General features: G+C 39.4%; 1 protein-coding gene and 1 non-coding gene across 11 annotated transcripts; one reads left to right on the forward strand and one right to left on the reverse strand.

The window, feature by feature from the left end:
• Window positions 1-2,952: 2,952 nt before the first annotated feature.
• On the forward strand, window positions 2,953-210,663 carry Ncoa1 (nuclear receptor coactivator 1). Of its 10 annotated transcripts, none has more exons than XM_013119840.3 (25): window positions 2,953-3,335; window positions 5,781-5,853; window positions 61,349-61,483; window positions 91,398-91,402; window positions 94,491-94,574; window positions 118,613-118,769; window positions 124,207-124,312; window positions 129,078-129,244; window positions 132,178-132,275; window positions 138,056-138,233; window positions 145,148-145,327; window positions 147,985-148,080; window positions 152,288-152,428; window positions 161,724-161,871; window positions 163,105-164,434; window positions 167,701-167,881; window positions 178,109-178,226; window positions 179,714-179,882; window positions 180,092-180,406; window positions 183,987-184,088; window positions 188,053-188,455; window positions 194,342-194,516; window positions 198,624-198,807; window positions 204,833-204,922; window positions 208,348-210,663. In XM_013119840.3, the coding sequence occupies exons 7-25, from the start codon at window positions 124,224-124,226 to the stop codon at window positions 208,516-208,518; spliced, it is 4,335 nt and encodes a 1,444-aa protein (XP_012975294.1). In that variant the 5' UTR covers window positions 2,953-3,335; window positions 5,781-5,853; window positions 61,349-61,483; window positions 91,398-91,402; window positions 94,491-94,574; window positions 118,613-118,769; window positions 124,207-124,223; the 3' UTR covers window positions 208,519-210,663. The 10 variants fall into 10 exon arrangements, with proteins under 10 accessions (XP_012975294.1, XP_040586855.1, XP_012975299.1 ...); XM_040730921.1 differs by lacking the exon at window positions 91,398-91,402 and adding an exon at window positions 92,461-92,721; XM_013119845.3 differs by lacking the exon at window positions 91,398-91,402 and adding an exon at window positions 208,206-208,263 and having other exon boundaries at window positions 208,351-208,493.
• Window positions 49,731-49,837, reverse strand: LOC121133871. The gene has a single exon (XR_005870889.1). It is a non-coding gene; the product is annotated as a U6 spliceosomal RNA (small nuclear RNA).
• Window positions 210,664-221,741: the final 11,078 nt, after the last annotated feature.

The following is a 221,741-nucleotide window of genomic DNA, read 5'->3' on the forward strand; positions in this document are numbered from 1 at the left end:
TGTTTTAAAGATATATATTTAAAAATTATTTTATGTGTATGGGTGTTTTGCCTGTATCTACATCTGTGTACTACATTGTGCCTGGTGCCCAGAGGCCAGAAGAGGGTGTCAGATACCCTGGGAACAGAGTTATAGACAGCTGTGAGCCATCATATTGGTGCTGTGAATTGAACCTGGGTCCTTTGGAAGAGTAACCAGTGCGCTTAACCACTGAGTCATCTCCCCATCCTGAGACACAAACCAAATCAACTTGTTTGAGGAAAGGGGGAAGGAAAAAACAAAAATTGAAGACGGCAATTTTTATAAATTTTTATGCCATTGTAGAAAGGAACAGCTAGTTGGGCATTGTGGCATACACCTTTAATCCCAGGACTTTGGAGGCAGAGGCAGATGAACCTCTGTGAGTTCATGGCCAGCCTGGTCTACAGAACAAGTTCCAGGACAGCCAAGGCAACACAGAGAAACCCTGTCTTGAAAAACCAAACCAAGCCAAACCAAGCCAAAACCAAATCAAACCAAACCAAACCAAAACAAAACAGCAAGGAGTTGGGAAGATGGATAAAATGGCTACCACATAAACATGACAAGAACCTGAGGTCCGATCTCCAGGACCCATCTAAGCACTGGTTTCAATATATAACCCCCACTACTGTCAGGATTGAAGGTTGGAGGCACAAACTGGTGGATATTTGGTGATCGATGGGGAGTCAGCCTCGTCAATTGGTGAGTTCTAGGTTTAATGAAAAATATCCTCAAAAAATAAGGTGGGCCCACACGTAGGCTCAGTGAGAAAGGGAGCTTGCTGCCAACCAAGCCTGCTGGATCTCAGTTTGATCCCTGAGGCCAACATGGTGGAAGGGAGAGAACCAACTCCAGCAAGTTGTCCTCTGACATACATGAGCGCGCATTCGGGTGCTTACACGCGCACACACACACACACACGCACACGCGCGCGCGCGCGCACACACACACACACACACACTCTAAATGTAATTTACAGTTAAAAACTAAGGTGAAGCCCTATAGAGAAACACACCAGAAGCTGACACACAGGTGTACTGACCCTCATGAAAAATAAATACCCCCCTGCCCGCACACAGAAAAGTGCTAGTGGATCAAAGTTCAGAGAACAGGTAAAGAATGATGCACGGGGCTGGAGAGATGGCTCAGAGGTTAAGAGCACTGACTGCTCTTCCAGAGGTCTTGAGTTCAATTCCCAGCAACCACATGGTGGCCGACAACCACCTACAATTCAATCTGGTGTATATGTAATAAATAAATAAATCTTAAAAAAAAAAAAAAAGAATGATGCACAAGACAGGCAGAGGCAGGGTGAAAAAGCAGGGGCCGGAAGTACCCTGTGGAATAACAAGAGAAGGCTGATGTGTTCAAGGCACCTGTCTGTCAGCCAGCAGCTACGGAAGTCCATTGCAGACAGGGCTGTTGCACACACTTGGCTCATTTGTAAGCACTTTGCACAGTCTGGATTGTGCTAGTGCAGGAAATAGGCTCCACAGACGTAGACTAACTGATAGAGACCTTCAGGCACTTCAGCAACTATTGAGAATATGGGTTGTGCAGGTGGCTAGAGGCTGTTAAGAAGGTGAGGTGAGGGCAAGAGCTAATCAAATGCACTAGGGCACCGTCTTTGATAAGAATTAACCTAACAATAAATAGATGGATGACGGTATAAAAGAAGGCGGAGTGTTGTCTAGTGGCTGTTTTATGGGCATGACCAGCACAGGAAGATGAAGGAAGCGTACAGCACTGAACAGTAGTTGGATGGCCGTACCTGCTTTATGTAAGAAGACACAGGCTGTCTGAGAGGGGCCAAGGAGGGAGGTGTGTTTAAATGCTGTCAGGTTTGAGTCAGAAGGGACATAGAGGCCTTAAGGATTTACAGGCTGCTTTGGGCTGTCAAATGCAGGATGAGGGGCAGCAGAAGACAGTAGCTTAGTAGGTAAAAACAGCTAATTGAGGACAAGAACTCAGGGACAGGGGATTAGCGCACCTTTCACAAGGCACTTCCGCCGCCAGGCAGAGAGAAGTGTTCTACTGCCAGTCTTGGAGTAAGGGCGGCTTTCCAGACAAAGTGATCAAGGCTCAAGGAGCTGTTCTGTGGCTGCTTGATTCCTCTGGTGACAAAGAACACTACTTTTGAAAGTAGTACTTCCATTATAGAATAAGAAAGGGAGGTAGAAAAGAAGAAAGATGTGGGCCCCTCGAGGGGAAAGATCTGTGAATGACAGACATTTTAGTCAATTCATTGAATTGCAGAGCCAGACATTGTCAGTCAGATCTTCTCATCTGAAAAGGGGGGTGGGGTGGGGGTGGGGGAGAGATGTTCCTTTCCCTTGTCTAGTAGTCTGTGAAATCACCCAGGCAAACCACCTCTCAATTTTACAGAAAAAAAAAAAAAAACCCAAAACAACAAAAACAAAAAACCAAAAGAGGCCGGAGGGATATCTCTCAGAGTAATACAACCCACAAGTGGAGACAGGCCCAGGTCAGACTCCTCCCGGATCCACACGGCCTCAGGTCGCTCCCCAACCTTCCCTAAACGATAAAGAGCAGCGGGAGGCGGCAGGTCCCGCAGCCCGCCTAGGGGCACCCTGGGGTTCGAGGCTTCTTGGCAGCGGGCAGAGGACCGCCCCGAGGGGAGGGTCCGTGCGGGAAGAGTTCGGGCCTCCTTTCTCACACTTCCTTAGGACAGCGGCCCCGGTGCGCCTGCGGCCGGCAGAGGGCGCGGGGCGGCTCCACGCCGAGCGAGGCCAGCGAGCGGAGTCGCGCTGCCCGGGGCGCACCGTCGGAACTGGAGGGCAGCGGGGCTCTTGGGCCGGGGCCGCAGAGGGGCAGGGGCGAGGGCGGGGCCCGAGTGGGTGGGGCGGGGCGCGAGGGCGGGGCGCTGCGGGCGGGGCCCGGGGGGCGGGGCCGGGGACGGGGGGCGGCGGCGGCGGCGGCCGTGGAGGAGGAGAACATGGCGGCCGCGGAGAGCGGCTGAAATGCCTGTTCTTCAGGCCCGGCGAGCGGGAGACTGACGCGATTCACCTCGTCCTGTCGTCCGTCGGTTGGAACGCGGCCTCAGGCGTCTCGGCTGCAGTTCGCTGCTGTTCCCTCAAGCACAGCCCGCGTCGGGGTGGTTCTGCATCTCCCCCTGAAGTAGGGGGACTCCTGCTCCGGAGGAGGGGGACGGAGAGCCGCTGCGGCGACGGGCGGGCCGCCTGGGCCCCGGGGACGGGCGCCCGGCCGGAGGAGCGGCGGAGTCCACGGCGGTGCCGCCGCAGTCGCGAGCGAGCGCGGCGCCAGGGAGCGCGGCCCTGAGGTGGCGGAGGCAGGTGAGTGGCAGGCGGCGGCGGCGGCGGCGGCGGGAGCCTCGCGGTGGGTGCAGCTGTCACGAGCCGCGCGGCCGCGGCGGCCCTAGGGGGCGGGGAGCATCTGGCGCCCTCCGCCCGGGCTCTCCTTTCTCTGGGACCCATCTCCCGCTGCCACTTTCCCCGAGTTCCCCTGCTGGCCTGGCGCGGCTGCAGGGGGCGGAGGTCGCAGCTGTCACGGCACCAGCTGGGGGCTGCTCCCCGGCGAGCGACGCGCTGCAGAGCGCCGTCCCTGCGGCGCACTCCAGTTGCCCTAGTTAGCAGAGTGCGAGCATCCGCGGAGGGCGCGCGGCCGCGGGCCGGGTGGGGAGCGGGCACCCCGAGCCGTCGCCGAAAGGGGGAGCCGGAAGTAGGCGCGGGCGCCCCTCGGCCCCGACGAGCAAGCACGGTGACCTTGGACAGCCCGTCAGCCTCTCTGAGTCTTGTTCGCCGGGACAGCGAAATGGGGGCGACCCAGGCATGCCTTTCCGTGCGTGCAGCTTTCGACGGCCCCTTTGCTTAGCCAGGCTGCACTTGCCTTTCTCCCCCTGGAATAGGGCTTCGGAGGTAGGAATGGGCGGATAAAGGAAATTTTCCTCTTGCGACCGGGATTTGGTCCCCTTGCAGGGTTCTGCCGAAAGGACCTAGAAGGGGAAGCAGCACACGTTGGCCAAAGGATTGGAGGTAGATCTGGTCAGTGATGGAACTTGAGCTCTCCATAGTCGCTTGGAAGAGACTCGGAGAAACTGGACACCGGGGTCCTCAGTCCTTACCACTCCTCTGCGGTGGCTCGTTTTTTATTTTATTTGTACGTTCTTTTTTTTTTTTTTTAGCAGTCACTCCCAAGGACTAGACACCCTCTAGTTTGACGATGTTAGAGGGAGACAGAGGGATTGACTGTACACCCTGTGTGACAAGGACAAGCCGAGGTTCTGTGGCCAAAGAGTTGGATACCGAGGAAAACTTTAAGCTGGATAGTACCTAGTAACCTCTCTGGCTCGGCTATTGTCGTTACTTATAGAGACACTCTGGAGGCCAGGCAGGTGTCCTTGTGGAAAAGGTGACTTTTTTTCTCCTTTTTGTCTTTTGAAACATTAAATTTTTAATGTGAAGTATGATGTTGGCCATTAAGGAGTTCGTGGATGAATCGCACCCTGTGTGATTGACAAGAGGAGTCTCTGGTGACTCGTGAGGCTTTCACTTCAGCCATGAAGAAATCTTGTGTCTGTGCAAGACAGGACTGCAGTGAAACTTGGATTATGTTGTAGATTCCTGGGAGTGGATATCAAGGGTTAAATTTGCTTGAGGTTTGCCTCCTCTTCTGGAATTGGTTGGAGGTTAGTTTTGAAAAAAAAAAAAAGTTGGCCAGAGGGGCCTCTCTTGGAGCTTCACCGAAGCTGTGATGTTGTAGGAAGGGGTCAGGTTTCTTCATGCTGGGAATAAGGTGAAAAGAAAGTATTTGCGCATTTGCTTGGGTCTTTGGCTCCCAAGCTTGAAATAGTTTTGGGTTAAAGGTAGCCGTGGGATTTGATTCAGTTTCATAAATAGGCATTCCTCGAGTAATTTGTCATATAAAGTAGGTAAAATGGAAGTGTTTCTACTTGATATCCCGTAGTTTGTGGAAAGGTCCAAGTTGGTTCTGTGACTTAAAGTCTGCAATGTCTTCTTTCCATTTCTTATGCAGACTTCGGGAGCTTGGAGAGAAAATAGAGGCCTGTAGCTTGTAAGAGTCGGTATTTGGTTTGATTTTTTTTCAGACATTTAATGTTAATCTAGTACTCGTATTTAATCCACACTGAACTTTGGTTTATAGATGCAAAGCTTGAATTTTACATAATTTGCAGTTAATCTCTTCCTTATTTCTGAGAAAATTTATAGGGTTGTGTCTATAAAGTTGCTCTTTTGTGTGTGGGTTAAGCCAAGGGAATGTTTTCAGATCTACAATTTTGGGTAAGTGGTTTTATTGAAAGAGAAAAAAAAAAGCTCCATGGAACTGATGATGGTTGTTCATTTAAACTGGGATTATATAGACAATGCATTTTTTCCCTCCTCCTTTCTGCCAACATTTGTTTTTATTTCTCCCTCAATTCCAGAATTTCATTTCTAGAAATCTGGACTGGAAACAGAAGCAGCAGTTTGTATAATCCCAAGAACTTGCTTATGCCAGGAAGCTGTAAGGGCAACATGGAGTGGGTGTGATGTAAAGACGCTGCTACTACTGAAGACATTTATTTGACTACTAAAGGAGTCCAGGGCCACTCTGTATTTTTGCTGAATTTCCCGTTTTCCGTGACTGTGTTGATCTTTTGGTGGGCAGTGGATTAGGTTGCTATGGTGCTGACTGTTGTATACTGTGAACAATTTCAGGCTTCTAGCTCTATAGTGAAGGGTGGTAAACATGTCTAAATAACTTAAATATGTTGTTCCCAGGATGGAATGTTCTCTGCGTGTCCTCTTGATCCTGCTAATCCAGTGAGCCGTCTTCACCAGGACTCAGTGTTGAGTAAGTGACGAGGGTGGTGGAGAGGTGCTGAAGGGTGGAGTGGGAGAAGATGTCGGCATCCCTGGAGAACCCTTCTTCTTCCAATTAGACTGCTCACTGGCTTGTCCTTCTAGTAGCTTCTCAAGGGCATTTAGCTCTTGTTCAGTTGTCATCAGTTTCACACGCCTTCTCTCGAGGCAGCGCTGCCTCTGTTTCTTGTTTCAATTTGCTCCAATTTTCTGAGGAGTCCAAGTTGTTGGATGTTTTGTTGCATGTTTTACAGACTTGGTTGGCCTTATGCTATGGCCCGTCTTAGGTTTTGATTTAGGAGAGTGTGGAAGGTCAGCCTGAGTACATAAGACTCGGGAGGATTTCTAAGGTATGCATAGAGGACATCCCTAGGCTGCTTATTAGTGTCTTGGCACTGACAGTCACAGTAATTCTCAGGGGGCAGCTATCACTTTTCTGGCAGAGGTCCACAATCATTGTGGTGGGTGCTTTTCCGAATTACCTGCAAATACTAGCTACTAAGATGGGCACACCATGGGATAAAATGCTCAAGTTTCAAGAGTTGGACGACAGAGCCCTATATCTGGTCTGGGTTACAGAACTGTACAGAATTGCCTCCACTTTTATAACTCTCCTCATTCCTATAGACTAGACCATAGAAATGGATTTCTTTACTATGTCTGCCACATTAACCAGTCATTCACCCTTTGGTCACTGGCCATTGAGGACAGGTCTTGCAGTCTCTGATTTTTTTTTTCTTACCATTAGAAATGATGTTTAGGCATTTTAAACTTTCTCTTTATATTTGAGTTAGATTGTGTGCCTACTTCTTATTATATGGTATTGGGTCATAAAATGGCCTAGTGTCAGCTGGATGCTATTCTTAGTTACTTAATTTAAGGATATGCAACTTTTTTTCCCTATAGCCTAGTATAGTTTTGGAAATGGTTTGTGAGCATGTGGTATTTGAGTTACTACAGAACATAGAAATAATTATACTTTTTCTGGACATACAGCTTAATATAGGAAGTCGTTATTAAACACTGACGTCAATTGTGTAAGTCTTGTTCCTCTAGTGCAAGTAAAGGAGGTGGCATCTCCATTTCCTCCCTGAACCCATCCATAGCAGAGTGTTTTTGTTTACTTTCTCATTTAACTTGTGATAAGGAGTGGTGAGCCCGGGACTTTCTGAGTGTCAGGCAGGCATTCTCCCACACAGCTGAGCCCCCAGTTCTTTCTCATTCTGACTCTGAGGCATTTGTGCTGAGTTGAGTCCTCCTGCCTCAGCCTCCTCTTATTTAGGGTTATAGAGGTGTGTCAGTGTGCTCAGCTCACAGAACAGAAGTGGCAGGCTTTGTTAGTGTAGTCATCACATTAAATGATAAGTAGCTTATACCAAAATAGACGCTGTCATTCTTTAAAGTGTTTGCGAAGACGACTTGAAATTAATCAGTCTAGTCATGCTCACCTTAGATAGATTTTTTACAACCCCCCCCCACATACCATATTTCAGCGGGGAAGGGAGGGATATTGATATTATTGAGTGGCCCTGCTAGGAACAGAGATCAAACTGATAAAACAGGTGCAAGAATAGCTGTGTAATTGAACCAGCCTAGTCGGAATCCTATTAACAGCAGATTATCCAGTGTTCCCACAGTGATGCTGTAGACAACATTTATTTATTTGCACATGTATGCGTGTGGTCACACTCTTGCTGTGGCACATGTGTCTGAGTCAGAGGACAACTTTTGGGAGTTAATTCTCTCTTATCATGTGAGTTTTGGAGATGGGACTCAGGTCACCAGACTTTTCAGCAAACACCTTCACCCACCAAACCGTCTTACCACCGACCTGGCTGCTTTGTTATTGTCCTTTCTGTTTATAGCTTTTTACCAATTGGTTTGTAACTTTGAGGCAATTTTTTTTTTTTTTTTGGTTTTTCGAGACAGGGTTTCTCTGTGGCTTTGGAGGCTGTCCTGGAACTCGCTTGGTAGTCCAGGCTGGTCTCGAACTCACAGAGATTCGCCTGCCTCTGCCTCCCGAGTTCTGGGATTAAAGGCGTGCGCCACCAACGCCCGGCACTTTGAGGCCATTTTAAAGGTTGTTTTAGAAGTCGAACTTTGGCTTTAGGCAGAGATGGAGTTGGGTCATGGCTCTTCCAGATTCCTAGTTCATGTAACCCCCGGTATTATAACTAAACTAAACCTTAGGTTTTCATATTTAAAATTGGAATAATGTACTTATATCATTGTGCTTTTAAAAATTAAGCTAAGTAACATTATTTAGCTATGGTCTGGCATGTAGTAAAGCATTAGCACTATTTAGTAAATGGACTGTCTACTCCTAACCCATCGCCACACCTCTGACTCTTTTCTTTGTGCTTTTTGGGCTAGTCTCCTTTTTTTTTTTTTCTTTCTTGTTGAATAATCTGGCCCCTGGTCACTTGACTGTGGAGTAATAGGAGTCACCGTGACGACACGAGTTTCTTTGCCATCAGGTGAACTATTGGTGAGACTCCACTTTGTTTTTTGTGCCACAGTTGAATTTGTAGATCTAGAGTTATTTGCCTGCTTGCATTTGTCTCTCTAATTTATTCTACACATAACTACTGAAAAATTCTTTCTAAATGTCATTGATGTTTTTAGTGAAGATTCTATAAATCCATCAAACCCTAAGACTTTTAAATGGAGTCTCTTACTTCCCATTCCAGCAGCTTTGCTGCAGATAACATGCAGAAATGCTCTATAACCTGTAAAATGCTATATAAGAAAGTATTATAATCTCCCAGAGTCTGGTCCATGGTTATAGTAAGACCCTGTCTTTAAAAGTAGTCACCCAGAGGTATCTTGCTCCTTAGCTTACATGTTTCTTTTTTTTTTTTTTTTACGTTAAGTTGTATTTTCTTTTCTTCTATGTTCTCTCTATTTTCAAAAATGGCATCAAAGCTGGCGTGCTCTCAAGTTGATTTGCACTCCCTTAGCATCAGTGACTATTCTGTATAATCCATCTTTCTTTCCCTGCCTCTCTCCACCTCCTCACTACCTCCCTAATTGGTCTGGAAAAATCCTTGCGATTGAATGAACCACAGCATTAAGAGTAGAAGAGCTTTAAGGGCTATTTAGAATAACCTCCTCAATATTATAGAGGAGATGACTAAGTTCAGGTCAAAGATTTTGACTACTGAGATTCAAAATTTTAGGAACTCTAGTAAACTTTGAAGTAATCTATGAGCTAAGGAAGGAAGAACTATAGTTATTCTTAGACCAACCAGCCATTTATAGGAATACCGAAAAGGGCTGGTGTTGCAGCCTAGTGGCAGAGTGTTTGCCTAGCTTACATGGGGCCTATGTCCAGTCCTCATTACTGGTGGGGGTGAAGAGAGGAAATATTAAAAAAATAGTTTCTGTGTTGACTGTGTGGAGTTTTTTCTTGTCATTTCCCCCTAAATAAAACAGTGTGATGAAATCTAAAAGCATTGATATTGTATAGGTTCTATAAATAATCTAGAAGCACTTTAAAGAGTACGCCATTTTATATATGGCACTTGAACAAACACAGCTTTTGGTATCTCCACAGGTCTCTGGAATCAGTCTCTCACAAATACTGAGAGTCAAATTCATTTTAACTGGGAAGTAATTAAGACAATTTCCCTTCAAAATTAAAATAAATGGAGAGAAATACCTGCTTTTCTTGTATTGTTCTCATTGATAATCAGCAAATATTTATTGAGTATTATCTCTGAGCCAGGTATTATGCTAGCTCTACAAACTACATTTTATAAATGAGGAAATAAGGTTCAGGGAAGTTAAGTGGCTGGTGTAAGATCACACAGCTTGTAGGTGCTAGGAATGGCATTTGAGCCAGGACAACTGACTGGAAGTCACATGCGTACCTTTAAGCTGGCACCTATCCAAGAGTATTTGCCACACTGGCTACATTGTAACCCTCTTTGGGTTCAGTAGAGATCCTGCGGAGACTCCTGCAACTTTATTTCTTTCTGGTGACCATGCATACACCAGGCACTTAATGAAAGTGTCACTTTAAGATTCTTGTGCTTTCTGGTCTCACCTTTGTACTTTAGTAATGTTGATTCTTTTGTGCTTCTCTCCAGGGAAGCTTATCTTTGAATGGCTGGTTTTGGAGTCTTAGCAATAAAATTCTGCCTCTTAAGTTTTGATAGTGTTTAAATAAAGCTTAAGGTATTTTCTTTCTTTTGGAACAAATTGTTTGATCATTCTCTGTGTTTGCAGTGTGGTTTGAATGGTCACTCTTACTCTGTGTTAATATAGTGTACCTTAGAATTTTGGTTTGGCTATATGGTTGAAATAGTTATATATTTCTATTATCAATCATAGATTTCATTGTTTGTGTATATATATTTAAATGTATCACACTGTATTTGAGCAGATAGTTGAAGGATAACATGCCCTTGGTTTTTGTAATGTATAATGCTGGCTTTCAAGTTTGATTGGTGGAAATCAGGGAAAAGTTATTTGTTCTACAAATTTCCAGTTATACCCCCTTTTCTACTTTATATGGTACAGGAAGTCTGTAATTGATTATAAGTAGCTACTTGGCTATCCACTGAAGCTATAGTTACATGAGTACATTGTTCAAGGTGCTGTGCTGTTAAAAGATAAGGAAGTGAAACGATAAGATAGACATTCTATTCTTAAGGCAATTATGACCTAAGAGTAGTGATAAGACAACAAAATACCTGTAATATTAATTAAATGTGACGAGTGCTGTGAGGAGCATGCTGGGACAGTAGTGAACTTGAGGATCCAGGAAGAGAGAGCAGTTACCTCATTTGAGAGAGAGATCAAGGCAGGTGTCATGGTGGGCTTGCTGGTGAATGAGCTCTGAAGCCCGGGCGTGGTTTCTGTAAGGCTGGGATGAGGAGAACTGTGTACTCAGATTTAATAGGAGAGAAGCAAGGGCAGGGAAGCTTGCTTTTCTTCGGAGGTAAGAAGGAGACTGTGTGAAGAAGGCAAGGAGAGTGTCACAACCTACGTGGGAACAGGAAGTAGACATTCAAGTCGTGTGATGCTGAACACCGTCTAAAGGGAGAAGATCCTGTGAACAGTATGTAGTAAGTGTGTAAGTAAGATCTGAATGACAATGAGAAATGTCAATTTTCCAAATTTATGTGGATCTTTTCTTGGCAGGTTTTTATACCCCAAATTTTATATTTTCATAATTTTTGAAATGATTCCATGTTTAAGGCTTACCATACTGGGAACTTATTCACTAATTTTTATGTATATTAAAAACAGATCATGTGGTTTTTCAATAGAAGTTAGTATAAAATCTTTTTTGCTGCCTTATACTGTATCTTTTAAAGCAGCAGCTATTCTTTCAGACAGTGCATTATCATTTGATATATAAAAATATTCTTTTTTGTGTGTGTGTGTAGGTGTTTCACCTGCATGTATGTCTGTGTGCAGCCACCCACCACATACATGTCTGGTGTACTCAGAGGCCAGAAATAGGTTAGAAATGGAGTTACAGATAGTTTTTAACCTGTCATGTGGGTGCTGGGAATTGAACCAGGCTCTCTCTGGAAGAGACCTCAGTGTTCTTTTTCTTTTATTATTTTTTAATTTTACATATCAATTCCAGTCCTCCCTCCCTCCCCTCATCCTGCTCCCCCCACCTTCCCCTTTCTCACCCCCCTTCCACTCCTCAGGGAGGGTATGGCGTCCCCTGGGGAGTCAACAAAGTCTGTCTCATCACCACCATGAAGCCTGAACAAGGCCCTTGCCCCTGTGGCTAGGCTGAGCAAGGTATCTCTCCACAGGAAATGGGCTCCAGAAAGCCAGTTCATGTACTAGGGATAGATCCTGGACCCACTGCCAGTGGCCTCATAAACTGCCCAATTTACCCACTGTCACCTGCATTCTAGGGGCCTAGTTAGGTCCTATGTGGGTCCTCCAGAGTCAGTGAGCTCTCACTATCTTGGGTCAGTTGTTTCTGTGGATTTCCCCATCACGGAGTCCTCAGTGGTTTTAATTGATGATCTGAAGTCTCTCCAGCTCTTAAGGGTCTCAGTAGCTCTGGCTGGCCTGGAACTTTGTAGACCAAGCTGGCTTGAACTCAAGAGATTCTGATATCTCTGCCTCCTGAGTGCTAGGACTAAAAGTGTGTGCTGCCCTGCTCCAGCTTTGTTTGACGTTTTTAAACCGATGCAGTAGAGTTGTTTTTTTAATGCAAAAAGTCCTCTCCCTTGTATAAATACACCTGACTGTATAAGTGAGATTGGTCATACAAGTGGGAAACCTCCAGATCTCAATATTTCATGATTTATTTATGGTCTACTGTGTTCCAAAAAAGACTTAAGGGTATCATTAAGTTTTAGGACCTTGATGGTTGAGATGGCTCAATAAGTAAATGTGCTTGCCTTTAGACCTGACAACTTGAGTTCAGTCTCTGAAACCCACATGGTAGAAGAAAACCAACTCCCCCAAGTCATCTTCTGACCTCCACTTGATGTTGTGACATGGATACACACATACATAAATAAATGCATGTACTTTGAAATTAAAGTCTTGGACCTTGTTAAGCTCTATATATTCAATTAATACCTTAGCCAGGTGTACATTGAGATAATGGTGTTGAAGGCAGCTGTGCTCACAGAATGTGCTGTGGTTGTGTCTTTTGCCAAACTGGCAGTATTTTAGGTATGGTTACAGTATAGTTGGAGGACCTTCAAAGGCAGTTATACAAGGGTAATGGGTTGTAAGGCACTTATAAAGGCTTTTAGTGCAAGGCACTGATGTGGCACAGTGTCTCTAAAGTCAGATCACAACATTCTGTTTGGGAGATGCAAGAAATATAGAGGTCTGCGAGCAAGTTCTTTCACTTTCAGTCTTTTGTGATAATGTGCAGTTTAGGGAGGCTTGAGTAAAGAGAATCTTAGATTTATTATTTTATGTGGTAGATAGACCCCTTTGTATTGCAGTAGAGAATCACCATGCAGCTCTGTAGTTCATAGACATTGACTGGTTATCTCAAGGCAAAAATTTAAGAAGTGTCTAACTTGATGATGACTTTGTCCACAAAAAGACAAATACAATTTGCTGACATTTCCTGTGACGCATGGTTGTGTGTGGTATGCAGTTCATCAAATAAGCACACTTAATCTGTTCCTTTTCAATAATGACACTTTCTTAACAGTGACTCAAAAACTAATTACCTTTTTGGAAGAAAACAGAGTTCAGTGCTGTGGATTTAATTGCTGGTAATGATGAGTGTTAATTTGAAGAACTTTTTTACATGAATACTTGAATTCATGAACGGAGTTTTCTAACCTGTATAAAATCTTGTAAAAGAGACGTTTTAGTGGTTTTAAGCCCATCTGCTGAAAATATAAAAAGGTAATTTCATCTGATTAGCTTGTAAGAACAACTGATTGCCATCAGGAAATATGGAAATGCAGTAGCTGATTTTTAGCAAAAAGCCTTTGCATAAGTGGTGAGTGGAATTGCAATTGACTATCATGTTTTATTCAGTGAAGCCAGTAATGGAGTTCTTCTTTGGGTTTTATTCATCTTTGCAAACTATGTTTTTCAGATGTGCTAACCATTAAAACAAAGCAAAATAGTTATTTATTATAAAAATGAAATGAATTTAGGGCTAGAGCCTCAAGCTGTTGTATTAAAGAAAGAATGAATGCAAGATTAAAAACAACAACAACAAAAAAACATGTCTAGTTGTAGTACTGTAAAAAAAGTAGCAGAATTGATAATAGCATTTATTAGAAATGGCACATAGCTTTTATGAATCAATGAGTAAAGTAATTGTTTAAAATTGCTAGTTTGTTGTAATTGAAGATTCTTAAATTTTCATTTTGTATATGTTTATAAAGCACATAATTTATCAGTTTGGTGTGCAGTGTGTATATGTCATAAATAGACATGTGTGATTTACTATTAAAAAATTTAAGGCCATGGAATATATGATAAAAATAGTTACTACTATTCCATAGCAAAGGTTCTTAACTTGAAGTTCATGGGCAGATTGGCTTTAGTCTGTAAACACTTTATATGCAAAATTTTGTGAGTTTATAATTTCTCTGGGAGAGGGTCTACAGATTTTACCTAATCGCAGAAAGGATTCATCGTCTCCTTTGTTGTTAAGGACAGGGGCCTCAATAACACCATTCATCCAGTTTTACCCTCTTGCCAAATTTAATGGATATATCTGATGTCATTATTCAAGCCCGCAGTATGACTGGTTTTGCAGTTTTTCCATTTTGCAATAAATGTGATTGCAAATGCCTTTGGCCTTTACAGGTGTTTGAGCTGTGTTGCTCAACTGCCTGGTTCTACATTATTTGGTTTCTTTTATATATAATTTCTCCCTCAAGCCCTCCTTCTCCAATTTTACAAAAATATGAATGAGGATATAGGTAGGTGTGTGTGTGTGTGTGTGTGTGTGTGTGTGTGTCTGTGTGTGTGTGTCTAGGAAGTTCTGCTGAATGGGTTGGGATTCAGAATTGCTTGTTTAAACACCCATTAGCATTGGAATCTCAGCCATTTAAGAGTTCTTAGACTCTGATTTCACATACTAAAAACTTTCTGAGTTCTGTGGGCTCCTTATCTGGTTCCTTCTTTTCCACTAATTTTAATTCAGGCTTAATTACTAAAGTGGTATTAAAGTGGTCCTGTAATCCATAGTGAGTCCCTTCTTTGATTGTTTCTTTTTATTTTATTTTCAGAATACTTATTTATGTCCAGAGAGATGGTTCAGCAGTTAAGAATGCTGCCTGCTCTTACAGAGGACTCAGGTTTGGTCCCCAGCACCTTCATGGTAGCTTATAACCGTCTGTTGCTCCTGTTCCTGGAGAATCAGTGCCTTCTCCTGACCTCCCCCAAGCACCGATCATGCACATAGTACACTTACATGCAGGCAAAACATTCATACACATAACATAAAACTAAATCTTAAATAAAAATTATTTACGTGTGTGTTGTGTGACACATGTGTGCCTTTGCTTACATGTGGTGGTCAGAGGACTATATCTAGGAGTTGGTTTTCTCTTCTCACCATGTGGGTCCCAGGACTGGAACTCACATCATCAGACTCAGCAATTAAGTACTTGTACCTGAGATGAGCCATCTTTCAGCCTCCTCCTTTAGTTTTTGCTTAATTTTATTGTAAAATTATCATCCTGCTATTTTGGGGGCATGTGCATAGTGTTCCTGTGAGTGCATGTATGTGTGTGCACATGCCTCTGTGCATGTGTGTGAGTGCAAGGTGTGCATGTAGAGGTCAGAAGCCAGAAGTTGATGTCTGGTGTTTTCCTTGATCAACCTCCACCTCCTTAGAAACTGAGACAGGGTTTCTCAGAGCTCCTGGCCAGGCGAGCTTTCTTCCACAGACCTGCATGCCAGCCTGGTGTTTACATGGGTGCTGAGGGTTTTGGCATGAATGCTTGTGCTTTTACCCGTTGAGCCGCCTCCCTAATTCCATCATGCTAAGTTTTACTTGTGTTTTCTTTGCTGAAAAGCCGTGGTCCCCATTACTATCAAAATAAAGTCATCACACAGCCTAGTGTTTAGAGCTTTCCAGCGTGTGGCACCACTCTGTTCTCTGGCATTATGTTCAATTAGTCTCCACAATCAATTGTATGGAATGAAACTGTTGGCTTATTGACCCCTAAATATCCTACTTCTTTTTTGTAATGCTTTCCCTTATTCTAATGTGTACTCCTGGAATTGTGCTTATTTTTTAAAACTTCACCCCGATTTCTCAGTTCCTGTTCATTTAAAACCTGCAAGTAACATGTTCCTTCGGGAACTCTTTTTATTTTTCTTTTTTCTTTCTTTCTTTCTTTCTTTTTTTTTTTTTGGTTTTACAAGACAGGGTTTCTCTGTATTGTTTTGGAGGCTGTCGGTCCAGCCCGGCCTTGAACTCACAGAGATCCGCCTGCCTCTGCCTCTCAAGTGCTGGGATTAAAGGTGTGCGCCACCACCGCCCGGCTCTTTTTACTTTTCTAACTCAATTTTTATTGTGTGTGTGTGTGTAGTCTGTATGAATTTTTTGTCAGCTCATATTATGGTATAAAATGAGTAAAAGGTTTCATGTTTTATATTTTGTCCTCTGTGATATCTCAGCAAATACTGATTAATTCATAATGCTACTTATGAATGTATTTAAAGTGTGTGTTTGTGTTTCTGGAATACTCATAGGTCATATATCCTAGGGATTCTTTTTATTGGTCTCAAGACATTTTGTAAATTGAAAACTGAATATTATGGAGAACATGTTTACAGTGTAAGACATTGACTATAAAGGGTGATGTTGAAATGTCTGGAACAGCTGTATGTGGTAATAATACATGCTGCTTCTTAGGAGGCTGAGACAGGAAGACTTTAAGTTTTGAGGCTAGCCTGGGCAACTAAGCAAAATCTTGCTTCAATATTTTGTAAGAGGTAGCAGTGGATAGGGATATGGTTCATTGGCAGAGAACTTGCCTAAACATGTATTAGGCCCTGGTACAATTGCTAGAACTGCTCCTAAAAACTTGAAAACCAAAGAAAAAGAAATTTGAGGTAACCTGGTAAGTTAATATTCTTAGTATAGAGCTCCCCTGTCATGGGCCAAACAAACAAACTCATGATCCTTTCTGCCTCTGTCCTTAGAGGTGTGGAGTAAAAGGTTCTAAGATTTTAATCAGTACTACTTTTCAGCTTTTTTTTTTAAAACATATTCCTTACATGAGAAGGTTATTTTCTCATTGAACACCCGTTGTAGAGCCATAAAGTTATTCTTCAAGTTCCTGTCCATCAAGAAGATTTTAATCAGGCCTGGCATGGCTCAGTGGTTAAGAGTGCAGTTTCTCTTCCAGGTGACCTGGATTTAATGTCCAGCACCCATATGGTGACTTCCAACCTTCTGTGACTCCAGTCCTCATGGTTCTGATGCCCTCTTCTGGTCACCATGTGCACCAGGCACACTCATGGTACACAGATATAGATGCAGATAAAACACCCATACACACAAAATAAAAATAAATAAATCTTTAAAAATAAAATGATTACATAAATTAAAAACAGTATAAAACAGTTCAAAAGTGTCACATGGGAGTAGTTATTTTAGCAAGCATTTTTAGCATTTGCTTGAGAATGATTATTGTTGGCTTGTTTCTGTTTTTAACTGTATCCTTTCCTTCCAAGCCAATTGTAAATTACACAGGGGAGAGATTATTTTTACACAGTTTGTACTCTAGTGCTTTCATAGTTCTCTACTCAAGGCATGTTTCTAAAGCTGTTACTGATGGTGATTGGAACCCAGCATGCTTTGGGTAAACTTCCTGGAGGAAGTAGATATATAGGATTTGGAATGATGTTTGTGGCATAGTTCCATGCTACATGAAAAGGGGGTTTGGCCGTGGAGCGGATAATGGAGGTTTGATGTGTTTTCTGGAACATGAAATAGCTTCTTTGGTTATTGTGGCTTTCCCCAAAGTGACACATGTTTCTTACTGGAGTAGTCATAGATCACTGCATAAGGGTCTGGGAAATAAGAACAAAAAACATAAATGAACTATAGAAAAACTAATTTTCCTTACTGAATATCAAAATGAGAAGGCCTGTTTAAGAGTTATTGAGCAACACCAATCCCTTTATATCCGGCTAAATAGAATTTTAAAAGAGATTATTTATTTTAATTTTATGTGTTTCAGTATTGTGTGTGTGTGTGTGTGTGTGTGCGTGCACCATGTGCTTGCCTGCTTCCTGCAGAGACTAGAAGAAGGCATTGGATTCCCTGAAACTTGAGTTGTAAATGGCTGTGAGCCATAATGTGGGTGCTAGGAATGCAATCCTAGTACTCCAAGCTCTTTCTACAACTTCTAAACACAGTTTTTTATTGTTTCAATTATTTGTAGAAAGAGCTTGTAAGTGCTGAATGGTAACCTTCATGTCAATTAAAGGACAAATGTACTAATGTCTCTACCATAGTGGCATATAAAATAATAAGCTTTAGTTTGCTATTGTAAAAGTGACTATTTGCTTTGGTATAAACACTTCAGAACTTTCCTACTTACAGGACTTGGTTGGTAAGATTATAGAATGAGAAAAGAAAGAGTAAAGGAATTTGGGATACCAGTGGCGACCTTTTGATGTCTGGAAAAGTTTTTTGTAGTCTCTCTGGAGGTCTTCACTTACTTCTTATCAACATTGATAATTTAAATCTGTGTTTCCTTTTTATTTGATTCTCTAATGATGGCTTTGATAAACAATATAGGGGAGTTAATAAAATTCTTCCCAGTTATGCAGAACTAGGTCTCTACTCTTCCATTGCTGTGAAGAGACATCATGACCAAGACTTATAAAAGAAACATTTATTGGGTCTCACAGTTCAAGAGGGTTAGTCCATGACCATCATGGTGGGAAGAGTATGGTGGCAGGCAGGCAGGGCACTGGAGCTCTAGCTAAGAGCTCACATCTTATCCCAAAGTTGGAGGCAGAGAGAAAGCTAACTATAATGGCATGACCTTTGAACCCTCAAAGCCCACCTTCAGTGATACACTTCCTCCTAATCCTTATCAAACAGCTCCACAACTGGGGACGAAGCATTCAGGCATGAGCCTATGGGGGTTTCTCATTCACACCACCATAGACACATAGGTCTTTATTTATAGGTGAGGAAACTGTAAATATGTTTTCCATCAGTTTTATTTCTAAAGTTATTAGTCCTGTACTCTTCGGAACATGGGCTTTATTTTTTACTACATTATAATATTTTCTCCCCCTTTGAACTAAAAAGTAAACCATATATATGATACTTGACTGCATTCTAATACTGGATTCAAATAAGTGAAAGTATATAGAGTTAAGAAGTGAAATTCTAGTAAAATTACATAACACATGTTAATTTAGTCTATCTAATAGTACCTGCTCTCTATTTTTCATTTTAGGTGGTAGCATGATCTTTTGTAACGCCCCATTCCCTTGACTATATTGATTGGTGCAAAATGGATTACTATATGACCAAAGCAGTTTTAGTGTACTTGCCTGAGATACAAAAACACATAGGGCCGGGCGTTGGTGGCGCATGCCTTTAATCCCAGCACTCGAGAGGCAGAGGCAGGCGGATCTTTGTGAGTTCGAGACCAGCCTGGACTACCAAGCGAGTTCCAGGACAGCCTCCAAAACCACAGAGAAACCCTGTCTTGAAAAACCAAAAAAACAAAAACAAAAACAAAAAAAACCCCAAAAAACAAAAACACATAGGATGAGGGAGCCAGAATCATCCCATTGGAGTTGCTGAACTGAAGGAAGATAGAAGAGTTCCATGAGGGTTGTACATTTGCTCTGTGAAAGAATGAGGCTGTTGGTTTTCCATTACTTTGACAAAATATGGGAGAATATCATCTCAGAGGAGGAATTATTTAGTTTGGCTCATGGTGTTAGACCTCATTCTCTTGTCTGTTCTTTCTGGCCCTGTGAGGCAGACGGTCATGGCAAGAGTCATATGGTAGAGTAAAGCTGGGCATTGAATGGCACTCAGAAAGCAGAAAAAGAGGAAGGGTCCCGGAACAAAGGAATGCCTCCTAGTGACCTGTGTCTTCCAACTAGGTTCTGACTAACATTTCTACCTTCTCTCAATAGCACCACTAGGTGTGGGTATCAAGCCTTTAACACACAAGTCTTTGGGGGGCCGTTCCAGATCTGTGTACTAGAGTGGCCAGCACACAGACTGACTGAGCCAGACACTCCTCACACATATTCACCCTTTTATATACTCTGTGTGTATGAGCACAGAGAATCTGTGGAGCCTTTGAAGCCTGTTGAACCTTAAGTAAGACCTACACATTACTTCTCAGGTAAATGAGATGACCAGTTGCTTACTTGCTTGTGCTAGTGTGGACGGGGTTTCTGGTTTTTAGAATCGAAAGACTTTTGACTGATCTAGATCCTGTTGTTACATCTGCTACTCATACTCACAAACACACATTCACTCAGACACAAAAAAGAAAATACCTTCTAAGTTGTTATTATTGACCTTATGTTTTTTCTTTACACTTATGAGTATTTTTGTATTCTAGAATATAGAGGAGCCATTTTATCTTTTAAATGACTACATAACCTTTTTTTTTTTTTTTTGGTTTTTTACAAGACAAGGTTTCTCTGTATTGTTTTGGAGGCTGTCGGGCCAGCCCAGCCTCAAACTCACAGAGATCTGCCTGCCTCTGCTTCCCAAGTGCTAGGATTAAAGGCGTGTGCCACCACCGCCCAGCATGACTACCTAACTTTTCAATTGAATGTATATTATGTCATTTATTTAACCAGTGCTCTTTTACTTGAACATTACTATAAATTTTTGATACCTGCTTTTAAGAAACATTTATTTAATTTGTGTGCATTTATGTATATGTGTGGGACACACATGTATGCTGGCATGTTTGTGGAAGTCAGAGGACGACTTGTGGGAGTTGCTTCTCTCCTTGTCAGTCTCCATGTGGACATCTCATGTCCTCAGGCTTGGCAACAATCGCACTTACCCGCTGAGCCATGTTGCTAGCCCAAGACAAACAATTTCTTCTGTTGGAAAATATGTGTCAGTAAATATCTTGTATTTGTTTTATATGTATGAGAACATGCCCATGGGATTATTAGATATGCACATATAAGACCTGATGTTATTCAAATTGTCACTTCAAAGGCTAAATTAATTCACAATTCCACTCACACTATATAATAGCAGCTTTCCTCACTTTTGTTAGCTCTGTGTATTATCAGTCATCTCTAGTTGGACATATCTGCGGGTTGAAAATGATAACTTTGTAGCTTGTAGTACCTTGACTATTGAGAAAGCTGATAATCTTATCAAATATTTATTGTATTTTGGATTTCCCATACTAACGTTCTACTATTCACATTTGTTTACTATCCTCTTCACATGTTTGCCCTTTTTATTAATTGCTTCTTTCATGGCCTTAATATACTAATGTTGTAGCTGTGTTTACACCAACTAGGGATGGCTGTGGAAGACTGCTGATTGGTCTTTCAGAGGTATATGAAATCTATCCATCTCTGAATATTTAGTCAACAGGTTTAATAACTAGGTATCTGTGGAAGTCAGTTAAGTAGTCTCTAGGTGTTTACTTGAGTTAATTTTACCACTGAGCTGAATTTTTGGAAACTCTTTGAAAATTTTCTCTGTCAAAATTTTATGATCCTTCTAGCCAAGCCTGGTAGTCTCAAAATTTAGGAGGCTAAAGCAGGGGATTGCCAGTTGGAGGTTAGATTTAGCAATATACAGTGAGTTCAAGACCAGTCTACATAACTAGTGAGAATCTGTCTTAAACATAAACCAAGGGTTAAGGGTATAACCTAGTGATAGAGCATTTGTCTACTATATACAAGGTACTGTGTTCAATTCATAGTAAACACACGCGTGCGTGCACACACACCCACACATTTTGACTACATTGTGTTATCGGATATTGTGAATGAACTGACTGCTAGTTAATTGGTAACTACTCAGAACTATTTTCAGAGACAAGTTGTTGTTGCCCTTTACTTTCTTGGCTAGCGGCCATGGGCTGGCTGCCTTCTTTGATATATTACTGATTCCTTAATTTTTTTTTTTGTTTTTTCGAGACAGGGTTTCTCTATGTAGCTTTATAGACTAGGCTAGCCTGGAGCTCACAGAGATCCACCTGCCTCTGCCTCCCAAGGGCTGGGATTAAAGGCATGTGCCATCACTGTCCAACTTGATTTCTTAGTTTTTATAAGAAAATATTATTCTTGATTGACTATGAAATACATATATATGTACATTGCTATCAGCTTCACTCAGCAAGTGTGTATCTATTTTTGGTGCTATTGCTTAATTTTTTAAAAAATACACTTAGTAATCGGAATTATCATTTCCTGGAGAATTACTGAAAACATACTCAATACATTTAAAGCCAGTCAGTTTTCACCCACATCAAATCAGAATATCTGAGATCTATGTGTGTTGACAACATTGTTTTAGAGGGGGTAAAATTGCTTTTATGGAACCTTTCTTTAGTATAATGCAATCAACATTTATTGAGAGTCATTAAAACAAACAGCATTGTGAAATTTACTACACTTCTTGCTGTGGCATTCTTGTTGAGGCATTATCTCCTTTATCACAGTGCTCTTGTTAGTGTTGTTACTACTGCTACTACAGGAACTATTAACAACTGATGTGGAGAGCTGATACTCAACACAAATGAGCTAATATTTGACAGACAAATAGTACTTTTAGCTGATGGCAGATGCTTATGTCCTCCTCTTATTGGTGATTATGAATGATTGAAGGGTTAGGCAGTGGGCTCTAGAGCTGGAGTTCCTGGACATAACTTCTGTCTCTGCTGATTCCTGGTCACATGTAGCTTCACCTGATGGTGCTTTAGCTTTTCATCTATAAAATGGTATTGGTAGTTATAACTACTTCCACAAAGATGAGAACATTTCTTGAGTTTTCATAGGAAAAGGCTTAACACATGCCTGACTTATTGGAGGTGGGAGGTTATTCAATGAAGATGAGTTATTATGATTTCCTTTTCCCCTTCTGTTTTTTCAATATTGTTATTAACATTAGAAGCCATGTAGTAAATTGCCCTGATCTTGGTAACAGGAAAAGCTGCCTTTCCTTTGACCAGGCTGTATATATTACATAGTCATCACAACTCTTAAAACTGATGCTATTTTTCTCTTCGGAAGGGAGCCCAGGGGCTAATGAGTGGTCTTTCCCTTACAATGGTATGGGAATTTGGGACATATGGTTTATATGGTAAATTTACTGTTGATTTAATCTTAATATTCTTCCTTCGTTGTCTTTCTCTTTTCCCAACTTAATTTATTTCTTTTTGTTTATTAGTTCCCTTTGTGTAGATGTGACCAATACTTGACAGAAACAATTTCAACAAAGAAAGATTTATTTTGGCTTACAATTTTGTAGGTTCCATCCATGGTTGTTTGGCCATTGTGGCAGTGGGTATATGTGGCAGAGGAGAGTTACTTATTTCATGGCAGACAGGCAGCAGAGAGAGGAAAAAGACTTGGGAACCAATGTAACTTTCAAAGTCACACCCCAGTGACCTGCTTCCTCCATCTGTATCCACCCACAGAGTTTCCACAATCTAAGAAAGCAGTACCACCAGCTGAAGACCAGTCATTTCCAACATGAGTCTGTGGCGCATACTTCATATTGAAACCATCACATTGTAATGCACTCTGTGAACTATCTCAGATATCTGGGGGATAGTATGGAAATGAGTGATTTTTATTAAATGCTTGTCCATATTGAAACATCACATTAATTTTCATTAAATTCTCCTTAAGACAACTACTTCTGATAAGCAGGTACTAAAATTTCCATCTTCCATCACAAAGGATAGTCTGCTTCTAGATCAATTCCTGTTATAGTTAATCCTGTTCAAAGTGTGGAGTTTCTTAAGTTTCAGTTGTGTACATATTCTTTTGTGGCTTCTCTTATATTGTTTTATCTTTTGATCTTTGCTTCAGCCATCTCTTACAGATTTGGGAGTGGAACTCATTTTAAAAACTTGTACATCGCTATAGCCTTCAATCCCAGCACTCGGGAGGCAGAGGCATTCAGATCTCTGTGAGTTCAAGGCTGGCCTGGCCTACAGAGCAAGTTCCAGGACAGCCAGGGCAACACAAGAAACCATGTCTTAAAAGACCAAAACCAACCAACCGAACAACCAACCAACCAAACAAAACAAAACCAAACAACTTGCCAATCTGCAGTCTTTGGAAATACGCTGTAGAATAAGACTTACCTTAGGTCTTAGCATAGGCAGTATGAAGGTTACATGCTGTTGTTCTATTTCTTTTTTAAATGTCAATTTATTCATTTATAAAGAAATGCTCCAAAGTCTAAATATTCCTAAATGTTCTGGTTATGTCACTGGTGTATTTATTGTCTCAGAAAGCTGTACATGAGGTTGCACTACTGCCTATGGCGTAGATGTTGAAATGAGATGCACCTGAGCCGACAGTACACAAAGTGAAGGAAGAGAGCCTTTGTCTCTAAGAGTGAACGAACATCTTGGAAGGGTTTAAGAGCACTTACATCCCTGTCCCCCTCCCTCCCTTTGTAGTTTAATCTTTTGGAGAACATGGCTGGTTCTCCTATAGAGTTTTCTGTAGTTTGGATTTTGATTTAGTTTACCATGTTGCCAAGCCCCTGAATATCTGGTAGCTTGATATTTTGATGTAAAAACATGGCTAAGGTTTCATTTGGGGGAGAGGGGCACAAGACATATGTAATGTCTGACTATCCTTTTATGATATTAGCAGTTGTAGTGTTACATTATTTATGAATTTTTAAAGCTTGCCCGAGGATTCAAAAAAGCAAAGTCAGCCACAAGCCAGGGAAGCCAGGCACACACCTTTAATCCCAGCAGCCAGAAGCTAGGAGGTGGTGGTACACACCTTTAATCCTAGGACTCAGGATTAAGAGGTAGACAGCTCTGTGAGTCCAAGGCCACCCAGTTCTAAACAAGACTGATCCAGTCCTAAAGAGAAACAGCTCACATAAAGATATTTCAGCACCTGGGATCACTAGCTTCCCAGCATTAGGGAGGTGTATAAGACAAGAACAAGGTCTCAGTATCAGAATTCATTCTCCAATCACATTGAAGAGAGGAGGCATTCATTCTCCAGCCACACTGAGGATACGATGCCATTCAGTCTCAGCTCTAACCACACTGAGAAGAGGCAGCAGGATTAGCTCATTCAGTTTGTAAGAGCTAGTGGCCTGTTACTTTGCTTATCTGACCTTCAGCTTGAAGTTTGAACCCCAATATCTGTCTCTGGGTCATTTATTTTTTGTGCAACAAGTAGTTGTTGCAATTGCTATTGGCTTTTGATTCTTAAAATACTAAAAAGATCAGTATGGTGTTTAGCTGAAAAGTGGGGAGGCAATGTGTGGTAATGGTAGTGTACACGGTAGAGCCAGGAATGCCATGGACTGTTTGGACAAAAAACAAGTTGCCAGAAATGGGAGAATATCTAGTTTTGGTCTTGGCTCCCTGGGCAACACTGTTTGTCCTTGCATAATTAACACCAGGGTGGTGGCAGATAATACTCACTAGTGCTTATTTTATACCAGGTTCTGTGAAAAATCATTTATGTATGTTATATATTCTTACTTTTGTAATTACTTTACAAGCCAGAATTATCATCTTTATTTTCTCTTCAGGAAGGTTAGGTAAAGTGTCTAAGGGCATGCCACTAAGAAGTTGGATATCAAAGGCCTCCAGCTCTGCTCCACACCATCATGTGCATGCTGGTGACCATGTCTTTGTTCTTTCAAGTCTATAAAATGGGTACAAGCATAGCTGCTGCATTGGCTTTGCAGCATTAATGATTGTGAAAATGCCTTGAAAAATGGCGTAGATGTTGAAATGAGATGCACCTGAGCCGACAGTACACAAAGTGAAGGAAGAGAGCCTTTGTCTCTAAGAGTGAACGAACATCTTGGAAGGAAGACAGCTCTACTCTTTTTCTAACTTCTTTTCCCATAACTGTTGCTGTTGAGAGATGGGAGAGCTTTTCTTTTGCTAAAACTGAGAATGACAGGGATTTTATAGGTGGTAAACATCACATAGCAGGGGTTGCCTAAAACTCCCTTGTGAACTGTGACACCAATTACTCCATGAACTACTTACATAGGCCCAGTAAAGATATGCTTAAGAGAGTAAGAGTAGGGTAGCAATTTGTTTCTTTATCTAAAAGGACAAATATTTATTACAAGTAAACTAGTAATTGAATTTATAATATTTTACCTCCATAGCTGAGTAAATAGGTGTATTATAGGTTAAAATTATTTTAACACATTTTGTGTGCTTGAAACTATTTTGTAATTAATAAAACTTAAAAGTACAGACCACTAATGTTGCATATATAATAGAGTAAGACAGAAGGAACTGTGTCATCACTTACAATAAGTTACTGGTGAGTACATGGGACTGCTGGGAAGAGGTCTGTGACTGTGGTCAGGCAAAGGACCTGATGATAGTTACAGATATGCAGAGTGATGGAAAAGTGCTTTGTTTTCTTGCTGCACTTTAGTGGTAGGTTTACTACAATAATCCAAGGCATAACTGGGATCTTTGGTTTTTAGTTCATGTGTCTCTCACTTCTTCCATTACTCTCTAAGTCATATAGCCTTATGCCATTTACTATAGTGAAATAGCTAGAATTTCATTGTGATATTCCCAAAAGAGCTTTCTTATTTATTTTAATTTTTAACAAAAATTAGATTAATTTATTTAATTTTATATGTATGAGTGTCTTGCCTGCATGCATGTATGTGCATCATATAGATGCCTGGAGCCCACAGAGGCCAGAATAAGGCATTGAATCACCTGGAACTGGAGTTACAAATGGTTGTTAGCCACTGGAAATTGGTTGTAGGTGCTGGAAATTAAATCCCCATCTTCTGCAAGAGCAGCAAGTGCTCCAGACTACTAAGTCAGTTCTCTAGCCCATTTCCTGTGTTTTGTTTGGTTGTTTGTTGAGATAGGGTCTGACTTTTTATCCCTGATTGACCTGGACCTGCCTCTAAGTGCTTGGACTAAAGGTGTGTACCAAATCTTGGCTTCTCTTTATTTTTGATGAGATATAATTCATATACTATAAGTCACCCTTTGAAAGTCTATGATTTGGTATTTTCTCAGCATTATACAATTATCACTACCTAATAATACTAGATTATTTCATTATCTTTGAAGTTGTATGCCCAGGAGCAGTCACTCCTTGTTCTCCATTTCTGAGTCCTTGGCAGACACTAATATATCTCATATCTCTGTGGATTTTGCTAGTAGGGATGTTTTAATTTAATTTGGCACCATACAATGCATGGCCTTTTCTCTCAGTTTCTTTTGACTTTATACTTTCAGGGTTCATCCATGTTAAAGCAGATATCTGTTCTTTGTTTTATGGCCAAATGATATTCTATTACATTCCATTTAAAATATTTTAAGTCTAAAAGTGTTTTGTCTGCATGTATGTCTATGTTCCATGTGCATGGCTGGTGCCCATGGAGGCCAGAAGAGGGTCTGGGATCCACAGAAACTAGAGTTACAGGTGCTTGTGAGCCGCCATGTGGGTGTTAGGAATCAAACATGGGTTCTCTGGGAGAACAGCCAGTGCTCTTAACTGTTAAGCCATCTCTCCAGCTCTTCCCTTTTAACTATCACTATAACCTGTTTCTAGGGTAACTCCTATAGCCACAACAAGCTTGGCTTGTTACCTGTCCTCAATAGTGAAAAGTGGAGAAAGATTTATTCTGTGTGCCAGATTGGGAAGAGGTACAGATAAAAGAGCCTAATGACCCAAGTCTAGCTTTGGGGTACCAGTTGAACTTTAGACTTAAAGAAAAGAGGAATTTGGGAAAGAGTCAAGAGATAATCATAACTAGGTAGTCCCAGTCTGGTCATGGGCAGGATGATAGTTGACTCAGTTCTGCTTTCTCAACGTGATCATAGAAGTCCTATTGCTGTCCTGTTTATGAGGATAAGTGGTTCCTACAAGATCTTTTCTAACCCATGATACAGCCTTGCCTTTGTGCATAATTCATCTGTATTCAGTGTGTGTGTGTAAGTAGGGGGATTCTGTGAGGTTTTCCTGTTTCCGGAGTCTTTTTTTTTTTCTTATTTCGAGACAGGGTTTCTCTGTATTGTTTTGGAGGCTGTCCTGGAACTCACTCTGTAGACCAGGATAGCCTCGAACTCACAGAGATCCGCCTGCCTCTGCCTCCCGAGTGCTGGGATTAAAGGCGTGCACCACCAACTCCCGGCTGTTTCTGGAATCTTAAGGTGGCCAAAAGTATAGGCTAAGGGCAATGACTGATATCTGAGTCTTCAGCCGAAGCAAGGAAAGTGACAAACACAAAATGAAGGCTGATGTCAGGCTTTCAGCTGCTTTAGTTTCCTTCTGGGCCCAGTGGGAGCCAGTGCTTCTCTCAGCAAAAGCAGCTGCTCCATGGCTGTTTGATTGTGAATAATGCTGCTGTGATATTCTTGAACAAGTTTTTACATGGGCATATGATTTTGCTTTTACTGACTGTACTAGAACTGGAATTACAGATCATGTGGTAACACTATGTTTAACATTTTTTGAGAACTGTGAAGGTGTTTTCTAAAATGGCTAAAACATTTTATACCCCACCAGTAGTAAATAGGGTTTCTGAGTCTTCATATTGTCAAAGTTCATATTTGACTTTTTGTTTGCATCCACATTGGTGATATAGTAGGGTATATCAACTTGAGAATTGAAGTTGGACCACTTTTCGGATACCTCTTACCCATTTATACATCTTTCCTGAGCAAACCTCAGTTCAAATCTTTTGCCCATTTTTGTAAGTTGAGCTGTCTTTTTATTACTGAATTATACATATTCTTTATGTATTCTGCTTGCAAGTCTCACCTCAGATACGTGATTTTCAAATATCTTCTCTCCTTGTGTGTGTTTTAAAGACTTTCTTAGTGGTATCCCTTGATGTAAAAAAGATTTAAGCTTTGTTAAAATCAAATTGATTTTTTTCTTTTGCTTTTCATGTCATGTCTTAACCATTGTTTAATCAAGATTCCGTGTTTACATTTACGTTTTTTTGCTAGCTCAAGCTATTTTTGCTATGCAGTATGAGATAGATCTCAATTATTTTTGCAGTAAGGTAAAACCCATTATTTTCCAAATATACATATCAACACCACTTTGTGAATCACCTTGCTTGGCAACATTTTAATTGCTTTATGAATCTACCACTTCTTTAGTTTCTCCTCTGATTCCCTCTTAATGAATATCTTGTTCTTAAGTGGAGGGGTTTTTTTTAAAACCAAGACCATATTAACCTTTGCGCTTATAGAACGTGGGAATTATGAGTAAGTATTGATGATATACTCTAGCCTGTTATCAAAAGAGAGCCCTCCATGTCTGATAGATGGTCTTTAAGCTTCTTGGATGCTTGCTCATGGATGTGTATGGTATTATATGCAATACTGAGGCTAAAAGACCTCACCTATTCAAATATTACTTTATAAATACTGTTTCAGAAAAAAATCAGAGGGTTAGGATATTGTGTGCCTATAGTTGCAGTCAGCTAGGCCATAGTAGTACAAAGTACTGTCAGCCAATAGCTCGTTTGTTTTCCTTCTTATATAATTTAGAATTAAGCAGTTTTGAGAAGCCAATGTTTGGGGGTATTGGAGTTTTAAAAATCAATGAAATCCTTTTCTGAACTAAGAATTTATGTGTCCTGTCCCTTTGAAATACCAGAGTTATTATGAAAGTTGCTTTGTGACTGTGTTTTCTGGGCCTTCTCTATTACTAATTGGCTGTGGTCAGTTATAGTCACCCCCATCTCATCCCCTGGATCTTACAGGCTGAGTTTTGATACCTCCATATTTTAGTACTGTTTGTTGAATAAATGGGGTGATTTGTACATAGCTGTAGCACAAACAAATGGAATTAAGACTGTAAAAACAGCTGTTGGCCACAGGTGGTTCTTTGCTGGCTTTACTTATTCTTAGTCAGACCTTAACTGTTAAGTAGCACCCATCCACTTCAAATATTTTAAACATGTATCAAAAAACCAAGGGATAGTGTATCAATTATCCTATATGTCTTTCTTCCAATTTATGTGACTCCTTAGCATGCTGTCCTAATTTGGGGAACTGTGGGGGAGGTATCAGTCCCATTTCCTGGAGAAAACAGTATTATGAATGTTTTTGTCTCCACAAGTAATATAATTGTTTTATATGATTTAAGCTTTAGATATATACTGTAATATACTGTTGTAATATGCATCATTTCCCCACTGTGATTTGTTTCATGGTTTTATCACAATTTACTTATCTATTCTCTTAGTACATTTTTGTAGATAGTCTTCAATGTTGTATTATAATACAGAGAACATTCAGTTGGAGACATTTTCAGTTAAATATGCATTCCTTTCTATAGAGAGTATGTGTGAGAGAGCAATCGAGAGAGAACGAGAGAAAAATTGTGTGTATTTGTAAAGATTAGGAATCCTGAGCCAGCAAGTGGTGGTGCATACCTTTAATTCCATCACTTAGTAGGTAGAGGCAGGCAGATCTCTGAGTTTGAGGTCAACTTGATCTACTAAGTGAATTCTATAACGTGCTACACAGAGAAACTCTGTCTAGGAAAAAAAAAACATTGGCTGGAAGAAAAAAATAATATATACCCCTTAAGCTACAGGAAGTAATTTGACATTATTTTTAAGTTTTAGGCTTTTATTCTTATTTTTAATTATATGTATGCGAGTGTATCTAATAATATGTTTACCTAAAGACTACTTGCTGTTACCACTTTGCTTTATTGTGCCTTGAATGCAATGAGATATGAGATATCACAGATGTACATTTTCTTTCCAAATATATATTTAATAAACTGTTTATAAACTTTTTAACCCCCCCAAAAGAACATGTTTACCCATAAAGTCCAGAAGAAGGTATCAGATCCCCTGGAGCTGGAGTTATAAGCAGTTGTGAGCCAGCCACTCATTGTGGGTTTTGGGAGTTGAACTTGTGTCCTCTGCAAGATCATGTACTAAGCCATCTCTCCAGCCCCTCATTATTTTAATAAAGTAGGACCAATTCTCACTGCCAGTGTGAGTTTTTCTCCCCTCACATTGTCGCCACTAATTTGTGTTAAAAAAAAAGATTCATGAGGTTCTAGATGGTAGTAAGTTTTTAGGTTCAACAGATTCTTTGGCTAGCTCTGGAATAACTTGGTATAGTAAGAAAACATTTATACTACAAATGCGCAGGTTTTTGGAGTTGTGTGGCTCAGAAGTATGGCCAATGTATTCTGGAATAATGCCAATTATATTCATTTAACTAGGTTAGCTGAAAGTAACAAATTTGTATTTGCTAATAGTTTACAACTTGACTAAGCTTTCTGTAGAGCAAATAAGGTAACAAGATTCTTGCCCCTGGCAGTTATGTCTTCAAATGAGTATCATTTCAAACTCTTATCATTAAATGACATGTGGTCATAAAAAATATATATATATGTATATATACATATATGTATATATGTACATATGTATATATAATGTTAAGTTTATATGATTTAAGTTTTAAACATTGAAGATACCTAAGGTATTATGGCAAATAAGTATGACTAAATGTAGTATAATGAGTGTTAGTGAGTCTGCAGAATTAATACAATGATAGTTATCATCTGTAACTTAAAGGTAGGGTTGCTTATAGGGTCCTGACAGATTTAGAAGTAAGTTTTTGAACTAGAAGTAAGGGCGATTAGTACATCTTGACCTTTGAATTCCTGGCAAAAGAAGGAAGCAGAAAAAGTGAATTAGAAATGGTTCAAGTTTTTTTTTTTTTTTTTTTTTGAGACAGGGTTTCTCTGTATTGTTTTGGAGGCTGTCCTGGAACCCCTCTGTAGACCAGGCTGGCCTCGAACTCACAGAGATCCGCCTGCCTCGGCCTCCCGAGTGCTGGGATTAAAGGTGTGCACCACCAACGCCCGGCCGTGGCTCAAGTTTTAAAACTCTCAAGCCGTCTCCACTGCCACAGTTCTGCCAACAAGGATACACACACTTTCGAAGCGTTTCCAAATAGTGTCACCAGCTGGGGAACAAGTGTTCAAAGTTTCATGTATCCCAGGGTAGCCTTAATTATGTAGGTGAGGGTGACCTTGAACTTGTGGTATCCCGCATGCTTTACTACAACTGGCTTATGTGCTACTAGGGATCAAAACCAGGGCCTTGCATATGCTAGGGAAACATTCTACTGTCTGGGCTCTAGTCTCAGACCTTTTTTTTTTTTTTGCTTTCTTTTTTTTTTCCCCCCAACAATACATTGGATCAGTCATTCAAAAACAAAAACCAAACCCAGAAACTCTTGGTGAAGCTTTTACAAGTCTACAACATAGTCTACAAGGAAACAAATGACAAATGCAGATGCCCTCCTGCACTGCTGGCAGGCCCATATGTATGTCTTATAGCGAGCTATTGTGCAAGCCACTAAGGAATTTTCTGAAAAAGCTGTAACACGTCGACCATATGACCCAGATACACCATCTGTATATACTAACCTAAAGGACACTAATCAGTTTATCACAGAGATATTTACATATCAATGTTTACTGTAGTATTCTTCACAATAGGTAAGCTGTGAAACCAACCTAGGTGTTGGACGGAAGGGAATAGGTTAAAAAAATGTGATATGCACAGTGGGAAAATTTCAGTCATAATAAAGAAGTTGGGTTGTTTGTAGGACAACAGTGCAGCTGGAGATAATCATATTAAGCGAATGAAGCCAGTCTCGGACAAATATGCTTTCTCTCACTTGTGGTTCCTAGGTTGTACAATCATATATGTATATATGACATGAAAGGAAAAGCCACACTTTCAAAGAGAACAAAGAGGCCTGATGAGGTGGAGAGGAACGAGAAGGAGGAGGGTAAAGGGATGTGAGGGGAACAGGATCAGTGTGTATATACTTGGATGGAAATGTCCTTATGTATAATAGTACCATGTGCAATGAATATGCACAATGAAGACGGCCCTTTAACATTTGATTAGTCAAGGTTTTTATCGAATGCAGTGTAATCCCCTGTGCAAGGACCGTTGGGAGCCATTGTCTACAGAGGTACTTACTTTTGGAGATTCTCTACCCCATGCCCAGGGATGCCAGTGTTAGAAACCAGACTTTTTAAAGGATCTGAAATCTCAGTATTAGAGGGAGGTGAAAAGTTTATAAAACAGTTAATTCATGAGAACTGATTCCACACAGCTTAAGCTTAAGGTAGACCTTCATAAATATCTTCACTCAGAGTGGTGATTTAAAATTTTTTACTTTATGTTGTCTGAAATACTGTTCATTAAGCGTTATCTTGGAGATGCCTCTGAGGGGCTAAGGATGTAGCTCATTAGAATGCTTGCTTAGCATGTATGATTTTATTCCCAGCAGTACACTGCCTCCATCCACACACAGTAAAAATGCATGCCTCTAGTTAGGCTGTTTATAATTTTTCTAAGTGTTCAAATTGTCCTATTTTACTTAAAATTTATTTGTTGTGTGTGGGGGTTGTTTTGTCTGCACTTATGTCTGCACACCATATGCATGCCCTCAGAGGTCAGCAGAGGAGGTTGGACAAACAGTTCTGAGGCACCATGGGGGTGCTAGGAATTAAACCTGGGTTCTTTGAAAGAGCAGCCAGTGCTTTTAACCATTGAGTCCCCCTCCACTTCTTTTTTAAGTTTCACAATGGAGCTGTAATTAGAAGTTGGAAATGTAATTTTGGAAATTTACCACAGAATACAGGGGAAATTGGCAGCAAGAGTAAGGTTTGAGTTTAGTTCTGTGGTATAGGGAGCCTGGGAGATTTTGAGAGTGGTATACTTGGAAGTGGGGAATTGGGAGTGCTGTCCACAAGAGTGCCATATTAAAGGCCTACTGTTTTATCAAAAATGACTAAGATTGTACTTTGGGGAGCAACAATTTAGGGGAAGCAAAGACTTTTTCATCAAGTCCTTGCTTAATGATTCCTGCTCACTTCTTGTGTTCAGGTGTCAGGTTTCTTGTGATCTCTCTCTCTCTCTCTCTCTCTCTCTCTCTCTCTCTCTCTCTCTCTCTCTCTCTCTCTCTCTCTCTCTCTCTGAGACTATAAGGATGAAGACGAGGTTGAATCTGAAAAAGATGAAAGCAAATAAAAGCAGACTCTGGTGTAATCGATGTTGTGGTAAAGTGTCTATGGACTTGCCTGTCAGTTGAACTATGACGCACGGCATTTGTTTTATGGGTAAATGCTCATAAGATGCTAATAAATGGCTTAACATGCAGTTAAACTAGGATATAATGTGTCCTGGAGGACAGGGATTTCAGAGTAAGGATAAGAGTTAAGGGAGCAGTCTGAGATGTGGAAGAGACTTTGTTGTTTCATTTATCTCACTTCTGTTTGATTGTCTCTAGTTATATGAAAATAGCTGCCTCAAGGTATGGTCTTCCTGGTATTAGGAAATTCTGGTAACCACCCATGCCTCACTTTCCCATCTACTCACAGGTCTTAGAGCTACTTACTCTGAGGTTGTGTAGGGAAAGTCTGGGTACATTTTTGTAGGTCAAGACTTGGCTGTTTGATGATGACTTTGAGGTCTTCATTTTTGAGAAGAGCTGTTCTGTTTCCTTTATACTTCCTGTATGCAGCTGCATTTCACTAGGCTAATTGCTTTTCCTGTATAATTGTTTTCAGATGCCTGGAAACCCTTTTGAATATGCTCCAATTTGTAACTCTTTTAAATTGTGTTATTTAAAACCTTACATAATGGTTCAGATGGAATCTGATAGTTCTTATTAGAATGATTATTTAATCAGTGTGATTAAGATTGTCTAAATTTGTAATTCATGTTTTTTTCCCCTAATGGCTCTACTCCTTGCTTTGTTTGCATCAATCAACTCTTTGATCATATAAATACCTGTAGATAAAGTCAATCAGCCAATTAACCTACCTACCTGCTCTCGTAATTGGATACTACGTCAGGTGGGTAGTTCTTACTGTCTTCGTTTTAAAGCAAGAGTAGAGGACAGTGGCTATCCTCAATGAGCGATGAGCTTTAGAGAGAGTGGGGCACTGCCACTTATTAGAAAAGTATCCTTGGACTAGTGACTGTTTAAGAATTTTAATCCCTCATTACTGATATTGTGAGACATCCATGAAAATAATCATTAGAAAATGCTTCACACTATGCTTTATTCATAGTAATGTTTTATTGACCTTTAATCTTTTGACCTCTGTTTCCTCATCCATAACCACAGCTTATTCTTTCTCTCTGTATATTTGGCTTTCTAAAATTATAAATGAAATTATACAGTTTTTTTTTTGTGTGTTTGGCTTCTTAGTGCAATGCCCTCTGCGTTTTTCCATCTGGGTTCTTCCATGCTTGGCAAATGGTAAAAATGTCTGTCTTTTTGAAGACTGAATTATGTTTCACTATATATCTGTATAGATTACTCATTGTCTATTGATGGATACCTAGATTGTTTCCATATCTTGTCTACTACAGTAATGTTGCACTGAGCATTGAGCAATTTCATTTCCTCTCGGCATATACATAGAGGAAGAGGGATTACTGGATCATGTACAGTAGTGCTCACTTGTTTTCAATGAATATTGCCTGTGGCACCTTCACCCATGGATACTTGAAGCCTTCAAATACTGTTTTGCTTTTCCTATACATGGAGATCTGATGGGCAAAGTTTGTGATTATACACATACAATAAGAGACTAAGAATTGAAACTAATAATAAAATAGAAAATTTTATTAGAAGTACAAATGTAGTTTGTCTCTTTTGAAAGAATCAAGACAAATGCCAGTATTTCTGGATTGTAGTTTCTATATGTAACTAAAACTATGGGAGGTAAAATGAACAGGGGAGACAACCATAATTCTGTCCTAGATTTCCTTCCTTAGGCCTCTCTGCACTGTTTTCCTTATTGATGTGCCAGTTCTACCCAGCAGAGTACAAGGGCTCCCTTTTCGTCACACCCTCAAAAGCATTTATCTCTTGAGTTTTAGTAATTCTTACCTCTTATTTTGGGATGCTATCTGGAGGAGTACCCAGACAAGATATCTTGGTGGTTTTTATTTGCATTTTCTGATGAGTAGTGATGTTCAGCATCTTTTCATTCAGATTCTTTGTCCATTTTAAGAATTGAATTACATTTTTTCTTGCCTTTGAGTTATGTGAGTTTGTAATATCATACTATTATGCTTTTAAAGTTCTGTACATTTATGCAGTGTATACTGATTATATTTATGCACCAGGACTTCCCTCCAGTCCCCCTACTACTTCTTACTCACCCTCCTCCCAAGCTTCACGCCTTCTTTTTTGTTAATAATAATGCCATGAACCCATGAGTGTGTGGCAGCCCCTGGCACATGAGGAACCTATTCAAGCAGCCCTAATAGCAACTGTGGTCGCCTGTAGACGACCTGCACAAGTTAGCAGATGTTTTTAATGTTAGCTCCTGATCAAATACATGCTTGCAAATATTTTCCAGTGCATAGGTTAGCTTTTAATTTTGTTGACTGCTTCTTTGATTTTGTAGCCTGAGTTTTGGTGTGATAATCCAAAGCCAAAGATGTCCTCTACCTGCTTTAATCTGAGTTTTATGGTTTCGGGTTTATGTTTCTTTAGTCCTTTAATCCATTTTGAGTTGATTTCTGTGTATAATGTAGCATTTGAATTCAACTTCTTTTACAGGTAAAATTTTTAAATTTGTTTATTATTATTATTTTAGGGTGGGGCCTTACTATGTAACCTATGCTGACCTCCAACTCTCAACCTGTCTGTCTCTGTTTACAAGTACTCAGATTATGGGCCTGTACCATCATGCTAGGCTAAAAACCTTGCTGTAAATAAACATTAACTACAAATATGCCCATATAGAGACTATAGCAACCTTATGTGCTGTTCTTTATTTTATTCTAGCTTGTTTTAAACCCAGTGGCCTTAGATTATTTGCCATATATCATCTGACTTAGCTTTGTGTTGTTGACAGGTACAGTGAACAATCTTTTACATTATTGCAGCAAGTCACTGAAAGACACTTAACAGTGCAGCCTGGGATGGAGCTGGAGGCAGAGCATATGGACTTTCCTGTCACTGGTTGGTTCTGAGTCACCACCCAGGACTTCACAGAGCACAGGTTTTCTAACCTTCAGGATCTATCCTTGCTTACCTCTCTATAAAGACTTTTGAAAGGTGAATGCCAGGTGTATATTCTCTTTGGTATTTTCTTGATTATATCTTAAAAATTACAGTTATTAATCTGTATTAATTTATTATGAAAAAGATCAGCCATATTTAGCATAATGAACTGAACTCAGATATTTTTTTCTAGTGGCAAAGTATAGACACATTTTAGCATATTGTAGATTTAAAAATGGTTTTAAATACCTATTCCTCATAGGTAATATTTTAGGTCTTTGTGCAATACACTGTGAATTATTCTTTCTTAGGAAATAATTTATTAAGTGAGATCCAAGATTATAAAGTGTATCAGGTGCCATCCAGTGTTTCCAGTTTTAGAGTTAACAATAACTCCCACCCCAGCTTATTTGTAAGTCTTTCAGCTATAAACAAACATTTGACTTAAATTTAAAAAATTTCCATCAGTTTGCTTGTCATTTGGACCTAGAGGCAGATTGCTGATAAATAATTGCATCCCTATTTATTTACTTAGAGATGTGCTAGTGAAGTACCTCTGTAAGGAGCAATACTGGGAACTTTTTTTTTTTTTTTAAGCTAATTCAAAGGTGTATCTTTTGGGAAATTAGGTGTATCTCAGGGGTGGAAAAACCTGTTTTTTTTTTTTTTTTTTCGAGACAGGGTTTCTCTGTGGCTTTGGAGGCTGTCCTGGAACTCGCTCGGCAGACCAGGCTGGTCTCGAACTCACAGTGATCCGCCTGCCTCTGCCTCCCGAGTGCTGGGATTAAAGGCGTGCGCCACCAACGCCCGGCAAAACCTGTTTCTTATATTTCATCCTTTCACAATACGTGGGTACCTGTTTCAGATTTGTGGCTTTTGCCCATCTTGCCTCGTAGAATATCTATAGGTGACCTTATCCTGTGGAGTGCCATATGTTTCATCTAGCTTTTGGTTTGTTTAATTCTTCATTCTCGTGGTCTAGGAATTGAATCCAGGGCCTCTAGTTTGGTGGGTGAGTATTCCGTTTAGCCACATACATAGCCCTGTTTGTTTGTTCTTACACAGCTAACTCTCTACCACTTCATCTAAGTGCAATAGTACACTATGTAGTGACATTCCAGTCATTGTCACAGGCTCACTGCTTCAGTTTCTTTTTATTTTGTTCAGTACTTCCTTAAAGATGGCAAAGTCCAGGGTCCATGTTTATTTGGACTTAGGTGTGTAGCACCTTTACAAAACTCTCCAGAGCTGCTAGGAAGGGGAAGGACTAAGTGAGATATGTGTTTTCAGTGGGAATAGTGAAGAGGAAAAGTGTTTATGACTGTTTAGAATAGATTTGAAAGGTTTCAGGTTCAAGGGCCACTGCCTTTTGGGTAAGGGATTTATTAGAATAGATATGAGACAGCATGCTGTGGGCTCTCAGGGGAGTTCAGGATGGATGTTTCAGCTTTATTATTAGTTTGTGAAAGTGGGGTGTCTTTCCTGAGTGCACATGTGTCTTCTCTAGTGCTTCATACTTTTTTTTGTAGAGGTTATTTACTTCCTTGGTTAAATGTTTTGTTTGTTTGTTTGTCTGTTTTGAGACAGGGTTTCTCTGTGCTGTAGAGCAGGCTGGCCTCGAACTCACAGAGAAACCCATGCCTCTGCCTCCCAAGTGCTGGATTTAAAGGTGTGCACCACCATGCCTGACTGGTTAAGTGTGGGTTTGTGTGTTTTTCTTTTTTAATTTACTTTATGTTTCTATGGCTATTGTGAATATTATTGCTTTCTTTATTTTTATTTATTATTTTGTGTATGTTGTGTATGCATGTATACACAGTGATGTTTACCCTGCCTGTGTTTGGGAAGGCCAGGGGTCAATATTGAGTGTTTTTCTCAACATTATATTTTGAGACAGTATCCCTCACTGAACCTAGAGCTTACTATTTATGCTAGACTGGCGTCAGAAGGCCCCAGGGATCTGGCTGTTTCTGTGCTGCATCCCTACGCCCTCCCCAGTGTTGGAGTCACAACAGGCACCACTCACCTGGCTAGTTCATGGCTGCTGTGGATCCACATTCATATTCTCAAGCCTGCACAACGATAAGCACTTTACCCCTTGAGCCGTCTCCTCAGCACCCGGGTCACTTGCTTGACTTACTTCTCAGCAGTTTTGTTAGTGCTGTGTTTTTAAAAGCTACAGATTTGTATCTTGTGATGTTACTGAATTTGTTTATTAGATTTTGGTGGCATTTTTATATATAAAATATATATAAAACTATGTCATCTGAAAATGGCCATTACAATCCTTCCTTTCCCTTTTGGTACCATTTATTTCTTGTTTTCTTGCTTGGGCTGACATCTCCAGCTTTTTGCTGAATATAAAAGTAGGACAGTATATTATTGAATAATAGCGTGGACAGCATCCTTTTCTTGTTAGACTCACGAGGAAAGGCTTCCAGGTTTTCCACTCACTTTGATGTTGACTGTGTGCAGCTCTTCTGCACCCTCTCTTCTTCTTTTGTAATGCTAACATAGTGAGTTTTCTTGTTGCCTTCCTACATATGTTGAGCGGGTCATGTGATTTTGTCTCTCTGTTGATGTGATGCACTGTGTTACTGACTTGCACATGTTGAATCATCCCAGTTGATCTTGATTCATAATCTTTTTTTTAATGTGCTGTTGATTTAGTTATGTTCCTCAACTATATTAGCCTGTAGTTTCCTTTTTGTTGTGCTCTTACCTGGTTAGGTTTCAGAATGATGCTGGCCCTATAGGGTTAATTTTGAAGAGTTTCCTCCCATTTACATTTTTTTTTGTTTTTTGAGACAAGGTTTTTTTTTTTGTGTAGCCTTGTCTATTCTGGAACTTTCTTTGTATACCAGGCTAGTCTCAAACTTACAGAGATTCACCTGCCTCTGCCTCCCGAGTGCTGGAATTAAAGGTGTGCACCTGGCCTCCCATTTGATTTTTGTGGCATAGTTAGAGCATTGTTGTTTGTTCTTTAAAAATTTGTTGAAAACATAACTGTTTTTCTTTGCAAATACTTAAAAATATTAATGGATTAGTCTCATTACTCATGATCAGCTTTACTCTGTCCGTATCATTCAGCTTTGTTACCTGTCTAGAAACTTCTCAGGTTTTCTATTTGTTGTCATATACTTGTTTATAGCACTTCCTAATGTCTTTTGTGTTTCTGTGGTAGATTTCAGAATGTCTCATTTTCATTTCTGATTTTGTGTATGTTCCTTTTTGCTTGGTGAGTGCAGCTGAAGATTCACCAATTTAATCTTTTCAAAAGTCTAACTCTTAAAAATTTTTCTCAACTTGTTTTATCTTCTGTATTATTTTAAACTGCATTTGTTTTTTTTTGTTTGTTTGTTTGTTTTTTTTTGAGACAGGGTTTCTCTGTATTGTTTTGGAGGCTGTCAGTCCAGCCTGGCCTCGAACTCACAGAGATCTGCCTGCCTCTGCCTCCCGAGTGCTGGGATTAAAGGCGTGCGCCACCACCGCCCGGCAACTGCATTTGTTTCTGTTCTGATCTTTGTTATTCTTTTTCTTCTACTATTTCTAGGTTTGGTTTGTACTTGCTTTCTAGTTGCATCAAAAGGTATATTTTCTTTTATATAGGCGCTTATTGCTATACATTTTCATTAAAATAGACTTAAAATTTTCAAATGTGTATGTGTATATGTACTTTTCTGTTTGGGTATATGCATATGAGTGCAGGTACCTATGGAGGCCAGAGACCACAGATCCTCCTAGAGTTGGGGTTACAGGTGACTGTGAGCTGCCTTACATGTGTCCATGCTCTTAACCATTGAACCATATTTCCAACCCTATAATTTTCAATGTAATAGTGATTTTGCTGTATCTTGTTAGGCTGGATTTCTATTTTCATTTCTTTCAAGAACATTTTCATTTCCCTTTTTGTTTCTTTATTGACTCAATGGTTAGTAAAGAGTGTGTTGTCTAATTCCTGTGTTTGTATACATTTCTAAAGTTCCTTTTGTTGATTTTTAGTTAGAGTCTCTTGTATGGTTTCTGAGTTTTGTTGTTGTTTTTGTTGTTATTGTCATTTTGTTTTTGTCTATTGTGACTTGCTTTGTAGCTTAACATTTGTTCTCTCCTAGGGCATGTTCCATATGCTGATGAGAATGCACATTCTGCAGCCATTGGGTACCACGTCCTAATAGTGTCTGTTACAGCCTTTTGTTCTGTGTATAGTTTGACTTCAGTGCTTCGTCGTTGGTTTTCCTTTTTTCCTTTTGTTGGAATTCTTGAATGATCTCTGTCTATTGATGAAAGTGGAGTGCCATTACTCTATTGTAATCTAACCTATGTCTCAAATTTGCTGTACATAATTGGGTGTTCAAGAATTGGATGTATATGTATTTATAATTATTGTGACCTTTTTCTTGTTGGTGTCTTCTACTTGAAATCTGTTTCATCTTTTACATTTGGTTTCTGTTTGCATGGAATATTCCCTCTACTCGTTCACTTTAAATCTCACATCACTGGGTCTAGGTACTTTTATGTATTCAGTTACTCTAAATATATTAGTAAGTTTATTATGTCTTGATTCAGGGTTGTTCATACATTCAGAGAGTTTTGCAACAATTGAGATTTTTAAAAAATTTGTTTTATATGTTTTTGTTCCTTCTCTTGCTGTTCACTTTTGTGCTTAGGTAGCTTTCTGTGTTGATATGGTTTGTTTTCCCTCTATCTTTTCTGTACCTGTTCTGTTTGTGAGTTGCAAATATTTCTGTGTTTTCATGATGGTAGTTACAATCCTTTGCCTCACTGGTATGGTAGTGATGCCCTTCCATTCTGTGTTGGAAAGTGTTGATTGTGGGAGGATGACTTCTCTGAATGTAGTTTTCTTTGTTAACATTTTTTTTCTTCCCAGATTATTTCATCTCCTTTTCCGTAGCCTATAAGATTTCTATTGAGATGTCTGTCTAATGGATGCTCCTTATATTTGAAGTGCTATTTATTTTAGATTTCCTTGTACTGCACTGTTTATAGTTTGGCTATACTAAGTCATAGAGGGGATCTTTCCTGACCACATCCAATTGAGCTCTCTGAGCATCTTCTATCTGAATATCTGTATTTTTGTCAAGATTTGGAACATTTGTGCTATTATCTCATTAAAAAGTTTTTCATGCCTTTTCCTTCTCTTCTCCTTTTGAAGTATCCACAGTTCAAATATTTATCTATATAATCATAGTTTATAAGTCTCATAGGCTGTCCTTTTTTTCTTCCTTGAAGAGAAAAGTAACTCTGGACTGGTCCTCTGAGTCTTGCAGAGAACCTGGGTTCAATCCCAGTACCCACAGCTCACAATCCCCATGCCTCCAGCTCCAGGGTCCAGCCTTCACTCACATGCTCACACCCACACACACTGACACATACTTAGACATCTGAATCTGACTGGCTATTTAAGAAAGGCCAAATTCAAGCACAAAAACCTGCTTTCTCCTTTATCGGTACTGTTGTTGAGATTTGTACATGAGCACACATATGTATATGTATGCATGTGCACACACACACACGTGTGCTTTGCTCACATTCACTTCTCCTACCCCCTGTCTGTCCCTTCACTCTGCTTGCTCATCCCATGCTGCACTTCAGTAGCCCCTGCTTTTATGTCAAAATCTAGATTCCACTTACAAGAGATCATATATGATATTTTAGTTCTACCCCTTTCCCCTAGTACATCTTTATCTCAAGATTTTTGTTTGGTTCTTTATTATGACATATTGGATCCTTTTCACAATCTCTGTCTCTGCTGAGGTTTCTGTTCTCACTGAAGTATCTGCAATCTCTTGTTGAATTGTTAAATTCCTTTTCAGCGATTTTATGTCTTTTCGTTGAGAGTCTGCTGCTGGAGTTGGGGTATTACTTTGGAGCCACTTTTGTCCTTCCTTTTGCATTCTTCTTGTGCCCCCGCATTTGGACACCAGGCAAATCTGTTGCTTCACCTTGCCCACTTTCATCAAGTGGCTTTTGTAGTAATATCCTGGCCTCTAGCGGTTAGTCTTGGTTGTCTTTTGGGTAGGTGTTATTGGTTTTTGTTTGTGTGTTTTCACATAGTTCTTCAACTGTAATCACATTGGTGATTCCTATTGGGTGTGGGAGTGTGGGTCAGTGGCCTAGGCTGCAGGGGTGTGTGGGATTGTTTGTCAGTTGTCATGCATTTCTTTTAAGAGGGATGTGTTTGTTAGCCATTTTGTATATGGTTTCAATTTCTGAGAGATCTACAGGGTCCAAGCCATTCTGGCAGACCTAGATTGGCCTGGAGGTCCCCAGAGTGTCTGTGAGGAGTTGTTGAAGTCTGAGGTGTAGTACAATGGACTTAGATGCCATACCAGTGTCCACGAGGCCTAGCTGCCTTTACAGGCATCAGTCAGTGAAATTGCTCAGAGTAGCTGCTTCTAGGCTGTCAGTGGGTGGGCTAGACTACTTTCTTAGTTTGCTGGGTTTTAGGAGTAATGTTTCTAACCTCATAATAACAAATGGTCTCATAGCATCCTGATAATAGCGCAAGACTAGTTAAAGTAGCTGGGGTGTGCTTCTCAGTTGAAAACTATCATGCTGCAAATTTTATTTTAATGAAATTCTATATCTTTGCTAGTTTTTAAGAGTTGCTAGTTTGTTTTTAAGAGGGGAAAGGTAATAAATAATTCATTATTAAAAATAAACAGGCCAAAATGTATTTTCCTTCTTTTGCAATGTTATTCTTGCTTTTATTGTTAAGAGATGCCTTTTTTTTTGCTTTTAAGATTCTGTTTTTATTTTTTATATAAATTTTTATTTAAATTAGAAACTTATTTTACATATCAATCCCAGTTCCCTCTCCTTCCCATCTTCCCATTCCCCCCACTGACCCATCCACTCCCCAGGGAGGGCAAGGCTTTTCATGGGGGAATCATTAAAGTCTGTTTCATCATTTGGAGCAGGACCTAGGCCCTCCCTATGTATTTAGACTGAGAGAGTATCCTTCTATGTGGAATGGGCCCCCAAAGTCCATTCATGCACTAGGGATCCATCCTGGTTCTACTACCAGAGGCCCCATAGATTGCCCAGGCCTCCTAACTGACACTCACATTCAGGGGGTCTGGTTTGGTTCTATGTTAGTTCCCCAGATCAGACTGGGGTCCATGAAGAGTCTCCTTTTAATCAAGCTTAGCTAGTAGTTCTTAAAAGATTAGGAGACAAGCTGTTAGGGCATGTTCATCTGCTTTACTTAATGCTACAACTCAGGCATATAGAGTATCCTTAATAAATATTTGCAGAATGAATGATTGAATAACCTGTGAATACAAAAAGATGCCTTTTTTTTTTTTTTTTTTTTTTTTTTTTGGTTTTTTCGAGACAGGGTTTTTCTGTGGCTTTGGAGGCTGTCCTGGAACTCGCTCTGTAGACCCGGCTGGCCACAAACTCACAGAGATCTGTCTGCCTCTGCCTCCCGAGTGCTGGGATTAAAGGTGTGCGCCACCAACGCCCGGCTCAAAAAAGATGCTTTTTTATGCTTGTTTTTATATTATGTTGTTTTGACAGGTCCCACTATGAAGTCTTGGCTACCCTGGAACTCACTATGTAGACCAAGCTGGCTTTAAATTCACAGAGATTCACATACCTATACCTCCCAAATACTGAGATTAAAGGTGTATGGAGCTACACCTGGCTGTTTAAGAAACCTAATGAAATTGTAGAATGTATCCATAAAACTAACAGGTCATATCTTTGTATGTTATTTGGGTTTTAGTGGAATCAGTAGCCATTGAAGGCTGTCTGAGAAAGGTAAGATTCATTCTGGCCAATTTTAAAAGACAGATGGAACTCTCACAGTCCTTTTTGCCCTTCTTTACCAAGCCTATAGAAATAATAATAATAATAAAAATATCAACAAAAAAAGCCTCACAATGTTTAGCTATGTTGGTACAAGAAGGGGAACTTTTGGTAATTCAGAAACTGGTGAATTTCTAAAAATAGGGTATTCTGTGGGTAATACTCATGTCCAGAGAGGTGGGATATGAGTGGGAGAAGAAAAGTTCCCAGGATAATCAATAGGGTGGTTATTTAGCATTGCTGCAACATTCTCAACCAAGCAGCTCTGACCACAGTACATTCTGATAACAGTTAGATCCAAATACATGGTCTGCTCCATGACTGAGATGCATGTAGTCACCTGAGTCTGCCCTTCTGGGAACACCCAGGGTAACTAGCTATGCTGATGCCTACAAGGCCAGATAATAACCCTGCCTTCATGGGGTGTTTTGTGTCTCCCCCATTCCTACTGTAACCAGTATGAGCTGAGTGTTACTTCCAGAGTAAGCAGTATCATATTCAGCAGAATTTAACAGGATCCTGAGTAAAGAAACAAGCATTTCCAAATGTTTCATTAATGTCAGTACCATAAGGGAGAACCCATAAACAGGGACCTTAGGGTAAAGTAGTAAGTTACAACAGAGTTCTAAAGTAAATGCAGCTAATCATTTTATATTTGTAAAATTCCTGATAGCCTTGAAGGAGACAAGAGTTTCAAAACAAGAGTGGATTTTTGTTAAAAGGAGGCGATTAGCGATCTGGGGAATGAAAACAGTTGTTGAAATGGATCTAACTTCATTGGATCTTTTGGGGATCCAATAAGATCCTGAACCAAGGTATTAGTAGTAGGGATAGAGATAGAGGAACCAAATAATAGAGATGTTAAAAATTAAATTACGAACATTGAATGTGGGATTGGAAAAGGGAATGGAGAATCCTGGAATATTCCATAGTTTCTTGATTTTGGTTGTGTTATGTTCCTTGTAGCCTGGTGGTAGAGCAAAGTCAAGGTTCTAAGCAGTTTGAGTCAAGAATGGAAGATACTGTTATGGCCCTCAGGTTTCGAGAAATGGAGGTGAGGTGCTTGTGGGACAGCCATACAGAAAGCAGAGTCTGCTCAGAGGTCAGTGTGTGGATTCGAATGCAAATGTTTGCACTTAGTTGAGAATGAGAAGTCATATGAATGACAGTGGTAGTTTGATCTCCTCTTCATGGGTGATAAATAAAGCTCAGGAAGTTTGGACAGACTGTGGATAGCATGGCTGCTACCATTTCAGAGCTTTCTGGGAAAACACCTGCAAGCACAGGTAGGAGAGGGAAGAAAAGTTGTAATAGGTAAACCAAGAGTGGTGTCATGGAAACCAGAGAAGGAGAGGCGTGGTCAGCAGTGTCTGGTTAGCAAAGGCTAAATATGCACTCACCAGTGTATTTGGCAGTTAAGAGGTGAACAAACAGGAATAGCTTTATGGAGTGGTGGGGGGTGATGTGCCTCAAAAATCGGATTACAGAACATGGGTAGGTGGAAGTTAAGATGGCATTTAAGGCCTGTGAGAGTTGGGATGGCAGCAGTGGGGTGCAGAGTTGAAGGGTGAGTGAACCTACATCCACCAGTCCCATTTTTCTCTAGCTTCTGCCTTTCTCCGCTAGTTTCTTACTTTTCACCTATAAATCATAAAATTGTTATCTCTTTTTACTTGATGTTTTACCTCCTGTTTCAATCAAATATATGGCTTGAACAAAAGCTACATTTTTAGTATTTTATTCACTTGTTACATGCTCATCTCCTTAGCTCCTTGAAATGCAAGTCTGTCATGTTCCAGGGGAGTGCCCTTTCTGTCTTCAATTTAACTACAATGTCACAAGTACTCAATTAAGAGTCCTTGAGGCCAGGCATAGTGGTGCACACTGTAAGCAGCTCTAAAGCTCTCAAGAAGTTTAAGGCAGGAAGCTTATGAGTTTGACTCTAGATTGCCTTAAAAAATAAAAAATAAAAATCAAGCCAGCATAGTGGCACACACTTAATCCCAGCAATCAGTAGCAGGTGGATTTCTGTGAGTTCCAAGGCCAGTCTGATCTTCATAGCCAATTCCAGGCCAACTAAGGCTACATAGAGAGAGACCTTGTCTTGCCTTGCCTTGCCTTAAAAAAAAAAATTTGAAAACTAGTTATGCGAACTAAGTATGAAGGGATTCTGTTTTGTCATAGTAAAACAACATAAAACAACCTATGTTTTAAAGAGTTAGTAGTTTGATTTGACTTAAGGAAGACTTAGGTAACTTTAAAATGCTTGAGGTTCTGTCCAGTCAACAGGGTGAAATTAACTGCCTGAGGGAGAATGTGTTCCATCTTTTTGCTTTTAATGTGGAGTGTCATAATTAAGAGAAACACTGAAAAACTAAGAACCTTGTTTAAAATGGAACAAAATGAAGGGTGGAGCCTGCTGGTTGCCTACCTAATTAATGTCTAGTCTCCTTTTCTTTCTTAGTAGTATAACCACCAAATTGTCGGCACCTCACTGAGCACAGCTAAAACAGGACACTTCCTAGCATCTATGTATGGAAGTCTTTGGGCAGGGCCTTTAGGCAAGTTCTTTAAAGGGAATGGTCTGATCTGGAACACCTCAGAGAAGTTCTTATCATTTCCTCTTGTCTTCTGCTAGGACATGGATATAGTTGCTGCAGCTTTGGTGATGTTTGTTTGTTTGTTGTTTTGTTTACCCATAAGATGATGTGGGACAAAGCTAGGAGGAAGGAAAAGTAGAATAAACCAGGGCTCTGCATAGCTATTGAGCTGCCGGTCTATCCCGAATGACATTTCATCAGACCGCCTGTGAGAGAAAAATAAACCTTTCTTCCAACCACAGGTACTTGTTCATGTGCAACTGGAGCTAGTCCTGCTCGACTCGGGGAGTTGGTTGTGAGAGCAGCTAGGCTGCTTACCAGGGCCAGTCTCAGTAGCCTCTTTCCAGGTGCTGTGGGAGGCCAGGCTCAGCAGCCTTTTCCATGCAGATGGAGAGGAGGTGGTGGAGCCAACTGATTTGATGTCTCCAAGTTTGATACAGATGAACATTAAAAAAGAAGTTTAAACATATGTCCAAATAATCCTTGAGAGAGCCTTTCACAGCTTCCAATTCTGAAAGAATGTAAGCCATTCCCTTTAGATGTAAGCAGGCAGGAAACTAATAGGAGGGGGAAATGACTCAGTAGCCCAAAAGGACAATTTGTGTTTTCACAGCAGATGGCTACCTGTTAAATAGTTATATCACTGTAACATGTTAAAAAAAAAATCAAAGCCCAATTCTGAAATGTAAAAGGAATGTGTTATGATGGGGGGTATTTTGAATATACGTAACAGCTTTTGGAAAATGACACCATTAATTCTGAACTAAAATTATAGTGAAGAGAAGCTTGGACACTCCAGAAAATCATATTGGTGGATTAGGATATTAGTTCAAATGATTTTTCAAAATTATGGTAAGAGTCTGGGATTCTGACAATAAGGGTGGCATATACAGTAGACAGACCTAGGGGATCTGCTATATATAAGTTGATGTTTCTTAACAGGAATGATGTATTAGTAAAAAGCAGATGCTCAAAGAAAGAAATGAAAGTGTTGCTAAACTGGAGTCTCACCTTGAAAAGCACTCACCAAGTAAAGAAGATTAGGAGTATGTTAGTCATACTGCTATTGTTTAAGGTAAGGGGTTGGGGAATGATTTTCAAAAGATAATCAGATTGGTTGGAATCCAATCTTTAATGAAAAATGCTACACCTTTGGATTCAAGGACTAACAAGATTGCAGTTGAAAAGTTTGATTTCATGTGGTGGTACATGACTATAACTGTTGTAATCAGGAGGCTAGAGCAGGAGGAAATTGAGATTTTAGATTACTTACTTGCAGAGGATATGAAGTGAAAGAAATGGGTGATGATGCAGAGGTACTCAGGGTGGTGTCCTACAGAACCCGGAAAGCAATGCAGGTTAGTCGGGCTCTATCTTAACAGGAAAGGTAAGCTATGGGAGGATTTTAACAGTGAAGAAGTGATATAGATAGGAACTAGTTTATTTTATAAAAGATCACTTAAACTAGAGTGTGAAAGTGTTAGAGGTAGGTGAAATCGGAGGCAGGGAGGTTAATTACTAATTCTAATTAATAACTAATTTGTTCTGGTAATAAATATTTTTATGTCAGAGGTGATAATAGACTGGCTCTAGTAGGATTATAAGGATGGAGATCATTAATAGGTTTAGATTTTGGTGGTTGGATGTTAGATTGATGTAGAGGCTTTTGCAGATAAATAAGATAATTATGATGTCATTTAGTAGGTGAGCCCTGGAGAAGACTAGGGAAGGTTGACAAGTTTAGTAAGAGTTGCTTATAGGTTACCTAAGTTGAGATCTAGTTGATATTTATCCAGATTTAAGTTTAGAAGAGAAACTCAGAATAGAAAACTCTTTGGAAAGTGTCTTACTTTTCTGTTGTGTTGATGAAACACCATGACCAAGGTAATATATAAAAAAAAACTTTTTAAAATCTTTTTTATTTTTAAATTTAAATTAGAAACAAGGTTGCTTCACATGTCAATTCCAGGTCCCTCTCCCTTTCCCTCCCCTCCTCCCGTGCCCTCCCACCAACCCCCCCAATATCCCCTCATTTCTCCAGGGAGGGTGAGGCCCTCCATGGGGGTGTCCATAGTCTGTCATTTCATCCAGGGCAGGGCCTAGACCTTCCCCCAAGGGTGAGAGTGCACCTCACATTGTTGGATGGGAGTCCAAAGTCCCTGTGTATACTCGGGATGAATACTGATCTACTGCCCAAGGCTCAATAGATTACCTAGGCCTCCTCACTGACACCCCCCCATTCAGGGGGTCTTGATCAGTCCCATGCTGGATTCCCAGGCATCAGCCTGGGATTCAAGAGCTAACCCTTGTTAGGTCAGCTCTTTCTGGGGGTTAAACCAGTCCAGTCTTAACCCCTTTGGTTATCAGTCCTCCCTCTCTGTCCTGATTTCTTGAGTTCAGCTCAGTGCTTAGCCATGGGAGTCTGCCTCTTCTTCCATCAGTCACTGAATGAAGTTTCTGTTTCCCAGACTCTCTGGCCATGGGATTGTAGGCTGGCATTCCCCAGATCTATGTCTAAAATCCATATATGAAAGAATACATGCCATGTTTCTCTTTTTGTGACTGGGTTACCTCGCTCAGGATGGTTTCTTCTAGTGCCATCCATTTGCCTACAAATCTTGGGATTCCATTGTTTTTTTCTGCTGAATAGTATATTCCATTGTGTAAATGTACCACATTTTCTGTATCCACTCTTCGGTTGAGGGGCATCTAGGTTGCTTCCAAGTTCTGGCTATTACAAAAATATGGAACGCTTCATGAATTTGTGTGTCATCCTTGCGCAGGGGCCATGCTAATCTTCTCTGTATCGTTCCCATTTTAGTATATGTGCTGCCGAAGCGAGCACAGAAGAAAACTTTTATGGCTTACTGCTTCAGAGGGTGAGAGTTGATGATGACAGAGTGAAGGAACAGCTGAGAGCTCACATCTAATTCACATCTACTAGGGAGAGAGAGTTCGCTGGGAATCACATGAGTCTTCTAACCCTTCAAAGCCCGCCTCAGTGACACATTTCCAACAAGGCCATACTTCCCAATCCTTCCCTAACAGTTCCACCAGATGGGTACCAATTATTCAAATTTATGAGCCATTCTCATCCAAACCAGCACATGTCTAAAGTTATGAGTGTGAAAAACTCAGCCTGGGAGAGCATACAGATAGACAATCTAGGTCTTATTGTTGGACACTACATCTAAAATAAGGATTCTGTTAGTTCCCAAAAGTGTGGATATTAGAAACATAAAGAACTGGCAACTGGGGGAGGCAGGTTTCTCACTTTGGGGATTCAAGTTGTAGGTGAGTGGAAGACATTAGTATGAGTGCTTGTTCAATATAGCTAACAGTTACAGAAATGATTGTGCATATACATGAACAGCTGGGTTGTGTTCCCTCATTCTTTCCTAGTTCGGTCAGGACGGCCTTGAGACAGTGATACCAAGTAGCACACACATAGCTCTCAGACTTTGGGGTTTAAAACCATCCTTTAATAGAAAGAACCAAGGCTAGGGAAGGGAATACTCAAAAATCCCAGTGGGGCTTGGCAGAAGAATGGGGAAGCTGATCTGAAAAAGCACCCAGGGACCAAGGCTGCAACAATTGAGCAACAAAAAGTCAAACTCACAATATTACAACTCAAGCAAAAACTAAGTATTCTTGAATTCATATGATAAAAATTAATGATCAAATAAATGATCCAATTTACTCATGTTACAATGAAGAATCCCTCATTTCCCCCAAGGAGCTGGAGCTTAAGTGGGTGCTATATTTTGTGACCGAGAAGGAATGGCTCTTTGAACAGATGCTATTGAACACTAAATATACCAAGATCAAAGGCACTTTCATGGGGCATGTTAAAGAATACAAAATGTTCATCATGGGAGCAAGTCAAGAAGAAATCCAGGGGAGACTGGGGCCCTAAATGCATATACATTTAACTTTGACCAACCTCACAGAATATTTGTTATACATAAATTTAATCAGAAACTGACAGTCATTTTGTGTCTATCAAAAGCCCCCTTAAAACATCAGCTATAAGGAAGACAGTCTAGTGAGTCTCTTAATTATGCATTCATCTAGTTTCTTGTGTAAAGCCTTCAGAGAACAAAAATATCAAGATCATGTCATTTTGGTCTCCCATGACATGAAAATGCCCGTGTGCTCAGCTCTGATTTAATATGTCATTTGTCTGTATAGAGACTCTCTGTAAGAAACATCATTTAAATAATGTGCATTTTCTGAAATTTAGCTGTTCTTATGTGCTTCAGCTGGTCTATAACTTCACTCACATGACTGACATTTCCAATATCTATGCATGGCTTCTCTACAGCATTGTGGAACATCTAACAAGATGTTCTGATTTTTTACATTGTCTTCTGGCTTCCAAGAGGCAGAAAGTGAAGCTGTTGGTCCTGCCCGTTTCTGAAGTTTAAGAACATCACTTCCATCATATCCTCGGCTCAGAGTAAAACACAGGGCCAGCCAGGGTCAAGAGTCTGGGAAATGAAGTCTCATCTTTGGATAGGCCATACGATGTGCACTTGAAAGGAGGGAACCATGACAGAGCATGTGGCCATACCATTATCTAATCTTTTAATTGTATTTACGGGGTTTTGATTGATCTTATGCTTTAATTTGTAATCCTTTTAGAAATTGGATGTTATAAATGTTAAATAAAAATTGTCTTAGTTTAAAGGATTTTAAAATCACTGGAGGCCCTGCTAAAAGTCTTTTTAGCCTGGTGTGGTAATTTACACCTGTAATCCCCGTGTTTGGGAAAATGAAGGTTTAAGATTGCAAGTTCAATGCCAGCCTGGGCTACATAGCCAGTTCTAGACCAGACTGAGTTATAGAATGAGACCTTGTCTTAAAAAACACAAAAATGAAATACATATATATCTTATTGTTTTTACTCTGTACAAATCTATCCTGGATTAGAGCTCTAGAACACCTTTACTTAGTAATTGGATCTGTACTATGAGAATATACCCTGATATGCAAGGTTAGTGACATATTCCCTGTTTTTCTAAAGTCCAGGTAAACTTTGTGGAACACAGTTTATCAAAAATTATCATAATTAAGCTGGGTGTAGTGGCTCAAACCTTTAGTCCTAGCACTTGGGAGGGAGAGGCAGGAGGATCTCAGTGAGTTCAAAGTCAGCCTGGTCTATATAGTGAGCTCCAGGGCAGCCAAGTTTATATAGAGAGGCCCTGACTCAAAAAACAAAATAAAATAAAAATTATCATAATTAAAATGTGGATGCTATAGCCGAGTAATTTTGCTTCCTGAGTAATATAGCACTGTCAGATATTGGAAGCAGTACCAGTGATAGACTAATTAAATTACATATACCATCTAATGTATTGTGAAATTGTTTGAAGGATTATATGTGAGATTATATAAAAACAATATGAGATGAGCTGTGATACACAGGAAGAGTTTGAGAACTAGGCTTAATGGTAAAGGGCTTGCCTAGTGTTCCCAAGACTCTGGTTGGCTTGCCAGCATAAAGGTGGAGGGGAGGACTAAAACATGTCTTATTCTACTGTAAGAATATGGTACTTATGCTTCTTGTAATAATATGAGATGTTTATAGTGCCTATGTGATCAGCTGAAGTAGGATGGTGAATGACCTGGGCAGTGTGACAGCCTCAGGCTACTGTTGATGTTCTGAGGACACCTCAAGAAATGTCATCTTCATTTCAGATTGGGATGGCATAGAATTTGTTGTATTACTCTCTGTGGCACAAATTTAAAACATAAACTACTTTTGGGAATTTTCTCTTTAATATTTTGGACTGCAATTGACTACGACAGGTAATTCAAACTGGAAAACAAAACCACAGCTAAGGGGAAAGTACTGTGTTTCATTTGTGAATATTTCTTTGTTTGAGGCAGAATATTAAATGCTCCATTTAGACAGGAGTAGACAAAGGAGGAGGCAAAGGATTAGTGGGAAAGATTAAACACATGAATTGGATACCTAGATTATGTGTTGAGGGTTTGTTGTCTTTGCATTGTTCAGATATTTCCCTATTATTTTATTAGATATTTATTTTCTTGCTGCATTAAATAATTCATTATATTCTAGAAACAGGTTCTTTATCAGATATTTATCTTTCAGATAGTTTATGGCTTAGAATTATGTTTTTAGGATAGTTAATATCTTTTGAATAGTAGAAATCTATGTTAAGGCTTTTGATTTAATTTGAGCACATGAATCATTTATTTTTAAAATTATTCTAAGTATTTCTTTGTCTTTTTTACATGCACGTGTATGTGTATGTGTGTGTGTTATGTATATATATATATATATGTAGGCTTTGTTAAAAATTCTTTGTGTGTGTAAGGTGATGTTGGGAGAATATTTGCTCCTGTGAGAACTACTACTCCAAAATAAAAACAAAAACAAATTTTCTTGTTTTTTGAGACAGAGTTTCTCTGGAACTTGCTCTGTAGATCAGGCTGGCCCCAGACTTAGAGAGATCTGCCTACCTCTGCCTCCTGAATGCTGTAATTAAAGGCGTGCACCACCATCACCAGCCCCATTACTCCAAGATTTTTAAATATGCTAGCCTGTTCTGCATAGTGAGTTCCTGGACAGTCAAAGCTATATAGTGAGACCCTGTCTCAAAAACAAAACAAATTTAAAAAGACAGTTGTCTTCAACATTTCACATCTTGCTTAAAATAATGTTACTCCATATGTCATATGATAGACTTATGGCAAGTTCTCATTTTTAATCTTCCATTTTTATGCTATAGTACATTTTAAAAATATATCTATTTTGTACCCTAAGTATATTATACTGTTTTTTGTTTAATTTGTAAATAACCTCAAATGAACAAAAATAAGAGGAGTGCTGGGAAGATGGATAGTGGTTAGCTACCTGCCCTATAAGCTTGTGGACCAGAGGTCTGGTCTCCAGAACCTGTGTAAACCTTGGATGTTCATGGCAGCTGCCTGGAGTTTCAGCTGTGCTTTTGGGGATTCTCAGAGCAGGCTGGCTAGCAAGGCTAGCCATATTGGTAAGCTCTGGGTTTGATTGAGGAGCCTACCTCATTGAATAAGATGAAAGATTGGTGGAGAGTGTTTCCCGACATCAGCTGCAGGCATGTGCGCTCACACCCACAAGTATGCCTACATACATGTAAACATGTACACAAACATGCACACCACACACAAAAATGCAAAAATGGAAAAAAGAAAAAAATAAGATGAAAATATTTTTGTGATTATTTTCCTTTTCCAACACTCCTTATTTGTTTTTAGGTTTTTTGTTTTGTTTTGCTTTTTATACATATTTCACCTGCTAGTATGCTCTTGCTTGGAGAACTTCCTTTACTTTTCTCATACTTGCTGGTTCACTTTTTTTTCTAAACTAGATTGTCTAATATTATGGTTATATTAAAGTCTTCTATGGTTTCAACAACTTTTTATCATTTCTGATTCTGTTGGTCTTCTTAGAAAGTTCTTTTTTTATATTTCTTTTATTATTGTGTGTGTGTGTGTGTGGGAATGGCTGCCCATGGAGGCCAGAAAAGGGTGCTGGATCCTTGAGCTAGAGCTTCAGGTTTTGAGCAGCCGAATGTGCCTGCTATGAACTGAATGTTGGACTTCTGCAAGAGTGACAAACGCCTTCATGAGAACCCTGTCTCCCATCCTAAGCTTCTTTGCTGGCTGTTGCTTACACTTCCTAAGTTTTTACTCATGTTGGGTCCTTGCTGACGGACAGAGGAGACTCTGGTTGTCCTCTTCTGCAGCTCTCTCTGGTCCTCTGTGCTCCAGCCTGAGTCTACATGTCAGGAACCAAGCTGGGTTTGGGCAGCAGTCTTTTTTTGTTTGTTTTTACGAGACAGGGTTTCTCTGTATTGTTTTGGAGGCTATCGGTCCAGCCCGGCTGCGAACTCACAGAGATCCGCCTACCTCTGCCTCCTGAGTGCTGGGATTAAAGGCGTGCACCACCACCTGGGCAGCAGTCTTTACTTGTAGTTTAGCCCTGGCTTCCAGCTCCCTAAGTGCTCAGCCTCTGCTTGCTGTGTCTTGAGCACTGCACATGGTACCACATGCTGTTCTGCACTGCTCACCTTCCAGCAGCCTTCGCACATCCGTTCCACAGAGGATTGTACTTCATGTGGTTGTCCGTCTCCTAATGTTAGATTATGGCTTCTCTTTGGTTCTGATCTAGATGCAACTGCAACCAGACATTGAAGTTTGGCTCTGTCAGCATTCTTGCTCTCACTCCCTTATGGAAGTCATATTCTACTATTTATTTGTGGTTAGTCCTGGACAGGAATCCCATACCCTTCCCCTGGTTGTATTAGATGTCTCCTTGTGATTGGTGCTACATCCCTTGCCCATTACCTTCTCCTGTTCCTCAACTCTAGCAACAATTCTTTGTTTCTCACAATGAGTGTTTCCCAAAACACATCCCTCCCAGAGACTTAAGCATTTGATTTTTAAGTAATGGATTTTTCCTGAACACTGAAGTGAAAGGATTTTCTATTGTTTCTCTAGGTTTTAGGCTTTTTTCCTGTTGGAGAACAAGCAAGGTTTTAGACCCCTTCCTAGATTTCTCTTGTGCACAGTTCTAATAATTCAGGGCTCCTGTGGCCTGTCCCACTGTGTGCGCATGCGTGCACGTGTGTGTGTGTATGTATGTATGTGTGTGTGCATATGTGTGTGAGTGTGTGTGTGTGTGCACGTGTACAATTGTGTATATACTCCTTGTGCACACATGCGTGTGGAAGTCAGGACTGTTCTCTACTTTTATTTTTTTGAGACAGGTTTTACTAAACCCAAAGTTCATTGAATCTGCTAGACTGGCTGGCAAATGAGCTTCAGGCATCTATCTGCTAGTCCCTCACAACCCCAGTGTGAGGTTATAGACACATGTCACCATGAATATTACTGGCTTGTTTCATGAGTGCTAGGGATTAGAGCTCAGGTCTTGATTTTGTATGCTGTGGGTACCTTACTGATTGAAGGTAGCCTTTCCTGTCATACTTCTAATCTTACTTGGGACACCTGTTTGAGGCATATGGATCGTCTTCCAATTAACTCTTTGTGTCTGGGGATCCTCAGCTATTTCAAAATGACATATTGGTTTATACTAGATTTTGAAGAATTTATGAAAATCTCAGCTTGGTTCTTAATAAACTGATGTATGTTGGCCACTTCTTTTTCTGTGATTTACTAAATAGTTTGCAGTCTTTCTTTGGAGGAACCTATCCTTCTAAGCAGAAAAGAATTTTCTAGGAATTTTACTAGACTTACTTAGTAATACATTTACTTGGTTCCTCCATTCTGCATCATTCTTTATTAGAATAGTGTGTGTGTGTGTGTGTGTGTGTGTGTGTGTGTGTGGTTCCCTCCACCCCCATCAGGGGTGGCATGTTTTTGTGCCTTTCTGCATCTATGTAAAAGTGAAACTGCTTAGAGTTTGCATCAGCTACTTTTCTGCTGCTGTGATAGAACACATTGACAAAGCGAAGTGAGGAAGAAAAGGTTTCTTTTAGCTTATGGCTCCAGAGAGATAGAGTCCATCATACTGGGGAAAGCATAGCATGGTGGCAGGAGCAAGAAAATGGCTGATCATATTTTCATCCACACACAGGAAGCGCAAAGAACAAGCTCATGGTCAATTCATGATACAAAATTCATTTAGTTTGACATCTTCAAAATCCCCCCTAATCATTAATGGTCTTCACACAGTTCAAAAGGCCAAAGTTACAAGTGTTTTCTGAGACACAAGGCAGTCTCTTAACTGTGACCCCCTGTAAATTAAAAGCAAATAAAAAGTCATATAATTATAACATAGAATGGCACAGAATATTTATTAGCGTTCCAAAAAGGAATGGAGGACACAATGAGAAAAAAAAATCAAAACAAGACTGAAACCCAGCTAGGTCTTGAGTTTTAAAGGATTTAGATTGCTCTGCCCCTTCAGCTTTGCTGCCTGACAAGTTCTTTTCTTCTGGGTTGGATCAACTCCCCGTGTTGATGTTCTCCTTGGTGGATATCTCACAGTTCTGACATCTCCAACATCTCAGTGTCTCCATGTAATCTAGGCTTCACCTCAACTGCTATACCAGTGGCCTCTTAAGATCCACTCACAGGACTCCAATGCTGCCACACATTGCCTGGCCTCAGTGGCTCTCAGAAACTGTAGGGAAAGAATCCATGACCCATTCAGACTTGTTTCTCTCTTGTTTCAAAACCATTACTACATAGATGAGACTACCATGTTCATCTGTCAGCTCAGGATGTCCCCTGGCCCTCTTAGACCACGGCTACAGTTTAGGATATTCCCTGCCCCCTTGGAGCACAGCTACAGCTTAGGATGTCCCCTGGCCCCCTTGGACCACAGCTGTAGGCTAGGATGTCTCCTGGCCCCTTGGACCACAGCAACAGCAACTTCTACTCATTGAAACTGATGAAAACCTTACTAGGCAGTTGCTTGCTAGGAGCAAGTAACCCCTTGGGTTTTCTTCACAAATCAGAGGCTCTCTCTAGTGATTAATCTCTGTAACCATTACTGCCTCTTTTCAACACACAACTACAATCTTCAGCTTCCTCACCAAACTGTACATATTTCATTTCTTTATGACACATCTGTTGCTGTTTCTTCATTGTGTAACTACATAAGAATAATCAGTAATAATGATACCACAGACTCGATGCTATGCTGTTTAGAAATTTACTCTGCCAGAGAAATTTAGCTTTCTGTGGTTTAATTTAGCTGATGCAAAATTCTTGAGACATGGGTAGAATACAGCCAGATTCTTTGCCAAACTGTCATATGAAAGGCTTCTATCCCAGTTGCTGATAGAGTCCTTGTTCACCTTAGAAACCTCCTGGGATAGACCTCCACTGTCTTCATTACCTTCAGCAGTATTGTTTTCAAAGCTTCTATTAGAATGACCCACCAAACTCTTCTTTCAGCATTCAATAGCTTTTCTAGTCCAGAGTTCCAAAGTCTTTTACATTCTTCTAAAAATAACATAGGCAAGTTCTACACAGCAATGAACCCAGCTTCAATATTACTTTGTTGCTGCTATGATAAATCACATTGACAAAAGAAGAGAAGATCTAATGAAGAAATGATTTATTTTAGCTAATGGTTCTAGAGGGATGAAGTCCATCATGGTAGGAAAAGCATTGCATGGTGGCAGAAGCAGGAAGTTGGCTGATCATATTTTTATCTATACACAGGAAGCAGAAAGAGAGGACTGGAAGTAGGATAAAGGTATAAACTCACAAAGCCCAGCTCCTCTGATGTACTTCCTCCATCAAGGCTACCTCCTAAAAGTTCTAAAACTTTCCCAATCAGTGCCACCACCTGGGAGCTGAGTGTTGAAACACATGAGCCTGTTGGTGACATGCTTGACAAGGGTATATGCCATTTCAAATGTCTTTCTTGCTAATCTATAATGTTTTTAATTTTCCTTTATTTGCCTCATTTATAAAAATTTAGGGGGACCACTTCCTTGGTAAAGCATTTCTTATTCCCTACAAGTAGAGCAGAATATCCCTTGGCCTTTATCTCTTGTACAGTATGTTTCATTTTTCTCAAACCCATCAAAACGAACCCACAGTGAGCATTGGCTGATCTTGGATTTTGAGAACCATCACTTTGAGAATTATCCATCTATTTTTCAGCATGTATAACAGTTAATATCTTTCAGATAGGATCATGGAGTCAACTTGAAAGAAAAGATAAAACAATGTAGGAGGGAACTCATTTATTAATAGAATAAATATTGTAAATTTTACATGTGTTTGGTGTATGTATACATGTATACACTTGTGTGTGTGTACCCATATGTGAATACACATACAAATGTGTGTGTGCATGTGGAGGCCAGAGGTCAGTGATGGGTACTTCTCACATTATTATTTTTCTGAGACATGGTCTTTTCAGTGACCCCAGAGCTCATCAGTTCAATTAGATGGGCTAGCCTGTTAGCTCTGGAGAGCTGTGACTTCAGGCCTGGGTACTCGGGTCTCAGATGCTCACCACACCCAGTTTTTACATCGGTGCTGGAGATCTGAACTCTGGTCCCCAGTACTTGTGCAGCAAGCTCTAGGCTCACTGATGCATTTCCTTAAACTTAATTTAAGATTAATATATCTCTATATATATCTTTAAATTTATACACAAACTGCATGATTATATTAATGAGTTTTTGGTTTTTTTGTGGGGGTTGGTATTTTGAGACAGGGTTTTTCCATGCAAAAGTCCTGGCTGTGCTGAAACTCTGTAGACCAGGCTGGCCTTGAACTCACAGAGTTCTGCCTGCCTCTACCTCCCAAGTGCTGGGATTAAAGGTGTGTGCCAGTATTACCCTGCTCTGAGGTGGAATTTTAAATGTATCTTTTTAACTAATGCATGAAAACATAAAAAATGTACTTATTTGTAGGGTATCATGTAGTTTTCCCCTTTCTCTGTGTGTTTGTGGATGTACAGGTACATATGTGCACATGCATGTGAAACTTGAGTACAACTCAGTTGTTGTTCCCCAGTTACCATCCACCTTGTTTTTTGAGATAACATCTCTTATTGGCTTGAACCTTGCCACATAACCTGGGCTGTCTAGCCAGGAAACTTCGGGGATCCACTTGCCTTTACCATCCTAGCATGTGATGATGTTGATACGTGTATATGTTCATCATGTAATGTTTTTATCAAGTTAAACATTTGTCTCTCCAAACTTCATTTCTTTAAGGTAAAAGCAATTTCTTTCTCCTAGCTTTTTGAAGTATATACTACAATGTTGTACAATAATAACACTATACAACAGACCGCCAGAATGTATTTCTGTCTAGGTTTGTACCTACTGCTCAGTCTCTTCCATCCCTCCCTGCTCCTAATCTCCACAGCCTCTGATAATGACCATTTTAGTCTTACCATCCACAAGATCAACTTTTATATTCCACATGAGTGAGATTATGCAGTACTCATCCTTCAGTTACAGGCTTCTTTCAATTAATGTAATTATCTTCAGTTCCATCCATTTTTGTCACAAATGGCAGGATTTCAGTCTGTTTTATGGCTGAATATATTCCATTGGGTATGTATACCACATTATCTTTACCCATTCATCAGTTGATGGGCACTTCAGTTGTTTTCATTTCGTGGCTATTATGAATAGTGCTGCAATGAACATTGGAGTGCAGATGTCTCTTTGATGTACTGATTTCATTTCCTTTGGATATATATCCAGAAATGGGATTTCTGGATCATATGGTAGTTCTATTTTTAATTTTTAAGGAATCTCCATACTGTTTTCCATAATGGATGTAGTAATTTGCATTCCCAACCACAGTGTACAAGGGTTCCCTTTCTTCCACATCCTCATCAGCACTTGCTGTCTTTTGTCCTTTTGATAGTGCCCATTCTTATTGAAGTGAGATGATATCTCATTGTGGTTTTGATTTGCATTTCTCTGTTTATTAGTGATGCTGAACAATTTTTTCATACACTTGGCCATTTGTGTGGAATAAAAGATAGCAGTTGTGGAATTAATGGGGTGGGTGAAAAAGCAGAGAACAGTAGGGGCATGAAGATAGGAGAGAAGGTAGTTGTCCAGATGGTTAGTGTTTGAATACAGCTGACTAAACATTGGTCCTGGGAACCACAGAAGGAATTAAGTAGCCCAGGGTCCTAAATTGACCTAATAGAGTGATCATCTCTGGAGCTTGGTTGTGTGTTCTGTGATTTAGAGGGACGCGAATGAAGAGTTAGCTCTGGCCTACAGCTCAGTTTGTTGGTAGGATAGTTTCCTAGCAGACTTCCTCCTGAGTGGTGAAGCTAAACCCATTAGGACTCACACTTCTTAAGAAGGCCCTCCCTATAAAGCCCCTACTGTTTGGTGGTAATTCTGAGGTGTAGTAGGGACAGGTCAGCATTACCAGTGACCCAGTTATGAACACTAGGCATGATACTGCATTCTTTGCTATCCCAGATTTTTGTTTAATATATGAAACTCCTGTCTCTTCTTACTATTTGGTTTTACCTGGGGCAGGGTATATAGGATGCTGTTAGGATGACTTTGGCAGCTCTGTATGAGTGTAGTCTGAGACCCTTTGCATCTTTGGGACATCAGTGCAAACTCATTATTGCTACAGATCACCATATGGGACCTGAACATAAAATAAAATTCAGTGAACTTCTCATTAACGTTATGTTTCTCTGTTATCTTTGATTTAATTTCTTTTCTACCTGCAGCAATGACACAATGAGAATTGGCATTTCTTATCCAATTAGAGCATCTAAGAACCTTTATATTCTTGCAGGGAAACAGTGAATTCACCATGATTTCCATGGCCTAACCATGCCCCGTTCTTTCTTCTGCTTTAGATCTGTCTGTACTAATGGAAATGTAATTGGAACCGATCTGATGATAAAACCAAGGACCATTAGACAAGATCACATAGGAGGAAACCTTGCCTCCTAATGAAGACACCAACAGTCAGAATTTCTGCCTACTCAAAGGTATTTGAGGCACAATTTTATGTAATTAGACTTGCTGGTACTGATTTGATAGTGTCCTTCTGTATGTAGGTTTTATAAGTTTCAATGTTCTTAGATGTTAGAGTGCTTAGCTTTTAAAGAGCATTCCACTGCGCTCATGCCTTGCGTTACTCCATTCTCCACAACACAGCAGCAGAAGAAAAATTACAAAGGGCATCTATGATAAGAAATAGATTGAAGATTAATACTCAGTAAACCATACTAGTATTGGAGTAGATGCTACCTGAGAGTCCTGTACACACCTGTATTCCCATCACCTAGGAGGCTGAGATAGGGAATCATCATGAATTTGAAGCCATCCTGGCTGCACAGTAAGACCCTATTTCCACAAAACAAGACTAAAAAGAAAGTCATGATTCTTGACATTAACCACAAAATCCATTGTCCTACCAGAGCCTACTCATTCACAGCGAGACCTTTAGTAATGGTCATTCCATGATTCACTTAGGAACTTTTTCCCTTTTCTCTTTAACTCTTAAGGATTTCGTATCCACTGGAGTCATTGGCTGTTATTCCTGTGGGACCTTTGGATCTGGTAGACTAATTTCGCTTGGAGGATAAAGGGAACATATGTAATTAGAAGCCAAGTGACTTCTAAAACATGGTGTGGATCTCCACTTTAGAGAATACATATGACAGCAAACCCAAAAGGAAATGTAATATCAAAGGAAACAAACACAATAGTAGTTATCTAGTTTTATTTTAGAATATGTACAAATTATCACAGGACAGAGTTATTTATGTGTTTTGTTAATAATTTTTTATTTACTTTTTACATAGATGGAAAGAATGTATGTTCGGGGTAGGCAAATTGATTGATTTCTAGGTCTTTTTTTAAATAGTAATTTAGAAGATAGTATGTTAGTGGAATATAAAGGTAAAACACTGAGAATAATGTTTCACTTATTAATAGGATTAAGTCCATATTTTTCTATTTTGTTAGGAAAATATGGAAAGCAATATATTAAAAAGAGTAAGAATTCATGCTGTGGTAAACCTTAGTTTTCCTCAGTTGTAAAGGAAATCCCTCCCAGACAAGAATGGTGCAATTTATCAATTTTGAATCAAAAGTAAGTAATGAATAAACATATGATTTGTCTTACTATTAGTACCATTGTAGTTGATTTTTTTCAGATGATATTTCTTATTAACTTTACTTAATATCATTTGGATGCATAAGATTTACAAAACAAGCAAACAACAACAAAAATGGTTTTAGATTTGTGGAAAGATGTAAATTACTCTAGAACTTTATTATAAATGATGTTGAAGACATAGGTTGCTCAGTTGTTTATTCTGGTACCAGCAAGACTAGATAAGACATCTGAAACCCATTATGTACAATCATTTCCATCCCCTTTCTATGTAATACAGTTAAATTCTACATTGGGACCTTACCAATAGAAAAGATTTGGGTGTAGGAAATCATGATCAGTTGTGTTTGATTGCTAATTGATTGTGGATGCTATGATTCAAAAAATTCTCTGTAGTTTAAAATAGGTTGCTTAAGTTCTTGTTCAAAAATTTGAGTTAATCAATTTCACATTACCTTCCCAGTATTGCAAGGTCTGAGAGTAATTTCTGTAGTCATATTTTTCCCTTTGAAAACAAATATAATTGAAGATTTCATAATAATTTTAAACTGTACCCTGTGACAAGTTTTTAGAGAAGTTTAGATCATGAGATTATGGGATTGTGTGCATGGTGGATTCCAGTAACGTGGAATCAGTAAAACATGAGAGAATGAGTTAAGGTCTTATAAAATTATCCAGATTATATGTCATTTATTACAGTTTACACAACTACAATGTTACCTTTTAAAATGGTTTTGTCTAGTCTGAGTAAAGAGTTGAAAACAAATTTTAGTAAAGTGGGTGGGGAAGGTCTCGGCCTGTGCTGTGCTGCTGCTGTGGCCTGCATCAAAGGGCACAGGCTTCCAAACTTCTTTCATGGCACCCGGAAACTGAATTCATGTCCCTTAACCTCCTTATAATAATTAGTGTGCATAAAACAATATAAGTGGGTTTCAGAGTGATATTAACGGATATTATTATTAAAACCAGAGTGCCATACTACTAAAGTATCTAGAAATTTCCTTTTCATAGCACAAAATACCTCAGTACAAACTATGACTGAGAATCTTGTAAAACCAGTTTCATAGTTAATGTTAAATATTATGCTTGGAGAGAAAGTGAAGTGAGCTTTTGGCAAAAAGGTCTTATCAAAGGCATCTATCTCATCTGGATCAGCCATTGCTGCCACATGCATGCTAGTAGGTATTTTGTTTTTCAGTAGAAGGGAAGCTCTGATATTCTGAGAAAATACCAACACTTCATTTAGGTATTACTGGTTAGCACTGAAGATACAAACAGGAGCTTTCTTGTTTGAATCTTGTTTTGACCAGTTGATTATTTGATTTATTTATAGCCACTTGTAGCCCAGAGCAGTTGCATTTGTTCCTTTGGCTCAAAGCACAGCTACAAAAAGCTACAAGAAAGGGTGTCTTGGATTTTAGCGTAAAAGAGATTGCACCATGATATCAGTTCATATCCTCCTTTTTCCAGGGAAAGAAATTAGTATTCAGTAATTATTTTCAATCTTGATTCAGTATTGAAAAGAGTAAAAATTGTAAGCAGTATTTGGCCACCAAACCCATATCTTTTCAGAAATTGTAAAGAAATAGGTGATCAGCAACTATAGAATTATGTTTTGCCACAGTATTGTCTGCTATCCATATAGGCAAAAGTGTTTATGCATTTGTGAATTTGTGCTTTTTGTAAAATTGGATAAATATTTATTTACAAGTGATAATTTTATTTTTCTTATTTCAGAGGGCCTGATTCAGTATTTCAAATATTCTCAATTTATAGTTTTATTATTATCACAAGTGTTGATGTTAAAGAAAAGACATCTGGTCTTTGTAAAAATCTGATTTATACCACACAATAACTTAATCTCTAAGAGTTTAACTGCTTCAAAACAAATAATGAAGTTAAATAATTTCTAGAGTCAAGTATCTCAGTGAGTGTCTAGTTCAGTGAGAGATTCTCTCTTGTAGTCCCAGAGTTTACTATCGAACCAGCCTAGCTGAAGCTCAGAAACTCAAGCTCTAAGTTCATTGTGAAGCCCTGTCTCAAGGCTGCAGATCAGAGAGTGATAGAGGCAGAGTCTGTCTTTCTTTGGCCTCCACATTCATGTACATGGGTATGTACACCTACAAACTCATGTGCACATACCACACACATACAAGAGACAGCCTGTTTGAAAAAATATGTAGAGATTGAGGAAGATACCTACCTTTAACTTTTGACCTCTGTGTACATACACATGGTATGTATCCACAAATATATATAAAAACTTTAAAAAGAAGTCATAGAGAACTCAAATAACTTAATGATTGTACCATAAGTCCTTAGAAAAATAACAAGGCAAAATCCAAATTAGTAGACAGAAACAAGTAATAAAAACCATGCTGATATTAATGAAATGTAGACTAGCAGAATAATATCAGGATCAATAAGACAAAGTATTTGTAAAAATAATGATTAACAAACCTTTACTCAAATTAACCAGAGAAGACTCAAAATTAAAAAATTAGAGATGACAAGGGGCTGTTAGAACATATTCTACTGAAATGCAATAGTTAATTAGAGACTTCTTTGTAAACTTGTGTTCCAAAAGAATAAGAATAAGAAGAGGAGGAGGAGGAGGAGGAGAAGAAGAGGAGGAAGAAGAAGAAAGAAAAATGGAAAATCTAAGCATATACAACTTATTAAATCAACAGGACACATATATACAACTTGTAGACAGATCTATAACAAGCAACAAAATTGAAGTAGTAGTAAAGAAATCTGTCAACAAAGAAGAGCACAGGACCCGTGTCTTCCCTGTGGCATTCTACTAAGCCTGTAAAGAGCTAGCACCAATTGTCTTCCCATTCTTATGGAAGAGACAGTACCAAACCTTTTGCGTGAAGCCAGAATCATCTGGACACCAAAGCAGGACAGGGAAACTAGCAACAAAGAGAGAGCATTGTAAAGTAGTTTAACTAATGAGGGTAAGCTCAAAATTTCTCACTAAAATACTTACTTGTAAACTGATTTCAAGAACACATCAAGACCAACGCATAACCAAGTTGACTTTACTTAAGAGATGTAAGAATAAATGGTTAGGCATATACAGATTAGTAAGTATAACAACAACAAAACTCCAAACAAAATAAATAAAATTTAGGACAGAAGTCACAAGATGTTTTCAGTAGATGGGAAAAGGAAATTTAACAAAATTTAACATATCTCATGATAAAAGGTCCAAAGAAACTAGGAATAGAAGGACTGTATCTCTAATAAAGGATATTATATGACAAACCTTATAGCCAACATTATACTAAATGTGGAGAAAACAAGAAGCATTTCCTTTAAAATGGGAATGAGACAAGGGTAATCAACTTTCTTTGTCCTTATTCAATATAATGTACACAAAGTCTTTGCTAGAGCACCAAGTCAACCAAAGAAATAGATACAAACAGGAAAGGAAGAAGTCAAATTATCCTTATTCAAAAACAGTAAATTCCTATACACAAAAGCTGTAACAACACTACCATAGAACTCTTAGATCTGATAGAGACTTTCAGTTAAGCATCAGAATACACTGACAAAAAAAAATATCAGTAGCTTTTCTGTCTACCAATAACAGGCATGCCAAGAATGAAGGCAGAACTGTCCTGATCACAGAAAACTGGGGATGAGGGAACAGGAGGGAAAGGGAGAAATTGAAGAAGATACCAGAAGAACCAAAGACTTCTCAGGTTCTTGAATTAGCAGAAGTAATATTGTGAAAATGACCATATTATTTAAAATGATCTAAAAGTCAGCAAAATAAAAATTCTAATGACATTCTTCCCAGTAAGGAAAAAAATATCCTAAGAAGATTTATATGACGGTATAAAAGAGCATTGATAGCTAAAACAATCCTTTGCTAAAAGAGCAGTTCTGGAGGTATCACAATACCTAACCTCAATTTATACTACAGAGTCATCATAGCAAAAACAGCATGGTAATGCACAAAACCAGACATGTAGTGTTGCAGGGCTGACGGGTGTCCCTTGTGGGTGGAGAAAGTAGGTGTGACACCAACGACACAGGCATCAGGAACAGGTTGAGACAACAATCTCAGTTTATTCCAGGAAGGGGTAAACCTTCAATACTCCGCAATCCTGCCACACGGGAGGAGATCCAATGAGCTGACATTTGCTGAGGTGACTTGGTAACTGTTCATAGGTTCACATCCCTCGTCTGCTGTTGTCAAGGCCCTCTGGCACACCCAGACTGGCTGTCAGGAAATATCTACTGCCCATACTCTATTAGTCTAGACCAACTGTAAGGAGATATATATTGGACACACTCTAGGCCATTGAGGCTTAGTTTTTCCACAATGTAGACCATGCAATAACATAAAAAACCCAGCAATAAACCCACACCACTACAACCATCTGATTTTTTACAAAGGTGTCCAGACCCTGCATTGGAGAAAGATAGCCTCGTTGACAAACTGTGCCAGAAGATCTGGTATATTTTCATGTAAAAGAACAAACATCTTTGCCTCTGTATAAAAATCAACTCACTATGGATATAGGCTGAACTTGGTAAGGGAAAATAGTTGAAGATAGGAATAGGCAAAGACTTTCTGAATGGGACTTCCAAAGAGTTCACAGCATAATAGCAAGAATGGACAAATGAGATCTCATCAGAACAATACAAAAACATGCTGCTGCATTTGTACTGCAGAGGGGAGAGCCATTGTGAAGACTCTGCCATAGAACAGGGAGAGAAACTTTCTAGCTATACATATGACAAAAGATTAGTATCTAGAATGTAAACAGAACTTTCTCTCCCTCCTGGTACCACAGCCATTTAGTCCCAAATAAACACACAGAGACTTATATTAAGTATAAACTGTTTGGCCAGTGGCTAAACTGTTTGGCTAGCTCTCTTTTAATTATTAGCCCATTTCTGTTAATCTGTGTATCTCCATGTGGTCTTGGTTTACTTATGAGTGATGCCGGGTCTCTTTCTTGTTTGGCAGCTACATGGTGTCTCTCTGGCAACTCTGTATTCCCTTTCCCAGCATTCTCCTAGTCTGGTAGCCCTGCCTATCCTTCCTACCTGGCTGCATCTTGCTTGTTCACTGGGTGAAACAGCTTTATTAATCAACCAATAAGAGAAACATATATTCACAGCAGAAGAAGGATACTTCCCATCATTAGAAAGCCTAAAAAACTCAAAAATTAAAGGAAATAATCTAATTAATAAATGGTTGAATGAATTGAACAGTAAGTTCACAAAAGAATACAAATGGCCATATAAGTATATAAGGAAATGTTCACCATATGAATCAAAAGAATGCAAATCAAAATAATATAGTGATTCAATCTTACCCCATTAAGAATGACTGTCATTAAGAAAATAAGTAACTGTTGATGAGGATGTGGGGAGCAGGGGTTGTAAAAGGAAACTCATGGTGGGAATGTAAATTGTTAGTGCAGCCAGCATGAGACTCAATAGGGATGGTCCTCAAAAATGTAAATTAGAAGTATATCCAGCTGTACCACTCCTGGCTGTATACAAAAGGGAATCCAAGTGAGCAGACAGCAAAGAGACTTGCATGTGTTTACTGTGGCACTGTTCACAATAGCCTAATGATGGAGACAGCCTAGATGATGCTCAACAGGTGAATGACATGCTGTCATTAGCAGGAAAGTGGATGGCCATGGAGATCATGATATAAAGTGACATAAGCCAGGGTCAAAATAACAAATGTCATGTTTTTTCTCCTATGCAGAATCTAGGTTAAAGTGTGTGCATGTATGCCAGAGAAGCGCAGGGGAGACCGTTTGATAAGAAGAAAAAGACCAATGTGGGGGCATGAGAGCGTAGTGAGCAAAGAAGAGATATTCATGTATGAAAATGTCATAATGTACCCCATATTTTTGTACACTGGATATACATATAAGAAAAAAGCAGTAAAGCTGTTTTTTAGCTTGAAGAAACACTTTCTAAAATCAAAGGAAAACAGAGAAGAAGAGTAGGAATCTTTTTCTTCCAGTCACTCAGATTAAAACATTTTATTTTCAGCTTTGATATAATATGCTTTTTAAAACATAAAAAGAATTCAACAGAATACTGGAAGTAGATGTAAATGAAAAATCTTACTTAATGTCTTGTTTCAATGTTCCATAATAATAATCTGTTGACATGGATGATTTTTATTAGTAAAAATAAAGAATAAAAAAGAAACTGGCTGAATAAGATTGTTTTGTACCTCAAATTGATTCTAAATTTGTGGTCATAAATATTTCTAAAAGAGGCTATCAAAACCAAACAAAAAATTTAGAGCTTTGGCAAAACAGTCACAATGCAGAGTCAGTGGGCTCTGGCTGGTCAAAGATGATACTGTTTGGGCATTGGTAAGCATCACAACAATGTGACAAATCACTCCAAATACGTTTATGTGTGAGTTCCTAAGATTCTGACTAACAGCCTTTCCTAGTTTTGTCTGAAGCATACTCAGGAAACAACTATACTTCAGGGTAGCCAAAGAGTTAGTGGCTAGGGTTTTCTGAGGTACATTCTAGTTAATAAAAGAAGAAAGTGTGGTAGAACAGAACTTTACCATTTTAGAAGAAATCCCTGACCCTAAGCATAGGTCACCAGTGGCTACTAGCATTACAGGAAGGTTTAGTGGGCATTAACAGTGCAACCTTCCCGTGAAGTAGTCTTGCCCCCACATTAGACTTAAACCCAAATCTGATCAAGTCTCTATTTCTAACTCCTTGTTTATGGGAGTAGAGTAACATATGAAATGATACACTGGATATTGTCAGGAAAATACAGCCAGTGGGGAACTCCTTGGGACATAGGCATTTTCCCCCAACAGATAAAGAATGAGTAGAAGGAGGAACAGGAGTGAAAAACGTTAGGTTGCTGACAATGTTTGAATTTTTAGGTAGTCTAGATTTTGTCCTTTAGCATCTATGACACATCATGTAAATTTGAACAATGATTGGGTATTTTGATATTCAATAATTATCCTTAGTTCTAAATATGATAATATTGTACAGTTTTGCTTTAACAGTTGTGATATTTTGGAGGACACATTGAAGTTTCACAGGTACAAGGAAGGTATGCTATGGATCTGATTCACTATTGCCCAGTGTACATGGGAGGGGAGTCTGTTGTGGAAATAAACGAAATTTTTCATAGGATGGTTGGTGATTGTTTAAGTTTGGTGTTCATGATTTGGGACAGTGTACTGATGGAAGGGGCAGGGTATGAGCAAAAGGTCCAAAAATTGCTCTTTGTTCAGCTATGCTCATTTGGCGATGAGCTGAATTCTTAGTTCAAATAATTCCTTGAGTATTCAGTAAAAAGATATTTCTCACAAAGGACAGATTGACTTCGTAGTATTTATTATTTAAGGCTCTATTCTAAGCACTTTATGTAGATTAACTCACTAGACTCTCATAAGAACTCCAATGAAGAGAGAGATGCTAACTGCCAAAAGTTAATTAGCTGCTGTGTGTGGAGTTGGGTTTACTTCCAGGCCTCCAGCCTTGCAGTCTGGTGCTTCTGTAGCTTTGCAGCTTTCTTTGTGACTTTGAATTCGAATCACTTGTTTTTAATCATTATATTTAATTATTTTTTATACTTGGTTTTTCAGTGTGCTAGTTGATGAGTCCAATTTTAAAAGACCAGTTTTCACTTGTAATTTTGATTTTGGAACTTGTCTTAATATTTAGAGAATACAGAAGTCTGTTGAGCTTATTCCTTTATTAATACAAGGAATTTATCTAAGAAACAGGATTACTTTAGTATGTAGCAGAAAATCAACGAGTCACGTGTGCTACAGTTTCAAAACTGTATTTCCATTGGTCTGTAAGCAGCTTATTTGTGACTCATTTTTCTCCAGTTACTTGTTGGTCTTATTGGTCTTGCTTGGTGAATTTCTTTGTGGTTCTATATACCATTATACCATTACACCTCCTCCCCTGCACCTGTTACATAATTGCATTCTACTTGACTTTTTATAAGCTGCTTGAGATAAAATAAGGCAATCTACTTACTACACTGTTTAGCAATACAATATGTATTTAGTCAGTATACCATTCCATTTAAGAAACAACTATTTCATACCATTGTTTAAAAGTTGTTCTTTGTCCTTTAATATTTAAGATTGTAAAAGAAAAATATGTCTTAGTGAGTTAGGAAGTCCTAGGCCTGGGCATGTGGGGAAACTATGAAGATGTGTAATGGTGATTTTAATGCCTAATTGCTGTGTTCTTTATAAAGAACTTAAAGATTGTCTTTGAGTTTGAGAAAGGGTAACTAACAATACTAATAGAATAATGTCTGTTGGGTGGCGGTGTGGGATCACTTCGGGAGAAAATCTAACTTTTTCCAGCCCAGTTCCAAAGGGCAACATGAGATGCTGATGTGATAACTAAGCTCTCTGACTGGAGACACATAGGCTCTGAGAAAGGAGAATTTTGATTTCACCCCCAAGAGAAAGAGATGGGTCACAGTTACAGATAGCTCTTTCCTCAAGTTTCTGGAAAGTGGCTCTTTGATGACCTGGTATAGTTAAGTAAAAAGTTGTGTTGTTTTTCTGTGCACTATCACCCTCCTCCCTGCAACTCAACTGTTATCTTTTTTTGTGTAATAAAAAATCTTCAATGGTATTTTTGAAAAATGACATTAAGCACCTGAAAACTGCAGATTATAAAGAAGAATTTATTTCATATTCCAAAGTACACAATTATAATTTTTGACTAGAAGTATAGCTGTTGAAATTGAATATAAAAAGGAGACTTTGCTCCTAGTGGTTATTGGTAAGATAAAACATTGTTGTGAAGGACAAAACTAATGTCTATGACAGAAGCTTATTCTCTCTTTTTTAACAGAAATTTTTAGAGGACAGGTAAATGCTCACCTGATAGAGTCTGGATTCTATGGAAGTCAAAGTCTAGCACACAAGAATAAACATATTTAGGAGGAGTTTAGATTATCTTCTGTTAGCTGTTAGTTAGTGAAGATACTGGAACAGTTATTGCTTCAGATGACCCTAAATGAAGAAGTGTAGTTGTGTGATATAGAGTGTGAACCCAAGAGGAAAGAAAGCCATTATGAGTGAAACAGAAATATGATAGCTGATAATTATTGCTATATGTCAGGCTTTGTGGTAAGATATGTGGGGTTTCTATATGCCACCCAGGCTGATTCAGAACTCTTGGGCTTAACAATGCAGTGTGTCAGCCTTCTGAGTACTTAGGACCACAGGCATGCACCATGCCACCATGCTTGACAGACACTATATATTTTAAGACACTGTTCCAATTTCTGTATAAAGTGTAAGTTATTCTCTCTGTCTTATGTAAGAGGAAACAACTGCACAAAGGCTTACTTGGAAATTAAACGGCTCAGAGGAGACCGGGATTTACCCATCTCGTTGCCTTTGGATGAAACAGCGTTTAAAATTAGGACTTGATTCTTTATCAGAATGTTAAATATTAGTTATTTATTAAGTGTAAACAGACTGCAAAGAATTTATATTTCGGGAAAATAGAGCACTTGGTTCACTGGTTCAATTTAAGGTTTGACATTGTGGAGCTGCTAGAAAATTATAGTCACAAATACATTAGTTGTATGGTATCTTTTGCAAGAAAGGTTGTATTTGCCGGGTGGTGGTGGCGCACGCCTTTAATCCCAGCACTCGGGAGGCAGAGGCAGGTGGATCTCTGTGAGTTTGAGGCCGGGCTGGACCGATAGCCTCCGAAACAATACAGAGAAACCCTGTCTCGTTGAAAAAAAAAAAAAAAAGAAAAAAAAAAAAAGAAAGGTTGTATTTTTAGCATGCTATTCGCTAATCAAACTATACTGTTTTAGCTTTTAAAAACGTTTTATAAATTATATTAATTTCACAGGATAATGGTTCTTTTTTATTTATTTTAATTTTAATTTTAAATAGCTTGTTTTACATGTCAATCCCAGTTCCCTCTCCCTCCCCTCCTCCCGCACCCCCCATGCCCCCCATCCTCCCACCCTATTGCCAATTCTCTCTGTCGCTGGGTTCCTTGGGTTCTGTTCAGTATTTAACTGTGGGTGTTTGCCTCTGCTTCCATCAGTCACTGGATGAAGGCTCCAGGATGGTTATAGACATCAAGTTCACTATCAGGAATGGTCATGTGAGGTGGTCTCTACACTATTGCTTAGTTTGCCAATTGGTGTCATCCCTTTAGATCACTAGAGGTCACAATGGTGCCTGATCTGTCTTCTAACCTATGATTCCCTCTTCCCCCTATCCTACCCCCCCAATCAACCTTCCTGTTCCCCCATGACCTACTCTCTCTTCCACTTATCCCCCTCTCTTTTTCCCAGGTCCCCCTCTCCCCTCCCACTCGCCATGTTCCCCATCTGTTCAGAGGATCTTGCCTCATTTCTCTTCTCTTGAGTACCATGCATATCTTTTATGTTCTTTCCTGTTTCCCAGACTCTCTGTCAGTGGAAGTGCAGACTGGCACTCTCCTGATCCATGTCTAAAATCCATATATGAGTGAATACATACCATGTTTGTCTTTTTGTGACTGGGTTACCTCACTCAGGATGGTTTCTTCCAGTGCTATCCATTTCCCTGCGAATTTCAAGATTCCATTGTTTTTTTCTGCTGAGTAATACTCCATTATGTAAATGTACCACATTTTCTCTATGCACTGTTCAGTTGAGGGGCATCTAGGTTGCTTCCAGGTTCTGGCTATTACAAATAATTCTGCTATGAACATAGTGGAGCAGATGCCCTTGTTGTATGAATTTGCCTCCTTTGGATATATGCCTAAGAGTGGAATTGCTGGGTCTTGTGGTAGATTGATTTCCATTTTCCTGAGGAACCTCTATACTGCTTTCCAATGTGGCTGTACGAGTTGGCACTCCCACCAGCAGTGGAGGAGTGTTCCCCTCATCCTCTCCAGCATAAATTGTCTTTGGTGTTTTTGATTCTAGCCATTCTGACAGGAGTAAGATGGTATCTCAAAGTTGTTATGATTTGCATTTCCCTGATGGCTAAGGATGTTGAGCACTTTCTTAAGTGTCTCTTGGCCATTTTAGCCTCCTCTATTGAGAATTCTCTGTTTAGTTCTGTACCCCACCTTTTAATTGGATCTTTTGGTGTTTTGGAGACTTGCTTCTTGAGTTCTTTGTAAATTTTGGAGATTAGCCCTCTGTCAGATGTGGGGTTAGTGAATATCTTTTCCTATTCTGTGGACTGCCTTTCTGTCTTGTTGACTGTGTCCTTTGCCTTACAGAAGCTTTTTAGTTTCATGAGGTCCCATTTGTTAATTGTCGATCTCAGTGTCTGCGCCACTGGTGTTATGTTCAGGAAGTGGTCTCCTGTACCAACTCGTTGAAGAGTATCTCCCACTTTCTCTTCTAAAAGTTTCATTGTGGCTGGATTTATGTCAGCCTAGGCTGACCTCAAACTCAGTATCCTACTGCCTCAGCCTTCCAAGTACTAAGAATTACTCCATGTTCAGCTGTGTGTGTGTATGTGTGCATGCTTATGCTCATATATGGGTTTGGAGGCCAGAAGTTGATACTGAGTATCTGCCTCAATCACTAGCCACCTTGTTTATTTATTTACTTGTTTGTATTTATCTATTTATTTATTTTTGAGATAAGGTCTCTCACTGAACTCAGAGGTTTTCTGTTGCTTACACTGGATAGCCAGCAAGCTCCAGTGATTTACAGATTTCCCCTCAAGACTCCTATCCATTACTGGGTTACAGATTCTCTGAGGGTACGTATTCAGGTCTCCATAGTAGTGTACTGGACACTTTACTGACTGAGCCGTCTTCTCCAGCCTTTATTTATTTATTTGAAAATAGATAATTCTTATATTAGGAAATACTTTTCTGCCTATTGCAAATCTAATGAAGTCGACATAAAATTAAGTTAGGTACAAAATTATTCATACTGAATAGATAGATTTTGTAAAGATTTTTTTTTGTTAATGTGTATGTGTATGTGTGCACGGGTTTATGTGTTCCATGTGAATGCAGATGCCCTTGGAGGCCAGAAGAGGGTGTCAGATCCTCTGGAACCGGAGTTAAAGGCAGTTGTGAGTTGCGTGCTATGAATGCTGGGACCAAACCCCAAGTCCTTTATAAGAGCAGTTAAGTGCTTTCAATTGCTGAGTCATCTCTCCAGCCCTTTACAGATGGATTTAATACTAGGAAGGACTGTAAGCCCTAAAGAATATAACTGATTGTAGAGTTTTAGTTGCTTAGGAAGTTTCCATTTTAATTTGAGATTAAAGATGCTTTCCACTTGACTATGGAACAGAAAGAAAATACCAAAACAGCAACAAAACAAACAAGGGCAAATCAGTAAATTCTAGAAAATGAGCAAAACTGAAAATATGTATCCTTTTTGTAACTACAACAGACGTGTTTAAAATATTTATAAATAACTTCTTTTTTTTTTTTTTTTTTTTGGTTTTATGAGACAGGGTTTCTCTGTTTTGGAGGCTGTCGGTCCAGCCTGGCCTCGAACTCACAGAGATCCGCCTGCCTCTGCCTCCCGAGTGCTGGGATTAAAGGCGTGTGCCACCAACGCCCGGCTTTAAATAACTTCTTAACAGTAGATAAAATTGTTATTTAGTGAGTTGGAATAGTACTCATGCTAAGACCAATACTGTACTTAAAATCAAATCCATAATCCTCAACATTTAGTTTCAGAATTAAGTAAAATACACAAAACTCAGCAAAATAAAGAAAGCTGATTAGAAAAGATGCTGATAACAAGGCAAAGTGAGAACAAAGGAGTGGCAGGACAGAGGCCACAGAAATAAATAGGATTTGGGTAGAAAGGAAAAAATAGATAAATACATAGCACCAGGAAAAATGTTGAAAACTAAAAGAGATTATAAAAATAGAAATTTTTATAAGAAATTGTGAAAGGGAACACTATTAACTTTATGTCAGTTTAGGAAATACTCAAATTGATTAAAAGAAAGAAAGAAAATCTGGGCAAACTAAAACCATGGTAGGAAGCTTAAAGGGATTTTCTTCATAAGTTGATTCTAAGGTTGGATTGCCAGTGAATTCTTTTACACTTTCAAGGACTACATAATGTTTATGGTAAGAAATATACCTCTGATTATAAAAAGATGAAAATATACTCAATTAATGCTATAATATTCTGTAAAGTCCAGAAAAGGGTAATTTTTATTTTTGTTTTGTTTTAGGCAGGATCTCATGTAGCACAGGCTGTCCTTTAATTGATTATATAGCTGAAGCTGGCCTTGAATTCTTTATCTTCCTGCCTCTCCCTCCCCAGTTGTTTAATTATAGGTATGCCCCAGTATACCTGGCTTAGTAAGTGCTTTCTTTTTCTGGGGAGCTATGTTTTTCCTGGTAGTCAAGAAAAGTCAGCTCTGTGTCGGGCTGTGTAAAAACAAACATCACAGCTGTATACAAACTAACATCACAGTGACAAAGAAGCTTCCCATGTACCTGGTAAGGAGTAACAGGCAAGCAAATTAATAAGATTAGTAATTCTGGAACTTTCCCTGAAGACAGTATGGTGTCACAGAGTTAATGGCTGGAGGACTCTCTGATGACATAGTTTTTGAGATAAAATATGAAGGCAAAAAGAAAGACTGCATTGAAAGAGGAAAAGCAAAGGAAGTGGGACCTTCTCTACTAAAGGCCCTAGTGGCATGTGAGATGTTGGCTAGTATACATGAGGGATTTTCTTTGTGTGTGGATATGTATGTGTGCAACATATGCACAAGTGTGTGTAGTCGGAAGTAGTTGTCAGATACCATCCTCAGTAGTTCTCTACCTTAGTTTTTGAGACAGTGTCTCTCAGTGAACCTCTAGTTTACTAATTGTGCTAGACAAGATGACCATCAAGGCCTAGGGACCCTCTTGTCTCTGCCTCTCCAGCATTGGGATTACAGGTGCACACTGCCACAACTGGGTATCTGTGTGCATTTGGGGATCCGAATGCAGTTCCTCATGCTTGTTGGCAAGCACTTCACTGAGTAGGCCATCTCCTAGCCCTCTTGATGAGATTTAATAAGTGAGAGTGACTTATGTGGTCTACATGTGAGTCCCAGAGCATCGAGAGAGCTGTCTCAAAACAACAGCAGCAGCAGCAGCAGCAACGACCAAATCCAAATGTTGTTCATTTGTCTTACTCAGTTTTCTGGTTGTCTAATCTGAGACAGTACTTTGGATCCCTGTTACTCCATCACTGCAGCTTGTGGAAATTCATGATCATCTTTTTCATTTTCTTTTCCTGTGGGCTAAGATGTGGACCTACTTAGGAAGCAGAAAATAAGTGATCAATGTAGACCCAGCCTTGAACAAATCAATTATACCGCCCTCTTTAAGGATCAGGGAATATTGTGGAAGAGGGAACAGGAAGTATGTAAGAACCAGAATACAGAGTGAACGGATACAAAATACCATTTCCTAGACTCAAAGTAGCTACTGTAATCATTATCTTGCACCTTCTATAGTTACTGTACTGGACCCATGTATCAGCTGGACTAGCTATATCAACAGTCAGCCAAAAGAAGGGGGAGAGGCTCGCAGGCCCTACCTACCATCTGAACTATTAGCTAGTCAATAGGTTCTGGGAGAGGAGGAATCACTGCCTTTAGTCCTTTAATCTCTGCTGAACTCACCATGGTTCATAGTTCCAAACTCATAGTTGTTGACCCTGGTTGATCTTAGTAGATCATAAGTCAAATTAATAGGCATGAACTCTCTAGAGACTGGCATCGACTGGAGAGGGTGGACAAGGGTGCTGAGGTAAGAGGTGAGACTGGTCAGTACACAAAGCATACATATGCAAAATTGTGAAAAAAATATAGCAATATGTGAACCTACAAAAGAGAAGTCAGAAGAGCCATTGTCAAGTTCTCAATACTTCAGGTATTGACTTACCTGTAACTGAATAATAGAAATCCCTGGTTTCCTGTGCCTTACACCCTGGAATAATAATAAACAAACGACCCAGGACTGGGGTTGGGATGTAACTCAGTGGTAAGCTCTTGACTAACTGGTACAAGACTCTGGTTCAGTCCCCAGAACACACACACAAATATGGCATTTTGACCTTGGTCAATTATTACATGGTATTTGAATGTTCTCATTACTTTTACTTTTTTGGTGACTCAAGACCCATATTTATTAGCTTTTCATCAGCCATTTTTATGTGTTTTTATTCAATTTTATGAGATTTTCTTGACTGTTTTTTGCCACTTACTTGCCTCACTGGTGGTCAGTCGTTTTTCAGTTGGCCTGAGTTTTCCTCACTCCTCATGTTTTTTGTTTTGTTTTGTTTTGAATTACAGTAATTTGATCTTTGTGCATTTTGTAAGCTGCTTCTTTGTGTTATTCTCAAGCAAGAAATGAATGACTAAAGGAGTAGCTGAATAAGTATAGATAAACATATTCATAAATACAAGTCAGTTTTTCAATTCTACTAGTAATCATGGATGACATAGATTTGATACTGTGGTGATTAGTGCTAATTGTCAACTGACAGAATGTATACTCACCTGGGAGACAGCCACTGAGCATGCTTGTCGGGGGGGGGGGGGGGAAGGGAGGAGGGTATGTTGATTGTGTTGAGTGACATTGGAGTGGGTGAAACATTCCCTGGGCAGGGATTCTAGAATGTATACAATGGAGAAAACTAGCTGAACATGTGTTTACACTCCTCCTCTGTGTTTCCTGATGATGGATGTAGTGTGCCCAGCTGCCTCAAGCTCCTGCTACCTTACCTTCTTTCCCACGATGGACTGACTATACATGGAACTGGGGGCCACAAGAACCCTTTCGTCCTTAAGCTGCTTGTGACAGAGTATTTTCTCACAGCCACAGGGAAGGAAATCGGTTCTAAGTGAGCTCGTGGTTGTGATAAATCTGGCCATGTGCCTCTTAGGCCTTTGGAACTGGTTTCTGAGAGAGATATGGAAGAGTTTGGAATGCTGGGTTAGAAAAGCTGTTAGGTGCTGTAGTCAGTTTGTTCACCCATTCTAATGAGAGCTTGGAATACAAGAATCCTGAGACACACAGACAGCAGAGGCCTGCTGCTTGAGGTTTTGGAGGAGAACAAGGGTTCTCTCAGGAACCAGGGTCACTTGTGTGGTAGTTTGGCCAAGTATCTGGTTTCATTCTGCCCATATCCTGAGAATGTGAGTAAGACTGAATTCAATAGATAGTGTATGGTGATATCTTTTTTTTTTTTTTTTTTTTTTTTTTTTTGGTTTCTACGAGATAGGGTTTCTCTGTATTGTTTTGGAGGCTATTGGTCCAGCCCGGCCTCGAACTCACAGAGATCCGCCTGCCTCTGCCTCCCAAGTGCTGGGATTAAGGGCACGTGCCACCACCGCCCGGCGTGTATGGTGATATCTTAAGAACTCCATTCACAATATTGTATTAAAATTTGACAGGAAGTCTCAGGACACATCAGAGGAGAAACCCTTTCTGATACACGGTGACAATGAGAAAAGTCCTGAGGTGTCACCCTGTTTATATCTAAATTCATGTGAAGGAAGAAAGCCTACACTGAAGGGCTCTCTGTTTCTCAGAAGCAACTGCCTTTATGACAGTGTTTGGCAAGGTGAGCGCTCAGAAGCTGACTCGACTGTGATCCACATCTATCTAGCTGATTGCAGAACTAAGCGTTGCTGGTGTGATATTATTTTGTTTGTTTGTTTGTTTGTTTTTTGAGGCATGAATAATGCAAGATCCTGGGGAGTCATGGAGTCTTGCTTGTGCCATGGTTTCAGAAAGCAGCTGAGGCCAGGTGATACGTAGCAGGGTTGGAGTCCACACAAAAAGAAATCTTTGTGAGAGTTGGTTGTGTGAAGCCCAAGTTGCTGTAGAGATTGCAGGATGGTAGAGCTGTCAGAAACACGAGGTAGCCCAAGAAGAGCTGATGGCATAGAGTGTAAAAGAAAGAATCTGCTTAGCACTAGAGGTGGCAGAACTGGAGGGTGGGACTGCTCAAGCTCTTTGGAAACTTGCCAAGTTTATACAAGCCCCAGGTGTTGGACATGGAGTTATAGGATGTGGTGATTGCCTGCTGTGTTTCAGGCTTGCTTTGATCTGATCATTCTTTGTTATGCTCTGATCTCTTCTGGGGTAAAAATACTTACTAGCTGCTTCAGGCTCCTGCTGCCATGATGGACTGCACTCTGAAGCGCCTGCCAGAGCGAGCCCTTTCTCCCTTCAGTTGTTTTTGTCAGAGTATTTTATAACACTCACAGGAAAAGAGACTAAGATGCCTATATTTTTTTTAAAGCTAGGCTTTAAAAGATATTCAAAAGATTTGCTGACAGCAGTGTATACTTATCCATAACCATCTTCTTTGGGCTCCAAAGATTGCATTTAGTCCTTTGCCACACTCTGACAAGCTGCCTTCCTTCACCTGTGCTTGCTTTACTATGCTCTTCCCACATTATAACTTTCTGGATAAATTTCAGTAATTCTTGGAATTTAACTTTTTCTTTTTTGACTAAAATCACAGTTTCAGTTTTCTATAGAGAAACATGAATTAAATGGCGTCCTTTTTCAGTCAGCTGGAGACTTGTAACAGACTGATATCCAGCACTTGGGTGATAGTACTTGATAAAATGCACATTGGTGACACCAATATCTTGCAGCTCTGATAATTCTGTGGTCTATTTTGAGAGACTGCACAATTTCTAGTGCCTTTAATTGCCCTTGCTTGGCTTGCAACAGACAACGTTTGCATCACAATAGCTTTTTATTTTAGTGCTCTATCATGATTCAGGCTTTCTGAAAACGTTTTCAAATAAATCAGGATTTTAAATTACGTTAAAATTCAGCTGCATGGGAGTTTACCTAAACTCCTGATATCTGTGGCCCTAGAATGAAGGGTAGGGATACCATAGGCTTACACACTGGATACAGTAACATCTTTCTTTCTTTCTTTCTTTCTTCCTTCCTTCCTTCCTTCCTTCCTTCCTTCCTTCCTTCCTTCCTTCCTTCCTTTCTTTCTTTCTTTCTTTCTTTCTTTCTTTTTTTGAGACAGGGGTTTTCTGTATTATTTTGGAGCCTGTCCTGGAACTCGCTTGGTAGACCAGGCTTGGTCTCTAACTCACAGAGATCCACCTGCCTCTGCCTCCCGAGTGCTGGGATTAAAGGCGTGCACCACCACCGTCCAGCTACAGTAACATTTTTACAATGCACTCTTTCACCTGTTTACTGGTAGGTTTTTTTAAATCCAGTTATTCTTTCTGAGAGTCAGCACTATATGTTAAGAAAAAATAATTCTCTCCGTGCTTGGTCGCACACACCTTTAATCCCAGTACTCAGGAGGCAGAGGCCAGCGGATCTCTGAGAGTTCGAGGTCAGCCTGGTCTACAGAGTGCCAGGATAGGCTCCAAAGTGACACAGAGAAACCCTGTCTCAAAAAACCAAAATAATAATAATAATAATAATAATAATAATGATGATGATGATGATAATAATAATTCTCTTTAGAATTGAGGAAATGTCATTTAGGGGCTTAATTACAATAAACATAAAGTCTATCAATGATATAATTGCTTACATTTTAGGATAATCAAATAGCAGTTAGAAAATGTAGTATCGAGGCCAGGCGGTGGTGGTGCACACCTTTAATCCCAGCACTCAGGAGGCAGAGGCAGGCAGATCTCTGTGAGTTCGAGGCCGGGCTGGACCGATAGCCTCCAAAACAATACAGAGAAACCCTGTCTCGTAAAAACCAAAAAAAAAAAAGAAAGAAAGAAAGTCAGTAGAACCTGTAAAAAGCAGGAATCTAAAAGAAGAAAACTGTAAAGCAGTGAGTATAAATTTTGGTTTTTTTTTTTTTCAAGACAGGGTTTGTCTGTGGCTTTGGAGGCTGTCCTGGAACAAGCTCTTGTAGACCAGGCTGGTCTCGAACTCACAGAGACCCGCCTGCCTCTGCCTCCCGAGTGCTGAGATTAAAGGCATGCACCCGGCTATGAAGCACATTTTTAATGAAGAAATTTGTATAGTTAAAACTTAAAAAAAGGCTTTCCAAATGTGACCTTAAATGACTACTGTTTTATATAAAAAAGATTGGGTTATAGACAACATAGAATAAATAGATATAAGGAAAAGAGTTGATCTTCACTGGAAATTAAAGCAATAATATTTTTTCTTATTGAGCAACAATAAGAGGTCTATAAGGAAACAAACAGGCACACATTGCTTTTTGAGTTGGAACAGCTCATTTGAAGCAATACGGTAGTCCATATTGTAAAAGCCACACACATATCCATGGTTGTTGAGCTAATGGTAGTACTTTTGGGAACTGACCTTAAGTAAACAATTCAAGAGATAACAAAGCTGTGCTAGAGCTATGTTCACAATAGTATTTCTACAATAGTAAAAACTAAAGGTGACCCAGTTGGTTAGCAGTGGGAAATTTAATGCCTAACAGTTCATAGTGCTTACATAGAAGTGTAAGCACTTTTGCAACAGTGATGATATCATTTTTGTTCTTTGCTTTTAAACCAGTGCCAAGAATAGCATGGAGTACAGTGGTTACTCAACAAGTACTTAGTATTGATCTTTAAAACAAACAAATCCATGGAGTAATATGCTTTTTTTTTTCTTTTGGTTTTTCGAGACAGGGCTTCTCTGTATTGCTTTGGAGCCTGTCCTGGAACTCCCTCTGTAGACCAGACTGGCCTCAAACTCACAGAGATCCGCCTGCCTCTGTCTCCCGAGTGCTGGGATTAAAGACATGAGCCACCACTGTCCGGCTTGAGTAATATGCTTTTAAAAACTGAAACATACATGATGAAGCTTCCTTTGATAAAAGTTTTTAAAACAAAGTCTCATGTTACCGAGTCTGGCTTCAAACTCAATATGTAGCCAGGGATAGCCTGAACTTCTGATTTTGCTTCCTCCATCTTTCAAGTGCTGGAATTGTAGGCGTATACTACTTCCACACCTGGCTCTGAACCTCTGTTTAAGAAACTTTCTAAGAGAGATGGGGAACAAACATGTAGTTTGGTGGAGTTTTTGGGAGGAATTTGAAGTAGGGTTTAGAAGTTTAGAGGGGTATTGATTCTCTTGTGAGCATGGAGGTAAGGAAGGCAATTCTGGGGCATCCAGGCCTGCCAGCAGGGCCTGACTGAAGGACAGGTAGATGTAGACACAGGTAAGGGCAGTCTTCTGAGTGTGCTCACAATTCAAGCTACTCAATAGGACTCCCTTCTTCAGCACAGGAAGTCACTGACAACTTAAAAAAAAAAAAAAACAACTAAGAGCTATGTAATTCCAAAGGTTAGTCTGGCTCTAATATGGACACCAGGCTCATAGAATTATGTGTTGTGTGTTGGAAATTGATTAAGGCTTCCTGTGAGTTGTTTCAGTGGTAGCTGTAAAGCAGGGGTCCTCATTTTAAACTGGGGATAGAATTCTGGCTATCTATGTTTTTGAACAATATTATCTTTTGAAAGAAAAATTTTCTTGTGGGAAAAGATAGTGTTATTACAGTAAATAAAAAATCAACATAGTTATTTTACTAATAACTTATAAAATGTTTACTGATAAAATGAAACTATTTTTAGAAGTGTCTATTGATTTTAACAAACCAGTGTGTGAGTTTTTTCTTTTTTTATTATTTTTTATTTTAATTTTAAATAGCTTGTTTTACATGTCAATCCCAGTTCCCTCTCCCTCCCCTCCTCCCGCACTCCCCTTCCCCCCCCTCCCTCCCACCCTATTGCCAAATCCTTCCACATAGGGGATATCTAGAGTCTGTCATTTTACTCTTGGTAGGGTCAAGGCACTCCCCTAAGAGTCCAGGCTGAGAGAGCATCTCTCCTTGTGCCATAGGCACATGAAGACAGTTTGTATACCAGGGATAGACACTGATCCACAGCTCAGGGCCCCATAGGTTGCCCAGGCCTTCTCACTGACACTCACATTTGGGGGGTCCAGATCAGTCCCATGCTGGCCTCCCCACTGTCGGTCTGGGGTCCAAGAGCACTGCCCTGTTCAGATCAGCTGTCTCTGCTGGTTTTGCCAGCCCATTCTTTGCCAATTTGCTCATCACTCCTCTCTCTCTGTCACTGGGTTCCTTGGGTTCAGTTCAGTGCTTAGTTGTGTGTTTGCCTCTGCTTCCATCAGTCACAGGATGAAGGCTCCCGGATGGTTATAGACATCAAGTTCATTATCAGGAATGGGCATTCGAGGTGGTCCCTCCACTATTGCTTAGCTTGCCAATTGATGTTATACCTTTAGATCACTCGAGGTCACTCTGGTGCCTGATCTGTCTTCGATCCTATGATTCCCTCTTCCCCCTATTCTACCCCCACCCCCTCAACTTCCTGTTCCCCCATGACCAACTCCCTTCCTCTTTACCCCCTCTATTCTTCCCAGGTCCCACTCCCCCCCACCCCTCGCCGTGTTCCCCATCAGAGGATCTTGTCTCCATCCTCTTCTCTTGGGTACTATGCATATATGCATATCTTTTAGGTTCTTTCCTGTTTCCCAGACTCTCTATCTGTGGAAGTGCAGACTGGCACTATCCTGATCCATATCTAGAATCCATATATGAGTGAGTACATACCATGTTTGTCTTTTTGCGACTGGGTTACCTCACTCAGGATGGTTTCTTCCAGTGCTATCCATTTCCCTGCGAATTTCAAGATTCCATTGTTTTTTTCTGCTGAGTAATACTCCATTGTGTAAATGTACCACATTTTCTCTACCCACTCTTCAGTTGAGGGGCATCTAGGTTGCTTCCAGGTTCTGGCTATTACAAACAATGCTGCTATGAACATAGTGGAGCAGATGCCCTTGTTGTATGAACCTGCCTCATTTGGATAAATGCCTAAGAGTGGAATTGCTGGGTCTAGTGGTAGATTAATTCCCATTTTCCTGAGGAATCTCCATACTGATTTCCAAAGAGGCTGTATGAGTCGGCATTCCCACCAGCAGTGGAGGAGTGTTCCTCTCTCTCCACATCCTCTCCAGCATAAATTGTCTTCGGTGTTTTTGATTCTAGCCATTCTGACAGGAGTAAGATGGTATCTCAGAGTTGTTTTGATTTGCATTTCCCTGATGGCTAAGGATGTTGAGCACTTTCTTAAGTGTCTCTTGGCCATTTTAGCCTCCTCTACTGAGAATTCTCTATTTAGCTCTGTACCCCACCTTTCAAGTGGATCCTTTGGTGTTTTGGAGACTTGTTTCTTGAGTTCTTTGTAAATTTTGGAGATTAGCCCTCTGTCAGATGTAGGGTTAGTGAATATCTTTTCCCATTCTGTGGCCTGCCTTTTTGTCTTTTTGACTGTGTCCTTTGCCTTACAGAAGCTTTTTAGTTTCAGAAGGTCCCATTTGTTAATTGTCGATCTCAGTGCCTGTGCCACTGGTGTTATGTTTAGGAAGTGGTCTCCTGTACCAACTCGTTGAAGAGTATCTCCCACTTTCTCTTCTAAAAGTTTCAGTGTGGCTGGGTGTATGTTGAGATCTTTGATCCATTTGGACTTAAGTTTTGTACAAGGCGATAAACATGGATCTATCTGCAGTCTTCTGCATACCAGTACCCAGGTATGCCAGCACCATTTGTTGAAGATGCTTTCTTTTTTCCACTGTACAGTTTTAGCTTCTTTGTCAAAAATCAGGTGTTCATAGGTGTGTGGGTTAAAATTAGGGCTTTCGATTCGGTTCCATTGGTCTACCTGCCTATTTTTGTGCCAATACCAAGCTGTTTTCAGGACTATAGCTCTATAATAGAGCTTGAAGTCAGGTATGGTGATGCCTCCTGAAGTTCCTTTATTGTATAGGGATGTTTTGGCTATCCTGGGCCTTTTGTTTTTCCATATAAAGTTGATTAATGTTCTTTCCAGGTCCTTGAAGAATTGTGATGGAATTTTGATAGGGATTGCATTGAATCTATAGACTGCTTTTGGCAAGATTGCCATTTTTATTATGTTGATCCTACCAATCCAAGAGCATGGGAGATCTTTCCATTTTCTGGTTTACTGCTTATAATCTTCACTCCCTTCACTGATGACAGAAAAACACTGAAAACTGTCATTGCTTTGTCAAATTTATTGCTAAAATATATTTGTAAAATGATAATATTCTAGTGAAGAATCCTGTTTTAAATGTTTTTACATTATAAATTGAAGATCAGGTTTTCTCTTTAGGGCTTTTGAAAAAGTAGGCTTGTTTTCCCAGCATTTACCATGTTAACAGCAGTTGGGTAGTGAAAAGTTGACATTTATGAAGCAGGCTGTTGTGCTGAATTAGGATCCTGAAATTTGTTTGAAAAGAACTAAGAAGTTTTACAGAAAGCCCAATTTGTTTCCAATTATTGTGTAAAACTAACTCTTCATCATAAATTTATCTTTAGATAAACATATGCAGACTTTTAAAATTGACATTCTAATAAGCAGTTGCACAGTGTTCCTAAGCATCCTTGTTAAAATTCAGTATTTTAAAAATTAAGTGAAAGCTTTGTCCTTTCTACCAAATGGTGAGTTTTTAATTGAATTGACTATTCAGTGAAGTTGTTTGAAGAGTAGTTTAGAAGAATATGCCCAAATGCCTAACAAAGCTATTTTATTTCAGAGCTAGGTGCTGAGCTGGGGCTTGCAGAGGTTTAAATCATTAAGCATTTACTCAGCTAGCATAACTGTTTGCTGTGCGTGCCAGATGTTAGGTTTGCATAAATGTGTAGGAGTATCTGTTAGTCCTTACGGACTCATGATTGTTTATAAAGTATGTAACAGACTTTGAGGTAAAAGTAACTGTAATATGTCATGGGAAGGTGGAGATTGTTTGGAGGGGGACAAGGGGAGAGAAGAATTAGAGCTCTGCAGAGAAGATACACAAGCCAGAACTTGAGTAATGAACAAGAACACACTCTGTCAATAAAGGCCCTGGCACAGAGGAATGAGCTCCTGAGCTCAGATCCCCCCATGTAAAAGCCTGGCACATGGCACATGTTTATAACCTCTTAGCATTGGGAGTGGCAGTGAGGAAGACAGGAGAATACTTGGAGCTAGCTCATTAACCAGCCACTCTAACCAAATCTCCAGGGTTAAAAAACTAAGGCAAAGACATTGGTGAAGACACCCAAAATTGACTTCTGGCTTAAATGCAAATGCACACACAGGGCATGTGCACCACTCCCCCACACACACACGCACACACACACGCACACACGCACATGCATGAACACACTCCCTGGAGAAGAGGGAAGGAAGATGTTGATAGAGTGCATCAGGAAGACGTGCAGAAAGATGTTCTTTCTTTTGTCTCACGTAATGCAAGTATATATGTATTTTGATTTCTCTAATTGGTACATGTGGAATAAAACTTCTGTTATCATTTAAATCGTTTCTTATTGAAGTCATTTAGAATCTTTTCTATTCTGAAGCTGAAATTGCCTATACTGTAAAGAATCATGCCGACTCATTTTGATGAGATAATAGATAGGAATGTTCATGGTAGTGATTACATCGGTACTTTTTTGGTTAAAATCTTTTGTTCTATACATTTAAGTCTGGCATATTTTATTGTGTATTAACTTTGTCTGAATAATGTTAAAACAGTGGGTGAAATCACACTCTTTCCAAATTAGCATTTTAAGAACTTAGTTCACAAGGAAGAAGTTTTCAGTTATCTATCACCAAATAGAAAAGTAAGCATAAATTATACATCAGAGACCAGAATATATAAAGTTCAGGCTTTCATGGAACTGACTTTTTAGTGGAGAAGATAGGTATTAAAGAGAAAAACATTTAATTTCAGGTAATTAAGTCTTATAAAAAATGGAACAGATCAATGTGTTGCCTAGCCATTTGTGGAAGGGAAGAATTGTCATTTTAGTTAAGGAAACAAAGTAAAACCTCAGTGAGCCAACATAGCTCTGGTTCATTGGCTGTGTTTCTTTAATCTCATGGACACTGAACTCTCTGTAGCTGGAAGTTTGAGGAGCTATGGAGCTTGCAGCTGTGGTCATGACACAGAATATTAGTGCTGGAAATGAGAGTGGAGTGTGGGAGGTGAGAATGTAGTTCATTTCTGTCAAGGGAACCAATCAGCAAATACAGTTCATCCCTTTCTCCTCTCCTTTTGGAACGCTGAAGACAAAAATGTTACATTCTCTCTAATTGTTCCTCATTTCCCTAAGGCTCCAATGATTATTTTTATATTCAGATTTGATTGTTTCTATTGATCTGTCTTCAAGCTCACTATTCATTCTTCATATATTTTCAGTTGCTATTAAGTTAACCCTGTGAGTTTAATTTTTGGATATTATATTTTTACTTCTGAAATATTGTTAATATATTCTATTTCTTTGCTTAAACTTTATGTTATTCCATCTGTTTCAGTTGTTTTTTGGACCATTCTACTGATTCTGCTCTAAAGTCCTCGCCAGATAATTCAGATATCTACATCATTTTGGTATTGGTATTTGTTAATTTTCTCACTTACATGGAGATTTTCCAGAAATGGTTTCATTTTTTCATAATGAGAATATTATAAAGACAAATTAGGAAAATATGACTAAAGAAGAAAATAGAACCAATTGAGCTGTTTAAGCTCAGTGTTTTTCTCTATAAAGCAGAAATAATACCTACTACCTAGACTTATAAGAGTTTTACATAAGACCGTATTATAAAATATCTAGCTCTGTCCATAGAACATGATAAATGTTCAGAAAGCATTCTGAAATCATTACCTTAACAACATAGTATTTCAAGAGAAAGCCACTGTATAAAAAAACATCTTAACTTTTTTCCCCCATCAGTTCTTGAAGTCCTGCTTTTTAATATAGAGATCAGCCTGTTCATGGACACCAGCATAGCTTTTGCAGGGGACTAAAACCCTCCTGTTATTACACCTAGAATGCCTTCCTTATCACAAATCTAGGAAACCCCTCCCACCTTTTTCTGTCCTTCAGCAAACCCCCTCTATGCTTACTGCTCATCCCTGAGAGAAGTCCGGTGAGGTATGGAGGTATCCAAGGATTGTAGAGCACACGGGAAAGGTAGAAGACGTGAGAGGAGGAGAACCAGAGTGAGTGATGACAAGTTAACATGGAAAAGTGACAAACTAAGGAAGTGTTTACAGCTTCTAAAATTTGCTGGGAACCATGGGTTCTTCCTGAGTTGGTCATTAGAAGCCTTTTAACCTTCTAACGTTACAAGATTTTCCTGGGAAGTTAGCATTTCAGCTGACTTCTAAAGGGTGAGTTGGGATTACTAGGTGGAAGAAGAAGAGTATACCAGGCAGACAGAACCATCGTGTCTAAAGTTATATGTAAGATACTAAAAGGACAGCAGCATAATAATTGAGGTGGTATGCTACTGGTAAGATATTGGACATACAGATGTTTGGAATATTAGAGAGTCCGAAACCAGTTTGGTGATAAATGATAGCATTTTTAGTAAGTAGTATTGGCTTTGCATTCATATGCAAGGAAAATGTACTGTGATTATATTTCATATCTTACAGAGCATTAACTGAAAGTGTGTCATACATCTAAAATGTAAACTATGAAACCATAAAACTTTAGGAAGAAAGCACAGAAAACAAACCTTCAGGCTAGGAAAGAGTGCTTAGCCAAGACACCAAAGTGCAGTCCATTAAAGAAGAATGGGAGATTGGGTCTCATAAAAAAGTAAGAGCTTTTGCTGAAAAAGACACTGTTTAGAGAATGAAAATACTATCTCCAGACTGAAAAGTACCTGCAAATGACAGACCCAAGAAAGGACTCATATCAAGATTATTATCAAAGACCTCTCAAATACTACAGTACAGAAACACTCAAAAAATGAACAAAGCAGGGATTTAGGAGATGGCTAAGTCAAGCCATGTGCAAGCATGAGGACCTGTATTTAGATCCACAGTACCTATTTAAAGACTGGGTATCAGTCTGACAGCTAGGGAACCAGCATAGGACCAAACCAGGCCCCCTGAATGTGGGTGTCAGTTGGGGTCTTGGGCAGTTTATGAGGCCTCTGGCAGTGGAACCAGTATTTATCCCTAGTGTAGGGACTTTGGGAGCCCATTCCCTATGGAAGGATACTCTCTCAACCTAGATACATGGGGGAGGGCCTAGGTCCTGCCCCAAATGATGTATCAGACTTTGATGATACCTCATGGGAGGCCTCACACTCCCTGAGGAGTGGATGGGGGTGAGATGGGAGGTCAGAGGGGGGAATGGGAGGATGGGAGGATGGAAGGGAGAGGAAACTGGGTTTGGTATGCAAAATAAGTGGTTACTGCATGATCACTTACAAAAGACTGTTTAGAAGTAAAACTAAAGTGAGAAAATTTGACATAACTGAAACAGTAGCAAAAATAATATGATGTAAAACTAAAAGAGAAGAGCTCTATCTTATAAGATTTATGGATTTTAACGGTTTGAGTTGTTGAATTGTCTTAAACAGGTGAATAAACTTCTTAGATTAAATCTTTAAAAAAATAAGATCTTTACTCATTAATGTGGGAAAAGAATTAGTGGGAAGAAGTCAAAGCTATAATAAAAGAATTAGCTTATGAGGTATTTATTTCTTGCATCTTTCAAAACTTTTGGGAACAATCATGGTCCTAAGGTCTGTTTTAGTATCATGACCATTGTGATGACAAATAAAATTATTATTATAGACAGTTCTGTTTCTTGTGTGTGTGGTGGCAACACATGGCTTCGTCCATTGAACCACCTTGGCAGTCCTAGTTCAGTGTTTTCAACTTTAAAATTCACAGTCTGTCAAACCTATTCTTTGTTGTTTGTGTATTATTTATTTACTTATTCTTAATTTAAAAGTTTATGTGTGTTGCTGGGCTATGGTGGTACACACCTTTAATCCCAGCACCCAGGAGGCAGAGGCAGATGGACCTGTGTGATTTTGAGGCCAGCCTGGTCTACAAAGCAAGTCCCAAGTCATGCAGAGCTGTCACACAGAGAAACTGTCTTTAAAAAACATATACTTAAGTGCACTTTGCGTATGTCTAGTACCCAAGGTGGCCAGTTGAGAGTGCCAGGTCCTTTGGAACTGGAGTTACAGATAGTTGAAAGCTATTATGTGGGTGCAGGAACTGAACACCTTCCCACACACTGCTGAACCATTTCCCCAGTCGCAGAGTAGCTACTGTTTTTTAAGACCTTGTGGCCAGGGCTGGCCTTGAACTCACACTACCCCTCTGCTTCCCAGTGCTAGTGTTACAGATGTGTGTCATCACTCCTGCCTTTTTCTGTATTGTGTGCCCCACTTACTATTTTTAAATAAATAAAAGGGATTTAGTAACCAATATTCCATCTATAGTGTCTAGTGAATATTTTGGTTCAACAGTATTGCCATCCTTGGCAGCGGCGGGGGGGGGGGGGTGTTAAAAGCTCCCACACTGTGTTAGCTTGTCTTAAAAAAGAAAAAAAAAACAGGGTCTATGTACCCAGACTAGCTGAGGATGGCCCTAAACTTATCCTCCTGCCTCCTTGTTCCATGTTCCGGGGTTATGGGCTTGCCTGGTTTTATGTGGTGCTGGTGATTACCTGGGCTTGGTAAGCATTCTATTAGCTGAGCTGTATTCTCAGCCTCTGGCTTGGCAGCTTTTAAAATATTATCTATGCAGTTCTTGAAATGTTATTACACTGACCCTGATTTTGTAAATCTCTGAAAATAGAATAATGAAGTCCTGCCTGTCTTAAACAGTTACGAATACAGGGCCAACCTTGTTCTTATCCATACTTCTATTTTTTTTTTTTACTCTCATATTTTGAAACAATCCAAACATCATGTGAACGCTTCACTGTGGATCCAGGAAAGGTAAAGCTTTATATTTCTGTCTTTTTTAAGGAAGCATAATCAGGCAGTGGTGGCCACACCTTTAGTGCCAGCACTTGAGAGGCAGAGGCAGGTGAGTCTCTGAGTTCAAGCCCAGCCTAATCTACAGAGCAAGAAATAGTATAGTCACAATATAATACAATTATTAGCTGCTAGTTATTCACTATTTGTACTCAGTGTTCAAATACATATAGTCAGATTTATCATTATTTTTCTTTAATTTTGATGTGTACATTTTAGTTTATTTGAAAAACTACTTTGCTCAGATGCATAAAAATACTTATGTGTTTATGTATGCTGGTTAGAAAATATTATAGAATGTATCATCTTACCAGTTTTTAAGCGGTAATTCATATTGTCATGCGAAGAATCTTTAGAGCTTGCTTTGTATTACTTTATGTATGACTATATTTGTTAACCAGCTTTGCTGCCTCCTCTCTCCAGTTACACTTTTTTCTAATAACCAAATGAATTTCCACATTGGGGCATTTAATCTATTTGACCTTTTTTTCCTTTAATGGTATGGTATATAAATCACATTTATTTTTATTTATATGGCTTGCCAATCAAATGTCACATTGTCTTACATTCCACCACCAGATTTCAAGCATGCCAAGAGACGGGAAACAAGAGAAAAATTAGCAGTACACAGATGTTTTCCTGGGCTGCAGTTAAAAATTGTGTGGCAATAAATCGTTTCATGTTTATGTTTTGGTCGGTTTGAGGTTATCTGCCTTTATTTTTTGAATTACTTAAGTTCTCTTTGTGTGTGTGTGTGTGTCCCCTTCTATGTCTGTCTGCCTGTTTCTCTCTCTCTCTCTCTCTCTCTCTCTCTCTCTCTCTCTCTCTCTCTCTCTCTCTCTCTCTCTCTCTCTCTCTCTCTCTCTGTAGGTTAGAGAGCAATTTTAATTGTGTTTGTATGTCTGTCTCTTTGCCTCTGTCTCTCTGTCTGTCTGTCTCTGTGAGAAAACTAAAGGGAAAAAGAGGCAGACACAACTGGCCACTCCTAACTCCTTTTCAAATTGTTTCTGTGTCTCCAGCATCTGGTATTGGTATCTACAGATTCCGCCTTTCCATCCAGTTATAAATGTTCCCAGTTCATGGGGCTGGAGAATTGGCTCAACGGTTTGGAGCTCTTCATGAAGGCCCCAGTTGAGTTACCAGCACTCACGTGAGGTGGCTCATAACCATCTGTGACTCTAGCTCCAGGGAATCTGAAGTCTCTTGATGCCTCAGGCCCATGCACTCACACTCAGTTAAGAATAATAGAAATAATTCTAAAAAACTTCCTGATTTGTCATGTAAGTGATTTTCATTGGATACTTGAACATTGTGGGTATTATATTCTAAAATCCTGTAATCTATTTAAATATCCTAGTTTAGCTGGATATGGTGGCAAAATCCCTGTACTCCCAGTACTTGGAAGGATAAAGCAGGAAGATTATGAGCTTGAGACTAGACTTGTGTTATGTAAAGTAACGCCCTGTCTCAAAAAACAAGACTGAACAAAAAGCTAGCCTCTGCCACTGCTGCCCTAGCATGGGAAGGAGAACTGCTGCCTCATTATTACCCCAGGGGGAGGATTTCAAGTTCCCACTTTGCCTCTTTTAATACTCAAACTGAGGGTTGATTCACCTCATTCCCTGGTTGGGAGAGATAGGAGTACCTCATTGCCTCATTAAAATTAATGTTTCCCATGTGGCTTGTACAGGGGCATGTTCCCTTTTCTGTGCATTGGTAAAAGGCCTAACTCTAGTCCAGGTTTCCTCTGACACTAGCCCATGGCAGAGAGGATAATGTCTAGTGAAAGTCTAAGATTCTGAATGGGGCCTTTATTAACAGCGTGGAGAAAGAGGTCTTGTTAACAGCTATCAGGCACCGATTCACTGCTGGTCACTGATACTACTCTGGTGGAGAACTGGGTTTCCTAGTGTAGCCTAAGGAGTGCCGCTCCAGAGCAGCTTCCATTTGACCTGTGCTGGTAGTGGTGGAATGGGGAACCGCAGAGCTCCCACTCCCAACCCCTGCTTAGTGTTTTTGTGTTTGGCTAAGTAAAATAGCTTTTGTCTGCATTGTCCTGTTCCTGATTGTTTGGCAAGGGAGAGCAGGGTTTTGTTTAGGTTGGTGCTTGGTTGGTTGGTGTTTTTAGGGAGGGCTTGGCTTTTGGGGCTTCCAGGCTGCCAACTTCTTTATGTTCAGTTCGATCATAGACTAGGCACAAAAGAAAGCTCATAAGTATCTCACATGATTTTTCTTGGATTCTGAGATTCATAAATGGTCTGTCTTCTCACTACATTCAGATATTTTATACGTGATAAATAAGTTCAGGGCTTTTAGTTTTACTTGAAGGGAGACATAAGGAAAGGTATCTCCTTCCCAAAGGTGAAACTCAGCAAGCACTTTTAAGTTTTTTTCTTTTCCTGTCTGTGTAGTGTGTGTGTGTGTGTGTGTGTGTGTGTGTGTGTCCGTGTGTCCATCCATCCATCCATCCATCCATCCATCCATCCATCCATCCATCTATCCATCCATCCTCCCGTCTGTCTGTGGTGTTGAGTGCAAACCCCGGATATCATAGAGGCTAGGCAAATATTTTACTACAGGACTCTACTGCCAACTCAAGCATTTTTAATTTTCAATTACTCTTTTTTCATTTTAATTATAACTGAAAATCCCTTTTCTCCCTGTTTGTGACTTGATTGGGTAGAATTTTGTTTCTATGGCTCACTTTTAGGACTTTAATTTTTTAAAATGAAAGTGTAACTCATCTAGAAATTTAAGTTTCCAAATTAATCCTTTACTTTTAAGAATTGTTTTATATTAAGAATAATAATCCCTATATTCCATTTTATTAAAATATATACATAATTTGTCTGGCTTTGCTTGCTTCAAAGTTATGTAATTTATATGTTAGTTACACTCTTTTATGTGGTGCTGGAGAATCCAACCAGCTACTCTATATTATATATGCTTACTAGTTTCTTCATTTTCTAAATTAGATTGCATTAATTTTATGTGGCTGATCCTACTAGATTCAACTTTCAACTGACTATCATTATTTTCCTAATTTCAGGTTCCCTTTATGGCTGTGTCAGAGAACAAATTAACCTCCTAAAAATCACCATATACTCCTATAACAGATTTACAAATAAACAGGGTAAGTTTGATGTCATCTCAAATCAATAGTGCCTGGATTTTAACCTGTACTGGGATATTTGAAAAGATAGATAGATACCAAGAAGAGTTCTTCTGCTGTCACTTTTCTGGCTGACTGCATAGTTTTCAATTCTCTGTCAGTTCAGGGACTTCTTTGATGGTGTTCTTAAAGCTGTAGATCTTTCCACAAGCATTCACACATGCGCAGTCAGATTTGGACCTTCTCAGCACACACATGCATTCCTGAATGCACACACAGACAACCATCAATAAGAAGTAAAAAGTAAATCTGTTTAAAAAATAGTATACAACTTATTTAGTTATGAAATGTGAGACTAAAATTAAAGATTTTCCTAAATTGTAAGAATTCCCTCAAAGTCATCTACATTTCTTGAGGTTCTCAGCACTGAATGTAAAATTGTTCCCTAATATGAAAGTTCCAGTTTTTCCTGACTTTTGGCAAGTGACCACTCCTGTTTTACCACACCATCACACTGAATGCCCTGCTACCACCGGCACTCAAATATCAAATGACTGAATTATGTAGTGACTCAAAAAGAGTCCTAATGCTTGAAAAGAGGATAGTTTGATAGAAATCTTTTGCAAAACAGTGAACAAGAATGACATAAGTTAGGTGTGGTGGTGCATGCAGTCCTAGCACTCAGGAGGCAGAGGCAGGGCATCGCTGTGAGGACAAGGCCAGTCTGGTCTACTTAGCAAGTTCCAGCCAGCCCCAGAGTTACACAGTGAGACCCTGTCTCACAAAGAAAAGGAAGGAAGGAAGGAAGGAAGGAAGGAAGGAAGGAAGGAAGGAAGGAAGGAAGGAAGGAAGGAAGGAAGGAGAAGACATACATAGCCAACTTAAAAACCATTTTGATCATGTTTTCCTCCTCTTTCCTAACTTCTCCCTCATCCTCCCCTACCCATCCACCTTTGTGTTCTTCTCTGTAAAAAAAGAAAAGAACCAAAAAAAGCCCACAAAAAAACAAAGCAAAAAGGCAAAAGACCATTATGATTTAAAAAAAAAGCCCAAACAAAGCAAAATGAAACAAAAAATTCACAAAGATAACACTTGAGTTTGTTTTGTGTTGGCCAACAACCACTAGGCATGGAACCTTCCTTGAAGTATAATTGACATTCCCGATGACACTCATTGGAGAAAGCTGATATTCCCTATGTTAATGGGTATCTGCTGTAGGTGGCTTCTTGGTTAGGGGTGGGACCCAGTGTCTGCTACCCTCTCAGCACTAAGACCCCATCTAGATTAACCTGTGCAGGTACTGTATGTGCAGGCAACTTCCTTCTGATACTGTAGGTTTCATCTCAGACAGTCTCTCACAGTGCAGCTTCATATCAAGATTGGCTATCACACTTAGGTTGTATCTGGTGAACATTAGGATAGAAGAAGCATAAAAGGAGAGTACTGGGAAATTGACTGAGACAAATGGGTCTTCTTGATCTTTCTTTATCTTATCTAAACTCAGATTATGAAAAGAAACTCTTAAGTGCAAACATTACATTTCAAAAGACTGTCATCTTCTATTTCTACATGTGTTTAAGTTCATATCCTCACATGAACTTACTCTAAGCCTGTTACTCATTCATCTTCTAACATAAAGACTTACATGAATATTTTATTTGTAAGTAAGCTTGGAGCTGTGCTGCAACAGCCTCATTTTATAGATGGCAAAAATGGAGTCTCTTAGAAATTGTCATATACCTGGTGTCACAGAAGCAGGCTAGTGGCAATTCCTGGGAGTAAAGTGCTGGGTTTATTTGGTTGTTTTCTTGTTTTAAATTTTCTCCCCTGATGCATACAAGTATTTATACATGAAGCTGTGCCTAGTCTATCTTTAGCTCTAAGTACTATGTAGAAAAGTAAAGAAACAGCTGAAGAGAAGCATTAAATCTAGACTGTACTGTAACTCTGCTACTAATACTTCTGCAAGTGTCAGGAAGCATGTCGTTCTTTGACAAACAGGAGCACGAATGAAAATATACACTCAGATTTAGGGTTGCTGTAAACTAAGATCTAGAGATACGGTTTTCGTTCTCCAAACCCTTTACATGGTGAACTTCATGTGAAAGAAATGTACAGTTGTTCAACGAATAAAGCATCATCTTCACGGTTCTTAAGTAATTTGTAAGTGCAACATCAAAGAAGCCAGACTTCACATTGCTGTTAGAAGGTTCTGTAACTGGGTTTGAATGTTTTCCTCTTGTGAATAGAACAAACTGTAATTTGTATTTTATAACAAAAAATAATTGATTTCCACTTCCATAACTTTAAAAAATCCACTGGAAAATTAGGTGTATTTTAACTTTAAAAAGAAAAAGGCAAAAAATATATCCCAGAAAGTATAGCCAATTTCCTCTTATGTTCCTGGCAAGGTTATTGCTATCACAATTGGCGAAGAGCTGTTTTTCCCCTCAAAATTCAGTGTTAAAAAGGCCTCTCCCTTTATTGCATCAGAAAATAATTACAGAATTTCTTCTTGCTGCTTCCCTGGGGACCCATTTTAGACAAAAGAAATCCTGAGAGAACTTGTGCAAAAGATGTGCACTGAAACTAGACTCCACGAGCAGATATTGGCACCTTTTGGGCCTATTCTACATGTAATTCAGAAAAACCTTAACACCAGTATTTTTGTTTTTAATTAGCCTCTAAAGAATTGTGTAATTAATCCTTCTTTCCCACTGCAATAACTCAGATTTCATGATTTTTCTTCCTTGTACATGTGAAAAGTGTCTTAATTTTTCATAGACATATGATGAAAATTCACATTCTAGCTTAGCATACTTAACTGATCTTAATTATAAATTAGGATGTAATAATACTTCTAATTTCAATGTGCATGGTTGGTATTTAATCTTTCAGAAGTATAAACTATTGTCATAATTTAATTACTTTTATTAGTTTTTGTATTTTTATTCAAGTTGTCTCCAAATAGATTGTCCACATGAAAATAATAAAATTGATTTAATGCTTGTTTAAACATGTAATTCTAAATAAGCATTTTCACCATTGCTGTCTGATTAAACTAGAAAGTGAAATTATATAATTATAATGGCTTCGTTGTCACCCATCTGCACCTTTGGTTTACTAGCATAGTTTAATTTGCTAAGTTACAAGTTGATTATCTCTATTCTGAAATGCTTGAGACTAGAAAGGTTAGAAATTTAGATTTTTCAGACTCTAATATTTAAATATACACAGTAAGATGTAAATATATACACTATGAATTAAAATATAAAATTCATTTATATTTCATATACTACCACACCCTAAATTCTGAAGATAAACTTGTACAATACCTTTAGAGCACCTACATTTTGACTAAGACTTATCATGGGGCCAGGTATGGAATTTCATACTTGTGGTGTCATGTGATTGCTCAGAGCGTCTGAGAATGAAGCATTAGATTTCAGATTTACATGTTAGAGATACTCAATTCGTACACTTTTTAGTTCTTGTAAATCGTGATCCTCTTCCATGTTTGTACAAAATTAACTTTCCAGTAGTGTGGTGGCACATGCCTGCAAATTCCAGCCTTGGAGGTGCAGGCAAGAGGATCATTCCAAGTTTGTGTTCAGCCTGGGCAATTTAGGGAGTCCTTGCATCAAAATACGTTTTTAAAAGGTGAGGATGTGCCTTTTTTCCTTGTGTAAGGCAGTGGATTTGAGACTTAGTAATATACTTCCAATTTGCTGAATTCTATTAAATTTATAGATCACAAACTCTTAAATTCTGTAAACCACTTCAGACAACCATCAAAGTCTCCTGGTAATTTTCACAGAAGTTTTGTTCCCATGGGAATTATTTTGAGGTAAAATTATTTGAGGAAAATTGGAGTTTCGTAGCAAACTATCACCAAACAAAGTTAAAAGCTGTTTTATAGGCCTCTGAAGTATCATATCCCTTCCAAAAGAATATACAAAGTAGATTTGTTTTCTAAAGTCATGCATCATAAGGTTTAGAGTGATTGACCTCTATTTTTACAGATGAGGAAATAGAGACTCCTGTAAGTTAAAGATATTGAGACTTAATCACTGTTAAATTATTAATTATCAGAGAATCCATTGACAATAGTGATCTGTGGCATCCTGGTTGATTATATTAGTGACGTTTTTGCCTTCCAGACTCTGCAGAGAGATTATTGAACTTTTTAACATCATAAAGTTGTTGGTATTTAATACAAATTTTTGATGGGCACAGTAGAGATCTCTACTCTTGCCCAATTATTTTCTAAAGTGACAACATGATACTGTGTTCCTTAGAGACAGTATTTTTGGAAGTCCCTGTGTTTCACACAGGACAATCTTAGTCTCTGTGAGTTTTTAACAAATGTTTTGACCGTTTCCATGTTGAAGCATGCTTTTAAGAACAAGGTTATGAGATTTCAGTTAGACTTAAGGAATTCAGATGTGTGAGCATTTCGTTTATTCTCTTAGAATTATTTATTATGTGCATACAATTACTATGTCTGTTTTACTGGTAGATAAAGACGTGGTCCTGGGGATGTAGCTCGATGGTAGAACATGTACACAGCACATTATACCCTGCCCTGTGTTTGTTCCCCAGCACAGTACACACTGTGCACTCACACACAAGGAATGCTTGTAGAAATGTGTAGTTGATTTTTGTTTTGGGTTTTTTTTTTTTTACTCTTTGGGGGCCTGCCACACAACTCTCAGATAAATGCATGGAAACTTATTCTTAATTATGAATGCCTGGCCTTAGCTTGGCTTGTTTCTAGCCAGCCTTTTTAACTTAAATGATCTCATTTCTCTTTATCTACCTTTTGCCTATGGGAATTTTACATTTCTTTAATGTATATGTCTTTCTTTATTCTATATATCTTTCTTTCCTTCTTACTCCATGGCTGGCATCTTCCTCTCTTTCTCCTTTTCTCCCTACTTGCCCTCTTCTCTAGATTTCTTCTGTTTATTCTGTCTGCATGCCAGCCCCATCTATCATTTCTCCTGCCTAGCCATTCAACTCTTTGTTAGACCAGTCAGGTTTTTTTTGTTTTGTTTTGTTTTGTTTGTTTGTTTTTGGTTTTTCGAGACAGGGTTTCTCTGCGGCTTTGGAGGCTGGCCTGGAACTAGCTCTTGTAGACCAGGCTGGTCTCGAATTCATAGAGATCCACCTGCCTCTGCCTCCCAAGTGCTGGGATTAAAGGCACTGCCCAGCTTTTTTTTTTTCTCCCCAGTCAGGCGTTTTAAGCAGGCAAAGTAAGACAGCTTTATACAGTGAAACAAATGCAACATAAAAGAATGCAACACATCTTTGTATCATTAAACAAATCTTCCACAAACATGAACAAATGTAACATATCTTAAACTAGTATTCCACAACAGAAATGGTAAGAGAATTCTGTAATTTCTATAGCAATTTTTTATTATAAAATTAGTCCTTATGGAATTATAAAAGTGTAAACTCACAGAGTGTCAGGAATCAAGGGAATCTCTAATGAAATGCAGTGCCAATGGCTCATAAACATTTTGTTTTTGTTGCCATTGGCTACTTTCCAATTGAGGCTTAACTCTTTGTTTTAACCTGGTAGTCTTTTAATGATTCACTTTATAGATTGTATTTGCCTCATGGATTTTACATTCGATGATATATGAGAATATAGTTCTAAGTATAAAAGTATAGTAAATTAACTCAAAGTAACCTTAAATGAACTTGAATTTTAATCATTTTTCATACTTAGAATGATTTCAAAATAAAGATTTTATGTTGAATGTGATATTTCACAGGACTAAATGCTGTTGCCATTTTACAATATTCATTTCACATGGCATGCTAGAAACATTAGCTGAGATTGTATTTTCCAATCTCAGTTAATCTGTTAGCTTTTCTAGCTGGAACAAGATTCTTCAGTCCTAAATCCTACTTCATGATTCTTTAGCCAATTCAACTCATGCAAAGAAATAACCCAAAAGGAATATTCACAATATGTTATTTATGGTTTTTACATCATGTGCTTTTATTTGCTTTTTGCTTTGTACATTCAGGGTATGCAGGTTGTTTCCAAGGGTTAATATATGATGAACAGTGTTTTAGAAAGAACTATAAGAATTCAATTCCATTGCTGTGGGATCCTCAATTATTTGCCTCTATTCCATGCATACAGAATCCTAAGTAGTTATCTGTTATCTCAGTGCTTTCCAAAGTACTCAAATTTTATTTTTTAAATGATCAAGCCAGTTGAAGGACAGAAGGACCTATCTTTGGGTCTTTATCATTCTAAAAGACTTTAAACTCTGCAGTACTGTAGAAAATGAAAATCAATTCTCTCTTTCTCTCACCCCTGGGCAGGTGGTCCTGGGAGGTGTAAAGAAGGTAACTGATCCTTTGGGTATATGCCCAAAAGTGGTATTGCTGAGTCTGGAGTTAGTTTTATTCCCACTTTTCTGAGAAATTGTCATACTGATTTCCAAAGTGGTTGTACAAGTTTGTATTCCCACCAGCAGTGGAGGAATGTTCCCCTTACTCCACATCCTCTCCAGCATAAGCTGTCATCAGTGTTTTTTATCTTAGCCATTCTGACAGGTGTGAGATGGTGTCTCAGAATTGTTTTGATTTCCATTTCTCTGTTGACTAAGGATGTTGAGCATTTCCTTTAGTATCTTTCAGCCATTTGAGATTCCTCTGTTTAGAATTCTCTGTTTAGATCTGTACCCCATTTTTTAATTGGATTATTTGGTTTTTTGATGTCTGGTTTCTTGAGTTCTTTGTATATTTTGGAGATCAGTCCTCTGTCAGATGTGGGGTTGGTGAAGATCTTTTCCCATTCTGTAGACTGCCGTTTTGTCTGGATGTACACTCACACCACAAGGACATTTGCTCAGCTATGTTCAGTGTGGCATTACTTGTAATAGCCAGAATCTGGAAACAACCTAGATACCCCTCAACCAAAGAATGGATAAGGAATATGTGGTACATTTACACTATTCAGGAGTAAAAAATAACGACATCTTGAAATTTGCAGGCAAATGGATGAAACTAGGAAAAAAACCCTGAGTGAGGTAACCCAGATCAGAAAGACAAATATAATATGTACTCACTCATAAGTGGATATTAGACATAAAGCAAAGGACAACCAGCTTACAGTCCATAAACCAGAGAACCTAGGTAACAAAGAGGACTCTAAGAGAGACATACATGGATCCACCTAGGGAAAAAAGACAAGATCTCCTGTGTAAATTGGAAGCATGAGGGGCATGGGAGAGAGTGGAAGGGGGTAGGGGAGGAGGGAGAGTGGGTGGAAAAAATGTATAGCTCGAATAAAATCAAGGAGGAAAAAGGTAACCGATAAGTGCAAGCCACCAAGCAGCATTCTTTCTTCCATTGTCTCTGCTTCGGTTCCTGCCTCCAGATTCCTGCCATTAGTTCATGCCTTGCCTTCCAGTGGTGTCTAACCTGTAAGCTAAAATGAATTCTACCCCCCCACACACACATTAGTTTTGGTCAGGGTTTTATTATTTCAACAGAAAGCAAACTAAAGCAGGTAGCATATATGAGAAGTATGCATTAGTACTAGCTATTAGTATTACTATTATTAATATTTAACTCTAGAGCTTAGAACTTGATCCTAAGTTCTTCATGTACAAGTCATTATTCCCGTGGTGCTACTAGTCCCAGTTTATAAACTAGTACAGGGAAACAAATTATTCAATATCACCTAGCTAGTAGGTAGCAAAGTTGTATTTGAACAGTCTTTCCTCTTGTCTCTATGTCTACAGATAATTCACAAATTCATTTTGTTGTTATCTAACATTGTAAAATGGAGTGAAGAAACGAAGCCCGAGTTGTTACGTGCATGTTCATGGGAATTCAGTGTGGATAGTGGGAAAAGAGAATAACAATGGAGAGATGGTTTCAACTCAGGCTGGTTTGGGTATAAATCTGTCTTTTCTGAATGGATCTTCTCATTAGTAAAGGAAGGCAATTGTGTTTACTCAGAGGGTTTTGAAGAAATGAAATTAACTAGCACCTGACTCCATGGCTGGGTATCAAGTAGGTGGTCACTGTCTGGCTTCCTGGTGCACAGTGTAATGTTTGGGGAGAAGTAGTGCTGGAGTGGCAGCCATGGGGCTAGCTGATACACTGCTGGAAGCTGAGGATGGTGCTTCTAAGAGTGAACTTGGTGCCAAGGACTGTCCTGAGCTTCAGCCGTGAAACAGCAAAGGAAACGTAGTTTTCCTACTCTCGAGGAGGTAGCATTCCCATTGTCTACGTGTTCAACAAGGGGCACAGACAATTATTCTGCTAGATGAGGTAAGCATAGGGTGCTGTGAGGACACATGGGAGGGTCACTCACCTGGCTATGGTAGATAAGGAATCAGTTTCCAGAGGAAGGGTGAGAATATGACGTTAGAGAGTGAGCCAGAGTGGAGGCAAAGCCCAAGCTAGGAGAAGTTTGTCGTTACTGAATGGTGTCTGGTTATCTACCATGCAAATACCAGGAGCACAGGAAAAGCACACTTAACCAGGTTGGTATCGGAATATTAAGAGCTTGTTTTTAGGTTTTGGCTTTAGTATGGCCACTTTCTAAAGAAAACTAAATGGCTCTGTTTACACAAACATTGCATTTTCTGTCAAACACTGTCTTTTGGAATCTGCATGCATCCTGTTGAGGCCTGTATTATATGTCTGAGGAAAAGAGGATAAGATGGGAAAGAAGGTTATTGTCAGAGGATGAGGGGTCATTATTCATGGGATAGATGCCTGTTGCTTCATATTCCCCTCTCTCTTCACTCTTCTTCACAGGCGATGAAAATCAGTTAAGTGTCTCATTCACAGTGCACCATTTTGTTGTTGTTTTATGAGACAGGTAGCCTTGGCTGTCCTGGAACTCACTCTGTAGACTAGGCTGGCTTCGAACTTGCAGAGATCCTCCTGCCTCTGCCTTCTGAGTGCTGGGATTAAAGGCATCCACTGCCTGGCCACAGTGCATGATTTTAATTTGGTCATTTATTGCTATTGTGTACATTCATATGTTGAGTTAAGATTTCTTTCCATCTTTCTTTAGTACCCCTCCCAATAAAATCACATGTTTAGAACCTCACAATGAGCTCCTTTTGTCTAAACTGAGATGAGAAAAGAGAGAAAGAATAACAAATCTCTTAAAAGGGGAGGAATATGGAGTGAGGGAAAGGAAGAGGCTGTTGAAGATAGGTGGTCGTGATGAAGAGGATGCCAGGAGCATAGAAGGATGAGTAAACTGTCTTTAGGAGTACCCCAAAGCAAACTGGAACTGTGGTGCTCTGGTGTCAGTTGATGTAAGGGTATATTTTGATCTCCTACCATCAACTCAGACATCCATATGACACCCACCAGTAGGTAACAGTGTTTCTCTGCTTGAGTAGTTCCTTGATGGAACTGGAGAAGGTGGAACAGTTGCTGTGGGAAGATTAGGAAGCAGTTGTTGGGAGACTAAAGTTCTTAAGATAGATTTGGGGGGTGCTAAAATCCAGTTTGTAAATAAAAGAAAAAGTCTGGAAGGATACTTAGGACAGTCTGAAAAAAAGAAATTGGAATTGTAGCCAGAGGCATGTTTACCATGGTGGTAAGTCTTTATATATGAGGATTAGCCATAATCTTAAGAAACATTTTTAGATACTTCCCTCATGAGACTTGATAGTGCTGTCCCACAAACCTACTGTACTAGACTTGATTGCTGGAGCCTCTATGGCATGATTGAGGAAGGTGGCAGGAACATTGACGTGACAGCATACTGTAGTGGCTCTGGGGCCTGCTGACTTCTAGGTGCCTCTAAGGATAAACAGGCATACCTAATTGTGGTTTCAAATGTTGTGATTGTTTGGCATGCCCTCCAAATAGTTTTTGAACCTGGAAATCATGATTTCTCCATTTTTTATGTCTTCTGGTTTTCTTTTTACCTTTTACTCATATCCTGTCTTTTCACTTGCTATCCACCTTTCTCTGCCCTTCCCCCACAATGGTGCAGTGTTTCTAGAGGACAGGAAATGTGCTCTCCTTACTTTGCCCCTCCTTGGTAATCTCATGTGCTACAGTAGAGCTTCAGTGCTAGTGATCCCAAGAACTGCAAATCCCCCAGCTTATAAGTCAGCCACATATCTCTACTTAGATGTCCTGTTGCCACCTCATAATTAATGGGTACATAATTGAATTTATTAGCCTTCCCTCAGACATCTGTTATCTACCATATGCCCAGGCTTGGCTAACTGACATTAACGAGCCTCCCATGCCAGGATCCTTGGTATTTCCAGAAGTGTAAACAGAGTTTCAGCCAGGAGATGCCTCATCACAATGCCATTGGTTTGCTTTAAAAAAAAAGATTTATTTTATTTTGTGTGGATACCTGGAAGTATGTGCACCATTTGTATGCCTGGTGCCTGCAGAGGTCAGAGGAGTATGTTGGATCCCCTGGCACTGGCGTTGTGGATGTTTGTGAGCCACCAAATGGGTTTTGGGAAATGAAACATGGGTCCTCTGCAAGAGTAACAAGTGATCTTAACTGCTGAGCTAGCTCTCTAGTTCCACAATATTGTTTTAATAGACAAATGGAACAAATCTAAGTCCCATACATAATTTCATTAATATGTGCATCATGGTTTATAATCATTAAAACGAACATATGTATTTGTAAACAGTGCCTATGCAGATAGTTGATTAAGTCTAGGTTGTACAGTTATGGATGGCTTTATTTAATTCTCCCCATTTACCTGTATGCTCTAAAGTCACACAGTAAACATAAATAACTTTTGTGATTGGCACACTCCAATAGACAGCTTCTCTTTGTCACTCCCAGTTCTTGTTGTCCAATATCTCGTTTACCCAGCTGTTGCTGTTCACTATATCTGGGTGATTCTGTGATCACAACTCTCCATTGCTCAGCTGCCAGGGCCATGTTTAAAAGTTGTGGCTGGTAGAGTTCTTCCTTTGCTTAACCTTTCTAGTTAAGTTGCTTCACATTTAATCGTCAAAGCCATCGGGAGGAAACATGATGTTGTCCTTGCTGTCCTGATTTTCAGCCAAATGGACTTTAGCCAGCTCAAGAGTTTTGTGTGATGTTTTATTCTTTTGGATTTTTAGACTTTTGACTTTTGGGGGACCCACCACCCAGTTCCAACATAAATAACACTTGGAAGCTTATTCTTAGTTATGAATGCCCGGCCTTAGCTTGCTTCTTGCCAGCTTTTCTTAAATTAAATTATCCCATCTATCTTTGGCCTTGGGGATTTTATCTTTCTTATTCCTGTGTACCTTTTCTTTCCTTCTTACTCTGTGTCTGGCTGTGTAGCTGGGTGGCTCGGTGGTGTCCTCCTCATTCCTCTTGTTCCCAGATCCTCAGATCCTTTCTCCCAGATTCTTCCTTGTATTTATCCTCTCCGTCTGCCAAGCTCACCTATTCCTTTCTCCTGCCTCGATATTGGCCGTTCAACTCTTTATGAGATCATCAGGTGTTTCAAACAGGCAAAGAATCACAGCTTCACGGAGTTAAACAAATTCAACATAAACAAAAGTAATACACCTTGAAATAATAGTCCCCAACACAAGAGTTCATATATACCAGTCTTAACAACTTGGCTTTTCTCTTCTGTGGTACTTGTATTGGAGTCTTAAAGTGTTACACATGGTCAGCAAGTGTGATTTGATTGAGCTCCACCCCCAGTTCTTAAGTCGGTGTTACCAAAGCACAGAGAATTAAGCCATATCTAGAGAGCCTGGAGAACGCTTCTGTCCTGCTCTGCAGGGTGCCATAACTGTGCCCTTAGTAGGTATTTGTTTGCTTGCTTCCTTTTCTTACTCCTCCTCTATTCCGTGGACAATGTCTTGGTTTACCTAAGAATTTAGTGAGAACAAATAGCCAAATAATAAAAATTCATCCATTTTCTTGTCAGTTCTTTTATCAGCAGATCTTGTCAAGGGTGTATAGTTCCAGAATCAAATTATACTTGCAATTTTAATTAATTAATTAATTAATTAATTAATTACTTTCAGGGAGCTTGTAGTGTATTCCAGATGGTTGAATAGGAAAACATAGATGTTTTGTACTGTCTTCTCACTTATCACTAAGAATTTGATATTATTTGCATCTTATATTACTTTTATTGTTTTAGTGAATTTAAACCTGAGAAGAATTTAAACATATATTTAACAGTTCTGTGGTCAGTGTTTAACAAGAATCTTTCATAAATTCTTTGTCCCTGTTAATTGCTTAGTTGTGTCAACTTAAGCATCATTCCAATAGACCAGTTGCCTCTTAAGTGGCAGTTTCTTTATGAATAGTGCCCTAAATTTATTCTTGCCAAATTGTCATTTGAATGAGTTTTAGACTTAAAATTACATAGTAAACCTTGAAAAACACATATGTGAAATTTAAAAAGGATGATCTTTCCATACTGTTGAAGTTCTTTGACCTTTTCCAAGTACTAATATGACCTTATACTCAAAATCAGTGAAAGGATATTCTTTCAAATTTAATGGTAGCAGTGGTGACTTTTCATTGATCCAGTCATACTGTCTTTACTACCCATTGGATCTTCCACTTGCTCTCATCTGGAAAGTTAGTTTACCAAAGAGCTAGCCCATGAACTCAGCACAGAACAAAGGTCCCAGATCCAGAACTCATGGCTTCTTAAACCATTGTATTGCTTTTTAGTTTTTATATTTGATTTTATCATTTTAAACTGTGCATTTTTGCATCAGTATTCATGAGGGATATTGGTCTGTAGTTGTCTTTCTTAGTTGTGTCTCTGTGTGATTTGGGTATCAAGGTAATTGTAGCCTCATAAAAAGAGTTTGGCAGCACTCAGGAGGCAGAGGCAGGCAGATCTCTGTGAGTTCAAGGCCGGGCTGGACCGATAGCCTCTGAAACAATACAGAGAAACCCTGTCTCGTAAAAACCAAAAAAAAAAAAAAAAAAAAGAGTTTGGCAATGTCCCTTCTGCTTCTATTGTATATGTGTACACACACACATGAGGGAAGGTGTTGAATACCTTTGAAATTGGAATTACAAATGGTTGTCAGCTACCTAAGGTGGGTGCTGGGAATCCAACTTGAGTCCTCTGGAAGAGCAGTACATGCTCTTAAGTGTTGAGCCATCTCTCCAGGCTTCCTTGCCTTCCCTAATATGTTGTTTTACAGTGATTCAACTTAACCACTGTATGCATGTGTTTGTGTATGTGAGCAAATTTTATATAATTAAGTTTGCTTAGCTTATACAACAAATAATCACGTTCAAGATTTGAATAAAGAATGTGCTTGGGAATATCAAAAACCACTATGGACAAGTTTAGTTCTTGTCTTAATTGTGTATTTTTATTTCTATTTTTAAAGTTCTTAAACATTTATTTTGATTTTGTTTATGAATGTTTGCCTGAATTTATATGCACCATGTGCATGTAGAAGCCAAAAAAGGGTGTTGGGATCCTCTGGACCTGGAACTACAGATGATTTTGAGTTGAGCCACCATGTGGGTGCTGAGATTTGAACTTGAGTCCTCTGCAAGAATACAAGTGCTTTTAACTGCTGAAGCATCTTTTCAGCACTTGTTGTGGATGTTAGAGTTTTCATTTACTTGTCTTGTATATATAGAATTTTATACAAATGGTAAGCTAAGACAGGGTTCATTTAAAAGCAGATGTTTTTAATACACTTTCAGAATGACATTTAGAGAAAAAAGAATGAAATTTGATATATAAAAGTTCAGATATCAACAAAAGTTAGGATATCATTATGTATGTCTTTTCTAAGCCATTCTGTTAAGGGGTTTCTATATATGATAAAAAGCGAATGGAAAAAATATCCCTCTGGTTTGTAGGAAGATTTGATTACTTGATACTCAAGAAGAAATGCTAGTTTTAATACACAGTATCTTTCTTCTAGTAACTAAACTATAATTTTTTGTAGTACTCCAGTTCCTGCCTATCCAACCTAAAGAATTAATTGTGGTCTAGGCGGATCTGTTGCCCAGCTGGAATACTGGGCTTTTGATACATTTAGAAAATTATTCTTTACAGGAGAGGAGATGGTGTCCTTAGCTCTCTCCAATTTATTCATCTAAACTCTTGGTATTTTGTTGATGAATGATAGGTTCCTTCCTTAGTTAACTTAATGCTAAATTAAGGAAATCCACACATACACATATAGAAAATATTAAACACTCTACAAATCAATATTAGAAGATTTCGTTCAAGATATTTTCCTGGAAGCAAAGGAATACCTCTGAGTATTTGAACTGACTCTTGGAGTGGATTCATAATTGACAGTGAGTGAAGAGGAGTGGGAAAAGTATGCATAGAGCAGGGGTCAGCAACCTTGATCAGCGACCAGATAGTAAAGATGTAGACACTGCTGACCATGCAGCAACCACTCAGGCCAGCTGGTGGAGCACAGAATTAGCCAGGGACAGTAATAAATGAACACTACTGTACCCCAGCAAACTTAGCTTACAGCAGTAAAACAGCTTTATGTACTTTTTTGCGCCTTGAAACACTGATCTTGATTACTCTAGCCACTGAAAAAATGTTAAGGCATTGCTGAGCCCTGCTGAGTCCAGGAACTGCAGCGCAGTTGCTTATTCACCCCTGGAATAGACTAGGGACTGACAGCGGAGGATGGGCAGCACAGTTGCCTCAGGCTGCCATGTTGATTTCAGCCATGCTGAAGGAAAAGTTAGCTGCCCACGCTAACTGCTGGTTAATATTTTAACACTGCTGTCTTAAAACTTCTCTATTGTTATATTCTTTTTATTGATTTCTGATTTTAGTTGTTCCTCTCATCATTTTTTCCTTTTTTTTTTTACCTTTTTAAGAGTAAACCTTAAAAATTTGCTTTCAGTTAAAGTAAGAGTTTAAGGCAATAGCATCCTCCCCCTCTGTTAATTTTGAACATGTATTACTGTTTGTATTTTTCATTATTATTTTTCATTATCAGTTTTAATTCTTTTCAAATTCTGGTTTTTGTTACTTATTTAAAATGTGTTCATTTTAAAAATTTGGATTTATGTACTGCCTTTTAATTTATTTCAATTATATTTGCAATATCCCATTGAATTTAATCTTTTTAAATGTATTTTAACTTCTCACTATATAGTCCTTATTGGTGGAAAGTCTACGTGTGCCTGAAAATAGATTTTTTGCAATTGTGTGTTGTTCAAAAAAAAAGAGAGAGAATGTCTATCAGGCTTAAGTGGTGTGTAATATGGGCCAGACCTCCTGAGTTGTTACTGTTTTGTTTTGGGGGCATCTTTCATGCTATCAATTACTGAAAGAAGGACTTGAAATTCTCCAATTACAGACCTACAAGATGCCTTAGCAGGTTGAGATCCTTGTGAGCACAGCCTGCATACCTGAGTTCAGTCCCCTGTCTCATTCAGGGGCAGGAGAGAACCAACTCCCAAAAGTTATTCTCTGATCTTCACACATGTGCACTTTGGCAAAGCAAGCACCTGCACTTACACACACACACACACACACACACACACACACACACACACACACACACACGGCAGGGGGCACTATTTAAAAATAAAATACTCTGTTACAATATTTCTTTTTCTTAATTTAATTAGTTTACCTTTGCCATATTTTTAAATTCTGTCATTACAGGGTATATTAGTGGGAGGGCTTGAATTATAGTTATATGAATGCAAGTCGTGTGTGGAAAACTACTAAGGGAATGATTGATGGATGATTAGAAGTATAACATTGTGAGGTAGACTAAGGACACAGGTCAGACATGTTGAAGTGCTCAGAGTTGGATTGCTAATGATATGAAATGTAATTAACATGATACTGGTCTGATATGCACCAGACAGAAATAGTAGGAGCCATGGATGTTGGCACCTGCCTATAACATCAACATTCAAGAGGATGAGGCAGGAAGATAGCAATAAGTTCAAGGCTAGAGATACAGGGAAATCATAAGGGTACAGTAATGACTTTATGCAATAGAGTTGACATTTTTTGGTTCACTAAACATTTATTTATTTATTCTAGATTTTTGGAACCCAACATAAAGTTAAAGAAGAATGCTTCTCTTGTTCACTGCTATATTCCAAGCATTTAATACAGTGCCTGCCACATTACTGAGTTCTTACATATTAGTTTATGATTAAAATACTATTATCAAAAGTGAAGTATACTTAGTAAATTAAATATATAAGTTGTTATAAAAATACCTCACTAGTGTTTACCACATATTTTCCTGAAGCCTCTGTTTATCATTCCTCCTCCCACTCCCAAGGGACTGTGCCTATTACTGTAGAACAGACGGTCTAGTGTGACCATATGTTTATGCACCTTGTTAAATGACTGGAACTTTTCATTCTATAGAGAATGGAGTTAATTACTAAAGCCTCTATGCGTATTTGGTGATCATGCCTCTATGTCAACAGGTAATTTGTAATTTAGATATATGAGAAATGAAATAGAAATACCTACTTACAAATAATTTCATGCTTAACTCTAATGAGTATTTTTTGCTACCTTTAAAAGTACAAAGAACAGCTTTGCATGTAAGACTGGCTATATATGGTAGAATATAAGCTGCATAAAGAAAAATCAGCAAATATAAATGCATATCTGATAGTATATGCTAATTTTAACTATTAGCTAAGGTGATAATCTTGGTCTTATTTTAGCATTTAATAAAATTGCTTCTAACAAACGTCAAAGTTGTGTTGATAATTAAGATACCTGAACAATGTTTTGGGTGTTTTTGTTTTTGTTTGAGACTGTGTCTCATTATATAGTCTGTATATAGCTTGGAACTTACTGTGTACACCGAGGTGACCTCAAACTCACAGAGATCCGCCTGCCTCTGCCTCCCCAGTGCTAGGATTAAAGGTGTGTGCCACCAGGGCTGGCCCTGTGGTAGTGTTCCAGAAAACAGAAACAGCTGGATTTGGGTGGTCTTTGCCAGCTGCTTTCTAATTTGGCCAGCTGTTCTTTTTTTTTTTTTTTTTTTTTTTTTTTGGTTTTTACGAGACAGGGTTTCTCTGTATTGTTTTGGAGGCTATCGGTCCAGCCAGGCCTCGAACTCACAGAGATCCGCCTGCCTCTGCCTCCTGAGTGCTGGGATTAAAGGCGTGCGCCACCACCGCCCGGTGGTCAAGCTGTTCTTTAGCCAAGAACTAAATCCTTGCAGTTTAGGTGTTAGGTTTGTGTTCAGCGAATTGAATATGGACTCTTAACACCCAGGTGTTTCTCTTACCCTACCAGAAAAGGAGAGGAGGACAGAGGGAAGGGAGATTGCACTGTACAGTGAAGCCTCAGAAGTGAGCTTTTTCTAAGTTGTAGAGACTCACCCAGCAGTTTCACCAACTTCCTTAGTTTCCCTTCATCCATGTGGAAGTGTATGGTTTAGTGGGAGAGACAGCAGTAAGTACACAACAAATATGTAAATTTAAAATATGGTAAATTAAAAAAAATCTGAGGGAGCACTCACAGCAGAGGCTGTATTGGAATAACAGCCGCACAGTGAGGAGGAAGACTGGGGAGGACCAGATAGTTAATGCACAGTGAGAAGGAAGACTGGGGAGGACTACGTGGTTAATGCACAGTGAGGAGGAAGACTGGGGAGGACCACGTGGTTAATGCACAGTGAGGAGGAAGACTGGGGAGGACCACGCGGCTAATGTGCAGTGAGGAGGGAGACTGTGGAGGACCACGTGATTAATGCGCAGTGAAGAAGAATAAGCAGAAGTGGGGTATCAGATCATATGTGTGCATTTGGATTTCCTTTTGAAAACCAAACAGTTTGTTTAAATGCGTGTGTGGGAGATAATTCAAGGATAATAGTGTGTACATTTTGGGTTGCAGCAATTACACAGCTATAATGAATCTTTCTGTGAAGGGATGGAGGAGAGATCATAAGAAAAGGAGAATGGAAGGATTTAATAAAAGTTAGTTTTGAACTAAGTTTTAAACATGATGATGATGATGATGTTTTAAAAAGCCAGAGGGGATGGCAAGGTGGCTTTGTAGGTTAAGGTACATGCCTCCAATCATAACAACTTGAGTTTGATCCCAGGGACCCACATGGTAGAAGGAAAAACCTCCCCAAATGAGCTGTAGAATGCATGCATGGTTGTGTACACATAAACACACAAATAAGTGTAAAAAAATTAAGGCAGAGGGATGCAGATGTGGAGCTTAAAATGGAGTGTAAAAATAGTAGGAATAGTCTTTTGAGAATAATCTCTAAGGATAAATATGCTTATATTATATCCAGATTAATAATGTTAGAATTTAGTAGTCTGAGTTTTTCTGTATTTGTTAATATAAATGTTATAGTGGATGAATTAGACATTAATTTTTTAGCCTTAGTAGTTGATATGCAGACTGTTGAATACAAAATTTGACTGTAAATTTATAATCTGCCTTCTTAAAGAGAAGATGAGAAATGAAATTCAAGATAGAAAAGTACTCTGGATTGGCTTCTTTTATACATTTTTTAAACTTATCTTTAAAACTTAGAATTTAAGGATCACTTTCTCCCTTGAAGCAGAATGAGAGTGAAAACCAAAATATGAAGGCATGAAAGTCTTCTGAAACGGAAATATGTGGACAGTTGAAGTGAAATACAAGTCAGGTGAACACTGTGGGAGCGAATGGGGAGATGGCTTAGTGAGTGAGCGTGCTTTAAGCATGTGAGCCTCTGAGTGTGAATCTCTAGGACCCATGTTGAAGGGAAGGAAGGAAGGGGAGAGAAGAGAGAATGGGAGGGAAGAGAAAAGGAGAAGAAGAAAGGAAGCCAGCCAGGCACTGCTGCTAATATCTGTGACCCCTAGCATTGGGGGAGCAGAGATAGGTGGATCCTAAGAACTCACTGGAGAGGTGGCTGCCAAGTAGAAGGGTAAAACTCAGTTAAGGTCTACACACTGTTTTAAGTTATTTCCATCTCTCACATGCTTGGCTAAGAACAAGTATTATTCAAGACTAAAAGTATGAGGCTCAGAAGTGTATAGTAGTTGCACTCCAGAACCCATACTTATTTAATTTTTTTTTTTTGGTTTTATAAGACAGGGTTTCTCTGTTTTGGAGGCTGTCAGTCCAGCCTGGCCTTGAACTCACAGAGATCCGCCTGCCTCTGCCTCCCGAGTGCTGGGATTAAAGGCGTGCGCCACCAACGCCCGGCTCAGAACCCATACTTTTAATCATATTCCTATACTCCCTCAGTCATAAGAAAGGAATTTGGGTGCTCATAGGTAGATGTTAATAGTTGAGATTCTGTTCATTTATATCACTGTTGTGAGGTTTTATTGTAACAGTATTCCAAATTAACTAATTTTTTTTTTTTTTTTTTTTTTTTTTTTACTGCTGATGGACTTTTGGGCTGTTCCCATTTTACCATTATAAGCATTACTGGAATCCACATTCTCCACTCTTCTTATTTCTATTGCTGGCTCACAGTAGAGGTCACATCACTTACTGAGCATGCTTAGATCAAGTTTTCAGCAAGATTCCCCTTGGAGCTCTTCCTTTGGCCACAAACGGCAGTTTGCATAAATTCAAACATAATACAATTGTATTTTTCTAAAAGTCCCTTAGGTTTACTCAGATTTTTTTAAAGATACTTAAAAGTTGTATGAAGTCAAAAGTCCTTTTCCTGGAAAGAGATGGCAAGATTTTCATAAATGAATTTTTTAATCTCAAAATTAAATGAGCCTTTAAAATAAATAAAAAGAAAAATAAGAAAATGTTACCTTTCTAATGAGCTTTTAAAATAAATAAAAAAGAAAAATACTACCATTCTATTTTTAAAAAGAACTTTATTTTTAAAAATCTTGATGTTTTTAACAAATTTTTCTTTACAGAGGTACCAATAAGGCAAGTGAATACATAGTATAGCGAAATCAAACTTTACTTTGAATTATAAATTTTAATATTAATGGCTTTATTTCCAGTTTTATTTATATTATTTTCAACTTAAACTTAAGGAACACAACACTTGTGTCATTATTAGTAGAAGAATTGGTAGCATTATTTTTCATGAAGAATTTTACAGTCTCTTCCAAGAAAAAATATTTTACACTGTTTGTCATGTATCTTCTTTCTTAAAATTTATTTGGTAGAAATTTAATAAGAATGAATAGTATAGAATCATGTCACAATTATGAAAATGTGACAGTTTTGAAAAATGCTACAATTGCCACCAAGTGTTAATAGTTTGTGACAGTGCACTATTGGATGGTAGAATTCATCTAAACTATGAATTTGAACTCATTGGGAGTTTTTACTTACTTTGTTCATTTCCATCCTGCATTGCTTTATTAGTTTTCTGCTGCTGTGATAAAATACTGTGACAAGAAGCAACTTAGGAAGGAAAAGTGTTTCTCTTGGTGCATGGTCCAGAGTCATAGAATCTGTCATAGCTGGAAAGGCGTGGTAACCGGCAGGGATAGTGTGGCAGCAGGAGCAGAAAGCTGGCTGATCACACTGTAGTCTATACACGAGAAGCAGAAAGAAAGAACAAGAAATGGCATCTGGCTATAAACCCTCAAAGCCCACCTCAGTGACGTAGCAAGGCTCCACCTGCCTAAGGTTCCGTAACCTTCCCCACATAGCGGGGTCCAAGTATAATACACAAGCCTGAGGGCGACATTTTTTACTCAAGCAAAACATACCCTATCAGAGAGTATCCTAGAGAAGATAAAAATTGCCTTAGGGCAAAGTTAACCTTGAATCTGCACTCATTTATTAGAATAATGTGAAAGAACTCATATTTTTAAAGTTACTAGTAACAGATGACCTCTGCAATGCTCAATAGTTAATATCCTGGGTAAGAGGCACCACTGTTCATAGGGGTTGGGGCTCCTTTTAATTCCTCACAGAAAGAACATTCCTTTTGATAACCATCTCATGAGTTAGCTGTTGCTAATGGGAAAGAATCTTTTTTTTTTTCCTGCTTTCTCTAAAAGTCACAGTTCATAGTACTAGCTGTATGTATGGAGAGACATTGCTTTGATCTGTGTCCCTTTCCAGTTAAACTTTTGCTGCATTTCACAGCTGTCTAAATTTTTCATTTAGCCAGTAATTTTACTTATTAGTTGTTATTTAAGGGATGTCAAAATGGTGGGTTTTTAAATTGTCAAGGAGGTTTAAGAACACATGAAATAGATTTTAAATGTTACAAAATAAAATAACAGTAACACTAAAGGAGAAAAAATAAAATTAGAAATAGCATTCAATACTTAATTCAGGTAGATAGAATAGTTGGAACAGGCATTGGTCCCTCTGCATACCATGGTTAAGACAGCACAAGCAAAAATAAAATTAGTGAGGAGTTTTTAAAGTCATAAATTAGAGAAAGAGGAAAATGGGAGCAAAAATTTTAACATGGGAAACAGCCCGAATACTAATAACTATCATATTAAACATTGAGAAAGCCCAGTTCCATGAGAAAAGGGGCTAAGAACCAGTTACATCTGTACTGGTTATTCCTCAGAGCTCTCAGTATAAGAATTTTGTTACTCAGGGGCCAGAGAGATGGCTAAGTGGTGAAGAGAACTGGCTGATCTTCCACAGGATCCAAGTTCAAACCCCAGCACCCACATGGCAACTCACAACTATCTACAGAATCAGTTCTTAGGGAATCTAGTGCCTTCTCCTGGCCTTTATGGACATTGCATTCTAGTGATGAACATATATGTGGCAAAATACCCATTCGCCTAAAAGAAAAATAAATTTAAAAACCTAAAGTATTTTGTTTTCATTCTGAAAGTGAAAGGGAAAAAAGAGAATGATGGCCTAATAACTACTTAATATAGCATCTGATGTCCAGGACTCCTTCACTCTTTGCCATTGTGCTAATACCCTTCTCTCTTTCTCTCTAGTATTGTTTTTCTAAACTAGTTCCACTGTAGACTTCTTTTTGTCTGAGAAAAGTGTAGATGATCTCAGGTAATACAATAGATAAATCAAACATTTACTGATAATAAATCATAATTTTTCTAAAACAATTATTTTTCTAAGACAATTTTATGTGTAATGAATGACATACCATTTAAAGACCAACACAGTTTTATTCACTAATGAGATATATTTGTTTACTTTTACATAGAGAACTAATCGTTGGACTGCAGGGATGGCTTAGTAGTTAAGAACAAAGAGCAGAACACTGGGTTCAGTTCCCAGCACCCATATGGCAACTTATAACATCTGTAACTCCAGTTCCAGGGGATCCAACACCCTCTTCTAACCTCCACAGGCACCAGACAACACATGTTGCACATATGTGCATGCAGGCAAAACATGCACATGAAATCAAACAAACAAATCTCCAAGAAAAGATTAAATAAAGAATGAAATCCCGGTTGAATGTTTGATACTACAGGATGAAGAGCATCTTTGGCATTTTTCAGAATTGATCAATATTTTGATTTTTTTTAACTCATCAGTATTAAGAAAGCTGCTCCACATAAATATGTAGTACAAAATGGCAAGAGCACATTTAGGACCATTTCAGAAATTACTGGAAATTCTAACCCAATCCCAAGCCAAATTCATTTAATTATCTTTTAAAAAATAAAATTGAAGGGGCTGGAAAGAGGAGTCAACAGTCCAAAGCATTCACTGCTCTCTCCCTGAAGACCCGCTTGGTTCTCAGTACCCACAGCAAGTAGCTCACAAATGCCTGGAACTCCAGTTCTGAAGAACTGGACAGTCTCTTATGATCTTAGTGAGCATACCACACACACACACACACACACACACACACACACTCACACACACTCACTACCCCCCACATATACATGGGGGTGGGATAAACATACAATAAAAATAAATCCTAAAGTATTTCAAGTCAGCCACTTAAACAGCCATTTTCAAATCATTTTTTCTAATATTACAACCCAAAAATAAAATGCTGAAGAATAATACTATCTTAATTTTTCATAATTAATTATATTCTCTAAGAGTTTGTATGTTCACTCCAACACCATGAGCCATAGCATGTGATGGTCTGAAATCTGAGCTGAGGTGTTTCAGACATCACTGTTAGCATTTTGTGGTGTGCAGGCACCACATATAGTGCAACGTGTGTGTAGTGTGTGTTTAGAACCAAAGCTATGGAGACATCCTGAGATGCAACATGAATGAGCTCTGCCAGAAACATTTCAAACACATTATGTGTTTAATTTCAAATTATTGTTTGGTCCTTGAACGTACAGAAACCTTTTACTGTTGCCAAATTTTCTGTGGTTCCCACATTCAGTTATATGAGCCCAGATGGAGTTGCTAGTTGCAGTTTAAGAATTTGGAGTGCAGATACTTGTGTCAACCAATTTCAAGTTTTCTGTTAGCTCCGATCTGCACTCACTACTGCCTAAAGTCTATTGGATGTGGTTTTTCATTTTTAGATCTAGCCTCCCAGCACTTCAGGGGAGTCTTGAAAAGTTCCGAAGAGAAAGTCTTCCAAGTGTGTGTCCACCCAGTGTGGCTCCCTTCCTTGAACAGCAGCTCTACAGTTTGAGTCTGCTTTGATCACTTCCCAGTGTCTTCAAACAGTTTCTTCTCTATTTTGTTCACAGTTTATAATTTTTATCTGTGAGCAGATTAGTACAGTACAAGAGGATTCATTATTGCTGGGACCAGAGCTCAACTAACTTTAAATATAAAAGCATGTAAACTTTAACAACAAACATTTTTAAAGTAAAATGTTATAATAATTTTAATACATAGGAAGAAAATTATATAAATTGAAAGAATGAAATAACTGAAAATCATAATTTATAGGTAATGGAAAAGATAAGCATGAAATAATCTGCCAGAAATGATTTTTTAAGGCTTCTCAGTGGGTCTCTCAGAAGTTGAGCAGAATGTAATTATGCATTCCCTTAGTGGCAAGCTGTCTCAAATAACATTACCAGGAAGGTCTTCACTGAAAATTCAGATCTTCATCTATCATGTTTTGGAAATATTTTTCCATTTGACTTAAAAATTTGCATTTCTCTCATATTGCTGACCTTTATTATTTCTTAAAGAATAAAATGGCAATCTAACCTCCCATTTGCTTTTTCTTCTCATTTATTTTAGTTGTTTGTGTAATTGACCTTAAATGAGGTGAGAGCGGATCGACTAAGCCATCTCTGGACAACACTGTATTACTCCATTCCCCAGAAGCTGCCCTCTGGAGCACTCGATTTGGCCATCTCTGCTTTCAGGATTCATTATGAACAAGGAAGTCTCCCAGGTAGGGAAGATTTTAAGAACTTTGTCACTATAAACGTGTAGAGGGGAAACAATTTCTTATTGGGCACTGTTTTCTTTTTTTTTATGGAAGTATGTTCTTGGTCTGGGAATCTTCAAGGTTATTGTAAAATAAGTGCTAATATTCCTAGGTGGAAGTGTTGACAAATAAGCAGTGTGTTTAGAATAAACAATGAGTTTACAAGACAAAGGTAAGACAGTCAATTAAACAAATATGTCTAAAGCTCTTCTATAACAATATATAAGCAATATAGTTAACAGCAACGTATTGCACTTAATACTTGAGATGGTAACTGCTCTTGCAGTAGTGAAAATAATGTTTATGTGAGATTATGGGTGTTAATTTGCTTCACAATAATAACCAATTTCCTGTATAGTTGTACCTAATAATACCATAGTTTAAATGTACACAATAAATATATAAATACATAAAATTTAGTATAAAAAAGTAGGTAAACTCTGTTTTCAATGAAGATGTGAGTAGACCAGGAAGTATGTGAGCAGATACTCAGAACCCTTAACAATTAAGGAAGCATAAATCAAAGCCCTAATGAGAAGCCATTTCATATCCACTGGGATAGGTTTTTGTGGAGAACTGCTTTAGACAAGAATGTAGAATTGGAATCCTCATGTATTTTCACTTTAAACTTAGCATTTTCCCATAAAGTTAGTTACTATATGACATAGCAGTTCCATTCCCAGTTTTACATTCAAGATAATTAAAACTTAAGTATACAAAACTTTGTGCATAAACACTCATAAAACAATGTTATTGAAAACAGCCAGAAGTAGAAATAACTTAAATGTTCACCAACTGATGAGTGGAGAAGCAGAATAGAGTATCTCCAAACAACGGGATTTCATTCAGCCGTGAAAGGTAGTGAGTGTTCTAAAGTCCCCGTCCTTTGTTGCCACATGAGAAATGTTTCAGTGGCTGTAGAGGATGTGAGGTGTCTGACGACTTGAATGTTTGGGAAACATTTATGTATAGAAGGTAGCCAGTGTAGGAGTACTCCACCAGAGGATGTGTTTGGGGTCTTTGACTCTTGGCATGTCGCCGTCATCTTGAATGTTTCTTTCTGTGCTCCTTGTCTGCTGGGCACTCTAAAGCATGTTCCTGGAGTTTTTTGTTAGCTAATTGGTGCTGGTGTTTAAAGTGATCAGTTTTATGCTCAATCTGAGAGACCAGTGACAAGTTTCTCATGAAAAATTACCTGAATCTAAGAGTATCTGTTTAGTGTAGTCAGGCACATTTGACCAGAGATAGATGTAGTTTCTGGTTGCAGAAATGACTCTTTAGAAATTGCATGAGACTAGGTATAATTTAGCAACTCTTAAAAACAATAGGGTCCTTTTACTTAGACACATTGTCTTCTTAAAATGATATGCAAATTGGCTTTGTTAGCAACCAAATATAAAGTCAGTCTACATGCAACAGCTCTGACAGCTTGTCCCCCCTGGAGGCTTTGTCTTGCACTGTGTGTTGTGTTTTATAGATATAGAACAGTTAGTACAGGAATCATACCATCAAGTTATTGGGGATGCTCCTGTGACTGTTTGAATATCTCATTTTTGTAGGGCACCTCCTGACTGCTGCTGAATTGTCTGCTGTCTCCACTCCAGAATTTCAGAACAATTCAGCAAATATTTAACTTGGAAATCTTGTCTTAGGCCCATTTTAATAAATATGTTTAAATATATTTATTTGTTATTGTATAAAAGTGAAGTGGCATCTTTACTTCTGTGTTACTAGGTTAACCTTACTTATGCTTCTTTGAATCTCCATGTTAAAAAAAAAAGATACTGTTCCATTAGTTCTGATCACACTGATAATCTCCATCTAAGTATGAGCCAGGCCCAGCCCTGCTTGGCTTCCTAGAGCAGATGAGATGGAGCATGTTGAGGGTGGTGTGACTGTTCAGATAACAGATCCTCTTGTTTTGAGATTACAGTTACAGAAGCTGTTAACAGGGGCACTGTCCTCCTCTTGGCTTATATGAGGCTTTGCCTGGCTTTGCCTCCTGTTGGCCTTTGACTTCACATGCTAATCTTCCATCCCTAGTCTCAGCCTCAGTTCATTACTGCTTCTCAGAAGAAAACACGTCATCTTTTTTGTTTGCTGTTGCCCTGCTCCCCCACTCCTCTCCAGCTTGCCTTTCCCACCTCCGTTCCAGCGTCCCCCTCACACCCACAGGGCTAAACCTCTGTTTTTGCCTCGGTTTTCTCCAGAGCACTTACTGGCTTCTTAAACATGCCATGAGCATTACTTTTTAAATTTATCATTTACATCCCTCAAAATGAAAAGAAGCTATCAGAATAATGATTTTACAAATTGTATTCACAGCTGGATATCCAGGGCCTGAAAGAGAGGTTATTGTATGCGAAGAGCTCAATGAACATTAGATGCATTAAATTCAACTGCTCCCCACACCACACTAATGCCAATTTAGAATTTTTTTGTCTAGAGTTGCCTTTACTTGGAACATAGCATGTAGCTAAGAATTTTTATTTTGATTTTTATTGAGGATAAAACTAAAATTAACATCTATAATTCATTTTTGCATATGCAGATTGTGTATATTGCATAATTTGTTTCTATATAAATTATGTGTTGTCTTAGCTGTGGTTTTTATTGCTGTGAAGAAACACCATGACCACTTTATAAAGAAGACATTTAATTTGGGATCATTTACAGTTTCAGAGGTTTAGTCCATTGTCATCATGATGGGAGCATGGCAGCATGCAGGCAGACGTGGTGCTAGTGGAATAGTTGAGAATTCTAGGTCTTGCGGTCAACAGTATGTTGACTGAGACACTGGGTGTTACCCTGAGCATAGGAAACCTCAAAGCAAGTTCCCATAGAGACACACTTCCTCCAGCAAAGCCATACCTACACCAACACGTCCTAGTAGTGCCACTCCCTATGAGCTTATGGGACCAATTACATTCAAACTACCACATATATGTACTATAAATATAGTACATAAGACACATCCCAGCAGTTAGACAGAGGCAGGGATGGGTCCATCTCTGTGAGTGCCAAACCAGTCTGGTCTACATAGTGAGATGGTATCTAAAACAACAGCAACAACAATAACAACACAAGTGTGTGGGTTGTACAAATTTTGTGTGTGTGTGTGTGTGTGTATGTGTGTAAAACACTTAACTGGACAGGCATTTACTCATTCATTCACCAAATTTTGCATTGCACTGACACACTAGATGAATTATGAAATTGTATAATATGTAGACAAGGAGATCTATAATTAATAAGAATTTAGTGGAGAGTTTTAGGCATGCTCAGACTTGCCTTCAATAGGTAATATGGTGGTTCTGCAGTGCATCATTTAAGAAAGATAAGATTGGAAGCAGGAGACCATTTGGAGAACTATTTCTGTAGTCCAATAGATGATGACCTGAGCTCTATATGACGGCAAAGGAAAATATGAAGGAGAGGTAGATTTAGGAAATAAAAACAGATCCTTCTGTGGTCTTGCATGTAGGACACACGACAAGAAACTAAAATGTCTCAAAGCTTAAAAAAATACATGAGGAGCAAATATGTTTAAAGAGACATTATATACTTAGATCAAGGACAGGTAGGCAATGGTTTAACTGTAAATTAAATGAGGTTTTTATGCTTTTTTTTCTGATCATGCTTCAGTAGGGAGACCCAGTTAACTTTTATGAAAAAAAAAATGGTGTCTTGGGAATTACATCAGGGCAAGAGTCCTTTTGCTGCTGTTTATGTGACAGATCAGAAATATAGTGAGGGTGAATAAAACTAGGAAGCAAGAAAAAAATCTTATATTAATCTAGAATTCTTGAGATATTTGTTTGGTTCCAAGCTAGTTATCATTGTTATATCAGAGATTGAAGAAGGAGACAGTCTAAAATCTCTTCGGAAACAATTGTCAGGAAATGGATAGCAATTTCAAATGACAATAAACAAATAAAAAGAATTAAAATAATTGCAAGATTTCAATCCTAGCCTGGTGTGGTGGGGCAGGCCTGTAATCCCAGCAGTCTGGAGGGGGAGGTAGGAGAGTTGGAGTTTTTAGGCAAGCCTGGGCTGCATCGTTAACCGCAAGCAAGCTTGGACTACATTATAACAAAACCCTATTTAAAGAACAAAGAACACTTTGAGTGTTGGATAATTTCAAAAACTATACTTCTAATATGGAAAAATTAGAAACGTTTCCTTTTGTCAGCATGAAGTAATCTCATGATTAAAATTTTAAGGATTGTTTATATAGTAAGAAGATGGCAACAGTCTTTGGTCTTTGGAAGAGAGTTAGAAAGAATGAATTTTAGAACTAGCAAAGGATTAAGTGTGAGAGGTTGCCATAGTTTTCATTAGTTCTTTAAGTGTTCCCAGCTTGACTGTTGACATACAGTGCTCTATTGTTTAATAACTGAGATTTAAGGAAGAGCTCCAATGTTCCCATTTCATGTTTCCTCTCCTTTATTGAGTGAAAGATAGGGTAGTATTTGACACTGTTGAAATCTGAGAGGAGTGACGACTCTACGGTCAAGGATAGGGTTCTGAGTTTCCTTAGGATTCTGCAGAGCAGGGATTGACGAGGACAGGCCAGTAACTGGCACATGTGAAGACCTGGCTGATATGCTAGTGGCAGTGACAGTGTTCTGGCACCCATACCGAGATCCTAACATAGACTAAACATTTGATCTTGGTCTCTGGATGATATAAACACAAGGTTAGGAGTATGGGATTCAAAGTGGAAAAGTACAATGCAAAATTCAGTTTGAGCTTATCACTTTAACTTTAATCATAAGTATATTGTTCATTTTTCTGTCAGTATAAAATCTCCAGCTTCATGAGTCAATCTGTCTTAAGCCTTTTTGCAAAGTAGGACCTGAATAATAATTCTAAATCTAAATAATAATTATTTTTCAGAGTCCAATTTTTTACATTTATATATGAAAATTATTTTTCTCTCTACTTAATAATCCTAGGAAAAGCCGGGTGGTGGAGGTGCACGCCTTTAACCCTAGCACTTGGGAGGTAGAGGCAGGAGGATCTCTGTGAGTTCGAGGCCAGCCTGGTCTACAAAGCGAGTTCCAGGGAAAGCCTCCAAAGCTCCAGAGAAGCCCTGTCTTGAAAAAACAAAAAAACAAAAACAAAAACAAAAAAGTCCTAGTAAAAACTTCATCCTGATCAATTACAACAGTTTCATAAGGATTCTTGATTTTATTTCATTGATTTAGGAAAATAAGTGTAGCAACCAGTAGTTGGAGTCCCCTGTGATGTTAGCTGCTGGTGCTTGTAGTGGCTATATCACCTAGTCACTGATTAGGACTGTGCTGTGGTTCTTTTGTTTAGAAGTAAGGGGGGCTTCCCCTGCCCCCATTTGGTTAGAGAAGTCATGAGGTTTATTTTTCTTACCCTTCTTGTTTAGGTGTGAAGTTTGTCAACATGAGTGGCCTTGGGGACAGTTCTTCCGACCCTGTGAACCCAGACTCACATAAGAGAAAAGGATCGCCATGTGACACACTGGCATCAAGGTAGGAATGCACTTCTGTCAGCCTCTGGCAGAGCTTTTGTGTGGTTCCCGCAACACTCTGGAGCCTTGTTCCATCCACTCCACGTTGAGTGGCATCTGCCTTCTGCCCTGAAATGTTCTATGTCCCTGCACCAGTCTTTGCAAATGCTTCGCCTTCCATCCAACTTGAGTCCTCTTTATTTTCACGATTAATCTGTAGGTAATTACAGATGCTGCGTTACTCATTACTTCCTTAAAGGGAGGCTGCTCTTCCTCCCACAACTGCTAGACCAACCTACCCACCCCCCGCCACACACACACACACACACACACACACACACACACACACACACACACTTTTTTGTTAGGTTGGTTAGTTTTTGTTCCGCCCTCCCCCCAAGACAGGGTTTCTCTGTGTAGCCCTGACTGTCCTGTAACTTGCTCTGTAAGCCAGGCTGGCTTTGAACTCAGAGATCCACCTGCCTCTGCCTCCTGAGTGCTGGGATTAAAGGTATGTACCACCATCACCCTGATCTCCTTTTCATATATCTGTCTTATACAACTTTATGACTTTGATTCATGAGGCTGTTACTAGAGTGTATGCTTAATGCATGAATTCCTAGTTTCTTTACTAGACTGGAGGCTTATCATATAGCATATGGTAAGAGATGTTATCTGTTCATTCACCATTGTATCCCTAATTCACAGTGCAGTATGTAACTTTTAACTAGGAAGGACAATAAATCCTGCCAGATGAATAAATAAGTCTATTGAACATCTTTACATGCTATCTTAGAAGCTAAGAAGTAATTGTTACAATATTTATTTTAAAAATAATTATTTGTAACATTAGCTGCTTGTTGTATTTTTTAAAATATGACTACATTATTAAGGAGATAGAAAGAAATTTAGTGCTAAGGGAACCCTAAAAGTGCCAGCCAGGTGAAGAAGGAGCCTCACTCAGAGTAAAAGCATTTTCTCAGCTGATAAGAGAACAGAAAATATTTTACTGTGGAGGCTTTCCTGTGTGCTGTAGGGTGTTTAGTACTGTTACTGCTTGTACACCTAAATGCCAAGAGTGTCTTAGTTGTAATAAAGATTATCTGCAAACATTCCCAGATGTTCCCCCAGAGGCAAGAAAAGCACACTCACCCCAACTGATGGCACTGTCTCCAGAAGAAAGCTGTAGCAGCTCCTCAGCTGTTGATCACCTACTTTTTCACCAGTGGGGGGGGCAGGGATGGGAGGACAAGAGGGAGGGGAAACTGTGGTTGGGATGTAAAATAAATAAATAAATTTAATTAATTAAAAAAAAAAGAATGTTAGAGCTGGAGGCTGGAAAAAGCAAGGTGACCAATCCTCACAGGAGAACAGTCACCTTAATTACTCAAGCACACATGTTTAGATGCTAGGATAGAAGTTCATGCCAAGATATGAACCAGATGTGTGTTGTCAGAGTTAGTGCACGTTTATTTCTACATAGAAATTCAGCCTCATTAAAGGAAAACTTATGAATAAATAACATAGGGCTGGAGAGATGGCTCAGCAGCTAAGAGCACTGCCTGCTCTTCCAGAAGTCCTGAGTTCAATTCCCACCAACTACGTGGTGACTCACACCCATCTGTAATGAGTTCTGGTGCCCTCTTTAGGCCTACAGGCATACATGTAGGCAGAACACTGTATACATAACAAATCTTAAAAAAAGAAAAAACCACTTAGTTTCAAAAAAAGAATAAATAAAATGATTGTCTTAGGTGTTTGCTTTCTCATTTAAGAAAATTTGAATATATAAGAACAAAGACTAAAAAGCTACATATAATAGCCATATAAAATTGATACTATATTCCTATATTAGTATTTTCTTAGTAATATTTGCATTTTTCCATTTTTGTAATTTTTTGTTGTTTTGGGCAGAGTTTTCTTTTTTAATCCATAGTAGCCTTGAACTTGGACAAGTCCTCCTCCATCAACTTAGGGGAGCTGGGATTCTAGGAATGTATAATCCTGTATTTTCCAAGTGAAAGTTAATGTATACAAGTGCTAACAGTTGTGGGTGTCAATAGCGTTTCTGCCTACTGTGCTGAACAGCCTTCTTTTTGAAACAGTTCATCTGTAAATCACCTCTGTTTCTGTTTTGTATGTATAGATGTATCTGTACATGATAGCATCATTACAAATACCAAACTTTGATGATTCTTGTTTTCCTCTTTGGTTGTTTTGAGAGAATTATCCTGATGTTTGCTTGAAAGATATTTGAAAGCACTGACTCTTTCAGGCTTATATGCATGGGCTTTAGGGTTAATAAAGCATTATCTTTGATATGGAAAATCAGAAATGTATTAGTTTGAAACTGCTTGTGTATTAATGCCACCTCGCAATGCTTCCTTTGGTCTTATTGTTATATGCTATCTCTCCAAACGGACTGTGAACTCATTAATCATAAAGAGCATCGGTTAGGCCTCACAAGGTGTTGCCAGCCCTGTGGCAGAGCCACACAGTACTGTCTCAAGAGTCCTAGACAGAAAGACTTCTCTGTTAGTTTCCTGTGGAGAGGTAGCTTGTATCTCTCCAATCCCTCATTTGTTCTAAGAAAATGAAGATTAAAATGCTAGTTTAAAATGCTTAGCTGTGCTTTATCCTTCTTTACGTTTCCATCTTAACTCAACAAGTGCTTATTAAATACTAGCTGTTCAACCAGCACCATCTGTGTGCTGTTGTAAGGATATTAATGAAGTGGGAGACGGCTCTTATATCTTCAAGGAGCTTGCAGATCTGGCCATGCCATTAATTCTTCTTAAATCCTTTTGGGTTCCCTATTTTCTAAAAAATAAATCATTGTAATTAAAGCCATACTAGTGGCATTTATTGAGATTATAGGACATGCCAAGAACTTAGCAATGAATTTTATATGCCTTATCTTTTTTAATCCTCTCAAACCCTAGGAGGTCATTAATGTCATTATTCCATTGGTCAGATGAGGAGATTGAAGCAGAGAGGTTGAATTACTTATGTATGTATGTATGTATAATATATATATATATAGAGAGAGAGAGGCTGCTTCATTTAAAGATGATTTTTATTTCCCTACTCTAAAACTTATCATTTTATTGGCATCTGCTATTCCTCACTATGTATAGCTTCTTGTTCCATCTCCTTAATATATTGGAGCACTTTTTTTTACTCTGTAATCATTTCAGGCATTTCAATATTACTCAAAACTTAATGTCAAAAACATGTTTGGTGGTTGAGTATAAAAGCGCAAACCTATAATCCCGTCACTCTCAGGGCAGATGGAGGCTGATGGCAATTCAAGAATAGCCTGGGCTGTATAGTGAGGCTTTTTTCACAACAAAACCAACAAACAAAGAAAATATCTGGCAGTCCCACCAAGTAAATCTAAATTGGTTGCTCCTATTGGAATTTACACCTGTAAGTTTAAACAGTTCCTGCTCAATACTGAATCTACCAAATGTGTCTGTTATCTGCAAGGTTCACTAAGGTAAAATCACATGTCCTCAAATACTATCGTGTTATGGATAAACCCCTATGAATATGAAAATATGTTCCTCATTTTATTTGTGCTTTGCTTTGGTGCCTCAAAGTGAAGTTTGTCGGGATGCCTTGTTGTGTTCTGTTTAAGTTATTAAGATAGAGTTTTACTAAGCAAAGTGGAAATAATTTAACAGATAAAGACAGAATGTGTGGTTGTTAGAGGTTTACGTTTTATTGTGTTTGGGGATATACCATTTGTAGTACTTTGTTTTATAGCAAATGCAGTTAGTTAGCTGACTGGATTCTTCCAGATCACTGTGTTGAATAAGTGCTTTTGTTTTTAAAGTCTTTCAAATCCTTAAGAAAAGTAGAGGGATTTAACTGTTGTTTATTATGAGTTTTAACTACTGACTTTTCTCTCTTCTTACCTCTTTTTTCTACCACTTTTATGTGCAGCCAAATGATTTTAACTGCTGTTTGTAAAACAAAGCTTGTCGTGACCAGACTTTCCTATTTTATTTGGATAATGGAAAGTTTCAGAGTAATATTTTCCCATCTTTGAATGCATTACAGAAAGCAAGTTGCTGGTGACTTGGCGAAATAAATTAGGAGTAAAGATTGAACAGTAATCTTTCCATGTATTCAGCAGACTAGTTTCAAATTGCTATCTCTCTAACATTACCCTCTGTTCTTTCTGTTCGCTTTAAGGGGGCCATGTTTGATTTTGTTCAGAGTTGACAAGGACTATGTGTAGCTCTTGTTTTCTATTGTATCTGGAAGAAGCCACATACCATTGTTCTTTACTGCTTACTTTTTAGATTGTACTTTTGACCAATTTCTTTTTCATAAGGAGCAACTAATGCTCCTATCAGAATAAGAATGAAGTCCTTATCAGGTTCGTCATTACAGGTCATCTGAACTATTCATTCAGATTCTATTTCAAACATACAGTAGCCCCAAGTATAAGAAATAGATTTTCTGTCTGGCTGGTTCCTTTAATATCTGATAGCTATTTGGTATTTGAAAGTATTTGAAGTATATACACCATTGACAAAACCCATTTGTCATAACAGTCAATTCTCTTTATATATTTTAGCCAGAGTTATTTTGTATACTTGGGTATTTTGTAGTGCCTGAGTTTAGATGTGATTTTAATTTGATTTTTAAACCTACTTTTATATTTTAAGTAAAAACAAGATTTATTTCAAATGTGTGAACATTAATATATTTGGTCAGAGAAGAAAATAATGTTATGAATGCATGCTAACCAGATCGTTCTTTTGTGTGTATAACAGTACTGAGAAGAGGCGCAGGGAGCAAGAAAATAAGTATTTAGAAGAACTAGCTGAATTACTGTCTGCCAACATCAGTGACATTGACAGCTTGAGTGTAAAACCAGATAAATGCAAGATTTTGAAGAAAACGGTAGATCAGATACAGCTAATGAAGAGAATGGAGCAAGGTAAAAATAAAAGATCATGTTCTCAGTTGTTATGATATTTGTGACATATCCTACTCTTCCATTAAGAGCCCCCATTGCTTCATAATTTTATTAAAGAAATGTTTTTGTTTAGATGAGCCTTTCTTGGTATTATAAAGTGACTTATTAAATTAACTTGAAAACTAGTGGAGTAATTTGCATGGGAGGCTTTGGAGCCCAGTGTCATAGGGCCTTGATGCAGGAGACACAAGTTGTGGGGTGGGGTCCTGAGGTCCTGGCATAGAGCTATGTACAGTAATTCCTTGATAAAAATCTCTCTGGCCTGTCTGAGGAAGCTTGCCTCTGTCTGAGCTCAGAATGGGGGAAATAGTTCTCTGGGGTGGAGGAGGATTCCATTGTATTTTGTGAGGCTCACATTTACAGCACCCATACTTACTGGGAACTCTATGCCACTAATCCCCTGGGTTGTCTACTAGAAGCAAAGGTAAAGCACTTTGGGGGAACATCGGAGTGCTATAGAATTTTCAGCTGAGTGTGCTGACACTTCGCATTGTATATGAGGAAATCTGTGGTGAGTAGGAACACAGCCCCCAATACCTGCCCTCAAATTAACAGTGTGAGGAGACTGCAGACAGCTACTATTTAAAATGACTCAAGGTTCATGATTTACAGATTTTAGAAACTGCAGAACAGTCCAGGACAGCTGATTTAGCGAAGAAGAGAAAGTGTGCTAGAAACCTACACCAGCACCCTTGCTCTTGTGTCTGAGACCTGAAATGATGGAGTTTTTCTGAGGAAACTGAGCAGTCCCTGGGAAGAGGTGTTCAGGGGTGATCTCGTGTGAAAATCACCTCCTTGGTATTTCCAGTTCCTCGAGGTTGCCAGGTTGCGTTTTTGTGTGTCTCATGTGAAGAGAAGTGACAGGCATCTTAGGGAAGCCAGCGGTTACAAGAGAAAAGCAGAAAGAAAGAAGGACATGCAGGGGAGGCCACTGCAGGCACACTGGTCAGTTGTCCAGGTTTTCTGTTCCCTCCATCTGATGTGCTCTTCCTAGACACCACTGTCTGCGCCACCCTCCTCCTCCTGGGACTCACTCTCAAATAGCTTCCCTTGAGAGTGCTCCTGACTGCTTTATTAAAAAAAATAAGTGGAAAATATACATATCTTTCTGCACCTTTCTTGGTTTCTTTTCCCACAATACTTTTTAAGTCTACCATATAAGTTAATTTTAAGTAAACCCTTAGAAAACAAAAGACAAGTCATGGAAAATAAGAGAAAAAGATACGAAACTTAAGGGTTAATTCAAGACTAGATAGAAGACAATAAATGACAAGAGCGATTTCTAAAAAAAAAAAAAAAAAAAAAAAACTTAAAAGAAAATTAAAAACCCTTCCTTGAAAATAAAAGGATCTGATTCTGAATGGAAAACACTCCTGTAACTGGACATGGTGGGTGAAGCACAGCTGTAACCCCAGCACTTGGGATGCTGAGGTGGGAGAACCACAAGTCTAAGTTGGCCTGTGCTACATAGGAGGACCCTGCCTCAACAAGAGAGAGGGAGGGAGGGAGGGAGGGAGGGAGGGAGGGAGGGAGGGAGGGAGGGAGGGAGGGAGGGAGGGAGGGAAAAATGCACACTCATATAGGCCCAGCACAGTTGGTACAGAGTGCTCACACCTGTTCATAATTCAGTGCTAATGTTAAAATGCCAAGGGGGGAGAGAGAGAGAGAGAGAGAGAGAGAGAGAGAGAGAGAGAGAGAGAGAGAGAGAGAGAGAGAGGTCTCAAGCACAACAGATTAGTTTTAGAACAGATTCTAAGTAACATTGAAATCAAGACTTCCAGACCTATAACTCTATGTCCATGATGGAACTATGAATGGAAAACAGGGAAACAAATCCAAACACAGAAGAAACATAGAAACAGTTGTAATTGGAGCAAGGGGAAGAGGATTCCTGGAAGAAGAAATGCTGCTGGAGTTTAAGCACACAGGACTGTCTGATAACTGGCCAAATAGAGGAGATTTTCATTGTTGTGTTTGGGTTTGGTTATGTGGCTGTTGTTTTGATTTGGTAGGGGCAGGGTGTTTTGTTCTGTTTTGAGACAGGGTCTTGCTGTGTAGCTTTGCCTGTCCTGGAACTCTGCTTAGAATAGGATGACTTCAAACTCACAGAGATCTACTTGCCACTGTCTCCCCAGTGCTAGAACCAAAGGTGTGTGCCATCATGTCTGGCCAGAGAAATTTTTAAGCTCAGGAGGAGTGTTTAGGAATGAGTTAAATGGCATAAAAATTTTGAAAACTTGAAACTATACACAAAATATAGTATATAAAAACATACAATAAAATAGGTAATATGCAAAATATACACCTGAATTTACTTATAAAATATACTTATAACTATCATTATGGAGATATTAGATACTACTGATATAAAAATGCAAATACATATACTAAGAGGATCATAGGAGGCATAAATGTAATGACTTGCACAAAATGCAATGACTTGAACAGGATAATTTAGGTAGGTGTCAAGGATTTAGACTCTCCCTATGGACTTTGCTGCCAGTGTAGGCCATTTCCATCACAACATGTAATAAGCACGGCTAACGTATCTGCATCCTAGCTAGCCAGATTAGGGGAGAGGCAGATAGACAGACATACCTCTTTTCTCTACAGACAGGACCCAGAACTGCCTATCACTTCTGTCCCCATTCCTTAGACCATTACCTGGCACATAACTATCTCTATCTTAAGTTTTCCCTAAAATTTTAAATGTATTGCTTTCACATTCAGTAATTTAATCAACATGAACTTAATGAGTCTTTCAAATTTTTATAATTTGCTTAAAAAAACAAAATCTTCCTGGTATCAATGGTATAAATCTATGTCTTCATAAACTACTATAGTGGAAATGCACTCTCTTTGGATGTATAGTTTTTAAAGTTTCGTTATTTCAGAGAAATCGACCACTGACGACGATGTGCAGAAGTCTGACATCTCATCGAGTAGTCAAGGGGTGATAGAAAAGGAGTCCTTAGGCCCTCTTCTTTTGGAGGTAAGTGCTCTGGCTGACCCCAAATGCAAATCTTTGTCCTTATACAATTTAATTTTTCTTTCTCCTTATTTGAGGTCATATATCCAATTAATAAGTTAGGAAGCAAAGCAGTCCTTTCAACTTTTAAAATGGGATTTTATTATGAAGACTACTTCATGGTTGTTTTTCATAATAGATTGAGTAACAGACATAAAAACTTTCTCATATAGGCATTCTAGGAAGTCTCATGCAAACCAAAGCCTACCCAATGACTTTGCCATTTATTTCTAGAGTGATTGGAATTATGTAGAAGAAGAAAACTGAATTATTAAGCTAGCTAGTACAATGTATGTATACTATAGAATTTCACCTGTAAGTGGAAAAAACCCACTTCATTAGCCTAGGTATTATCCAAAGTATTTTCTGAATAAAAAAGTTTAAATTTGTTTTTTGTTTTGTTTTGTTTTGGTTTTTGGTTTTTACGAGACAGGGTTTCTCTGTATTGTTTTGGAGGCTGTCAGTCCAGCCTGGCCTCGAACTCACAGAGATCCGCCTGCCTCTGCCTCCCGAGTGCTGGGATTAAAGGCGTGCGCCACCACTGCCCAGCTAAATTGATTTTATACACACACTATAGATAAGAGTGAAGAAACTGAATTACCTCCAGTGCCTGTCTCTACTTCTGCTGCTGCGTGTTGAATATAGACGCTTGGTTTCCAAGCCAGTTCATCACCTCAGCCACTTTCTCTCATACATGAGTGTTTAAAAGCACAGGTCTGTGTACATGCACATCCTTCTCTGCCCTGTTTATTTACTGAAATATATGCAACTAAATTCTTTTCTTGTCTTTCTCAAGCCCTTTTTTCTGACGACAGCAGGTCTCCCTAACAGACTTGCACACATCTCTGTTTTCTAAGCCTTGCATGCATTTTGTTCTGTTACTATAGATGACATGTTTTCTTTATATGAAACATAGGTTTCTCTACCTGGTCAGTTGTAGTGTTGCCTTCTTAAAGAGACTTTACTCAAGGAATCTTTATCCCCACTGCAGGATTCTTATTCTGTCTTTAACCTGTGTAAATTCTTTCATTTTCTTTTCCTGCTTGGGTACTGTAAAAATACTGGGAATTATGTGTTTTATCCTGAAACCTTTGTCCAGTGGCCTTAAGTGGCGATCTCATTTAAAGCCAGGGCTCTGCAAGAACTCTTGCCCAATCTGAGCCCTGCTGTGAGACCAAGGTGGTTCTCCTTAAAAGGTGACATTCCGGGCAGATGGGAAAGCTCTCAGATTGATTGTGTTGTACTTAATGGACAAGCATTTGTTATCATCTCTGTAGGCAGCACATCATAAGGCCAGCTGTCAGGAAGATTCCTCCCCAGGAGCACATGTGAGAGAAACTTGTAGAAGAGTAATGATAGAAAATTGCCTTCATCAGGCACAGTTTAGAAAGTAGGGATGTTTGTATATGCATATTCATAACACCAGCCCCCAAAACATTCCCTGAATTGTTATCATTTTTAAGGTACAATATTGACCTTATTTTTGTATTTTAAATGTATGTAAGCATATATTTCATTCATAATAAAACAGAGATTGAATATGGCATGCAACAATGATTCCATTATTATCTAAGACTATCCCAAAAGAAATTTTAGATCTATTAAAGAAATGTGTATTTTTTTTCTTTTTTTGGTTTTTCGGGACAGGGTCTCTCTGTATTGTTTGGGAGGTGTCCTGGCACTCACTCTGTAGACCAGGCTGGCCTCAAACTCACAGAGATCCACTTGCCTCTGCCTCCCGAGTGCTGGGATTAAAGGCATACGCCCCGTTGCCCGGCAGAAATGTGTATTTTTAATTACTCTTATTCTTATATAAACCATAAGGTAGATATCACCTACTTTGAGATTTAGGACTAACTTAAAAGTTAGTTGAATATGGGTATGCCTTTGTGTGTCCACCAAACTCAAAGTAGTTTGCAAAGTGTTTGTCCAGTTGTTGAGGTTTGCATTTTATCACACCTTTCTCTCTTCTGCATTTTAGATTAACTGTGCAACAGCCATATCGATCAATTTGAATACAAATATATTTCTCTTTTTTTCTTACTAAAGAAAATGTTACTGGAGTTCCAATGGCTGAATAGTTAAGGTGCTGGACTTGAAAATGTTACAATAATTACTAAAAACAGGATTGTGCTCTTTTTTAAGAGGAAAAATTCTTGGTTATATGCTTTGTGGTAGAGTTATCTAAGAATGTAACCTAAATTAAATGTAATAATGTAATATTTTAAGCAATAATTTCATCTCTTCATCCATTGATGGACACTTGGGCTAGTGTCTGTCTTGGGTATTTTGAGTAATGCTGCATTGATGGGTCCTGATTTCAATTTCTTTGGCCATGCATACTCAGGTGTAAGAGTGCTACACCTGAGTATTTTAATTTTTTTTGAGAATCTTCCATGCTGTGTTCCATATTGACTTTACCAGTTTATATTCTTACCAGCAAATACAAAGATTCCCTTTACTTTGCACCCTCATCTGCAGTTTTATCTTTTGTCTTTACAATATTAACCATTAATAAAGAAAATACAATATATATTCACAGTGGAATACTATTCTGCCTTTTAAAAACATAAGGAAATGTTTCTTATGACAATATAGATGTCCCTGGAAGATACTATACTAAATGGTGTGAGCCAATTAACAGAAAAATAATTGCTTCCTAAGGTGGCTTATTATGTGTAGTATAAACTGGGCAATTTAGAGAGGCAGACTATAGAACAGCAGTTCCTAGGGCCTGGGAGGGATGGCGTGCAAGATGGAAGATGGTCACTGAAGAATTAAACTTTTTTGTTTGAGAGCTTGGCATAGTGACGCATGCCTCTAATCTCAGCATTTGGGGGGTTGAGAAGGAAAATAAGAGTTCAAGTCTATATAGCAAGTTTGAGGCTAGTTTTTCTCTCATTTTGAACAGTTATGGTGTTAATAGTCTCCATCTTCTGCAAAAGGAAGCTTCTTAGATTGGGGCAGTCACTACATTTATTGGTGAATATGCAGATAATTATTTAGTTGTAATTAGGAACTACACTGGTTTAGAAAAGTGACAGTAGTGCATTCTCCTCCACGATCCATTACCTCACTAACCCAGGTAGTTGAAAGGTGTACAGTAACAGACATGACTTTCCTTCTGTTGAGAGGACCTTAAGTTCAATTAGACAGCTTTTGGTTACCACTAAGATGTAAGTGCCACTAATGTACCTTTAGAAGTATCTTAACCATGCTGGTTATTATGGTTCACAGGTGTCACAGTTGGGTAAGACTGCTCCCCCACCCTCCTTAGCAGCTTATATAGGACCTTTGGGAGGAGGCTTTTGAGTCCTGTGTCTAAAATGCATACTGTCTTCAGTGGTAGGGTCTTTATCTTCAGCTTCTAGAAGGCAACAGCAATATCCAATATTGTTCTGGGAGTCTCTTGAACTCCCCTGACCCTGAACTCAAAAGGAGTTTTTAATGTCTAGTACCTGTTTTTTGTTAGATGGTTCTTGGGAGGAAGCATTACCTTTCCAAGTGCCATAACTTCATCTAAACTACATGTACATCTTTCCTCCCATCCTCCCTCCCCCCTCCCTCCCTCCCCCTCCCCCTCTCCTCCTTCCCTCCCTCCCTCCTCCTTCCCTCCCTCCCTCCTCCTTCCCTCCCTCCCTGCTTCCCTCCTTCTTCCCTCCCTCCCTCCCTCCTTCCCTCCCTTTCTCCCTTCCTCCGTCCTCCTCCTCTCTCTCTCTCTCTCTTTCTCTCTTTCTCACTTTCTCGCTTGCTCTCCCACTATCCCTTTCTTTCTCCCTCTCTCTCACACACATATGTATTATATGTAATTTTAGGTGAATACAAAATAATATGATTCTCTATGGCTAATTCAGACATCTTTATCCCTCTCCTCTTCCTCTTCTTTGGTATGGTCCTCCGCTCCAGTTAAAGATCCCCCCCTTTTACCCATTTATCCCCGTAGTTTACTCCTCTTGTAGAGCTCCTTCCCCATCCAATGGTCCTTTCTTGGTTTCTGTAGTTACTCCAGGTTATATAATCAACATCTGAAGATTTGGAGCTAGGACCCACAAATGAGAGAGAACATGAAGTCTTTGCATTTCTAGGTCTGAGTTGCCTCACTGAATAAAATATTATCTAGTTCTATCCACTTACATGCAAATTTCCATGATTTTGTTTTTCTCTACAGCTGAGTAGTATTCCATTGTATGTATGTACCAGATTTTCATTATCCATTCATCATTCATTATCCATTGAAGGACATTTAGATTGTTTCCATTTCTTAATTATTGTGACTATAGCAGCAATGAACAGGCTGAGCAAGTATGTGGAATAGGATGTTAAGTCCTTTGGCCTATGCCAAGGAACAGTATAGCTGGGTCATATACTGGATCTATTTTTAGTTTTTTGAGAATTTCCACACTGATTTCCATAGTGGCTGCATGACTTTGCAATCCCAGCAAGGGTGCATAAGGGTTTCCTCCCCCACTCCCAGCAGCATCTATTTTCAATTGTTTGTTTACTCTTAGCCATTCTGATTGGGGTAAGGTTAGGGTTAGTTGTTTTAATTTGCACTTCCCTAATTTTATTTCTTCTTTTGAGAACTCGGTTTGATCTATAGCTCATTTTTAAATTGGGTTGTTTGGTTTGTATATTCTATAACAAATGAATTATATCATTTTTCAAATAGCTAGGAAGATTCCAAATAAGTAAAATGACACTGTCAGGTTCCATATTCCAGATCTTCCCTAAAAATTTGGAGCTGGGGACTTCATGAAGGGCCATGTTTCCTCCATATGTTTTAGATTGCAATTTAAAGGTTTTAACAATTTCTCTGCCACTGGAGCTATTCTGTGCCTAGGGATACGTATATCTCCTCTTGGAGAAGCCTGGCTCCATCTCTGTACATAGGAGGCCCCGGAAGCTGGCTGCTGTCCCACACTTACTTCTTTGCTGCCCACAGGCCTCACTGTACTTCATACTCCCCAGCTGCATGCTGCTTCTGCCTTGCCGCATGTCACGTGCTGCTGTCTTCCTGCAGCAACCTTCCCTAAGCGCTCTCCCCCACCCACCATGCCAGCTTCGTCAGGTGCTTCTCGTCCCCCTCCCAAGTTAGGCATCTGGTGTGTGCTCATAGTGTTTCATGTATGTCTGACAGATATTGATCACCAGTACTTTATTGTCCTTCTTCCCATTCTTCCACAGGTTCCTCAAAGGCAAAGGCCAGGTATTCCACCTACATAACATAGATATTTTCAGGACTGAATAAATCACTTATTTCACATTTGCTACTATAAAAAATGATTTCTGGAATTGTAGAGACTTTTTGGTGGTCAAGAGAATGTAACTGCTTTTGTGAGAGACCCAGGTTTGATTCCTAGCACCCATGTCTGGCAGCTTACAACCACCTGTAACTTCAGCTCCCTGGGGCATTCATTATCTCTGCCCTCCAAGGGTTTCTGGACTCACATACACATAATTAAAAATAATAAACATAACTGAGTACCTGAAATTATTTCTAAGAAAGAAGGTTGATATTTTTTCATTCTCACCTGCTGAACACTTTAGTGTAAAGCCTATTTGAAAATTATGACCTCCCTCCACAGAGAAGCAGTCCTTTTCTTAACTTGACATATATTTGTTTCTAATATCTTTTTAATAGAAAAATGTGTTTGCTTATATCTTTTAACCTCCCAATATTTTTATCAATGTCTTCATGTCTTAATCCTTTTCTTTTTATTTCTTTTTTTTTTCTGGCTGTGCAGGCTTTGGATGGATTTTTCTTTGTTGTGAACTGTGAAGGAAGAATTGTATTTGTGTCAGAAAATGTGACCAGCTACTTGGGATACAATCAGGAGGAATTAATGAATACCAGCGTCTACAGCATACTGCATGTGGGAGATCATGCGGAATTTGTCAAGAATCTGCTTCCAAAATCACTAGGTAGAAAGAAATTAACTTTTTATTTCTAATACTTAGTATTATAACACATACAAGTTAATAGTGTAAAATATTAGTAATGTGGCTACAGCTTCAGATATGTCAATAGCTCACAAGAATCTTCTTTGTCAGTGTACTGCCATGCCATGCGACAGCATGGGGTCCAGCATGGCTAAGTTACCTGACTGCAAAAGGATTCTGCTGTTTTTCAGTTTTGATTATATGCAGGAAAGGAGAGAACTTCTCCTGGCCCTGCTCACAGAAAAAAGAACAGAAGGGAGGAAGAGAAGGGTCGGGAGGGGTGTGCTGCTGTATTTTAAACCTCCAAAAAGTAACCATTTGGAATATATGCTCTTTCAACTCCTTAGTCCAACTGTGACTGAATGGCTTGCCCACTGGGAGAAGCCCAGCTGAGAGAATGATGGGCATTGATCTCCAGTTGCTGTTCCACCCGTTAAACTCTGTGCCTTACATACAGCAAGTGGAACCTTGTGTTGATCCTCGGGGGATGTGAATGAACTAACAGCTCCCTTTAGTTTGCTCCTTGAATTTTGAGACTCCTGCTAGAAAGGTTTTCATGGCTCAAATTCCAATTATTCCTACTGATTGAATTCCTGGTCTCTAGAGTAGATATGTTTTGGGTAGTCAGTGTACATGTATTTAGTGTAAAGTGGAAAACTTCATATTTAATTTCAGATTCCATTCATTTCAGATTTTTTTGTTCCTGTTTTCCCATCATTTTTTTGTTCAACTAACCCTGAAATATGACCACCTTATCACACAGATAAATTGATCAAACATGAGTTTTTCTCAGAGCTACTGTGTGGTAGCAGTTAGGAGGGTCCTCACCAATGTCTAGTGTTGGAACTGAGGCAGGAGCTCAGGGAAGAGAAAGGAAGAGTTCCTTGTGTCACTGCAGGTGGCACCTGAGTTTCTTCCTCTGGTCCTGCACTCTGTAGTTTCTTTTGTTCTGCCATTCTGCAGATCTTGAATGTGGGTCTAATTGAGCTATTTCACTTTATTGTTGCCTTAAAATTTTTCACATTCCTATCTGTATTAGCAAAGCATCTATTAAGTTTAAAAGCTTGCCTGGTTGGGAAGAGAACTGAGAGAGGTCACAGAAAACAAAGCTGAGCTATCTTCTGCTGCCTGAAGAAGGGGTTCATTGTGCAAAAGCCACACATTACTCTTTCCAGCATGGTTACTGAAGATATGTTACTATTCAGTTTGCTTCCATCGCTGCCAGGAGATAAATAAGACTGGAGTGTCATCTAATATCTGATGTCATGGTGATACTGCTCCTGGCCACCTGTAGGTCCTTGACTGGCCTTTTCAAGTAGCCTCCACCACAACTGGGAGAGCTATGACATTTCATCTGCAGCAGCATCATTCCCTCATTCCCCCAAAGAAGGGAAGCACAGAAGCAGGGATAAAGCAGCCTAGCTGTACTGCCAAGTATAAGAGTAGACCCACAAACATGGGCACACTCAGTAGTCACCGAGCATGTCATCTGGTTCTACAGGGGCACTTGCTCACTGTTAGACACCACTGAGAAGAATAAAGCCCAACTGTGCTTTTTAAAGAAACATTGAAGATAAAATATAGCATCTACACTTAAAATCTCCACTGTCAGAACTATCAAATCATTAGAAAATCAGAAAGAGAAACAAGGTAGGTAGACTTATACCAGCCTCCAGAAAAAAATGAGTTTCAGACCATGAAGAAATTTGTAGAATTAAGATAATTATTTATAAATCTGCATATTTACATATATACTCACCTTATATACGCATAAATCACTAACATGAATCAAAGATTATATTCTTGTTTTCACTTACATAAAGAAATTTCAAAGACTACTGTAAAAAGCTTGTTTCAAAATTGCTTTCCAATTCATTGGTGTAGAAGATTTCAGTGCCTAAAATCTCTACTTTTAAGCATAATATTTTACTTTTAAAAAGGTAAATTTTCATTTGAATCCTGCAAAACTAATATAGTTAGAGGTTTTCTCTAAGAAGATGGACAAAGCTGGAGAACCAGCTCAGTAGATAAAGTACTTGTCACACAAGACTTGAGTTGAATCCTCCAGAGCCCATGTACAAATATGGGCACAGTGAAGCATGTCTATTAAACCAAGGCTGGGAAGGCAGAGGCAGAAAGATTCCTGGACTTGTTGGTTAGCCAGTCTAGCCAGGTGGGGGAGGTCTGTGTTTAATAAGAGATCCCTTGTCAAAAGAAAAAGACAAGGTGGGGTGCTGTTGAGGAAGACACCCATTGTGAATCTCTGGTTTCTACATGTACACATATATGTGTATCCACACAGGCGTGTGCATACACCACACACACATGCACAAAAGCCTATATTGTGAAAGTTTAAGATTTATTTGTGAAATTCTAATAAGCTATGACTTGAAGTTTAAAAAAAATGGAAATAAATTCTCACAATTTGTGGCATTATGTCTCTAGTGCTGCAGACACTGTAGAAGTTAAGATCACTGACATTTTGGTGGAAAACAGACACGGGTAAAGCATTCTTCCTTACCACCTACTAGCATTGTGACCTTGGAACACATTTAATCCCTCTTTTGGCCTCATCTTTCATGGGAAATTTGGAGCACATTCAAATGATAATTAACCTATCACTTAGCTGAATTTCCTTTAAATTTCTACTATTACTATTGTTGACTCTATCTAAATGTTTTGGAACTTTTAATGTCATGAGTTGTGGATCTGTAATTTTGTATCATTCACAAGTACTTGATACTTTAGGTATTCTCAGAAACTGATGTCATGGAAGAGCACTCCTATCCTTTCATATCATGCTCCTTCATCTGCTCCCCACAAGATTGAGGCAGATATTTTTACAGAACTTGTCAATGAGAAAGTTCAGTTTTCCTTAGTTCTTTTTAAAACTGAGCCTTAAAAAAGAAAACAATTAAAACTAAAATAAGTAAAATTGAACTGAATGGCCACTTCTTTCTTACTAGGGCTCTGAGCTGAGTGTACAGTGGTAGAGTTCTTGCGATGAATGCACCTCGCAAGCAATTAGGCCCTGAGTTTAATTCCCATCGCCTTTTTGTTGTTTGTTCTGCAACATTTGATTGAATTTTTGTTGCTTTTTTTAAACACTAGAAGATGCATTTATTCTTTGAAGAAGAATTATGCTGAGTAAAGAAAGAACAGCTAGTAAAGGTTAAACAGCCCTCCCCCAACACACTCAAAGCAAAACACTTGAGTTTCATCAGCATTTATATCTCTAGTCTAGATCTGTCCTTTCCATGTCCAGCAGAGAACACAGAGCCTGTGTTTGTCTTTTTGTGAAAAGGCAGTCATTGTAAGTAAAGACTTAGTGTAAAGACTTAGTGTTTAAAAGATTTGGATTAAAAAAAACTCCTTGAGCTCTGTTGCAATAACTTAGATAAGCCAAAAGAAAACCAATAAATATTATGATATACAGAGAATCTAGAAGTAACATCTGAAATATCTACCTGTATGTATTGGAAGAGTCAGTATCTTACTATTATTTATTTAAGAAATTATGATAGTTAAAATGTAATTTATTGCCAGAATTATTTTGGTGGTTTTAGTTATTAGTTCTCAATACTTTTTACTAACCAAAAAGTTTTTCTTACCGGGTGTTGGTGGCAAACGCCTTTAATCCCAGCACTCGGGAGGCAGAGGCAGGCGGATCTCTGTAAGTTCGAGGCCAGCCTGTGAGTTCGAGGCCAGCCTAGTCTACAAATCAAGTTCCAGGACAGCCTCCAAAACGATACACAGAAACTCTGCCTCAAAAAACCAAAAAAAAAATGTTTTTCTTACAGTCTTTCTGCCCCCTCTTCATCTGTGATTCCTGAGGAGAAGGGGATATGATATAGATGCCCCATTTAGGGTCGAACACTCTTCGCTCTCTTATTTTTAGTACATTGACATTGGTCTGTGTGTTAATTGTCATCTACTGCAAAAAGATGAGGATTGAGAGATGCACTCATCTGTAGGTATAATGATGTCTTTAGGAGTCAATTTAATAGTATGTCTACATAGCAGAATAATAGTAGATTCTCCTGTAAGGCCTATGACCTACCTAGCAGTAGATTCTTGGCTTCATTAATAGTGCCAAGAATTAGTGCTATCATATGGAATGGGATCCAATCAGAAAGTGCTTGATTACTCCCATAACATTTTGCCACTATCACACCAGGAGACATTTCTTCAGGCTGTTTGATACTGTGTCTACAGGGTTCATAGCTGAGAAAGACTGATGATTACTTTTCTTCTCAGGTAGCATGCATAGCACCATCCAGCACTATATAAGCTAGCCAGTAGGGGCGAAGCTTCCAGGCTGGTACCAACTTGATTAAAAACCAGAAGATTGCTACAGCAGAACAGGAAGGAATAGTTACACACATAAACTTGTGACTGCATACATAAGACCTACACAAGCCCAAGCCAGATAAGTTCCCAGTCTGGAAAGGGAAAGTAGTCATAAAGTCTAATGACTGGCTGAGGAGCTGTTGGAAATGGATGGTTGTGGGGAAGAGAGAGTCAGATTTCTTCAGATATGTGGTCCCTGAGAGGATACCTGTGCTTCAGTAGATGGTCATACACCCACGTACATACTGGCAACACTAAGTGGACTTAGTGGATGGAGTTGATAAAACAAACAAATAAAGGGGGCTGGAGGGATGGCTCCACAGCACTGTTTGCTCTTCTGGAGGACCTGGGTTCAATTCCCAGTGCCCATGTGACAGCTCACAATTGTCTGTTACTCCAGTTCTAGTGGATCTAACACCCTCTTCAGAATTCAGTGTGTACTGAGTGCAGGTGGTGCACATATAAGCAAAACATCCATGTACATTAAATAATAAAACTACAAGCATAAATGTAAAATGTATATTTATGTTTTTACACACATATATATGTATACATATAACTATATATAATCAAAAACATGAAATTGAGAGGGAATAGTGGTGGGGAATAGAGGGAATAGGATGGGCTTGGTACAAACACACTATATACATGTATATTTATGTTTATACACACATATATATGTACACATATAAGTATATATAATCAAAAACATGAAATTGAGAGGGAATAGTGGTGGGGAATAGAGGGAATAGGATGGGCTTGGTACAAACATACTATATACATGTATGAAATTCTCAAACAATAAAAAAGATTTTTCTTAAACTTTAGGTCTAACAGGTTATGATATTAAACTTGAAGGGAGCTCCTTCACCACACCACTCCACCCTTACCTGTTTTCCTTGTGGCTTTTTATGCCATCCTGATTCTAGCCCCTTCTCTGCCTGTTTTTCTTTTTTCTCTCCTGTTTTTTGTTATCTGACCAGAATTAAACATATATTTAGCTGAATTTCCTCTGGCAACATTTAGCAAGTAGATTTCTTTGCAAGTGCCTTCAGCAAGCTGAGATCATCCCTGACAGTAAATGGGTATATCATGCAAAACAAGTAGCAAACAGAATCTTAAAGAAGAATTATTTTTTAATCATAGGATCTTACTGACTTTAGTTGGAGAAGAAAGCTCTAAAACTGAATAATTTTTACATTAATTTACTGCCTACTTCATTCCACGGTTTAACCTATATGTGTTTCAAAAGTAAGAAAAAGACCCTTAACATAAATTCACAAATAAATTAGATATATGTATAAACTATCATCTCTGGTTCATTATTTCCTACATTGTTCCCTCAATGGAATAGAAAACTTGCTTCTTCTTTGAAAACAGTGGTAACTGGGACCTGAAATGATGACCTCTATAAAATCTCTAGCTTGATATTAGAATTATAATTCAAGGGATTTGGGGTGTCTAACTGTAGACTGTAGAGTACAACTGTCTTTAGAGATTATACAGTAGGCCCCTTAATTTTAAAGATGAAACAACTGGAAGTCAAATATTAAGTGACACAAACCTAACAGCTTGTGAAAAATAGAACTTAGTGCAAGAGAAGTTAGCTTCCATACTTTCTCCTGTACTTATGGAATGATGGGATGGATAAAATGAAATCGTGTCAACAGTAGGAGTGTAGATTTAAAACTCCTCTGACCTCCTGCGAACCCATAATCTGCATAGGACATTGTGAGTAGGAACGTGACTACTGTGATTTTTTATTTCTAAGACTAAATTTAATTTTCTTATACAAAGGAGATAGTTTGTTAGCAATCTTTGGTATTACTTACTGATTATCCACCATATCCAAAGTATTGTAACATAGGAACTGCGCTACTTAAATTAATGAAACACAGGAAAATGACTGTAAGAATCCAATATTGTTTTGTTTGTTTTTTTTTTCTTTTTGAGACAGGGTTCCTCTATGTAACAGACCTAGTAGTCCTGGAACTAGCTCTGTAGATCAGGCTGGCCTCAAACCCACAGAGATCTGCCTGCCTCTGCCTCCCAAAGTGCTGGGACTAAAGGTGTGCGCCACCACAACCCCAGCTCTTTTCTATCCTAAGTCATAGACACTTGGTACAAACTTTTAGTCTTCTGCCCCATGCACAAAGAGCCTGCTCTTAGGATTGGCCTTTGATGAGTCCTGCTTGCTTAACACTGTAGCTGTGGCCTTAAATTCCTCACTTGAAATGCATAGCTGCAAATAAAAAGCATTAACTACCACACTAGTAATTTTTAATTCTGTCTTTATTTCTAAATGCTGTTAGTGAAGTGGTGTGTTTTCTGTATGAGCTCTTATACATTTTCTTGGAAATGTTACAATTTCTACCTGGTATATGTGGCTATTGACTCAGTGTATCAGATCTGAGGATGTATGTCAATCTTTTAATACAAATATTTCATTAGCCAGATGCTTTGAAGTATGGCTTGTTTTTGGGTTTTCAGAATTTATGCTTTTTTCACTTTATTCACAAACATATTAATCAATTTTGCCTCCCTAGTAAATGGAGTTCCTTGGCCTCAAGAGGCAACACGCCGAAATAGCCATACATTTAACTGCAGGATGCTAATTCACCCTCCAGACGAGCCAGGTACCGAGAACCAAGAAGCTTGCCAGCGCTATGAAGTTATGCAATGTTTCACAGTATCACAGCCAAAATCAATCCAAGAAGATGGCGAAGGTAAAGGGTCTCCTTAAGCTGATTGTTTTCTCTTTGGCTTGAAAAAACAGATGAAATTAATTACACACTACCTTCTTGAGATAATATTTTTGGTTACTCTGTTATATGTCATAATCGCAGTTGAATTTTCTACATTTCCTTTTTTTCTTGAGACAGGGTCTCACTGTGTAGCTCTGACTGACCTGGAACTTGCTGTGTAGACAGGGTAGCCTCAGACTCATACAGGGATCCACCTGCTTCTTTTTCCCAAGTACCGGTATAAAGGTGTGTGCCACCAGGCCCAACCCATTTGACTTTTTGAGATAGTGTTTCACTGTGTTTCCCCAAGTGGCCTTTCAACTCACTATGTAGCCTAGGATAGACTGGAACTTAGAAGCAGTCTCCTGTCTCAACTTTATGAGTGCCAGGATTGCAAGAGCATACCACTGTGACAGACTCAGTGTTTTTCTTAATACTTTAAACAACATTAAAAATATGTAGAATCACCCGGTTAAGAATACCCCTAAAGTTTCAGCTTTATGTGGCATTCCCATGTAGATGTCAAATAATTCAAACCAGTTTGCTGCCTTAAAATAAAATAGGTAGCCCTCAGTTGGAAATGTACCAAATACAGCAGGCTATTAAACAACCTGGTGTTTATAAAGGTTCACCTTTAGAATGTAGGATACATTGGAGGATACCATTGCAATTTTCAGACTATGCAAAAATTCAGGAGAAAGTTTATAAAAACTGTAAGCCATAGTTGACTCTAAATGAACATGCTGTTGGCATGGCTTTCGGTATGTAGTGGTGGATGGGTGTGTCTTCCGTGTAAACATAGACTCAGTTAAGTTTAGGAACACCACAAATAGGCATCTGGAGTGAGGACCAGGGGAGAAAGGCAGTTCAGCAGATGTGACCAGGAGGTAGAGGTGAGGACCAATGGAACTTTGCACATGTTAGCGTTTCATGTCTATAGTGTGCAATAGTGTATGTAGCATCTTTGAAGGAAAAAACACGTGGACAGGGGTTTCAAAAATGTATATACTAAAAATATAAAGTTCTCTGTTGCCAGTCATGGTGACCTAAACCTATAATTACTAAGGTTGGGAATGTAGAGGCAGGAGGATTGTAAGTTTTGAGACCAATCTGGTCTATACAGTAATTTTATGGCCAGCTTTGGGGGGCAGAGTATTTAGTTGTCTGTTTGACAAGTCTCACCAGGTGAATCCAAATTACTCATGTTGAAATGTAGACCCACACATAGGTTTAAATAGATCACACTCTTTATTAAATATACTAAATAAATTTTGTATTACTTTAGTCTTTAAAGTTAAAACACATGTCTACCCCAGGCTGGGGTAGTGCCTGACCACTCTCCCCCTCCAAAAAAGTCCTTTATCCATAAATCTTAGTTTTGTTATATGATCATTTTCTTTATAGTGGTTATGAGAATAATCTGCAGCATGGAATACTGATGCATGTAAGATATTGACAATATAAATGTAGTTTTTAAAAACATCGTTAAGCAGTGTCGTAGTTAGGGTTTCCGTTGTTGTGATGAAACACCATGACCAAAGCAACTTGGGGAGGAGACGGTTTGTTTGGCTTACACTACCTCATTACTGCATTCTACATTCCTCATTACTACAGTCCATCAAGGAAGGAAGTCGGGACAGAAACTCACTCAGGGCAGGAACCTGCAGGCAGGAGCTGATGCAGAGGCCATGGAGGAGTGCTGCTTTGCTTTCTTATAGAACCCAGCACCACCTGCCCAGGGGTGGCCCCACCCACAATGGCTGAGCCCTCCTCAACAATCACTAATTAAGACAATACCCTACAGGCTTGCCTCTAGCCTGATCTTACTGAGGCATTTTCTCAGTTGAGGCTCCCTACACTCCAGTGACCCTAGCTTGTGTCAAGTTGAGGTAAAGCTTGCTAGCACAGGGGGCTAAAGAGATGGCTCAAAAGTTAAGAGCACTGGCTGCTCTTCTGAGGCCCCAGGTTCAATTCCCATCATCCACATGGCTACTCACAACTGTCTGTCAACTCCAGTTCCCAGGGATCTGATGCCTTCTGGCCTCTGGACACTGCATGCCCATGGTACACAAACATACATGCAGGTGAAACACTCATCCACATATTTCTTTTAATTTAAAAACAATTCATAGCAGTGAAAACAACAAAAGTAAAATTAACAACTGGTGCTGCTTGAGTCCGCAGACTGTCCCTCTGGCTGTTAGTGTCTGTCTCTACAGTTTATGTTCCAGCCTTTGGTGGGGAGGAGCTTTCCTCTTACTTTCTACTTAGAGCTATCAGTTTTATATTGCCAGGAATTTTATTTCTACTGTGCTATAATGTTAGCAGTAGTTCTCAATCTGGGACAGACCTTTGACAAACCTCAGTCTCCAAAAATACTTAGATCATGATTCATAACAATAGCAAAATTACAGTTATGAAGTAGTAATGAAATAATTTTATTGTTGGGGGTCACCACAACATGTGGAACTGTAATAAAGGGTCCTAGCATTAGGAAGGTGGAGAACCACTGTATTAAAGTGATTCTAATATTATGGTAAATCCTGAAACATGAAATTTTAAAATCAAAACTATTAAGTAATTGAATAAACTCTTTCTCTATATTTTTTTCTTCAATGTGTTCTTCTTGCTTTGGGCAGATTTCCAGTCATGTTTGATTTGTATTGCTCGGCGATTACCTCGGCCTCCAGCTATTACAGGTGTAGAATCCTTTATGACCAAGCAAGATACTACAGGTATTCACAAAATTTAAAATGCTCCATAGATATTAAAAATGTAAACTTAGCACTGACGATTTCTGCGTGTAATGTTCATCCTCTGCTTCCCAATCTTATATAGAAAACATTTTAAATAGTCATGCTGATGTTGGTATTTAGATGCTATATTTGTTGTCATTGGGTATCGTGCTGTAGAGACCAGTTTTTATAAATGTTCACATGGATATGTGTGTTTGATCATGAATCATCTTTATAATCAAGGAAGAAATTTGAATTTGTTGCTATGTCTAAACATTTACAAATGTATATAAATATGATGGGTTTAATGTTATGTTTAAAAGTATCTGGTGGGACCATCCTGAGGGCTCAGTGGATAAAGGCATGTGTTGCAAGTCTAATGACCTGAATTTGATCCCTCAGCCAACATGTAAGAAAGGGAGAACCGGCTCCTATCATGGACAAAGTATGCACCAGCACACACACATAGACACACGTAAATACAGGTAAAATATGTAATGTATTTGGCTAGTTAAAGTCAATGATAAAAGGCAACCACACCAGTAGGTACATTCCTATAGCCCCAGCTCCTAGGTGGGCTGAAGCAATTGTATCACTTGAGTCCACATGTTAGGACAAGCCTGAGCAGCATAGCAAGACCATTTTTCAAACTAACAGAAAGTGAGTGCTATAGTTCATATCACGGTGCATTTTTGAAGATCATTTTTGAAATTAAGTGGTGGTCATTCCAAAAGATCTGACTGAGGTTTGAGCTAATATTGAGCCCATGGACCAAGTATGAAGAAGTGCTGCACGTCTTAAGTGTGAGTGTTGAAGTAGTCAGTGGGGAAGGGCCTTGGTTAACAGTGAGCACTCCTGACTCAAGAAACAGATGGACCAGCTCCAACATTAGTAGGACTGAGAGGTAGGCAGTACGGCTGCATTGTGTAACAAGAGAGTGCCTGAAAATAATACTTTCTTCTTAAAAGCCCCTTAAGATTTGATTCTCATATAGAACAAATTGCAGCTGTTGTTTACAATTCCTTAAGACGTTTTCCTGGTTAATTTATCTTCACACTGACATTTGGGTTTTCATGTTTTTACATACTCAGAGTTACATCTCTAAGTCACATCCCTAAATTTAAAACAGAGATAGATGGTAGGGGTATATTTTTTGAGAAGAAATTTTTTTAATAATTACCTCAACTGAATTTATTCTTTATGTCCATTTTAATATACTTGTTTTTTGTTGTTGTTTATTTACCATTCTTGTTTTGTTTTGTTATTTTCAAGACAGGGTCTCTCTGTGTAGCCCTGACTGTCCTGGAACTCACTGTGTAGACCAGAGGTCCTCCTGAGCCTCTGCCTCCGCATGCTGGGGTTAAAGTAGTGCACCATCACATCCAGCTTTGTTCTTTAAAGATTCTATTTTATATTTAACAACTTTTTAGCTCTTAGAAATCTAGCTCTTAGGAATCTGGTATTCTTGTGTTGTGTGCTTAAGTCTTTGTTTTTAAAGACAAAGTCCCAAATGCTCTTTCTGAAAGTAAGGAGAGGCCTAAGTGTGTGGAGAGACTGCGTCTCTCTGCATCCTCTCCAGGCTGTCATGTGTTGTGTGCACAGAGGGGCTGCACCTCTCTGCATCCTTTCCCAGTCTAGAATGGATCATGTTCTTTTCCATTTTCTTTCATGAGCAACACTGGAAAAAAGAACCCTTACTGAAAGCCAGAAATATTTTATATGGAAGAAAGTAGGTGTCAATGACAATAAAAGCTGGTCTTTTTGTCAGTAACTGATTAATAGGCTTTCTGAGACACTGAATGAAAACCAGTTGGGAAGGATGTTTGTCAGGCTGCATAGTAAGTGTCAGACTTGAGAGACTTAGTTGGCAAGGCAGTAGTATGATTCAGTGGAGTAAAGGCACCTGGCACAGTATGTCAGCCTGAGTTTCATCCTCAGATGCCACATAAAGGTGGAAAGAGAGTACTGAAAGCACTAACTTGTCCCCTGACCTCCTTTCATGCCCCATGGCACATGTACCCCCCCACACAAACACATAAACACACACTGTAGTTTCATGAACAGTACTTTTCAACTTATTCTCCTTCCTGTAAGTTAGATGCTACATTAAATCAGAGAAGAATTTAAATTAAATTTTCAGCTGCATCTGACCATTACAATAAATAAAAATAATCATGACTATTTAAAATAAGGAAATTAACTTCTGGATTTCACAATAATTGTTCAACTACAGGAACCTCAAAAATAACAGATTTCAGGGCCTGGGGAGATGGCTCAGCAATTAAGAACACTGGCTGCTCTTGCAAAGGACCCAGGTTTTAATTCCCAGCACCTACACAGCAGCTCAAAACTGTCTGTAACTCCAGTCCCAGAAGATCCGGATGCACTCTTATGGCATCCACGGACACCAGGAGTACACATGCTACACAGAAATACAAAACATGTGTATAAAATATATTTTTGTTGTCTTTGTTGTTTTGTTTGATTGGTTAGTGGTTGGTTCAACTTCCATTTGGTAAGCAAAGGTATTCTAAACCAAACTCTTTATGATTGTCTTCTAAGCAGAATCATTGCTGAAAACACGGTCACTCTCTCTTCCATAGCTTCACACACACACACACACACACACACACACACACACACACACACACACACACGTTATTGTATATGAAGATTGCATAACACTTGAATTGCTGCTATAACAAACTTTTATATATGGCATAGTAAGAGACAAAGATTAAATTATTAAATTATTAATTGTCCTTGCTTTTGATTTCATTGCTCACCAGACTGTCTTCAAACTGTTTTATGTAACAGAATTCTCTTACTTGATTTTCAACTGTTCTTCCTAGCTACATAGAGCTGAGTGACAAGATCCACAGTAGGGTTGGGTGCCTTAGATCCCAGATCCTAACAAGTTAAAGTAAAGCTGATAAATATTTTGCGACTAAGAAAACAAAACTGAGGGAGGAGGAGAGTGTTAATTGTAGTTAAATGAAGAAGCATACACGTTACGAGAGGCTTGGCTTGCTTATACTAAAAGGAGGAGATACAATCAGGCATTCGTAGAAGAAATATGAATGTGAAGAAACATGAAAAATACTCAGCCTTGTTAGTAACTAAGGAAATTCAAATATGAATAGCAATGAGATACCAGTTTTTCACTTAACTATTTCCAAAAACAAAAAACCCACGGAAACCCAACAAAAACAGATGATAGAAAAGAGGCTGGACTAGCAGTGCCTTTGGGGTAGGGAAGTGCTGGGGTTGGAACTTGGGCTCCCAAAAAATGAAAACTGTATCAGTTGGCCCCCTATTAACTAAAAAATAACTTGCCAGGATTCTCTCATAGTCTCAATAGGAAATTTGACCAAATATAATAACCATGGCAAATTACTGCTGGATTTTACAAAAGAATTGTTTCAATAGTATGTATGATGCCTCATAAATCTTATGGTTTTGACTTAGTGCCATTTCTGAGTCCACTTTTGTTGCCTCCTGTCTTTGTTGTAGAATTACCTATGAGAGTTAACCAGAGATAAAATGGAAAACCTGCTTCTTCCTCATATTCTTTTCACTTAATCATGGGAAATAGCTTAAACTAGAATAATGTATTTAATTTTCCTTCCGTTCTCTAATAAATAATGCAATTAGTTGTCAGCATACAGAAAACAATAAAGACGAGCAGTGTACAGAAAGTGGAGTCAAAGAACAGGTCTGAGAATTTTGAACTAAAATGATTTTAGATGATTTTTCTGATTTTGTATTAGGGGATCATTTATTTGTGGTTGTTTGTGACATGTCTCATGTAGCCCAAGAATGACTTCAGCTAATTATGTAACTGGGATTACAAATATGTACCACCATATCCTGTTTAACAGTACTAGGAATTGAACTCAGAGCTTCATGCATCATAGACAAGCACTGAACCAACCAAGTTACATCCTTAGCCTTGATACGATTTTAATACCTGACTGGAGCTGAATCTAACACACTAATGCACACTATCCAAGAACAAGCAATCCTTATCATGTCTCTAATACATTCCATTACTATATGTGATAAGTGTAAATGGTCCTTTTTAAAGCATTTGTCTGCCAAATACTTGGAAAGAGAGAATAACCATTGGATATGCTTGGTAACTTTGAAACATGGACGGTTTATATCAAGACTCTGTCATAAATGTCAACTCTCATTCTTTGTGTAGGTAAAATCATCTCTATTGATACTAGTTCCCTGAGAGCTGCTGGCAGAACTGGCTGGGAAGATTTAGTAAGGAAATGCATTTATGCTTTTTTTCAACCTCAGGGCAGAGAGCCATCTTACGCCCGACAACTGTTTCAAGAAGGTAACACCTTTGTCTCAATTTCTTTTTCATTAACCTGTGTGTTACTAATGAGAAAGTTTTCTTAGAATTCATAGCTTGAATTATCCACATTACAGCTTCTGTAATAAGTTTTAGGAAAGGAAGAAATGGGTAAGCAAAGTAACTCATAAGTGGATCCTGAGACCCAGGATGCACATCCTAACGACTAGGATGTCATGTGACAGTCACTCATTCATTCATTCATTCATTCAGCAGATGTGTCCAGTTCCTTACATGCATAGGACACTATGTATGTAAGGTGCCAGGGCTACAGTGGTGGCTAGAAAGCAGGTGTTGCTCAGAATATATTAGGACAATACAGGACAGCTCTGAAATCAGTGAGACCCTGATGATAATAGAAGTATAACTATTTTAAAAAGTAAATTCATACTTGATGATAATCTGTGAGACCAAGGGATTTTTTTGGTATGTCTCTTAAAGATTTTCCCCAGGAAAACAAATGTGTCAGAAAGTGTCTGGATGACAGAGATCTCCATACCATTCATTTTAACTTCATGACTGTTGAAGTATGTGTCTTCTGACTTAGATTGGAGTTCTGAATTTAAAACTGTGCCTGCCCTGTGACATTAACTGTCAAATACCTACCATACATAGGAGGCCTGTGGGAGCATAAAACAAGTCCATCCCAAACCTTAAGAAATCAAGCAATGTTACAGGAAAAGTAGGGAAGTTATTTGTGACTCAAGGTCAGAAAGTTCACAGACATTCAGAATTAAGGGATTGTTTATGCACTTGAAAATATTGTCGTGTATGGCAGCCTAGTATTCCTTATTCAATGTCAGCTTTAATTTTATAGCTTCTATTAGTTGCTAGTCCTAAAATACAATGAATTTTTTTCATTATTCTCACACCCTTTTTAATTTTAACATTTTCCCCCATAACATCATGTCCTGAGTTTCCTGATGGTGTATCATTCATTACATTATAGGTTAGTTGTTTCCTAATGGGAAGAATTTCTTTTTCCTGAAAACCATCTGTAGAAATCTCAGTTGTGGTTCTTCTGAGACAGAGAAGTTATTCTTCAGAGGGCTCCTTACTAAATTCCACATCACTCCTCAAGACTACTTTATTACAAAGAGCCAAAAATCTACATTATTTTTAACTTCCCCAGGTAGTGCCAATGTGCATCCTGGCTTGGGAGCCATCATAATAAAGATGGATCCCTCTACTAAGTATGAACTTTTAACTTCCTCTACATAGCAGTGCTTAACTTTTGAATAGGTTTGGAACTTGGAGCACAGCCTCCACTCATTACTTAATGTGTGAAGTAGTATATATATATAGTCCCTTTGATTTTTGTCATAATTTCCAAAGTAAGCCTTCCATAGCATAGCCAAGAAACTTAATTTTATTTACTATAATTGGTATACATTTCTACTAAGGTGAAATAGGTATTTATTGTCCAAAGGAGTAAGCTCCACACAGATACAAAAGAGCCCTATTTTATAAACCATCAGTAGTCTCTATGAAGTAGGTTAATTAAAATCTAACAAATAGCTAATCTTTCAGCATATAAGATGCAGTAATTTAGAGGACAATGTAAAGAAAAGGAAGTATACTTGAGCTCCATTTCCTCATTAGGGATTTCTTAATATCATGTCCTCCACTTTTTTAGAAAAAAAAGAATTCCTTGATAGAAATGACTGATTTATTTTTTTCCCTTGAAACTAAGATTGCCAAAGTTCATATGAGTCTGATCCTAGGGTTTTGGAGATTAAAGACAATTTGTTGAAGAGCGTCCCATGGATAAAGTGCATCTTCTGGTATTTTGTGTTCAGTAGATCCAGTCTTTGAAAACGTGCAAATAACCTGTTAAAAATACCTACCAAATTAAAATCTCAGATGAGGGCCCAGATATCTTAACAGGCCTCAGATGGTGCTTAAGTTTAAGAACCATTCACCTATAAAGGATGGAGAGGGTACTAATTTACATTTACAGTTTCTTTGCTGTCTCTGTGACTTCAGAGCAGTGTGAAAACAGTGAGACATGTTCATGTTAGAATGGCTGTTATCAAACAGACAAAAAATGAGTGTATATGTATATACATAGGACTATAAATTAAGATATCCATTATAAAGAAAAGTATGATTCCTCAAAAAAATAAAAACAGAGCTATCATATGATTTAGAAACCCCACTTACGTGTATATGACCAAAGGGAACAAAATCAGTATAATAGAGTGATACCTTTATTCCTCTAGTCAAGATATGGAATCAGCTTAAGTGTTTACCAATGTGTAAGTGGAAATGAAGAAAATGTTCACACACACACACAATGAAATACTGTTAAAACATAGAAAGATGATACTCCTACTGTAATAAACCTGGAGACACACACACACACAATGAAAAATGGAATACTGTTAAACCATAAAGAGATGATACTCCTATAGTAAACCTGGACATTATTACAGTAAGTGAGATAGGCCGGGCACAGAAATACAGGTACCATATGATCTTACACATGTATAGTGTAGAAAGAGTAGAACGGTGGGTATGAGAGGCTTAGGTGGTTTGTGGGGATGGGAGGAGCTGTTGAGATGATGTTGCTCAGAGCACTACAGTTAAATATGGGGATAAGTCTTAGCAGATCTATTATGTGCATGATGGTTATAGCTAATGGCAATGTATTACATTCTTGAGGAACACACTATGAAAGTGATAATTGTGATTAGCATATATTAATTAGCTAGATTAAACCATCCACGATTAATAAGTACTTTAAGAAAATGAATAGGATTTTATTTGTCCACCTAAATAAATTTAAACTTAGGGAAAAAAGAGACAAATTTTGCTGCTATATCCTTGATTTTATATAAATTTTTATAGTGATTGATATTTAGACAAGAAAAATCTGTCATTTTTTTCCATTCCAATAATTTACTATTTGAAGGTAACAACTGCTCTAAAATCATAATATTCATTAACATTTTTGTTCTTAGCTTGGTTTTTTTGTTTTGTTTTTGGCTGCTTTCAGCCAAGACAACTTAGGAAGTGTTTGTATTTGTTTTTTGTTTTGTTTTGTTTTTTTTAGAGGGAGTGGTATCTAGTGGTAGGAATTGAACCTAAAACCTCATACATATTAGCATTAAGAAGTGCCCCCAGCCTTTTGTTGTTGGATTTTTTTTTTTTTGACACAGTCTCTCTGGTAGCCCAGATTGGCCTTAAACCAATTATGTGGCTGAGAAAGCCCTTGAATCCCTGACCTTCTTGCCGGTGCCTCTCAAGTGCTGGGATTACAGCAGTAGACTGCCACACTTAGCTCATGAAATACTTTCAAAGGATGCTTCATCTCCCAGGGTCACATTTGTGACCACGGTGCAGTCCACGAACACAGGGACATGTGCGTGAACCAGACTGAAGCCACGGTTCTGCACTGGGACTGGAGAAAGTGGGTATTAACCGCTTGAGGAACTTGAAGCGAGGAGAAAGGTGATGTGAGTGGAAAGAGTGGAGAAGACTCATAGGTTCTGTTCAGTTCAGACCAACACTTTAAAGGGTTGTTGAGGTTAAGATGTTTCCGGTGGCAGCTGTCAAGTCAGACTTCCTGGCCCTACCATACTGCTAAAAGAGTCTGTAGCCTAAGATGTTTTTTACAGAGAAATTTGGAAAATACAAAGCTAGGTTTCAGAAGCTTTTCATGTCTGTAACCAGGAAATGTTTTGTGCGTAGCTGAGTTTGACATGGGCTTCACTCTCCCATTTCAGGAGACTCATGACATGTTTATGATATTTTGAGTTCTTTCATTGCTCAGAAAACTTACTTTCCATAGAGTGTTTTTTCCTGCAGGGTACCAGTAATGGAAGTGCTGAGGTATCAATATGTGTGTGTATTTATAACCTCAGAGCAGTTTATGAAAGCTTTGTCTACTTACAGTTGTATAATAGAGCATAATTTATCTTTTAAGTGTCTCTGATGTATTGTTACATGAAAAAATGGCTAAGAAAGCACAGTGTATATAGTATATATCTCATTCTTAAATGTCTTTCCAATTCTATATTAATAAAATGTCAATTTTACCTCAGTGATAGAATCACAAATAACTTTATTCCTTGTTCATCTTTTTGTTCCCTTAACTTTAAACTCATAATCCTAGCATATAAGAGACTAAAGAGAGAGGATTATCACAAATTGGAGGCCAGCTTGGACTACACAGTAATTCCAGGCTTGCCTAGGCTACAGAGTAAGACCTTGTCTCAAAAAAGAAAAAAAAAAAACAATTGTGTGTGTGTGTGTGTGTGTGTGTGTGGGTAATAGCACATCTATGTACATATATCACAAGTGGAGTTGGTAGAGATTTATAGTATCAGGAAGTTTGGAAGTATTGCTATAATACTTCATAATACATAATCCATATAATGATTATCCAAAATGTTTTTTCCACTTTTTTATTTAAATTAGAAACAAGTCTGCTTCACATGTCAATTCCAGCTTGCTCTCCCTCCCCTCCTTCCCTGTCCCCCAACTCCCACCCACTCCCCCAATGCTCCCAGGGAGGTGAGGCCCTCCATGGGGGATCTCCAAAGTCTGTCATATTATCCCAGGCAGGACCTAGGCCCTCCCCCATGTGTCCAGACTGAGAGAGCATCCCTCCATGTAGAATGGGCTCCCAAAGTCCATTTGTATGCCAATGATAAATACTGATCTACTACCTGAGGCCCCATAGATTGCCGAGGCCTCCTCACTGATACCCACGCTCAGGGGGTCTTCTGGATCAGTCCCATGCTAGCCTCTCAGTCATCAGTCTGGGGTCCATGAACTCCCCCTTGTTCAGGTCAGCTGTTTCTGTGGGTTTCACCAGCCTGGTCTTGACCCCTTTGCTCATCACTCCTCCCTCTCTGCTACTGGGTTCCAGGAGTTCAGTTCAGTGTTTAGCTGTGGGTGTCTGCCTCTGCTTCTATCAGCCACTGGATGAAGGCTCTAGGATGGCATATAAGGTAGTCATCAATCTCATTATTGGGGGAGGGCATTTAAGGTAGCCTCTCCACTATTGCTTATATTGTCAGTTGATGTCATCCTTGTAGATCTCTGGAAATATCACTAGTGCCAGATCTCTCCTCAAACCTATAATGGCTCCCTCTATTATGGTATCTCTCATCCTGCTCTCCTCTATTCTTCCCCTGACTCAACCTTCCTGCTCCCCCATGTCCTCCTCTCCCCTCTTCTCCCCCTCTCTTTCTCCCAGCTTCCTCTTCCCAAAATGTTATTTTTTTTTTAGGATTTGTTTATTATGTATGCAGTGTTCTGCCTGCATGTATGCCTACAGGCCAGAAGAGGGCACCAAATCTCATTGTAGATGGTTGTGAGCCACCATGCGGTTGCTGGGAATTGAACTCAGAACCTCTGGAAGAGTAGCCAGTGCTGTTAACCTCTGAGCCATCTCTTCAGCCCCCAAAAATGTTATTTGAGGTTTATATAGCTAATATCAAGGTTCAGATGACCAAAAATCTTTTTATTTCAAACTCTGTTGAAAATATTTAAAATATAACTTACTTGCCTTCTGTAGAAATTTTGATTAATTGATTTTATTCATTGGTAATTTTGGAATCTTAGAATATCCAGGAGGAGAAGAAAAATGAACATCTGTTTAGAAGTAGTTTTTCTTTACCTAATAACAGGTTTGGTTTTTTTTTAATTGTTCTATCTAGGGAAACACTAAATAGGTCATGTGCTGCCACACATTGTCTACTCACTCAGTTAGTTAGATCGATAAAGCAAGCGTGGTGCAGGTTGTTTCACTGACAAATTGGTAAAGATCACATTCTGAAATAGTTATACTTCCACAGTTGCTCTGACCAGGGAAGTATATGTAGATACATTCCTCCCCTTGGTTGAGGCCTTTTCCAAGATAAAATAAAAGAACATGAAAACAGTTGTCAAGTTAAAGTTTTAGCAGGAGACTTCCCAGATGTCAGCAATACCCTTTCAGTTACATCCCTTCCTGCTAAATGTTCTAAAGGGTTAGAAATTGGGCTGGGTTTAGTTGCATACCTATGCATGTATAACTTAGCACTCAGGAGGCTGAGGGAAGAGGATAGTGAGTTTGAAGCCAGCTTGAGCAAAGTAGTAAGATCCTGTCTCAGAAGAAAAAATTTTAAAAGGGAGTCAGAAATCAAAGTTTGCAAAACTTTGATCAGAAACAAAGTCAGGAGACCTGGGATAAAAATGTAATTCTGAAATCTAATCTTGAAACCTACTTAAAGGGAAGTTTTAGTATATAGAATAAGTGTTTATACAACTAAATCTATAATGAGTTATGGCTACCTTCCCCTTAATTCAAAATATTGGTAGTGTAGTATACATACTGGAAGATATTAGTATAAATATTGTTTAATAATTGACTAAATGCATATGATTTGGACCATTTGTACTCTGGAAACTGCTTATTTTTCTTTGTTGGTTATGCAGGAATTTTTCATTCAAACCCTATTATGTACTAGCACCGTAATGTCACTGACTCCATTTTAGTGGTGAATAAACTAACAGTGGGCTGTGGTTCATTTCCATTAAGTCATAGACTTATAAGGAACAAAGTCAGAAGGTCATGTGTGAGTCTGAATCCTAACCTTATTCCTCTCTTTGTTCATGGTGACTTCCTGTTTACTATCTCCTCATTTGAGCAAATGAGCATCAGAATTCTAGTTATCTAGAGAGTCATATTATATTTTAATAAATTGAAATCTTAAGAACCAGGAGTTTTTCTGATGGTGGCACAGGCCTTTAATCCCAGCCCTCCAGAGGCAGAGGCAGACAATCTCTGTAATCAGAGGCCAGCCTTATCAACAGAGTGAATTCCAGGACAATCTGTCACACAAAGAACGCTGTCTTGAAAACAAACAAACAAAACTAGGGGTTTTGTAGCTCAAAGGTAGAATGCTTGCCTAATATGTGTGAGGTCTGAGCTGGATCCCCATAACGGGAGTAAAGGAAACTTTGCTATATCAAATAATTACCTTTTCTTCTCATTTCAAAGAATAGTTCTCAATGAATTATAGTCCATTCATTATCATCTATAATAATCTGACTTTAAAACTTTAAGTATGATACTTAAAATTATTTCCCAAATTTCTAATTTTTTACAAGTTTATGCAGAATGATTAACCAAAGACTATGTTTCTCTAATCCATATTAAATACCCTAAGGTTCCTATGTTATCCCTAGTTTCTGGCTGTTTCTCATTTGCAATTGATTATCAATAAGGAATTTCCTCATAATCAATTTCCATTATAAAATTAAATCTTTATTCCTATAAGAGTAAAACATAAATTGAGATATAATTATTTGAAAACATGCCTAAAATTGAAATTCTCTTCTTTGCAAAGAGTTATGGCATCCAATCACATGCCAATACTAGCCTAGTTACGTGAGCTTGAGACTGAATATCAATCAGTCAGCACTTACTGCTGGGTGACTTTATGGCAAAGCATAGGTCAGTGGAGAACAGAAAACAAGGGGGCTAGAACATCAGCCCTTACACTAGCTAATGAAGAATGGTTTGTAAAAGGCACTTGAAAAAAAACATTTAGGAAGTAAGAAGAAATAATGTTGAAAATGAAAGGAGTCAGTTTGATAGCCACTAGTTCCTTGTGTATGTCAAGGCTAAAAATGTGGCTAATGTGACTAAGGAAGTAAATTTTGTGTTCATTTAAATGAACACATGTAGGCTAATGCTGCTGTGTGGAGCATCTCTGTGAAGTAAGCAGTGTTTCAGGAGATCTGAAAAGTGAGCAAGATAAAAAGATGGAAAAAATGAAGTAAAACAATATAAGATGTGTCATCTGTTTTCTCTGGCCCTTTAAAATCTCATGTAAATAATTTATTGTATAATTCCACTTTTCTGCTGAAGTTGTGTTTTTCTAAATATATTATTTAAAAGATAAAAGCAGTTGGGATTGTCAACATCGTTTTCGGACTGACTATAGCAAAAATTTGCTTATACCCTTCCACAGAAATTACCAGTGTCCATTAAAGATTCTTTTCATTCTTTGTTAACTCCTGAATTTCTCCACATACTGTATTTGGCAAGCATGGCAGTGGCTTAGCTGAGAGTGCACTAAGTTTACATCCTTTTTTATCTACATGGGCAGATTTATCATAAAGACTGCCAATTTTCACTAGACTCTCCCGCCTCAGTCAGTACCAGATACCAAAGATTAAAAGAACATGTCTTGTCTTATCTTGAGTAGTATGTAGTGTGAAAAATATTAATTGATCATTTTAAATCTCTTCTATGTGATATTTAAAGTATAATTAAGCAGCCACACTGGCACAGGTTTTTAATCTTAGGCTTAGGCAAGAAAAGTATAAGTTTAAGGCCAACTTGGGCTATGTGGCAAATTCTGGGCCAGCCTGAGCTACATACAGAAACTTTATCTCAAAAAGTAAAATTTCTTCAAAACATTTCTTACAGGCTTAACTTTAACAGTCATTTGTGATAGTAGTTCTTGTATTTAAGTAGGTGTTACTTTTTTAACCTTTATATTGCCAAATCTATTAAGCCTCAAGATAGAATTCTATGGTGCTTCTAAAATATCAATGACATTTCAGTCCTTCAGTCTTGAATAGTCTCAACATATTTCACAAGCACTTATCCCAGTGGTTAGATTCTTGTCTGAAGTTAGTAAAAGCTTAAGACAGAACTTATGTGATATTGTTTATAAAGTAATTTCTCTGACAACCTAGATTTTATCTTAATTTGCTTATTAAACTTCAAAAATTATGACATCAAAAATAATATAGATGTGTGTCTACATGTATCATTTGTCAGATGGGACCTAACGATTTTCCACAGGAAATAAAGAACTCTGCAAACCCCTTAAAATAGAAAGGATAAACTTCATGGTATATGAATTATATCTCAATAGCCAGACAAAAATAGTAAAAGATAACCCTGAAGGCAAAAGGCAGAGAAGCACTTCCCACTACTTTAAATGGAGACTTAATAAATTGAATAACTTTCCTATCATAGAGAATGATTTAAGATCTTACTAGCTTGGGTTAGTCACAGTCTTAATTTATGTCAGGAGGCAGCCTTTCAAATTAAACTAAGTTAAAACTTGTCAAGTGGTGCATATTAACTGGAATCCCCCCACCCCTGCACACACACGCCCAAATATCTGGACTATTCTTGAGTCAGAGCAGTCAGCAATTGGGAATTTTCAATGAGGTTGTTTGTAGAAATAAGACCTGGTAACTCTCCTTTGCCCAGCGTTCAAGTGTCAGAATTTTAACTAGGTTTTTCTTTTGTTTGAAACAGTGATGACTCGTGGCACTGCCTCCAGCCCATCCTATAGATTCATATTGAATGATGGGACAATGCTTAGCGCCCACACCAAGTGTAAACTTTGCTACCCTCAAAGTCCTGACATGCAACCTTTCATCATGGGAATTCATATCATCGACAGGTACTACTTATTTGGAGAGAAATTATAAGTTAGGCATAAGAATAGTATGATGAGTATATCCATAATTAATAATAGTTATCTATTAGTATATCCACAATGGGTTTAAGAGTTTGTTACCAAATAGCTTTGTTGTTCTTAAAGGGAGGTAGGAAAGGTGGGACTGAAAAATCATTTTTTAGGGGGTGAAAACAAAATGGTGCCTAAAAACTTACAACATTCTACATAGGCACTTAACAGTTTTAGAAGAGATCTAAGTGTTTATAACATCGTTATTTTATTTTCAAGGGTACTTTATTAGGACAACATTTATGGCTCTGGATAATTTATCATAGAAGTCTTACTCATTAATTAAACTCTCAACTTGATGTCTTTTAATATTGCTTCTAATTTGTTCCCTCCCTCTAAGTAAAAGTTATACTGATATACATAGCAAATTCATGAAATTATTCTTTTATGCTATTATTTATTTTAAAACCCTAAGTTATAACTGCATAAAATTTAGCATTAAAAGCAAAGGCATTTCCCCTCACTTCCATCTTTTTTCCATCTGATGTTTTGAGTATTGGAACATGGTAATGCCAGTCACAATCTGTTGTCATAGTTACACATTTGATTAAAGAGCTCAGGTAATACCTGAGTTCAGCATTCTGAATTTTTGTAGTTTTGACTGAAAATTTTCTTGTGAGTGGAATTAGCACAGTTCTTTTTTCATATTGTGATTTCTCTTTCAAAACATCTGCTATGTCTGCATATCACCTTTTTTAATTTTTGCATCAGTGACACAGTATTTTCCTTACCCAGTCTTCCTCTTTGGAGTTGAAATACTTAAAAGCTGTAACAGGGGAGTGCTAAATAAAATGCTTTCTAAATAAAGGTATGGGAAGATTCTCTTTCAAATTAAATTATTATTACAATACTAATTATTTATATTAATTTTATAAAAGTTTATTAGAACATCTATTGCATATTTTCCCAGTACCAAGAGAGGTTTATTTTTCACACAACCGAAACTGTCAGTGATTTAAGAGTCCATAGAAGCCATTTCCCAGGAAGTGGTGCTGCTCTCCACAGTGGTAATGGCAGTTCTATGGTTTTCTTTAATTTAGGGTGATACAGAAACTCTGTTTGATGGAACATCAATGATACTAATGGCCTTTCTTATAATATCACCATGAAAAAATAATAAAAACAAATTAAAATGATTGAATAATAATGTATTTTTTTCTCCCCTAGGGAGCACAGTGGGCTTTCTCCTCAAGATGACACTAATTCTGGAATGTCCATTCCCCGAATAAACCCCTCAGTCAATCCTGGTATCACTCCAGCTCATGGTGTGACTCGCTCATCTTCGTTGCCACCATCCAACAACAACATGGCCTCTGCCAGAGTAAACCGCCAACAAAGCTCAGACCTTAATAGCGGCAGCAGTCATAGTAATTCTAGCAACAGCCAAGGGAGTTTTGGATGTTCACCTGGAAATCAGATTGTAGCCAATGTTGCCTTAAACCAGGGACAGGCAGGTTCCCAGAGCAGTAATCCCTCTTTAAACCTCAATAACTCTCCTATGGAAGGTACAGGAATTTCCCTCTCGCAGTTCATGTCTCCAAGGAGACAGGCTAATTCTGGCTTGGCATCAAGGGCCAGGATGCCAAACAATTCATTTCCCCCAAATATTCCAACATTAAGCTCCCCAGTTGGCATTACTAGTGGTGCCTGTAATAATAATAACCGATCCTATTCAAATATCCCAGTAACATCTTTACAAGGTATGAATGAAGGACCCAATAACTCTGTTGGCTTCTCTGCCGGTTCTCCAGTCCTTAGGCAGATGAGCTCACAGAATTCACCTAGTAGATTAAGTATGCAACCAGCAAAAGCTGAGTCCAAAGATAACAAAGAGATTGCGTCCATCTTAAATGAGATGATCCAGTCTGACAACAGTGCTAATGACAGCAAACCTCTGGACTCGGGACTTGTGCATAACAGTGACAGACTCTCAGAGGGAGACAGTAAATACTCTCAAACTAGTCACAAGCTAGTACAGCTATTGACAACCACTGCAGAACAGCAGTTACGGCACGCCGATATAGACACAAGCTGCAAAGATGTACTGTCTTGCACTGGCACTTCCAGCTCTGCCTCCGCCAACCCTTCAGGAGGCACCTGTCCCTCTTCCCACAGTTCTCTGACTGAGCGACATAAAATTCTGCACCGGCTTTTACAGGAGGGCAGCCCCTCAGACATCACCACTTTGTCTGTGGAACCTGAGAAAAAGGACAGTGCTTCTACTTCTACTGCTGTGTCAGTGCCTGGACAAGCCCCAGGGAACGCCAGCATAAAACTAGAACTGGATGCTTCAAAGAAAAAAGAGTCAAAAGACCATCAGCTCCTGCGCTACCTTTTAGACAAAGATGAAAAAGACTTAAGATCAACTCCAAGCCTGAGCCTGGATGACGTAAAGGTCAAAGTGGAAAAGAAAGAACAGATGGATCCTTGCAACACAAACCCAACCCCAATGACCAAGCCTGCTCCTGAGGAAGTTAAACTGGAGTCCCAGAGCCAGGTGGGTGATTGCTGGCTTCACAGCATGGACAGACAGGTCTTATTTCTTCTCAGTTTTGCCTTTTCTGCTCCCGTATAGACCAGATCTGGATGGACTGTATTGTGTCTTCTTGTCAGCACTAAGGAATTAGTTCAGAAGTTGAAATCATGGAGTGCCCCCAGACATTCCTTACAAAATTCTAGAGCAGTGGTTCTCAACCTTCCTAATGCAGCGACCCTTTAGTACAATCCCTCATGTTGTGGTGACCCCAACCATAAAATTATTTTGTTGCCACTTTATAACTATAACTTTGTTACTTTTATGAATTGTAATGTAATCATCTGAGATGCATGATATCTGATATGCCTCAACAAGAGGTTTTCGACCCACAGGTTGAGAACCACTGCTCTAGAGGCTATAACAGTCCTCTTGTGTTTTTAAATGATGACCTTTGTTCCTTCCTCTCTTTCTACTATCTTTCTGTAGAGCTCACATCTTAGGACTGTTTTGCTACTGTCAGTCTTTTAAATTAAGCCATTCTAGAATATATGTGTAACTGCTACACAGTCTCACTCTGTAGACCAGGCTGTCCTTGAACTCACAGAGATCCTCCTACCTCTGCCTCCCAAGTGCTGGGGTTAAAGGCATGATCCACCACACCCAGCATCTTAGGACATTTTAAAATATACCATTCCTTGTCCTTCCTCCCAACCTCACATATTAAGTCCCATTCTGGGACAGAATCTAGGACTACATGCATTTTAAAAGAAGTTCTCCAAAGGACTCTGGGTAACAGCTAATTTGGGGAGCCTCTGATACGAAGAGAGAAATATGAGGAGATAGAAGTTTGCTTGTGCTGTGCTCTGCTTCTGAGCATCCTCAGCAGAAGATGGGAACTTAGAGAGTCTGGGTAGCAAGGTGTTGCCTTTACACAGCAAGTCCTGAGGCAGGATTGAATGGAAAAGAAACCTGTTTGTCAGGGTTAGAACCTTTAATCACAGCACTTGGAGGCAGAGGCAGGTGGATCTCTGTGAGTTCAAGGCCAACCTGGTCTACAGAGTGAGTTCCAGGACAGCCTCCAAAGCTGTAGAAAAACCCTATCTCAGAAAAAAAGAAGAAGAAGAGGAAGAAGGGGAAGAAGAAGAAGAAGAAGAAGAAGAAGAAGAAGAAGAAGAAGAAGAAGAAGAAGAAGAAGAAGAAGAAGAAGAAGAAGAAGAAGAAGAAGAAGAAGAAGAAGAAGAGGAGGAGGAAGAAGAGGAAGAAGAGGAAGAGGAAGAGGAGAAGAAACATTTAGGATGTTGTGGAACAAGTGTGAAAAATAATAAGCAGATTTGTTTATTGTGTAATTGCTTATAAACTGCAAGCAAACTTCAGAAAAAGATGAACCTTCCCTTTGAAGAGCTTTCATGTTATGTAGAGGTAGCTCACCCTTCACCATTGAATGTCACAGTGCAGTTTATTAAGACTCTCCATTGTGAGACAAGGTTCATACTTAATATGCCCAGACCCTTGAGTTTCTTGAAATAGCTTGATTTTCTGACCTGTCTCTTATAGTATCTCTCTTCCTTAACACATTCTCCTCCTGGGAAGGTCCTTAGCTTTCCTGAACTAAACCATGAGCCTCTCCCTGTTTTGACTTTCTTTACATATGTACTCTTTGAAGATAGGGCTGTGTCTCCTGTGTTAGGTACAATAAAACTAGCATTTTTTAAACAGAAAACCAGCTTTAACTCTTAAGCATATTAAAATATCAAGCTTTAAAAATAAATTTTAAAATATCTTTACAAAGTAATGGCACTGCATATCAGATAATGCTGGTGCATCTGTCTCAGTGCTCATGTGCACACATTTCTGCTGAGTGAATACTCAAAAGTGGAATTACACCACCAACTCATTGTTAGTAGGGACAAGAATTCCTTGGAATTGTTCCACATCCTTGCTGCTGCTTGGTATTGTCAGTCTTTTTTTTTTTTTAACTGTCAGTGTTCTTTATTTTTTCATGTTAATATTCATTTTTGTAATACAGTTTGTTTCAGCCCCCTCGTTAAAATAGCTTCTTTCTATTTGTTAAAGTCAGTGACCTTAGATGGGGAGGTCTCCTTGTGCATCTTTTTTTTTTTTCAGTTTAAATTTAGATAAGAAACAAGGTTGCTTCACAAGTCAGTTCCAGGTCCCTCTCCCTTTCCCTCCCTCCTCCCGTGCCCTCCCTCCAACCCCCCCCCATTATCCCCTCATTTCCCCTAGGAGGGTGAGGCCCTCCATGGGGGTGTCCATAGTCTGTCATTTCATATAGGGCAGGGCCTAGACCCTTCCCCAAGAGTTCAGGGTGAGAGTGCACCTCACATTGTTGGATGGGAGTCCAAAGTCCGTGTGTATTCGGGATGGGTACTGATCTGCTGCCCAAGGCTCAATAGATTACCTAGGCCTCTTCACTCACATTCAGGGGGTCTTGATCAGTCCCATGCTGGATTCCCAGGCTGATGCCTGGGATTATTGTCAGACTTTTAAACTAAGCTATTCTAGGATACATGTGTAGTAGCTCATAGTTTAGTTTGCATTCTCTGGTAAATATCCATTGATCATTTGGATATTTTCTTTTGTTAATTGCCTAGTCTAGCCATACCTTCTTTTTAATTTGCTTTCCTGTCTGTTGACTTTTTTAAAATAAGTGTTCCTTTTGTGCTTAAGGCATGGTTCTCCATTAGTTATTTGCAGATGTTCTCTCCGTGCTGTGGTTTCTATTTTCATTAATGTTTAGGCAGGGCTTTTGTTGTTATTATATTGTTTTGTCCTGGCTTTTATGAAGTAAAATCTTTAATATAGTTGAATTTGCCCATTTTTCTCTGATGACTAATGCTTCTTGCACATGTATAATAAAAAGACATGCTTGAAACTATTCATGAAGCATTACTTTTACTCGCCAAAAACTGTAAGTAGCCCAAAATTCCATCACAGCACAATGGATAATTATCTTGTAATATGTTCATACAAAGGGCTATTATTCAGCAGTGAAAATGAAGCCCCGGCTGTCCTGGAGCTCACTCTGTAGACCAGGCTGGCCTCAAACTTAGAGATCCCGCCTGCCTCTGCCTCCTGAGTGCTGGAATTGAAGGTGTGTGCCACCACACCAAGCCAGATCATGTAATTTTAATAAAGTTTGGCTCCTGTCTCTTCTTAATCCAGTCTCTGTCACATTTGATTTCTAGAACTGAAGAAAACACCTTTCTTCTTCATCTACAGATGAAAACATAAAATTTGCTCCCTCTAACGTTTGCTTCTCTTCTCAGTTTACAGCTGACCTTGACCAGTTTGATCAGTTACTGCCCACACTGGAGAAGGCAGCACAGTTGCCAAGCTTGTGTGACACAGACAGGATGGATGGTGCGGTCACTGGTGTCAACATCAAGTCAGAGATGATGCCTGCTTCGCTTCAGCCTACCACTGCCAGATCTGCTCCCAGGCTGAACAGTATGTGCTGGGGCAACATCTCATTTAAGCATTTAGTGGAACTGTGGATTAGCACTTTGTCTTCCTCCTTGATTGTCCTCCTTTTTGTCTTTTAAGAATGAAACATCTTTCCATTATGCCAAGCTAAACATTAAAGTGATCTTTAGACATATGAAACTTAACTCATCATTCATACTCTGGTTCTGACATGTCCCAGAGTAGCCTCAAGTTTACTTGTAGCAGAGGATGATCTTGAACTCCAAACTCTCCTACCTTCATCTCCCAAGTACTAGGATTATAGCATGCGCTGATCTTGTCTATTTTTAATGTAGTCAAACCCTTATCCTTTTGTAATTGATATTACAGTGAGTGGTTGATGGTAAGGAGAGTGATTTGTGTTTTTATCAGAGCATTTATCCCATAATAACATTCAGAAATAAAGTATTGGATCAGATCATGTTTTTCAAATATCAAATATAAGTCTAAAAAACCTGCTACAGTCTACATTTCCAGTAGGTCTACATAGTGAGACTCTGTCTGGGCAGAGGTGGGGTGGATCACAACATAGATGTAAGTATGAATGAGTGTGTGTAGATAGATACATAGATAGAAGATAGGTAGGTATGTAGATAGATAGACAGAATAATGAAGGAGATGACCAAAAGACAAATGGAAAACACAGAAAAAAAAGTTAAAGAAATTGCAAGACCTACTTAAGAGGGCCAGCTATCAGTAAGAATTCTAAAAATAAACAAGTAGAAGAAAATAGGAGGAAGAGAAGATAATACCAAACAAAAACTAGGGGAAATTTTCTGGAACTAATTAAGGATATGAATCTCCAGATTCAAAGGCTTCAACAACTGCCTAATATAAAAAGCTCCCATACTACACCTTGTAATTGTTCAATTCTGGAGCATTATACACATTCTAAATACTCAGTTTTTTACAGCCAGGTAATGCCAGCACTTGGAAGGCAAGAGGTGGGCAGATCTCTGAGTCAACACAGTTTCTTGTTTGGCTTGATTTGTAAGGACTGGTTTGATTTTGCTGTTTAGTCAGGTTGTTCTGAGACACTGTTGCTCTGGAGCCTTGCCTCTATAGACCCGACTGGCCTCAAACTGGTAGCAGTCCTCCTGCCTCCCTCCAACCATGCCTAGACAGCAGAGCTTTTTTTCTTTTGAGACACTTACCAAACCAAGTGCAGGTGGGAGGAACCCCAGTTGGGGGTGGAGCAGGGAGGAATGTGCCATGAACAGTGGAAAAAGAAAAAGAAGATACCCCAGTCAAATTTCCTGAATTATAACCAGTGATAAAATAAAAATCTTTAAGACCAAGAAAAATGACACATTGTATCAAATGCACAACAACAACAAAAGCCTACTAATTTGTATATCCAGTACCACTTAAACAAAACAAAGGTGTAAAAGTGATGGAGGAACAAGTAAAACCACTTACTTCCTATACCCAGGATCACTTAGAAACAGGTAAACATGTTTTCTTTTAAATTGTTACCAGCAGGCTATACTACTCTTCAAAAAAAATAATAAAAAGAAGAAGAAAATGGAGATGGAGAGTCTTATCTGCATAAAGTGCTGGAGAGAAGCAAATATAAAAGGAAAGAGAGAACAGCCGTAGTAACTAAGAGAAAAGGAAGTGCAAGAATGAGGACAAGTTAAGAACTCATGGGAAATGAATACAATAGCACAGTGAAAGAGGGAGCCAGGAAAAGAAGGAAAAGGAGAGAACGTGAGGAGGGGAGATCTTTGTGGTGGCTGTGCCTGCCATTGAGGGATGTCAAAGTAAAAACTAAAAATATTGTAAAGTTAAAAAAATGATTATGAGCTGAAGAAGTTGGAGCTGGAGGGCTGGCTCAGAGGCTAAGAGCACTGGCTGCTCTTGCAGAGATGCCAAGTTCCCAGCACCCTGATGGCAGCTCACAACAGTCAATAACTCCAGTTTCAGGGCTCAGATGCCGCCCCTCCTGGCCTCCACAGGCACCAGGCATGCATCTGGTACATATACATATATGCTGGCCAACATTCATACACACAGACGTAAAGTATTTTGAAAGAACTGGAGGAGCTCCTTCCCGGGCCCTCCTGGATGACTGTGTGCAGCTAGACTCTTGTGAGTCCTTCCCGGGCCCTCCCGGATGACTGTGTGCAGCTAGACTCTTGTGAGTCCTTCCCGGGCCCTCCCGGATGACTGTGTGCAGCTAGACTCTTGTGAGTCCTTCCCGGGCCCTCCCGGATGACTGTGTGCAGCTAGACTCTTGTGAGTCCTTCCCGGGCCCTCCCGGATGACTGTGTGCAGCTAGACTCTTGTGAGTCCTTCCCGGCCCTCCCGGATGACTGTGTGCAGCTAGACTCTTGTGAGTCCTTCCCGGGCCCTCCCGGATGACAGTGTGCAGCTAGACTCTTGTGAGTCCTTCCCGGGCCCTCCCGGATGACTGTGTGCAGCTAGACTCTTGTGAGTCCTTCCCGGGCCCTCCTGGATGACTGTGTGCAGCTAGACTCTTGTGAGTCCTGTCCTCTCCTGCTATACATGGTGGTGCTGATACGCACTGAGAGCCACTCCTACTTGTCACCTTCATGGTTGCATTCACTTTATCAGCTTTCCTTCTTTCCAATACTGAGACCCACTACTGGCCCCAAAGAGCTTTGTGGCCTTGTTAGATTCCCCTTGGCTCCAGAGCCTCCTCGCCTCTTTTGTCTACCCAGGAGAGTCAATGCCCAGGGTGTATCTCCCAAGTGTGTCAGTACTTTGTACTGAGTCCACACTGGTGGGGCCTGGGCACTCTGCCCCACCAGTCTCGACTCTTTCAGACCTCACTCCAAACAGTAGGCCACCCTAATAGAAGGAGGAAGCAGGGAGAATCCAGAGCCTGTGTAAGGATCATTTATTATAACTACTTCATGGTCCATCCTTTCTGAACTAGTGCTTTTTTTAAAAATTTCTTTCAATATTAAATGTGCTTGCTCTCTCTTTGCTGCTACTGATATTGCTTGAGTGGTGAATTCTCACTATCTCTCAGTATATCTGGAAGACTTAGATTTGAAAGTTCTGGTAGCTAGCATGTTTCTTTAGCTAAATAAGCCTCTTTTCCTGACGGTGAAGGTAGATTTTAGTTGTAGATGTTTCACTTCTCAGTTGCTAAGAGGGAATAGAGATCAGCAGTAGGGAAACTCCATGTGGCAGCCTTGGCACCCTCTTTGGGAGACTCCCTGAGCTGAACTTCTACCATGAGTCACAGACTCAGCATTTTAATCCATGGGCACATTCCAGGGGCAGCTGCATCACAACAGAGGTCTGGTGGCAGCTGTTCATTGTCCTTTAATTGTCCCAGCAATAGCCCATGGCCTGTTCCTGAGCTGTTCTAGTGCTCTTCTGAGAAAGCCCATTTAGGAAAGTCTTCTCCCCCATGTCTCAATTTAGTTGAGTTACAGAATCAGTTTGTTTCCATCTGTGCTTTGTCCTTCAGACTTCACAATTCCGCTGATACGTCTTTGTTCCTTTCAGTCGTGAACTTTTCCCTTCGTATTTTTCTTATTTCACTGATTTTGGTTTTGTTCTTTTGGTTGTTTGTTGGGGGCTTTTGCTGTTGTTGCTTTGAGATGGGTTCTTGCAAAGTAGCCCAGGTTGGCCTCAAGTTCTCAGTAGTTTTCTTCTCAGCCCTATAGTGTCCTTTTGAACTGTCTCTAGATCCTGTCTTTGAGAGTCAATAGGATGTTTGATAATTTGAAGTTACTTTTAACCAAGCTCATTGGTCAAAGAAGTAATACCAAGGCTGGAGAGGTGTCTTCCTTGGCACTGTGCTTGCCATGCAAGCATAAGGACCTGGGGTCAATCCCCAGCACACAGACAGAAGGAGGTTCTCTGGGGCGTGCTGGCCAGATCAGCAAGCTCCAAGTTCAGCATGAGACCCTGTGAGCCTTTGGGTCACCAGAAAAGCTCCTCATGCTTTCTTTTTCAGTCCCTGGCCTTGTTGATGTGGCTGCTGTAACCTGTAGCACAGCCTTGGTCCAGGTCAGAGTGAATGAGTACGTATAGTGGGTAGCCGGGGATCTCAGCCAAAGGAACTCTTCCTGGGATGTGCCTGTCCCATCTCCTTCACTGAGCGGGGCTGTTGAGGTCCATTAGTCTAGCTTCTATGGCATCAGGGTTAATGATACTCTTGAATCATTGAAAGATCAACCACATATAACCAAGTAAAGTTAGATTTCACTGACCACATCCCAGTAACACTTGTGCATTCAAAGTTTTCCACTTTGTGATGAAAAGGAAGGAAACAATAAACGTGACTCTGAAAGCACAGTGGAACAAAAATGCTTGCTATTATCTAAACTTTAGTACCTGAGTAATCAGCTGAGTATGTTACTGAGTCATAGTTTACCCTGCCTCAACCATAAAAGTGTTCTCTCTTCCTGTCCAGTGTGGGAGTTAAGGTTTAAATATTGAATAGTACAGTAACCTTACAGATACAGCTAGTCATTTGAGGGTGTCAATCCCTCAGGAGTGGAACTAAGTCTAGGAATGCCATGTTTTACAACTTGCCGTGCTGTCTGGTTATTAATGCTTTCAGCAGGATCAGGGGTTTCCCTAGATCTTAAATTTGTAATAAAGTTTTGTAATATTAAAACAAGGAAATAAGAAGGAAAGTGCATGCAAGTAATAGTAAATAGGGTGTAGCTCAGCTGGCTGGGTCCTTGTCTGGCATGCACGAAGGCCTGGGTTCTGTCTCTAGCACCACATAAAACTGAGAGCGGTGGTACATGCTTCCAGCCCAGCGAGTTAGTGGCAGGAGGATCACATGTTCAAGGTAAAGACGGCTCAGCCTTGATCTTGATAGCAAATGCCCTTTACCTGCTGAGCCATCCTGCCATGGCAGTAACATTGAATAACATTGAGTTATTCAAAAGTATAATCAAGTTTACCTATAAAGAAACTTTTTGAAAGACTTGTAGACTGGTTAAATAGTTGCAGGAGAATTCCAGAAGCATCCAAGTGAAGAAATGAGCTCCTCCTACAGATGTTTTTACATTCCCTCAATATAGACATCCCTTTATGATTACTTTTTTAAATCCTATTAACTTGTAGATTATTAAAATATATAACTACAAAGTAATAAGTTCCACATGGAATATGTTTTTAGTACTTAAGATTCATTTCACTTTCTTGTTTTAGAGGTTACATATAGTGTGCATTTTTAAAATTTATTTTAGAAATTAAGATATTCACATACTTATAAATGCAAAACAATAACAATAAGACTATGTAATATTGTCTTTTCATTCTAGAAGTAGTGTCATATCTTTTTTGGGTTTTTCTTTTGAGACAGGGTTTTTCTGTGTAGCATTGGCTGTCCTGGAACTCACTCTGTACACAAGGCTGGCCTCAAACTCACAGAGAGCCACCTGACTCTGCCTCCTGAGTGCTGGGATTAAAGATGTGCATGACCACCACCCAGCTGTAATGTCATATCTTTTGTAAGTCTAAAAACAATATTTGGCAGACTTCTCTTTGTCGTCTGTGTGTGTACTCTTAATGTATATGTGCATACATATATATATGGTAGGGGGATAACCAGTTAAAAGCCAACCTGGGCTACATAAGCAAATTCAAGGCCAGCCTGAAGAAAAAGGCATGATCCTATGCACATTGTTTGTTTTGCACTTTAACCTTTTCCTTGGATGGCATGCTGTTCATAACTTGTGCATTCTTGTATCTATATGAGGGTTAGAGTTACTTAGAGTTGACTGGTGACTGGTATCTTTTACTGTTGCAGAGAACTATAATTACAGAGAACTGTAGAGGTGATTATCACTTATGAGGACATATCTGAAGTATAAATTCTGAGTATAAATGTCTGGATCAAAGGATAGGTACATAGGTAGTATTAAACGATCCTTCTCACAAATCATACCCTGATGCTTCTATTTCTTTGTATCTTTCTCAGTACTTTGAATTATGTATTTTCTTATCTTTGTAAATATTATGATTTTTTTCACAGTGTAATTTCAAATAATTTCTTTTACTGAATTAAGCTGACCATTTTCAATGATCTTAAGTAATCTCTTCATAGACTCTCACCATTTATCTACTTGATTATTGGTGTCTAATTTATGCAAGTTTTTATTTACTAAAGAAATCAGGCAGGCTGGAGAGATGGCTCAGAGGTTAAGAGCACTGGCTGCTATTCCAGAGGTCCTGTGTTCAATTCCCAGCAACCACATGGCGGCTCACAACCATCTGTAATGAGATCTGGTGCCCTCTTCTCACATGCAGGGACACATGCAGACAGAACACTATGTACATAATAAATAACTAAATCTAAAAAAAAAATCAGTCCTTTTCCTCCTTACTGTCTAAAAGACAACAATGACACTCTAACTGCCATGCACAGTTACTGCCAGATACAACACAAACTGAGCCAGAAGCTTCCTTTTCAACAGCTGAGGAAGATTAGCTGTGAATGTGAGAATGGGAAGTTGTTGGATCAACCATTGGAGGTAGTAGCTCAGGCAAAAACAGCCTCCCGAAAGACGATGCCTTCTCCTTGCTGCGCAGAAATTTGGTTTAATTATTTAATAACCTTTTTCTGGATTCATATAGCTAATGGGGATACAGAGTTTCTCTTTGACTAGATTGATGTGATGTAGTATTGAGCTGTTTGTAGAGTCATGTCTGGATGTCTTGAGCCCAGGTGTCCCAGGACTGCTAGACAATGTAGCAAACCCTCATCTGAAAGAATAGCATTATATTTGCCGGAATCTAAAAAAAGGTTGATCTCATAGGAATATAGAGCAAAACAGTGGCTATCAGAGGCTGACAAAATATAGGTAGCAATCGGGAATAGAGAAAGCTTGGCCAGTGGATATAAATGTACAATTAAAAAGGAAGAACACATTCTGGTGTGTGTTAGGGCATAGGGTAATTATAGCTAATAACAATGTGTGTTTCAAGATAGCTAAGATGCTAAATGCTTTTGGCACAAGGAACTGATAAAAATTAAAAGTGATGGATATTACTAATTGTTCTGAATTAATTATTCACAATATATACATTACATAGTACCCCATAAACATGTCTAATTATTCTGTCAAATAAACAATTAAGAATATTTTTTAAATGAAAGAATAACATTATATATGCATATGTAAATGCTCTACTAGCTGTCTCTGGGGCTCCTCCTTAAACTCCACTTTAGCCGCCTCTCTCCAAAAACTGACCTTCTGTCCTGTTTTACACACACACACACACACACACACACACACACTCATTCATGTTTATGGTGAGAAAACAAATGTTGACTAAGCTGGGCGGTGGTGGTGCACGCCTTTAATCCCAGCACTCAGGAGGCAGAGGCAGGTGGATCTCTGTGAGTTCGAGGCCGGGCTGGACCGACAGCCTCCAAAACAATACAGAGAAACCCTGTCTCGTAAAAAAACAAAAACCAAAAAAAAATGTTGACTAAAAGCCTGTCCCCCCACCATGAAACAAAACAGAAAACTTGTGTATTTCTTAGATTCTAACAAATAACTCAGATTTTTTTTATATAAAAGGCAGTTTCTTAAGGAAATCTAAAGATTGTATTGGCCTTAACGTAAAAACCAAGTTCCTTTAAGCATAGAACCTATATAAACAAAACTTAAGTGAATCAAAGTGTTTCTGTTGTAGATTTTTTATTAGTTTTTATTTACTAATGTTTGCCTGAACATCAAACTCAACACTTGAATCTTATTCTCTTTGTTTCTTTTTTGGGTTTTAGTTTTATTTTTAATATGAGATAAGGCAGGCTGGCCTCCAACTCTAGAACTTCCTGCCTTAGCTTCTCAATGCTAAGATTATAGGCGTATGCCACTATGTCTGGCTATGTTCTGAAAATATTTTAACTTACTCTCTTAGCATTTTTCATCAAGACTAGTAAAATAAGATGCTGTGTCCTAATATCAAGTTAAGTAAACTATCCTATTGCAGTGCTTTGTATTGATAGTACACAGCCATGCACATTTTCTCAAAATGAAACATAATTAACTTTTTCTAGGCTATATTTTCTTAGAGTTAGTATTGAAGATCTGCTGTTAAAGTAGAGCAATGGAACAACTTTAAGAAACTTGTGGCCACTGTCCTGATTTAGATAGTCATAGAAATCAAGTGATTATGGTCCTATCATTTGTTCACTGTGTCTTTCAGAATCTTCAGAATTCAATTTTTATATCCTTTGTCACAATTAGATTTAGTTTAATTAAAAGTTGTAGTTACATGCATTTACATGAAGCAAAGGTCAGGCTGGACAGTTGGCACTGCAGTTAAGGCCACTTGTTGCAGAGGGGTGGGGGATGTGGGAGAAGAGGGAACGGGGAGATTGATATATAAATGATTGTTTCTAAATAAAAAAAAGAATATTTGTTGCTCTTGCCAAAGACCCAGGCTCAATTCTTAGCACCTACATGTCAGCACAACCATAAGAAACTCGAATTCCTAAAGATCTAGTGACATTTTCTGTCCTCCAAAGGTACCAGGCACATAGGCAGTATATTTTAATTACTGTTACATTTCTGTGAAGAGACACCATGACCTAGGACAATCTTATAAAACCACTTAATTGGGGGTTGCTTACCAATTTAGAGGGTAATTCCATGACCATCATGGCAAGAGGCAGATGGGAATGGCCCTGGAGCAGTAGCTGAGAGCTTTACGTCCTGATCTGCGGCAGGCAGAGAGAGGAGGGGCATCAAGACTGGGCCTGGTATGGGCTTTTGAAACCTTAAAGTCCACCCCCTAGCATGTGTAGGCATGACTTCAGTTCCTAGGACCACAAAAACAGCAAACTTCAAGGCCCTTTTACTTCCTAAACATTGTTTTAGTTAACTAGGGCTTCTGTAACAAAGCACCATACATTATTTTCTCACAATTCTTGGAGGCCAGGAATCCAAGGTCGGAGTGTCAAAGTCCGTTTTCTTCTTAAGTATCTTTCCTTTCTCTTGAGAATGACCACCTTCCCTCTGGGATGTTGGTTCCTTGATCTTCTTTGCTATGAAGACATTAGTTACATTGAATTAGGAGTCACAGTAATGACCTGTTTACAACAAATTACTTCTTCAAAGGTCCTGTCTCCAGATCGTCATGTTTTGAGGTCCTGGATATTAGAATTTCCACATAATGATTTTGGGGTGGTGGAATACAATTTTGCTCATAACAATTATGGATGAGAGTGTATTCATTTTAGAAATTAAATAAATCTTATAAAGAGAAAAATATCTCACTCTTGCTGCCCAAATTGAACCAAAAAGATATATACAAGGAGAGCCTCCTAGAATTTTCTTCAGTATTTATGAGTTTATAAAAACATAATCTAACTCAATATAGTGTCTCAGAACACACTTTTTCTCTTTTACATTACCAGTATCTGTACCTTAATTCGTTAATGAATCCTTGAGTTTCTGGAATTTAGATTATTTTTTGTTTTCCCTAGTGTAAATAGTTCAGAGATAGCCATAAAACTTCCAGAAAGCTGCTGCATGGACTGGAGAGGTGAGGTGGTTTAATCAACAAGACCAGTGATTGCCTTTCTAGAGGACCTGAGTTCAATTCCCTGCACCCACATAGTGGCTCCCAACCATCTGTAGCTCCAGCTCCAGGGGACCCGATGTCCTCCGGCCTCGTTATGCACTGAATGCATATATGCAGACAAAACATCAAACACGTAAAATAAAATCATTTGTAGAGGCTTCTCTGGATATTTTTTCTAAAGTACATGTATCATTTTCTTCAGTTATAAAGCATAATCCAGCCTGCTATCACGTGAGCATCATAGACATTGGCTTTGCTCAGTGATACAGGTATCCTCTCAGGCTTGCTGAATAGCCTCGAGCTGCAGTGCCTTTCAGTGTCTCTTGCCTTTTGTGGATGTATTTTGTCTTCTGATTGTTACACTCATTTCCCAGTGTAGTCTAAAAAAGCAACTAACCAAAAGGATGCCATAAAATAGGAACATCTGACAGTCCTTGATTTCCTGTAGTGATGTCAACCTATGTGCCGGAAACACCCAATTTTGTTTTCATTCAGACACCTTTTCTCATTTACTTTTTAGTCTATGTATACACGTGAAGTTTACGTTTCCGAATACGTTCCCTCTGTTTGATCAGGATAATGCTTTGTGGGGAAATCCCACCCTCTATACAATGTGTTGCTTCTGGGATGTTACCTGATCCTCCTTTGTGACCATGAGCTCTTTCTCCTCAACAGGATTGCCTGAACTAGAATTGGAAGCAATCGATAATCAGTTTGGACAACCAGGAGCAGGTGATCAGATTCCATGGGCAAATAATACTGTGACGGCAATAAATCAGAATAAACCAGACGAGTAAGTGAGACACTTTGTATTTTATACACTATCAAGTATCAGCCTCTAAGCCAGAAACTACTCTCCCCAAACTGGATTCCAGTCTGTGCTAGTATTTTTGAGGTACAAATTGATGTGAATGTTTAATTAAAAGGGGGTACCAGAGGACACAGTCAAGCAAATCAAGCAGATTCATTTACCATATGACCATGGGGCAGATATACTTTGTAATCACTACAAGGTTGATATGATGTGAAGGTCTCATTTTACAGTTCATCTCTTGCATTTCTTTGATTTCCATGTATTCATGGGAACTATGGATAAACTGGTCTTAATATACCAATTATGTTGCCTTTAAAATTTTAGCTGTGGGTTATTTTGTCCATCATTTTTCTTTGTTTATAGCAAGAATATGTAAAGAAAGAAAATATATCTACTCAGGGTTCTGTTCTCATTGGAGTTAATTTCTCAATTAACACAGGTATCTGTATTTCACAACACAGACTACATCTCACATATGGCAATCAAAGGAAGAATAAATATATTTAGAACATTATCAGAACTGTTTTCCCTTACATTTTTTCAAAAGAGTAATTCTTTGTTATATTTCTCATGTGATTATATTTTTATTATTTTCTCTATGTGTCTGTTTTATTCAGCAATTAATGTCAGTTTGGATTAGACTGCATATTGTCTTCATGAATCAATGAGCAGTTTGGTTTTTGAGCCATTAGCTACTAGCTAGTATCTGAGCTACTAGCATGTTAACAATTTTCAACTTAATTTCTTTTATATATAATATTTACTTTATATTATCAAGATAATTTAGTCATCTTTGAAAACATAAAATAAATTCACTGTTTTGACTATGATTCAGTCTTATTAATTAATGATATCCATGCAATAGATAGAGTAAGAATAATTCTGAAGATCTAGCAAGATAGTTCACTGGGTAAAGTGCTGACACACAAGCATGAAAACCCAAGCATGCATCCCAGAGCCCACATTCTAAAAAGGAAGGGGGAAGGGAGGGAGAGAGGGAAGCAGAGAGCTAGGAAGGAAGGAAGGAAGGAAGGAAGGAAGGAAGGAAGGAAGGAAGGAAGGAGTAAATCTAAACTTCGCTTTGCCTGTAATCCTAGTACTAGGGAAGCAGAGACAAGAGAGTACCTCAGGCTTGCTGATTAGCCAGTCTAACCAAGTTCCAGGTTGAAGGAGAAACCCTGTCTCAGAAAAATAAGATGAGTGATAGCGATAATTGAGAAAGGTACCCGGTGTCAACCTGTGCCACACACACACACACACACACACACACACACACACACACACACACACACTCACATATCCAAGAACATGTTCTCTGAATTTCTGCACACTATAATTATAGAGCATTTCGTTGCCAACATAACAGAACTTTCTAAAACCAAATTAGTGCATATATATCTGTGTATCCTTTGCATTCTTAAAATTGAATAGTTTTTTTTCCCTTCCTTTCTCATCTACTCCCACAGCCAATGCATTAGTTCACAATTAGATGAGCTTCTCTGCCCACCAACAACAGTAGAAGGAAGAAACGATGAGAAGGCCCTTCTGGAACAACTGGTGTCCTTCCTCAGTGGCAAAGATGAAACGGAGCTGGCTGAGCTAGACAGAGCGCTGGGGATCGACAAGCTTGTCCAGGTGCTGATTCAGACTGGTCCTGAGACCAGAGCAACTGTAAAGCAATGGTCTCTTTGGGTGATGAGCTTCCAAAGAGTATGAATTGAGAATGAACGTGTTCTAAAACTTTCTAGAGATAACTTGCTCCCAGAAGCAAATTTATGTATAGACATACATCTCATTTGTTGCCAGACCTTGTTTATAAAATATTCTGGCTTCTTTTCCAACAGGGAGGTGGATTAGATGTATTATCCGAGAGGTTTCCACCCCAGCAAGCAACACCACCTCTAATGATGGAAGAAAGACCTGCCCTCTACCCCCAGCCATACTCATCCCCTTCTCCTACTGCCAGCCTCCCTGGCCCTTTCCAAGGCATGGTCAGGCAGAAACCTTCACTGGGGACTATGCCAGTTCAAGTAACACCTCCCCGAGGCACCTTTTCACCCAGCATGGGCATGCAGCCCCGGCAGACTCTAAACAGACCTCCAGCTGCACCCAACCAGCTTCGACTTCAGCTACAGCAGCGGTTACAGGGACAGCAGCAGGTGAGTGCTGTCCTCTGCAGTTTATTCTTCCCAAGGTTTGTGCCAAAGTACTCTGTGACAACTGAGTTACTACAGTCAGAGTACCTGGTCCACTCCCAGATCTTGGTGAAAGACTCAAAAAGCCATCCTAGGACAGCCAGGATGGCAGTAAGGACCTTTTATTAAAGAATGCTAATTGTAGCAAAGTTACAGCTTAAAAGCAATATAATTTTCGTTTTTTTAAGATATAAACTAGTTTTAGATTAGATATCATATAATTAATAAAGAGAACTATAGCTTAACTTATAAAGTAGAACAAGAAAGACCATTGGATTGTTGAGACAAAGTAAACTTTGTTATTTAAAGTTGGTGAGATTGAAATTTAATGATATTATGAATGAAAGAAAAGATGCTTTGAGGACCTGGGATTTGTGCATGATTCAGATGTCTTATGTGACAGGAAATGAATCAATGTAGTGCTATAAATATTTAAGATTGTGTTAGCAACAGACAGGGAAGTGACCATCAAGGACCACAGAGGCAGATGGTATAAAATGTCATCTCGAAGAGTCATGACTGGAGATGTGGGTCATTGCTGCTTGTTATTAATTTTTCAGTCATACATGTATATTTCCTTAAACTTCTAGAAAAGTATTTGAAGAAATTGCTTAGAACTGTACTAATTCAGGAAGGCAAATAAATAATAAGCTAAGTTAGAAATCTAGGACATTTCCAGCATGCTCAAAGCCCTGTGTTCAATCCACACATCCTAGAAAAAGGAAGGGCAGTATGGCATAATGGCTATAAGAGTAACCAATTCTGAGTACAAAAAAACAGTCAGATAATTCCTTTAACTCATAAAGAAGCATAGGATCAAATAAGAGAATGTAAAGCTCTTAGCACAATGACTGGCATATTGTAACATTTAATGAGTTCTAGCTTTATAAAATTATATTCAACAAGTATAATAAACAATGCAAATGTATTTCTATTCTATAAACAGAGGACAAGGAGAGGTGAGATGGGAAAATCTAAATAATGTAATAAAAAGAAAGGAGTGTATTTTAAAATGCTAGGATAGAATAAAGCACTCAACAATGAATTAAGAGACAAGAGAAAGAGAAATAAAAGTCATATTCGTAAAGAACTAGTGAAGATAAAGGACTTCTCGTTGGACTTGCTGGTTCCTTGCCTATTGTTGTGGATGTGGGTTCTCTGTATTTCTGTGGTTTGTGTTTTTGGTTTGTTAGCTTTTCAGACAAGGTTGGCATTGCCCAGGCTATCCTCAGACTCAGAATTCTCCCACCTCAGCCTACCAAGAGCTGAGACTACAGGTGAGTGTCATCATACTCAGATCTGTTGTTCATTTTCAGCAATGGGAATAATCATAGAAATGCTGGCATCTTAATTAAACACACTTGGGGTGCTATTCTACCATAAAAGATACAAACAGTAAATCATACAAGGAACTTAAGTAGCCAAAACTGCCTATGTGTGTGTCTGCCAGAGACCCTGAGTCACACTGCAGGCTGTGATAAGTGCTAAGTCAGAAAGAGTAAAGATAGGAGAAGAGATACGCCTGTGTACTCAATTCACAAGCTGAAGTTAAGAAAATATGGTCTGAAGTTAAAGGTTGCCTAAGCAAGGCTCGTCAAGGAATGAGGTCAGGTTCCTGAATTAGTGAAACAATTTCATATTCAGTTGAGGGGGAAAGCTGAGTTTGCGCCCATTTGTTCCTAAAGTGGCAGGACTGATGAGCAGAGTGCTGCAAAGAATATCCAAGGGATATCCAGAGGGCTTGTTCTACGTGGGAAGTGTCTCCCAGCTTTCTGTATACTTATGGCCATGGTCTTTTGAGTGTAGGAAGTGCATAGGTTGGGTGCCAAGACCTTTGACTTCTTTTTAAAAGCATCTCTATTTTTAAACAATTGTGAATGTTTTATCTTATTCCACTAGACCTGGAATTTGTATTTTAACATATATTGTGTTAATTTTTCCCCAAAGTCTGTTTTTTTTTGTGATCTAATGTGAGTCAGAAAATAGGTGAATCCAGAATTAAGAGGTAAGCTGTTAGGCAAGAAGAAACTGAATCACTGCTTGTGGGGATTTGGGGTTTTATTTATTTATTTTGTTTGTGTGTTTTGTTTTGTTTTTTTTTTTTTTTTTTTTGAGACATGGTCCCTCTCTGTGTAGCAGCCTTGGCTGTCCTGGAACTAGCTCTGTAGACCAGCCGGCCTGGAACTCACAGAGATCCACCTGCCTCTACCTCTCAAGTGCTGGAATTAAAGGCGTGTGCTGGATTTTTGTTTTTATAAAACTCTAATAGACTTTCTCCTTACATATAAAACATGTTCAATAAAATATGTCCATAATTATTCATTTGTATAATTGGCAAGTTATGAAATATTAAATAAACATCAGGTAAAATATTGCTGAGTTTCATGGCATATGCCTATACACAGGAAACCAGTGCAGGAGGGTCACTGGAGTCCAGCAGTTTAAAGTCTACCTGGGTAACAGTGACAACTCAGTGTAGCTCAGAAGCAGATTGCTTGCATAGCATGTGATGTGCAAGGGACTGCTGCCATCACTGCAGCAGCAAGAATAGAAACAACAAAATACTGTAGCATTAATGCTATTGTTACTAGCCCTTCCGATGGGTTATTTTTACTGAATTATACTGAAGAAGAAAGTTTGGTCTATAGATTATTTACAGTGAAATCTTCCAAGTGTACTTTATTATTACCTAATAAAGTGAAGGGATGCCTAGACCTGTGACACCAGCCTGATCTAGACTGAACTTCCAAACCAGTGCCCTATAGATTATTCTCAGAGATAAGTATTGATAGTTATAAATCAGAAAAAGATTTGTGATGAACAAATTGCAGTCTACCCCTTCTTGGAAATGCACAGTGTGCTTTGGCCAATTAAAGGCGCATAAAATTACTGCAGTAAATAAATCTGTTTCACCTTATGTAACCCTCATTTCCAATACGTCCTCCAGCACAGTATGCCATTTTCCTGGCACATCTATTAATATCCTGCAGAACAATGTTCTTTAGAACACCAATTTGGGAAATGTGAGTCTAAAGTGATTACTTCTTCTAGTTAAATAAATAATCCATTTTCTCAGCACATTTGTTTCTTATGTAATTCTCTCTGGCTAATGATATCATGTTGGATTTTCCCCAAGTATATATAGAGATCCAAATGAGAGTGCTGCCCGGAGGGCCTTGGCTTTCCGTTTCTCTTCCAGACCTTTACAGGGCTATCCTCACTTCATACTTGCTTTTCATTTGTGGTATTTTAAGGTCTACAGCTGTGTCTTTTCATCTAATACCACCCTTCTCTGAAGTAACTATTCACGTGCTCTCTGAAGTACACTAATGTTGCACATGTGTATATTTATGTGTATATCCTGCCTATAAGTGTCCTGACAGCAACAATTGTGTGAATTATTAGTCTTTTGACGAGTAGAATGGGAAGTATTACCAAAACACACTACTAAAGCCTCATTGATCGGTAAAGCCTGTGCAGCCTTTAAGGTCATGCCATGTTTGCCTGTGGAAGTGTCACCCTTCCTTGTCTTCATTTTCCTTAGCTGATGCACCAAAACCGGCAAGCGATCCTGAACCAGTTTGCAGCAACTGCCCCTGTTGGCATGAACATGAGGTCAGGCATGCAGCAGCAGATCACGCCTCAGGTAAAGCAGGACCTGGCATTGGTAAACTTCTCCAGCCCAAGCACCGTTTCTTAGCATTGGCATGAGTGTTGTTGAAATGGCCTGGGAGCTTCTAGAGTGAATTAGTAGCCTACTTCTTGTGTTCTTTCTGGTATTTCATCTAAAAGCAAAGGTTGTATGTTTCATTTTAGTTTTTGTTATTGTTTCATGATACTGGATGGTCAAATAGAAAACCATGCACCATGACCAGCCTAACCATCAGCGTTTCTAGGTATATTTATTTTAAAGATCCTTGTTTATAACCTAAAGTCATAGAATTTTATACTTGAAAATAACTGGATGGGGGCCAGTGAGATGGCACAGTGGGTAAAGACGCTTGCATCATAGCCTGACAACTTGAATTCTCCTGAAGGAAAGAATCCACTCCACAAAGTTGTCTTCTGACCTGTATGTATGTAGTATGGCACACATGCACTCACATGTAACAATAACACAGTGAACACTTTTAGAAGAACTGGGCTGGCCTCAAACTCACAGAGATCTGCCTGCCTCTGCCTCCTGAGATTAAAGGTATGTGCCACTAGGTCTACCAAGCAAGTTCCAGGACAGCCTCCAAAGCTACAAAGAAGCTCTGTCTTCTGGGTATGGTAATCCCAAGCACTTAAGAAGCTGAAGCAAAAGAACCCCAAATTTAAGACCAATCTGGGATAATTGGAAAAACCATACTATACTCTTTAAAAAAGCAAACAAACAAAAAGCATGGATGGCCTTCCATATATTTTTTACTTCGTCAACTTGAGTTTTCTTAAACCAAGGTGATATAAGGAAGATATATATATATATATATATATATACACATATACATACACACACATACGAATGCTTCAATTGAGAGAAAAGAATTGTAAAGAAGATTCATAGTCAAACAAAACTCTTCATGGGCTGGAAAAATGGCTCAGATAAAAGCACTGGCTGTTCTTCCAGAGGGCCCAGGTGCAATTCCCAGCATACCTGTCTCAAAACCATCTGTAACTCCAGTTCCAGGGATCTGACACTTGTGGCTTCCAGTAGTACCTGCACTCATGTGTACATACCCATGTGCAGATATGCATACCTTTACATAATTAAAAACAATACAAATATGGGGCTGGAGAGATGGCTTAAAGGTTAATAGTACTGGCTGCTATCCCAGAGATCCTGAGTTCAATTCCCAGTACTATCATGGCAGCTCACACCTATCTGATCCATAATGGATCCAATGCCCTCTTGTGGTGTTCAGGCATACATAAAGGCAAAGCATACCCATATACATAAAATACATAAATAAATAAATCTTTTTAAAAACAAAACAGAAATGGAGAAATGGCTTTGTGGGTAAGAGCCCTGGCTGCCCTTCCAGAGAACCCAGGTTCAATTCCCGGCACCCACGTGGCAGCTCACAATTGGCTGTAAATCCAGTACCGGGGAAGCTGACACCCTCTTCTGGCCCATAATACACAGACATACATGAACACAAAACATCCATACACATGAAAATAAAGAATCTTTAAAATAAAACAAAATGATAAAAATAAATCTTCAAAATCTCTTTCCAAAATGGACAACTACAGGAAGCTACCACTAATCAAAAGGGTGGTGCTGATGAGGCTGCTTCACAAAAACAGGTATGAGCATCCTCACAAGTCCACATTTCGAATTTCTTGATCTTTTAAGTTGTAAGCCTCAGTGTTGAATCCCATGTAAGAGAAATTAGGTTGTATGGAAACAAGACCCCACTTCAAAAATTCACATTTCTGTCAGAAAACCATGTTTCAGTTTTTCCAAAGTGGACAATGTCTAGTCAGCAGATTCATTTTAAGGAAGCTATATATATATGCTTCAATCGGATCCTCAGTCTAAAACAATACCTAAAGAAGGCTTTATTGATATGCCATGTTGCTTTTTATGGGAAAACTGAGAAGTGATTTCAGCCTAATTCACCACCTCATCCCTCATCCATAATCGTGTAGTTATTAAGCCACTTATGATAATGCCTAGAATATTATTATGCTGCATAATGATATAAAATCGTTGTTTCCATTTACTTCTGCTAATGATCTTATTTCTAGTTAATTATTTTCTTTTTAAAGGGTAATTTGTTAGGCACTGAATCTTCCAATTTGTAGTTTTCCACATTTTAATGGTATTTATAAGTTTTCCTAAGCATAAAGGTAATACCTATTTATTATTGAGAAATACAGAAAAGAATGAAAGAAATCAACATCATTTTCAATCATACTTTATTCATTTAAACAAAGTGCAGCAGTGAAGACAATGAGGAAGGGGAAGACTGCCTCTCTAGAGAAACAGAGACGTGCATTAGAAGTGGAAGTCTCACTGCGTTAGGGTGAACTCACAGTCTCACTGTGTTAGGGTGAACTTACTGCGTTAGGGTGAACTCACTGTGTTAGGGTGAACTCACAGTCTCACTGCGTTAGGGTGAACTCACAGTCTCACTGTGTTAGGGTGAACTCACTGCGTTAGGGTGAACTCACTGTGTTAGGGTGAACTCACAGTCTCACTGAGTTAGGGTGAACTCACAGTCTCACTGTGTTAGGGTGAACTCGCTGTGTTAGGGTAAACTCACAGTCTCACTGTGTTAGGGTGAACTCGCTGTGTTAGGGTGAACTCACAGTCTCACTGCGCTAGGGTGAACTCCCAGTCTCACTGTGTTAGGGTGAACTCACTGTGTTAGGGTGAACTCCCAGTCTCACTGTGTTAGGGTGAACTCACTGCCTCACTGCGTTAGGGTGAACTCACAGTCTCACTGTGTTAGGATGAACTCACAGTCTCACTGTGTTAGGGTGAACTCACAGTCTCACTGCGTTAGGGTGAACTCACAGTCTCACTGCGTTAGGGTGAACTCACTGTGTTAGGGTGAACTCACTGTGTTAGGGTGAACTCACAGTCTCACTGTGTTAGGGTGAACTCACTGCCTCACTGCGTTAGGGTGAACTCACTGCCTCACTGTGTTAGGGTGAACTCACAGTCTCACTGTGTTAGGGTGAACTCATCAAGAAGTTTGTCTCACTTGAGGTATTTATGTTTCTCAGTGATTTTCTTGTCCAGTGTCATAAAACTAGTTAACATTTACTTTGAGTTTTCTTATGTAGTTCTTTTTTATATTCATTTTTGAATTTGTGTTTAAACAGCTAATAGATAATATCTTAGCATTTATTAGCTACTTGTGGCTAATATACTATATAATATACTATATACTATATTATACTATATAATATAAAATATACTAAGGGGCTGGAGAGGTGGCTCAGCAGTAAAGAACACTGGCTGCTCTGGCAGGGGACCCTGGTTTGGTTCCCAGCACCCACATGGCAGCTCACAGCCATCTGTAATTCCAGTTCAAGGGGATGACACCCTCTTCTGACCTCATCAGGTTCCTGCATGCATGTGATACACAGACATACACATAAAATAAATAAAGTATTTATAAAATAAAATATACTTGATTTATTGTCCCCCTGTGATTTTACTTAAGGGATCCTCCCTTTTCATTTTAGTTTCCCTTCTAGCCTGATGGTTGCTCCAAGCTATCAGGCTTTATCTTATAAGCTTTCTAGAATAGGTAGATGATTATAATAACTTTAATCAGAGTTTTGCCTTGATGTGGGAAGGATGGAGGAGCAGGACGGTACATGCACAGAGTGCTGTAATTGATAGAGGAGCAGGCCGTTGCCCAGAGGGTCAACAAGATGGTTTTGTTCTTGGTTTCTGTTTTCCTTCCTTTTCTTTTCTATTTTATTTAATTTAGTTTTTATTTACTTTTCAGGGGCAGGCTACAAAGGTAGAGGGTAAATATGGAACAACTGGGAAATGAGTGGGATTGGGGTACATGATTTGAAATTCCCAAAGATTCTATAAAAAATTGCCATAAAACATAAAAATAAATCATCAACCTTTTTTAAAAGGTATTTTTCCTTCTTTGTAGCCTCCCCTGAATGCTCAGATGCTGGCACAGCGTCAACGGGAATTGTACAGTCAGCAGCATCGACAGAGGCAGATTATACAGCAGCAAAGAGCCATGCTCATGAGGCACCAAAGTTTTGGGAACAGCATCCCTCCTTCATCTGGACTGCCAGTTCAGATGGGGAACCCCCGTCTTCCTCAGGGTGCTCCCCAGCAGTTCCCCTATCCACCAAACTATGGTACAACTCCAGGAACCCCACCTGCGTCTACCAGCCCTTTTTCTCAGCTGGCAGCCAATCCTGAGGCGTCCTTGGCTACCCGCAGCAGCATGGTGAACAGAGGCATGGCAGGGAACATGGGAGGACAGTTTGGCACTGGCATCAACCCTCAGATGCAGCAGAATGTCTTCCAGTATCCGGGATCAGGTACGTAGTGCTCGTGTTGCTTTTCCAATCCACCTGTAGATGCAGGTCCTGCTTGGCATGTGCCCTGACTTTGGGGCATGTACTGCAGAGGAGAGATTATTAGTCAGGAGATGCAGGCTCCAGCTCAGCTACCACTGAATGGTTGAGTGCTTAATAAATTTGGGGACTATAAAACTTCACATTTTGAGTACAAAGCAAATTCACTTACTTTTCTCTCCTGAATCCTATGAAAGCTACTCAAAGTTTTTCTCAGCTGGCAGGTTTTAGTGAATTAACTCAGAGCCATTGGATGATTTTGTTTTGATAGTTTATATAAGGATAATTAATATTTACCAGGTATCTCAGACTTCTTATTGATGATACCACTTTTAGCTAAGTAGGATGACCCACTCTACAGTAAATATTCTGATTTATCCTTTTCTCTCTTTTAATCTTTCGTTTTCACTGTTTTCCACTCTCTTTATCCTAGACAATGATCCTTTTTATTTTTTATTACTTTGAAATTCTAAAATGCAGTAGTGATAATACATACTTGATTAATCTATCATGTCTTAGTCATATTTATGAAAAATTAATGACCAATTCCTGAAAAAAAGAAACTCCTTGATTATATAAATGAACTAAACATGAATTTTAAGAAAGAATCCATGAGCAGGCAACTGACTAGTGGGCATGTGCAGGTAGCATTGTGCTCCACCCAAAAAAAAACTTTTTTTCTTTGTATTCACAATATAAGCAAAACTCAGAAGGTAATGTAACAAGGAGAACAGCTTTATTGGTTTGCACACTGACATGAAATGGCTGTTTAGAAAGAATACTGTAAATGTGTTACTTTTCCTTGAATAAGTGTTTCAAGGAGCAAGTGTTTCATCTGCTCTCTGGATTGTAGAATGCTCCCGAGTGACAGAGCAGACTCGCAGGACTCTGAAACCAGGTTTTAAGTTGGTAGAATCCAAGTTCCAGAAAAGCTCAACCTTTTTCAGATCCCTCAAGAAAGGAAAGATGGGAGTGGGGGATTGCAGGGTAGCACAAGAAAGGGCAAGGGGAGGGCAGGGCAAGAGAGCAAGGAGGAAGACTGAGTTGGGAGGGGAGGAGAGGAAAATTCATTTAGCACATCTTAAGGAAACACAGATGCAAGGGCTTTTCAACTATGTTTGCTTTATGCTTCTATTTCTGTTGCCAGTAAATTTGACACAACTGAGACCAGAGCTACAACTCTCCCTCAGATTCCTTCTTGGCCAAGTTCTTCTTTCTGCAGGACTCTGGGTAATAACAACGTCAGTGCAGGTTGATCAGCTTAAGCAAAGCCCCATGCTGGTAGAAAATGGGGACTGGGAGCTGTTCATGTAAAATGGAAGACAGCAGGGGCTCTGCACCTTCTGCTCAGTTTTGCCATAAAAGTCCTCTTTTAAAATCATTTAAAACTGGGGATGGAGCCTAGAGCAATGGCTCAGTGGTTAAGAGCACTAGCTACTCTTGCAGAGGACCCAAGTTTGGTTCACAGCACTACATGCTGACTTATAATCACCTGTTTCTCCCATTACATTCTAACATACGTGTTATATAGAACAGGAAGAAATATGGTAATGGGCCTGAGGATTTAGCACAGTTGGTAATAGTATGCATGAGGCCCTAGTAGTATGCAAACCAGGTGGTACACACCTGTAGTCCTAGCACTTGGAAGGTGGAAGCAGATCAGAAGGTCAAGGTCATCCTGAGTCACATGTCCCTTACAAAGCAGTCTCTGCTAAGACCCTGTCTAAAAAAAAGGAATTGCAATGTCCTTGGACTCTCTAACTTGCTCATTTTAACTCTATAGCATATCTAGAACATTGTATCTTTTCTCCTCCCAGCTATACCTTTTTTCTCAAAGAAATTATTTCATCACATAGAAAATTAACAGTAAATACATCAAACACAAATATTTTAAGGCTTTAAGCAAATAAAATTTAAATGTAGATTCATACAGAAATCATCCACATAAAAGCGAAAGTTATGTCAAAATCAAAAATGTAACCTCAAGAATTATAAGTGAAAGAAAAATTTCTCCTTGTAATCTAAGTCCAAGTTATTTTCTAGAGTTTGAGTTACATATAGGTAAGGAATACATAGCTTTATTTATATCAAGTTTTTAAAAACTAGTTAAGCATTAAAGGAAAGAAAGTTTAGAAACTACAAATTACAGCTTTCACAGAAAATTTAAAGTATTCTTTAAATTATAGCCTGTGAAAAATATAAAGTGAGTAAATTACATCTCTGGACAGATTAACCACACAAAAAGATAAAAAGACCATTCACAGTGACAGTAGAATATTATGTACAGGGATCTGCCATTGTATTTATAAAGACAGAGGACATAGTAACATGCTTGTGGTGTAACGGCCAAGGGAAAGCAGCAGGTCAGCGTTATGAAGGGGCCAAACATGCACTGCTCTTGCAGAGGACCTGGGTTCAGTTCCCAGCACCACATAACAGCTCACGACTGTCTGTGACTCTAGTTCCCGGGGACCTGTCGCTGTCTTCTACGCTCTGCAGGCACCAGGCATGCAGATGATACATATACATATGTACAGACACTCCCACATTAAAAAATAAATCTGTTTTTAAAAATATACATGAGTATATTAAATTTACATGAGTATATTTAAACATACTAAATTATGAGCTGCTTATGGCATTCTTTTCTTCTAGACTTTTATAACTTTGTCTTAAAAGCCTTTGGCTGTTAGATACATTTTCTTGGGGAAACACGTGTAAAGGAAAACAGTACTAGCATAATAAAAGCATGAAAAGAAACACTTTTTAAAGGACTCCTACTTTAGCCTAAGGTAGAGTAACAGGGGCCATGCCTGCTCTTCTATGTGAAAGGACAGTGTCAGACAAAGAGCAGCAGTTCCAGGGATTGGCAGACTACTGTAGAGCACAGCCAGCACGAGGCTGGGAAGGCGGGGTCTGCACACTCGTGCACGCATGCACACAAAGCAGGCCACAGCCACAAACCTGGAGATGAGAAGGACTAGTATTCAAAGTTCACACGGGGCCACTTTCTCTTCTAACCAGCCTGGAAAACCTCACATTTCATGGGTATCAAGTAGAATGCTGTTTTGCTTCAGTTGTGGGGCAAAGTCTTGTTCTTGGTTTCTCTAGGTAAAAGACCCCAAGGTTTCCATATAATCTAACGATGGCCCAGAAATACTTGAATATTTGTCTTTTAAAAATCCAGCTCTTCCAAACACCCACAGCTAAACACCAAGCTGAACTCCTGGAGGAGTGATGAGCAAAGGGGTCAAGGCCAAGCTAGAGAAACCCACAGAAACAGCCAACCTGAACAAGGGGGAGCTCATGGACCCCAGACTGGTAGCTGGGAAACCAGCATAGGACTGTTCCAGACCCTCTGAATGAGGATGTCAGTTTGGAGGTCTGGGCATTCTATGGGCCCTCTAGCAGTGGATCAGTATTTATCCTAGTATACGAATGGATTTTGGGAGCCCATTCCACGTAGAGGGATACTCTCTCAGCCTAGACACAAGGAGGAGGGCCTAGGCCCTGCTCCAAATGATATGACAGACTTTGAAGATCTCCCATGGAAGGCCTCACCCTCCCTGGGGAGCAGAAAGGGGATGGGATAGGGATGAGTGGGGGGCAGGTGAGGAGGGGAGGGAGAGGGAACTGGGACTGACATGTAAAACAAGCTTGTTTCTAATTTAAATTTTAAAAAATTATAATTTTAAAAATCCAGCTCTTCAAAAGGTAAAATTTCAAGAATCTGAAGTTTGACTTTTAAAACCATCAGGCATGCAAAGCAGCAGAAAAATATACCCTGTAACAATGAGAAAAGTTAGCCATCAAACCAACCCAGACAATTTGAGAATACAAGGGGACCAGAGGGAGAGAAGACAATGACAGAAGTGAATATATTATATACATATGCAAAAATGTCATAGTGAGACCTAGTACTTATATAATTTATACACACTAATAAAAACCATATAGATGTTAGAATGATTAGGAACGTTAAGGACTTAGAAACTGTGAATGTGTTCTGTATGTTCATTAAGTTAGAAGGAAGCTTGAGCATATTAAAAAGTACAGAGTATCAGTAAAATAGAAATCAAATTTACAGAGAAGAGGAGAGTAAGTGAAAAATATAATACATGGGGTGAACAGCTGATTAAAAATTACATAGAAGAGAATGACAGTGGAAACTATTCAAGATTAAAGACGAGTAAGTAGCTGGGCAGTGGTGGCGCACGCCTTTAATCCCAGCTCTCAGGAGGCAGAGGCAGGTGGATCTCAGTGAGTTTGAGGCCAGCCTGGTCTACATGATAAATTCTAGGACAGCCAGGACTATACAGAATGGCCTTGTCTCAAAAATCTAGTTGTGATAAAGCATGGAGTGATGGCTCAGCAGTTAAGAGCACCAGGCTGCTCTTTCAGAGAACCTGGTCTGGGTCCCAGCACACCCCAACTGTCAGTATCTTCAGTTCCTGGAAATCTGACGCCCTCTTCTGACCTCCATGGGCATTGCATGCATGTGGTGCTCAGACATGCATGCAGGCAAAACATCCATCCTTATAAAGGCAGAGTTTAAAAAATACTGATAATTCTTTTGAAATTGACCCTATAATCCACTGCAATCTAAAATTTCAACATTTTTTAGCAAAATTAAAAACATCCTACATTATACATTATAATGTATATGGAAATGTAAAGGAACTAGGGTAACCAAAACAGTTTTGTATATGAAGGACATAATTAAGAGAACTGCCTAATTTCAAATATTTTATACATACATACACACACAGTGATATATATCACTAGAACAGTGTAAGAAGCCTATAAATAAACTCCTATTTTATATCAATTGCTTCTTAAGATAGTTATACTGATGTCTGTTAAGTAAGCCTGTTTCTATTTTTAAAAAGGAATGAACCCTAAGCTGGCAAATGCTACAAAATTGTTGAGTTCCAAAATACTATGCTAAGTGAAAGAAGGCAGACACATATATGATATGTGTGGTAATATCCCTGTGAAGTCTGCAGATTCAGCTTCATTGGAAGAATGCTTGTCCAACTTGCACAGGCCCTGGACTTCAGCTTTACATGGTTACATACTCTCCTATACTCTTAGCAGTTAAGGAGGTGGAAACAAGAAGGTCAAGGTCATCTTTGACTCTGTAACAAGTTCAAGACCAGCCTGGAATCATTCAGACCCTGTCTCAAAAACAAACAGAAACCAGTTTATATGGAGACACATTGCAGCTCACTGTTTGCATGAGAATGGGAATCATCCATTAAAAACAGGCACAGGATAATGAGGTGTGATGCAGATGCCTAAACTGCACGGTGATAATGGTCACTCAGCTCTGTACATTCACTATAGTCATTGAATTTTACGGATCCCATGATGATGTTCATGTTTATAAATAAAGCATTTTTAAAGGGGGAGGAAGCAGAGCACACAAAGAAGCTTAGGGAGGAGTGGCAACAACTCGGATGGTTTTGCATTTCACAAGTAGGTTTCTCTTGACTGTTTTCCTTCCTCGGGCTTTTTTTCCTGATTAGACAAGTAATCTACTTTGTATGTTCATTCTTTATGCACTTGAAAATTTTTATTAGCACAAAAAGAAAAAAAAGATCAAATAGAGTCCTGTTCTACAAATCAATTATCGCAGCAGCTAGAAGCACTCCTCCCAAACCTCATGCTTACTTACCCACTTGTACTAGGACCTCCTGCCATCTTTTAAAAGACCACTTTTCCTTCATTTTTCCTCTGCTAACGAAGGTATTTCTACATAAACTGTAGAAGGTGCTTTTTATTATTATTATTATATCATGTGATACATTTATAGTATATTTACATCAGTTAATGTGTGTCAATTTTCAGGACTGGTTCCCCAAGGGGAGGCCAACTTTGCCCCATCTCTAAGCCCTGGGAGCTCCATGGTGCCGATGCCAATCCCTCCTCCTCAGAGCTCTCTGCTCCAACAAACTCCACCCGCTTCTGGGTACCAGTCACCAGACATGAAGGCCTGGCAACAAGGAACAATGGGAAACAACAAGTAAGGGGATAGTTTTTCTGTATGAGAATCCCTGGCACTCTTCAGCTCATAAAAGAAGCCACACTTCCTTAAGGTGACTGTGTTCACAATCCGTCTGTGTGCTAGAAGGAACTGAGTCTTGTTATCAACAAAGGAAAATGATTGTTAAATGCTTGAAGCATCAACTCATCACTTAGGTCAGTTTGTGTATTTATAGTATAAGGATCTAGTGGCCTCTGGCCTTTTTACCTCACATACCTGAGGGATGTGGCCCATGCTCATTCATAACACATTTTTTAGGACAGATGTACATTTTCTTCAAAAGGGAATAATTTTATTATCTCAGTGGGTACAGAAAAAGATCAAACTTGATAGCCACAATCTAGTCTCCATAAACTCTGATAGTAAGAAAACCTCTTTATTGAAAACTGAGTAGATAATGTCTTAAAACTACACTAGTAAAATGCTGGAGTTCATTTGAGAAGAGGGACTCATAGCCTGGCCCTGCTCAGAGTGTTTGAAAGATCTCCTACAATAACCAACAATCTGAGGCTTCCTAAATCACTCAGCCTTACCTCCTCGTGCATGTCTGGATTTTTAGTGGCCTCATCTTACCCATTTAGCTTATAAAATTATCTCACTAAAGTTTTTTATTTTTTTAATTCTGAATGCTGAACTTTTCACACATCACTTGATTTTATAAGGATTTTAATTTGGTTGTGTCTTGGTTCTTATGACAGGGAAGCCATTTAGTCTGACAACATAATAAGTAAGGCAGTTAAAGTTGAAAACATAAAACCACATTCTCTTAAAGTTCACTGAAAGGTGAGAGAGGAAGCCTTTTGTAGGAGAACTGTGTGGCTTGCAGTAAGGTCTGGGTGTAAATGGGATGGGAGTAGAGCCATCTCTGAAATATGCAAGAGGAATTTAGCTTCCTGATATGTTCTAATCCTAACCTCCTAAAGTCGCTTGTATTCCACTGTCCATCATTCTAACTGCTCCCTTGTATGATGCAGCTACTTTGCCTGCTCTCCCTCTCTGCACTGAGACACGGCGACTCTCTAATGAAACCCAATAATGACTGGAGGCACCTGTGTGATTAATTTAAATATGATGGTGGCTAGCAGAATAACTCAGCAGTGGAACTCTTGCTTAGCACAGACAAGCCCTGAGGTAGAGTGCCTAGAAACAGAAAGAAAGGACAGAGAATGGGGAGGAAGAAGAGAAGAGAAGGGAAGGGGAGGGGAGGGGAGGGGAGGGGAGGGGAGGGGAGGGGAGGGGAGGGGAGAGGAGAGGAGAGGAGAGGAGAGGAGAGGAGAGGAGAGGAGAGAAGAGAAGAGAAGAGAAGAGAAGAGAAGAGAAGAGAAGAGAAGAGAAGAGAAGAGAAGAGAAGACAGGGAGGAAGTGGATGGAAAAAGAACAGCTGGGGGAAGCCGTGCTGGCAGGGCCTAACCTGTTTCTGTGTTCCACCTCACAGTTTAATTCTTTAGACTGTGCTCTGCTCACCTCTTCTCCTCCCACGCCCTGTCGAGCCAGTCAGGTGCATCCTTACCACTACACCAGAAATGTTCTGCCAAGGTGGTTAGCATCCTCCATAAAGCAGGTGCAATCCTTGTCAGCAACATTTGACATGTTTACCTTTTTTAAGTTCTTTTCTTCTTTTTCACTTTGGAACATCTTTCTTTCTTACTCTCTCACTCTTGGTGACTTCCCTTCTACTTCTTACTGTCTTTTTCTGAAGGCCATCATTTGCCAGGAGATTGTCTCCTTGGCCTCCATGAAAGCCCAGGAATTCATCCTAGACCTCTTCCTCATAGCTACTTTTCCCTGGTTATAACATTCAATGCTAAGGCAGGTGTTGTGGCACACCTGTAATCTCAGCACTTGGGAAGTAGAGGCAGGAAGATTGGGAGTTCAGGGTTGTCTTTCATTACCTAGTGAATACAAGACCATCATGAGCTGCCTGGCACCCTGTCACAAAGAAACAATGAGTGTTGAGGCTAGGTGAATAGCTGTCAGTGAAATACTTGCCTTGCAAACACAAGGACCCAAGGTGGAACTCCAGAAACCACATAAAAATGCCAGGCATGGTGGCACATTCTTACAATCCAATACTGGAGGGTCCCTGGAGCTCCCTGACTAGCCATGCTAGTCTAATTGGTGAGCTTCGGCCAATGAGAGATCCTACTCCAAAGAAAGTAGATGATAACTCTAAAGAGGACATACTGCTGGCCCCAGGCACTTGGGCTTATAAACACATACATATTTGTTTTCTCATTCACCCCATCTCTCTCCTTCTAGATTTTCTGTAGCAAATATCTATATGCTTATGCTATTACAGTCAAGTTTTAATCTCTAGCCTACACATCTCCCCTGAATCACTATACTGCATGTCCAACTGCCTAATTGACATCTGCACTTAGATATCACAAAGCTAACATGACAAAACTAATCTGATACTCTTCCTAAAACCTGTCTTTCTCCTATTTCTCTCCCTCTTAATACACAACACCATTCTAGTTTTCAGAAGCAAAACTTTTCTGTTTTCCACATCTTACATCAAACAAACCAACAAATGATGTCATTGCCCCACTTACCTATTGCATTTAACACACTGTAAGTCAAAACACATCACTTTTGCCCTGAAATATCACAGATACCACCTGTCTCCGCTATAGCCAGAGTCCCAGCAGGACATCAGAACTCTAATAGTTACAGCAGACCTGTATCTCCATGTAACACTTTTCTGGATGGGAAGTTCCAGTGCTCAGGACCTCTGTAAAAGCCACACCCTATTGTTGTTTCTTAGTCTTACTTAAACAAGGACCTCTTTGGTTGTGTCTATGGAAACCAATCAAAACCGGTGTCTTCATCTTTCTCTTTCTTTCTAAGGGTTGACAGATAGGTAATGCTCCTTAAGATAACAGTGACAACTGCCATGAGGTAGACAGGAATGCAGGGTGCATGAGGGGCTAGGGAGCTGACCTAGAACAGAGGTTAAGGCCACAGGGGGTCCTATCTTCTTCCTTTGATGAAAGGAACTAAAATGGAATTAAGAACATTTGAAAGAACATAAGCTAAAATATAGTTCCAAGTGTAAATCAAAAGAAAATTAAGCCCTGAGCTTTCTTCCATATGACATCACGGCAGTGCTTAAAACTTCAGCATGTGTTAACTTACAGAGCCTCACTCCCTGCAGAGATGACTGTTTACCTGTTGATAGATAAACACTGTCTATTACTAACACTAAATAAATGAACATAGGTTAATAGATGTATTTAGTACCTTTAGTTGTGGGAACACTGCCTAGCAAGCATACGCACTGTGCAGACATTAAAGTTCCATAGATGCATCATTGACTGACTCTGAGGCATATAATGTTCAGTATTTTATAATTAACTTGGGGAGGAAATTGCTACTTTTCTTCAGACATGATGAACAGACTTTTTTGGCGTGTTGATTTTAGTGTGATTATCTTAATGGACTGAAGCTATAAATGTCATGGTGTCCTACTTACCACTGGAGAACTAAGAGATAAATAAGTAAAATGGGGAAAACTGTTTTGGGAATCAGTTTTACCAGAAACAACAGTTGAGTAATAATCAAAATATTTGGTATTTTAAGATCTTATAAAAGACAAGTTTTACATTATTTTCTTTTAGAAGTATACATTTGTGTCATTGAGCATTTTCAAGTTTCAAATATAGAGTTCCAATTTGAATTTACTTGGAATTTATTCCAAATTATTTTAACTACTAAAACACTTATTTTACATTTGAAATCTTTGGAATAGCAACAATCCAGAACCTGACCATGAAGAAGGAAAAAAAGTCAGTAAAGCAATCACTCTGAAAAACAAAGCTGCCCTTATGTGTAGCTCCCTGAGAAAGATGTGAAATAGATCTATGTTCATCCCTGAGGAAAGAATGCCCTTTTTATTATTAAGCCCACTGGACAGAATTCAGAATATACCTGAATTATGGTCTGCTTTAATATATAAGATAGAGTTTTACATGTATTTAAAAATAGAAAACATTTTATTTAGAATTCTGTCTAATGGAAAATCTGTCTCATTAACCCCATGTTCATGAGCAGTTTGTGTAATCTGGGTTGTTTTTGAGTTAACAGTGTGTTCAGTCAAGCTGTCCAGAACCAGCCTGCCCCAGCACAGCCAGGAGTGTACAACAACATGAGCATCACCGTGTCCATGGCAGGTGGAAATGCAAACGTTCAGAGCATGAATCCAATGATGGGCCAGATGCAGATGAGCTCTTTGCAGATGCCAGGGATGAATACTGTGTGCCCTGAGCAGGTAAGCAACATGGCTGGCACACTTGTAACACACACAAAACACAGAATGGTCAGTACCCAAGGAGAACCAGGTATTATTGGCAAGAACCATGCTTCCTTACTGCTTCCCACTGTCTTCTGATCATTATCCATCCTTAGAAGGTAGAAAGGGGATCAGTAGTTAGAGCACTGGCTGCTCTGCTAGAGGACCAGGACTTGATTCTCAACACCCACATGATGGCTCAGCCATCTGTAACTCCAGTCCCAAGGAATCCAACACCCTCTTCTGGCCTCTGCGTGTATGTGGTACACAGACATACATATACACAAAACACCCATACACATAGAAATGAAAAAGATAGAATGGACAGAGGAATGGGTAAGGGTGCTTGACGGTCAGGTCTGACTTACCTGAGTTCAATCCCTGGGACCCTAGGGCCTACATGGTAGAAGGAGAGCACTGACTCCTGCAAGTTGTCCTCTGACCCCTCCCCCTACACACACACACACACAAACTTTGATAAACTTTATAAGTTAGATTTTAGTCTCACAAATTCAACTATTGTCACTTATTGAAAAGCGGTACACATGTTGGTTTGGAATACCCTATATATGCTGAATACATTTTCTTTTTTTAATGCAACATTTTTATTAAGTTCTTAAGAATTTCATATACTGTATTTTGATTATATTTGCCCTGCACCTCCCCACCCCTCCCAACTTTGTAACACTCCTCCCTTTCTTAAATAATTGACTAAGCCCAATATATGCTGGCCACATAGTCCTAAATGTGGGGCCATCTAGCAGAGTTTGGTCCACCTGCCAGGGTCACACCCTTCAAAAGACTGTCTCTCCCTTCCCATAGGGCATCAGTTATCAACAGATCTTCAATTAGAGGAGGGGGCTTGTGAGCTAGAATGCTAGAATGTTGACTGCCTCTGTCTTATGAGGAAACCACAGCTGCTGTGGGTTCGTGAGAACAGCAGCCATGTCCTATCCAGAGAACACTGATTTGTCCCAGCCTCCCCAGCCTCCGGCTCTTACAGTCTTTCCAACTCCTCTTCTGAACCTCAAGGCGAAGGAGGTCACCACTCTGCTGACACTGAATCTCTGGACTCCTTTTCTTTGGTATTCACAAAAATAGTTCCATGGGGCATACATGTTAACCCTGAATAAACACGTGGGCAGTGAATCCATCAAATAATAGAGCAGCACCGCTACATAAGAGAGGAGCCACCAGAGCTGAGTATGGTGCACGCCTTTAATCCCAGAGTTCATTGGGCAGAGGTTGGTGGATTTCTGTGAGTTTAACACCAGCCTGGTCTACACAGCAAGTTCTCAGGAGCTCTGGAACTCTGTCTCAAAAACAAAAAAGGTAAACTCCTGTAGGATTATTTCTATATGTCAGATGAAGCCAGTATGTACAAATATTAGTAAGTGTTTAAAAGGAAAGGGGACTAGCCTGGTCAGGAAAACTTGTGAAGAAGTTGCCTTTATAAACAACAATAACAACAAACAAGCAAACAACTAAAGCTAGCCTGTTTACATAAAGATACCCTGGTCGGCAGGGGAGAATAGATATGGATATTGAAAAGCCAGGTGTGGTGACACACACCTATAATTCCAGGACTCAGGAGAGTGAGTACTTACATCATTCATATTAGCCACCACAAAGTAGATTGTGAACTAGATTGTTGGCATGTAGCCATAACTTACAGAAAATTATATATACACTAACTTTTGTATAAATTTCCTTTTTTAACTCCCTGTTTCCTAGGAGTTACATAGTAAATATAACAAAATAAAACCCAGTAACGTAATGATTTGTTCCACTTTGAAATAAGGTGTCATGTAGTCTAGGCTAGCCTAAAACTGGCTATGTGAATGAGGATGACTTTGAACTCCTGCTCTTCTTCCTGTACCTTTCTGTACTGGGTGCTTCCATGCCGTCTTGTAGCAAAATAAAGGTACAAAATTGAATTATTTTTATCTTTGTTACTATTCAGTTATTAGGATTGTTCAGTATCTCTGTTAGATTAAAACAAAAGCAATACATTTTTTGTTATTTTTTTCTTTTTGTTTTTTGAGACAAAGTTTCTCCGTACAGCTGTGGCTGTCCTACACCTCTCTCTGTAGACCAGGCCAGTTGTGAACTCACAAGATCTGTCTGCCTCTGCCTTCTGAGTGCTGGTATTACAGGCATATGCCACCACTGTCCAACCAAAATATAATGAATTGGGTAAAAATATTATATTTAAAAGGTGCTCTTTATATAGTTGGGTCTTGCCTTTTTGTTCAACGGTCTTTGCCTTTTAATTAGATTGGTTAGTCCTTTTATATTTAACAAGGTTATTAGTATGATTGGATTTTGTTTTGTTTTGTTTTTTGAGATAGGGTCTCACTATATAGCCGTTCCAGGCCTGGAACTCATTATGTAGGCCAGGCTGGTATTGAACTCTTAGAGATCCACCTGTCTCTGCCTCCTGAGTCCTGGGATTAAAAGCTTCTACCATCCATGCCCCATGATATGTTTAAGTTTAAATAGCTCATCTTATTTGTTTTTGCTTTGTCCTCTCTTTACCTTTTTGTGAGTATAATTGAATTTTCTTTGTTTTACCTCCTTTGTTGGCTTATTCATTATTACATATAACTGTTTGGCTATTTTAATCTTTGTTTTATAGTTTATATTCTTTCACTTATCATAGCCATCTTCTAGTGGTATAAAATCACCTCATATGTAGTATAAGAATCTTGTGCAGTATATTTCCATATTGCTCTCCTATGCTATGCTATCATTCATATTGTATCTACATATGTTCTATATCTCACTACAGTGTTGTTATTTTTTCTTCAGACAGCAACTGTTTTTAAATTGTAAGTAATTTTTCTGTTTGGCCCATGTTGTGATCAGGTTCACTTTCCAGTTCTCATCTGGTCTGGTCTGGCTCCCTTCTTCCTGCTGATTCTTTTGGTTGTGTGTGCCTGAAGAGGCCTTTGCTTCTGAGCTGTCTTTGGAAGTACTTTCCCTAAGTCCCAGCGTGGCAGTGTTAACTTCGCACTTTGTAATGATGCTGCCTCACAGCTCATTCTGATGAGGGATTTGTTTCCATTGTCGTTTTTTCTCTTGGTAACAGAGTTTAAGTAATTTGATTATGATGTGCTTTTGTTGCTTATTCTTGGGGTTTATTTCAATTCTTGGTCCACAAATGTATAATTTTCAGCAAATTTAGGAAAATGTGAATCATTCTTCAAACTTTTCTTTTTTTCCCCAAGCTTTTTTTTTCTGTCACTACCCCCTTCCCAGTCACACATGTAGTATGTATTTGAAGGTATCCCATTATTCACTGATATCATGGGGCTGAAGAGGAGGGTTGATTTTGGCATGAATTTCTGTCACTTACACACACACACACACACACACACACACACACACACACACACACACACAGTGGATGGGTCATATACCCCAGGCTGACCTCAGTCTCACTACACAGCCAAGGATGACCTTGAATTTCCGATCTTCTTGCCTCTTCAAGTATAATGATTACAGGCATGTGCTACCATATCTGATTTCTTTATGCAGTGCTGGGTATTGAATCCAAGACTTCATGTATACTAGCAAGCACTCTTTCAACTGAGCTACATTTCCAGGCCCCTGTGTGTTTGTTTTAAATACTTTCTATTTCCATACCTTAAGGTTCACTAATTTTTTCATTGTCTAACCTGTTCATTTTGTCCATTGTTTTTCATCTCAAACATTTCACTATGTAGATGTTAGATGTGAATCTTTTTACTATTTCAGATTGTTAGTATATCTTTCATCTTTCCTCTGCCTGCTTCTTAAGCTCCTTTCCACTTGTATGTAGGTTCTGAGCATCGAACTCAGGCCATTGGGCTTGTGCAGCATGTGCTTCACCAACTGAGCCATCTTGCTCTATGAATTCTATGAAAAACTGAGTCATCTTCCCAGCTCTCTTTCTTTCTTGAATGAGCCAGGTCTTTAATTTGTTCATTTCTTGAATTTGAAGTATTCTTCAATTACACCCTTGACTTAAGATTCTTTGCCACAAGCCTTAACCTCTATACAACTACAGCAACCATCAATCAATTTGCAGAAGCTTACCCAACAAAGGTAGCTTTTTGTTGCCATCAACCTTAATTAAGTTGATTTACTGCTCAGCACAAAGGGCCTCCACCAACTCGACATAGGTTAGCTCATCACAGTTGGATGCAAGCACACAGAGTGGGCTCAGGGCTTGTCTAAGGCTTTAGCAACTTCACAATTCATAACGTGGATCATTGCAGATGTCTTCAGGGAGGTCTTCAGCCCCTCCTGTAGTCAGTGTTAGCATCCATCACACCTCTACTGGTAATGCCTTCCTTGGGTATGGCAGTGAGTTTTTTGAGAAACTGAATCTTGAATACTCCAACCTTTGTAGGACTTGATGATGGCAAAGTAAGTGCTCTTCTTGCTTCTTGAACATACAGAATGCAATTATTACAGCTGTTTTAAATCAGTCTGTCACCTAATCAGTAAATCACCTGTCAGTCCTATCACCTGAACTGTTTGGGGATTGATTTCAGTTCATTGGTTTTCATTTTCATTGTGGCTCATAATTGTCTGTTCTCTGTATGGCTGGTAATTTTTCTATTGAATACAAAACTATGAAATTTACCATTTATGTTCCTTAACAAAAAAAATCTCTTTATTTATTATACATACAGTATACTACCTGCATGTATGCCTGCACTGCAGACCAGAAGAGGGCACTAGATCTCATTATAGATGGTTGTGAACCACCATGTGATGGCTAGGAATTGAACTCAGGACCTCTGGAAGAGCAGCTAGTGTTCTTAACCTCTGAGTCATCTCTCCAGCATCTACCATTTATATTCTTATAAGTATTTTTGATCTTTGCTATGGGAAATGGTTCTGTTCCCTGAAAGTAAGTTGATCCTTTCAGGTCTTCCTTTTTTTGACGGGACAAAAGCAGTATTCATTCTGTGTCCAATTTTGCCTTCGTAGTAAGGATCTACTATATTTCCTGCTGCCTCCTGAATCTGACATTTTTCCACTCCAGCTGTTGAGATGGAGACCTGATCCCAGACCTGTGTGCTTTTTTGGAATTATCCCATGTTATTTATTCAGCTCTTTCCTCTGCATTGTGAGCCACAGACCAGAGAGCCTTCATGTCTAGACCTGGCTCTGTAGATTTTTCTCCTTTGGCATTCTGCTGTGTGGGTTTCAGCAGCTTCTTAACTCAAGGATGCATTCAGCTGTAGACCAGAAAATAGCTACAGGACTGAGTTTCCAGTAGTTTCCCATGTCTCAGAGCTCAGTGCCCTGCATTGCCTTTGTCTGGTATCTTGAATGCCTTTCTTACCCTATCTAGGTTTTTTGGGTGGATTCAGACAGTAGTATGAATGTGATTTATTTTATTATTTAAATGTGTATGTGTATTCATGTGCATGTGTGCATGCATGCAGGTTGCTTGTACCCCCATGTAAGTGCAATGCCTGCAGATACCAGAGGTCTTGATCCCCCTGGAGGTGGAGTCACAGATGGGTTGAACCACCTGATGTGGGTACTAAGAACCAAAGTGAGACCCTCTGCAGGAATAGCACACCACATCTCTAGCCCTTTATCACTTATTCTTAACTGAGGTGGTGAATCAGCTTGAGTGTGTGTCTGTGTGTGAGAGCAGAGAGGGAGACAAGTGAATTAAGACAATCTGAGTCAGAGAGACAGAAAAAAAATAATTTACTTTTTATTCAAGTATCAGATATTAGGATATACAGAAAAGTATGTAACTCCATGATTTTCACAAGACAAACACTCTAAGTAACAGCTAGGTCAGAAACAGTGCAAGACCAGCATCCATCCCCACAGTCTCCACCCACAGGGAGCTTCTGCTGACTGATGAGTGTGTGATAAATCGCTGTTAGGTTAGCAGTCCCCCAAGTACTCTGTCGGTTTTCTCATTAAGAACATGGTTTTCAGCTTACACAGCTAGCTTATGACTTGGTCTTTTATTTATCTTTAATAGATGAATGATCCAGCGCTGAGACACACGGGCCTCTACTGCAACCAGCTCTCATCCACTGACCTTCTCAAAACAGAAGCAGATGGGAACCAGGTCAGTAAGAGAGAAAGTCCTAGTGCAGAGCTGGCAGGGGCACTCTGATACATGGAGGACTTCACATAGCATGTGGCTGAGGGCCTAACCTCAGAAGTCTACCCTCGTCAGCAGTGTCACTGTGGGGATTTTACAGAACTCTCTGGAGCCTCTGTGTGCTATGGGGATGCTTGCTTTCAGGTTGTTGAGAGGGTTAAATGAGATAAGCTTTAAGGAGTTAACCAGCTCTTGGTCAGATAGAGTCACATGTGACTAAACAATGCTATGAATTCCGCAGATCAAAGTTTTAAAACACTATAACCAAAGATCTTGACACATCCAATAAATTAAGACAAAGCAGCACCTGCTGGGTACCACGCCTCCTTAGCAGGGCATTTCTGAGCAGCACAAATAGCAAGGTAGTCTCCTCTATATTAGCAGAAATTTGGGGGTGTGGTTAATTCACTTCAGCCACTGATTTAGTCTTCAGTCTCTTAATATTAACATAGGCATCACGGTACAGAGAGACGTAAAATACATACATCTTCACTATAACATTTATGACTTACAGGACACTGTGCTCCCCACTGTGAGCTTTATCTCATTTAACCTTCCATTATAACTCTGGAGACCACAGTCCTTTCCTTCACAGATGAAGAAACGAGACCTGAGGATCTTTAACTATGTTCATTATTCAGAAAGCTGGGGAGGTTCAGATCCAGATCTTCCAAGTACCAAAGTCTTCTTAGAGCCTGTTCAAAATGCAGCACGCAGATACATGCACATAAATTGTCATGTCACCAAGGAAGGCAGACTACCAAGTGCATGCTATAAATAACAAAAACGAAGCATTCTCAGAAAGGAGAAATGGGGATGGCATACAGCTCAGTAGTAGGACTTCTGTCTACCTCGTGGAAGGCTCTGGGTTCCATCCCAGGACTGAAAACAAAACAAAAAAAAAAAAATCAGGGAGTAAAGCTAGGATGGTCAGAGAAAATTTACACAGGAGATGAACTAAACAGGTTGAACAATTCTGAGGCCACATGAAGGAGAAAAGAATGACAGTTGTTGGGAGCCAGAGACAGGGAAATAGCAGTCTTCACATAGTTATAGGAAGCCAAATCTTCTGAGCATTAAAAAGTTTGCAACAAGGAACCACAGTGATCAAAAGAGTTACAGTAGATGGCATCAGATTTCTAGATGGCTTGAAGACTGAGTTAAGGAATCAGGCTCTGTCCTGTAAACAGAGTCATCCCTGAAGGAGACCACTGATAACACACTAGTTTGGCTTTATCCTTGGTTGTAAGAGGTGAAGGAAGGCTTGCTGGAGGCTATGAATGGGAAAGGGGAGTCGGGAGGCTGTGTCTAGACGCTGAGTTATAGGAAGTACGTCTGAGTGCTGTGAGATGAAGAATGGGCATTTTGTGATGGAGATATACAAGACAGTCTTCCTTCACTAGAAACTGAAGGTCACCCTCATAGAGACATGTCCCAGGAGGCATGACAAACTACTTAATGCAGAACAAACATCTTTTAAGGTTCTGAAGTTATCAGACAGTGCTTGAATTAAAGACAAATGTGTGCTGGGAATCAGAGAGTCTGGTGCTGTGTTCTTCATCCCCTCCAGATACCTGCAGCTCCTCCTGGCCATGTGCCTGACATGAGTTTTGAAATCTGACTTAATCTTTATAATTTTTGTACACTCTTTTTAAAATATTCTTTTTAAAGAAGCAGAATTTCCTCTCTAGTTTGTTTTATGATTCCTTTCTTTATCAGGATTGATTTATAATACTTAGGGAAGAAAAACCACCTTAGGTACTCCACCCAAGTATTCAATACTTAGAAACAAATAAATGTAAAATTTTCTGTGTTGATTTTAAAATATCAGTGCCTGAAAAGCAACATGAAAGTTCAGTGGCACAGTCTTCTTTCCTTTGTAGGCCATCATGATGTCTCTTGTTATCCTCTCATTTCTGTTTACCAAACAAACTGGAGCGTGAGTTAGCTAGAACTATCAAGACTAGTATACAGAGAAGGCTGACAAAGGAGTCCCAGGGCCCAGCGGTGGGAGGCCAGCCAGGAAAGAGAAAAGGAGCATGGAGGAAGAAGCAGGAAGAGGGCTGGGAGGTTTCTGGGAGAAAAGAAGGCCCTGCGTCTGCAGAAGACAAATAGGAATGGCAGCTCCAGAGCTCGCCATGGGAGTGACACAGTGTGGTAGATGCATGAGAGAAAGAAGGAGCCCCGGCACACAGCAGACCAGGAGCCATCCCTGAGAAGCTGGTGAAGGAGGATGATGGGAAAGGAGAAATGCTAGCCTAACCAACTCACCAGACACTGAAGGCTCCAGTTGAGTGGGCACGCAAAAGGACTGAGAGTAAGAGACCACACACATGCTAGCCTGATACAGAAACTTGATGGTCGGAACATTGGCCATTTGGTCAATGGAGGAAATGGAAAACAACTTGTATTCCATTGAGGATAGAAAATTTTTCAGAAAAGCTGAATGTAAATGGCATGCATTAGAGATAAAAGACAAAAAAAAGATATCACTAATTTAAAATCCTTTACAACCTATTAAACATGACGCATAATGGCCTAAAGTCTTCCTCATCTGGGGCATTCAGAAGTGTGACCTGCTAATCAGTTCTGTAGACAACGTTTGATCAGGCTCGTGGGAGGACTGCTTACTACCTGGCTTTGTTTCCAGTAGGAGATGCCAGAACTATGTAGCTTTAGACATTGTTAAGGAATACATTTATTACTACTGCAAGTAAAGGGAAAATTCACACTGTTCTCAGGTGATGTTTATTCTTATTTTTAGCTAATGTGTTTAAGGAAAATGTCTATGAGGGGAAAAACCAAATACAAAATTTCTCTGCTAGTATTTGATGTAAGTCTGAAGCCAGTATGTGAAGGAGCTGTGTACAGTTTACAACACTAGTCATCTGATACGAACCTCAGTGATGCTGGTGTTGGTGTGGAGTGTGGTGGTTTTATTTTGCTAATACTAGGTTAAAGCCCTTATTTCTCAGTGACATTAAAAAAAGACTTTTTTTCCCTACTAAAGTCATCCATAGAATGATTTTGAACTAGTTTTCCAATTAGCATGCTATTTTTTAACCCACCACTGTATCCCCAAACTCTGAAACCAGGCTTCCACCAGCCTTGGTCATGTTAGAGACCACACACTGAGTGTAGATGGCAACCCTGTAGGAGGCGTGACCATTCCAGTTTGGGTTTTATTTTTAAGTGTGAACTTTCCAGAACCCTGAGCAAAATGAGTGCAGCGATTTTCTTTTTGTAGGACAAGAAGACAGAAGAGTTCTTCTCTGTGGTGACTACAGACTAGAGGAATTGCTCTAGTGAGTTCCCACTTCAGTAGTACCCACTCATAAGCCGGGGGGGCAGGCCCTTCTGTCTAAACACATCTTTTATTTGTGTTCCAGCAGGTGCAACAGGTTCAGGTGTTTGCTGACGTCCAGTGTACAGTGAATCTGGTAGGCGGGGACCCTTACCTGAACCAGCCTGGTCCACTGGGAACTCAAAAACCCACATCAGGACCACAGACCCCCCAGGCCCAGCAGAAGAGCCTCCTTCAGCAGCTACTGACTGAATAACCACTTTTAAAGGAATGTGAAGTTTAAATAATAGACATGCAGAGTTATACAAATATATTATATATTTTTCTGAGATTTTTGATATCTCAATCTGCAGCCATTCTTCAGGTCGTAGCATTTGGAGCAAAAAAAAAAAAAAAGAAAAGAAAAGAAAAAAGAAAAAAAAAGTTCATTTTCGTTGGGAGATTGAGAGATGGTTTTGTTTCTTTCTTTGTAAAGGCCTTGGATATTGAAAAGAATAACAAGGCAGAACAGTTGGACAATCTTAATTCTTGAGCCAAAAGTTAATTATTCTTATTTTTATAATCAGTCATTGGCTTCTTATCTGGATGAAGGCTTTTGGAGGGAAACCAAACTAACAAGTTCCAAGGGGAGATGAAGCCCTGCCCACTGGCGCAGCCCTGCCCTGCCCTGGATGAAGAGCCCCGGGGCTTTGCCTGTCTGTCCACCAGAGGCTGTCATGTTCCTCCCAACAACAGCCACCCCTCCCGACCCGGCAGCTCGTGTGCACAATCAGCTTCTCCAAGCAGCTCTGTCTGTTGGCATCGAGAGAATATTTTGCTTCTACATATGCACCCCTTCTCCTTTTTATAAAGATGGATTGAAACCAAGATGCCTCCAGGAAAGAGGATAAAATGAGTATATTCACTGAGGAATCCAAAAAACACAGTTTGGGGGAAAATGCAATAATTTTTTTGATGAGATGGGTGAAGGACAAGAACTGAGTTCTATCAATTATTGTAGATAAAATTTTCTGATTAAGTCTGCGGGGGGAAGCAGCCTGTTCTTTCTGCTTTTACTATGTTAACAGCGAGGTAGCTAAAGTTATTTAAAATAAAATTAAATTTATGATCCGAGTAGCTTATTTTTTCCTTAAATCTCATTGTAAATATATTTTGATTTCTTGTAGAAATTGATTTTGTTCTGTTTAATTTTATGCTTTTATCATCCTCTTGATTTTTCTAAATTTATGTGTGAAATATAATGTTGACTGAATTGCAATTACATTTGGCTGGTAACTACATTATCCCAGTGACTGTGAAGCCATGTATGGATTTACTTTGGAACTCATCAAAGTGGCACTGCCAGAAAGAGCTCTTCTAGCTGAGCTAGGGCAGACCACCCCAGAGTGTCATGGGCCACCTGTATGAAGGAAAATCAGTGCTCGCTCAGAGAAAATCTGCTTTTCTGTCTCAGAATGACTGTGGGAATTTGAATTTCCATCAGTGCAAATATTAAGTTTCTCTGTTCTGCTCCGAGGCTAATTGGTACCGTGTTTTCCCGTTGTCTTGTTACTCTGCCACATCCCGTCCCATCCTGGCTCCGTGGAAGAAGCCAGTGAACTGACTCTAGTGCTAGAAGCTCTGCCGCAGGTGGGAGAGCTTGAGCGAGGCCTCGCAAGAGAGGCCAGGGCCCCCAGCGCTAACCCTGGTCAGCATCCCTGGGCCTGCAACACTGGTCCTCTGCTCACACAGCAGAGGAAAGGCCATAAGAACCAGTGCAGAAGAGGAGCACGGACTCAAGACTTCAAGGAAGAAGCCATTTCCCCAGGTCCTTCCTTCTGCATCTCGCCACCCCTGATTTAATAACTGCATTGAACAGCATCTATTCAGAAACTACAGCGTTTTGAAAATGGTGGAAGGGCTCCTGTGGTAGCAACTATGAAACAGAACTAGGACCCTCAGCTACAAACATTATCGTTTTTAGTTTTTCAGAAAACTCATCCCTGAGCTCATTCATTTCCAGCTTGAAAGCCCAGCCATATTACTCTAGTTCCTACCAAACTGCTCTAGGAGGTCGTTCCCGTTTTGTTTGTGATGATACGTGTGCAGACTTCAGGAAGTTCACCTTTAACTTCAGCATTCCAGATGAAGTTTCCTGATTCAGTGCTTTCGCATAAGGACCTAGAAGAGAAAAGCAGTACAGAACATTGGAGATGCTAACGCCCTCCCCATCCCCACCGCACCTTAAAGTATGCATGTCACCTTCGAGGGTTTATAATTGCACTGTTTGTTTTATGTATGTACAGATTAAAATTATTGCTACATTTGAGGAAAATAAAATTGCTTGCTTCTATGTAATTCCTGTCATGCCACAGGAAATTGACTTTTCCAGCTACTGAATAGAATTTGTTTAACAACCTCATGAGCTGCCTCTTCATTTATGTGGGGATCAGGATGGGAAGGGGTGGGGTGGAGGAGTGACTAGAAAAATCGCCAAAGCCCAGATGACTTCAAATACTAGAGATTAATAAAAAAGAAAGGATCCCTGTGGCCAAAAATCATTAAAGTTACTCTAATATGAATCTTTCCTGTAAAGTTGAATAAGATCAACATCAATCTGTGGTTAGGGGCTTTAGGAAATGCTTAGCTGGGCCATTTGTCTGAGGAGTAAATTCCATTGTGTCTAAGGCTAGGACACTGTCCAGGCAACACTAAAGAGCCACGGGATATCATGCCTCTCTTGATGCACGGATACAGTTGTGGGATTTTATTTGAGGATGTTGTTTCAGTGTGATAATGCATTTTATAAAAGTCAGGTCCTGGCCAATGAGATGACTCAGCAATTAAGTCTAACACCCTGAGTTCTGTTCCTAGGGCCTGTGGTGGAAGGAAAGGACTCCTACACGTCCTGAAAGCTGTCCTCTGTAGCCTACACACACACAGCACATACACACACACACACACATACATACACACTCACATACATACACACTCACATATAACACATATATGCACAAATACATTCACATACACACAGCACACACACACACATATACACATATAGTCACACACACACACCAACAACAACTTTTGTTTAAACTTAGGCCCTAAGAAGAGCTAGTTCCAGAGATAGGAACTGGGCCTGTTTCTCGCGTACATTCCCACATTTAACCAGACTTGGAATCTGTTGTTTAAAATCGTATTTTGAGATAAAAATGATACATTTTACCCATAGTTGGGATCAGGGAGAATTGATGCTTCTTTGAGGTTGCCCACTGATGCAAAGTTACCCTGAATGACAGTGGAGCGAGAAGGACAAATAGAAGAAAGAGGAAACTACCTTCTATGCGGTCTTGTCTGGAGAAGATTCCATTCACAAAGAAGTGCTTAGAGCTGTCTCTTGGGCTGACTGAGTGAAGGAAAGGGTAGTTGTCTGCTTACATAGCAGTTGTACTAATCCTATGCCGACAGTCAGTGCTCTTGCCAGAGGAGCACCTGCACCTGCATACAGTAAACCGTCCGTGACCATCCCCACGCCTCTAGATTCCACTGATTTAATTGAACCCATAAGTTCTTTCTGTTGGAGGTTGAGCCTGTTCTGCCAGCAATGTTGGTTTTCTTTTCGTATTTTATTTTCATTACTACCATAACTCTTAAAAACCTTGAAAAACTAAAAGCTCTATCATCATTCACTTGTTCAACACATTTTATGCCTTATCCGAGGCTCCAGGAATAAGAAAGGATGAAAACAGAAATGGAGCCTGCCCTGTGTGGCTTATATTCACAGAGCAGTTAGAAGCAGGAGTGCGGGAGGCGGTGCCCGGAGGTCAGTGCGGGCTTTCTCGCAGAAGAGATGGCATCTGAGGCGAGGCACTTAAACAGCGGGTACACTGTGAAGAGTTGGAGCAAGGACAGTTCTGAGGGGCCGCACATGGGAAGGTGGAGACCGGAAGAAGCCATAGAAAGCCGGCTTCTGAGACTGTTGACCAGTGCGCGGGGCACTCATAAACAAGCCGGGAGACTCTGTCGGCTGGCAGGCCAGAGGATAGCTGAAGGGACTGACTCCGATAGGAACATGTGCTAGGCTTGGGGGCTCTCATCTGAAAACTCTTAACAGCTGATAGCGAAGGTCTCTTCCATAACTAGCCCTACCCAGCCAGAAGCATCGCCTTCTGTTCTTTCTATCTGCTCATCTGTAGCTGGTGATGACGCTAAAGACACTCAGAGAAAGGAAATGTACGCTCTGACAAGTTCCAAAGTGCTGGTAGGAGCATAGCAGTCTCGCCCTCTGCAGACCTTTGAGAGAGTTGTAAACAGGAAAGAAACAGGCTCGACCAGGTTAGCACACATTATCAGTGTGGGGTCTCGAAATCCGAGCTTTAAAAATGTATGCGTGTGACTGTTTTGCCTGTATGCATGTATGTGTGCCACATCCGTGCCTGTTTGCCTGCAGAGGTCAGAAGGCGGCATTGGACCGCCTGGAACTGGAGTTAGAGAGGTGTTTGTGAGCCACCATGGCGGTGCTGGGAACTGAACCTGGGTCCTCTGCAAAAGCAACAAGGGCTATTAGCCACTGAGGCATCTCTCCAGCCCCCAAAACTCCATCTTTTCATTCCAGAGTGTGGCTTCCTGTTCTGAGCTAGATGATTGAAGACTGTTCAGAGCCACCAAGACTTTCATCTCGTGTGACCTTCAGCCTGGCTTGCTTCTGTGAAGTGAGCTAAACCCAGCCTTGAAAAGAAGGGCAAGAGGTCAAAGGTGGTGAAGAGAAAACTGGCCCCTTTGCTGGAGACCCGTGAGAATCTGTCCTTTGGGTCCTCAAATAAATGGGGGAGGGGCTCTTTGGGAGCACTCACTCTTCTGAGTTCCTGGTGCCCTAGATGGGGAAGCCTTCCCACAGCTGCAGATGTGGTCCTGCCACAATCATTTGCGCTTGTTTCAACATTCCACACCCAGTGTAAACAAGCATCCATAGCCAGCATACCAAAAGATGAGAATGTTGAAAGAGCAACTGCTTCCTCATCTGGTACTCCTCCTACCCCAGTGCCCAGGGGTCCGGAGATTTAGAACAACAACAATAAAAAAAACAAAACCTGAGCCATAAAAATGACTTCTGTTTTTGATGAGCTGGTGTGTAACAGGCATTGTAGACAGCACCAGAGATAACTGCCTGAGCTGCCCGTTCCCATGGTGGAGACTTCACAGCCTTTAATACAATTCCTCGTGTTGTGGTGACCCCCAGCCACAAAATTACTTTCATTACTGCTTCATAACTGTGACTTTGCTACTATTATGATTCTTCATGTAAGTATCTGATATGCAGGATATCTGATATGTGCCCTGGTGAACGTTGTCAGTCAACCCCCATGGCTTCAAACGTTGCTGTTCTTCCCATTCTGACAGGAAGTTTACTCTAGTATTAATAACAAATATACCAATGCTTTTGACCTGCAGCTGATCTTTCAGGCCCCCTATACTGCAACATTGAGCAGACCTATTCACAACTGAAACCCCAAATTGCAGTGAAGGGGCTCAGAAATTCTGGCTCAAAAATTAGTTGTTGGGCTTTGGGAGGAACAGAACCACCACTAAAGATGAGACCATCAGGCATTGACGTGAAAGCTGGAAACTGCTTTTTTTGTGTGTGTATGTGCGCACGTGTGTGAGTGTGTGCATGCGTGCGTGCATGTGTGTGTGTGTGTGTGTGTGTGTGTGTGCGTGTGTAGGTTCACATGGAGGTCAGCAGAGGGCATCACATGGCATCAGATTCCCTGGAGCTGGAGTTACAATTGATTGTGAGCCACCCAATGCGTGTGCAAGAAATGGAACTCTGGTCCTCTGAAAAGGCAGCAAACACTTTTAACCCTTTAATGCTTACCCATTTCTCCAGCCCCAGTGCTGGGAATCCTAAAAATTATTCTCTAAAACTTAAGTTTCATTGAGGCTTCTGAAGGTTACCATTTTGAAAATAAAACAATACCGGGTGTTGACTAAGTGTGTTTATAATCTGTGAAGGCAGCATTTACAGTGCATTCATCTTGAGTACACTCTTACAGCCGGGGTATGTTGCAAGACCCAACTCTAAGTTTAGCACTGGTGAATATGGACACATGGAGTCCATGCCCCTACCATCTCAAAGTTAAGGCTCAAACTAAGTGATTTACTTTCCTGCCATATCCTCTTGCATCATTTATCTGAGCTAGTTGACCAGTCATTCTTCTGGTGGCCATTGGCCCCAACTTCCTTTTTCACTAGATTACAAGGAGTCCTGACTATAAACGCTTGCAGCCTCACGTCTCCTGTCTAGCCCTATCAATCACAGGCCAAATTGAAGGCACTTCTTTGCCCAGGAACCCGTGCCCCCTCTTGTACGCCCCTTCACACTATCATCAGACGGCCTTTCCAAACAGCCTTCCGAAGTTATTAATGGTGACTACTTCTTGCCTAGAGTGAATCTCAAACTAGCCTACCTTTTGATGGTGGCAACCTCTGCTCTCTAGAAAAACAAATGCTCTGGCTACACACTACCCTGACTGGCCTTGAACTTAAAATTTTCCTGTCTCTGCCTCGGGTGCTGAGGCATGACATTTGGGTCACTAATGATCCTCACACTTGACTCAACTGTCCCCACGTTCATGCCATCCTAGTCTGGAATGCTTCCTTCTTTCTTAGTTCTCAATCTTCAGGGCCCTTTTCCAGAATCTCTCCCTGGTTACAGCACTCCCTTTGCCTCATTAGCAATTGGTTGTCTGCACACTGGTCTCTCTTCTCCACTAAGTCGTTAAGGCTCTTACAGAAGAGACCGGCATCCTCTTCCCTCCTCACAGTCTTCTCCTTCAGGGGCTCTTCGATGCTGACTGGAACAACAGGCCTGTAGGAGGCCGTGCTTCGACACTAAGGGACAGGTAGGCCCTGAGTTGTCCCCCGGAGTCAGGATCGTTGCATTCTAGGTTACAAATCTATGCACAACTTGCATGGTGTGATTCTGCTTCTATGATGGTTTCTGTTTTCCCTTTTTCATGAACTGTGAGGGAATGTGTTTTCACTGGTCTTTGAAAGTCTTCAAGTGCAGGGGCTGAGCCAGACTGTAGATCCGCTGAAACACTTCCAGGCTTCCTGCCCAAATGAGCAGAAAGCTGTCCCTAGCTCCTTCTGATCTGCAGTGAGTACCCCAGAAAAGCAATGCTAGGGTTACGATTAAACAGTAATGAGACCCCTGCTTCTGAAAGCTGCCCTGAGTGTTGGACAAACGGATGGAGTCAGCCAGTGAACAGGGAGATGTCAGATGTCTTCCCTGGGACTTCTGTCCTCCAAAAAGTCCAGCCCTGCTTAGCTCTGCCTTGCCCTCAGCTCTAAAATGACTGTCATATGCCTGCCTGTTCCATATCTCAGGCCCCACAATGCCTGCTCATTTTCCATTTTAAACTTGTATAAACATGAGCTCGTTTAAATTGGTTCTCACCTGAACATTTTTCTGATGTTAGTGATTACACTTTAAATGATAATTACTCAGTAAGCTAGAATTTAAAGTTGGAATCAAAATGTGAAGAATGCTACCTATTGAACATGCTGTAAAGACTCGTGTATCTCTCTGCTTGGGCTTCAAGTTGTCCTATCTCCCCTTGAAAGCTTTTTATTAAGGGAGTATATATGGAAGTAAAGTATATATGGAAATAGAGTATATATGGAAGTAGAGATATAAGGAAGTAGAGTATATATGGAAGTAGAGTATATATAAGGAAGTAGAGTATATATAAGGAAGTAGAGTATATATAAGGAAGTAGAGTATATAAGGAAGTAGAGTATATATAAGGAAGTAGAGTATATATAAGGAAGTAGAGTATATAAGGAAGTAGAGTATATATAAGGAAGTAGAGTATATATGGAAATAGAGTATATATGGGAGTAGAGTATATATAAGGAAGTAAAGTATATATGGAAATAGAGTATATGTAGAGATAAGGTATATATGGAAGTAAAAATATATATATATGCATATATAGAGAGAGATGGTAGAGAGGTAGGGTATATATGGAGGTTTTATTTATTTATATATATATATATATACACACACACACACACATAGAGAGAGAGGCATACAGACAGAGAGAGACACAGAGAGGTAGGGTGTATATGGAGGTAATATATATATGTATTATATATATATGCATAGAGAGAGAGACAGACAGAGACACAGAGAGGTATGGTATATATGGAGGTAATATATATATATGTATTATATATATGCATAGAGAGAGAGACAGACAGAGAGAGGACAGAGAGGAAGGGTATATATGGAGGCTGAAGCATTGATGTAAAGAGCTAGCTCTTGTTTGTGACTTTATGGTCCTTGGAAGTCTGTCTTCTTGTGTGAGTTCATGATCGATCGTAAGTGACCTATCTTGTGTGATTTTATGATCCTAAGTGAAAGTAGCTAGTCTTTTTTTTTTCCAAAGAAGCTAGAATTCTATAAGGATTTGTCTTATAAAAACTGCCATACCTATTGAATTTTTTAAAAAATCATTTAACCGTTGGCCAGCAAGATGGCTCAGCAGGTAAAAACATCTGTCACACAGCCTGACAACCCGAGTTTAATCCCCAAAATAGTGTCAAAGTAGATGGAGGAAACTGATGCCGCAAAGTTGTCCTCTCCTGTGCAGGTGGCAGGCACATGGGGCCACAGACTATGCGCACACGTCCCCATGAACGACTGTGTAACAGCACCACTATTGCCTACACAATCCTGGACATTGGGATTGCATGCAATCCCTGCCCTTGGGAGCTTGTCAGACACATTAGCAAAATATATGCATAAGATGGCAAGTGCTGGGGGAAAGTTTGAGTGAGTGGGGGGGCAGGCACGCTGGAGGGGAGTGGCCCCATTAAAGTAACAATGAGGCTGGAGCACTGCCTCAGAGGTTAAGAGCACTGGCTGCCCTTCTAGAGGTCCTGAGTTAAATTCCCAGCACCCACATGGTGGCTCACAACCGTCTATAGTGGGATCTGACAGCCTCTTCTGGAATAAAGTTGATAGAGCACTCACATACATGAAAAGACCGTTGCTTTGTTTTGCTCTTGGGTTTTTTGTTTGTCTGCTTGCTATGTTTTGTTTTGTTTTGACTTTTTTCAAAAATTTTCTTGGGGGTGCTGCAGGGGTGAGGCTAGGATATGGGGGGACAGGGAGGTGAGTGGAATTGGGGTGAATGGTGTGAAATTCCCAAGGAATCAGTAAAGAAATTATGTTTTTAAAAGTGTGAAAACCAGAACAGGCCTTTAGGACCTGGGCCTCTGGGCGACAAGCTAGAGGGAGAGAGACAGTGTGCAAAGCATGGCATTGTGGAGAATTCAGAGGCATGAGGCTCTGGCACGAGGGAGCAGGGGTTCTGAGGACAATGAGGCCAGGTTAAACGGGTTCTGAGGACACCGGAACTGCGCTGTGTGTTTATCAGTTTGACACAAACCCAAACATATCTAGGAAGAAGTAATTTGAGAAAATGCCTCTGTAATTAGCCTAGGCAAGTCGGTGAGGGATTGCCTTAACTGATGATTGATGGATGTGAGAAGGCCCAGCTCTCTGCAGGTGTTGCTACCCCTGGGCAGGTGGCCCTGGGTGTTATAAGAAAGCAGGCTGAGCAAGCTGTGGGGAGAAAGCCAGTAAGCAGCACCCTCCATAGCCTCTGCATCAGCTCCTGCCTCCGGGTCCCTGCCCTGTGTGTGTTCTTACTATGATGGACTGCGGCATGGAACCGTAAGCTGAAGTAAGTCCTTTATTGTCAAGTTGCTCTGTTCATGCTGCTCTATCTCAGCAGTAGAAACACTAACGAAGCCAGTGCTAAGGTGCTTTTATGTTGAAAACACGTCAAATAAGCCTTCTGTACACTGTGAAGATGTGTTGCTCTCATTGTTAATAAAAAGCTGATTGGCCGATGGCTAGGCAGGATTTTTGGAACAGAGAGAATGCTAGGGAGAGGGGTGGAGTCAGAGGAGATGCAGAGCAAACAGGATGGGAAGTACATAGTGAGAGAAATGAGCCTTGGAACCCCACACAGATTAATAGAAATGGGTTAGTTTAAGTTACAAGAGCTAGGTAAAAATGAGCCTAAGCTATCTGCCTAGCATTTACAACTAATATTAAGTCTCTGTGTGGCTATTTGAGGATCAGCTAGCAGAACAGAAAGATCCGCCTACAAAGAAAGCAAATGCAGAAGCAAGGAGACCTGCTGGGAGCTGCTGCTGCAGCAAGAGATGATGAACTGAACCGACAGTGATCGGGTTTTGGATACAGTCCTCAGATACTCAGATACAGGTATCTGCTCCATATCTGATACAGGGTGTGAGAAGAGGAGTACAGGTGATTCCCAGATGTTGGGTCTGAGCAACTGGCAGGATGGGACAGCCCTTAACAGAGGTGGGGAGGAGACATGGGTATTTTTTGGTTTGTTTTGGTTTTGGTTTTTGGTTTTTCGAGACAGAGTTTCTCTGTATTGCTTTGGAGGCTGTCCTGGAACTCACTCTATAGACCAGGCTGGCCTCGAACTCACAGAGATCCGCCTGCCTCTGCCTCCCGAGTGCTGGGATTAAAGACGTGTGCCACCAACACCCAGCAAGGAGACATGAATTTGCTTCACTTTCTGTCATACATATGAGCTTCTCATCAAGCATCCAGTGAACTCAGATCAGCAGCTATCCAGATGTGTATGGACCTGAAACTTAGGGGAGAAGTTGGAGTTGAAGATACAGACAGGAAATTATCAGCAGATAGTCTTTAGAGACTGGTTTGAAATTAAGCCATCCTCTTCCAGGGGAGTTTATTCCAAGAATAAAGACTATTTGATATTTGGACTCTAGCAATGTAATCCACCACAGTAACAGCAGAGAAAGGCCATACAGTTGCCTCCATAGATGCAAAAAGGTATTTGATTTTTTTTAAATCTGTTTATGTTGTTTCAATTTTGGAAAATGAGGCAGAAAAAGAGAGCCCTCTTAATCTGATTCAGTAAAAATCTAAAAGCATTCCTGTTAAACTGATCATAAACCACGGTTCCAATTAGCATCACTGCTAGAATACGAGAGGTCCTAGCCAATGCAACAAGATAAGAAGAAGAAGAAAAGTGAAAATGTATTTTAAAAAAGTAAAGACTGGGGCTGGAGAGATGGCTCAGAGGGTAAGAGCACTGACTGCTCTTCCAGAGGTCCTGAGTTCAATTCCCAGCAACCACATGGTGGCTCACAACCATCTGTAATGAGATCTGGTGCCCTCTTCTCACATGCAGAACCCATCTGTATCAATCTTAGAAAAAGTGTTCTGAGCTTGGCCTCAGAGCACAGTGAAGAATCATAGTTGTTTTGCCACACTAACACCATCCCATCAGTAAAAACAGCAGCTCCCTATGCTTATGCCAAGACCCAGGAAGCAGGAAGAAGTAGGCATCCCAGGGCAGAAAGTCTATGAGGAAGTTGTGCCAGGATGAAACATAAAAGTTATTTCTCACTTTCCCCACTAGGGGAGCCCTCCTCACTCCCAGTGCCGCAAAGAACAGTGACTTCAGCTTTGATCCTCACTTTACAAGTTCAGAAACATAATTGCCACTTCATCTGTGATAATTGAGTTCTAGATACTAATGTATATGACCTTGAGAATGTGAATTAATTAAATGTGAATGTGAATTAAACAATTTCCCAAGCAGCTACAGTGTTCCTGTGCTTGGACAACTTGTGGTCCCTTTCTAAAACACCTAACTGGTATCTTAACAGTAGAAGAACAAATTAGTACATTGCATTGAGAAAACACAAAAACAGAACTGACAGAAGATCCAGCTCCTGACACAGGCTTTGGTCTTAAGCAAGTCGATTCCGTTCTGTAAATGATGGGGCAGGACTACCTGCACCACAGACTTGCCAGGATAGGTCGTATGGAAACACTTTGCCAATCAAAAGTAAGAAGCTTACCAGGGCAGAGGAGCCTTTCCAAGGATATATCCTGTTGGCCAACATGTCCTTTATGTAATCAGGTGTGTGTATGTATGTATGTATGTTAGATAGAGTGAGACTGCAGCCAGATCTCTGCCCTCCACACTGGCTCCTTCCAGAGAGCATTTTATAAGGACACAGAATAGGTTTGATTGTTTTTTGTTGGGTTTTTGCTGTTGCTTTTTGTTAAGACTATAACCCAGACTGGCCTTGAACCCACTATTTAGTCAAGATGACCCGGAACTTCTGACCCTGCTTTTATCTTCTGAGTTTTGGTATTACAGGCCTATAATGGTAGTATTACACCACCATGCCTATTTTAATGGTATTAGAAGTCAAACTCAGAGCTTGGGTACATTCTAGAAGCATTCTGTCAACTGACCATATTATATCCTCAGTTCCCAGAATAGGTGTTGTGCAGCAGTTTCGTCCTGAGATTGAAACAGTCCACCCTGTAGGGAAGCTCCTTAAGAAGGAAACTCATCAACTCAAACGAGTTTCAGGAAGTCCCTGAAACTGACAGGATTCACTAGGCCCCTCCCTCTCAGAAGCAAACAATAAAGATCCTCTCAGGCAATCAAGCCACTTGAAAGACACAGAAACCAGCCAAGCTGCCTGGAAGGAACGATCTCTAACCTGTTGGATTGCCTGCCAACTGTGCAGTGTGCTCCAAGTTTCAGCTTTTATAAGCTCTCATTCATGCTGTGGTGGGTTTTGTTGATACAGCTGTTTCTGAGTCATCTCTGACCCTGTAAGTAATCCCCAATACAATTAATTGGTTCACCAAGTTGGATTTTGGTGGTATCTGTACTTTGGTCTATAGGTGGACTTTCTGTCCCACCAGCAACAACCAAGTAACAACACTGAGGCTTATACTAATTATAAAGGCTCGGTTGATAGCTCGGGCTCATTACTAGTTAACTCTTACAGTTAAGTTAACCCATATTTCTTATCTATGCTTTGCCATGTGGCTCATGGCTTGTTACCTCATTTAACACACGTCCTATTTCTTTGGAAGCTAGCTGGCATCTCCTCTGACTCCACCCTTCCTCATCCCAGCACTCTGCCTGTCTCAGGCTATCTCGCCCAATCTCTTCCTGCTCAGCTACTGGCCAGTCAGCTTTTTATTAACAATGAGGGCAATGCACATTTACAGTGTACAGAGATTATTCCACAGCATTGGTCTGTCATGGGCTCCCTATCTGAGGTGAGTGGAAGTGTATACATTTCCTCTCCCAATGGGTTGATTCCCAACCATACACATTCATTATTCAGCTTTTCAGCTAAGGGTCTCAGAAAACCAGCTGCCTCCAGGCAGCACCAGGTTCTCACCAGTGGGTCTTCAGAACTGGCATTATTTCTGACAAGTGACCAGTGATCCTGACCTAAGGTTCCAGATCACACTCAAGAGAACCACTGGTCCGAACTGATACTGCTAAAGAGATCTGCTGCTTTTTCCTCCTCTTATTTGGGTGCATACTTGTCCTTTCCCCCTGAACGTTAGACATTTACCTGAGTGGCCATCTCCCA

This window comes from Mesocricetus auratus, unplaced genomic scaffold (assembly GCF_017639785.1).
Source record: "Mesocricetus auratus isolate SY011 unplaced genomic scaffold, BCM_Maur_2.0 Super-Scaffold_100024, whole genome shotgun sequence".
NCBI classification, from domain to species: Eukaryota; Metazoa; Chordata; class Mammalia; order Rodentia; family Cricetidae; genus Mesocricetus; species Mesocricetus auratus.

Excerpts from the sequence above, each read along its gene's own strand:
- Ncoa1 (XM_013119840.3), top strand. The coding sequence starts at position 124,224 with ATGAGTGGCCTTGGGGACAGTTCTTCCGACCCTGTGAACCCAGACTCA. Across the intron at positions 178,227-179,713 it reads AATCAGAATAAACCAGACGA|CCAATGCATTAGTTCACAAT; the intron begins GTAAGTGAGACA and ends CTACTCCCACAG. Across the intron at positions 204,923-208,347 it reads CAGAAGCAGATGGGAACCAG|CAGGTGCAACAGGTTCAGGT; the intron begins GTCAGTAAGAGA and ends TTTGTGTTCCAG.